Source organism: Oryctolagus cuniculus, chromosome 9 (assembly GCF_964237555.1).
Source record: "Oryctolagus cuniculus chromosome 9, mOryCun1.1, whole genome shotgun sequence".
NCBI lineage: Eukaryota > Metazoa > Chordata > Mammalia > Lagomorpha > Leporidae > Oryctolagus > Oryctolagus cuniculus.
Window position 1 is genome coordinate 76,516,054 of NC_091440.1, and position 235,059 is coordinate 76,751,112.

A 235,059-nucleotide genomic window follows, 5' to 3' on the forward strand; every position below is an offset into this window, starting at 1 on the left:
CCGGATTCTAGTTCCAGTTGCTGCTCTTCCAGTCCAGCTCTCTGCTGTGGCCTGGGAGGGCAGTGGAGGATGGCCCAAGTGCTTGGGTGTCTGCACCCACGTGGGAGATCGGGAAAGAAGCTCCTGGCTCCTGGCTTCGGATCGGCGTAGATCTGGCCATGGCGGCCATTTGCAGAGTGAACCAATGGAAGGAAGACCTTTCTCTCTGTCTCTCTCACTGTCTGTAGCTATACCTGTCAAATAAATAAATAAAAATATTTAAAAAAAATAAAATCTTAAAAAAGGAAAAGAAAAAGAAAATACTAATACAGTATTAGTCCACTAAGTGCTACAAGATGTCAAGATGTCACTTTGTATACTAGAAACAATTATGATTGTGGCCAGCGCTGTGGCAGAATGGGTAAAGCCGTGGCCTGCAGTGCCAGCATCCCATATGGGTGCAGGTTCATGTCCCAGCTGCTCCACTTCTGAGCCAGTTCTCTGCTATGGCCTGGGAAAGCAGTAGAAGATGGCCCAAGTCCTTGGGTCTCTGTACCCACGTGGGAGACCCAGAAAAAGCTCCTGGTTCCTGGCTTCGGATAGGACCAGCTCCAGCCATTGCATCCATCTGGGGAGTGAACCAGCAAAAAGACCTTTCTCTGTCTCTCTCTGTAACTCTGCCTTTCCAATAAATAAATAAGTAAGTAAATAAATAAATAAATCTATCTTTTAAAAAGAAGATGGGGCCAGACCTGTGGTGTCGTGGGTAAAGCCACCCCACCCATATGGCACCCATATGGGTGCCAGTTCTTGTCCAGGCTACTCCACTTTTGATCCAGCTCTCTGCTATGGCCTGGGAAAGCAGTGGAAGATGGCCCAAGTCCTTGGGACCCTGCACCCACATGGGAGACCTGGAAGAAGCTCCTGGCTCCTGGCTTTGGATCGGCTCAGCTCTGGCTGTTGCAGTCATTTGGGGAGTGAACCAGAAGAATGGAAGACCCCTCTCTCTCGGCTCTACCTCTCTCTGTAATTTTGCATTTCAAATAAATAAAAGTAAAATCTTTAAAAAAAAAAAAGACAATTGTTATTGGCTTCAACTCTTTTTTAGGTCCTAATTTGTGGGGACACCCAGTTTTTCATTCTGAATAAATATGAAAACAACCTGGTTCCTAACCTCAAGAGACTTCAAAGCTCACTGAGAAGCAGATGTGTGCTCAAGTACCTAAATATAATACACAGTACTGAAAGCAATGCCAGAAGCACACACTATCAAATATTGCCTCAAAGTTAAATATCAAAATTGCCTCAAAGTTAAATAAGCTAGGTTGCATGTGTCACTATTGCACTGTACCTGAGGAACATTTCAAGGCATTCTGCCCTTGGTGTTATGCCTCATGGTCACATGATATGTTGGGCTAAAGCATTGAAGGATATCCTGTTGGCAGGTAGGACTGAAACAGAATCCAACCTGTTCTTTCTGTTTCCCCCATCTATTGGGATGTTGCATTCCCATCCCATTCTACAGTTGAGAACTACAAAGGGAAAAGCTGGATGAATCCAAGGTCACCCAGAGAAATATCCTGCGATAAATGAATATTCATTATTATGATAATGACTTAAAGGTTAGTGGTATGAAATACAGTTTATTTACATTTTGTTAATTCCATTTTTATTGGACAGCTTCATTGTACCAAAAACCCATTGGATACTAGAAATACAGCTAAGGATAAAGTAATCGAGATCTAGCAAAGGAGAAAAACTATTCTATTTTATAATAAGTCCTGGTAGAAAGCACAGGAAGTCATGAATCTCAGGGCTGGAACACAGAACCTAGACAGTAGGATAGCAGGGATACAGGGTCAGTGATTCTTTCCAGCTATGACTCTTTCAAAAACACATAAGACAGCACAATGGGGTGATGGGAGGGATGCTATAAATGTGAAAAAATACATTCACTCACAATTTTAAAAAGGATAAATTAAAACAAAAACACCCTTCAATGACTCACAAGATCAGAAACTTTAATAATATAGAGAGGGGTGGGTACCACTTGGGATGCCTACATCACATACTGGAGTGACTGAGTTCAAGTCTCTGCAGTGTTTCCCATTCTCATCAGCTTCCTGCTAATGTGCACCTCAGGAGGCAGTAGGTAGCTCAAGTACTTGGTCCTTGCCACTCATGTCAGAGACCTGGATTGAATTCTAGGCTCCTGGTTTTGGCCTGGCCCAACCCTGGCTGTTGCAGACATTTGGGGAGTGAAACAGAAGATGGAAGGTCTCTCTCTCAAATTAAAATAAATAAACAATGTAGCATTTTGGTGATCAAGGAAGAAACAGACACTGTTCAAAATGCTTGCTGGTATATGGCATGTACTTATAGAGAAATATTCTTAAATTTTGTCATCTTACAAAGTTCAAATATATATCCTTCAGTGCAGCAACTCTGCCTTTACTACTATTTCAGAGTCTCACATAGGAGCAAGAATTTCAAAGAAAGAATTTAAAATTTAAAATATTACAGAATTACCCTTCTGTAGTAGAAAATCAGGAGGAACCATCTAAATATCCATGATAGGAACCTGCCTTAAATAAATTATGGTGTAATGGAATGGAATCATCCAATGGCATATGTCAGAAGGATGTACTGGATTTCCAAAATATGTAGCCAAGGAGGTAGAATAGTAGAGTACAGTGGGTCTGTTTCCCCATTTATATGAAAAGCAAAATATGCATATGCACATAAAGTCTTGTGTTTGCATAGGCTATTGATGGAAAGTTAAATAGACACACTTTTTATTTATTTATTTATTTTATTTTTTGACAGGCAGAGTGGACAGTGAGAGAGAGAGAGACAGAGAGAAAGGTCTTCCTTTGCCGTTTGTTCACCCTCCAATGGACACACTTTTAAAAGTGCTTTAGATTGACCCTGGGGAAGGAAGTAAATTACCTGAAGTGGGACTATAATAAAATTCTATTATGAACATTTCCAAACATACATAAAAAAGAAGAGAGTAAAATGACCTTCCATCTGTCAACCTTAACAACTGCATCTCATGAATTAACTGAATCCCTGGGTGAGATTGAGAGTGGGAGGCACTGGGTGACACGGGAGGCAGGAAGTGCATGTAGCAGAGTACTGTGGGCATCCAAGTGAGAATACAGTAAAATAGAACAAGAACCATGGGGAAGGCCAAAAGAGGAGAGGCCAAACCTGAGAGGTTTAGAAATAGAACTGAAGAACTGGTGGGAACTGGGGCCTCAGAGAGGAGAGCTCTATGCCAGATTCCTGTCTTTGGGAAGTTGACAATTACCAGGAAGGAGAATACAGAAAATCTGAGCAAAAGGATGAATAATAGAGTTTGGAAGGCCTTTGGGACATCAACTAAATATGTTAAGTGACCAGAAATAAATAAGACTACATACCTCAGAGTTCCCCACATTGGGTAGTAGCCAAATCCATGAGTGCAGATGAGTGCAAAATTGAGAGGGAAACTCTATCTGTATATGGCATGCATCAGCATATTGCATGTGTGTATGTGTGTGTTTAACTATTTGTTGTGCACATTTTCCTACATATACAAAGATGGAGGTATAATAAGTCCCTAATACCTCTTATTCCAGCTTCAATTATTACCAACAGGAGCAAGGGTTTGCCCTAGTGATTAAGACACCTACATCCTGTATCCCAGGGTACCTGAGTTCAAGCATTGGCTCCAGATCCTGATTCCAGCTTCCTACCAATGCACACCCTGGCAGGCAGTAGTTGCTGACCCAAGTGACTGATTGGGTCCCTGCCACCCACACTAATTGAGCTGCCAGCTTCAGCCCAGTCCAGTCCTAGCCATTGCAGGCATTTAGGGGAGTGACTCCACAGATGGGCGTTTTCCCATGCTCTTTCTTCTTTCTCTGCCTCATGCATAAATCAATAATAATTACCAATAATTTACAATTCTTATTTCATGTATCATCCCCTAATTTTTGAGTATCATAAGCCAGATCCCCAAATTCATTTAATTTCACTTATATTTTACATTTTATAGATTAGGTACATTTTTTCCATAACCAAAAAACCACAATAATCATTGCTGTATTAATCTATTCAGGCTGCCATAATGAAAGCCACAGACTGGGTAGCATAAACAGCTGAAATATATTTTCTTACAGTTTGGAAAACTGGAAGTTCAAGATCAATGTGCACACAGGCTTAGCTTCTCCTAAATCCTCTCTTTGACTTGCAGCTGGTTGCCCTCTAACTGTGTCCTCGTACAGTCATTCCTTTCCTCAGTACCATCTCTGGTGCCTTCTGTGCATCCCAATCTCTTCTTTTTCTTTCTTTTTTTTTTTTTTTTTGATTATTTTTTTGACAGGCAGAGTGGACAGTGAGAGAGAGAGACAGAGAGAAAGGTCTTCCTTTGCCGTTGGTTCACCCTCCAATGGCCGCCGTGGCCGGCGCACGTCGCTGATCCGATGGCAGGAGCCAGGTACTTATCCTGGTCTCCCATGGGGTGCAGGGCCCAAGCACTTGGGCCATCCTCCACTGCACTCCCTGGCCACAGCAGAGGGCTGGCCTGGAAGAGGGGCAACCGGGACAGAATCCGGCGCCTCGACCGGGCCTAGAACCCGGTGTACTGGCGCCGCTAGGCGGAGGATTAGCCTAGTGAGCCGCGGCGCCGGCCCTTTTTTTTTTTTTTTTTTTTTTTTTTTTTTGACAAGCAGAGTTAGAGAGAGAGAAAGGTCTTCCGTTGGTTCACTCCCCAAATGGCTGCTACGGAGGGTGCGCTGCGCCGATCCGGAGCCAGGAGCCAGATGCTTCCTCCTGGTCTCCCATGTAGGTGCAGAGCCCAAGGACTTGGGCCATCCTCCACTGCCTTCCCGGGCCACAGCAGAGAGCTGTACTGGAAGAGGAGCAACCGGGACAGAATCCGGCACCCCCAACTGGGACTAGAACCTGGTGTGCTGGCGCTGGAGGTGGAGGATTAGCCTAGTGAGCCCTGGCGCCGGCCCCCAATCTCTTCTAAACACAGTAGTAAGATTGGATTACTGCTACCCTAATAGCATCATTTAAATACCTTCAGGGCAGGTATTTAGCCTAGCTGTAGCGTCTTAGATTGCAGTACCTGGGCTGAATGCCTGGCACAGGCCCAATTCCAGCTTCCTGATAATGCAGAGCCAGGAGGCAGCAATCAAGTGATTGGGTTCCTGTTATTCACAGAGGAGACTTGGCATGTGATCTCATGGCTTTGCATGTAAGCACAAAGCTCCTGACTCTGCCCCATGGTCCAGTGTGGGCATTTGGGAAATGAACCAGTACATGTCTATCTGTGTTTACTCCTGTCATCCAAATGTCCAAATGTCATCAAATGGTCAACAAGTCTATAAGAAAAAGATGCTCGGCTGGCACCGGGGCTCAATAGGCTAATCCTCCCCCTGTGGCGCCGGCACACCGGGTTCTAGTCCCAGTCGGGGCACCGGATTCTGTCCCGGTTGCCCCTCTTCCAGGCCAGCTCTCTGCTGTGGCCTGGGAGTGCAGTGGAGGATGGCCCAAGTGCTTGGGCCCTGCACCCCATGGGAGACCAGGAGAAGCACCTGGCTCTGGCTTAGGATCAGCGCGGTGCACCGGCCGCAGCTGCGCCGGCTGCAGCAGCCATTGGAGGGTGAACCAACGGTAGAGGGTAGAGGAAGACCTTTCTCCCTGTCTCTCTTTCACTGTCCACTCTGTCAAAAAAAAAAAAATGCTCAACATTACTAACCATTAGAGAATGCAGATCAAAAGCACAATAAAACATCATATCACACCCATTGGATGCATTTCTCAAAGGAATGGAAAATAACAAGTCCTGGTGATGATGTCAATAAATTGTAAGTTCTTACAATGCTGTAGATCTGTAAAAATGGCCCAGCTGCTGTAGAAAACAGTTAGTGGGCTCCTCAATTACATAAACATAGATTTACTGTAAGACTCAGAAATCCCACTCCAGTGGATATAGTATGTCCCTCATCTTATCCACAAGAAATTCCTGGAACCCCAGGTGATACCAAAAATTATACACATGTACTATGCTTGTGTTTATACACATATATCTATGATAAAGTTTAATATATAAATTAGACACATTAAGAGATGAACCGTAATAATAATAGAACAGTTATTACAATATACTATAGTAAAATTATGTGAATGTGGTATCTCTCAATCACACACAAAATAGCTTATTGTGCTGTAATAATGGGAGATGATAAAGTCTAAGTGATGAGAGGAAGCAAGGTGAATGCACAGGTATTGATTGTGATGTAGCATCTAAAGGCTACTTGAACACAAACTCTGTGATACAGTGACAATAGATCTAATAGCCGAGAAGCCTAGCAAATGACCAACAGGTGGATAGCATCTGCAGGATTGATATGGCAGACAAGGCATGTGATCTCATGGCTTTGCATGTAAGCACAAAGCTCCTGACTCTGCCCCATGGTCCAGTGTGGGCATTTGGGAAATGAACCAGTACATGTCTATCTGTGCTTACTCCTGTCATCCAAATGCCCAAGTGTCATCAAATGGTCAACAAGTCTATAAGAAAAAGATGCTCGGCCGGCATCTCCGAGGCAGAATGAATCAGGACAGCACAAGATTTCATTGTACTAAGAACACTGTACTATTCAGAACAAGATTTCCTGTACTATTTAAAACTTGTGAGTTGTCAACTTGGGAATTTTACATTTATTATTTATGGACCATAGTTGATGACAGGACCTGAAACTTTGGATAAGGCAGTGATGGGGGGAACTACTGTATACCCAGAAGAATTGAAAACAGGGATGGGCATTGTTACACAGCAGGTTAGGCTTCGAATATTTGTATCCATATTGGAGTGCCTGGTTTGAACCCTTGCTTCTCCGTACTTCCAACCCAGGTTCCTGTTAATGCGCATCCTGGAGGCAGTAGGCCCAAGTACTTGAGTCCCTGCCATCCACTTGGGATAGAATTTCTGGTTCCTGGCTTCTACTTGGTTTAGCTCCAGTGGCTGGGAGCATTTGGGGAGTGAACCAGCGATGAAAGACCTCTCTTTCTTGGTCTCCTTCTGTCACTTCACCTTTCAAATAAATAATCTTAAAACAAATTAAAAACAATAGTTCAAACAAATAGTAGCACTATCCACAATAGCTTCAAGGTACAAACAACCTAAATGTTCAACAGATTCTCTCTCGGGGGCTGCACAGGTGTTCCTTCAGATAGATGTTCCCCTTAGATGTTCCTGGTGCATGTTGTCTCTCTCCTCCTTTATAGTCCTCTTCCGCCAATCCCAACTCTGCTACCCACACGCCGAGTACGCTGCTCTCCTCCAATCAGGAGCAGCTCCTGCAGCTTGTCAAGTTGGTGAGAGGCAGCTGGGAAGAAGCTGTTTTCTCCTCTCCCAGCGCCATATTGTGGGAGAGCAGATGTATAGAATAAGTCTTAATTCCAGTAACTTAGTCTAGTCCGAGTTGCTCCCAGTTGCTCCCCACACAGGCAAAGTTAGTTATATTTGATTCTCAACTACAATGTTTTTCACTTTTTGTATGAGTAGTGCTCTGATGTGTGACACCTGGTATCTTGCACAGAGTGACATTAAAGAGAGAAAGAAATCCCAGCACATCATAACCATGAGCAAATGTCCTATAATAAAATAACTGCATTTGATCTGACACAGTCAGCCCTCCGCACCGTGTGCTCCACCACCTGTGTATCAGAAACACTGTTTTTAAAAAACTGGGTCTGTACTGAATGATTACACTTTTCCCCTTGTCATTATTCCCTAAATAACCCAGTATAACAACTATTTATGTCACTTGCACTGTATTACTAAGTAATCTAGGGATTTTTTTTAAAGTACATAGGAGGATACTTTAAATTTGATATAAGGGACTTGAGCCATCTTCAGATTTTGTTATCTTCAGAGGGTCCGGGAACCAACCCCCCAGGGATGCTATGGGCCGACTGTACTCACCTTTGTCATCCTCTGCTGTTACACTGGAAGTGAGGATGGACGCGTTTTCCAAAGCTGTCAAAGCTGTACCAGGTACATTTTTCTCCCACTGCCGCCTATGAGGGCCTGGTGAGCCTGCTTGCCTCAGATGCACTGACTTACTGCCTGGTTCTGAAATGTAAAGAGGAATGCCAAGCATGTCATTTTATTTATTCCTCTATAGCTACAAAAGTACCCTAAGGATTCAGAAGTATTTATTTTCTCTTTCAAACTCAGATTTAGCAACAGTGTTCTTTCAAATCTAAGTAGCAAAGGAAACAAACAAACAAAAAAGGTAAAATAAATCATTAAAGTGACTGAATTTGGAGGGCTGGTGTTGTGGTATAGCAGATAAAGCCACTGCCTACCATGCCAGCATCCTATATGGGCACAGGTTTGAGTCCTGGCTACTCTACTTTCTGTTCACCTCCCTCAAAATGTGCCTGGGGAAGTACTGGAGGATGGCCCAAGTACCTGGGCCTCTGCACCCATGTGGGAGATCTGGATGAAACTCCTGGCTCTTGGCTTCAGCCTGGCCCAGTCCTGGCTGTTACAGCCATTTGGGGAGTGAACCAGCAAATGGAAGATCTTGATCTCTCAGTCTCTCTCTCCTCCTCTCCCTCTCTTTATCTGTAACTCTTTCTAAATAAATAAATTAATTAAAAATATATATATATTTATTTATTTGAAAGTCAGAGTTATACAGAGAGAATAAGAGACAGAGAGGGATGTGGGCAATCCCAGCAGTTAGCCTGAGCCAAAGCACATTTTTCCCCACTCCCACCTTCTGCCAATCAGGTGAACTGCTCCCAGGTGTGGCCAAGGCCCATTAGGCCCACCTGGAAAGCTACTTGACCTTCCAGCTGATTGGAGAGGCATATTGGCATCCGTATCGGTTCTGTCCTGTAGTCAGTGTTCCCTTGAGTTAGTTACGCCCCTTCTCCCTGCTCTTTAAAAAGCCTACGTGGCTGTTAATAAAGGGACATGTTCATGGAAGCCTGTCCCCAGTGTTTCTTTATGGGAAAGGACACCTCTGCCCTGCTCTTCCCCGATGGTGTGGCTTTGCAGGACCAAGCCAGAGAGGAAGAAAGAGATCTTCCATCCACTGGTTCACTACCCAAATGGCCTTAAAGGCCAGGGCTGGGCCAGGCTGAAGCCAGGAACCAGGAGCTTCTCCTGGACCTCCAACATGGGTGCAGGAGCCCAGGTACTTGAGCCATCTTCTGCTGCTTTCCCAGGCACATTAGCAGGGAACTGGATGGGAAGTGGAGCAGCCAGGGCTCAAACCAGTGCCCATATGGGATGCTAGCTCCACAGGTGTTCATTTTAAAAGCTATGCCACAATGCCCATCCTAAATAAATAAACCTTTAAAAAAATAAAAGCAACTGAATTTTTAAGAAATAGTATATATGTAGTTATAAAGTATATGATGTACAAGGAAGAAGCTCCAGGAGGATTTTCATATCCACAGTAGCCTATGCTTTCTATGGTAGATAACAAATGCTACATTTCTTAATGGCTCTTAACAAGAAATCATATTCTCTTTTTTTAATGTGTATATACCTCTTTAAAAAGTTTTTGTTGACTGATTTGTTTGAAAGGCAGAATGAGAGACAGAGTGTGCGAGCAAACAGGGTTGGGGGAAGAGGGGAAGAGCTATCTCCCAATTGCTGGTTCACTCTCCAAATGCCCACAGCAGCTGGGTTGAGCCAAGCCAAAGCTAGGAGCCAGTGAACTCCATCTGGGTCTCCCACATGGGTGGCAGGGACTCACGGACTTGAGCCATGTCTGCTGCCTCCCATGGTGTGCATTAGCAGGAAGCTGTCCTGGAAGTGAAGGAGGGAGGACTCAAACCAAGCACTCAACATGGGATGCAGGCATCCCAAGTGTCTTTTTTTTTTAATTTATTTGACAGGTAGAGCTACAGACAGTGAGGGAGACAGAGAGAAGGGTCTTCCATCCGCTGCTTCACTCCCCAAATGGCCACAATGGCTGAGCTGGGCCAATCTGAAGCCAGTAGCCAGGAGCTTCTTCTGGGTCTCCAACATGGATGCAGGGGCCCAAGCATTTGGGCCATATTCTACTGCTTTCTCAGGTCATAGCAGAGAACGGGATCAAAAGTAGAGTAGTTAGAACTTGGACTGGTACCCATATGGGATGCCAGCACTACAGGCGGCAGCTTTCCCTGCTATGCCACAGTGCTGGCCCCAGTAATAAGAATTTTCAATGAGGTTTGTTGTAATGGGCTTTTCATGCTATGATCTTTTTTCTTTTTTAAGATTTAAAAATTTCACAAGAGACCTCGAATAGCTAAAGCAATCTTGTACAACAAAAACAAAGCTGGAGGCATCACAATACCAGATTTCAGGACATACTACAGGGCAGTTGTAATCAAAACAGCATGGTACTGGTACAGAAACAGATGGATAGACCAATGGAACAGAATTGAAACACCAGAAATCAACCCAAACATCTACAGCCAACTTATTTTTGATCAAGGATCTAAAACCAATTCCTGGAGCAAGGACAGTCTATTCAATAAATGGTGCTGGGAAAACTGGATTTCCACGTGCAGAAGCACGAAGCAAGACCCCTACCTTACACCTTACACAAAAATCCACTCAACATGGATTAAAGACCTAAATCTACGACCTGACACCATCAAGTTACTAGAGAACATTGGAGAAACCCTTCAAGATATTGGCACAGGCAAAGAGTTTCTGGAAAAGACCTGGGAGGCACAGACAGTCAAAGCCAAAATCAACTATTGGGATTGCATCAAATTGAGAAGTTTCTGTACTGCAAAAGAAACAGTCAGGAGAGTGAAGAGACAACCGACAGAATGGGAAAAAATATTTGCAAACTATGCAACAGATAAAGGGTTAATAACCAGAATCTACAAAGAGATCAAGAAACTCCACAAACACAAAACCAACAACCCAATTAAGAGATGGGCCAAGGACCTCAATAGACATTTTTCAAAAGAGGAAATCCAAATGGCCAACAGGCACATGAAAAAATGTTCAAGGTCATTAGCAATCAGGGAAATGCAAATCAAAACCACAATGAGGTTTCACCTCACCCTGGTTAGAATGGCTCACATATAGAAATCTACCAACAAAAGATGCTGGCGAGGATGTGGGGAAAAAGGGACACTAACCCACTGTTGGTGGGAATGCAAACTGGTCAAGCCACTATGGAAGTCAGTCTGGAGATTCCTCAGAAACCTGAAGATAACCCTACCGTTCGACCCAGCCATCCCACTCCTTGGAATTTACCCAAAGGAATTTAAATTGGCAAACAAAAAAGCGGTCTGCAGCCTAATGTTTATTGCAGCTCAATTCACAATAGCTAAGACCTGGAACCAACCTAAATGCCCATCAACGGTAGACTGGATAAAGAAATAATGGGATATGTACTCTTTAGAATACTATACCGCAGTAAGAAACAACGAAATCCAGTCATTTGCAACAAAATGGAGGAATCTGGAACACATCATGCTGAGTGAAATAAGCCAGTCCCAAAGGGACAAATACCATATGTTCTCCCTGATCGGTGACAACTTACTGAACACCAAAAAGGAAACCTGTTGAAGTGAAATGGACACTATGGGAAACGTTGACTTGATCAGCATAGCCCTGACTGTTAATGAACAACTTAATACATTATCCCTCTTAGTATTTTTTTTGTCTGTTCTACTTAATATGACTGGTTTAACTCTGTAATTAATACACAGTTATTCTTAAGTGTTGAAATTTAACTGAAACGTGATCCCTGTTAAACATCAGAGTGGGAATAAGAGAGGGAAGAGATGTATAATTTGGGACATGCTCAAGCTGACTTGCCCCAAATGGTAGAGTTAGAAACATACCAGGGGATTCCAATTCAATCCCATCAAGGTGGCATGTACCAATGCCATCTCACTATTCCAAGATATCAATTTCAGTTCACAACTGATCATAATGAAAGGACTAAGAGTCAAAGGGAGCACATAAACAAGTCTAGTACCTGCTAACACTAACCGATAGAATAAATAAAGGGGAGAGTGATCCAACATGGGAAGTGAGATACTCAGCAGACTCATAGAATGGCAGATGTCCTAAATAGCACTCTGGCCTCAGAATCAGCCTTAAAGGCATTCGGATCTGGCTGAAAAGCCCATGAGAGTATTTCAGGCATGGAAAGCCAAGACACTCTGGCAAAAGATCTCTGTGAGTGAGATCCCAGTGGAAAGAACCGGTCTTCAAAGAAGGAGGTACCCTTCTCTGAAGGGAGGAGAGAACCTCCACTTTGACTATGACCTTGTCTAAACAAGATAAGAGTCGGTGAACTCAAAAGGCTGCCATAGCCTTGGAAACTCATGACTGGAGCATAGGGAGATTACTGATGCCATAGACAGGAGTGTCAATTGGTAAAGTCAACAACAGGAGTCACTGTGCACTTACTCCTCATGTAGGATCTCTGTCCTTAATGTGCTGTGTATTGAGATTTAATGCTATAACGAGTACTCAAACAATATATTTCACTTTGTGTTTCTATGGGGGTGCAAACTGTTGAAATCTTTACTTAATGTATACTAAACTGATCCTCTGTAAAAAAAAAAAAAAAAGAAAAGAAAGAAATTATCAACTCCCAACTTGACTCTCACTGGGATTAAACATGACAATAGGTCTGATCTGATTTCATCATCATTTAAAAAAATCATCTATTATTTTTCACTTTATGTTTCTGTGTGGGAGCAAACTGTTGAAATCCTTACTTAATGTATACTAAGCTGATCTTCTGTATATTAAGATAATCGAAAATGAATCTTGATGTGAATGGAAGGGGAGAGGGAGTGGGAAAGGGGAGGGTTGTGGGTGGGAGGGACAGTATGGGGGGGAAGCCATTGTAATCCATAAATCGTACTTTGGAAATTTATATTCATTAAATAAAAGTTAAAAAAATAAAATAAAATAAAACTATTTTATATCTTTGTCAAAAAAAAAGATTTAAAAATTTATTTGAAAAGCATCAGACAGAGAGAAGGAGAGACAGAATCAAGGAGGGGGCTGTTCTATCCAGCCATTCCCTAAACGGCCACAACACCCAGGGCTGGGCCAGGCAGAAGCCAGAAGCCTGCAGCTCCATCCAGGTTTCCCATGAGGGTACAGGAGCCTAAGCACTTCTGCTGCTTTCCCAGGTGCATTAGCAGGGAGCTGGGTCAAAGGTGAAGCAGCAGGGACTCATTTGGGATGCCAGCACTGCAGGTGGCAGCTTAACCTGCTGTACAATGCAGGTCCCCATGCTGTAATCTCAAATCAAGACATTTTATAAGGCTGCTATTATTGTGGCTCATAACACGGTACTCCCAAGTATGGCACTTTGATATGCTGAGTGCTTTGAACTAAAGGACATTACAAGCCCTCAGAAGCAGCCTCAGAATCAAGATCTCTGGGACCTTCTCCTGCCCTCCTGTCCCCAACTCTCATTCTCCCCCAAAGTGAGTCACAGAAACCAGAATTCCTCTTCCCCAATGTGGACTATAGAAACTAGAACCTGGGGCCGGTGCTGTGGCATAGCAGGTATAGCCGCTGCCTGCAGTGCTGACATCCCATGTGGAAGCTGGTTCGAATCTTGGCTGCTCCACTTCTGATCCAGCTCTCTGCTATGGCCTGAAAAAGCAGTAGAAGATGGCCCAAGTCCTTGGGGCCCTGCACCCATGTGGGAAGATGTGGAGGAAGCTCCCGGCTTCAGATCAGCACAGCTCCCACCCTTGCAGCCAACTGGAGAGTAAACCAGCAGATGGAAGACCTCTCTCCCTGCCTCTCCTTCTCTGTGTGTGTGACTCTTTCAAATAAATAAATAAATAAATAGATCTTTAAAAAAAGAAAAGAAACTAGAACCCTCTTTCTAATGTAAGCTGTAATCCTAAACCTATCACACTAGCCCTCTCCCACCTTTGTGCCTCAGACTGGCCATCAAGAAATTCTCTGATACACCCTTGTCATCAGACCATCATTCCAGGGAAGAAGTCCTGTCCCATACCTGGGAGGAAGAAGTGCTGTACTGAGAGCCGGAGAAGAAAGCTGAACAGGCAGGGCTTGCTGGATTTCCCCTCTCAGTCTATTACCACTAAGCCATATCCTTTGTCTAATCACATGTCTGCACACCCATCCACGTATTATCATACCTAAGCATAAGAATGACACTTTTTCTGGGTCTTTGTGTCTTCCTTATGAAGGCTTCTGTGACATGTAATATGTTGATTAAATCTTTTTTCTCTCTCTTTTTAAAGATTGATTTTATTTATTTGAAAGGCAGAGTTACAGAGAGGGAGAGACAGAGAGAAAGAGACCTTCCATCCACTGGTTCACTCCCCAAATGGCCACAATGGCTGGAGCTGGGCCACACAGAAAGCAGGAGCCAGGAGCTTCTTCCAGCTCTCCCACATAGGTGCAGGGGCCCAAGCACTTGGGCCTTCACCTGTGGCTTTCCCAGGCACATTAACAGGGAGCTGGATCAGAAGTGAAGCAGCCAGGACTCAAACTGGCACCCATAGGGATGCTGGTATTGCAGGTGGCAGCTTAACCCATTCTGCCACAATGCCGGCCCCTCTCCTGTTAACCTGTCTTTGTTATAGGGTATTGACCATGTCCTTTTTGATGAGTGCAGAAAGGTATCATTCCTTTCTGTCCCTACACTAGACGAGAGTCCTCACCGGCACTTACTAGGATCACTTCTGTGCCATTGCTGGGTTAGCTGGGGTCAAGACATGTAGACAGGCATATGAATTTAGAGTCAGTCTAGTGTGATAGCCCAGCTCCTGCTGAGGATGTGGACATCCTCCAATTAAGAAGAAAAGGAAACCCGCTTGTGGGCAGCACACTGCACAAAGGTACAACTGCAAAGGGCATTTCCTGCTGGCACCATCGCAGATGGCGGGCCGAGGGAGTTTTAGCAAAGACTCTGTACAGAAAATGAATTCATCTCTGAATACCGTGGAGGGGGAATTTCTCAAGATGAAGTAGACTGGAGAGGGAAAGTAGAAGATAAATAACATGTGCAGCTTTTTGTTCAACTTGAACAATGATTCTGTAGTGGATGCAACCAGCAAGGGTAACAAAATTCATTTTGCAAATCATTCAAGGAATCTCAACAGATGCAACCAGTATCTGTAATCTGAAGTCTGTGGGGACTGAAAAAGAAATGGAAATCCCTTGACCTCTGCTAGTTCCTTCCTCCCCTTCCTGTCTGAAATAGCTGCCCGAGCTTCCGGAACCTCAGGTACCACGGGCAATTTAGAAAAAGAAAATGCAGTTTGAAATTTTGAGTTTGCAAAGTACTGTCAGAATGACTTACAGTACTGAGTTTTAAAGTCAACTTTTTTTTTTTGGACAGGCAGAGTGGGCAGTGAGAGAGAGAGAGAGAGAGAGAGAAAGGTCTTCCTTTTCCATTGGTTCGCCCTCCAATGGCTGCTGCGGCCTGGCGCACCGCGCTGATCCGAAGCCAGGAGCCAGGTGCTTCTCCTGGTCTCCCATGTGGTTGCAGGGCCCAAGCCCTTGGGCCATCCTCCACTGCACTCCTGGGCCACAACAGAGAGCTGGACTGGAAGAGGAGCAACCAGGACAGAATCCGGCGCCCTGACCAGGACTAGCATCTGGAGTACCAGTGCAGTAGGCGGAGGATTAGCCTAGTGAGCCAAGGCGCTGGCCATTAAAGTCAACATTTTATTGCTTTCTCACTCGCTGCAAAAGTGTTTTGTGCCAGTGAATTTTTTTTTTTTGCAATAATGCAGAAAAGTACATTTTTCACCTTTGAATAAAGAATACTTAAATTAAAAAAAAATTAGTGATCGGGGCCAGTGCTCTGGTGTAATAGGCTAAGCCTCTGCCTCTGGCACTGGAATCCCATATGGGTGCCAGTACATATCCTGGCTGCTCCTTTTCTGATCTAGCTCTCTGCTGATGGCCTGGGAAAGCAATGGAAGATAGCCCAAGTGCTTAGGCCCCTGCACCCATGTGAGAGACATGGAAGATGCTCCTGGCTCCTGGCTTAGGATTGGGTCAGCTCCAGCCATTGCGGCCACCTGGGAAGTGAACCAGCAGATGGAAGATCTCTCTCTCTGTCTCTTCCTCTCTGTAACTCTCTCAAATAAATAAAATCTTTTTTAAAAATAGTGATCTAAAATCACTTATCAGTGAAAAGGAATGAATTTACACAGATGAAACCTGAAAACATTACATAAGTTAAAGAAGCCAGACCCAGTAGGACAAATCTTGTGACATTCTGATTAGGAAATATAAAGACAAGCAAACTCATAGAGACCAAAACAAACCTGAGGTCACCAAGGATTGGGTTGGGGCTGGGGGCAGGTAAATGCAGGTTTATTGTTTTTTTTTTTTAACTTTTATTTAGTAAATATAAATGTCCAAAGTACAGCTTATGGATTACAATGGCTTTTTCCTCTCCATAACTTCCCTCCCACCCGCAAACCTCCCAATTCCCGCTCCCTCTCCCATTTCATTCACTTCAAGATTCATTTTTAATTCTCTTTATATACAGAAGATCAATTTAGTATATATTAAGTAAAGATTTCAACAGTTTGCACCCACACAGAACATAAAGTGTAAAATACTGTTTGAGTACTAATTCTAGCATTAATTCACATTGAGCAACACATTAAGGACAGAGATCCTACATGAGGAGTAAGTGCACAGTGACTCCTGTTGTTGACTTAACAAATTGACACTCTTGTTTATGGCATCAGTAATCTCCCTAGGCTCTTGTCATGAGTTGCCAAGGCTATGGAAGCCTTTTGAGTTTGAGGACATTGATCTGATTTAGGTCATAGTCAAACTGGAAGTTCTAGTTCTCTCCTCCCTTCAGAGAAAGGTATCTCCAACTTTGATGGCCTGTTCTTTCTACTGGGATCTCACTTGCAGAGATCTGTCATTTAGGTGTTTTTTTTTTTTCCAGACTGCCTTGGCTTTCCATGCCTAATGCCTAAAATACTCTTATGGGCTCTTCAGCCAGATCCGAATGCCTTAAGGGCTGATTCTGAGGCCAGAGTGCTGTTTATGACATCTGCCATTCTATGAGTCTGCTGTGTATCCCACTTCCCATGTTGGATCGTTCTCTCCCTTTTTTATTCTATCGGTTAGTATTTTCAGACACTAGTCTTGTTTATGTGATCCCTTTGACTCTTAGACCTATCAGTATGATCAACTGTGAACTGAAATTGATCACTTTGACTAGTGAGATGGCATTGGTATATGCCACCTTGATGGGACTGAATTGGAATCCCCAGGCACATTTCTAACTCTACCATTTGAGGCAAGTCAGCTTGAGCATGTCCCAAATTGTATATCTCTTCCCTCTCTTATTCCCACTCTTATGTTTAACAAAGATCACTTTTCAGTTTAATTTAAACACCTAAGAATAATTGTGTGTTAATTACAGAGTTCAACCAATGGTATTATGGTATTAAGTAGAACAAAAAAAAAATACTAAAAGGGATAAAGTATTAAGTTGTACATCAACAGTCAGGACAAGGGTTGATCAAGTCAGTTTCTCATAGTGTCCTTTTCACTTCAACAGGTTCCCTTTTTGGTGCTTGGTTAGTTGTCACCGATCAGGGAGAACATATGATATTTGTCCCTCTGGGACTGGCTGTTTAATAGGTTCAGAGTTTCCATCTAGGGCAATGAAAAGTTGGCTTTTTTAAGTTTTTATTTTATTTATTTGAGTGGTAGGGTTACAGACAGAGGGAGAGAAGGAGAGAAAGGTTTCCCATCCACTGTTTCACTCCCCAAATGGCTGTAAAGGTTGGAGCTGAGTAATCTGAAGCTAGGAGCTTCTTCTGGCTTTTCCATGTGGCTGCAGGGGCCCAAGGACTTGGGCTGTCTTCCACTGCTTCCCCATACCATTAGCAGGGAGGTGGATAGGAAGTGCAGCAGCTGGGACTCGAACTGGCACCCACAGGTAGCAATGAAGTTTTGGAACAGTGGTGATGGCTGCACAATATTATAAGTAAAATTAATGGTGTTGAATTGTTCACTTAAAATTGCCTAAAATGGTAATTTTTGGCTATATATATTTTATTGCAATAAAAAACAAAAAGCCATGATTGAAAATATGAATAATTCTCTTACATGTGCTTTGAGGCCATTGTCACTGATCAAGAAATCCTGTCTTTTGCAAATAAAAAATGAATGCAACTGGAGATCATTATGCTTAGTGAGATGAGCCAAACTCACAAACATCATATGTTTTCTCTGATGTATGGTAGCTTATATATAGAGTACAAAAAAAAACACCCTAAATGTATAAGAATAAAATTGACATCTTATCATCTGATGATCATTTACAACCCTTGTCTATATTCCTGTGGAACAGTGGTCTTTCTACTTTTTACTGCTGAACACTATATTCAGTGGAGTATTAAGCCTGTGATTATAAAGTAAATCAAAAGTATGCTATGGCAAAAATTAAAAGAAAAGAAGGATGGAGGGAGGTTTCCTTAAGTTCTCGGATTGTATCTTTGAAATACATGAAATCTGTTCTTTTTTAACAATAAAAAATATATTTTAAAAGAAAAATGAAGAAACAGATCAAATAACTGGTGACTTACAGAAGCTCATCCAGCAGTGCAGGGCTCCAAGACTGATGATGTCGTCACACGTCAAAGATGCAGAACTGCTTCCCCGCTGGGGCCCCACAGCCTTTCAATATCTCAGAGCACCCAAGGGCAGCCAGTGCCCCGTAGATGGATGTCTCAAAAATGTCATTTTAAAGCACTTACCGTTGAGCTTGCTTCATTTCCCAAGGCAATCCTGATTCTGCTGGTGTCTGCTTAAAAAGAAAAAGGTGGGCAGAGAAACACAGGAAGAATCACCTGATGAATTCCCTAATGGGATCAGCACAAAGCTTAAGAGACAAGTGAGGGTCTTCAAGGCAAAGAACCTGGGGCCGACGCTGTGGTGTAGCAGGTTAAAGCCCTAACATATAGCACCAGCATCCCATATGGGCACTGGTTCGAGTCCCAGCTGCTCCACTTCTGATCCAGCTCTCTGCTATGGCCTGGAAAAACAGTAGAAGATGACCCAAGTCCTTGGGCTCCTGCACCCACATGGGAGACCTGGAAGAAGCTCCCGGCTTCAGCTCAGCTCTGGCTGTTGCAGTCATTTGGGGGAATGAACCAATGGAACGGAAGATCTCTCTCTCTCTCTCTCTCTCTGCCTCTCCTTCTCTGTGTAACTCTTTCAAATAAATAAAATAATTCTTTAAAAAAAAAAACCTGAAGAGCGATTCCAGGCTTTAATCACACAATAACACACTCCACGTGTTCAAAGAAGCTATTTCTGTTGTTAAGTCCTGATGTTAAACTCTGAAAGTTTAGAGACATCTCCATTCACTTAGGTCTCTGTCTCTCTCTTCCTCCCCCTCTCCCTCTCTCTGTCACCTTGCCTTTCAAATAAACATATCTTTAAAAAAAAAAAACATAAAAATTCAAAATTGCTATTGTGCGGCAGGCATTTGGCCCAGCAGTTAGGACATCAGCTAGGATGCCTGCATCCCGCATCAGAATGCTTGAGTTCAATTCCTGTCTTGGGCTCCTGATTCCACTTCCTGTGAAGGTGCACCTGGGTTCCTGCCACCTAAGCAGGACACCTGGACTGTGTTCCTGGCTCCCAGCTGTGGCCTGGCCCAGACCTGGCTCTTGTGGGCATTTGGGGAGTGAACCAGCGGATGAAAGATCTGTCGGTCTCTACCTCTCTTTCTACCTTTCAAATAAATGAAACTAAATTGAAAAAACATTTTCAGAATTGTTACCCTTTTTTCTTGGTGCATTATGCTTAGACTTTTTGGTTTCTTCTAGTATCTGTTCACCATATTCTGAGATGATCTGAAAATTAAAGTTGGGAATTTATATACATCTCTTTAGACACTGCCGTAATGTTATTTAATTATCAACAATCTTCAGCACAATAATATTTAAGTTGAAAAATAAAAAATGACATTTGAAAATACATGTAGTTAGGCAGAGATAAATATAGACATTTGTATATTATTTATATATAAAATATGTAAATTTATACATATAAATAAAGATCTGTATGATTACACAAGCCACAGCTGAGCTTACACTTGGAAACAGTATTGTGGGATGAAGAAGAAAAGGGAAGGAAGCATTAACATTCTTTATTTTACTCTACTTTACTTTACTTTTTCTTTACCTTTTCTTTACTTTTTCTTTACTTTACTTTACTTGACAAGCAGAGTTAGACAGTGAGAGAGAGAGACAGAGAGAAAGGTCTTCCTTCTGTTGCTTCACCCCGCAAATGGCCGCCATGGCCAGCGCACTGCACCAATCTGAAGCCAGGAGCCAGGTGCTTCCTCCTGGTCTCCCATGGGGGTGCAGGGGCCCAAGCACCTGGGCTATCTTCCACTGCTTTTCCAGGTGCATTAGCAAGGAGCTGGATTGCAAGTGGAGCATCTGGGACACAAACCAGTGCCCATATGGAATGCCAGCATTGTAGGTGGAGGCTTAACCTGCAACACCACAGCACCAAGCCAAAACGGCACCACAGAAGGTTTATGGAAGGGGCAGCATTGTGGTGTAGTGGTTGAGCAATTGCCTGCAGTGCTAGCATCCCATGTGAGCACCAGTTCAAGTCCTGGCTGCTCAACTTCTGATCCAATTCCCTGCTAATAGCCTGGGAAAGCAGCAGAAGATGGCCCAAATGCTTGGACCCAGCACCCATGTGAGAGAAACTCCTGGCTCCTGGATTAGGTCTTGTTCAGCCCTGTGTGTCATTTGGGAAGTGAACCAGTGCATGGAAGATCTCTTTCTCTCTCTCCCTCTCTATAACTCTGCCTTTCATTTATTTTTTTTTATTTTTTATTTTTTGACAATCAGAGTGGACAGTGAGAGAGAGAGACAGAGAGAAAGGTCTTCCTTTGCCATTGGTTCACCCTCCAATGGCCGCCGCGGCCAGTGCACTGCGGCCGGCGTACCGCGCTGATCCGATGGCAGGAGCCAGGTACTTACCCTGGTCTCCCATGGGGTGCAGGGCCCAAGCACTTGGGCCATCCTCCACTGCCCTCCCAGGCCATAGCAGAGAGCTGGACTGCAAGAGGAACAACCGGAACAGGATCTGGTACCCCAACCAGGACTCAAACCCAGTGTGCCAGGGCCGCACTGTAGGTTAAAAGTTTAAAAGTACTCTTGCAAGTGTGTTGACAAGATAACAAGCCCTGGAAACCTGTTCACAGCTGATCCAACAGGCGTCCTACCTCAGGGGGGAAGCACTTCCCCAGGAGCGGAGCTAGGCTGCCTCTGCACAGGAGCGCCGAGGCTGAAGGGCAGTGCAGGGGATTCTTCCTAAACATCTGCTTGATTAGAAACTGCAGCTCTTAGGAGTAATGGGAAGGCAGTGGCCTGATGGACCCTCCACATATTTTGAGGATGAGACTTTTCCAACTATTGGCCTGAAACTGGAAAGTAAAAACAGAACTTGAAAAGCAGAAACAGAGAAAGAAAAAGGAAATTAGAAAATACCAACTGAATTGAATTCATATAAACTATTTTAATTTTATAAATATACGTGAGGGTAGGTCATTTTTCTTTCCAGAAGTTTCCTTAAGATATTTGTTGTGGCAAAACATGTCAAGCTGCTGCCTGCGATGTTATGAGCACTGGTTCAAGTCTCAGCTGCTCCACTTCCAATCCAGCTCTCTGCTTATGGCCTGAGAGAGGAGTGGAAGATGGCCCAAGTGCTTGTGTCCCTGCACCCATGTGGGAGACCCAGAAGAAGCTCCTGGCTCCTGGCTTTGGCCTGGCCCAGCCCAGACAATTGCAGCCATTTCGGGAGTGAACCAGTGGATAGAACACCTCTCTCTCTCTCTGTCTCTACCTCTCTCTCTTTAACTCTTATTTTAAATAAATAAAATAAATATTTTCTTAAAATAAAGGTACTATTCTATAGGGAGCAGCTGTTTAGCCTAGTGGTTAAGGCACCTGCATCCCAAACCAGAGTGCCTCAGCTGGACACCTACTCTGGTTCCTGACTCCAGTTTCCTGCTAAAGCAGACCCTGGGAGTCAGAGGTGATGGCTCAAGAAATCGGGCTCCTGCCACCCACTTGGGAGACCTGGATTGAGTTCCCAGTTCCCAGTCCTGGCCACTGCAGGCATTTGGGGAGTGAGCCAGTGGATGCAAGTTCTCTCATATAAATACATAAAACTTCTATCTCTCATATAAAGAGATAGAAAGTATATCTCTCATATAAATACATAAAACTTAAAAGATAATATGGTGGTTCAGGAGAAAGGTCAGCATGAACAATAAGAAACTTGCCTGCCTTGCATACTTTTAAAGTCAACATCAATGTTGTTACAGATATACATTTTTAACATAAACTCACAATAATACATATGACTTTTTTAAAAAAATGATATAGAAGACTCACAATATGCATAATATTCTTTTGATCCATTATTCCTCCCCAGAAACCCCAAGACTTATACTGTAACAACATGTACTTTTGGCTTTTCCAGATTTAAACTACTACTGTAAAATCCTTCTTAACATTCATGCCATTAAAGAAGCTATTGAAGTTTGACAAGTAAAAGAGTGGAGACATAAAACGACACAGTGGAATAGCATCCTAAAAGTTTTCCATGTGTAATATATTTACTGGAACCAACATTAGCCGTCAGCCTTGCTAATGCTCATATAAGAACATGTTGGCACTCTATCTTGAAAGTGTATTGCCCTATTAATAAAAAAAAGTGAAGACATGAAAAAAACCCAACCTATAACAAAGGAAACTTCAGATAATGAAAAATAAAATTGAATGTGCTTGGCCTCAGGCTTTTAAACAATTATACTGCATTTCTACATTTCCTAAAGGTTTGGGAACAACTGTTTTTAAAAATATATTTATTTATGGGGGCTAGTGCTGTGGCTTAGTAGGTTAAGCCTCTGCCTGCGGTGCTGCAATCCCATATGGGCACTAATTGGAGTCCCAGCTGTTCTGCTTCCAATCCAGCTCCCTAATTATGGTCTGGGAGAGTGGTAGAGGAGGGCCCAGGTCCTTGGGCCCCTGCACCACATGGGAAGCCGGGAAGAAGAGTGAACCAGCAGAGGGAAGACCTCTGTCTCTCCCTCTCTGTGTCTGTACATAACTCTGCCTCAAATAAATAAATATATCTCTTAAAAGTATATATTTATGGGCCAGCGCCATGGCTCACTTGGTTAATCCTCCGCCTGCACCACCAGCATCCCGTATGAGTGCCAGTTTGTGGTCCTGGTTGCTCCTCTTCCAGTGCAGCTCTCTGCTGTGGCCCAGGATGGCAGTGGAGGATGTCCCAAGTGCTTGGGCCCTGCAACTGCATGGGAGACCAGGAGATGCACCTGGATCCTGGCTTCGGATCAGCACAGCACTGGCCGTAGCAGCAATTTGGGAGGTGAACCAACAGAAGGAAGACCTTTCTCTCTCTCTCTCATTGTCTAGCTCTACCTGTCAAAAAAGGTATATATTTATTTATTATTTTTATTTATCTGAAAGGCAGAGATAGAGATCTTCCATTGCTGGTTCATTCCCCAAATGCCCATAAAAGCTGGGGCTGGGTCAGGCTGAATCTAGCAGCCTGGAACTCAAATCTGAGTCTCCCACATGGGTGGTAGGGCCCTAACCACTTGAGTTATCACCCACTGCCTCCCAGGGTGGGCATTAGCAGGGAGCTGGAAGTGGAAGTGGAACTGGGACACAAACCCAGGCATTCCAGTATGGATGTGGGTATCTCAAGCAGCATCTTAGCCACTGCAACAGTGTCTAACCCCAAAAATACAAAAACTGTGTCTTAAAGCAGAGAAGAGATGAAATACTGTGTGCCAAAGAATCTGGGCACTATAGTCCTCCCTGTGTATTCTTGCTAGGAAGAAGAAGAACAAGTATATTTATGCTTATGAAAAACATTTCTAAAATATTCATGATGTTAAAATTAAATAATTTTATTTGTATATAACAGTGTTTCTCAACGTAAGCTATACATCAGAATCACCTGTGGGTTTTTTTATGATTTCTTTAATTTGAAAGGCAGAGTTACAGAGTGAGAAAGGGGGGCAAGAGAGACAGAGAGAGAAAGGGAGGGAGACACAGAGAGAGAGAGAGAGAGAGAGAGGGACAGAGAGAGATGACTGATCTTTCATTTGTTTGTTCACTCCCCAAATGGCACAACAGCCAGGGCAGGACCAGGCTGAAAACAGGAGACAAGAGCTTTATCTGGGTCTCCCATGTGGGTGCAGGGGTCCAAGGACTTGGGCCAACTTCCAGGCTTTCCCAGGCATATTAGCAGGGAGCTGGATTGGAATTGGAGCCGCTGAGACTCAAAGAGGTGCCCACGTGTGCTGCTGGCTGGCATCATAGGCTGCGGTTTTACTCACTACACCTCAGCACCAGACCCAGAATAACTTCTTAAAAATACTAATGCCCAGGACACCTTCAGAGTTAGCATGGGCCCAGGCAGCAGCATTCTCACAGGTTCCCCACCGCGTTCTAACTGGACGGGCAGCATGACAAGCCGCTTGTTCAAATAGACGCCCTCTCCTGAACAGCACACACCTTCAGTTTGCGTTACCTTCCTCTGGTGGTGCTGAGGGATTTTTCTCAGCCATTCCCTCTCCTGAGCTCTGTGTGCAGTCAAGCACCTCTGTATAAGAGCTTGGTAGAGCTTATTTTCAATTCATTCCCAAAGAACAGAATTTATTTCCATGCAAAGCAAAGACTTAATGGAAATCCATTCTACAATTGCTGTTCTTTGCAATAAACTACTGCTAAACAGAAAGGACAAAGTATTTACCATCTATTTTGTTGAATTATTTTTTAAAATATTTAGAAAAACACAACACAATGTGGCAGAGTCTATTTTCTCATATTTCAGTTACAGAGGAAACACACATGATAAGTAAAATCTAATTTCAAAAAGATTGGTATAAAAATGGTACAGCCATTCTGGAAATGTTTGGCTATTCCTCAGAAAGCTAAACATATAATTATTGTATTATACATCAATTCCACTCTTGGATATACACCTCAAAAACTGGAATCAGAGAGTCTGACAGACATTTGCTCTCATGTTCATAGCAGCATTATCCTCAAGAGTCAAAAAGTAGAAACACCCCAACTCCAGTGTCCACAGACACTGTATACTGTATACACACAATGGAATATTATTCAGCCACAAAATGGAATGGAATTGTGATACATGTTCAACAAGGATGATGAGCTTTGAAAACACTATGCTAAGTGGAATAAACAAGACATAAAAGACAAATATATTTTTTGACAGGCAGGGTGGACAGTGAGAGAGAGAGACAGAGAGAAAGGTCTTCCTTTCTGCCGTTGGTTCACCCTCCAATGGCCCCCACGGCCTGTGCGCTGCAGCCGGCGCATTATGCTGATCCGAAGCCAGGAGCCAGGTGCTTCTTCTGGTCTCCCATGCGGGTGCAGGGCCCAAGCACTTGGGCCATCCTCCACTGCACTCCTGGGCCATAGCAGAGAGCTGGCCTGGAAGAGGGGCAACTGGGACAGAATCCGGCACCCTGACCAGGACTAGAACCCGGTGTGCCGGCGCCACAGGTGGAGGATTAGCCTATTGAGCCATGGCACCGGCAAAAGACAAATATTTTATTACCTCACTTACATGAAATATCTAGAATATGTGATTCATAGAGACAGAGAGTAGACTAGAGACCAGGAGCTGGGGGAGAGGAACAAGGAGTAATTATTTAATGGGTGTAAAGTTTCTGTTTGGGATGGTGAAGAAGTTTAACAGGGAAGTATTATTGATGATTGTGCAATACTGACAATATAGTTAATGCCACTGAATTATACACATAAAAATGGTTAAAATGGCAAATTGTGTATTATATATATATATTTACCAAAAATCTTAAAAATTTAAGAACACTGATCAGCACGGGAGTTTTGACCTGCTCCGTTTCCGACCTGGGCTGGTGGTTCACCCCTCCTTAGGCAACCTGGTGGTCCCCCGCTCCCGGGAGGTCACCATATTGATGTCAAACTTAGTGTGGACACCCGATTGGCATAGCGCATGACAGCCCAGAACTCCTGGACTCAAGCGATCCTCCGGCCTCAGCCTCCTGAGTAGCTGGGACTACTGTTGAAATCTTTACTTAATGCATACTAAACTGATCTTCTGTACAAAAAAAAAAAAAGAAATTATCAATTCCCAACTTGACTCTCACTGGGATTAAACATGACAATAGGTCTGATCTGATTTCATCATCATTTAAAAAAATCATCTATTATTTTTCACTTTATGTTTCTGTGTGGGAGCAAACTGTTGAAATCCTTACTTAATGTATACTAAGCTGATCTTCTGTATATTAAGATAATCGAAAATGAATCTTGATGTGAATGGAAGGGGAGAGGGAGTGGGAAAGGAGAGGGTTGTGGGTGGGAGGGACGGTATGGGGGGAAGCCATTGTAATCCATAAGTCGTACTTTAGAAATTTATATTCATTAAATAAAAGTTAAAAAAAAAGAAATTCCAAAAAAAAAATTTAAGAACACTATGGCAAAAAGAAGGGAAGAAAAGCTACATATAGAACAACAGAAATGGGAGCCATGGGAGCTGCAGGGTCTGCACGCCAGTGCAGGAAGGGGAGTGGATGTCACACAGACACCAGCGGGGAGAGCAGGGACACCCAGGGCTCCGAGTCCACACATCAGCGCTGGAAGGGAAGGTGAGCTCAGTAACCCGAGACATTGGTGGGGAAACGGTGGTCAGAATCTGGAGGGGAGTGGGAAAGTTCACCAGACTGACTACAGGAGAGAAGGAAAAAAGGTAGGGGGGGTACTGGTACAGATGAGTTTCTCTCTAGTTTCTCTCTCCACCAACCTTGCAAAGGCAAGCAAGAGACAAAGAGCAGGCCCCACTCTGGATTTACATAACAACAGGGGAGAGCTAAGGAACTGAGTCGCTACAATTCAGTAGCCTAGGCAACCCAGTGGGAGTCCAGAGGTGAAACGGAGCCTGCACAGACTCTTTGGGTAGAAGCCAGAGATTGGAAGCTAAATACCATCAATCCTGCACAGCCATGCCGTGCGGTATTACTTACCTCCTGAATAAATAAATAAAATAAATAAATAAATAAATAAATAAATAGAGATTTACCATGCATAACCTGAGGGTGTCACCTTTGCACACCCATAACCCAGAAGAACCAAGCAGAGCTCTCAGGCCAAACCCATCTCAAGCCTCCAAGGCTCCTCCAACAGCAGGCAGTCCACTTAACACAGACATAGTATAAAATAAAAAAATAAATAAATAAACAAATGCACAGTGACGAAAGAAGAATTAACTATGCCAAGCAACAAACACAAAAGTTGAGGGAACAAGATCAACGATGACACTATGATGCTTCCAAATAAACAAAACTCCCCAAGCCAAGATTATGAAGATGATGAGATAGAAGAAATGCAAGATATGGATTTCAAAAAATTTATGATAAGAACAATTAGAAGTTTTCAAAAGCAAATCCTTGAACTACAGAAATCCTTATTGGACAGGATTGAAAATCTCTCTCGTGAAAATGAAATTTTAAGGAAGAATCAAAATGAAACGCAGAAACTAGTAGAACAGGAAAGTGTGATAGTGAAGAGAAATCAAAATGAAATGAAGAGCTCAATAGATCAAATGACAAACACATTAGAGAGCCTTACAAACAGAATGGGTGAAGCAGAAGAGAGAATATCGGACTTAGAAGTCAGAACACAGGAAAACATACAGTCAAACCAAAGAAAAGAAGAGGAAATTAGAAATCTAAAAAATATTGTTGGGAATCTACAGGATACTATTAAAAAAACCAACATTCGAGTTCTAGGAGTTCCTGAAGGCATGGAGAGAGAGAAAGGATTAAAAGGCCTTTTTAGTGAGATACTAGCAGAGAACTTTCCAGTTTGGAGAAGGACAGAGACATCCTAGTACAGGAAGCTCATAGAACCCCCAGTAAACATGACCAAAAGAGATCCTCACCACGATACGTTGTAATTAAACTCACCACAGTGAAACATAAAGAAAAGATCCTAAAATGTGCAAGAGAGAAACGTCAGATTACTCTCAGAGGATCTCCAATCAGACTCACAGCAGACTTCTCATCAGAAACACAGATACTTAAAGATGTGCTACACTCAGAAACACAGAAACACGCCCATCAATATGAAAGAAGGTAAAGGAAGAAAAACCACCAGTAAAAGAGCATGGAAAGCTCAAAGCATATACTAGAAAATATATCCGGGAAAATGGCAGGGCAAAGTCACTACATATCAATAGTCACATTAAACATTAATGGACTTAACCCTTCAGTTAAAAGACACCGATTGGCTGATTGGCTCAAGGAACAAAACCCAACTATTTGTTGCCTACAAGAAACACATCTCTCCAAGAAAGATGCATGCAGACTGAAAGTGAAAGGTTGGAGAAAGATATTCCATGCCAACAGAAACCAAAAAAAAAGGCAGGTGTAGCCATATTAATATAGACAAAATAAACTTTAATACAAAAACTGTTAAGAGAGACAAAGAGGGGCACTATATACTGATTAAGGGTTCAATTCAATAGGAAGATATAACTATTATAAATGTATATGCACCTAATTACAGGGCACTGGTCTATTTAAAAGATATGTTAAGGGACTTAAAGGGAGATTTAGATTCCAATACAATAGTACTGGGGGACTTCAATACTCCACTCTCAGAAATAGACAGATCATCCAGACAGAAGATCAACAAGGAAACGGCAGATTTAATCGACACTATTGCCCAAATGGATCTAACAGATATCTATAGAACTTTCAATCCTACATCTAAAGACTTCACATTCTTCTCAGCAGTGCATGGAACCTTCTCTAGGATTGATCACATACTAGGCCATAAAGCAAGTCTCAGCAAATTTAAAAGAATTAGAATCATACCATGCAGCTTCTCAGACCATAAAGGAATGAAGTTGGAAATTAGCAACTCAGGAAACCCTAGAAAGTATGCAAACACATGGAGACTGAACAACATGCTCCTGAATGAACACTGGGTCATTCAAGAAATCAAAAGAGAAATCAAAAACTTGCTGGAAGTAAGTGAGGATAACAACACAACATATCAAAACTTACGCGATACAGCAAAAGCAGTACTGAGAGGCAAGTTTATAGCAATAGGTGCCTATATCAAGAAATTGGAAAGGTACCAAATAAATGAGCTTTAAATGCAGCTCAAGGACCTAGAAAAACTGCAGCAAACCAAACCCAAATCTAGTAGAAGAGAAATAATTAAAATCAGAGAAGAAATCAACAGGATTGAATCCAAAAAAAATTACAAAAAATCAGCCAAGCAAGGAGCTGGTGTTTTGAAAAAATAAACAAAATTGACACCCCATTGGCCCAACTAACTAAAACAAGAAAAGACCCAAATCAATAAAATCAGAGTTGAAAAAGGAAACATAACAACAGACACCACAGAAATAAAAAGAATCATCAGAAATTACTACAAGGACTTGTATGCCAGCATACAGGAAAATCTATCAGAAATGGATAGATTCCTGGACACATGCAATCTACCAAAATTGAACCAGGAAGACATAGAAAACCTAAATAGACCCATAACTGAAACAGAAATTGAAACAGTAATAAAGGCCCTCCCAACAAAGAAAAGCCCAGGACCAGATGGATTCACTGCGGAATTCTACCAGACATTTAAAGAAGAACTAATCCCATTTCTTCTCAAACTATTCAGAACAATCGAAAAAGAGGGAATCCTCCCAAATTCTTTCTATGAAGCCAGCATCACCTTAATCCCTAAGCCAGAGAAAGATGCAGCACTGAAAGATAATTATAGACCAATATCCCTGGTGAACATAGACGCAAAAATCCTCAATAAAATTCTCGCCAATAGAATACAACAACACATCAGAAAAATCATCCACCCAGACCAAGTGGGATTTATCCCTGGTATGCAGGGATGGTTCAACATTCGCAAATCAATCAATGTGATTCACCACATTAACAGACTGCAGAAGAAAACCATATGATTATCTCAATTGATGCAGAGAAAGCATTTGATAAAATTCAACACCCTTTCATGATGAAAACTCTAAGCAAATTGGGTATAGAAGGAACATTCCTCACTATAATCAAAGCAATTTATGAAAAACCCACGGCCAGCATCCTATTGAATGGGGAAAAGTTGGAAGCATTTCCACTGAGATCTGGTACCAGACAGGGATGCCCACTCTCACCATTGCTATTTAACATAGTTCTGGAAGTTTTAGCCAGAGCCATCAGACAAGAAAAAGAAATTAAAGGAATACAAATTGAGAAGGAAGAAGTCAAACTATCCCTCTTTGCAGATGATATGATTCTTTACTTAGAGGATCCAAAGAACTCTACTAAGAGACTATTGCAACTCATAGAGGAGTTTGGCAAAGTGGCAGGATATAAAATCAATGCACAAAAATCAACAGCCTTTGTATACACAAGCAATGCCATGGCTGAGAAAGAACTGCTAAGATCAATCCTATTCACAATAGCTACAAAAACAATCAAATACCTTGGAATAAACTTAACCAAGGACGTTAAAGATCTCTACGATGAGAATTACAAAATCTTAAAGAAAGAAATAGAAGAGGATACCAAAAAATAGAAAAATCTTCCATGCTCATGGATTGGAAGAATCAACATCATCAAAATGTCCATTCTCCCAAAAGCAATTTATAAATTCAATGCAATTCCAATCAGGATACCAAAGACATTCTTCTCAGATCTAGAAAAAATGATCCTGAAATTCATATGGAGGCAAAAGAGACCTCGAATAGCTAAAGCAATCTTGTACAACAAAAACAAAACCGGAGGCATCACAATACCAGATTTCAGGACATACTACAGGGCAGTTGTAATCACAACAGCATATTACTGGTACAGAAACAGATGGATAGACCAATGGAACAGAATAGAAACACCAGAAATCAACCCAAACATCTACAGCCAACTTATATTTGATCAAAGATCTAAAACCAATTCCTGGAGCAAGGACAGTCTATTCAATAAATGGTGCTGGGAAAACTGGATTTCCACGTGCAGAAGCACGAAGCAAGACCCCTACCTTACACCTTACACAAAAATCCACTCAACATGGATTAAAGACCTAAATCTATGACCTGACACCATCAAGTTATTAGAGAACATTGGAGAAACCCTTCAAGATATTGGCACAGGCAAAGAGTTTCTGGAAAAGACCTGGGAGGCACAGACAGTCAAAGCCAAAATCAACTATTGGGATTGCATCAAATTGAGAAGTTTCTGTACTGCAAAAGAAACAGTCAGGAGAGTGAAGAGACAACCGACAGAATGGGAAAAAATATTTGCAAACTATGCAACAGATAAAGGGTTAATAACCAGAATCTACAAAGACATCAAGAAACTCCACAAACACAAAACCAACAACCCAATTAAGAGATGGGCCAAAGACCTCAATAGACATTTTTCAAAAGAGGAAATCCAAATGGCCAACAGGCACATGAAAAAAATGTTCAAGATCACTAGCAATCAGGGAAATGCAAATCAAAACCACAATGAGGTTTCACCTCACCCCGGTTAGAATGGCTCACATACAGAAATCTACCAACAACAGATGCTGGCGAGGATGTGGGGAAAAAGGGACACTAACCCACTGTTGGTGGGAATGCAAACTGGTCAAGCCACTATGGAAGTCAGTCTGGAGATTCCTCAGAAACCTGAAGATAACCCTACTGTTCGACCCAGCCATCCCACTCCTTGGAATATACCCAAAGGAATTTAAATTGGCAAACAAAAAGCGGTCTGCACCCTAATGTTTATAGCAGCACAATTCACAATAGCCAAGACCTGGAACCAACCTAAATGCCCATCAACGGTAGACTGGATAAAGAAATAATGGGATATGTACTCTTTAGAATACTATACTGCAGTTAGAAACAACAAAATCCAGTCATTTGCAACAAAATGGAAGAATCTGGAACACATCATGCTGAGTGAAATAAGCCAGTCCCAAAGGGACAGATTTCATATGTTCTCCCTGATTGGTGACAAATGACTGAACACCAAAAAGGAAACCTGTTGAAGTGAAATGGACACTATGAGAAACGGTGACTTGATCAGCATAGCCCTGAATGTTAATGAACAACTTAATACATTATCCCTCTTAGTAGTTTTTTTGTTCTTCTTAATATGACTGGTTTAACTCTGTAATTAATACACAGTTATTCTTAAGTGTTGAAATTTAACTGAAACGTGATCCCTGTTAAACATCAGAGTGGGAATAAGAGAGGGAAGAGATGTACAATTTGGGGCATGCTCAAGCTGACTTGCCTCAAATGGTAGACTTAGAAGCATACCAGGGGACTCCAATTCAATCCCATCAAGGTGGCATGTACCAATGCCATCTCACTAGTCCAAGTGATCAATTTCAGTTCACAATTGATCATAATGAAAGGACTAAGAGTCAAAAGGAGCACATAAACAAGTCTAGTACCTGCTAATACTAACCGATAGAATAAATAAAGGGGAGAGTGATCCAACATGGGAAGTGAGATACACAGCAGACTCATAGAATGGCAGATGTCCTAAACAGCACTCACTCTGGCCTCAGAATCAGCCCTAAAGGCATTCGGATCTGGCTGAAAAGCCCATGAGAGTATTTCAGGCATGGAAAGCCAAGACACTCTGGAAAAAAAAAAAAACCCAAACACCTGAATAAAGATCTCTGTGAGATCCCAGTGGAAAGAACATGTCTTCAAAGAAGGAGGTACCTTTCTCTGAAGGGAGGAGAGACCCTCCACTTTGACTATGACCTTGTCTAAACAAGATAAGAGTTGGAGAACTCAAAAGGCTTCCATAGCCTTGGAAACTCATGACTGGAACATAGGGAGATTACTGATGCCATAAACAGGAGTGTCAATTGGTAAAGTCAACAACAGGAGTCACTGTGCACTTACTCCTCATGTAGGATCTCTGTCCTTAGTGTGCTGTACATTGAGATTTAATGCTATAACGAGTACTCAAACAGTATATTTCACTTTGTGTTTCTATGGGGGTGGAAACTGTTGAAATCTTTACTTAATGCATACTAAACTGATCTTCTATAAAAAAAAGAAATTATCAATTCCCAAGTTGACTCTCACTGGGATTAAACATGACAATAGGTCTGATCTGATTTCATCATCATTTAAAAAATCATCTATTATTTTTCACTTTATGTTTCTGTGTGGGAGCAAACTGTTGAAATCTTTACTTAATGTATGCTAAACTGATCTTCTGTAGATAAAGAGAATCAAAAATGAATCTTGATGTGAATGGAAGGGGAGAGGGAGTGGGAAAGGGGGGGATTGTGGGTGGGAGGGACGTTATGGGGGGGAAGCCATTGTAATCCATAAGCTGTACTTTGGAAATTTATATTCATTAATAAAAGTTAAAAAAAAGAACAACAGAAATGAAACAACAGACATTTCCTACTGGTATACATCACAAAAGTGGCTCTAGGCAAAGACAACAATAATGACAACATAGGAAAACTTTTTCATAATGAATTCATCCTAAGTAAGTGAACTGCCAGCTGGAATTTTCTACATTGCTTAGGACCTCACCAGAGATAACCACAACCTTCCAGTTATGTTTTGTGCACCATACTTACTGGATGCTTAAGGGTACAGAGTTCATACAGAATGCATCCTAAGGACCAGATGTCACTGGAAACGTAGAGGAAGCAACATATCAGTAAGTAGGTTATGAGTTATTACACAAAAACAGATGCATTTTTGAATTAAAAAATGAAAAATTATCCTACTTTTAGTAAGAATAGGCATAAGTAATTCCTAGGTATTTAAAGAAGACACATAGTAATTTTGGTTTAATACTTAGGTACTAAGAATAATGGTCACAATAAAACTCTTTGCTCCCCAACTTGCACCACTCCCAATCAGGGTGGTTCAGATACCATTTCAACAGCCTTAGGGAATTCAGCGGCAAAAGGAAGGAGTATCTGTGAACTGAGACTGTCAGAGCTGGAGGAAGGACTTAGAGGATGTCCAGTACAGCTTCCACCAGACCGCCACGTGCATGGCAGCCGGCCTAAGAGGGCAGCTCCTGGTAGACGGCTCTCTGCCATACACGCCATAGTCCGTTGCCCTGCTGGAGGGCCTAAGGTAGCACCTCCTGCCTCACAGCAGCCAAATGTGTCCTCTGGCAACATTCTCCAGGCCTAGAGTCAGCTCATGCTCCAAGAGAAGGAGAACAAGACCACTCGTTCTTCCACAAAACAGCTCTTCAAACTCACCAGAGTCCTATGGGTGGTCCTGTGCCCGACTGCCTCATGCCAAGCATCTCAGTTCTCCTCCAGCAGCCTCACTGCCCAGTTGTCATCATCCAGGCTTTTTCTCAATGACACTCTTGTTATTATTATTTTTAAGATGTATTTATTCATTTGAAAGGCAGAGTTACAGAGAGAGAGAGAGAGAGACAGAGACAGACAGAGATCTTCCACCCGCTGGTTCACTCCCCAAATGCCTGTAGCAGCCAGGGCTGGGACAGGCTGAAGCCAGGAGCCAGGAACTTCCTCCTGGTTTCCCATGTGGATAGCAGGGGCTCAAGAAATTAGGCTGTCAGCAGCTGTCTTCCCCAGCACAGGAAGCTGGATCGGAAGTAAAGCACTCAGGATTCAGAAATGGGATGCTGACGTCATCAGCTGCAGCTCAACCTACTGCACCACAACGCCACTGGGACATTCCTTTTATTTTATGTTTTATTTTAACTAATTGTTTCCCTCGATTTTACTTTTTTAAAATTTCAAGCCTACAGGAGTTACAAATGCCCACATGCTCTCAGTCAGGCTCCCCAATGGTTAACATCTGCCACACTTGCATGCTATCTCCCTCTATGTATCTCTGAACCCCTGGAGAAAAGGCTGCAGATATCAAACACTCACCCCAAACACTCCAGCATGTACCTCCCAAGAGCAAGGACACACTCTCCCTCATAAACACAGCACCATTATCACCCGCAAGCAGAGAACTCAATTATATAGTCTAGTATTTAGTCCAAACTCCAGTCTCCCAATAAATCCCTTGAGGGGTGTTTTGCTCCCAAAGTAGTCAATTCTACTTTGAAACGAACCTATTTAGTATAGATTGTGTACCCTTTTCAGAAAGCCACTTGTTAGAAAGTAATAAGAGCTTTCAGGTGCTTCTGTCTCTAGGAGTCCATGCCAAAAATACAATATAAGACAATGACATTTTTATGCACAAACAATAAGTTAATCGCAGCATGTTTACAATTCAAAAAACTGGAAACACAAGCGCAAGGACAGAGGAGAAGTTAAGTCAACTTTAGGAAGAGCCATAAAGTAAAATATTTGAAGCCTTGATAAATATTTAGGAATTTTGAATGTGTGGGGAAATTAATGTAAGGTAAAGTGAAAAAAAATCAGGATATCAAGTTGTGTAGAGAATATACCAATTAGTACTATGGAGAGAAAGGGGAAAACCCCACCAAAAGATTCTTAGTAGTAGTTGTGGAAAGCAGGTGGTTTCCATTTCCTTCTATGTCCAATCCTTTCTGCCTACTCATACCCACAACAGGCACATAGAACTTGTAATCAGAAAAAATACGGTTCTACTTTTTAAATATTTATTTATTTGAAAGGCAGAATAAGAGAGAGAGAGAGAGATCTTCCATGCACTGGTTCACGCCCCAAATGCCCACAACTGTGGGCTAGGCTGAAGCTCGGAGCCTGGAGCCAGGAACTCCACATGGGTCTCACAGATGGGCAGCAGGGACTCAAGTACTGGGGCCATCATCTACTGCTTTCCCACATTGCATTAGCTGAATTGGAAGCAGAGTAGCCAAGACTTGAACCAGGCACTCTGATATTGTATGCAAGCAGTAGCCTCACCCACTGTGCCACAACACCCACCACAGTCTTAAATCATAAGGCCCTCAGATGAACTTTCAGCAATCAACTAACTTACCAACCAGGTGATTATTACCTAGTCCTGTAAATGTTAACTCAATGACATGATGTAGGGGTCCCCAAATGTTGCTGCATATTGGAATCTCTTGACAAATTGGTCATCTTGAAAAATTGCTGATGCTTGATTTCCATCCTCTGATATTCTAATTTAATTGACATGGATGCAACCAGGACTTTGGGATTTTTTAAAGTGGGAGTAGGACTGGCATTGTGGTGCAGCGTTAAGCTGCTGCTTGCAAAACCAGCATCCCACACTGGAGGGCCAGTTTGAGTACTGGTTGTTCCACATCTGATCCCACTTCCAGATGATGCAGGTACACAGCCCCAGTATTTGCACCCCTGCCATACATATGAGAGACCAGGATGGAGCTCCTGGCTCCTGTTTTTGTGTCTGGTTGGTTGGTTGGTTGGTTTTAAGATTTATTTACTTATTTATTTGAAAGGCTGAGTTACAGAGAGGCAGAGGCAGAGAGAGAGAGGGCTTTCATCACTGGTTCACTCCCCCAACAGCCACAACAGCCAGAGCTGGGCCAGTCTGAAGCCAGGAGCCAGGAGCTTCCTCTGGGTCTCTCACCTGGGTGCAGGGGCCAAGGACCTGGGCCATCTTCTACAGCTTTCCTAGATCATAGCAGAGAGCTGGATCGGAAGAGGAGCAGCCCCATATGGGATTCTGGCACAGCAGGCAGTGGCTTTTACCGGCTACACCAATGTTCCGGTCCCCTGGCTCCTGATTTTAGCCTGGCTCAGACCAGGCTGTTTCAGCCATTCAGAGAGTGAACCAGCAGAGGGAAGATCTATATTTCACTATCTCTCTGCCTCTCAAACAATAAAAATAAATACATTAAAAAATTTTTAAAGTGGGGGCAGCAGACTGGCACTATGGCATAGAAAGTTAAGCCTCTGCCTGCGGTGCCAGCATCCCATATGGTCACCAGTCTGAGTCCTGGCTGCTCCACTTCCAATCCAGCTTTCTGGGAGTGCATCTGGGAAAGCAGTGGAAGATGGCCTAGGCACATGGAGCCCTGCACCCACATGGAAGACTCAGAAGCTCCAGGCTCCTGGCTTCAGCCTGGCCCAGCCCTAGCCATTGTAGACACTTGGGGAGTGAACCAGTAGATAGAAGATCTCTCTCTCTCTGACTCTGCCTTTCAAATTAATAAATAAATCTTTTTAAAAGAATAATAAATAAATAAAGTTGGAGAAGCAAAGTATGGGAACCAGTAATATAATTCATACTATTTTTAGAAATAACTAACCTTTCTTCTGGCATTTATAATGAGCTCTTCTCAGCTCTGATTAAAACAGAAAACTATAACATTCGTCTAGAAGCCAGAGAATATGGATTCCACAGTGCTTTCAGACACATCTTTTAAAAACCAAGATGCTCTGTGTATCTGCTTTACAGTGGCGCTAACTCTAGTGTCCTGCACAGGTCACCAAATGGTCACCCTTGCACAAAATAAGTCCACTGCTTACCTTTTATTGTTGTAAGGCAAGTTCTCCCAAATTTCTGGAGGCACGTAATAACTTGTTCCCACATATGTACAAGCAAACGCCATGGGACTAAAACCAAAAACGGCAAAGAGTGACCACAGAGAATTCCTGAAAATGCAGCATGTTTTGATTACTGTCACAGCATGACAACAGCAGTACGTACTCAGAGAGAAGATGGGCAGATCCAAAATCTCCCAATTTTACTTTTCCATTTTGGGTGAGAAAGACATTCTGTATGAAACAAGAAGAACTCAGGTTACATCTTCCTTCATGCAGACACAAGGCCAAGGTCTCCAGAGGCTGACATCAGAGACCAAGGGTAGAAACGCTGGCGTGGAATGCAATATGCCCTCCTGCCAGCTACACAGCCCCCTACCTGGGAGCTCCAGGTGACGGCTTTGAAACTGAACAAGCTTTGGGTGAGTCAGCAGACCTGACTGAACAGGAACCTGTGTCAGGGTGACCCCACATGGCAGGACCGGGTGTCAGCTACTTCCTTTTCTTTTCTAAAAGATTTATTCATTTATTTGAAAGTCAGAATTACACAGAGAGGTAGACTGAGAGAGAGAGACAGAGAGAGAGAGAGAAAGAGAGAGAAAGGTCTTCCATCTGCTGGTTCACCCCCCAATTGGCCACAATGGCTGGAGCTGCGCTGATCTGAAGCCAGGAGCCAGGAGCCAGGAGCTTCTTCCAGGTTTCCCACGTGGGAACAGGGGCCCAACAACTTCAGCCATCTAATACTGCTTTCCCAGGCCATAGCAGAGAGCTGGATTGGAAGTGGAGCAGCCAAGACTTGAACTGGCGCCCATATGGGATGCTGGTACTGCAGGAGGCAGCTTTACCCACTATGCCACAGTGCTGGCCCCTCAACTACTTTCCATCTGAGAACATATGTTCTAGGAATGGGGCCCGAAAAGGCTGAGAACATATTAGCATACACTTCCAAAGTGACTCTAGTGGCTTCTTCTCATTTCACTAATTTGGTTAATATTAAGTCAAAGGGTACAAAGCTTCAGTTTGAAGGAACGAATAGTTCAGATCAGGTGTATGGCTTGCTAATGACAGTTCATAATAACATACAATATGCTTGAACACTGCTAAGCGAATACATCCAAAAGGTTCTCACCACAAAAAAGGATAAGTATGCAAGGTGATGGGTATGTTAATTAGTTTGATTTCATCATTTCACAAGGTATACATACATTAAAAAAAGAAATACCTCATAACTATATACAATTTTATATCTTAATGCATGGTATCTTTATACATTTTTATCTTAATAAAGCTGGGAAGTTTTTTTAACTAAATAAAAGTAAATAAATAAATATTAGGCTGAAAAATATTTTTCAACTAAACAGAAATGTCCCAAAAGGAAATAAGGTAACAGAAAACAAAAGACTGAATGATACAGCTTTGGGTTTTCTTTAAGCTCCAAAAATATAGTCCACTCACCTTGGATTTGATATCTCTGTGTAGCACCCGTTTCTTGTGAATGGATTTACTCCAAAGCCCATTTGTGTGAACGAATTAGGTATCTGTAAGGAAAAAGATGCAAAATCCACAAACACGTAGTAACGGGTAAACGCTAACCCCAAATTCCAAAGAACCATTTCTAGGATGCAGCTGCCCAGGGTTTTATACAACGTGAGCACAAAACTCCTGCACTCATCTTAGTTCAATTAAAATTCAGTGTTGTCTGAAGAAATTCAGAAAAGCTGTGATCCCCATGCCTATTTCATGTATGATTCAAATGGCAATTTGGTTTATTTTTTTAAAGCATTAGTGGTTGTATTATTCACTGATTTACTTTCATTTGAAAGGCAGAGAGATAGAGATAGTCGGAAAGAGGAGAGAGATCTTTCATCTCCTGGTTCACTCCCAAATACCCGCAACTGGGGCTGAGCCAGGCTGAAGCGAGGAGCCTGGAACTTCATCCAGGTCTCCCATGTGTGAAGCAGAGACCCAAGTACTTGAGCCATCAGCTGCTGACTGGAGCTTCCTGTCAATGCACACCTTGGGAGATCGTGGTGATGGCTCAAGTAATTGGGTTTCTGCTACCCATGTGGAAGACCTGGACTGTGCACCTGGCCCCCAGTTTTGGTCCAGCTCAGTCCTGGCCATTGTGAGCATTTGAGATGTGAACCAGAAGATGAAACGTTGTGTCAGTCTCTGCCTCTGAAATAATAAAAATTTCTCTGCCTCTCAAATAATAAATGAAAATTAAAATTTCAGTACAATAAAATTAAGACTGAAATATCTACAATAAAGTACAATGAGTAACACAATTTTCAAAATCTTGTAAACTTGAAAATTTTATTCTTTTATATTTTATAACCATCATATTGATTTTACTTTCTAAAATATTTTGGGCAGCCGCATCCTTAGGATACCATTCAGTAACATTAGCATAGAAATCAGTTGTTGGGGTGTCTCTAGGAAAGATGGTTGAGCCACTGCCTGCAGTTCCAGCATCCCAAATGCATACCTGTTCAAATCCCAGCTGCTCCACTTCTGATTCAGTTCCCTGTTAATGCTCCTGGGAAAGCAATGGAAGATGGACTATATGCTGGGGCCTCTGCACCCATGTGGGAGACTGGGGTGATGCTCCTGACTCCTGGGTCCTGGGCCCTGGGTCCTGGCTGCAGCCTGGGTCAGCCCTGGATTTTGCAGCCATCTGGGATGTGAACCAGCAGATGAAAGATTCTCTCTGTAACTCTGCCTTTCAAATAAATAGCTCTTAGAAAAATCAGTAAGTCAGTCTCTTACCGTATCTTCAGGAAATAACTTTCCCTTTTGCTGTTTAATCTTTTGCATTAGATACCCTCCATCACAATATTCCATCACAATATATAGATGTCCTCCAGCTAAAATAGATATAAGTGTCTTTAGGAAAGTTGCAGTGCCATAAAGAAATTCAGAAATGCACAGATGTATGGGAGTTCATACTCACCTTCAAATGATTCTTTGAAGGCAACAATATTGGGGTGTTTCATTTTGGCTAACAGAACAGCCTCCTTCCTAAACTTCTGTGTTTCAGAAAGACTAGAAAAAGATTTTAAACCATAAATTTATATTGCATTTTATTTTTAAAGACTTATTTATTGAAAAGTGGCATAGCAGAGAGGTATCTTCCATCCATTGGTTCACTTCCAGAATGGACACAACTCTGGCTGGGCTAGGCTGAAGCCATGGGCAGTAGGAACTCAACTACTTGAGCCTTCATCCACAGCTTCTCAGGCACACTAGTAGAGAGCTGGACTGAAAGCAGAGCAGCTGGGACTTGATCTGGCAATCCGTTATGGGATGTCAGCATCCCAAGTGGCAGCTTAACCTGCTGTGCCATAATACCCACCCCTAATACTGTACTTAAAATAGCATCACATCCAGCTCCCAGATAATGCACCTGGGAAAGCATCAGAAGATGGCCCGAGTATTTGGGCCCCTGCACCCATGCAGGAGACTTGGAAGAAGCTCTGGGCTCCTGGCTTTGGCCTGGCTCTAGCCCAGTCCCAGCTGTTGCAGCCATTTGTGGAGTGAACCAGCAGATGGAAGATTCTTCTCTCTCTCTCTCTCTCTCTTCTCTATCTTTCAAATAAATAAAACAATAAATCTTTAAAAGCACAATAATTTAAAACATTTAATTATATTATTTAACATTAGTTTAAGTATACTAATATGTAATCATATGAATATTAGTGTTTTAATCTTATATTTTAGAAAGCATTATAATAATATTTATATAGGTTGAATATATTTCAATGTTAGATGCAGTACTGTAACATTGCACTCAAACCCAATTTAAGTTTTTCAAACTTGCTCAAAAAACAACTATGGCTATATTTTGCATACTGGAGCTGACCATTTTATTATACTATTATGTTCTTTTTCCTTTTCTTACATGTACAGAGTGGAAATAGTTTTTTCTTCTCCTGTAAACTAGTTTTAATATCCACCTAAGTGTCACCGACTTGGAGGGCCAGTATTCCATCAAGAACAGGGCATCCTAAAAGAGAAATCAATGATTTCATGTTTTGACCACTTGTAACATTTTACTGGTCCGTGGCCAAGATAAAAAAAGTAATAATACATTACTGCATCAAAGATGGACAAAGATGATACGCAAAATAAGTATCCAAAGCCGTTTGTCTATAACTTACTGAGGATTAAATCTAGAATACATGGCCTTCCAATCCAGAAATTGCCACTGATTATGTACTAGCACAGGGTTCCTGCAGCAGCAGCAACAGCATCAACTGGGGACTTGTCAAAAATGCAGGTTCATAGGCGCCCCCAGACCTACTCAATCAGAACTTCACGGGGAGGCACAGCAATCTGTATTTTAACAAGTCCTCCAGACGATTAAGTGTCACTGAACACAGTCAAGAATTCAGTGGTGCGGGGTGGGCATTTGGCACACCAGTTAAGATGCCATCTGGGATGCCTGCATCCCATATCAAAGTGCCTGGGTTCAAGTTCCTGCTCTATTTCTGATCTAGCTTCCTTCTAATGCACCCGGGAAGCCAGTGGAAGATGGCCCAAGTGCTTAGGTCCTTCCCACCCATGCTGTAGACCCAGATGGTGTTACTGGCTCCTGGCTTCGGCTTAGCTCAACTCTGGCTGTTGCAAGCATTTGGGGAATGAACCAGCAAATGGAAGATCTCTCATTATGTCTGCTTCTCTCTTTCTCTCTGTTAGTCTGCCTTTTCGACAAATAAAGAAATCCTTCAAAAAACCAAAATATTGTTAAACAGGCTCCATAGCATGTATTGTATAGTACATGGTAATGAAGTCTAGAGGGAAATGAAACCTGTACATGGATCTGGATCGAGATGGTCAGTTCCCTGATTCTAAGAGTGAGTAGCCTACATCTTTGCTCTTCATATTTTTATGTCCCATTCTCATTAATACTGCACCTGAACTGCATTTGGCAAAGATCTGCTACACTGTTAGGTATACACGATTGGAAATTAACTGCTGATTACACACTGGGATAAAATAAACAATAATCACTATCTGAACATGGGCTAATTTTTTTCCCTTTCCTAATTGCAGTGTCCTAAGAGCCACATAAACTATATCAAGCTCTTATAAAGCCAATGAATAAACAGATTACATCGTTTGCATGGAGGAGAAATTCCTCATTAAGCATCAAGAACTTATTGTCTTATACAGACTGCAAGTGCATGCTCACTATGACTTATTTTCTTTAGCAGTGACCTTGGGGAGCCTTATTTCCTTCATTGCAAACAGCTGATTACTGCTTTCCTGCTGCACGAGCCAAAGGAGCCCTCACCAATCACCCTCTGGACTGTGTAGTCACCCATGCTGGGTTCCTGCACAGCTGGGCTCCACCCATGCAGTCCCCAAGGGCTCTTCAAATCTACCTTCAAAAACAGAAACATCTGAGAAGTACATTCACTTTCAAAAGGCATAATTCATCCTGTTGAGGCTAAAAATGATATCCCCCAAATGTGGTGTTTTTTGGCATGCTGAGAAGTTTGATCAAAAGAAAATTAAAAAGTCTTAAAAGCAGGCTCAGAGTCAATGTCCCTCTAACCTTGTCTTCCCCCTTCAAGAGCAAGGAGATGCCACCTGCAAAGTGCCTTTATCTGCCTAAAGTTTGGACAAGCTAAAGAATATACAAATGACCTCTGTCTCTTCCCCTATACTTCCCTTAAGTAGGCTCACATCCCAAGAAAAGACTGAATTCTGCCAATACACCTGGATAATTTTTTTTTTTTTTTGGCAAGCCATTGTCTGTGTTTCAGTCCCAGATGCATCGCTAACGCATTGTCTCTGCTGCAGGCAAAACAGATTTTGTCCCATGCTAATTATGCCCTCCAAGCCCACAGAGTTCCTCTAAAAATCATTCACAATTTCCCTTATACTCCCCTTTTCTCCCTCACCTACAGAAAAAGGGGTAAAGATGTGTCAGGACCATGTTGGGTTTGTGGGTAATCACACACCTGTGATCCCAACCCTGCCCCAGGCACATTAATAAATGTGTATAACTTCTTTCCTCTTTAATCTATTGTCACTTCATTTGGGCAAAGCTCTAGAAGACAGGGGAAATTTCTCTTCACCCCTACAAGCTAAAGTAGCTCTAATCATCACAATATGGCACAGCTTATTCCTTTGAAAGGGATCAGTTTGCCACAAGCATTCCACTTTGGCACAAGAATTGCTTGGAGCTGAAAGCAATTTGTTCTTTATCCTTTTCACTTTCATTTAAATACAAACATCCCCCTAGGTAATGGCAATAACCTTTGTAAATGTGTTTTTCCCTCCAGTACCAGGAATACATTTGTTACCAACAGGGAAGGCATCAATTTAAGTTTGCATTATAAACCTTTATCTTCTGTTATCTAAATAATCTTTATCCTCTGTTGTTTCTTTATCCTCTGTTGTTTCTTCCACATATTTACCCTCTTGCTCTTCACTTTAGAAGCCTCTGTCCTTGATCTAGCTACTGTTCCCTAATTTATCACAGAGTTAGTTAAAATGTAAGTATCTTGGTTTAACATTTCACAATTTGGAGATGTAGTAGACTTTTTCTCCCATCTATCTCTTTTTGTCAGTTTAATTTTCAGGGCCTCAAGCACTGAATCTAAGAAGACACAGAAAAAAGTTTCCCTCCCTACATTATTCACTCAACAGGCAGACACCGAGCCCCAACTCTGAGTCAGAAGTTGGAATCCTGAACAAATCTCTCTTGGTCTCTGGCATCAGGGATGTCCCATGCAGAGGTGGCCATAAACCTCAACAAATGTGGAGGGCAAGTCTTCCAAGAAGAGCATGCCGGTTTATAGCAGAAATATCCAAAGCAGTGGGCAAACGTATACTTAAACTAGAGCCTGAAGGATAAGTGGAAGTTGGCCAAAGAGGAGGGAAAGTGCGATCAAGGCGGAGGGAATGGCACATTGCAGAGCAAAAGGGATTACGTTCAAAGAATTCAAGAAGACTGTAAGGGGCTACAGTGACAGGGCCTTATCTGAAGTCCATTACAAGGCACAGTTAGATGGCTGGATTTTGTCCTCAGGGTAATTAATAGGCTGTCCCTGCAGTGTTTTTTTTTTTTTTTTTTTTTTTTTACAGGCAGAGTGGACAGTGAGAGAGAGAGAGACAGAGAGAAAGGTCTTCCTTTGCCGTTGGTTCACCCTCCAATGGCCGCCGCGACCATCCTCCACTGCACTCCCTGGCCACGGCAGAGAGCTGGCCTGGAAGAGGGGCAACTGGGACAGAATCCGGCACCCCAACCGGGACTAGAACCCTGTGTGCCAGCACCGCCATGCGGAGGATTAGCCTCGTGAGTTGCGGCGCCGGCCCTGCAGGGTTTTAACCAGGAGGGCAATACAGTCCTCACACAAATGTATTAGAAAAATCACCCACACAGACGGCAGAGTGAGCAGAGCAGAGGGTGGAGGCACGGAGGGGCCAGATCAGAGGCTCCATGAGTAGACAAAGCAGGAAAATGATGGTGCAATGAAGTAGGTGGTGCCAGTGGGGAAGAAGAAACTGGGAAGGAAGAAGTGGCAACAATTGACACATTTTTGCTACAGATTTCTGGAGGACAGGAAGGGAGGAGGAGGCACCATGGACTCCCAGATTTCTGGCATAAACTGGATGAATGGTGATGATATTCCTAGAGAGAAAAAAGCATAATCAATGGTGGTGTGTCTAGCTTTTTCTTTGATTTTTCTGGTGGTAGGAGCATGGCAGAGGTGGGGCAGAATATGGGAGAAAGGAAAAATCCATTCCATTTTCGACAGGCTGAGCTAGAGGAGCCTGCAACTGGAATGAGTTGTGAAACACACTGACTTCAGACTGCCCAATACATATGAGAGTGTGTGCAAAATGTAAAATGAGATGTAAGATTCCCAGAGCCTTGCCTGGTACACAGGTCTTTAATAAATGGCAGCTATGTTCATTATTAAGACCTTAGAAAGAGCATGCATTTTTTTTATTATTTAAAAAAAACACGCTTTATTTTTCCAAAAGCTCATGCTGGTTTTTTTTTTAATCTCATAAAGAGAATGACCAATAAAGCAAAAATCACAACCCAAAACCTACAATATTGTGAGGTATAAAACTTCAAGTTTATATTTGTTAAGTCACAACATTATCAGGAAAATCTAGAAATCATTTCTACATCGAATCAGATGCATTGTCATTGCTCTGAAACAATGCTAATCATATCGAAGGAAAACGTCTACCTGTACAATGCACCCTGTATCGAGTTCGAGTGAGCAGCCCATATAGCTAAGTTTAATGGATACAGTACTCAGTGCTAGCACTTAACCAGTTCTGTGACATTGGGCAAGTGTGGAAAGCCAAATAATACTCTCCCCTCTATCCCACCACCTTCCCAAACTTCTCCCTTCAACTGCCTGCAACCTGTGCATTGGTTCTTCTGTATGGCAAAAGGGAATTAGATTGCAGATGGAAGTAAGGTTGGTAATTGTCTGACTTTTAAATAGGGAGCTGGGGCCAGCACTTTGTGCATCTGCTAAGTGGCCATGTAGGAATCCTGCCTCCCACATTTCCAATTCCAGCTCACTGCTAGTGTAGACGCTGGGAGGCAGCAGATGATGGCCCAAGTACTTGGGTCTTTGCCACCATGGGAAACCTGGATTCCAACAGTTCTGGGCATTTGAGGAGAGAACCAGCAGATGCAAGACCTACCTCCTATAAGTAAATAAAATAAAAAAAACATAGGGGGTTGATCTTGGGTTAGCCAAGAGCCAAGAGGGCCCAATGTAATCCCGAGTGTCCTTTCAAGTGGAAGAGGGAGGCAAGAGAGGAGGCCAGAGTCACAGAGGGATTTGAAGATGGAGGAAGGGGCCAGGAACCAGGGAATGCAGGTGGCCTCAAGAAGCTGGAAAAGGGACCCACATTGCCCCCTAGAGCTCCCAGGAGAAAGTAGCTCTTTTGATGCTGTCATTTTAACCCCATGAGAGCTCTTACAGATTCGCCCTCCACAACTGTAAGCACTTGACTTGTGATAAGGTATTACAGCTGCTATAGGAAGCTGGCACAGCAAGTAACCAAGCTGTGTGAAAATGTAGTATTTACTTCAAAGGCTGATCCAGAACCTGTCTGGTATACTCTGATATATCAATTACTCTGTAGTTGAGTGATAGCCCTAAGGACCCTGGAGTATACTGTTGCAAATGGCTAACATTTGCAACACCTGCAGAGTGCTCTTTGTATTCAACTTTGAGACTGTTTTCAATGCAAAACAAACAGCAAAAAGTACTGCACTTGCCTGTATGCAGAACACTGCTACAGCGGACACTGCTATGGACTAACGCTCCTCAGGAGTGAGCTGCCTGCACAGACCTAGCCATTCTCTATTAGTGACAGCATCAGCGGAGAAGGTGATAAGAGGGCCTGATTGTTCTCTTTCCCACTTAGTGCTGATGGTCACGAGAGAGACTCCTTCCCTTGTTCCACTGTGTACTAGTCTGCTCCAGCTGCTGAAGCAGCTTCCCACAGACTGGGTGGGAGGAACAGAAATGCATTGTGTGGTGGGTCCAGAGGCTTGAAGTTCAGGATCAAGGTGTTGGTAGTCTTGGATCCCTCTAAGGACTTGGAAGGAAAGGTCTCTTCCAGGCCTCTCTGCTTCCCTTTAGATGGCTGTCTTCTCACTGGGTCTCTTCACATCTTCCTTCTGTGGGTGCTCTCTCTGGGTCTAAATTCCTCTTTTTTATTTTTTGTTCTTTAAAAGTTCAGCTTTAATGACAAACATCTATTACATCAGCCTCTCCACAAAATAAGTTAGATGTGAGTACCCAATTTCCCACAGGAGGTACCACAGCTCCTCTTCAGTACCCTGCATTCAAGGCACTGGGCCTGTGGGTATTGCCCTGTGATGTACACATGGAAGCAATAACGTAAGTCGCTGACGTACATGGCTCCTGCACACTGCTACTCTTCAAGGCTGGGATATTCTTGATGATCTGCTGCACCAAGATAGCATTGGTCAACACGTGGGTCTGAGGGGAGCATGCTGAAGCGGCAGGCGAAGCAGCTGGCCCACCACAGGCAGCTCCTCAGGCCCAACCCTGTTCACCCACAGGCTCTGCATCAACCTGTGGACTCGAGGAGAAGAGCCAAGGCAGAGACGCGGGCCCCCAGAGCTTGTCCCTCTTCCTTAGATGCTCTGCTTCCCCTTTCTCTAGAGAAGACTGTAGCAACAAGAAGCCAGAAATGGCAGTAGAGTCTCACCAACTACACAAGTATGCTCCAGGAGCCTACAGATAACACCAGAAACACAGTCGGCCACGCTGTCAGGAATTACAGTCAAACCAACCTAGTGCCTAGCTTACTGGCACTTTGCAGGATGTCAAAGCTCTGACCTGGGACAGGGATAACCAATAAGCTGTGACAAACTGCCTCTGTCACATGCCAGTGGTATAAAAGTTGACCCAAATCCATAAGGTAGAGCAGCACAGGGGAAAGCTGCGTCTGGGTGACATGAGGAACTCCTCCAGGCTCTGAAGCCAACAACTCCTCTTTCGAAAATCCTGCTAGTGTGGAAAAGAAAAAGCTGACGTATCCACATCACTGATCAACCAGTCATTAACTTCCATCCAGAAAATGATGATCTCATGTGCAGTATCCCGATAAGCATAGCAACCAAGCTTGAACTGAGTCTTCCCATAATACAGCAACGACTTAACTGAGAAAGCAGATCAGCAGGCAGACTGGGTGGAAAATGTACAAGCTGAACCAAATGTTGCTGAGGCTCTGCAGGGAGAACCACCACAGTGCCTTCCTGTGGATCATAGATTCGGAGAGCAGTAGCTTGTAAACTTTTTAGTAATTCTTTATTTGCTCCTGCTGCAGTAGTATGAATGATATCTCTAAGCTATGCAGAAAGCTCAGGGTTTCAGGAGCCAAGATGAGCAAGCTGCAATGGTAAACCAGCCAGCCAACATGAAAACACTTTACTACGGTATCTGAATCTTGTAAGACCGTATCTCTTCCTTTTGATAGATTTTACTGAAAAACTTCAGCAATGAAGTTTGAACTGGAAGGATAAGGCCCCTCTGCTGATAAAAGGTATACACTGCCTTAATCAGAGTCTCAGTAGCCTCTCTGCTGTGTTGTATCTACACTAACCTCCATGACACTCCAAGCAATCTGTTCAGTTGCTTACTATTCTGCCTAGAGTCATCTTCAAGGGTCTGTCACAAATCTTCTGATCATTTCTATCCAACTGGAAGCTTTCTGCAAAGTTGAGGCATTTGCCAAGGAGACCATGATATCAGACAGTGCTAAATTCAGTAAGAGAGGCCGGTGCTGTGGCTCACTAGGCTAATCCTCTGCCTGCAGTGCCAGCACCCTGGGTTCTAGTCCTGGTCAGGGTGCCGGATTCTGTCCTGGTTGCTCCTCTTCCAGTCCAACTCTGCTGTGGCCTGGGAAGGCATTGTAGGATGGCCCAGGTGCTTGAGCCCTGCACCCACATGGGAGACCAGGAGGAAGCACCTGGCTCCTGGCTTCGGATTGGCACAGCATGCAGGCCGTAGCAGCCATTTGGGCGTTGAACCAATGGAAGACCTTTCTCTCTCTCTCTCTCTCTCTCTCTCTCTCTCTCACTGTCTAACTCTGTCAAAAAACAAAAAAATTCAGTAAGAGTTGATCTATGTTATTGGAGAAAATTGTGCAATGCTTGATGTTTTTCTTTCCTTCTGTTCTTGGTTATTTTAATGCATACAGAAAATGACTCATAAAATGGTGTTTGAAATAAATAAGGCAATTCTTTAAATCCATGATTCCAATTTATGGATTTCATCATTTTCTTTAGACAGTTTCCACAAAAGGGAAATAATATTAAGGACTTGCTGCATAACTTGTAGAGACACTCATTCTATACCATTTCAAACAGAAGCATCTGGCTGTAGAGGCACAGCTTCAACCCAGCATTCAATTAGTCATCTTCAGTAGATGATAGGCCTTCATCCATAACACCTAATCCTCAAACAGGATACAATAGCCTGAACTGTGAACTGACATTTAGCTGTGAACCCCTGTTTTCATAAACCTGGATGTGTTACTGGTCATTGGCGTGTTCCTTCCAATTGATAAAAATGGGGTTTCTAGTGGCATAGGGATTTTCTTTTTGTTCCTGAAGTCCTTCATTTTCTTTCAACCTCCTGGATCCATCTGCCAAGGTGAAAGGAAAAAATGAAGAAATTTGTTCAGCTCCTATTTTAGGGGACAGGGATTGAAGTTGAATTGCTGCTGTATAATTTTTAAGTGAGTTAATGTATGCAAAATGTTTAGCATAGGGCTAGATACATATTAACTCATTTAATCCTCAAAACAACCCTAAATATCTTTTTTTAACTTTTATTTAATGAATATAAATTTCCAAAGTACAGCTTATGGATTACAATGGCTTCCCCCCCATAATGTCCCTCCCACCCGCAATCCTCCCCTTTCCCACTCCCTCTCCCCTTCCATTCACATCAAGATTCATTTTTGATGCTCTTTATATACAGAAGATCAGTTTAGCATACATTAAGTAAAGATTTCAACAGTTTGCTCCCACACAGAAGCATAAAGTGAAAAATAATAGATGATTTTTTAAATGATGATGAAATCAGATCAGACCTAGAGTCAAGTTGGGAATTGATAATTTCTTTTTTTTTACAGAAGATCAGTTTAGTATACATTAAGTAAAGATTTCAACAGTTTGCACCCCCATAGAAACACAAAGTGAAATATACTGTTTGAGTACTCGTTATAGCATTAAATCTCAATGTACAGCACATTAAGGACAGAGATCCTACATGAGGAGTAAGTGCACAGTGACTCCTGTTGTTGACTTTACAAATTGACACTCCTGTTTATGGCCTCAGTAATCTCCCTATGCTCCAGTCATGAGTTTCCAAGGCTATGGAAGCCTTTTGAGTTCACCGACTCTTATCTTGTTTAGACAAGGTCATAGTCAAAGTGGAGGTTCTCTCCTCCCTTCAGAGAAAGGTACTTCCTTCTTTGAAGACCTGTTCTTTCCACTGGGATCTCCTCACAGAGATCTTTCATTTAGGTCTTTTTTTTTTTTGCCAGAGTGTCTTGGCTTTCCATGCCTGAAATACTCTCATGGGCTTTTCAGCCAGATCCGAATGCCTTTAGGGCTGATTCTGAGGCCAGAGTGCTGTTTAGGACATCTGCGATTCTATGAGTCTGCTGAGTATCTCGCTTTCCATGTTGGATCACTCTCCCCTTTATTTATTCTATTGGTTAGTATTAGCAGGTACTAGACTTGTTTATATGATCCCTTTGACTCTTAGTCCTTTCATTATGATCAATTGTGAACTGAAATTGATCACTTGGACTAGTGAGATGGCATTGGTACATGCCACCTTGATGGGATTGAATTGGAGTCCCCTGGTATGCTTCTAACTCTACCATTTGGGGCAAGTCAGCCTGAGCATGTCCCAAATTGTACATCTCTTCCCTCTCTTATTCCCACTCTGATGTTTAACAGGGATCACATTTCAGTTAAATTTCAACACTTAAGAATAACTGTGTGATAATTACAGAATTAAACCAGTCATATTAAGTAGAGTAGACAAAAAAACTACTAAGAGGGATAATGTATTAAGTTGTTCATTAACAGTCAGGGCTATGCTGATCAAGTCACCGTTTCTCATAGTGTCCATTTCACTTCAACAGGTTTCCTTTTTGGTGTCCAGTAAGTTGTCACCGATCAGGGAGAACATATGGTATTTGTCCCTTTGGGACTGGCTTATTTCACTCAGCATGATGTGTTCTAGATTCCTCCATTTTGTTGCAAATGACTGGATTTCGTTGTTTCTTACTGCGGTATAGTATTCTAAAGAGTACATATCCCATAATTTCTTTATCCAGTCTACCTTTGATGGGCATTTAGGTTGGTTCCAGGTCTTGGCTATTGTGAATTGAGCTGCTATAAACATTAGGGTGCAGACCGCTTTTTGTTTGCAAATTTAAATTCCTTTGGGTAAATTCCAAGGAGTGGGATGGCTGGGTCGAACGGTAGGGTTATCTTCAGGTTTCTGAGGAATCTCCAGACTGACTTCCATAGTGGCTTGACCAGTTTGCATTCCCACCAACAGTGGGTTAGTGTCCCTTTTTCCCCACATCCTCTCCAGCATCTGTTGTTGGTAGATTTCTGAATGTGAGCCATTCTAACCAGGGTGAGGTGAAACCTCATTGTGGTTTTGATTTGCATTTCCCTGATTGCTAATGATCTTGAACATTTTTTCATGTGCCTGTTGGCCATTTGGATTTCCTCTTTTGAAAAATGTCTATTGAGGTCCTTGGCCCATCTCTTAAGTGGGTTGTTGGTTTTGTTTTTGTGGAGTTTCTTGATCTCTTTGTAGATTCTGGTTATTAACCCTTTATCTGTTGCATAGTTTGCAAATATTTTTTCCCATTCTGTCGGTTGTCTCTTCACTCTCCTGACTGTTTCTTTTGCAGTACAGAAACTTCTCAATTTGATGCAATCCAAATAGTTGATTTTGGCTTTGACTGCCTGTGCCTCCCGGGTCTTTTCCAGAAACTCTTTGCCTATGCCAATATCTTGAAGGGTTTCTCTAATGTTCTCTAATAACTTGATGGTGTCAGGTCATAGATTTAGGTCTTTAATCCATGTTGAGTGGATTTTTGTGTAAGGTGTAAGGTAGGGGTCTTGCTTCATGCTTCTGCACATGGAAATCCAGTTTTCCCAGCACCATTTATTGAATAGACTGTCCTTGCTCCAGGAATTGGTTTTAGATCCTTGATCAAACATAAGTTGGCTGTAGAGGTTTAGGTTGATTTCTGGTGTTTCAATTCTGTTCCATTGGTCTATCCATCTGTTTCTGTACCAGTAATATGCTGTTGTGATTACAACTGCCCTGTAGTATGTCCTGAAATCTGGTATTGTGATGCCTCCAGCATTGTTTTTGTTGCAGAAGATTGCTTTAGCTATTCGAGGTCTCTTTTGCCTCCATATGAATTTCAGCATCATTTTTTCTAGATCTGAGAAGAATGTCTTTGGTATCCTGATTGGAATTGCATTGAATCTATAAATTGCTTTTGGGAGAATGGACATTTTGATGATGCTGATTCTTCCAATCCATGAGCATGGAAGATTTTTCCATTTTTTAGTATCCTCTTCTATTTCTTTCTTTAAGGTTTTGTAATTTTCATCGTAGAGATCTTTAACGTCCTTGGTTAAGTTTATTCCAAGGTATTTGATTGTTTTTGTAGCTATTGTGAATGGGATTGATCTTAGCAGTTCTTTCTCAGCCATGGCATTGCTTGTGTATACAAAGGCTGTTGATTTTTGTGCATTGATTTTATATCCTGCCACTTTGCCAAACTCCTCTATGAGTTGCAATAGTCTCTTAGTAGAGTTCTTTGGATCCTCTAAGTAAAGAATCATATCGTCTGCAAAGAGGGATAGTTTGACTTCTTCCTTCTCAATTTGTATTCCTTTAATTTCTTTTTCTTGTCTGATGGCTCTGGCTAAAACTTCCAGAACTATGTTAAATAGCAGTGGTGAGAGTGGGCATCCCTGTCTGGTGCCAGATCTCAGTGGAAATGCTTCCAACTTTTCCCCATTCAATAGGATGCTGGCTGTGGGCTTTTCATAAATTGCTTTGATTATAGTGAGGAATGTGCCTTCTATACCCAATTTGCTTAGAGTTTTCATCATGAAAGGGTGTTGAATCTTATCGAATGCTTTCTCTGCATCTATTGAGATAATCATATGGTTTTCTTCTGCAGTCTGTTAATGTGGTGAATCACATTGATTGATTTGCGAATGTTGAACCATCCCTGCATACCAGGGATAAATCCCACTTGGTCTGGGTGGATGATTTTTCTGATGTGTTGTTGTATTCTATTGGCGAGAATTTTATTGAGGATTTTTGCGTCTATGTTCACCAGGGATATTGGTCTATAATTTTCTTTCAGTGCTGCATCTTTCTCTGGCTTAGGGATTAAGGTGATGCTGGCTTCATAGAAAGAATTTGGGAGGATTCCCTCTTTTTCGATTGTTCTGAATAGTTTGAAAAGAAATGGGATTAGTTCTTCTTTAAATGTCTGGTAGAATTCCGCAGTGAATCCATCTGGTCCTGGGCTTTTCTTTGTTGGGAGGGCCTTTATTACTGTTTCAATTTCTGTTTCAGTTATGGGTCTATTTAGGTTTTCTATGTCTTCCTGGTTCAATTTTGGTAGATTGCATGTGTCCAGGAATCTATCCATTTCTGATAGATTTTCCTGTTTGCTGGCATACAAGTCCTTGTAGTAATTTCTGATGATCCTTTTTATTTCTGTGGTGTCTGTTGTTACATTTCCTTTTTCAACTCTGATTTTATTGATTTGGGTCTTTTCTCTTCTTGTTTTAGTTAGTTGGGCCAATGGGGTGTCAATTTTGTTTATTTTTTCAAAACACCAGCTCCTTGCTTGGCTGATTTTTTGTAATTTTTTTTGGATTCAATCCTGTTGATTTCTTCTCTGATTTTAATTATTTCTCTTCTACTAGATTTGGGTTTGGTTTGCTGCAGTTTTTCTAGGTCCTTGAGCTGCATTTAAAGCTCATTTATTTGGTACCTTTCCAATTTCTTGATATAGGCACCTATTGCTATAAACTTGCCTCTCAGTACTGCTTTTGCTGTATCGCGTAAGTTTTGATATGTTGTGTTGTTATCCTCACTTACTTCCAGCAAGTTTTTGATTTCTCTTTTGATTTCTTGAATGACCCAGTGTTCATTCAGGAGCATGTTGTTCAGTCTCCATGTGTTTGCATACTTTCTAGGGTTTCCTGAGTTGCTAATTTCCAACTTCATTCCTTTATGGTCTGAGAAGCTGCATGGTATGATTCTAATTCTTTTAAATTTGCTGAGACTTGCTTTATGGCCTAGTATGTGATCAATCCTAGAGAAGGTTCCATGCACTGCTGAGAAGAATGTGAAGTCTTTAGATGTAGGATTGAAAGTTATGTAGATATCTGTTAGATCCATTTGGGCAATAGTGTCGATTAAATCTGCTGTTTCCTTGTTGATCTTCTGTCTGGATGATCTGTCTATTTCTGAGAGTGGAGTATTGAAGTCCCCCAGTACTATTGTATTGGAATCTAAGTCTCCCTTTAAGTCCCTTAACATATCTTTTAAATAGACCGGTGCCCTGTAATTAGGTGCATATACATTTATAATAGTTACATCTTCCTGTTGAATTGAACCCTTAATCATTATATAGTGTCCCTCTTTGTCTCTCTTAACAGTTTTTGTATTAAAGTTTATTTTGTCTGATATTAATATGGCTACACCTGCTTTTTTTTGGTTTTTGTTGGCATGGAATATCTTTTTCCAACCTTTCACTTTCAGTCTGCTTGCATCTTTGTTAGAGAGATGTGTTTCTTGTAGGCAACAAATAGTTGGGTTGTGTTCCTTGAGCCAATCAGCCAATCGGTGTCTTTCAACTGAAGAGTTAAGACCATTAATGTTTAATGTGACTATTGATACATAGTGACTTTGCCCTGCCATTTTCTGGGGATATTTTCTAGTATATGCTTTGAGCTTCCCATGCTCTTTTTTTTTATTTTTTTGACAGGCAGAGTGGACAGTGAGAGAGAGAGACAAAGAGAAAGGTCTTCCTTTGCCGTTGGTTCACCCTCCAATAGCTGCCGCGGTTGGCGTGCAGCGGCCGGCACACCGCGCTGATCTGATGGCAGGAGCCAGTAGCCAGGTGCTTTTCCTGGTCTCCCATGGGGTGCAGGGCCCAAGCACCTGGGCCATCCTCCACTGCACTCCCTGGCCACAGCAGAGAGCTGGCCTGGAAAAGGGGCAACCAGGACAGAATCCGGCGCCCCAACCGGGACTAGAACCCGGTGTGCCGGTGCCGCTAGGCGGAGGATTAGCCTAGTGAGCCGCGGCGCCGGCCTTCCCATGCTCTTTTACTGGGGGTTTTTCTTCCTTTACCTTCTTTCATATTGATGGCCGTGTTTCTGTGTTTCTGAGTGTAGCACATCTTTAAGTATCTTTTGCAGGGCCGGACGAGTGGCCACAAAGTCTTTCAATTTCTGTTTGCTATGAAAGGTCTTTATTTCACCTTCATTCACAAATGACAGCTTAGCAGGATATAATATTCTGGGCTGGCAATTTTTCTCTCTTAGCACCTGGGCTATGTCTCGCCATTCCCTCCTAGCCTGTAGTGTTTCTGATGAGAAGTCTGCTGTGAGTCTAATTGGAGATCCTCTGAGAGTAATCTGACGTTTCTCTCTCGCACATTTTAGGATCTTTTCTTTATGTTTCACTGTGGTAAGTTTAATTACAATGTGTCATGGTGAGGATCTCTTTTGGTCATGTTTATTGGGGGTTCTATGAGCTTCCTGTACTAGGATGTCTCTGTCCTTCTCCAAACCTGGAATGTTCTCTGCTAGTATCTCACTAAAGAGGCCTTCTAATCCTTTCTCTCTCTCCATACCTTCAGGAACTCCTAGAACTCAAATGTTGGATTTTTTAATAGTATCTTGTAGATTTCCAACAATATTTTTTAGGTTTCTAATTTCCTCTTTTCTTTGGTTTGACTGTATGTTTTCCTGTGTTCTGACTTCTAAGTCCGATATTCTCTCTTCTGCTTCACCCATTCTGTTTGTAAGGCTCTCTAATGTGTTTGTCATTTGATCTATTGAGCTCTTCATTTCATTTTGATTTCTCTTCACTATCACACTTTCCTGTTCTACTAGTTTCTGCGTTTCATTTTGATTCTTCCTTAAAATTTCATTTTCACGAGAGAGATTTTCAATCCTGTCCAATAAGGATTTCTGTAGTTCAAGGATTTGCTTTTGAAAACTTCTAAATGTTCTTATCATAAATTTTTTGAAATCCATATCTTGCATTTCTTCTATCTCATCATCTTCATAATCTTGGCTTGGGGTGTTTTGTTTATTTGGAGGCATCATAGTATCATCATTGATCTTGTTCCCTCGATTTCTGTGTTTCTTGCTTGGCATAGTTACTTCTTCTTTCGTCACTGTGCATTTGTTTATTTTTTTTTTTATTTTATACTATGGCTGTGTTAAGTGGACTGCTTGCTGTTGGAGGAGCCTTGGAGGCTTGAGATGGGTGTGGCCTGAGAGTTCTGCTTGGTTCCTCTGGGTTACGTGTGTGCAAAGGTGACACCCTTAGGTTATGTGTGGTAAATCTCTTTTATTTATTTATTTATTTATTTATTTAATTCATTCAGGAGGTAAGTAATACCGCACCACACGGCTGTGCAGAATTGATGGTATTTAGTTTCCAATCTCTGGCTTCTACCCAAAGAGTCTGTGCAGGCTCTGTTTCTCCCCTGGACTCCCACTGGGTTGCCTAGGCTACTGAATTGTAGTGATTCAGTGCCTTAGCTCTCCCCTGTTGTTATGTAAATCCAGAGTGGGGGCCTGCTCTTTGTGTCTTACAAACCTTGCAAACTCTTGCAAACCTTGCAACCTTTGCAAGGTTGGTGGAGAGAGAAACCCCCCACCTTTTTTCCTTCTCTCCTGTAGTCAGTCTGGTGAACTTTCCTGCTCCCCTCTAGATTCTGACCACCGTTTCCCTGCCAGTGTCTTGGGTTACTGAGCTCACCTCCCCTTCCCACACCTTTGTGTGGACTCGGAGCCCTGGGCATCCCAACTCTCTCCGCTGGTGTCTGTGTGACATCTACTCCCCTTCCTGCACTGGCGCGCAGCCCCTGCAGCTCCCGCAACTCGGCTTCTGCGCGGTGGGCAACCTGGTTCTCCCAGTAGGTCCTCCGAGTCACAGCCACTAGATCCAGAAGAGTTTCCTCTGCAATTTTTTCCTGATCCTTTTTCTGAAGCTACTGTAACTCCACTTTTATTAAACTAAATGTTCCTGGACTATCGGTGCCCGCCCTCACTATTCCGCCATCTTGCCTAAAGATCTTTTTAAGATTTATTTATTTGAAAGACAAAGAGAGGTAGAGCGAGAGAGGGAGAGAGAGAGGTCTTCCATCTGCTGGTTCACTCCCCAAATGGCTGCAACAGCCAGAGCTGGGCCAATCCAAAACCAGGAGCCAAGAGCTTCTTCTGGGTTTCCCAAGTGGGTGCAGGGGACCAAGGATTTGGGCCATCTTCCACTGCTTTCCAAGGCCATAGCAGAGAGCTGGACTGGAAGTGGAGCAGCCTGGTCTTGAACCGGCACCCATATGGGATCCTAGCATTAGACAGTGGCTTTAGCTACTATGCCACAGCACTGGCCCCAAAAAGATAAATTAAATTCATTTACTGTAGTTCATTTAATGCAGATTCATTTATGCATCTCATAAAATATTGGTTAAAATAAATGTCATTGAAACACCACTATACAGATATTTTTATTGTATACATATCAGCTATGCATTTAAAAATAATAAAAATCCTACTCTCTAGAACATAAGAACACAATAGAACAGAGATATTATACAAATGTAATGAATATACATAAGATTAAGTATATGATTTTTACCACACTCATATTACATACATAGTTTTTAAACTAATCTTTTTTTTTCTCTGTCTTCTACATTTTTTTTTAATCTTTTATTTAATGAATATAAATTTCCAAAGTACGACTCATGTGTTACAATGGTTTCCCCCCCATACCGTCCCTCCCACCCACAACCCTCCCCTTTCCCACTCCCTCTCCCCTTCCATTCACATCAAGATTCATTTTCGATTATCTTAATATACAGAAGATCAGCTTAGTATACCTTAAGTAAGTATTTCAACAGTTTGCTCCCACACAGAAACATAAAGTGAAAAATAATAGATGATTTTTTTTTAAATGATGATGAAATCAGATCAGACCTATTTAAACTAATCTTTTACGATTCACTTATCTGAAACTTTAGAGTTACAAAACCATGTATGAAATGAAAATATTAGTTCTGGGACTTACAAAACAGCTTTATTGGTGGATTTATATATGGGGAGAAAATGCTTTACTGTATGTAAATTTTATTTTGCTGCAGTCATGACTGAAAAGTAAAGTTGTTATAGAGGAGAAAGCAAGTATAAATATTAACTATTTTAGAAGTGATACCTCAACAAGATTGACATTTATTAAATATTATATATTCCTTTTCCTAATTCAATTCTAATAGTTCATAAACTATCAAATGAAGCTATGGAAGTTAATGTTTTAGGTAGTCAAGTTATAAAAAGAACTCATTTTAAAGTTTCAAATATCTACAAAATGTGGCTTCTTTTCTTTCTTACACAAGGAACCCTCTTTTAGGATTAGGCTATTTATCCTTTTTGGTGACCTCAGTTATAATTTAAAGAAAGAGGCCAAGAGACCAGAGACACAGGCTATCACTGATGAAGTGACAGTGAAGAACCACAAGCTGTCCAAGAGACACAGCAGGGCACAACAGTGTGGGTAACAGGAATCTGGTGGAAAAGCAAGCCAAACCTCGTTTTATACTTGAAGGGAGTTGGTTCTACTCAGTCATCAAAGAAAATTATCACAACTTTTTAAAATGCAAAACTAGAAACTCTATCAAGAACATTTTATTTTCTGATGATACATCTTACTGTACTTAGATTTAGTAAAGAAGCTAACATGACCAAACCTGTATATAGTCAAGGAACACAGTAAACTAGCTGTTTTAAACTATTTATTTTAAAGAAAAGTGTTGAGATTGACAAGGCAGGATTATGTTTTCATTGCATAGAAAGGCAATGCCTGTTACAAGATAAATGTTAGTAAAGGAGATCACTGTCAGGAATACTTAGAATACTTAGGGACTTAGCCATATCCAGACCAAAAGGAAACACAAAGCCACACAAAACACAACACTCAGGAATAATAAAACCCCATTCTTCTTCAGAGCTTTATTCCTCTTCTGTTGTGTTGGTCTCGGAGAACATCGTGCAGAGTGCTACATTAGGACGGCAGACAAAAGCGTCAGCTTCACTTCCCAGCTCTGTTAACTGCTCCAGTGAAGACACACAAGGATAATGGTCTTTTAACATATCTGGCAATTTGGATTAACACTGTCTGATATCATGGTCTCCTTGGCAAATGCCTCAACTATGCAGAAACCTTCCAGTTGGATAGAAATGATCAGAAGATTTGTGATAGAGACCCTTGAAGATGACTCTAGGCTGAATAGTAAGCAACTGAACAGATTGGCAATTTGGAACGTCTCACTGGTGTAAAAAACTTCAGCTCTTTATATGTAGAATTTGTTTCATCAAATTGCATCTTCTTTTTTACACTGATAAAACACAAAATTATTCCCAGAGTTATAAAAACTATTTTTTGAGATTTATTTATTCATTTGAAAGGCAGAGTTATTGAGAGACAGAGAGGGAAAGAGATCTTCCATCTACTGGTTCACTCCCCATTTGGCTATAACAGCCAGGGCTGGACCAGTCCAAAGCCAGCAGCCAGGAGCTTCCTCTGGGTCTCCCTGGGATCTAAGCACTTGGGCCATCTTCTGCTGCTTTTCCCAGGCCATTAGCAGGGGGCAGGATCAGAAGTGGAGCAGGAGGAACATGAACTGGCACTCATGTGGGATGCCAGCATCACAGGCAGCAGCTTTAACCATCATACCACTATGCTGGGCCCCAAAGTTAACATTTTTATTTTGTACGTCTATGCTATTTATCATTCTATAACTTATATGTTACAGCCCTGTGATTGCTTATCTTGTAGAAAGGTACAGATACTGTAAACCTTGAAGAGAGGAACTTACTCCTTCCATCATTTGTTAGAACTTGTATACAGTAGATACTTGACTGGTTAATTCCTAAAATGTAACACCTACTATTATTAGCAATATACAGAGATTCCATAAAATGACATAGAAGTTTTCTTTTCCAAAATGGCAATATTTAGAAAAAAGCAAAGCAAAGAGAACATTTAAAAGGTGAAATGGTCCAATTACATTTAATTTGATCAAAAGTTTTCAATATTAATAAATGATAGTTCCAATCTGGAGCTACCTTAGAAATACCATGTTTATTATCCCTAAGCATGAAAAGAAATCTCAGCCATTATATTTTAAAAGTTTACCTTTGCAAGTATGCCATAGTGGATACATTATATTTAATTATGCAACTTGCTCTGGTTTCAGTATTGGGGATTTTAACATCATTGGTTGAATCTTTTATCATCTTGTTCTTTCCCAATCTTGAAACACCACATTTCTATGATGTTTATTTTCTATTTCCTGTTTTACTGGTTCTAGATTAAGATCTTTATCTTCAGTGTTGCCTTCTTGGATTTGTTCCTTGGTACATTTACTTTTTAGTGTAAGTTTTTGGCCAAATTTTAGGAACAAAATCAGAAGACATTAAAGTTATTCTTAGTTGGCCCTTATTTTCAAAATAAAAGAATGAAACCAAACTGCCATTTCTTAACCATCAATTCTCCTAAGTAAACACTGTCATCAGAATGAGCATTTAGCCGAGCAGCTAAGATGTCCACATCTCATACTGGAGTGCCTGGGTTCGAGTCCTGGCTGTGCCCCTGATTCCAGCTGTGCCTCTACCTTTCAAGTAAGTAAAATGAAATAAACATTTGAAAAATGAAAATAATTGTAAAATGAGATAAGCACTATAAATGAAAAAAGAACCAAGGATTGTTATAACCTGCAAAAAGGAACAACTCATTTTGCTTGTGGTACACAGAGATGGCAAGCGTAAGCTTCACAAATAGCATTTATCCCGAGTCTTGAAAAATGAGTACTGGACAAGACCAAGAAAGAAATCTTAGTATGACACATAAAATGAAATGACCTATTAATATAACATTAGGGGCTGGCGCTGTGGTATAGCAGGCAAAGCTGCCACCTGCAGTGGTAGCATCCCATATGAGCACCGGTTCAGGTCCCAGCTGCTCCACTTCCAATCCAGCCTGGTAAAAGAGTGGAGGGTGGCCCAAGTCCTTGGGCCCCTGCACCCTCAAGGGAGACCTGGACGAAGCTCCTGGCTTCTGGTTCCTGGCTTCTGATCAGCACAGCTTTGGCTGTTGCAGCCACCTGGGGAGTGAACCAGCAGATGGAAGACCTCTCTCTCTCTCTCTCTCTCTCTGCCTCTCTGTAATTCTGCCTTTCAAATAAATAAAATTAATCTTTAAAATAAATAAATAAAAACATTAAAGAGCTAATGTGTTTAGAAGGTAATGAGAAAAGTGGCAGTGTGGGAGGAGGTGAGGAGCTGACAAGTAGGCAGGCGCACAACTGTAATGAATTTATATGCAAGAAATTTGATAACAATTTCATTGGAGAGAAAGATATATTTGGTTGATGTGAAGGATTGTCTATAAAGGCATGGAATGAAAAGGAATGATCTATAATGGTAAGAAGGCAAAGCTGTTGTAAATAGAAAGGTCAGGAAAGGAAGGAAGGGTCCATTTGAGAAATATTTTTGAGTCAGGATTTCATGAACAAATAAAATGATGTCTATGTATAGATGAGTGTGCATGTTCCTTCAAAAATTTCTTAGGAGTCACTGATGCCAGAAGAGATTTTTTTTTTTCCCCTTCTGGAGAAAGGAAGCAGTATGAGAAGATAAAGAGTTCAAAATAAAACACATTAGATTTAAATACTTTTGAGACATCCTGATAAATCCATTAAGCTAAAAAGGTCTCTGCATTTCTTTTTAAGGAAAATTATTAGAGAGTTTTACTAAGAGATGTTTCTTGATAAGTGACTATGACTTTTTTTAGTGAGTGAAAGACCAAGGTGAGAAAAAGGGAACATGGAATCAGTAATTCAACAAATAATTTAAGCATCTAATATTTGTCAGGCATTGCATTAGTATTAGGGATACAGTGGTCAGGAAGATTCTATACCGTTCTTGTCCATCAAGCTTACTGTTTAAAATATGAGACAAACAAATAAGTAACCAAGTACACTAAATATTGCATAGGGGAAAAAAAAGGGAGTACAAAGCAGGTATATTTAACCTAGATTGTAGGAGGAAGAAAAGGTGTATTAATGTAGGTTAATCATGAAAGTGATGTTTAGTTAAGGTCTAAAGGGTAAGTGAGAATTAGGTAAAGAAAAAGCAGATTTTTAAAATAGATTTATTTATTTATTTATTTGAAAGGCAGAGTTATAGAGAGGCAGAGGCAGAGGCAGAGAGAGAGGTCTCCCATCGTTCGCTCCCCAAATGGCCACAACAGCCAGAGCTGGGTCCATCCAAAGACAGGAGCCAGGAGCTTCTTGGGTCTTCCACTTGGGTGCAGGGGCTCAAGGACTTGAGCCATCTTCCACTGCTTTCCCAGGCCGCAGCAGAGAGCCCAGGTGGGAAATGGAGTGGCTGAGACTTGAACTGGCACCCATATGCGATGCCAGCACTGCAGGCAGAGGCTTTACCTGTTATGCCCCAAGTTCTTTTTATGATTTATTTGAGAAGAAAAGCTAGAGACAAAGAGGGAGGGACAAAGGCCTCCATACACTGGTTCAATCTCCAAATGGCTGTAATAGCCAGAGCTGAGCTGATCAGAAGCCAGGAGCCAGGAGCTTCTTCTTGATCTCCCACATGGGTGCAGGGATCCAAGCAGTTCCACTGCTTTTCCAAGCCATTAGCAGGGAGCTGGATTGGAAGTGGAGCAGTCAGAACTCAAACCAGAGCCCATATGGGATGCCAGCGCAGCAAGTGGTGGCTTAACCTATGATGCGACAGTGCTGGCCCCAAGGAAGATTTGCATGAAAAGACCAGGAAGAAAAGATAGTATGATCCCTCCTGGGAAATGAAGACAATAAAAGACACAAGAAGGAAACAGAAGGTTTGGGGCAGAGGAAGAGTGACAAGAGAAGATGCTGGAGTCAGAAATTCGAGCAACTGAGTGACAGGACAGGACTTTGGCAGCGTTGGGAATGGCTTAGGATGGAGCAAGAGTAGAGAGAGGAAACAAAGGAGACAGCTATTGTGGCCCAGCTGAGCTACAGGAGATCTTACCACACTAATGAGAGGAAGCATGGAGAGAAGTAGATGGGTTTTAAAAAGATATTTAATCCCTGTGCTTGGGAAGCAGGAGTAGGGAGATAGGAAGGGTAAGGGAGTCACAAGCATCCCAAGATTCTGCTTTGGACAGCTGGATAGCACCATTCATTTAGATCAGGAACCAAAAGAAGGTTCAGATTTAGGGAAAATTATGTGTTGGGGCAGCCACATAGTGGCATTGCTGGGTTAAGCCACCACCTGTGATGTTGGCATCCTGTATTGGACCTCTGGGTCAAGTCCAGGCTGCTCTGCCGCAGATCCAGATTCCTGCTAGTGTTTCTGGGAAAGTAGTGGAAGACTGCTCCAGTGTTTAGGATCCTGCAATCTAGATTAGGATGGTGTTCCAGGCTCCTGGTTTCAGTGTGGATCAATGCCCGCCACTGTGGCCATTTGAGGAATGAAACAGCAGATGGAAGATCTCTCTCTGGCACTCTTAGCCCTCTAATTGCTCTTTCAAATAAATAAATAAATAGATATACATACTTATTTTTAAAAGTTTAAAAAAGTATTGTGTTCAAAGTTTGGATTTGAGAGTTTGAGCAATCTGAGCAGACATCCCCAAGTGGTAACGCTGGTCTGTCATTTTATTTTTTTTAATTTACACTGTGCCAAATGCCCAACCTTTGTCTCAATTATTACTTGTTTTATATCCCCCACTTATGTTCTCTGCTGTTTATAAATAATTTTGATTTGCAAAATGGATCTTATATTCAGATCTTATAGTGATATATTTCAGAAAGCCAAGAGTTTATAGATAGCTCTTTTTTTCCCATCCAAAGACAAACATTCTCCTGCTAGAGAACACCAGTTTTATTCTATTAAGGAAAAATAAGAGTAACTGAATCAGATTTAAGTACTGGTTTTAGCTTTTCACATTACCTTTGGAGCTAGTGAGAACTATGAGGAAAACTCTTTATACGGCTTTTACTTCCACTTTGCTGTTTTAGCAAGTAAGACACAATTGGGTTAAATCTTTCTCTTCCTTTTGTATATACTAATTAGTCTTTCCAGAGTTTCCTCTTTTCCTATTCTTCTTAAGCTATTAAATATTCCTAGTAAGATCAGGTCATACATCCTATGGGGTCTATTAACAGTTGCCTTAATATGTAATATTCCCCACTGAATTAAGCATACTGCCAACAGAATGGTCTCCTAGAACATATTATTAGGTTTATATGGCATTAACATATTAACTCCACCAAGCAGTTGTGGGTTTTTTTTTTTTTTTTGGTATTTCACATAACCAAATACTTACAATTTCTAATTAAGCATGACCTTTGTTATTATTTAAATTTTAATCCTGAATCTAGAGTTCTACATTTTAAATTCATTTTGTGTACTAAAAATAATGGTACTGTATCTGCTCTGGAAAGCAATCTGGCAGCATACATCAGAAACCTTAAAAAGTTTAAAATCAGGGCCAGCACTGTGGTAAAGCTGCCGCCTGCAGTGCTGGCATCCCATATGAGTGCCAGTTCAAGGCTTGGCTGTTCCACTTTCGATTCAGCTCCCGGCTAATGTGCCTGGGAAAGCAGCAGAGGATGGCCTGGGTCCTTGGGTCCCTGCACCCATGTGGGAGACCTGGAGAAAGCCTCAGGCTCCTGGCTTCTGATCAGCCCAGCTCTAGCCATTTGGGGAGGGGACCAGCAGATGGAAGGCCTATCTTGCTCTGACTTTGCCTCTCTGTAACTCTGCCTTTCAAATAAAGAAGTCAATCTTTAAAAAAAAGGTTTAAACAATTTTAACATAAATCAAAAGAAAACAAACAGAGACAGGGAGGCAATAAATAGTATGAACTGAAATATTTGCTGATTAGGTGACATATAGCAAAAATAAAACCCGAAAACCAAAAATAAAACTGGAAACAATGTTTCTAAACAAGAAAACAAATTAGCTTACATTTAAGTTAATGAATGTTAATGGCTGAAGTTTAGTAAACTTACTATTTGTCATACACTATGATACTTGCTTTATATACATTATTTCTTTCAGTATCCTCAACAATCACCATCTTATAGTGCCTAAGGTTGGCAAAACCTATACTTGAATCTAAAAAATGTTTATATTCTATGTCTGACAGCTAATGAATCTCTTTCATACCTCTACCTATTATATCCAAACAAGGAATTCTTGAATGAGGTTTTCTAGAGCACAAAATAGATGACAGAATTTAATAGGTGAAGTCTTTAGAGATCACCCAATTAAAATGCCTCATTTAAAAAATATTTTTGAAATTTTTATTTGAAAGGCTGAGACAGAGAGATATTTTCCATTTGCCAGTTCACTTTCCAAATGCCCACAACAGCCTAGGCTGGGTCAGTCCAAAGCCAGGAGCCTGGAACCCAATCCAGGCCTCCCATGTGGGTGTCAGGGACTTAAGTACTTGGGCCACCACCTGCTGCCTCCTAGGGTGCTGCATTACAGGAAGTTGGAATCAGAAGAGGGGCTGTGACTCAAATCACAACACTCTGATGTGGGATATACACATCCCAAGTGGCATCTTAACTGTGGCTCCAAATGCCTACCTCAAACTATCTGGTATTTGTAGAAAATTAAGGCCTAAAGAGGTAAAGTAACTTCCATAGATAATCAATGACAATTTGGATTTTGAACCAGAACTCCTAATTAAAAATTCCTTACAATACTTAAATCCACTTTATCTGAGAGGTAGGTCAACAGAAACAGCTTACATATTTTAAAAAGTTAAAAGATAAAAGGAAAAATGAATTCTGCAAAGAAATTTAACAAAATCACAATTTGCTTGAAGGAAATGAAACAAAACTTACCAAAAATAACCTTTTCTAGACTCTTCATTGTTAGAATATCTTTTATTCTACAATTGTATGTCACATCTCTTCAATAGGCTTAATTTTTTTAAATAAAGAAAGGAAATCCATATTAGTTTTATATTCTCAGACATTAACTAGATGATTCAAGTTGAAAATGGTAAGGCCAGTGATCAAAATTTCACTTTTAAAATATGACAGTATTTGCTTTATTTATAAGATTTGTTTATTTATAAGATTTATTTCTTTATTTCAAAGGCAGAGTGAGAGATGAAGAGAGCTTCCATCTGCCGTTTCACTCCCTAAATGGCCACAATGGTCAAAGCCAGGAGCCCAGAACTCCCTTCAGATCTCCCACATGGATGGCAGGAGCCCAAGTACTCAGACCATCCTACCTTTCCAGACACATCAGCAGAGAGCTGGATTGGAAGCAGGGCAGCCAGGACTGAACCAGCACTCTGAATGGGATGGCAGCATTGCAGAGGGCAGTTTAACCTGCTGTGCAACAATGCCAGCCCCGAGATAATGGTTCTTTAGTCAAGCTTCTCAAAACACTTAGTAGTTACTAAGATTTAAAAATGACCATTTTTTCCAAATTATAGGTAACAATGAACTTAGAGGATAGAATTTCATCAATTTAAAATTTTCCCTATTTTTCTGAAGCCTTTGATAACTATTGCTGTTTTCCTGATATAAACAAAATTAATGAAGATGGTAAATTAACAGTATCAGTATATATGAAAGGGCTGAGAATTAAATTTAATAGCTCCTTTTCTCCTATATTTAAGTTCAGTATTATATTTTGCTTCACATGTTATTAAATGCATCTCTGAATAGCTTAAGGTTGATCAGCCCAATATATTTCATTTATTCAAAACTTTATTAAATGTGCACTATTTGCATGTATCATAGTACTTACCATGTTCCTTTGAGATATCATGCCTGCTAACATAATACATTCAAGATAAGTGAGCAGTCCTGGATTACCAAGTGCTCCTGAATTCCCATCTGCTTTCAAATTTTTGACCAATTCTAATTCCTGTTTTCCAACTCTGCTCTGGTATCACATCTTTCTGTTTACATTACTGCATTGTACACACAGCAGTGGCTCTAGTTTTACACCCTAACTACACTGCTTTAAGCGGCCTTAAAAGAAACTTCCATCCTGGTTTACTGTGGCAGGGATCTAATACTCCCTTTCAATTAGGATTCTGTCAAATACAATTATCCTTCAATAATGTAATAATCAATAAGAGAATATCTATCCAATATTTGATTTTTGATTCCGGTGTGTTGCAAGCGCCTGCTGTCATGCAGCTTGACAGTAGCAAGTGCGACATACGACTTGTCAGTCATGGGGAAGAAAGGAACACCAGGACACAAGACTGTCTTTCCAATGAGATTTTATTGCTTACACACCAGGGGTTTTTTATCACACTACTCATCAGCATGCTCAGTGAAGTCAATACACTTATCAGTATCAATATACTTATCAATCTATACTATTTAATACACTTATCAATAAACTTAACACCACTACTTAATCATGACTTAACTACTTAACTCAGCTACTTAGCTTAACGTAACTACTTAGCTTAACTACTTAGCTTAACATAACTACTTATCTTCTACTTAACTTACTTACTATAATACTTAACTATCAGGGTAACACTATTTCCTTAATGACTAGAGGTCTACTGGAATCTATACCATTAATATCAATAATACTACTTGAACTTATTCATTAATCCACAGATCACAGTATACACAGATACAGTATACAGTGTTAAAGTAATTTTGAGGGCTATCCAATTATAATAGTATATGTACATCAAGGTCTCCAGCATTATTTGCAGATACCTTGCATGGGGTCAAAACATAGGGTCAAAGCATAGTTATATTATATTACACATGACTAACATTATTTGTAAAAGCTGTGTTTTCAAGGCTTGTATCACTGTCACGAAGAAGAGTGTCAGTGTTCAAGGTCCAGAGCTCCATGTCTCGGCAGAGACGGATCTCAGATCAATCACTTACAGGCAGGAAGTCGTGGGAAGACTGTCACTCTGGGCAGTAGGCTCAAAGTTCCCAGGCGGATGACCAGGCGAGAAGTTGGAGAGGTCCCCTGTTGAGAGGCCTGGTCTGGCTCTGTGGTCAACTCCGGCATCAGGCTGATAAGGAATCCAGCAAGGCGGTGAGGCGGCATCTCAGCTGGAGTTTTGATCTCCTAGTCACCTTGTGTCGCTTAGGAAGGGGGTTAGCGAGCTGGCTCTTCAGCTCCAAGTGCAAGGAGATCCAGAGGTTCACATGCACTGGGGCCACGTGCGTGCGCACGCGCACACACACACACTAACACAGAGACAGTGGGGTTATAGCTCAGGGACAGCTCTGCAGGTCGCAGGTCGGCTTGCGCCACTATCTGCTCCGTGCAGAGTAGTGGGCTGCCTCTTCAGCTCCAGATGTGTGGAGATCCAGAGGTTCACACACATTGGGCCATGATCCCCAAGAGGATGGAGAGAAGTGCAAGGGCTCCCCTTTTTATCCTCATTTTCTGGCAGTCCTCCAGCTTGCCATCCTCTGACTTGTTGTCCAATCAATGCTGTTTCCTCCTTGCTTACAGTTGAACAGTCCAGTCAATACTGTCCCCGCCTTACTTATGTTGGAACTGATTATGGATTGTTAGTTATTGTCTGTAGCGCAATGCTGTTTCCTCCTTGCTTACAGTTGAACAGTCCAGTCAATTCTGTCCCCGCCTTACTTATGTTGGAACTGATTGTGCACTGTTATCTAACTGACCAGAGACATCTGCTTGGTATGATTGGGAGTGTCTCCCTAACAGCCGTTAGGTATTGCCTCAGCTTATGACTTATAACTCCACTTTACTTTTATTTTGTGGCTAGTGGTAACTTTTTAACTCAATGTTTTACTGTGGAGTTTCCACAGTTCATCTCCTTTCCAGGTAAGCGGTGATCCGTGACTCTTTTTGAGACTCCTGTGGGATTCTCCACAGTCCACCCCCTTGGCTCTCGATGTCTCTCCTGAGTGAGAGGCATTGTGAGGCTCAAGAGGGAGCAATCCTGAGTCATTCCAGTGGCCTCTAAGGTCCACGCCGCTGCACCTTTATTTACTAGGAAGGACAGTTCTTGAGTTATAGTGATTCCTTTGTTGGGAATCTATACCACGTTTCCACAATTTCAGCAAAATGGAAGATAAACCTATCTTCTATTCTTTAGACATCTCCATGAGTTCATCTTTTTTTTTTTTTATTATGCCCTCACTGCCCATTGCTGATATATTGTAAAAGGTCCAAACTTCTTTTTTTTTGGATTGCAGAATTCTGTTAGTCATGACAGTCTATAACTTTATACTTAGCAGTCTATAGCTTAATGATCTATGTTCTAATTTGACCACTATACCTACTATGACAACACAAGCTTAACACACAATCATAATCATACTAATAGCAATAACTAACAATCCATAATTAGTAATCAACAATCAATAATCAAACATCAATATCACATCATTGACATCATGATATTCAATTCATATATATATATATTTTATTTTTTATACCACAAAATATCTGTGAAACAATTATCTAATTAAGGAAAAATTCTATTACATTTTATGTATTCTTTCACATTCTTACTCTCTAATATGGGCTTTCACAGACATTCATATACTGCTTTACATTTTAGTGACCAAAAGAAGTATTCAGGCCATTTTATCTCTTCATATTGCCTAGCATTTTTACATTCAAAAACATCATTATGCCCTAGATGAAAAATGCATAATCTAAGCCAAAATTTTCTATGTGTACTGGCCTTTTTATATGCAGGAGTGTCCATAACTATTTATTAATACATATCCTACAGTCTAATTTGGGGTTTGTTGCTATTTTTATATTTTGCTGAGAATCAACCTTTCTTAAAGAAAGGCCAAAAAGATGAATTTTTTAAAATTAGTTATGTAAACAGTCTCAAAAATATATTTTTAGAAACTTGGTGAAAAGCAATTATGTCTGTACATTCAGCTATAAAAACAAAAAATCTTCAACCAAAGAAAAACTCTTGAGAAATGATTCACTCTTTACACAGGGTTTCTTGTATCAATAGTTTAGAAAAGGTGAGAAATATGGTGGTAATACTGTTAGAGAAACTAGTTGGTCATTTTCTATACGTGAGCAAGACGATTTCATGTGGAGCATAAACATAAGTACATTCAGATATACTCCTAGAGGCAGAGTTCTTTCACAAAGCCATCAGAGCTTGATTTTATATATATATATATATATATATTTTTTTTTTTGACAGGCAGAGTGGACAGTGAGAGAGAGACAGAGAGAAAGGCCTTCCTTTGCCATTGGTTCACCCTCCAATGGCCGCCACAGCCGGCTCACTGCGGCCGGTGCACCACGCTGATCCAAAGGCAGGAGCCAGGTGCTTCTCCTGGTCTCCCATGGGGTGCAGGGCCCAAGCACCTGGGCCATCCTCCACTGCACTCCCGGGCCACAGCAGAGAGCTGGCCTGGAAGAGGGGCAACCGGGACAGAATCTGGCACCTCGACCGGGAGTAGAACCCGGTGTGCCGGCGCCACAAGGCTGAGGATTAGCCTGTTGAGCCATGGCGCCGGCCGAGCTTGATTATATTTTAAAAGTTGATTTAGTTTTATATTTGCTTTATATTTAATTAAGAAAATTTTAATGTTAAAAATCAGTTTCACAGTAAATATCCCAAATAGCAAATGTACACAATGACATGTTATGTTAAAACATTTCTCACAAAAAGTTTCATTAAATTCACATTTGAGCCTGTCTGAAAGTATGCATACACTAAGGCAGCGGTGGGGAATGCCTATCGTGCAGTCATTTGGCCTGGTCCTGCCAAGGCAAACACAGGCAGGACTTGAAATTCAATACATCTATAGCATGCTAATCATAATTTTGTATGGCCTGTGAATGATGTTTTAATTATTCAAACGGCTGCTCACAGGAAAAAAAAAATTCCCCACCCTTGAACTAAGGTCTGATTATCCCTAGTACATGACAAAAAATTTTAGAAGGCTTCGAAATAGCTTCTTCTTTTCTTTTCTTTTTTTTTTTTTTTGACAAGCAGAGTGGACAGTGAGAGGGAGAGACAGAGAGAAAGGTCTTCCTTTTGCCGTTGGTTCACCCTCCAATGGCCGCCGTGGCCGGCGCACCACGCTGATCCGATGGCAGGAGCCAGGTACTTATCCTGGTCTCCCATGGGGTGCAGGGCCCAAGGACTTGGGCCATCCTCTACTGCACTCCCTGGCCACAGCAGAGAGCTGGCCTGGAAGAGGGGCAACCAGTACAGAATCCGGCGCCCCGACCGGGACTAGAACCCGGTGTGCCGGCGGCGCAAGGCGGAGGATTACCCTAGTGAACCACGGCGCCGGCTCGAAATAGCTTCTATAATGCAATCCTTTAGTGTCTGAACATTCTTTACTATTATACTATTTATACATAAACCAGTTTTATTAAGTTACATTATCTTGTGTCCCCAAAATAATTCTGTATCTTTTTCACTGTAATAATATATATAAATAAATTTTAACTCACCTGAGCCCCTGCCAGAATGGCCTTCTCATAGATTGCAATAATATTTTCAATAGGACTTGTGATTGGTTCAATACATGCAAGGCAAATCCAATATTTAACAAGTTTTGTGGCATCTGGAATATTTTTAATCAGGTCATTTAGTGTGATTAGTATTTCTTCTTTTGGGCATCCCTAAAACAGCAAGAAATAACATGTGTGATTTTTTTTTACCCTACAAACTATGAATAAATAATAATTCAGCTTATTAAAATAAAAATCATCCTAACTTCAAGAAGCATAGCATCAGCAATGAGTATAAGGCAAAAGAAATGAAATATTAGTTGAGACATAAATAAGCAGTCTTCAAAACGTTAATAGAAAATATATATTATGTGGGGCTGGCGCTGTGGTACAGTGCGTTAACACCCTGGCCTGAAGCGCCGGCATCCCATATGGGCGCCAGTTCAAGTGCCAGCTGCTCCACTTCCGATCCAGCTCTCTGCTATGGTCTGGGAAAGGAGTAGAAGATAGCCCAAGTCCTTGGGCTCCTGTACCCACCTTGGAAACCATGAAGAAGCTCCTGGCTTCTGGCTTCGGCTTGGCGTAGTTCCAGTCGTTGCGGCCAATTGGGGAGTGAACCATTGGATGGAAGACCTCTCTCTCTCTCTCTCTCTCTCTCTTTCTCTCTGCCTCTCCTCTATCTCTGTGTAACTCTGACTTTCAAATAAATAAATAAATATTAAAAAAAATAAAATGCATATTATGAAAAAGTTATGTATGAATTTTGGTCTTGATGTTTATCCTCTTGTCTATAGTGTGGTTCCATGTTAATACCTTACTTAGAATTTTCTTTTGAAAGATTTTATTTATTTAAAAGGTAGAGTAATAGAGAGAGAAGAAGAGACAGCAAGAGACCTTCCATCTGCTGGTTCACTCCCCACTTGGATGCAAGCACTGCGGTTGGACCAGGCTGAAGCCAGGAGCCTATAGTTCCATCAGGGTTAACACCAGTGTCACAGGTGGCAGCTTAACCTGCTGTGCCACAATGCTAGCCCCCTTACTTAGAATTTTTGCATCTATCAAATGTTTGAGAACAGCCTGAGGATTTTTTTCCATATTTGTTGTCTTGTTTTTTTTTTTTTTTTTTTTTTAAGATTTATTTATTTATTTGAAAGGCAGAGTTACAAAGAAGGAGAGGCAGAGGCAGAGAAAAGAGATCTTCCATCCATTGGTTCACTTTCCAAAAGGCCACAATAGCTGGGGTTGGGCCAGGCTGAAGCCAGGAGCCAGGAACTTCATCCAGGTCTCCCACGTGGGTGCAGGGGCCCAAACACTTGGGCCATCCTTCACTGCTCTCCCACGTGCATTAGAAAGGAGCTGGAACAGAAGTAAAGCAGCCGGGACTCGAACCAGCACCCACATGGGATGCTGGTGCTATAGGCGGCAGGTTTACCTGATATGCCACAGCACTGGTCCCTCCATATTTGTCTTTGTTGGGTTTTGATATTATGGCCAAAATGAATTTGTAGTGGTTTATGTAAGAGTTATATTTAGTTAAACAGCAGGGCAGAAAAATTCCATAGTATCAAAACAAAAAACCTTACTGCAGCAAAGTAATAATAGGACCAGCGTTTTTCTGAATATAATTTTCATGGGTCCTCAAAAGGTTTAAAGATGTCCATCTATGGGGCCAGCGCTGTGGCGTAGTGAGTAAAGCCGCTGCCTGTAGTGCCGGCATCCCATATGGAGCACCAGTTTGAGTCCCGGCTGCTCCACTTCCGATCCAGCTCTCTGCTATGGTCTGGGAAAGCAGCAGAAGATGGCCTGAGTCCCTGGGCCCTGCAACCATGTGGGAGACCTAGAAGAAGCTCCTGGCTCTTGGCTTCAAAATCAGTGTAGCTCTGAGTGTTGTGGCCATCTGGGGAGTGAACCAAGCGGACAGAAGACCTTTCTCTCTCTCTGTCTCTCCTCCTCTGTGTAAATACAACTTTCAAATAAATAAATCTTTGAAAAAAAAAAAAGTTCATCTAGAGTAAGTTTTAAAATCATACCCTACATTCAGTCTTGTTTCAGATCTTAGACACTAACGGTTCACAAAAACAAGATTAAACAGTAGCCAATAAATAAAGAAAATATTCTGGGGCTGATTATTATCACTCCAGAAGATTTTGGTTCAAATAGTAAATTTTTACAATAAATTCAAGACCAGGATGATATTGGTTTAGAGATGAATGGGATTTTGTTAGAGAATTATTTTCATTATCTGAATTTAATCTGTGATAATGGTTCACATAATTATTATTATCACTATTTTTAAAGATTTTATTTCTTTACTTGAAAGTCAGAGTTACAGAGAAGCAGAGGCAGAGAGAGAGGTATTTCATCCACTGGTTCCAGATGGCAGCAAAGGCCGGAGCTGCACCGATCCGAAGTCGGGAGCCAGGAGCCTCCTCCAGGTCTCCCATGCGAGTGCAGGGGCCCAAGGACTTGGGCCATTTTGTACTGCTTCCCCAGGCCATAGTAGAGAGCTGGATTGCAAGTAGGGCAGCCGGGATTAGAACCAGCACCCATATGGGATGCCGGCACTGCAAGCGGCGGCTTTACCCACTATGCCACAGCGCAGGCCCCAATGATTACTGTTAATAGTACTCGTGTTGCTAGCTTTCGGTAAAATACATTATGAGTGTAAAAAAATTTTAAGTATGTTGAATAAAGATAAGAAACAGAAATATCAGAAGTGAAAGTAAATATCTACCCCATCCACTGGATACTAACATCTTACAAAACTGGAACTCAAATAAAAACCCAATTATCCCTTTGTCCTATTTATGTAAACTCAGTGGAAAACTCAGTCAATGAAAGACTAACAATCTCACAATTAATGAACAAGGCAGTATATCTTACAATTAGTTAATTAACTGTGCAAACAATCTGACATTAAATCAACAGCAACTCACTGACATTACTTGGTTAAAAAGACTGACAATCTAATTAATAAGTAATCTTCAAACTTTAAAATGCTTTACAAATGTTGTATAAAATAAACATTACCTCAGTAATCAGGTTCAGGCATTCAGAAATTGCCTTGTTTACTTTTTCAGTAAATAGTCTTTGCTCATCTTCTTCTGCCATGGTAGTCCAGAAGGACCCAACCGGTTTTCCAGCTTGTCCCTCAGGCTCAGGTTGTTGAACTACTGGGTTAGAAGGTCTTTTCAATACTCTTCCTTTGCCAGCTTTCCACTCACTCAGACGAGCTCTACAGTTAGAAGCAGCAGGTAAGTATTACTTTGATATTTATGATAGAATTCTGCCAAATGGAGCAAGTTTCAAAGTATTTCAGGTCTTTAAGTGGTTCTACACTAGTGACACACACCTAGTTCACAGTTTAAAAATATCGAACACATTGGCCGCCTTCGTGGCTCACTAGGATAATCTTCCGCCTGCGGGGCTGGCACCCCCAGTTCTAGTCCCAGTTGGGGCGCCGGATTTTGTCCCAGTTGCTCCTCTTCCAGTCCAGCTCTCTGCTGTGGCCTGGGAAGGCAGTGGAGGATGGCCCAGGTGCTTGGGCCCTGCACCCCATGGGAGACCAGGAGGAAGCACCTGGCTCCTGGCTTCGGATCAGTGCAGCGCGCCAGCCATAGCGACCATTTAGGGGGTGAACCATTGGAAGACCTTTCTCTCTGTCTCTCTCTCACTGTCTAACTCTGCCTGCCAAAAAACCAAAAAACCAAAAAACAAAAAACTGAACACATCAAGATCAAGTGTATGCTCAAAGATCCCAAGTTCATTTTTAAATGGAGAGGTTATAAAGTGGTTCCCAATTATTTTGCACTTAGGTTACAGAATGCAAACTAATAAAACATACTTAAACACAATCTCTATCGGATCATATTGTCCCATGACATATGACATCATGCACATGACAGGACACATGAAAAATTCTGGTATAGTCAATGAAATTATAAGCTAAATCCAAAAGTGATATACTACTGAAAATTAAAGTAATAAAATAAAGAAAATTACAACTACTTACTTTCTGTTCTGCAGTTTCTTTGGGTTGACCTGACCGACTACTAACAGTTGCCGTTGCTATAGTAGGTCTTTGCTGGTCAACGGGTTTTGACTTTTCTACCAATTTGGCATTAGAAATGAAGTAGGCTTGGCTACCATTTCAGATGCTATGCCTCTGGACAGTGCCTTGTTTCTTTTTATGTCCTGAGAAGAAGCAGTTTTGACACTAGATAAAGCTGGTTTTGATTGTAATAACTCTTTTCCCGAGGCCCTTTCCGGATGGTAACGTTGGCCAAGGTTCTACTGATGCTTTGCTTCCCCGTGTTTTGGGTATTATCATGGTGACTTCTAATAGGAGGTCTCACAAGTTGTGTATTCTGAGATGTAGCGCTCACAGATTTAGTGGCAGCTGTCATATTTGAGGGTTGCTCACTTTTCACTGTTTCACTGCTAGTGTTTATAGGCTGAGGCTTTGTGGCTTTAGAGACAGTAGTTGCAAGTTTCGTTGTTGTTGTCAAACTTGCATCTTTGACTTGTAGAGGTTTTCTGAAAGAATTAATCTTAGATTGTACAATTTGACCACGGTAAGCTCCAAGCACAGGTTTTTTGGGCATGTTAGCATCTTGCTTTGGCTTTTCTGCAGTCACTGGTTTCTTTTTATTGTTGTTTTTAAGGTGAAATGCTTGGCTTAATGTCATATGTTGACTTTGGGGATCATCTTTAATTGATAACAACTGCATAGCTTGATTATCATCACCAAAATTCTTTGCATCAATTGCTGTGGTTGAGTTGTTTAATTCATTAGACAGTTTTAAAGGAACACAATTTTTGTCCACCATTGTATTTTTGTCCCCTGTAGGTCTATTGAGATTTTCTTTATCAGCCTAAAAGAGTTATTTAAGACAAAACGGTAGTTTAGGACTCATTTCTTTCAGAAAGAGTTTCTGAAGGGGAAAAAACAAAGATATTTATGAGTTCTATGTTCATCTCTTACCATTTTTGTTTTAAGATTCAGAGCTTTTGTTCCTTTTTGGACCTGGTCCTCATACATCATCACTGTCTTGTCTCCACAACTTAAAAAAAAAAAAGAGAGAAATCAGTTCTGTATCAGGGAGGTTTCCTTTTGGGAAGAAGGATTGGGGGGATATTAGTAATTAACCAATTTTACAATTTTATATTTTAAGTTGAGGCAAGAACTGAGATGAGATTTATTTCTCCTAAGAAAAAGTTTTATTACAGTGCAGTAGCAAACAAGACAATTGAGGAATTTTCCTAAAAGTCTTAACATCTTCCCTACCATAGAGTATGTAAACACATAACAATCTTATTCCAAATCATTTTTATCTAGTGTCCAAACAAGTCTTCAGAAAAAAAACCTTTATCAAGCAACACCTCCTTAGGTTAGTTTTAGCACTTACTAACAGATTTATTAAATTGAGGAAAATCTTTTTTTAAATATTCTTCCCAAAGGAAATCCAGAATTTACCACACACAAACCAGGATACATTAAAAATTGTAGTTTTTAGTTGGCATTGTGTTTAGGCCATTTATCCAAAGCAATGTTTTCTCTAACTAACCTAATCTGCCTTTTACAATTATAGACTGACCAGCACAGGCTGTGACAATCTTTTAGGTGATTCTAATGATTTTATCCAACATGAAACAAGAGGAGAAAAACATCAGACCTGTAATTGACTCTAAAACAGATCTAAAGTCTACAGATTACGTTAAAACATGAAAAAATTGCACATTTAGAATCCACACGATTTGATATCTGCAATAATTAATAACTATGGTTATGCCACCTTTCACATCTTTGTTCAATCGGCTTAGAGAAGTGGCAAAGCATTGACAAAGCCAGGAGCACACATTTTGAATGGTGGCTTTGGTAATAATGGCTTTAGTAATAATATTACTAAATTATTATTTAGTAATAATAGATTACAGCCCAGCTTCTTATCAGGCAAAAAACCTGGAATGATGCTATTATGAGCTAACTGTAGAAAATGAGGGAACCTTTTGTCTTTCTACTTCCATATACTTTCATAAGCTTTGTTTTTGCTGTAACCATGTAAAATTCTAAAAATGTAAATAAGATAATATCAGGAGTTTTCTAGTTGAATTGAGATTAAAACAATCTTCAAATCTCTGCATTTTGGAAACCCCTGCCCCGCCACCTACACACACCTTTGTTTCTGCTTAAGAATGTGAATCAATTTAGATAGAATAACTCAACAATCTAATGGTACACCATCCAATAATGTACCACGAGCCACATGTAGGTCCTGAGGTACTTGAAATGTGGCTAGTCTACACTGAGATGTGCTGAAAGTGCAAAATAGCACCAGATTTGAAAACTTTGTACCAAAAAAAGAATGTAAAAATAAATTGGAATAAATTTGACCTCACCTGGATAATGTCTGATTTTCCTGTTTGTATGAAAAAATGTTTTTTTTCTTAACAGATGTTCCTTGAATTTCTGTCTTCTTTGTTCTAAATAATAAAATATAGGATCTATAAGTCAACATTAATTAAAACAGCAAATATTGCTAAGTGGAGATTTTATTTCGAAAACTGCTGTACTTGAGATCACATTTTCCATTTCCAGAAAAGCGCCCAATTCAGCACTGCCTTTGGGAAATAATTCCATTAATAAGCGAATGTGATCATGAAAGGCCCCACAAGCACTGTGCAGGAGAATCATGTTCTCCACTGTCTACGCTGCTGAAAGCCATGCCTCAGGGAACCGAGCGGTAGACTAGGCGAGACACTGGACTCCCAAGTTCTAACTCGCCAGAACTGGTTCAGCTGAGAATTACTGTTTCCTCATCTGTAGAACAAAGAAATAACAGTAGTCGTATTTGTTGAGACCCACTTAACCCCAGGGTTCCCAGAATAAGGAAGCGAGGAAGTGAATCCAAACATCAGAGCAGGCAAGCCCACCACGCCAGAGGCACTCACGACCCGGCTCGGGGAGGGCTCGGCGCAGGCGCAGGCGCAGGCGCAGGCGGACTGTGCACCCGCGCTGCCCTGCCCCGCCCCGCCCCGGCAGCGGCCCCACCACCCGCCGCCCGGGACCCCCAACGCCACCCACGCATGCGCACTCGCTCCGTCACTAAACGGATTCCTCGTGTCTACCGGTCCGCAGCCGGCAGCCACCGCACAAAAGGCTCTCAACCCGCACACTATCGCCACAGAGCCAACAGCCACCGGTTCGAGTGCTCACACCGTCGGCGGGAGGCCCGGTGGCCCTGACCGCCGGCCCCCACGCCCGCCCGCGCCCCTCCGGCCGGCTGGCGCCGCTCCCGCCATCTCGGCCAGCCTCACCTCTGAACGCGGACTGGGCCCTCTGACTCGGGGGCAGCTGCAGGTCCCGGGGAACTGCCGGCGTGCTCATAGCAGCCCGTGCTCGGAGGATGCGCGTCTGCTCGGAGCGGCTCAGACTCCCTCAGGCCGCGGCCGCCGGACACTGCGCGCCGCGGCCCCTGCGCTAGCCTTTGACAGCGCGGGCGCCGCCTCCGCCCATTGGTGCCGGCGTGAATTGAATGGGCCAATAGGCGCAGAGAGGCGGGGCCTGCGCTGCGGGTGCCGGGAGCGTGCCCGGGCGTCCACCCGGGTCCGTGCCCGCTGAGCCTGTGCGTTTCAAAGTCAAACAACGCTCTTCGTCCCGACTGTGCAGCGTAGGAGGAGTCGGTCCGCTGAATCCTCACCTAGCAGCGCCTCGAGGTTGCAGATAGGACGAGTCCCCGGATGGTCACGGTCCTTTGAGGAAGGCAGACGAGACAAAAAAGTGTGCTCTGGCTGCGCCTGTTGTAGGACAACGGAACCAGCAGGCTACGTACCGAGAGCACGAGTATTTTCCTCTCGCCAACGTGACCCCATTTCGAGCCTCATCTCTGCTTCGCAGATGACAAGCTCGGAAATTATGTTTCCACGTTTGCTGAGCTCGCAGACGGGAACTGGAGTCTGTTTTCTATGCCTGCATACTACACAATTATCAGCTGCGAGAGAGAGAGAGAGAGAGAGAGAGAGAGAGAGAGAACGAGGAAAGAGGCGCTCCCTTCTGCAGGTTGTGTATACTCCGCCTGTGAAGATTAAAAGCATTTACTGTAAACACTTGCTGTTGAAGTGTGCTGCCATAACGCTCAGTCCTCACCTAGAAATAGCACCTTCACAAAGGCCACCCAAACACCTCTCCACCAGAGAAAACGTAACGATTCCCAGCCGGAAGGTTTTAGTGTGGGAGAGTTAGGGAGAGTCCAGACTGCCTTTCCGGTTCTACGCTCTGAGTTCACGACTTTGCTTCCTCTTGCCTGGTCTCTGCACTAAGACTGGACTGGGGCTGTGTTCTGTTTCAGCCGGGTCTCAGCGTGGGATCAGGGGTGCGAGGGTGTGACTTCCCCACAGCGCCCCTGCCCAGCTGTGAGAACCTCCAAAGCCGGCCCTCCACTAAGGTAAGTTTTCCCCACTGTTGTCCACTCTTTTCTTCAGACCTCTTATGGCAGCTAGTAGCAAAACGGGTGTGGGATTTTCTGTAGGTTTTTTTTTTTTTTTCTTAATGTCCCATTTTCAGTACGGCTGCTTACATTTAAGGTCAACTCTGGCAGAAACAACAGTCAAGTCGTACTCTCACCATTCTTAAGACATCACTGCTCTTTATGTACTGCTGTCAATGTTGTTGTTCTATACTAAAGTTTCATCAGACAGCTTGAGTAAACATGGGTTCCCATTAAGTGACAGAGACCAGTTTAACAATTAGGACAGCTAACAAAAACTCAAGAACCTCTAAAGCTTGCTAAGTGAAAGAAGCCAGACACAGAAGGTTGTGTGTGATGTCATTCAATTTGTATGACATACCCAGCATAGATAAATCCGCAGAAGTCCATGGATTGGTGGATGATGGGGTTGGGGAGAGGCTGCTTGCTTAATGGGTAAGGGATTTTCCTTCGGAGTGATGGGAATGCTTTGGAACTAGATAGATGTGTGGTTCACTCTAAACGTTAACTTGATATCATGTGAATTTCCCCCCAGTGATTTTCAGTGGGCATATTAAAAGGAAGTGATTCAGAGAAAGCAGTGGAGGTCTCAATTGGCTGAGAGTGAGCAGGAAAATTTGAAAAACAGATAGGTTTTCCAGCACGGCAATTTTCTCCTAATATCCAGACTTATCCTCTCCAAGAATGATATATTTTTAAACTCTTTTTTATATCATTATCCCAGAATTGTCAGAGAAGGTAGACCCTTTTCGAAAAGATCCAAAGAGAAGAATTCCTTCTCGGAAATGTCTCCACCAACACAGCTGACCATGAAACTACAGGCCGTCGGCCATGGACCGCTTCGTGTGGACCAGCGGCCTCCTGGAGCTCAAGGAGACCCTGGTGATCCAGCAGCGCGGGGTGCGCATCTACGATGGCGAGGAGAAGGTATGGCGGCGGCGGCGGCGGGCCCGGCGTGAGCGGGTCGGCCTGGCTCTGGGTCGTTGGCGAGGCCGGGGCGGGCCTGCGCGTGCGGGGCGCGGCGCTCGGGTCGGTCTCTCCGCCGGCGGCCTGGGGCGCTCGGCGCCTGCCTCTGCCTGCCTCTGCTGGGCCGGGCCGGGCCGAGCCGACCGCGCGGTGCCCGCCTGCGGAGCGGTTCCCGGGGCCGCGCTCTCGGGTCGGCCCCGTGCCGCCGGTGCTGACGGTGGGTGCGGGCACGCCGACTCCCGCATCTGTCCCCGCAGAGCGGCGGGTGGCCTGGGACGGGATTCCGGAAGAGGCCGCAGGGCCCGCGGCTCGGGTGAGAGAGACAGAGAGAGAGAGAAAGAATGAGTGAATGAATGTCTTCTACTCTGGTTTACTCCGCAAATGTCCGTAACAACTAGGGCTGGGCCAGGCCGAAACCAGGAGCCAGGACCCTCTTCTGGGTCTCCCACACAGGTGCAGGGGCCCAAGGACTTGGACCATCTTTGCTGCTTTCTCAGGCGCATTAGTAGGGAGCTCGATCTGAAGTGGAACAGCCAGGACTTGAATTTGTGCAGGCAGTGGCTTAACTGGTAATGCCACAATGCCCAGCCCTGTCCTCTTCCTCTTTTGAGCCCACCACAGGGTGTGAGGGTGTGTGTGTGTGTGTTTAAAGATTTATTTTTAAGACAGAGAGAAAGAGATTTTCCATCCACCGATTCACTCCCCAAATGGCCTCAATGGCAAGGCTGGTGCCAGGCCAAAGCTTGGACCATCCTCTGCTGCCTTTTCAGGCACACCAGCAGGGAGCTGGATTGGAGGCCCAGCAGCTGGGACTCCAACACGTGCTCATCCTGTGCTGTAGGTTTTTTTTTTTTTTAAAGGATTTAATTTTTGTTTACTTGAAAGACAGAAAGAGTTACAGAGAGGTAGAGACAGAGAGAGAGAGAGAGAGAGAGAGGCTTCCATCTGATGGTTCACTCCCCAAATGGTTGCAACGGCCAGAGCTGTGCCGATTGGAAGCCAGGAGCCCAGGAGCTTCTTCTGGGTCTCCCGCGCGGGTGCAGGGGCCCAAGGACTTGGGCCGTCTTCCACTGCTATCTCAGGATACAGCAGAGAGCTGGATAGGAAGTGGAGCAGCCGAGACGTGAACCAGCTCCCATATGGGATGCCGGCGCTTCAGGCCAGGGCTTTAACCCACTGCACCACAGCGCTGGCCCCGTAGGTGGTGGTTTCACATGCTGTGCCCGGTGCTGGTCTCTTGGGAGCTCTCCCTGTATTTCTGTCCATTTCTCTTTTCTCCGTGTGTGTGTCTGCCTGTCAAATAAACAAAGAAATTTTAAAGTAAGAAATAGCCTTGGGGCTATAAGCACCAGCTGTGGCTTAGTGGGTAAAGCCACTGCCTGCATGCTGGCATCCCATATGGGTGCCAGTTTTGAGTCCTGGCTGCTCCATTTCCGATCCAGCTCTCTGTTATTGCCCGGGAAAGCAGTGGAAGATGGCCCAAGTCCTTGGGCTCTTGGACCCATGTGGGAGACCCTGAAGAAGCTCCTGGCTCCTGGCTTTGGATTGGCCCAATTCCAGCCCCAAAAGGGGCCGTTTGGGGAGTGAAACAACTGATGGAAGACCTCTCTCTCTCTGCCTCTCCTTCTCTCTGTGTGTCATTCTGCCTTTCAAATAAATAAATAAATCTCCAAAAAAGAAATAGCCTCACCAGCAAATGAAAAACTAAAAAATAACGGTCAAGTAGCAGAAATGAACAGAAATGATAATGTGTAACATAGCTGGGGCTACCTGGCCTGCAAAAGACCAGTTTGCTGGTGACACTTCACTCTGGCTAAATATGTCTCCAATACATAATCGGCTCTAAGAATAGAATCCTAAGGAGGAAAACAGATGGTACTTGCAGACAGTCAAATATTCGTAGCTCATTTACGATTGTAAAATACATAAGCAGGGTCGAAAGCCTGAGGTGGGGGAGGTGCAAGCCACGGATGGGTTTTGTGTGCAGCAATCAACAGATACATTATGGGAGCTCTATGTTGAAATACAGCCTAGAGTAAATTCAGGATGTCTGTATTAATACTGGAAATGTTTAAATGAAAGCGATCTTAGGAGGGAAAAGGAAAAGGAGCACAAGGACTTAACGCAGCTGTATAAAAAAAAAAAATCGTGCCATCAATTCTCATTTGAAGAAAAAATTATAGCCTTTAATGAAATGACAGGCACCGACAAGAAAACTGCTACGGATACGCAGGCGTAAAGGACAATAAGAAGTCCAAGCTACAGTGTGGGCTCCCTCTACGCTGAGGGCTTAGGATGGGGTGGACCGCGCTGCCCAGCAAGGGTCTAAAAGGCCATTGGCGGACTGACCGCCAGGGGGCGCGACACGCACGCCTCCACGCCCTCGAGCGCCGCACACGCCCCCCCTCCCGTGCCCACCCTCCCTGGAAGGCGACCTCCGCCACGCTCGCCGCCAGGGGGCGCCGCCGTCCGCCTGGCGCAGGACTCGCGGGCCGGGAGCGCCGGCGCCGGCGTAGGCGGGCGGGCTGGCGAGCGGCAGCGGCCGGCTTAGCGTCGGCCATGGACCGCTTCGTGTGGACCAGCGGCCTCCTGGAGCTCAAGGAGACCCTGGTGATCCAGCAGCGCGGGGTGCGCATCTACGATGGCGAGGAGAAGGTATGGCGGCGGCGGCGGCGGGCCCGGCGTGAGCGGGTCGGCCTGGCTCTGGGTCGTTGGCGAGGCCGGGGCGGGCCTGCGCGTGCGGGGCGCGGCGCTCGGGTCGGTCTCTCCGCCGGCGGCCTGGGGCGCTCGGCGCCTGCCTCTGCCTGCCTCTGCTGGGCCGGGCCGGGCCGAGCCGACCGCGCGGTGCCCGCCTGCGGAGCGGTTCCCGGGGCCGCGCTCTCGGGTCGGCCCCGTGCCGCCGGTGCTGACGGTGGGTGCGGGCACGCCGACTCCCGCATCTGTCCCCGCAGAGCGGCGGGTGGCCTGGGACGGGATTCCGGAAGAGGCCGCAGGGCCCGCGGCTCGGGTTCTTGTTTGCTGGTTCTGATGTGTGAGTCCTGTAGGGTGGACGGAGTTGGGAGCCAGTGTGTTGGGTGGTGACGTAGCCAGGTGGTGCCCCCAGGCGTCTCCGGAGCTGCCTTTGCAAAAAGAAATAGAAAGTGTTACGGAACGATTTCGGTGAAACCACACGACATCCCTGGCTTGGGTGGAATGTGTAAACTAGGATGAAGGGGGAAAAGGAAGTTTTTTTCTTAAACCCATTTACCCACGAACACTGGTAGTTTACGGAAGTGTTGAGCTGCCACTTCTCCTTCCTGGCCGTCTGGTTCGGGAACGTTGTCAGTGTGCTCACATGTCGGTACCTCACGTGGTACCGAAGACATAGCAGTGTGCACATTGGTGTGCAGATCTGGTCAAGTCAGCCTCCCGTCTGGAAGGAGAAGGCTTAGGTACTGCCGTGGAGAATGCTCAGCCTTCAGGGCTTTGCGTCCCAACACGCTCCCTGGACAGACTGGTCATCCTGTGCCTTCTGGCTCATTGTGGGTGTGAAACCCACTTAAAAAAAACCAGAATGACTAAAGTGCCTCGCATGTGCTTGGAGCTTTATATTTATGACCTCATTTATTCCTCACAACAGGTGTACGAGCTGAGCATTTCATTAAGAAAATATCTCTGAGAGATCCAAGGGACTTTCCTAGGATCCACAGAGTAGCAGGCGGGGTGGGACTTAAAGCTGTGTTGTTCACTGGGCCACGGCACTTCAGCGAGAGCAGTCTGCAGTGCCAGATGCCTTTATGTGGCGAATCTGCCGAAAGATGTGGACACAGAGACCTGCGGTGGATAGCTGAGAAAACTGCAAGCCGTCCAGGGCCACACAAGCAGTCATTGGTGGAGCTGCAGTTCCAAGCCAGATCCAGTGGCCTGTGCTCTGTCCACACCCCGGTGCCCCTGGCGAATCAGTGTGTGTGCACTTGTCTGTACAGGCACAGCTTTTGTGGGCCCATTATGCCTGGGTAATGTGTAGTTTCCTTAAGCAGTATAGACAGGTCATTTGTTTCATTCACAGATGCTTCTGTGGCCTCAGCTAATTAGAAAACAATGTGAAGAAGATTAGTAATGCATAATGTGGCAAGTTGGCAGCTTATACCAGATTTACCAAATGTTCTCTTTCAGCTGACTATTTCACTTTTAGGAATTTACCCTTGGGAGAGAGTCAGGGATGCATAAGAAAACTACATTTGAAGATACTCATCTCAGCATTGGCTATAGTGCATGATTGTTACAGTCACATAGATGGGAAAACCAAAGGCAATCTGAATGCCTACTGCAGAGATTGGTTTATTATATTACAGCATGCCCTAGTTAGCATAGGGATTGCTAGTATAGGTTTCTAAGTAATGAAAAAAAAAGCTATAAAACTATAAATATCCTGGTCTCATTTCTAGAGTGTACATGCATATAAATATACACTCTGTGTGTGTGTGTGTGTGTGTATATATATATATAAACTCTGGCTTCTATGGATAGGAATGATTTCATTTTCTATTTTAGGCTTTCCTTTAAATGTTTTCCAGATTTGTCAGTAATGAGTATGTATTAATGTCATAAGAAATAACATGAAAAATAAGGTAAGTTATTCAGTGAGTTCCCAAGTTTGATGAACTTCTAAGTAGTTGAAATTATTCTAACTCTGAGTGGTAAAGCAAACCAGCAGTAACTTGTCTGTCAGGCTTAGATCAGAATCCCCTGGAACCCTGAAGGGAACTATTGCACAATCTCTTCACTTATAGTAGCAAGATTTTATGTCTGCATATTGTTAATTGACATAGCAATGGAACAGACTCTGGTTTGAGCTTGAAATTTACATCCTTCTGCTTGGATTTCAGTAAGATAAAACACAGCACTTCTTAATCAGAACTCATGTTCTAATGCAACATCATGTACTCTCAAATTAATAAAATACTTGCTTTTGGAAAGGGGAATTTTAAAAAATTACGTATTTATTTATTTGAGAGGCAGAGTGAATCAGCAAGCTCCCAACTGCTGGTTCACTTCCCAGTGTCTAGCAATGGCTGGGCCAGCGTGGGAACTGAAGAAAGAAGCTGGTGTCTCAACTTGTGTGGGTGGTGGGAACCCAGTTACTTGAGCCATCACCACTGGCTCCCAGGGACTCTGTTAGCAGGAAGCTGGAGTCAGGAGCTGGAGCTGGGCATCAGACTCAAACAGTCTGATGTGGGAAGTGAGCATCTTAACTGGTAGCCTAACTGCTAGACCAAATGCCTGCTCTATATGATTTTAAACACAGTGGAATCCTGTTATTACTTGTAAGAATTGGACACTCACTAAAATACTTTGCTTAGAGTTTGTCATAAGGTAGTCTTGTAAATGGGACCAGCCTTACAATTTTTGACATAACTAAATACCCCTAGAAAGTATACAAGCACATCTTCTTATGGCAAATGCTAATTTCTGATCATTAGAATTCATAGAAGATAGCAATGCACTCTTGCTTTTCACAGAAATTAAGGAGTTTGATTTATTCTCTTGGGTTCCAACTTAAAAACTTTATTACTTATATAATTTTCAAAGATAGTGACAAATTATGAGAGTTAAAAGTTTGATCCTAAAAACGTTTTTTAACTTTTATTTAATAAATATGAATTTCCAAAGTACAGTGTATGGAGTACAATGGCTTTTCCCCCTATAACTTCCCTCCACCTGCAACCCTCCCATCTCTTGCTCCCTCTCCCATTCAGTTCGCATCAAGATTGATTTTCAATTCTCTTTATATACAGAAGATCAAATATATACTAAAGTATATATTAAGTAAAGATTTCAACAGTTTGCACCCACACCGAAACACAAAGTGTAAAATACTGTTTGAGTACTAGTTATAGCATTAATTCACATTGTACAACACATTAAGAGCAGAGATCCTACATGGAGAGTAAGTGCACAGTGACTCCTGTTGTTGACTTAACAAATTAACACTCTTGTTTATGGCGTCAGTAATCTCCCTAGGCTCTTGTCATGAGTTGTCAAGGCTATGGAAGCCTTTTGAGTTCACCGACTCCTATCTTATTTAGACAAGATCATAGTCAAACTAGAAGTTCTCTCCTCCCTTCAGAGAAAGGTACCTCCTTCTTTGATGGAGCCCAGTTCTTTCTACTGGGATCTCACTCGCAGAGATCTTTTATTTAGGTCATTTTTTTTTTCCTGAGTGTTTTGATCTCCTCATCCAGATACGAATGCTGTAAGGGCTAATTCTGATCCAGAGTGCTGTTTAGGACATCTGTTATTCTATGAGTCTGCTGTGTATCCAGCTTCCCATGTTGCATTGTTCTCTCCTTATTCTATCAGTTAGTATTAGCAGACACTAGTCTTGTTTATGTGATCTCTTTGACTGTTAGACCTATCATTATGATCAATTATGAACTAAAATTGATCACTTGGACTAGTGAGATGGCTTTGGTATATGCCACCTAGAAGGGATTGAATTGGAATCCTCTGGCACGTTTCTAACTCTACCATTAATGTCCCAAATTGTGCCTTTCCTCCCTCTCTTATTCCCATTTTTATATTTAACAGAGATCACTTTTCAGTTAAATTTAAACACCTAAGAATAATTGAGTGTTAATTAGAGTTCAACCAATAGTATTAAGTAGAAGAAAAAGATAGTAAAAGTCATAAAATATTAAGTTGTTCATCGACAATCAGGTCAAAGGCTGATCAAGTCATTGTTTCTCATAGTGTCCATTTCACTTCAACAGGTTTCCTTTTTGGTGCTCGGTTAATTGTCACCGATCAGGGAGAACAGATGATATTTGTCCCTTTGGGACTGGCTGATTTCACTCAGCATGATGTTTTCAGGATTCCTCCATTTTGTTGCAGATGACTGGATTTTTTTTTTTTTACTGCTGTATAGGATTCCATAGAGTACATATCCCATAATTTCTTTATCCAGTCTGCTGTTGATGGGCATTTAGGTTGATTCCAGGTCTTAGCTACTGTGAATTGAGCTGCACTAAACATTAAGGTGCAGACCACTTTTTTGTTTGCCAATTTAATTTCCTTTGGGTAAATTCCAGGGAGTGGGATGGCTGGGTTGTACGGTAGGGTTATATTCGGGTTTCTTAGGAATCTCCAAACTGACTTCCATAGTGGCTTAACCAGTTTGCATTCCAGCCAACAGTGGGTTAGTGTCCCTTTTTCCCCACATCCTCTCCAGCATCTGTTGTTGGTAGATTTCTGAATGTGAGCCATTCTAACTGGGGTGAGGTGAAACCTCTTTGTGGTTTTGATTTGCATTTCCCTGATTGCTAGTGATCCATGTGCCTGTTGGCCATTTGGATTTCTTCTTTTGAAAAATGTCTATTGAGGTCTTTGGCCCGTCTCTTAAGTGGGTTGTTTTGTTGTTGTGGAGTTTCTTGATCTCTTTGTAGATTCTGGTTATTAATCCTTTATCTGTTGCATAGTTTGCAAATATTTTTTCCCATTCTGTCGGTTGCCTCTTCACTTTCCTGTTTCTTTTGCAGTACAGAAACTTCTCAATTTGATGCAATCCCAAATGTTAATTTTGGCTTTGACTGCCTGTGCCTCCAGGGTCTTTTCCAAGAAGTCTTTGCCGGTACCTAAATCTTGCAGGGTTTTTCCAATGTTCTCTATTTTTAAATTTTTTTTATTTATTATTATTTTTTTGACAGGCAGAGTGGACAGTGAGAGAGAGATAGAGACAGAGAGAAAGGTCTTCCTTTTCTGTTGGTTCACCCTCCAATGGCCGCTGCGGCCAGCGCACCACGCTGATCCGAAGGCAGGAGCCAGGTGCTTCTTCTGGTCTCCCATGCAGGTGCAGGGCCCAAGCATTTGGGCCATCCTCCACTGTACTCCTGGGCCACAGCAGAGAGCTGGCCTGGAAGAGGGGCAACCGGGACAGAAACTGGTGCCCCTGCTGGGACTAGAACCCGGGTGCCGGCACTGCAGGTGGAGGATTAGCCTATTGAGCCACAGCGCCAGCCCTCCAATGTTCTCTAATAATTTGATGGTGTTGGGTCATAGATTTAGATCTTTAATCCATGTTGAGTGAATTTTTGTGTAAGGTGAAAGGTAGGGGTCTTGCTTCATGATTCTGCATGTGGAAATCCAGTTTTTCCAGCACCATTTATTGAATAGACTGTCCTTGCTCCAGGAATTGGTTTTAGATCCTTGATCAAATATAAGTTGGCTGTAGAAGTTTGGATTGATTTCTGGTGTTTCTGTTCTGTTCCATTGGTCTATCCATCTGTTTCTGTACCAGTACCATGCTGTTTTGATTACAACTGCCCTGTAGTATGTCCTGAAATCTGGTATTGTGATGCTCCGGCTTTGTTTTTGTTGTACAAGATTGCTTTAGCTATTCGAGGTCTCCTGTGTCTCCATATGAATTTCAGTATCATTTTTTCCAGATCTGAGAAGAATGTCTTTGGTATTTTGATTCATATCGCATTGAATCTTTAAATTGCTTTTGGGAGAATGGACATTTTGATGATATTGATTCTTCCAATACATGTGAGCATGGAAGATTTTTCCATTTTTTGATATCCTCTTCTGTTTCTTTAAGATTTTGTAATTCTCATTATAGAATCCTTTAATGTCCTTGGCTAAGTTTATTCCAAGGTATTTGATTGTTTTTGTGGCTATTGTGAATGGAATTGATCTTAGAAGTTCTCTGTCAGCCGTGGCATTGCCTGTATATACAAAGGCTGTTGATTTTTGTGCATTGATTTTATATCCTGCTACTTTGCCAAACTCTTCTAATAGTCTCTTAGTAGAGGTCTTTGTATCCCCTAAATAAAGAAGCATATCATCTGTAAAGAGGGATAGTTTGAGTTCTCCCTTCCCATTTTGTATCCCTTTAATTTCTTTTTCTTGCCTAATAGCTCTGGCTAAAACTTCCAGAACTATATTGAATAGCAGTGGTGAGAGTGGGCATCCCTGTCTGGTACCAGATCTCAGTGGAAATGCTTCCAACTTTTCCCCATTCAATAGGATACTGGCCGTGGGTTTTTCATAAATTGCTTTGATTGTATTGACAAATGTTCCTTCCATACCCAGTTTGCTTAGAGTTTTCATCATGAAAGGGTGTTGTATTTTATAAAATGCTTTCAATGCATCTGTTAAGGTAATCATATGGTTTTTCTTCTGTAGTTTTTTAATGTGGTGTATCACATTGATTGATTTGCGAACATTGAACCATCCCTGCATATCAGGGATAAATCCCACTTGGTCTGGGTGGATGATCTTTCTGGTGTGTTGTTGCATTCTACTGGCCAGAATTTTGAAGATTTTTGTGTCTATGTTCATCAGGGATATTGGTCTGTAATTTTCTTTCAATGCTGCATCTTTTTCCAGCTTAGGGATTAAGGTGAAGCTGGCTTCATAGAAAGAATTTGGGAGGATTCCCTCTCTTTTGATTGTTCTGAATAGTTTGAGAAGAATTGGAGTTAGTTCTTCTTTAAATGTCTGGTAGAGTTCCGCACTGAATCCATCTGGTCCTGGGCTTTTTTTGGTGGGGAAGGTCTTTACTGTTTCAATTTCTGTTTTAGTTATGGGTCTATTTAGGTTTTCTGTGTCTTCATGGTTCAATTTAGGTAGATTGCATGTGTCCAGGAATCTACCCGTTTCTGATAGATTTCCCTGTTTGCTGGCATACAGGTCCTTGTAGTAATTTCTGATGATTCTTTTTATTTCTGTGGTGTCTGTTGTTACATTTCCTTTTTCATCTCTGAGTTTATTGATTTGAGTCTTTTCTTTTTTTAGTTAGTTGGGCCAATGGGGTGTCAATTTTGTTAATTTTTTCAAAACACCAGCTCTTCGCTTGGCTGATTTTTTATAATTTTTTCAGGATTCAAATCTGTTGATTTCTTCTCTGATTTTAATTATGTCTCTTCTACTAGATTTGTGTCTGGTTTGGTTTGCTGCAGTTTTTCTAGATTCTTGAGCTGCATTGAAAGCTCATTTATTTGGTGCCTTTCCAATTTCTTGATGTAGGCCTCTGTTGCTATAAACTTTCCTCTTAACACTGCTTTTGCTGTATCCTATAAGTTTTGATGTGTTGTGTTGTTATCCTCATTTACTTCCAGAAAGTTTTTGATTTCTCTTTTGATTTCTTCTGTGACCCAGTGTCCATTCAGGAGCATGTTGTTCAGCATATGCCTGTGTTTGCATATGCTCTAGGGATTCCTGAGTTGCTAATTTGCAGCTTCATTCCACTGTGGTCTGAGAAGCTGCATGGTATGATTCTAATTCTTTTGAAATTGCTGAGACTTGCTTTATGGCCTAGTATGTGATCAATCCTAGAGAAGGATCCATGCACTGCTGAGAAAAATGTAAATTCTTTAAATGTCTGATTGAAAGTTCCGTAGATGCCTGTTAGATCCATTTGGGCAATAGTGTCGATTAAATCTGCTGTTTCCTTGTTGATCTTCTGTCCGGATGATCTATTTCCGAGAGTGGAGTATTGAAGTCCCCCAGTAGTATTGTATTGGAATCTAAGTCTCCCTTTAAGTCCCTTAACATATCTTTTAAATAGACTGGTGCCCTGTAATTAGGTGCATACACATTTATAATAGTTACATCTTCCTGTTGAATTGAACCCTTGATCATTATATAGTGCCCCTCTTTGTCTCTCTTAACAGTTTTTGTGTTAAAGTTTATTTTGTCTGATATTAATATAGCTGTGCCAGCTTTTATTTGGTTTCTGTTGGCAAGGAATATCTTTTTCCAACCTTTCACTTTCAGTCTGCATGCATCTTTGTTGGTAAGATGTGTTTCTTGTAAGCAGCAAATAGATGGGTTTTGTTCCTTAATCCATTTAGCCAATCTGTGTCTTTTGCCTGGAGAGTTGAGGCCATTAATGTTCAATGTGACTATTGATAAGTAGTAACTTTGCCCTGCCATTTTCCCAAAGATATTTCTAATATATGCTTTGAACTTCCTGAGAGCTTTTACTGGGAGTTTTTCTTCCTTTAACTTCTTTGGTATTGATGGCTGTATTTCTGTGTTTCTGTGTGGTCCTGTTCCTGGCGCTTGTGGACAACCACTGGTTCACTGTGTGTTCACTAGGCCTTTCCTACATTCATGCATGTAGAGAGAGCTCTCATGTCTCTTCCTCTGCTTGGAAGGGCACTAATCCAGGAGGCAGTGCTGTTATGGACCCCACTGGTGACCTTACACAGACACCATCTTCCATCTCCAAATACCATCACAGTGGCCTTAGGGCATCAACATTGGGATCTGAAGTGGACATTTAGATTCAGTCCAGAGAGTTAGAAGTCGCCTTCCCACCCTGTCTTTTGGTCACCTTGTTCTCCCCACGTGTCTCATTCTACAGAGCTGTGCATATGTGTCACACACATGTATTTGTGTGAAACATAATGTTTTTTACTTTTTAAAATATGAATGTGTAGCATCCTGTGCTTGCTCTTTTGAAGCTGCTTTTTTCAGTTGATTATCTGGAGAATATACTGTATGTCATTGTTTCTAAGCACACTTTTTCACATTTTAACAATTATGAAAGCAAGGTGCATGTTACAATCGGTAGCATTTTAGGTTTTATTGACTACTGTAAGTACATAAAAATTCTCCATATTCTTTTTAATGAATGCCTATGAATTCTTTTTAATGAATGCCTATAAATCAAATGAATGCCATTTGAATTATTTTCATTCTTTGCTCTTAGAAACAGCAATGGATAGCCTGATATTATATCATCTTGCCCAAGTATGAATTCATGTGTAGCAAGTTCCAAGTATCCTTGGGTCAAACGATGTGTGTATTTGTAATTTTTATAGATATTAGTACTTTTTTCTCCACTGAGGTTTTCCTTTAGTCACCAGCCAGTGCTATGAAACTTTTGGATCTTTGCCAGTCTTAGGGGTGAAAGGGGTACCAGGGTGGTTGCTTGGCCTGGTAGATAAGGCGCAGCTGAATAAGCCTACATCCCACTTTGGAGTGCCTAGGTTTGAGACCTGTCTCTGCTCCCAGTTCCAGCTTCCTGCTAATGCACACTCTGGGCAGGAGCATGTAATGACTCAAGTGGTTGGGTCTCTGCCACCCACACAGGAGACCAGTCAAATTCTCCCTGCTTTGGCCTGGCCCAGCCCAGTCATTGCAGACATTTCTATTGTTTTTATAATTTTCTTTCTGTTTTTGGCCCTAATATTTGATCCATCCAGAGTTTACTTTGCTGCAGTATGTTTAGGTATAAGTTGAACCCCCCCCCCCCCACGTGGCAACACTGTTGTCTCAGTGTCATTGATTGAATCTCCATCCATAACTGTTCTTGTGTGTATTTGTGTGTGTTCATGAGTTTTCTTTTTAAAGTATTATACACACACAGGAGATTGATTGCTGTCTCTCCTTGTCTCTCTGCCTCTCAAATAAAATAAATAATTTTTAAAAAGAAGAGGGGTATTTTGATGTTCTTTTTATCTTATTGTCAGTGAAGCTTGGGCATCTATTAATGTGTTTATAAGAGTTTTTGTGTTCCTTTTCTGGGAAATTTCTATTAATAGTCTTTGTATAGTTCTCTAGTGCATTACAGGCTGTTTTCTCATTGATTTGTACGAGTGCTCCATATAGTAAGGACATTAGTCCTTAGGGATGCCCCTCAAATCTCAGCTGTTCCACTTCCTATCCAGCTCCCTGCTAATGCACCTGGGAAAGCAGCAAAAGACTGCCCAAGTGCTTGGGCCCTGGAATGCATGTGGGAGACCCGGATAAAACTCCTGGCTTGGGCCTGGCCTAGCCCCAGCCGTTGCAGCCATTTGGGGAGTGAACCAGTGGTTGGAAGATACTCTCTCCCTCCCTCCCTCCCTCCCTCCCTCCCTCCCTCCCTCCGTCCATCTCTGCCCCTCTCCCTCTCTCTCTAACTCTGTCTCTCAAATAAGTAAAGTAAATATTTAAAAAGATCATATGATAGAGCAAGGCCATTTCTTGACTCCTTTCACCAGTCCTCTAATAGATTTTATTACTAATCTGTGGCACAATGGAACATATTCTTCCCTTCCTAAATGGGGGCAGCGTGGATTCTTGTGGAAGATTATTTTACAGCACTGGCTCCTGAAGCAGTTAGAGCTGCACACTTTGTAACCTGCTGGGTCTTGCATCTGGTGTCTGAAGCGCCTTTCAGTCCAGTTCTCCTCTGTGAGCATTGGTGGTGTCCAGTGGTGCCCTTGGTCAAGGTCCCACACTTTGATAACGGCAATCAACCCAAGTGTGATGGCCTGCTTGCTGTTTCCAGCCTGCTGGCAGTTGTTCCCCACATCTGGCCTACTTTCTCCCGACTCCCAGAGTCTGTGTGGTGACTCCGCATCTCTTGTCCCCACCACGCTCCTCCTCTCAGAACAAATCCACAGCAACTTCTAGCGCCCAATGTGACTGAGAGACAGCGTGTCAGACTCGGCGAGGTCCCCTCCCCTTGATATCAGCAAGTAGGCCCCTCATTGTTTTGTGTGCTCTTCAGTTCAGTGAGGGTGAGCACAGAACCCCCTCCTACATCCCTTTCCTTGTCCTTGTCCGTGGTTGAAGTGATCCCAGGTTAGGCACACACCGCCCAGAAGCGTAATGCCGCTTCTTGGCTCCTCCTTTTACTTTTGGTTCACCAGGTGAATTCACATAAGGGACTGATCATCCCAGAATTCAGAACCAAGTCATCTTCCTTCACTGTATTGAGGTGATGCTCCAGAGACACGTGTGTGCATACAGCCTTGACCTAACAAATAAGGAAGTCTCCCACTAAGCACAGGGCCTACTTAGGATCTGATACACCACTGTCTGTTCATCTAATGTAGTGAACCCCCTGCATAATGCCATCAGCCACTGAGTTGCTAGGAATTGGTTTTGTTATGGCAGCAGTGCTGTGTGTGTCTTTCCTTTGGCTAGAGTTGTGGTGTGCCATTCTTAAGTGTTCAAACATGGGAAAGATACCCCCCTCTCAGAAGCTCACCCAGATTACCAAACATAATGAATCTGTGAGTGATAAGAGCCTATCACTCCAGGCCACTGCCTCACAGGCTACAGTTGATGACTTAGGGGGAGAGAGCTCCGACAGTGAAAATGACAGGACAGCAGAGAAGGCAGCAGTGCCTAGTCAGCCACCCCCCAAATAGATGTGGGATGAACTCAGACGACCTCGAGGTGATAACCCATGCGAGGTCATCCCACCCGCACCCAATAAGGATCCCCATGTTTGTGGCCATCCCTGGGCACCCCAGGCTCTAAGGGCAGCTGCTAGACCCCATCCCACCCACATGTTTGCCGTTAATGTCTGAGCAGACGCAGAATTCAGGCCCTGGATACCAACACCCATAGAAAGGCTTCTGCTACAAGGGCCGAAGATATGCTTGTGTCTTTCCAGAGAATGCGGGGCAGCCCATTTGGGTACCAGCCAGAAACATCAAGCCTGCAACTGACAGTCAACCAGAACCAGCTGAACAAGACTGAGAGTCCGCCTTGTTAGCGGATGCACCTGCTACTGAGTGTCAAGCCCTTGCCCTATCATCCTTTCCTGAGGAACTGCCCATAGCCACATCCGCTACTGCTTTATACTCCACTAGCTCTGGTCAGCCACTCAAATGGCTCACAGCCTGTGTGCGGTCACACCATTCCTGATTTCCATTGTTCCTCATTCCTACCCCCCTCTGAGCAAGCACTCCTGTAGTCTCCTGTTTTGAGGGCTGGTTAGTCAATGACGGGTGAGATCCCCTGAGGGACAACCTAAGACAGGCACAGCCACGTACGGAGACCATAAGGAAATGGGGTCAACAATGGTATGGCCAAGAATCATGCCTCCCGTTGCTCAAAAATAAATGAAAAGGGGGAAATGTGGTGGAATGAGAAGGCCATGCCAAGGTGGCCGCTGGCAAGTGAGCGTCAGTTACTCAGGAATGGCTTTGGAACCCTCCTGGCAATGGAGCCTGCCTGGCAACAGGCTGTGATTGGTTAGGGCATAAACTGCCCCTTGACTGGATTGGCTGCCTGTTATATAAGCTGCTGTACCAGCTGAAATTAATGAGTTTACAGGCTGCTGACCTCTGGCCCGTTATCACCTGACTCCTGGTGTCTGTGTGATGACTCTTCCTCTCAGAACGAATCCACAGCAATACCCAGTGAGTTGAGAAAGTCATGGAAGAGCAGTGGAGCAGGTGTGGTTCCCAGCCACTACCATTTCCTTTAGGCAGGCCTGACCTGCAGAAGTGATTTGAGCACTAGCCAGCTGATGGTCATTTACTGTAATCTTGTCTGTCTGTCTTTCTGGCCTTTTGCACAACTGCCAGTGCATTTGAGGCTACTTGGTGGCCTATGCCTGTGTGGCCACTGTGGGTCATCATGCACACTTGTCCCTTATGGTTGAAGCTCATTTTCTTAGCAGCATACTCACTGAAAATCTCATCTTCAACCATAGTGTTCTTGTAGGGACCAGTCCATACATATCTCCAAGGCCTTCTCCACGTCTTTGGCAGTCACTGGAATGACAGCTTTTGATGCCATGCCAACAGGGATGTGGTCAAATGCAGCTTGGGCAAGTTGCTCCTTCACAGGCTGGCCATCTTTTTCATTTAAATCAGCAGACACTACAGCTAAAGTCAAATCTAACACCACCAGGGATACCATTGCTTCAGGGTCACTTGTCTCAAAGACTGCAATATTCCCAGCAGCAAACCCATAGCCTGAATAGACATCAGGACACACAGCAGATGGATGAACAATCCCAGGCAGGGTTGCCACACTGCCATTCTGTTTTATAGCTGGCAGAAAGCTGCCACCAGCACCCTGAGTGACAACTTCTCCAAAGCATCGGAAAATTCCCATAGAAAATTCCGTCAGCTTGCGTGTTGCGCACAAAGCCCTTCTTGATCCTCTAGCAGTTTTTACTGATGGTTTCCAGGAGCTGGAGCTCATCATTACAGGCACAACTCTTGACGCCGACAGTGGTGGTGGAAGCTTCTGGCTCTGCTCATCTCATTCTTTTAACCTCTTCCTGGATCTCATTGTATTTAACTACCTGGCTGTTACACTTCAGGGTTGTTTCTGATTTTCTCCAAACCAATTACAGTAGCATGTTTAACTTACATTAATGATGTGTGTACTGTGGCTTTTTGTAATAAACCTACTTATAAAATGTTTATATGATTTAGTATTGTGTGATTTGTGGGAAGGTAAATCTAGAGATGATATATTATTAATATTTTGTTATGATCTTATTTAGTTAAAGTTTGATGCTGGGACCCTCCTTCTTAGTACACACCAACTGATTTGGAGAGATCAGAAAAATCATGTACGATACGGTTTTCGTCATCTGTTCTAGGTTTTAAATCACTGAAGTTTTTATTTCCTTTTTCTTTTAGTTCCCCCCTTTTGGCAAAGCTATCAATAGATGCAATACATTTTTCTGTTCAAAATATCCGAAGGGGGCAGGTATTTGGTCCAACCATTAAGCCATGGGTTAGGGTGCTTGCATTCCACACCAATGGGCCTGGGTTCAGTTCCCTGCTCTGGCTCCTGATTCCAGGTTCTTGCTAATGGGCACTCTGGGAGACAGCAGATGATGGCTCAAGTAATGAGTTCCCGCCACCCATGTGGGAGCCCTGGATTGAGTTCCTGGTGCCCAGCTTCCACTCTGATCATTGTGGACATGTGGGGAGTGAATCAGTTTATGAGAGCTTTGTCCTATTCTCTCTGTCTCCTAAATAAAATTAAATTAAAAAAAGAATTTCAAAAGAATGTAGGCTCTGAGTGGAGTACAAAATGGAATGAGGGTGTTGTCCCTCATTCAGTTCCAGAAAAGTCTCTGTGTAGTTACTGGTTGGAGAATCGTGGTGTCTCCTATTCTTTAAGACACCAATCAAATATTACTTTATGCCTGAGCATTCTGCTTCTAGCAGGAGAGTTATTTTCCCATCAGTGGTAAGGGAGAACACTGAAGCATCCCCCAAAACAACCTGCTCTTCCAGTTGTTAAGATGCAGGATTTAGGGCATACTCTTTTTTTTGTTGTTGTTAAGTTTATTTATTTGATAGGCAGAGGCAGGCAGACACACAGACACACACACACACACACACACAGAGAGAGGTTCTCTATCCTCAGGCCCATTCCCCAATGGCTGCAATGGCCTGAGCTGGGCCAAGAGCTCTGAAGCCAGGAGCCTCTTACCGGCCTCCCATGCAGGTGCAGTCACCCAAGGACCTGGCCCATCCTCTTTTGCTTTCCCAGGCCATAGCAAAGAGCCGGAGCAGAAGTGGAGCGGCTGGGACTGGAACTGATGTCTATTAGGATGCCAGCACTGCAGGCAGTGGCTTTACCAGCAAAGCCACAGTGCTGGGCCCAGAAGGGCGTTCTCTTACCTCAACATTGAGTACTGCCTGTGAGTCACCCAGGAAAAGAACACCCTTCCTCCTTCCCAGTTTTAAATTTCCAGGAAGACAGAGTGAGTTATGTATGTATAAAGCTGATACCCTTATTCTGAAGAGCCTTAACTTGAAGGTATATCTTCAAGTATTCCACGGACTCTCAAGCACTTTACTTCGAGAAGTGCCAGGCTATCTCTTCTTTGTTGGTTATGAACTGAGCCGATCATTCTTTGTATCAGGGAGGTCAAAGGATAAGCTAGATAAATGCGATCACATCAACAGCAGTGGGATAGGTTGGTGTCTACTTTTGGTAGAGTCTCTGCTCTCTGTGCCCTCTCATGAGGGGGGTCCATGCGGCCCTGGGAAGTTTCTCGATGGTGGAAAGCAGCCCTGTGGCAGGTGCTCACTAGCACCCTCCTCAGGACACGGCTGAGACAGCAGGGTCCAAACTTCTTCACTGCGGTAACATTGGTTAATTGCTCTGGATCCATTTTAGGGGGAGAAGAAATAGTAAAGGTTCCTTTCCCCGTGGGGAGATCCCCTAAAAGTAATCTTGTAATAAGCTTCAAATACTGGGTCATACATCTTGGTTGTGTTGCCGAGTACTGAACTGCATGGTTCTTTTTTAGCTTCTGTTCAGCCACTTGGCACCACGATATTTGTTTATGTGCTTTGTATCTATACTGAGAACCAACAGTCAGGAATAGTCAAGAGTGATGTACAGTAATGTTTTCAGGTGGTAGTTTTATTGCAAGAAGCATTTCACTTACTGCAAGAATTCCTCATGTAAAGTAATCTCACCATAGGTGACAAAAGTGTATGTGTGTGTACACTGCAGTTAAGAATCTTGCCCTAGTAGGATTACTCTCCACATCTCTCTCCGTGTTTCTAAAGTGGTTAAATTGCTTGCTATTAACTTTTGGATAATCCTATTCTAAGTTAGTAGATACTGTTTAAGAAAACTAGTATCACAGAAGTTTTTCATGTTGCTCAAAGAATTGTTCACTTTGGGCCATGTGAGCACAGTATCCCGAGAGATCTCAACAAGTGTGCTCTACATGAGCAAACCCAGACTAGTGTGGCGACACATGACTGCCAGAATTTTGATGAATCTCAGAGGGTTGGGGAAGAGAAACCTCAGCAGTAATCTATTTCAAAATCATAAATCTTTGGCCTGGGACTGTGGTGTAGAAGGTTAAGCCTCAGCCTACAGTGCTGGTATCCCAAATGGGTGCCAGTTCAATTCCTGGCTGCCCCACTTTCAATCCAGCTCCCTGTTTATGGCCTGGGAAACCAGTGGAAGATGGCCCAAGTGCTTGGACCCCTGCAGCCACATGGGAGGTCCAGAAGAAGCTCCTGCCTCTTGGCTTTAGATCCGTTCAGCTATAGCCATTGTGGCCATTTGGGGAGTGAACCAGAGGATTGGAGCTCTCTCTCTCTCTCTGTCTCTCCCTCTGTAACTGCCTCTTAAATAAATAAGTCTTTAAAAAAATTCTTAAAAGTTGGAGTTTCCTTCCCTCTTTTTTTTTTTTTTTAAGTTCTTAACATTGGTGCAATTTCAGCACCCGTGTCCCTTCCTGAAAGTAGTAGTGTATTTCCACCAAGAAAGCTAGTGTGACAGACTTAAGTTGCTTTGATGCCCACTTTCATCACTCTTATTTAATGTAGTATTGGAAGTTTGAGGCACAATTTGGGAAGAGAAATTGAACTTTGAAATTGCAAAGGAGGAAGTCAAAACATCCCTGTTGACATGTATGACATAGTGTACATGGAAAAGCCTAAACACTCTAGCAAAAAGCATTTGAATTGATAAATGAATACAGTCTAAGGTTAGAAAGCCAACATACAAAAAAAGTAACTTTTTGTACATCAGTAATGAACTGGGCAAGAGAAATCAAGAAAAAAGTCCCATTCACAATAGCCATCAAAAAATCGAATATTTAGGCATAAATTTACCAAAGAAGTGAAGAATCTCTACCATGAACACTATAAAATGTAAGAAATCATGAACACACACACACGCACACACACAGACAAGTTCCTTGCTCGTGGATAGAAAGAATATTAAGATATCTGTACTACTCAAAGCAATCTACAGATTCAACGCAATTCCTATCAAAATACCAATGAAACTCTTTAAAGAAAAAAATCTTAAAAATTCACTTGGAATTTTACAAAAGTCCCAGAATAGACAAAGCAATCGTGGGAAAAAAATTTAAGTTGCAGGCATCACAGTGTCTGACTTCAAAGCATACTACAAAGCTATAGTAATAAAAGCAGCATGCTACTGGCATAAAAACAGGCACATAGACCACTGAAACATAGTAGAGAGACCAGAATTTAATCCCCATGAATACAGACAGCTGATTTTTGACAAAAGTGCCCAGACGGAACACAACATTAAAGGAAGGATAGTCTTTTCAATAAATGGTAATGGCAAAATTGGATATAGAATGAAGTTAGGTTCCTGTCTGTTGCCAGATACAAAACTCACTTGGATTGAAGACCTAAATTTAAGACCTGAGACTATGAAATAGTTACAAGAAAACAAGGAAAACACTTCAAGGCAATGGAGTAGATGACTTCTTAAGACCTAAAATGCAGGCAACAAAAGTAAAAGTAAACAAAATGGCCTTATATGAATCTCAGAAGCTTTTGCCCAGCAAAGGAAACAACAGAGTGAAGAGACATCCAACAGACTGGGAGGGAATATTCCAAGCTCTTATCCAGCAAGGGCTAGTATCTAAAATAGATCAGCAACTCTAAAAACTGAACAATAAGAAAACAACCAATTCATTGAAGAAATGGGCAGAGGATTTGAATAAACAGTTTTCAAAAAAGTACAAATGGCCAAAAAATAAATGAAAAAGTGCTCAGCATTACTAGCCATTAGAGAAATGCAAATCCGCACCACAATGAGACATCACCTCACCTCTTTCATAATGGCTGTTATCCAAAAGAAAGAAAACAACAATGTTGGTGATGTTGACAGAGGGGAACTATTTTATGCTGTTGGTGAGAATGTGATTAGTGCAGCCACTGTGGAAAATGTATGGAAATTTCCTTAGAAACTAGAAATAGATTTGCCCTAGGAACCAGCAGTCCCATTCCTGGATAAATCATTTTATCAGAGATACATGTTCCACCATACTTATGGCAGCCCTGTTCACAGTAGCCAAAATGCAGTCAACCAAGGTGTCCATTATTAGGTGACTGGATATAGGAAATGTGATACATACACATACATGCATATACCACAATGGAATACTCTTCAGCTATAAAAAAAGAATGAAATCCTATCATTTGCAGCAAAATGGTTTGAACTGAAAGACATCATGTTGATCAAAATCAGCTGGCCATAGAAGAAAGGTAAATACTACATGTTTGCCCTTATGCATGGGAGCTAAAGTTAAAAGAAAATGATAGAGGAGGAAGGAAAGGAAAGGGAAATGGAAAGGGTTAAAGTTTGTATTAAATGATTGACCAACAGATTGATAAGAATTATATGCTCCAATGGTAAGAATGCTTCTGTGACTTTTAAAATTTGCTTTATATGAGTGAAGTTGGACATCTTTTCACTTGGTTATTGATTATAGTCCTCACCTATTTTTCTGCTGGACTATGGTCTTTCTATTTTTTTTTTTTATTTTTTGAACTTTTTATTCAGTAGAACATTAAACCTTTGACTGTAATATAAATTTAAAATGTCATCTCAAACTTTTTTTGACAGGCAGAGTTAGACAATGAAAGAGAGAGAGACAGAGAGGAAGGTCTTCCTTTTTCAGTTGGTTCACCCCCCCAGGTGGCCCTATGGCCGGTGCGTTGCGCCGATCTGAAGCCAGGAGCCAGGTGCTTCCTCCTGGTCTCCCATGGGGGTGCAGGGCCCAAGCACTTGCGCCATCCTCCGCTGCACTCCCGGGCCACAGCAGAGAGCTGGACTGGAAGAGGAGCAACCGGGACAGAATCCGGCACCCTGACCAGGACTAGAACCCGGGGTACCGGCGCTGTAGGCGGAGGATTAGCCTAGTGAGCCACAGCACTGGCCTCACAAAAACTTTTAATAAAAATGAATTTTAATAAAAGTACTTAAAGCAACAGTAGTCAAGAAAAAGTGATTCCCTGTGGCCACAGGGCTGTCTTCCTCAGAGTTCCCCAGGCATGGATGAAGCTGGTTTGAGCAGGACTGATGGATTTTAAAATAATTCCAATTATTTACTATTTCTTTTGTCTTTTGCACACAAAAAGAAGTTACTGATAATTCTTTATTTTCTGTGTTTACCAAGATTGCATTACCCTCCTGCTATGTGTGTGTGTAACTGAAGTTTGTCACATAAGCTACCTGTATAGTACTTGGAACAAGAGAACAGTGTGTCAGTGCTGGGGACTGGTGTGTGAAACATTTTTCTTTCCTGGGTTTAAATTTTAGTCTTTGCTGCTGCGTTGATGTTTGGTAACAGAGAGTTTGCAAATCAAGTAGAGGAAGAAAATAGAAATTAGCTTTTTGAAAATCTGAAGTTACAAATGTGAAACAAAGCAGTGTTAAATACTTTCCCAAAAATGTGTAAGTAAATACATATTGATGAGACAATAAAATCAATCATTTGATATAAGAGTTTGGTATCACAGTTATCCAGAATTATAACCTAATGTTCCTTTGCCCTTTGTTCTCATTTATCTCATCATAAGATGGAAACTTCCCATGAAGTATATTACTTAAAAAGGAAAGAAATATAGGTCAGCATTGTGGTGTGGCCGGTTAAGCCATTGCTTGTAACTGGTGTCCCCTGTTGGAGTGCAGATTAGCTCCCAGCTGCTCCGCTTCTGATCCACCTTCCTCTTAATGTGCCTGAGAAGGGAGTGAAGATGGCTGAAGTGCCTGGACCCCTGCCATCCATGTAGGAGATCTGGAAAGAGTACTGGGCTCCTGGCCTTGGTCCTGTGGCCATTTGAGCAGTGAACCAGTGGATGGAAGATATGCTCTCTCTCTTTTTCTCTTTTACATACTCACTCTTTCTCGGTTGCTCTGCATTTCAAATAAATACATTTTTTAAAAAATCACCATTGACACTTTAATGTTTAATTTCTCAACTATATACAATTATATACATGCACAAAAGTCAGTATATGTGCCTACAAATAGATAGCTTTGGAAAACATGTGTGGTACCGATTGGGAAGCATATGATGTGTGTTATAAGAGGAGCTACACTAAAAAGAGTACCAGGTACAGGATAATTACCTTAGGTCTGATTGAAGTACATCTCAACTGAGAAACATGAACTGTAAATTTTCCAGGCTTTTCGTTTGTGTGGGTTGTCCAATTCATTTCGTCTTAAATACAGCCTAAGGAGGAAAAGCAAGCACACATTACATTTTATTTTAGGACTAACAGTCAAGCCCTGCAGTAGGCCCCCTTGGCCTTCGTGAAAAGCCTTGCTCACCACATTTAGAACCTCAGCCTTTTTTTGTGTCTTACTTGGCTTCCTCCACATCCCTCACAGAATACCTTCATCTTCGCTAACAAGTACCTCAGTGACAACATACTACCAAATCTTTTAGCATCTCCTGTTATAGAATTAATGACATCCAAGATTGATAAAGCATGTTTGCATAGATGACAATGCCACCAGAGGCTTGATGTGTAATAAGACCCAATAACAGTGCCACCATTGTGGTATAGTGGGTTAAGTTGCCACTTGCAATGCTGGCGTCCCATATTGGAGTGCTTGTTTGAGTTCCAGTTGCTCCACTTTTGCTCCAACTCCCTGCTGATGGCCTGGGAAGGCAGCAGAAGATGGCCCAATGGCTTGGACATTTGTTGCCTACATCATGCCTCTCCCTTTCCCTCTCTCTCTCCTTCTCTCCCTCTCCTCCCTCTTCCCCCCACTTCCCTCTCCCTCTATCCCCCTTCTCTCCCTTCTTCATGCTCTCCCTCTCCCTCTATGTCTCCATCTCCCTCTCCATCTCCCCTCTCCCACTCCCCTCTCCCCTCTCTCCCTCCTCTGCCTCCATCTCCCCTCCTCTCCCTCTTCCCTCTCCCTCTGCCCCTCTCCCCTCTCTCCCTCTGCCTCCTCTCCTTCTCTCCCTCTCCCTTTTCCTCCTCTTCATCCTCTCCCTCTCCCTCTCCCTCTCCCTGGCAGAGGCTTTAACCCAGTGTGCCACAACACTCTCAACTTTCAAATAAATGAATCTTTAAAGAATAATAAAACCCAATAATACTGTTTTTTTTTTTTTTAAGAATGACATTGGTGTTTTTGGCCAAACAACATCCTGATAGCTATAAAATCTGCTTTGCCAAGTAGTGTGTACATGTAAAGCTTACAGAAATCTTTAGAAACTTACATAAAAATGATCTAATATTGCTTCTCCAGTATGAACACATTGTTTCAAAGGACAAAACTGTACACTGTAGTAACAGCCATTTTTCAGGAGTAGCACCAGGTTTCTCTATTTGAGGGACTTTGCCCATGTAATGAATCAAAGTTTATTGTTTGTTTACTTCCAGATATAAATGCATAAAAATTTTCCATGAAATGCAGCATTCGCCTTCAAAATCTATTAAATGTGCGTGTATCACAGGAGTGTGTGTGAGATGTTCCCTCTGCTGTCTTATAGGACTTGGGATGGCACTCGAGCCAGTTCAGATTTGCAGCAGAGTAGGGTTGGATGTGATGAATATCAAATAGAGCCACATGCAATTGCAACCAACTTCACTCTAACTTGAATAATTTTCAAAGTATCTTTTCCTTTGGGTTGTAGGGTATGTTGATACCATCTTTTCACCCCCACAGAACATAACCCCAAAGTAGAGCATTTCTAGATTCAGGAATGAGTTCCAGGTATGGGTAAAAAGGTCTTTGGAATGATAACCTTGAAATCCACTTAATAAATGCTTTTTAATAAAAAGTTTCCTGATTGAGTTGTTAGAAAAATGTGCAATTGGGAGACTAATAAATTATTTCTTTTCTCTCTTGATCCCTCTTTCTGTTATGCTCTCCTGCTCTCTTACCCTCTTGCCCTCTTTCCCCAGCCCATCTGGCTCCCCCCACCCAATGATAAACCTTTCCTCTAACTCTGGTGTCTGGTGTGTTTTGTGGCAGCCTTACATCAGTACAATGACTCGGATCCAGGCTCCCCCATTGAACTTGCTCTCCCTTTGGGAGAGCCTCCAGAAATTGTGCTTTAGATTAGCATAGGTTGATGATTGCTTCTAAGTGGATCAGCACTTACTGGGGACCTGCTATATTTTGAATTCAAGGTACTGTGCATAATCATATTGAATTTACTGGGAGTACGTTATCACCATACTCAGGATCTGATTTTAATCCTTTGTAACTTAGAACACAGTTCTCTGGCATGGCCCATGAGGATCATGCAACAGTTGAGTCTCATCTAGGTTTTAAATAATCACATTGAATAAGTGTAATGAAGAGATTATAACAATTGGCAAAAGAATGGCCATTATATCTTACACACAGGCATTGAAGATTAGGCTGTTTCTATTGGATTTATACTATATCCATACCTGTTATTTTGTATGAAAGCTGTATTGAACCAAAAGAAGAATGCACAGTTGTCGTAGTATTTGGGGAGATTCTAAAAAGACATGGTTAAAGAAAAAATGGTTATTTTCATAGTAAAATTGATACCAAGAACTAGTTCCACAGAATAATCTCTTTGGCGTCTTCCCTTCATTTATGCCTCTATATACTGCTCTAACAACTGTACCCATTAAATAGGCAGCACTCCTTGATAATACACCTAGAGACAAGGAGGAGACTAATAGAATGCTGTTGCTTTGTCCTTTTGTTTCTATCAGGAATTTCAAGGATAGCCTGGGCTTTGGGCATAGCAGTTAAGATGCCACTTGGGACACCCACATCCTATATAAGAGTTCCTGGATTCAAGTCCCAGCTCAGCTCCTGATTCCAGCCTCCTGTTAGTGCACACCCTGGAGGCAACAGGTGATGGGTCCCTGCAACCCACATGGGAGACCAGATTTGAATTCCTGGCTCCCAGCCTCAGCTTTCCCCAGCCATGGCTCTTGTGGGGAGTTGAGGCATAAACTAGCCGATGGGCAGTCTCTTCTCTCTGCCTTTTTTGTTTTTAATTTATTTTTTAAGGAATACAAATTTCCTAAGTACAATGTTAGAAATATAGTTATTCTTCACACCATACCCACCCTTCCACCCATACTCCCACCCCACCACCTCCTCCCTCTCCCTTTGCCAGTCTCATTCTCCATTAAGATTCATTTTCACTTAACTTTGTACACAGACCTACCATATGACCTATACTTAGTAAATATTTCAACAGTTTGCACACATACACAAACTGAGGAGTAGTATTATAGTTAACTCATAATGAAACTCATTGAGGGCAGAGGTCCTACATGGGGTGTTAGTGCACAGTGACTCCTTTTGTTAATTTAACAACTAATTTAACTAACAATTTATCTTATGTATGATTATCAGTGACCACCTGAAGCTCTTGACATGATCTGCCTAGGCTATGGAAACCTTGGAAGTCCACTAACTGTCAGTATTTGGACAAGGGCATAAGCAAAGTGGAAGCTTTCTCCTTCCTTTAGAGAAAAGTACATCCTTCTTTGATGGCCAATTCTTTCTGCTGGGGTCTCACTACAGAGTTCCTTCACGTAGCACATTTTTTGCCAGTGTCTTGACTTTCATTGCCTGAAATGCTCTCAATGTGCTTTTCAGCCAGACCAGGAAGACTGAAGAGCTGAATCTGATGTCAGAGTATTATTGAAGTGATGGTCATTCTGTTAGTCTGCTGTGTGAACTACTTCCCATGTTGGAACATTCTCTTTTTTAATTCTATTATTATTACCAGGCACTTGATCATATATATATATATATGATCACTTTAACACTTAATATGACCACTTTAACAACCAAGATGGGATTTTTACCATCAGGCTTAATGGGATTTGGAGTCCCATGACAAGTTTTTAAACTGTACCCTTAGAATTAAGTCCACAGGAATATATGCAGAATTATAGAGCTTTACAGTTACAAACTTCCTCTTCCCTCTCTTATTCCCACTCTTATTTTTTACTGAGATCTATTTTCAATTGACTTTATATACATATACATATATATACATATACATATATACATATATATGGTTAACTGTTAAGTAAAAAATTCAAAAAATAGTATGAAGGAAAAATAACAAAAACTGTTCTTCGACAGTCAAGATAAGGGGAGCTCAAGTCATCCCTTCTTGAAGTGAATGTTGATTTAACTTCTACAGATTTTGTTTTAGGTGCTCTATTAATTCTCACAGTTGAGAGAGAACATATGGTATTTGTCCTTTGGGGACTGGCTTATTTCACTAAGTATGATGTTTTCAAGATTCATCCATTTAGTTGCAAATGAACTAATTTCATTTTTTCTTTACTGCTGTGTAGTATTCCATAGTGTATGTATCCTATGATTTCTTTATCCAGTCTTTGGTTGATGGGTATTTATTTTGATTGCATGCCTTAGCATTGTGAATCAAGCTGCAATAAACATGGAGGTACAGATAACTCTTTTGTTTACTGATTTCATTTCCCTTGGGTAAATTCCTGGGAGTGGGATGACTGGGTCAAATGGTGGGTCTATATTCAGATTTTTGAGGTATCTCCAAACTGTCTTCCAGAGCAGCTTTACCAGTTTACATTCCCACCAACATGGGATTAGGGTATCTTATGATGATTCTTTTTATTTCTTGGTTTCTTTTGTTACATTTCCTTTTTCATCTCTAATTTTGTTGATTTGGGTCTACTCTGTCTTTTTTTTTTGGTTAGCTGGGCCAATAGTTTGTTTATTTTTTCAAAAATAGCTCTTCAGTTTGCTGATATTTTGTATTGTTTTTTGAATTCAATTTTGTTGAATTTTTTTTTCTCTAATTTTAGTTTTTTCTTTTTTTCTACTAGTTTAGGGTTTGGTTTACTGTTGGTTCATCCCCAGCATCCTGGCTCTAGTCCTGGTTGGGGCACCGGATTCTGTCCCGGTTGCTCCTCTTCCAGTTCAGCTCTCTGCTGTGGCCCAGGAGTGCAGTGGGGGATGGCCCAGGTCCTTGGGCCTGCACCTGCATGGGAGACCAGGAGGAGGCACCTGGCTCCTGACTTTGGATTGGTGCAGTGCTCTGGTCGCAATGCACCTGCCGTAGCAGCCACTTGGAGGGTGAACCAAGGGAAAAGGAAGACCTTTCTCTCTGTCTCTCTCTCTCTCTAACTCTGCCTGTCAAAAAAATAAAGTGAATAAAAAATGAATTCCTGTTATTTGCAAAAAAAAAATGGATGAAACTGGACAACATTATACTTAATGAAATAAGCCAGTCCCCAAAATACAAATGCCTTATGTTCTCTCTCATCTGTGATAACTAACAGAGCACCTAAAAGGTGATCTATTATAGTGAAATTGACACTTTGAGATGCAGTGACTTTGAACAGCCTTTGTCTTGACTGTTGAGGAACACTTTTATTTTCCATACTATTTGTTGAATGTTTTACCTAGTATAAAGTTAATCAGATAGGTATAAAGTTAATTGAAAATAGATCTTAGTAAAAAATTAGGAATGGGACTGAGAGGGAGGAGGAAGAGTGGTAGGAGTGTGGGTGGCAGAGCGGGTATGGTGGCATAAATCACTGTGTTCCTGAAGTTGGATTTATGAAATGCATGAAGTTTGTATCCTTTAAATAAAAGATTCTGGGAAGAAAACAGGTTTCCTGGGAGAGCCACAGCTGCTGCTCACAGTCAGGCACTTAGGCATCAGGCATCTGCCAGGATAATGAAGCATCCTGTGAAAAGCACAGTGTAAACCTCCATGACCACCTCACCTGCAGTCCTGTCAGGGCAGGCTACAGTTTACAGCCACCCTCCAGAGAGCCCTCAAGACCAAACTACTGGCATATTCAACAAATATCAACCATTTCTATAAGGAACAGCTGCACTGAATAGTTAGCCCTACTTACTGAAGATGATACAGTGTTGATGATGATAGAAATATCTGACATTTTGAGTGCTTTCATAATCAGAGGCTGGATGTTACCCAAGTACCCTAGGCCAATGACCTTTACACCATTGCTTCTACTTAGAAACCACTGTTTGAGAATTTAGAGCAGCTCCATTAGGTAGGAGGCCACCAGCCAGTGTGGTAACTACCCAGACTTGTTTCAACTCAGTGACCATCTGAATACTTACAAGATTCTTTTCCAACAGGCAGCAAGCAGGGGATGAAGGAAGGTACAAGAAATAACTTTTAAGTTGCCCAGCATACTTGTTGGCAGTTCTGGTTGATGACTTCATAGGAATATGAATTGAAATTATTGAGGATTACTCCTTGGAATTTACCCCAAGGAAGTTAAATTGGCAATTAAAAGAGCTGTCTGCACCTTAATGTTTATTGCAGCTCAATTCACAATAGCTAAGACTTGGAATCAACCTAAATGCCCATCAACAGTAGACTGGATAAAGAAATTATGGGATATGTACTCTATGGAATCCTATACAGCAGTAAAAAAAAAAAGAAAGAAATCCGGTCATTTGCAACAAAATGGAGGAATCCTGAAAACATCATGCTGAGTGAAATCAGCCCGTCCCAAAGGGACAAATATCATCTGTTCTCCCTGATCGGTGACAACTAACTGAGCACCAAAAAGGAAACCCGTTGAAGTGAAATGGACACTATGAGAAACAATGACTTGATCAGCCCTTGACCTGACTGTTATGAACAACTTAATACTTTATCCCTTTTACTATTTTTTTCTTCTACTTAATACCTTTGGTTGAACTCTGTAATTAACACTCAATTATTCTTAGGTGTTTAAATGTAACTGAAAAGTGATCCCTGTTAAATATAAGAGTGGGAATAATAGAGGGAGGAGATGTACAGTTTGGCACATGCTCAATCGGACTTGCTCCAAATGGTAGAGTTAGAAACATGTTGGGATTCCAATTCAGTCCCATCAAGGTGGCATGTACCAATGTCATCTCACTAGTCAAATGATCAATTTCAGTTCATAATTGATCATAATGATAGGATTAAGAGTCAAAGGGATCACATAAACAAGACTAGTGTCTGCAAATACTAACTGATAGAATTAAAAAGGAGAGAATGATCCAACATGGGAAGCAGGATACACAGCAGATTCACAGAATGGCAGACGTCCTAAACAGCACTTTGGCCTCAGAATCAGCCCTGAAGACATTTGCATCTGGCTAAAAAAGCCCATGAGAGTATTTCAGGCATGGAAAGCCAAGACACTGTGGCAAAAAGAAACAAACAAACCAACCTAAATGAAAGATCTCTGTGAGTGAGATCCCAGCGGAAAGAACAGGCCATCAGAGAAGGAGGTACCTATATCTCTGAAGGGAGGAGAAAACTTCTAGTTTGACTATGACCTTGTCTAAATAAGATTGGAGTCGACGAACTCAAGAGGCTTCCATAGCCTTGGCAGCTCATGACAAGAGACTCGGGTGATTACTGACGCCATAAACAAGAATGTCAGTTGTTAAATCAACAACAGAAATCACTGTGCACTTACCTCCCCATGTAGGATCTCTGTTCTTAATGTGTTGTTCAATGTGAATGCTATAACTAGTACTCAAACAGTATTTTACACTTTGTGTTTCTGTGTGGGTGCAAACTGTTGAAATCTTTACTTAATATATACTAAATTGATCTTCTGTCTATAAAGATAATTGAAAATGAATCTTGCGTGAATGGGATGGGAGAGGGAGTGGGAGATGGGATGGTTGTGGGTGGAGGGAGGTTATAGGGGGAAAAGCCACTGTAATCCAAAAGCTGTACTTTGGAAATTTATATTTATTAAATAGAAGTTTTTTAAAAACATAAAAAAGAAACTATTGAGGATTATAAATTTGTTATATGCAGAATAATATGCAAACACAACAATTTATGGCTGGTCAGTAGAAGTTATGCAGATATGTTCAAGTAAAGAAAATGAAAGGCATTCTTATTTATTTGAAGTTAAATATAGGGTTAAATATAGTGTTAAAATAAGGTTAATTTTAAGTTAAATATAGGGTTAATGAATACTATTTGTAATAAGCATCAACTTCGAGAAAAGCAAAGTCCCATTCAGTTTATAGCAATGTATTTTAAAGGTATAAAACAAAGAAGTTGTCACTGCTATGTAGTAAAAACACGTTTTTTTAGCTCCTTGGTTTTTGTGAGTTTTTTGATTAGTTTTATATATATATATATCAAGTAGAATTTAGAAAAACACAAAGGAGCTTCATACATGTGAATTATATAGAACTTTTTTTAAAAAAGAGCAAAATATCTTAGATTACATGTGTTTTTCTTTTTTGAAAATATGTTAGTGATATGATGCTTTCTTATTCCTGGTTACGGATTGATGTCTCTCATCTCTGCTCTTGGGATTTGTAGCAATAGAAGTCCTAAATCAAAATCAATCAAAAGAGCAAACAAGTACAACAGCAGAAGTAATTTCTTGATTACTTACCCGAGAGAGAAATCTGACTTTAACGTCGTCATATAGGATTGGACAGTTCAACAATTCAATAATGACTTTGTCAGTTTCGACATCGTGAAATATCTGTGAATGAACACATGAAATTCAGAGCTAAAAATCTAGCTGCTGATGGGATCTGTAAAACTGAAGTGGTTTTCACTCATTCAGCCTTTCTGTATTTATCAAGTACTCTTAGCCTCATAGCAAACTCACTATATATATTAATAAATAGAACCTGTCGGGGCTGGCGCTGTGGTGTAGTGGGTAAAGCTGCGGGCCACAGTGCCGGCATCCCGTATGGATGCCGGTTTGAGTCCCGGTTTTCCACTTCTGACCCAATTCTCTGTGAAGGCCTGGGAAAGCAGTGGAGGATGGGCCCAGTTCTTGGGCTCCTGCACCTTCATAGGAGACCCAGAGGAAGCTCTTGGCTCCTGGCTTCAGATTGGCGCAGCTCTGGCTGTTGCAGCCATCTGGAGAGTGAATCAGCGGATGGAAGACTCTTTCTCTCCCTGCCTCTCCTCTCTGTGTGTAACTCTTTCAAATAAATAAATAAATCTTTAAAAAAGTAAATATAAACTCTTTTCTGTAAAGTTGCGAGTCTATAAATTTCTGTAACATTGTTTCAAAATTATATTGGGACACTTATTTATTTATTTATTTATTTTTTATTTAGTAAATATAAAATTTCCAAAGTACAGTTAATGGATTACAATGGCTTCCCCTCCCCATAATTTCCCTCCCACTCACACCCCTCCCATCTCCCACTCCCTCTCCCATTCCATTCACATCAAGATTCATTTTCAATTATCTTTATATACAGAAGATCAATTTAGTATATATTAAAAAGATTTCATCAGTTTGCACCCACACAGAAACACAAAGTGCAAAATACTGTTTGAGTACTAGTTATAGCATTACTTCACATTGGACAACACACTAAGGACAGATCCCACATGAGAAGTAAGTACACAGTGACTCCTGTTGTTGACTTAACAATTTGACACTCTTGTTTATGGTGTCAGTAATCTCCCTAGGCTCTTGTCATGAGTTGCCAAGGCTATGGAAGCCTTTTGAGTTCGCTGACTTCGATCTTATTCCCACAGGGTCATAGTCAAAGTGGAAGTTCTCTCCTCCCTTCAGAGAAAGGTACCTCCTTCTTTGATGGAGCCCAGTTCTTTCTACTGGGATCTCACTTGCAGAGATCTGTCATTTAAGTCTTCTTCTTTTTTTTTTTTTCCCCCAGGGTGTCTTGGCTTTCCATGCCTAAAATACTCTCATGGGCTCTTCAGCCATATCCGAACGCCTTAAGGGCTGATTCTGAGGCCAGAGTGCTATTTAGGACATCTGCCATTCTATGAGTCTGCTGTGTATCCCGCTTCCCATGATGGATTGTTCTCTCCCTTTTTGATTCTATCAGTTAGTATTAGCAGACGCTAGTCTTGTTTATGTGATCCCTTTGACTCTTAGACCTATCAGTGTGATCAATTGTGAACTGAAATTGATCACCTGGACTAGTGAGATGGCATTGGTACATGCCACCTTGATGGGATTGTATTGGGATCCCCTGGCACAGTTCTAACTCCACCATTTGGGGCAAGTCCGATTGAGCATGATATTGGGACACATTTGAAAAGCAAAGTGTTTGATTTATTTTCAATTAAGTTTAGTCACGTAAACATTACTGTTTAATGTGTTATGGTTTTCATAAGTTGGACCACTTTTGATAATACACTCAAATCTTCAGTTTTAAAGTTGACACTGCCATTCAAGAAGCAATACAGAATGCTTAATCCAAAATCATGTGTTTTTGATGGGATCATTGGTAAGCTCCATTGCAGGCCTTTAAATGAAGTGATTAACGATAAACTTTCCAGGAGGAACAGATTTGGAATTATACTAAATATTTCTTTGTTACAGATTTATTTTTATACAATAATGGTATAGAAAATGAGAAAGACTTACGCTGGGCCCTGTGAAAAGCATAATAAGATATAGACTCAGTCGGTCCCTTCAGGGAGCTGGGCATGTAAAGAATAATAGTATAACTAATGTCAGGCTACATGGTGAAGACTGAGTGTGCTGTTATGAACTGCAGGGGGTGGTATTATTAGGCAACATAGAGTAGAGACTCTTCAAGGAGATAGCTACTGAGTTGAGTATGGAAGGGTTTGAATAAATAAAAGAGAGCACTGAAAATAGAATCTAGTGCATACATTGGGACAGAGGAGAGGGAAAAGACAAGCAGAAACATGAAGTAGAAATTAGAATTATATTCCAAGAACCTGCGAGGATGACCCAGTTTACAAGGAAAAATCTCTGCAGCTTAAGTTGCTGATGGAAATAAGCTCAGGTTGGATATGGTTATTGTATCTTGAGAGTTCAAGATCCATGGAAATAAGAGTGAAGTTGCTAGAGAGTATTGGGGAGAGGGGTATTTTATGTGTCAAAGTATCCTGACTACTGTCATGAATTAACATCTACTTGGTAATTTATAGTTGACAAATTTTTATTTTATTACCTAACTTAATTCTCACAACACTTGAGATGTCATCTTTATTTTTCAGATAAGAATGCTGACCCAAAGATGCTAACTGGCTTTAACTGTGCATAAACTGTGTGTCTTCTGACGTACATACAGCTCTTCACAATGAGAGCAATACTTCAAGATGCATGTTGTAGGATTCTACCCACTACAATGTGTAAGAAGAAAGACAAGGTAAGGAGACCATTGTTTAGAAACTTTGTCAGAGCAACGAGCAAATGGACTAAACAGTGGCAGTGGAAACATAAAGGAAAGGAGAATGAAGAAAAATTTCAAAGGAATAATCAGAGGAATTGGTGACTCATTGGATTTATGTGGAGAAGGCAAAGTGAGAATCAAAGATAATACCACGTGTGAAGACCTGAGTGAAAGAATGATGGTGCCATCTGCAGTAGCAGAGGAAAAGCTCCATTTGGCAAGTTTGGATTTGACTAACTTTGGATTGTTGGGGTAAAGACTGTCCATATTGTAATTTCTACATGTAGCAACAGTGAGTGCTCATTAATATATGTTCCACGGCTTAAAGAACAAATAATAATGTAAAGAAGGGGAATGGCTGAGAGTAACCAAGAATGGGGTAGTTACAGAAATGAAAACACAAATGTCAAGGATCAGGCCCAGGTGAATGCCCTCAGCTAGGAGAGGCAAAACAAAACAAAACAAAACCAACACAGGGGGACAGGACAAGGAGGATTAGTGTCAGGAATAGAAGCATGGGAGGGTCTTCTGAATGTTTACAGTTCCTAGACTCATGAAAGAAGCTTTATTATTGTTCCACAAAAGTCTTTATATAGTTAGGCATCACTTCAACATTTTAGCAGATCATTGTCTACTAGGGTCCCATTGCTTTGGGTAAAGAGACTCCTCTTTCATCCATATGCTTACATAGTTTCTCATAACGCTAACTCACAGGACTGTTGGTTACAGTCATCTGGAGCATTGCTATATCTACAGATAGCTGAGACCCATTCCAGATTTCCTGAATCATACCTTGGAGGCACAGATAATGAATTTGCATCTTTACATGCCCCTAGGAGATTTTCTTGTATGCTACAATTTGAAATTTTAGTGTTGGACAGTAAAAGGTAAAATGACCAAGAGGAAAAAAATATGGCTAAAAATAACTACAATCTGAAATTAAAATCTTGATAGATTCCTGGTAACATGCTCAGCATTTGTGGGAACCTAAAAGGCAAAGCCACAATTTACAATGATATATATTTTAGAAAATACCCTGGGAAACCCTCCCCCCTTTTTTTTTTCAAACAATTTGGTTAAGTTAGCTCTGGTTTGCATCCATACTTACGGTTTCCATGTTGGATGGTAACTACAAAGCAACATAACATCTTCTTTGTGGTGAGTGATGGTTCAGGAGGCCAACATGCTGATATAACTTTGAGCTTTAAAAAAACTTCAGAATTTTCAATTCATATGCTTTCTCTTACCTTGCAGTTTTTAGAAGATGAACATGAAAAGACTGTCTGTTGTTTTGTAGTTATTTGAATTTTTAGGTCACTTCCATCGCCTTTTCCAACATCTGTATAAAATTAAAAAGATAGGCACACTAATGAGGAAACAATAAAATATTCTAGCTGGTTCAAAGTACCACACACAAGCATATAGTAAATGATGCAATGAACCTACGACTAGATGCAAATGGGCTAGTAGCCAATTGCATTCCACTGAACATATCCAGTTTGCATTTCTATGTAGAAAAGTTGTTTGCATTATCACTTTTCTACAACTTGCAGAGTAGAGCTCAAAGACAATGAAAGCTGGAAAGTGTGCAGTCACAGACATTACCCATCTAAGAGCCTCTCACACTTTTTCTTCTCAGTCTCCCTAGCTCCTTTCTCTTGTTGTCACAACCATTTGAAAGATTATTTTTATTCAAAAATCATACTGATCCCAGTAAGTTTGGCCCGCTTATTTACACGGGTGCAGGACGAATTTTAACTTGTCCAACAGTCCTTCCTGAGTTGGTTTACAAGCTAAGACATGTGGAAAGCTGAACACCCAGGATCTTGGATCTCAGATTGTCTTTTATTTGTTTGTTTGAAAGGCAGAGTTAGAGAGAGACAAAGATCTTCCATCTACTGCTTCACTCCCACAAATGGTCACAACATCCATGGGTGGGCCACACTGAAGCCAGGAGCCTGGAACTCCATCTGAGTCTCCCTTGTAGGTACCAGGGGCCCAAGCAGTCAGGCCATCCTCTGCTGCTCTCAGGTGCACCCACAGGGATCTGGATTTGGAACAGCACTTAAGTGGAATGATAAAACTGTAGGCAGTGGTTTAGCCTTCTATGCTGCAATGCTGGCCCCTGAGATTGAGGTTTTCCAATCCTCTATTTCATGTTAGTCTGAGATAAGCAAATCATGCCATAAAATTCCACACAACTTCACCTACAATAACTTGAAGTTGTGAATTTGAGCAACTCCCTATTTTTTCCAGATCTGCACCTTACAGTTGTAAGCATTGTCTCTACAGGGTTTTTTTTTTTTTTTTTAAAGATTTATTTTATTTATTTGAAAGACAGTTAGAGAGGTAGAGACAGAGAGACACCCGCTGGTTCACTCCCAGGATGGCCGCAACGGCCAGAGCTGTGCCAATAGGAAGCCAGGAGCTTCTTGCAGGTCTCTCACGTGGGTGCAAGGGTCCAAGAACTTGGGCCATCTTCTACTGCTTTCCTAGGCCATAGCAGAAAGCTGGATCAGGAGGAGCATCTAGGACTAGAAACAGTGTCCATATGGGATGCTGGCACTTCAGGCCAGGGCTTTTAACCCACTGTGTCGTAGCACTGGCCCCTTCTACAAGGTTTAAATAAAACCCAAAGTGATATTAAGAAAGAAGACATAATCTTAGGATATAATATCCGACTGACACAAAAATTCCCAAATTTTTAAATGATTTTTAGGCTTTGAATTTTGAGAAACTATTTTATTCTCATTGTTCCTATGAGAGAAAGGTGTTAAAACTTCATTAGGCTGAAATGCCCGTGACTTCCCTGAAATGGTTTAAAACTCACAAAGATTTCTTTAGATGCCCTAGTACTAGTAAAGCTCATCTGTATATATCCACAAGCAAATCTTCCCAAAGAATGGGAACATTGTTGCTTCTGCCCAGTTTTTCAGTTATACAAAAACACTTACTATGAATTGAATAAATGATAATTTTGTATGGCGTAAGGATTTTTTTTGGCGGGAGAGTCCAGTTGCAGAGATTTTTCACATTCTCAAAATATCCAACATATCTACTCTGCAAAGAAACAAAAGCTTCAGGTTACATGAGGAAGAAAAGCTGAAAATCAGAAATTCCTATTGTGAGGGCAGGGCATAGAGCTTGGTAAGGGCAGTAAGAAATTAAGAAATCACTTGCTGGATTTTGTTATAAGACAGAGTGTTTTTATGTATGTGGCCTCAAAACTACCTTAGGAAACAATACTGAACTAAGTGCTTTGGGAGGAAACCAGAAAGGAATCAGGTCTGGCTTATAGGGTGCTTATAATTATGATTGTGTTTTAGACTACACCATTATCCATGTGTGGATAGAAGCAAGGATGTGACTGAGTTACGGGAAGCTTTGTGATTGGGTGAAGAATAGCCTATGATAATGGAAGAATGGTATTTGCAAACTCAGGAGGAGACCAACATCTCTCAGGTAGATTCTTGGTCATTTTTACCTTGCCTCTGCCAGCTAGAGTTTCTTTAATTATCATTTTCTCAGTTCTGTTGTTGCAAAGAAGTTCTGGAATTTTCTTGGTTTCATTCTTTCTGTGATAAACTTATTCACAAGGTCTGTCCTTGAGTCTTTCTTAAGGAAGTTGAACAGTTCTGGCACTGAACCAACAGGACTCAGAAGTTCACAGATTCTTCTTTCCCCATTGGGAAGTTTAATAAAATTAAGTGTTGTACTTTCTATGAGAAAGGGCAGCCATGAGATAGTCTCATGCAAGTTCTTAACTCAGGGATAGATGTAATGTGACCAGGAGACTGGCTCACTGGGAGGGTCAGAATGTGATGGTGTCTGGAGAATCATCACTTGACATAAAGGAACCTCTGCCCCAGGGCCTTGCCAAATCTGAAGTCTGCAGCTGAGTTCTTCTATTGCTATCCCAGTGAATCAGAAGACATTCAGGTGTAGCATATGGTGTGCTAGTTCTGGACTAAAGTCAGGATAACTGTGCAGGACTAAAGGAGAAATGGAGAAAGGGAGATGTATGGGGAGAGTCAGTGAAGGAGCTGCATTTCACATACCCTTGGCTCCTGCCACCAGATTCATAGCATGAAGATACACAGTGCTGACAAGCTGGGAAATAGCAAAGGGTCTTATTGTCTTAGAGCACAGGATATGTGACAGCACTTAATGAAGAAAAAATTTGAAAAATCAAATTGAAGAGGATTTTTTTTAACAGGCAGAGTGGACAGTGAGAGAGAGAGACAGAGAGAAAGGTCTTCCTTTTGCCGTTGGTTCACCCTCCAATGGCCGCCGCGGCTGGTGCGCTGCGGCCGGCACACCATGCTGATCCAATGGCAGGAGCCAGGTGCTTCTCCTGGTCTCCCATGGGGTGCAGGGCCCAAGGACTTGGGCCATCCTCCACTGCACTCCCAGGCCATAGCAGAGGGCTGGCTTGGAAGAGGGGCAACCGGGACAGAATCCGGCACCCTGACTGGGACTAGAACCCGATGTGCCGGCGCCGCAAGGCAGAGGATTAGCCTAGTGAGCCGCAGCACCGGCCGCAGAAGATCTTGAGAGCTAGGTTAGAACATATAGTTGCCATTGGCAGCAGGGAGCCATCATGGATTTTGAGCATGGAAATGGCGTGATAAAAGATGGACTTCAGTAGGTTGATGTATTACTTTTATCCAAGGGTGTATGTATATCTTGTTTTTTGTTTTCTTTGGCTTAGGTATGGGAGAAAAGTATTGGTGAGTAAAGGCTGAATTCTTTTGTCCTAACCAAAGATCTAGGGTGAGAAGTTACTGTGTGCTGCTTTCAAAGCCCAGTGTAGTTATTCAGTTGCCATCACTTCACTCAAAGAAAGTCTCTCATTTATAGCTACATTCACATCTCCCTAAGAGTCTCAATCAGCTCTCACTTTGGTTTTAGGGGGACAATAAATAGAAGCTGTTCACAGCATGGACTATACTGGGCTTCAGATTTGACAGATCTAGATTTGAGTTCTTGGTTCTAGTGGTTAATTTCTCTGAACTTCAATTTCATAATCTGTAAAATGGGATTCATAACAGTGCCTATTGAATTAGGTAATGAATATAAAACCCTTAGCATGTATCAATAAAGTCTAGACTGTTGTAAACTCTATCAGATAAATGTTTTGATTTCTGCAATAAACAAATCACAAGGAATAAAAATGAGATGGGAAACAGAAACAGAAAGAGACCTAAGAGAGGTAGCATCCAAATGATATGTATGGGCCTTGTTTGTATTGTAACTGAAACAAAGTTTTCTAAGTATCTTAGACAATTATGAAAATTTAAAAATAAACTCAAAATTTGAAATTATTAAGATTTTATAAGGCATACAGCATTTGATGTGATAAATGGTATTAAGATTTTTGGGTTCTCTTGAGACCTTATGTTAGATGTCATACCAAAATACTTGTGGGATAAAATGATCTCATGGGTGTAATTTCCTTCAGAATAACCCAGGTTTGGTGAAACAGAGTGGAATAGGGTTGAGGAATTTGGATAGAGAGGGGAGAGAATGAATAAACCATGATTGGTTAGTTATGAGATAAAGTGGCATGTTGAGTAAAAATGGATTTGTTGTATAATTGTCTTTTTTGCATATGTTTGAAAATTTCCATAATCTTTTTAAAAGGAAAAAATTCAGCAATCTCCACATAAATATTATAAATCCTAAATGAAATAGTTTTAAGTTTAGAAGCATTTGGGGTATATTAGAGGTTTTGAAAAGTGTTTATTTTCCTTTTTCTTTTTTTTTTTAAATTGACAGAGTTACAGACAGTGTGAGAGAAAAAGGTCTTCCTTCCATTGGTTCACTCCCCAAATGGCTGCTATGGCCGACGCTGCGCTGATCTGAAGCCAGGAGCCAGGTGCTTCTTCCTGGTTTCCCATGGGTGTGCAGGAGCCCAAACACTTGGCCCATCCTCCACTGCCCTCCTTGGCCATAGCAGAGAGCTGGATTGGAAGAGGAGCAACTGGGACTAGAACCCAGTGGCCATATGGGATGCCGGCACTATAGGCGGAGGATTAACCAAGCGAGCCATGGTGCCGGCCTCTATTTTCTTTTTTCTTTAACCATCAAAATATAGACATTCCTTCTCCCTCCCCAACCACTCTCACAAGGAAATCATCTAGAAATAGTTCTCATGATTCTCTGAGAGGGCAACATTGCCGCAGGAGGGGTTTGTGAAAGACTCAGTTCCTCTTCTATGGGGAAATCAAAGGCAACTGATAAGCATTAGGGGCCTGGAATCTTAGGTATTAGACTTGCCTATTACAGGAAAGTAATCAACTGCTGAACTCTGTACACAACAACAAATATCAAATGCTCTAGGGAGGACCCACTGCTCCTCAAGCATGGGCAGCGACTGAGGTATAGGTTTTGGTCCTGAGGAGGAGTTAAAGCCTGCTGCAGGGCACCCAAGGGCCACTGCCTGATATCCAACAGAGAAGAGTCTAAAGTGAAACCATGTGTCGGGCTAATCTTAACCCACTCCCCCCAAAGAAGTGCCCCTTTAAAAAGAAAACTTACTTGGGAGGGAGTTTCAATTCCTTGGAATTTACTACTGATGGTGTGATCAGTACGTCGACTTGCAAAATAAGCAAGACTTTCCTATAGAAAAGGAGCAACATAACAATGGTTCATCTGCAATCTTCCCTTTCCCATAGTAGATGTGTTTTAAGTTTCTAAGGACACATTATTTCCTTAAGGGGGAGCATTCTGTGAAGAGAGGCTACTCAAAATAACAGTATTAAAAAGGCTACATCAAAGATATGTCTCATTCAAAGATTCCTGCATACATGGACTTTCAGAACTAGAATGCCCTTAGAAACTATTTGGTCCAACTCTTCTTTCTACCTTCCAATATACAAATGAGAAGACTGAGATGAAAAGAAAATGAAATTGTAACCCACATTAATAAACCCATGATATACACACAGACTTGGGCATACACACACACCCATCAAACATTGATATTTTCTAATCTCCATTTTAGAAGTGAAACACTACTCAGTAAGTTGCTTTTACAACTCACTGAAACATAATGATGTATGACTTAAAGAAACACCTATTTTCCAAACTTGTGTATCTTAGATTATAAGACAGAAGTGGCTAGAGAGCTGTTTTTTTTTCCTTTTTTTTAAATTTAATAAATATAAATTTCCAAAGTACGGTTTATGGATTACATTGGCTTTCTCCCCCATAATTTCCCTCCCACTCGCACTCCTCCCATCTCCTGGAGAGCTGACTGTTGTGCATAACCCTCAGCTCCTCTTCTCTCTACTGCAGGCCAGCAGACCAGAGCTGCTGGAAGTAGGGACTTAAGTGGCAGCTTCCCAAAAATATGGCAGCAAAATGAACCCTGCTTTAAGACATGGGAACAACTCACCTTCTCTTCTCAGCAATTTCCAGATTACAGTTATTATGTATATTGACTTTGCAAAAATAGTAATTAACCATGAGAGACTCTGAGTGGGAAAGCAAGGCCTTTTATGTATATACAGCAATTTTAAGGATAGCCAAGGTCCTCTGCAAAATGCATCTAATTAATCTGAATATTATTCTCATGAGGAAGTCCTGCAACGCTTTGCATTTGTATAACTTGGCTTTACTGACCTCACTTAATCCTGCTCCTATTGGGTCCCACTTGTATTTAAAAGATTAATAGTATTAATAATAAAAGATTAATCATGATTTTTTTGCATTCGTTTTTATTTTTAAAATATTGATTTAACATTATTTATGCTAACTACTGAGATTTTTTATATTCCCTTAAATTTTATGCCTCACACATTTTACCCTAGTCCTTGTCCAGGGTAAGAAATAGTCATTTACTAATTTCATAGTGGATATGAAACAAAGGAGGAGCCAACCAATACTTTTTAATGACCCACTCTCCAGTTACAGTTTCACTTAACCATTGGGACTCAGAGAGTCACCATAACATCCTAGCAGTGATAGTTCAGAATTGGCGATTTCAGTAAGCACAAGACAGATTGTAGTAACATGTTTCATACCTTTGCAGTACCAAAGATCTGATTACCAATGAGGCAAGCACAGACCATTGTCCCAGTTCTTCCTAGAAAAGAAAAGTTAGTTTAAGAAGCTAGTTCATGGTAGAACTTAGTATGAAAATACACTCAGAAGTATCCAGAGTGTGTTTTTGATTGACTTTTTTACACCCTGAATGTGCTTGTCACAAATAGTTTAGTAATAGCCAAGATATTTCGCTGTTTTATGGTTGTATCTGGAATTTGGTTCTGTAAATGGACATGATACACTTGTGCACATGTGTACTTGTCTTGAATCACAGATGCTGGGAAACACACTGGAGGCAGTCAGTTCTGCCTAGGACTCCAAGCCTAAAGCCTCACTTGCTAATTAGGAACTAATTCTACACTCTATGATCCATATAACATAAATAAAAGTATCTATAAAAGTTAAAAATAGCGGTCAGAGTTGTGGCACAGCAGGTTAAGCTAGTCCATTTCAGATCCAGCTCCTTGCTAATGAGTCTGGGGATTTAGCAGATGACCAAAGTACTTGGGCCCCTGCCACCCATGGGGGAGACCCAGAAAGGGTTCCAGGCTCCCAGTTTCAGCCATCCCCAGTCCTGGTCATTGTGGCCATTTGGAGAGTGAACCACTTGATAGAAGATCTCTCTGCCTCTCCCTCTCTCTTTCTGTGCCACTGCCTTTCAAATAAATTAAACATTCTTTTAGAAAAAGAATAAAACCAGGATCACAACTCAAAATGGCTTTTAGCATTTGCAATACTCATTGTTTCTTCCATAGAGTATTTAATTGTAGTACAAAAGTTTTTAAACATATGAAAGCATACAGAACAGGATAGTGAACCCTCGTGTACTTTTCCTGATTTTGTAATTACTGATATTTGCTGAACTTGGTTACTTTCCCTCTCCTCTTTCCTCGCTTCTCTCCTACCCCTCCCCTCTCCTCTATCCTCTATCCTTTCTTCTTCTGTGCCATCTCCTTTCTTTTCCACTGTTACATTTTAAAGCAAATCCTTGACCTTATGCTTCATGTCATTTATCCTCAAAATTTCTCGAGTTTTATTTGAATTTCTATTTTTCATCTGCCATACAAAATTTAACTTTAAAAAGATGTTGTTTCCTGGGGGCCACCGTCCAGGGCACAGGTAGCCACTGCGCTGCGGGGGCACCTGGCGTCTGGGGCTGTGATGCGCTCTCCTGAGGACTGGCGACCGGGCCAGCTTCCTGGGTGCTGCCATGGAGGAGTTGTAGTCAGTTCTCAGCCTGGAGCCTCCCCTGAGTCAGGAGACACTTTCAGACCTATGGAAACTGCTTTCTGAGTACAACCTGCTGACCACCTTGCTGAACCCTCCCTTGGATGATCTGCTGTCCACTAAAGATGTTGCCAACTGGCTCAACGAAGACCCAGATGAAGGGCTCTGAGTACCAGCAGCTCCTGCACCAGAGGCCCCCACCCCAGCTGCCCCTGGGCTGGCGACCCCTGCACCAGCCACCTGCTGGCCCCTGTCATCCTCTGTCCCTTCCCAAAAGACCTACCACGGCAACTCCAGTTTCCGGCTGGGCTTCCTGCACTCTGGGACGGCCAAGTCTGTCACCTGCACGTACTCCCCCTGCCTCAACAAGCTCTTCTAGCAGCTAGCAAACACCTGCCCTGTGCAGCTGTGGGTCGACTCAACACCCCTGCCCATGGCCATCTTCAAGAAGTCTCAACACATGAAGGAAGTTGTCAGACACTGCCCCCACCACGAGTGCTGTTCCGATAGTGATGATCTGGCCCCTCTCTCAGCATCTCATCCGGGTGGAGGGAAATCTGTGTGCTGAGTATTTGGATGACAGAAACACCTTCCGACACAGTGTGGTGGTGCCCTATGAGCCACCCGACATTGGCCCTGACTGTACCACCATCCACTATAATTACATGTGTAACAGCTCCTGCATGGGGGGCATGAACCGGTGGCCCATCCTCACCCTCATCACACTGGAAGATTCCAGGGGGAACCTGCTAGGATGGAACAGCTTTGAGGTGCGAGTGTGTGCCTGTCCTGGGAGGGACCACGGCACAGAGGAAGAAAATTTCCTCAAGAAAGGGGAGTCCTGCCCTGAGCTGCCCCCCGGGAGCTCTAAGCAAGCACTGCCAACCACCACCACCGACTCCTCTCCCAAGAAAAAGAAGCCACTTGATAGAGAATATTGCATCATTAAGATCCGTGGGCGTGAATGCTTCAAGGTGTTCCAAGAGCTGAATGAGGTCCTGGAGCTCAAGGATGCCAAGGCCAAGAAGGAGCCCTGGGGGAGCAGGGCTCACTCCAGCTGCCCAAAGGCCAAGAAGGGGCAGTCTACCTCCTGCAGTAAAAAACTAATGTTCAAGAGAGAGGGGCCCAACTCAGACTGAGGTCTCACCTTCTGACCACGTTGACGACCCCCATGCCCTCCTACCTTGACATTTTGGGACTCAGGTGCTTGAACCCTACTTGGTAGAGGTATGCCTCAGAACTCCCAGGAATTCTTCCACTTGCCTTGGCCTGCACTGGTGGTATTGGGGGGAGGAAGGGAGGGGCAGTGGGAGCTAGGATGGGCCAGCCTTAGCTTTTAGAATTTTGACTGTGAGGAATGTTTGGGGGGAAAAATGCTCTGAGAAGCAGCCCTAGGCTGGGTGGGAAGCCCAGCCCTCCTGCTGTGCTGAGCAGGGATGTGGCCACAACTTCATGAAATGCTGATCATGCCTACCTCACAGGGTCTACTGTGAGGATTAATGAAATGCTGTGTGGCTGTCCTGGAAAGCACCCTTTATTATAGGGTGGCTGGGATGTGGCACCCTCATGGGAGCTGGTTCCCTGCCCTCCTGCTGGCTGGGTTGACAGCTTCACTGGTTGGGCACCTGGTCTACGCTGGTGCAGCCAAATCCTGCCCAGCCTCTTAGTGACAATGGCACCTGAAAGAAGTCCTGCCCTAACCTACGCCTGGAGGATTCCATCTCATGTACCATCTGCATCTACTAAGACCTTTTTCACTTTCCCCACAATGCTCAGGGTCAATTTCTTTTGCACCTTGCAAGGCACATCTGCATTTGTCACCGCCAGTCCTCTTCCCTTTTTATATCCCCTTTTTATATCGGTTTCTTATTTTACAATAAAACGTGAGTACCATCCTGTGTCTCAAAAAAAAAAATAAAAATGTTTGCTTAATTACTGTAGCTTTTTACTTAGTACACACTGAACCTAATTACTTAATGTAATTCCAAACTTATTTTTACCTGAGATGCACAGAATTTTCTATCATTTTAAAAATGTTTAATGAACCGCTAAATTGCTTTCTCAGTCTGTCATTGCAAACACTATTCTAAGCCAGGTACTTCCAAAGAGGAGTTTTTCCACCTTTTGCATGAAGTTTCCTGAAAAGGAGGCTACTGATCAACAGCTTGGTTGGCTCCTGACTCCAGCTTCCTCCTAATACAGACTTTTGGAGGCAGTGGTGATGGCTCAAGTAATTTGATTTCCTGCCATCCACATTGAGAGACCAGCACTGTATTCCTGGCTCCTGGCTCCTGGCTCCTGGCTACTACTGGGGCTGATGTTCTGAGTATTTGGGGAATGAACCAGCAGATGGGAGTGCCAGTGCTCTCTTTGTCTCTCCCCTCTAATATAATAATACTAAAAAAAGAGCTACCAACAATAATCTAATAATTTGGTACTTTGAAAAGATTGATAAAATTGAAAAATCCCTGGTGAAACTAATCAAAGAAAATAGAGACAAGGCATCAAGAAAGCTACATAGGGAATAAAAAGGGGAGCACACTCTAGATATTAGAATAGTAAGATTATATGTTGAACAATTTGATGCCAAGACATTTGAAATTGTATATAAAATGGACAAATGCTTGGGAATATACAACTAACTAAAATAGATACAAGAAATAGTTTTAAACAATCCTATATCTAACAAAATCTGATTTACAACTTGAAAACATCCACAGAGAAAACTGTAGGTTGATGTGGGTTCACTAGGGAGTCCTAGCTTACATTTAAGGTAAAGAAAAAAAAATAATAACCAAGTTAAACAGACTTGGAGAATAAAAAAGAAAGGAAATGCAGCCTAGCTCATTTTGTGAAGCCAACAGTTGAAATTAACATTATGAGGGAAACTAAAAAAAGAATATCCAATCATACCCATGGCCCGGATACAAGAACTGTAAACCAAACTATCAACAGAATCTAGCAGCTTTCTATTAAGAAGGTAATATAAGTACCACGTGCTAACCGAATGCATCACTCCCACCATGATGCCATCTAACATGCTGTGATGCAACCAAGCAGCTTTACCAGGGCCCAAACACATGGGGTTGCCTGATCCTGGACTTTCAGCCTTCAAATTTGTGGTCTAAATAAACCACTTTTATTATAAAGTACCCAGCCTTCGGTATTTTTGCTACCACAACAGAAAATGGACTACAAAAACCACTGTGAATATAAAGTATAAAATATTATTGAAGGGCCAAATGATTCAAATAAATAGATAACCTAGTTGTCAGTTCTCCCAAATTAATAAATTCAGTTCCTTTCCAATGAAAATCCTAAACATATTGTGAAAACGGACAAAATTATTCTAAAATTGAATGTAAGAATCAAGTTGTAAGAAGAACCAAAGGGTCAGGGAAAAGATGGCAGCTTAGAAACAGGAAAATCTGGGCCGGCACCGTGGCTCAACAGGCTAATCCTCCACCTAGCAGCGCCGGCACACTGGGTTCTAGTCCCAGTCGGGGCGCCGGATTCTGTTCCGGTTGCCCCTCTTCCAGGCCAGCTCTCTGCTGTGGACTGGGAGTGCAGTGGAGGATGGCCCAAGTGCTTGTGTCCTGCACCCCATGGGAGACCAGGAAAAGCACCTGGCTCCTGCCTTTGGATCAGCATGGTGCGCTGGCCGCGGCGGCCATTGGAGGGTGAACCAATGGCAAAAGGATGACCTTTCTCTCTGTCTCTCTCTCTCATTGTCCACTCTGCCTGTCAAAAAAAAGAAAAAAAAATAAACAGGAATATCCAAGTCACATGGGGGCAAAATAGGTAGTTAAAAGGGAGAGAGGTTACATGCAGGAGATAGAACTGCGGGAAATTTACACCGGGAAACCCAGTTGGCCAACACAGACTGGGCAGGTACATGCTGAAAGGGAAAATAAGAAGGAGAAACAGAGGAGACGCAGCATGCACAGGTTGTCGGGGTGGAGGGTGCCAGTCCCCAGTGGATCAGGTTAGGTGGAATTAGGTGTCCATGGAGCTGGGAGTAGCAGCAGGAGGAGGAGATAGGTGAACTGCTTTTGAAGTTCCAAGAGGGGAAAAAAAGAGAAGGTATAAAAAAAGCAAACAGATTGGTACTATGCTGTCCGACCCCTTTTCCCCCTGCCCATCCAGACCTGCAGCTGGCCCACAGAAGCCATCTTTAATGTTTACATTCTCGAACATAGACCTTGGCCTACCAGACACACAAACATCAACTGTGGGAGCCATCCCACGACACCTCCCACACAGGAGCGATGTCCACACTATCTCAGAGGAGACTCTTCCCCACCATGCAAGTCAGGCAACAAGGAAACTCGAGCCCATGAAATCCATCATTGAGAACTCATCTGGGTCTCAGAAGGTGGGGCTAAGTGCACCACAGCTCACACCCAACTCCACCATGATTTACAGGTGAACAGGGCTCCAGTAGATAGTGCTCTGTGCTTCCACTTGAAACGCACACAGAGCAGCACATAACAGAAATCTCACAAGAGAAATTCTGTAAGTTTATAAATATTTGTGTGTAATATATATTTATACACACATATGCTGAAAACAAAGCTAAAACCTGAAATAAGAATAAGGAAGACAATATGAGTCCCCCAAAGGAACATTACAACTCTTCACTAATAGAAGCTGCAGATGAAGTGAGTGAGGATATGTCAGTTCCTGAAAGGTGAGATAAGGCTGAGAGGGATTAGAAATTAATAGAGAATAAAATAACATGCAGTAGATGGTGTTAGAACAATGGACTATATGTATAGAAAAAGAAATACATCCATTTCAATTTTTAAAATTCCAATATTAAGGGGCTGGTGCTGTGGTACAGCAGGTAAAGTCACTGCCTGCTGCTGTTGGCATACCATACGGGTTAGAGTCCCAGCTACTGTACTTTAATCCAACTCCCTACTAATGAGCCTGGGCCCCTGCATCCATGTGGGAAACCCAGAAGCAGCCCTGCCTCCTGCCTTTGGATCTGCCCAGCTATGGCCATTGCAGCTAAATGGGGAGTAAACCAATGGGTAGAAGGCCCTCCCCATCTCTCCTGTCTGTAACTCTGCCTCTCAAATAAATAAATCTTTAAAAAAATTCTAAATTTTAAACCTTACTCATATTGTTTGATAGTAAGATGAATCTGTTTTATACTTTAATATACATTTTGAATTTCTTTAGAAAAAAAGAAAAAATGCTATTACCTTTGCCGCCTTTGCAGTGAATCACTACTACGTTCTTCTTGTCTTGAGCCAGCCACATATTTACTTCTTTGGAGAATACCACCATCTCGCTGATTTTAAAAGTTAGACTTTTAGTTGAATTAAAATATTTCCAAAACAATAAAGCCCAGTGTATCTGGCCCTCTTCTCATAGCCAGTGTTGCATAAAAGTTACCTGAGAGTAGGGACATTATGATCATCAATCATGATTCTTTGGACTCTGTTATGAAAATGTTCAGGATTATAAGCTCTTTCACCTAAAATAAATCATACAGATGTCATATTTTCATAACTAATAACATAATAAATGATGAGTTATGAACATGTTAAAGTTTTCTATTGAAATTCCTTATCAAAAGGAGTTTTCTGGCCGGCGCCGCGGCTCACTAGGCTAATCCTCCGCCTAGCGGCGCCGGCACACCAGGTTCTAGTCCCGGTTGGGGCGCCGGATTCTGTCCCGGTTGCCCCTCTTCCAGGCCAGCTCTCTGCTGTGGTCAGGGAGTGCAGTGGAGGATGGCCCAGGTGCTTGGGCCCTGCACCCCATGGGAGACCAGGAAAAGCACCTGGCTCCTGGCTCCTGCCATCGGATCAGCGCGGTGCGCCGGCCGCAGCGCGCCGGCCGCGGTGGCCATTGGAGGGTGAACCAACGGCAAAGGAAGACCTTTCTCTCTGTCTCTCTCTCTCACTGTCCACTCTGCCTGTCAAAAAAATAAAAAAAATAAAACAAACAAACAAAAAAAAAAAAACAAAAGGAGTTTTCTGAGTGGCTCTAGCTGCTCTAAAAAAACTTGAGGGCCTCAAAAACATAAAAAAATTAGTGACTTATTCTATGGATAAGTTACTGATCCAACTGACTTTTGAATAGCCTTTACTTTAACTTTTTAGCAGATAATTCATTATACTATTGTAAGATAGTTGAAAACAATGGGGCAAAGGCAGTGTAACTGGCCAAAATTCTTTCCCTTGCAAAATGTCCATTTAATAAACAAATAGAGGAAAAACTCAGGAGAGACAAGAGTGGTAACTTAAGGATATCATTTGTTAATATTCTTTAAAGGTTTAGTTTCTTTTTTTAAAATTTTAGTCTACTCTGTAATCACAGGGGTAATTCACCACTAACCATAGTATGCAACAAGTAAAAAGAAGACAACAGTTCCACAGGAGTATAAACAAGGACTAAAAATGACAATCCTCCCCACTCCCACTTAGTACACTGCTGTCATCACAACTCACTCCTAGTGGATAGAGAATTCCTATTTTTGGTCTGTGTCCTCAATGCAGTGTTCCAGGGAAAATAGAAAGTTTTCTTAACCCTAAAACCACTGGAGTAGACCAAACCTCCACTTCTGCCTCTTGGGTTCTAACAGGCTTGTCTCTGTTGAAGGGCACCCACTGAGCTCAATCTTCCTATTAAATGTACCTGAGCAAGATCAGTATTTTTGAACTCACTCTCCTCACTGCCACCAAATGCTTATGATTAAATGACAAGTAGAAATGAAATTGTCTTCTTACATTCATAATTGTTTTCTATCTATAGTAGCAAAATATCAAGTCATGTACATACTGCATAGATTGTAGACTCGGTAATGGTTTCGATGTTTGGTATCCAGGAACCTCACAACTTCCTAAAAGAGACAGACACATATCTTACTATCCAGCATAACCTAGGAATGACCCAGGAGTTAGTTATATAAACATGATGGCTGTTACTTTTTGGCTCTCACTCATGCTTCTAGAAGAGATTCATAGAATATGAAGGTACATGTAGTCCAAGTCATGTCTAACCCATGGATGGCTTTCATACAGTTAACCAGTGTGCTTGGCTACTCAAATTATTCTCTACTCCAAGTAAGCATTGTTTACTGCCACTAGAGGAGGAAACTGGCTGGTTAGCTAGCTTTATTTTATTTATTGTCCAAATTCTTAATTCCCAGTTAACATATAGTTCTTATTTAAATTAATTCTGAATAGATATCATTTCGATAATGAACTGATTATTATGGTCTAAGCATTATATAAATAAATAAAAGGCAAAGTATATAGTATTACTCTGTATATGCATAAAATGATAGATTTTATCAAATTTTAGAAAAGTCATAGCTATATGAAGACATTTTGGTTCATTTCTTTTAAAAACTAATATAGGTCTGTGTGTATATATAATTTTAAAAATACTGGCTATTACTTAAAATACAGCAAAAACTATCTGATATAATCCATTATGATGTTTTACGTTAGAGAGTAAGATTTCAGAGGAAGACTGACAAACCTGGGTCAACAGTAAACTATGACTCCACATCTGTGTTCACTGAAAATTGAGTATTTATTAGATAAAAACTCTTACCTTAATTGGATTCCTGTAGAAAGACTGCTTTCCAGAAGATGGAAATGACATGGCGATAATGCGATCTAAAAAATCACGATAATCACTATTATGAATGTGATTATAGATGTGGAACAATATATGAAAATAATTTAAGTATGTTTAGACTTTTGTTACAGAAAAGAACTTTCAAGGGGTTGGCATAGTGGTATATTGGGTTAAGCCGCTTCCTGTGAGGCAGACATCCCAGATGGGTGTCAGTTTGAATCCCAACTGTTCATCCAGCTCCCTACTAACATGCCTGGGAAAGCAGCAGAAGATAGCTCAAGTACTTGAGTTTTTGCCACCTATGTGGGAGACCCAGATGAAGCTCCTGGCTCCTGGCTCCTGGCTCCTGTCTTGGGCCTGGCTCAGCCCTCACCAGTACAGCCATTTGGGGAGTGAACCAGTGAATGGCAAATATTTCTCTGTCTCTTTCTCTCTCTCTCTCTTTTTCTTTCTCTCTGTTCCCCTCTCCCTGTCACTGTAACTCTGCCTTTCAAATACAATAAAGGAAACTTTGAAAAAAACTTTAAAGGTTGAGGTTGACAGAAAAAAGCTATCCCAGACACAGGATAACCAAGAGAATATACTAAATTACCCAGTGTAATGACCAGTTAAATGTCATGGTGTCCTAAGACTCAGTTGATTCTAGTAATATGCCAGAGTTGTGTTGAGCTCATTCTGGAGCACCTCGTTAAGCACCAAAGGAAAACTGAGAGGTCTGGGTTCTGGTGATTGTGGGAACTTCCAGGGTTTCAACACTCCTGACTCAGAAGACTTTTAAGACCTGCAATGCAGTGGCCTCCATCTCTGGTATTCTAAGAAGAGAAGAGGACTCTCTGGATCTGTAAGACCCAAGAGAACTATCCGAACTCAATAAATTCTCAAGAAACTGAAAATCATTCAACTTTCTCTAGAGCAGTCAAGTATCCCTGATTTGGTATGATGTGGAGAGCTTCCATTGTGAGAGTTAAACTACAGATATGTCATACCATCTCACTGGCATATGTCTTTGTAGGGGGAAAAATGGAAGAATATGGCTTAGAAAAAGCAAAAGCAAAATAAAAATTTGCACACAAGAAAAGTAGGACAATGTAAGTAAATCAATAGCTAAGCTTAACAAACCAGTTATGTAAGTGAGATCTAGGTCAAATCCATCTCTCCTGTATCGCCTTTTGTTTTCTGAAACCTGAGAGTTCAAAACAATAATTAACTTGTCAAACACAAATCAACTTAGAAGTGAAGAACATTATATAGGTATCTACATCCCTTGCCATTATGTCCCAAAACACAAGTTTTGCCCACTCACCAGTCTTCTGGTCAGCTTTTGGAGTTGTCTGTTTTGGTAAGCCAGATGGAAAACTCTTACCAAAATTATAAGGCGTAGAGGTCGAAGCAGAACGGCCACCCTAACAAACATTTAAAAGATACATTTTTTGTTTTAGAAACAAGATTTTATCTGGATAGACAAAGTTTGGAGCAGTGGTTCTTAACCAGGGGCACTTATGCCACCTGCCCCTGGCCATCCTGGCATGATCTGGAGACATTTGGGATTGTCACAGCTGCTGGTATGGGGTGCTACTCACATCTAGTAGATAAATGCCAAGATTGCTGCCAAATACCATACAATAAATAAAATTTCCCCCTTCCCCCTAACAAAGAATTATCCAACTTAAACTGCCCATAATAATAAAGTTGAGAAATTCATCCTAGAAAAGTGATAATAAGTTCTTAGAATTTGTTTATTCAACATTTACAGTTGAAGAAATTTTCAAGTTTTCCCCAGCAAAACAAGCTTATTATTCAACAGTTATTCCCATCAGTAACATAGGTTCACTACCACTGCGAATGAACATCAAACATACAACAAATTGACACCCTTCCCAAGTGGGCTATCCGGGAACTAATATTCCGGACTAATACTTTTCTAACTTGGGCACACATAAATGCATCACCTGAAAGAGCTTGTTTAAAGATAGCTTGTTTGGGTCCCAGAGATACAGATTTAGTAGGTATGGAATTGGGACCAAGGTATTTTTCTCCTAGCTGCTCAGGTTTCTTATTGAAGACCACATTGGCTTATGCTATTTTCTTTTTTTTAAATTTTATTTGAGCTGTACAATTTTCATGTATTTCATATATACAGATTTAAGAACATAGTGGTCCTGCCCACCCCCACCTGTGGCTCATGTTATTTTCAAACAACTCCAAAGCCTAACACATAACACAGTTAATTGGGTCTGAATTGAAGCCAAGGGAAGCTGGAATACAGAAGAAAGTCAGCTATTTGACTAATGGATAAGCCTGGTGAGCTCCCACCCACTATATGTACATCCCAAATCATATTTGCTTCTGTTCCTCATTGCTCCAGTAGAAAAAATTAATTGCCTAATCCTGAACAGTTTTAACTTTGCCTCAGCTTTCCTAATTTCTACAATAACTATACTGCAAAACTACCTCTGCATTGCTATCCACAACACTTACTATTTTTCTGTTTTGTTTGCTGTTCTTTGAGACTCATGATTAAAGTTATTTGAATTTTGCCTATGCTAAAATGAAAGGTTGAAGTGCATGGAAATTTATCTAAGATTTCTTTTTTAAGTAGCTTATTTGGTACAGAATCAGAATATTCCAAGTTGAAAAGACTATGTGGAATAATTACCACAGAAAATAGAAAAAGGAAAAGAAAAAACTGAGAGATATATCATATGTTTCATACCTTGGTACGTCTTTCAGAAATCTTAGGTCAAAAAAGAAGTAAATGGTATCGATCAAGAGAGTTATTGCAATAATGACAGCATCTAAGATGTTAAATAGATCAGTAAAATATGTCTTCCTCCTGCAATATAAAAAAAGTTTGTCCCTCACAAGATAGGAATATTTTAAAAGTACATATTATTTGACTCATTGCCATTAAACATTCTCCTTTCAATAATTATTTAAGATGAAATTTCTAGATTCAACTTTGATAAAAATGAAATGTGAATGGAAATTTTACATATAGGAAATTTATATTCATTAATAGATTCATATGTATAACTAAAGCTTTACTATGGCAGTTTCAGTGTAGTAAGAGATAGAGGAGAACCACAGAATAAGAGGTAAGCATTGATTTCATGTGGGTGACAGAAGAAATGTGGGATATTGGGCAGTACTATTGGGAAATGGAAGTTGAATATGTCACACTATTAGAGCACCTGGAGCCGTGAGGAGTTATAACAGAGAAGCTTATGAGATGAAGAAGCATCCACTATTTAGACCTGCAAACTCACATTCTGGCTCTGAACCACACTGGAATACCAGCAGGCTTCTGTAGCCTCCTTTAGGCAAAGATGAACTCCATTCACCACAGCTTCCTCCTCAAAGTGGCTCCTTCAGACATGGGCATTTGTTCTCCAGGAAATGCTCTTTCTGAGTCAAGGAGGCCCCTTTCAGGGTCTGAGAAACCTGATTTTGGGCAACTCTGCTTAGTTCAATGGCATGAGGATGGGGAGTCAACAGAGGAGACAAACTGCCTTCTGAGACCTCTAGATGAAAGGAGGCTGGAGAACTTAGTTCTTGACTCCCCTATTGGTCATGTCCAAGGCTTGGCTCATACCACACACCTTCTCAGAAAGCTGGCAGAGAAAAAGTGACCACTGCTTCACTACCAAGGCCCTCTAATGGGATGAGCATGCTTCATGTCTCCTCTTCACCTCACTAAAATTTGCATTCTTTTTTTTTTATAGATTATTTATTTGAAGGGCAGAGAGTTACAGAGAGAAAGAGAAGGGGAAAGAGCGAGTGAGAGAGATCTTCTGTCTGCTGATTCACTCTCCTAAATTGCCCAAACAGCTAGGGCTCTGCCAGGCCAGAGCCAGGAGCTTCCTCCAGGTCTCCCACATGGGTGCAGTGGCCTAGGGACTTGGGTCATCTTCCACTGCTGTCCCAGGTGCATTAGCAGAGGACTGGACTGGAAGTAGAGCAGCCAGGATTCTAACCAGTTGCCATATGGGATGTCGGCACTGCAGGTGGCAGCTAAACCCACTGTACCACAGTGCCAGCTCCAAAATTTTCATCCTGAGATAAGACACAGGGTGATTTATGATTTATTGTCTAGTACTTAGTATACTGTTAAATGTCATTTATGATTCAGTTATTTTTTAAATATTTTTTCGAATGGCAGAGTGACAAAGACACATAGAAAGAGACAGAGACAGAAAGAGAGAGACAGAATGTTTCATCTTCTGGTTCACTCCCCAAGTGATAGCAATGGCTAAGAGTGGGCCAGGCCAAAGGCAGTAGCCGAGAACTCCATCTAAGTCTTTCATGTGGTGGCAGGACCAAATACTTGGGCCATCTTCCACTGCTTTCAGAGAAGTATTATCAGAGAGCTGGATCAGAAGTGGAACAGCTGGGACTCAAACTGTTTCTCTGACATGGGAGGCTGGCATTGCAAAGTGGCAGCCTAGCTCACTGAGTCAGTGCCAGCACCATGAGTCAACTCTTAATAAAGGTACCAATATTTGTACTTCATATACATGTTCTTATTTCTGTGTAACTTTGCCTTTCAAATAAATCTTTTTTGGGAATCTGAATTTTTCTGTGGACTTCATTTACTTCCTTACATATTCTAGATATTAATTCTCTGTCAGATATATAGTTTACAAATCTTTCTCCCATCTCTTCACTATGATGATTGTTTCTTTGACCATGCAGAAGCTTTTTTGATTAATAAAATTCCATTTATTTATTTTTGCTTTTGTTGATTGTACTTTTGTGGTCTTATCCAAAAACCCATTGCCTATATTGATGCCTTCAAGTGTTTTTCCTATGATTTCTTCTAGGTGTTTCACAGTATCTGGCCTTATATTTAGATTGATCTGTATTGAGTTGATATTTGTATAGGGTGAGAAGTAGGGAAGGGTGATACTTTAATCTTTTGTCTATGGATATTCAGCTTTCCCAGCATCATGTATAGAGGAGATTGTCATTTTTCCATGGTATATTTTTGGTGACTTAGTTGAGAATCAGTTGGTTATAGATGTGTGGATTTAATTTTGGGATCCCTGTTCTGTTTCATTGCTCTATGTATCCTTATGCCAATACCATGATATTTTGGTTACTATCATTTAATATTATGCTTGTGATGCTTTAAGTTTTGTTCTTTTTGTTCAAGATTACTTTGGTTATTTGGAGTCTTTTGTGCTTTTATGTGAATTTTAGGATTTTTTCTAGTTATGTAAACAATGGCATTGGGTATTTTGATGGCGATTATACCATCTTATACGATCTTAACTCTTGCAACCCACAAATATGGGACCTCATTCTTTGTACGTGTGTGTGTGCTTCAATTTCTTTTATCAGTGTTTTATAATTGTCATTGTAGAGGTGTTTCTCATCCTTGGTTAATTTTACTCCATGATGCTTTCTTTAAAAAATTGATATCATGCATGATTGTTTTTATGATTTCCTTCTCAGCAAGTTCATTATTGGTATATAACAAGACTGCCAGTGGATCAGGCATTGTGGTGCAGCAGTTAAGGAACCGCTTGGGACACCCACATCCCATATTGGACTGCCTGGTTTGAATCCCAGCTAGTCTGCTTCTGTTGCAGCTTCCTAATGTGCCTGGGAAGGCAGCAGATGATAGCTCAAATACTTAGGCCCCTATCACCCATGTGGAAGACAAAGATGAAGTTCCTGGATTCTGTCTTCAGCCTGGCCTAGTCCTGGCCTAGACATGGCCATTGGGGGAGTGAACCAGCAGGTAGAAGATCTTTCTCTGTCTCTGCCTTTTGCTCTCTTTCTGGTAGTATGCTTTTTAAATAAAGAAATCCTTTTAAATGTTACCGATTTTTCCAGGTTGATTTAGTGTCCTCCAACTTTACTGAATTTGTTTATTATTTTTGACATTCTTTTGGTGGGGTCTTTAGATGAATTATATCATCTACCAATATGTATAATTTGACTTCCCCTTCCTATATGCCTTTTAGTTTTTTCTCTTGCCTAATGAATCTTGCCAAAACTTTCAGTATTGTTCTGAATAAAAGTACTGAGAGAGGACAGCCTTGTGTAATTCCAGATCTTAGAAGAACTGCTTTCAGCTTTTCTCCAATCGGTGCAATGTTGGCTATCAGTTTTTCACCTATAGCCTTTATTATTGAGGTACATTCCTCATATACCTCATTTGTTCAGAGTTTTTATTATGAACTGATGTTGAATTTTACTGAATGCTCTTTCTGTATCTATCAAGATGATCAGGATTTTATCCATTACCTTGATGTGGTATATCATGTTAATTGATTGACGTTGCTGCCATCATCCTTGCATCCCTGGGATAAATCCTACTTGATCATGGTGAATGATCCTTTTGATGTGCTGCTGAAATCAACTTGTTCATATTTTGTTGAGAATTTTTGTTATCTATATTCAACACATGTTCTCCTTGTTAATGTGCATGTGGACACATCAGCTGCTGGTTCTATTTTGCATCCTCTTTATCTATTCAAAGAAGCTTCTACAATATTCCGTTGGAGACTATATACTATTAACATCCAATTGGTGAAAAACTGGGATTTGAATTGCTGTTTCTCTATGGACTTTGCGTGTCAGAAGAAAGATTTTGATAAAGAGGTACACATTTGGTTGGACTGACCAACCAATTATTTTGGGATATGTTTCATGATAACATAAATTACTTTATGTGTTGGGGCTGGCACTGTGGCGCAGTGGGTTAATGCCCTGGCCTGAAGCACTGGCAACCCATATGGGCATTGGTTCGAGACCCAGATGCTCCACTTCCTATCCAGCTCTCGGCTATGGCCTAGGAAAGCAGTAGAAGATGGCCCAAGTCCTTGGGCCCCTGCATCTGCATGGGAGACCTGGAGGAAGGTCCCAGCACCTGGGTTTGGATCAGCACATCTCCGGCCATTGTGGCCAACTGGGGAGTTAAACATTGGATGGAAGACCCCCCCACTCTGCATCTTCTCTCTCTGTGTAACTCTGACTTCCAAATAAATAAATAAAAATACTTTTTAAAATTTACTTTGTTGTTGTTTCTAGGCAGTTTTGGCTAAGATCATGTGTAAAAAAATTACTTTGTGTGCTAAGAAAAAAAGGAATCAAACTTACCCCTCAACATACACTCTGAGTAGAACATCAAAGAAAAAAAAGAATGCAATAGCCAAAGAAATTGAATGGCATTCGAAAACTATTTTGTTATCATTGAAAATTACATCTGACATGATGAGAAATATGTCCACAAAGATGAGCAGGATTCCAAATACTCTATAAAGAACAAAATGTAAATAATGATAATACAGATAAAGAGATTTTTGTCCTATAGTTGGGCTATGTTTAGTTCAATAATCAGATATCAGTATGTGAGTATTTAGGCTTAAACCATCAAGTAAAGGGAAGAACTATGTGGCCTCAGAATCTCAAAAAATTACTCAGTTTTCACACAATCAAAGCATTAGCTGGTGAATAAAATTCTCAGCAGCCCATTTTACAGCATGTTATCTTGTCTTCTTATAGTATGCATATCATACTGACTCCTCAAGACACAGCAGGAAAACAAAATTAGAATTGTATGTCTCTTTTAGTAAATTATTCTTCTAATTTAAGAATTTCTAAGGAATTTCTATAAATTTCTCATAAAGTTGAAACCTCATTAATCTGAAGAATACTTAATAAAAACCAAGTGAGGGCATACTCAACATCAAGGCCTTAAAAGACCACTTTGACTAGTAAGATTTTTTTTATCAGTGAGTTTTTCAACAAGTACATGATTACAAATTCATGGGTGCTTCTGGCCCAGTAATTCTCACATAAGACAGAATTCAATTCTATCAGTATTTTGAATGCTGTACTCTAAAGTGCCTCCTAAACCTTTCTCTTAAACTTCTAAACACATTCCCTATAAACTGATTATATTATATAGCCTGTGAAGATTAACTAATCATCAGAGTACTTAATAATTCCAACTCAAATGAAAATATTAATTTAAAAGGAAAGAATTATTTATATTCCATAAATTTATATGAAATCTTTTATATACTTTTTGTTCAGAGTTTATGTACATTTTTGTATATTAGAGGAACTAAGTATATGTACTAAGTTCCTCTTATGTACAGAAAAGAAACTAAGTAAAATGTTTCCAAAATTAAGAATTAATTCTCATTCTGTATTGTATTTACTAAAATGCCTTACAATATTTATAATGTGTGCTTCGTTATTTTCACTTATACAGGTAGAAAAAACATTAATATATTACTGTTAGACTTAGCAGATGCTATTTCTTTGCAAATCCTGATGTCCAGCTTAAGCCAGAATTCCAAAACAAATGAGATTACATGAAAGGGAAGCACAGAGTATATATATATACTATGTGTATATATATATATATATATATATGTATGTATATATGTATATACACACATATATATATGTGTGTGTGTATGTTTGAAATATTTCTATTTTGTTTTCATATAATTTCCCATTTTAATAATGATATTAAATAATCATATTTAAATACATTCTTTTTAAAAGTATCACCTGAATGCAAAGGCTGATACAATTAAACGAGTAGTGTTCTTCATCTTGCTGCTGCAAAAAGGAGGAAATATACAATCAATCACAGGTTTCCTTTAAAATACATTAAGGTTTTAATTCAGAATGGCCCTTAAATCATAATTTTACAAGAAAAAATTTCAGAAGTTGTGAAACAAAGTGCTTTTTTGGCTAATAAATGAAATTTGTTTAGCTTTCTGCAACATGAGGTTTCGTGTGTGAATAAAACACTAAGCTTTGGATATTTAGTAACATTTCCCTTAGGTGTAAAGCCATGACTCTAAATGGTAATATTGAACTTAAGGACATAAACTAATGCACATGGTATGGACAAGAGAGTGGTAAGGTAGAACTGTATTCTCACACCAACTCTTCCATTAATGAGCTAGGGTGTTGTGGGCAGGTCACCAGATTTGCACTAAGCCTCAGGTTCCACAGTAGTAAGAGATTTCAGGGTTGGGCAACAGGAATAAATGGTATTCTTATCCTATAATGTTCATTTGTTGCATCTAGATTCCCATGAACAAAAAATCATTAATGAGAGCTACAGTTGGTGTTGCAAATGTACTTTGGAGGTAAGGAAGTTAGGCACATATTTCCAAGGAAAAAACATCCTAAAGACTGAGTGCCTTCCATTCATCACAGGAGGGAAAACCTGGTTTCTGTAGGCTCCAGTGATGCTCCATTTTACCAGATGGCTGCAGACAAGGTAACTAATGGGGACCAATTTCCTACCCTGCTGAAACCTCCAATGCAAGACCCAAATTCCATCCCACGTGGAATGAATCCCAACACAGCTCTGATAGCCTATGCCCAAAACTGGAGAATGGAGAGAACAGATACTGAGCAGAGAACTTGGGACACAGATGAATGTTGTTAGGTTAACCTGAGATATAAGAAATCTTCAATACTTTTATTATCTCCCTCATCCACCTGCACCCACCCACTTTCCACCCAGACTAAGGAGCTAAGACTTAGGTAGATGGGCAACTGATTGATTAAAAAAGTAAAATTTACCTTGAGGTAGGCATCCTCTTACTACAAGCCCTTTCTGACTCCTGCAGTACACTGGATCTCCAGGAAGCAAAGAATTGTTACAACCCTGAAATTGCTTAAGAGTGGGGCCATAGAGAACCATGCTTGACAGAAACATGGAGGCACAAAGGAGTAGCTAGGAATGACACTAGCCTCTCTATTCTTTTTCTGCATCTTTTCAAAACTATCCAGAGTAAATATACAATTAAGACTATTTTGTTCTTATCAAAATTTAAATGCAGCTTCAAACAGTGTTGGAGGCAATGCAAATTGGATCAATCATATGGAAAACATGAAGAATATTCCTCAGGAAACTAAAAATAGATCTATGTGATCCTGACATCACACTCCTGGGAATATATGCAAGGCAAATTAAATCAGTATATGAAAGATGTAGCTGCACATCATATATATAGCGGCTCAATAATTGACAATAATAAAAACATGGAAGCAACCTAGATGACCATCAAATGGTGACAGGTAGTGAAAATGTGGTATAACTATTTTAATAAAATGTTTAGAAAAACAAAATGTGGCATGTACGCCCAATGGAATATTTCACAGCCACAACAAAGAATGCTATCCTGACCTTTTCAACAAAATGCATCGAACTGGAGATCATTAGACTATGTAAAATAAAGCAGACCATGGGGCCGGCATTGTGGCGCAGAGGGTTAAAGCCCTAGCCTGAAGCTGTGGCATCCCATGTGGGCGCTGGTTCTAGTCCCGGCTGCTCCTCTTCCAATCCAGCTCTGTTATGGCCTGGGAAAGCAGTACAAGATGGCCCAAGACCTTGGGCCCATGCACCTATGTGGGAGACCCGGAAGAAGCTCCTGGCTTCTGGCTTCAGATCAGCACAGCTCTGGCCTTTGTGGCCATCTGGGGAGTGAACCAGTGGATGGAAGACCAACCTCTCTGTCTCTACCTCTCTCTGTAACTCTGTCTTTCAAATAAATAAAATGAATCTTTAAAAAAAAGTAAAGCAGACAATGAAAAACAAATATCACATGTTTTACTTGCAGAAGTTAATATTATGGGAGAGTATAAAAATTGCATGGCTGGCATATCATTTGGCCATTACAATTACAATTACATTACAATTACAATTATAAATAATTGTTTCACTGATTCATACCATATACATGACAATATGTCCTTTTTTCACATTATGATTATGATCATGAGTCCTCACTTTCTCATATTAATCTGTTTTCAAGAAAAAATAGTAGAGGCTGGGCTGTGGCACAGCAGGTTAAAGCCCCGGCCTGCAGCTCCAGCATCCCATATGGGGACCAGTTCAAGTCCTGGCTACTTGACTTCCAATCAAGTTCACTGCCAATGTGCCTGGGAAAGCATCTGAATATGGCCCAAGTACTTGTGCTCCAGGCTCCTAGCTTAAGATCAGCTCGGCACTGGCAGATGTGACCATTTGGGGAGTAAACCAGTGAATGGAAGTCTTCTCTCTCTGTCTCTCTCTCTCTCTCTCTCTCTCTCTCTCTCTGTAACTCTTTAAATAAAACAATTTAGAAGAACAAATAATATATATGTATATAATCTCCACATATGAAGTAAATGTGGCAAAATACTAAAAATTATTAAATTTTCAAGCTGAAAAATAATAAACATAAAAGCTACCTACAGATAAAAGGAGACTTTAGAAAGACATGCTGTATTGTCACTGATGCTGCTGACAATGAAATTATCAAATCTCCATCTCTCTGGGTATACATGTGTATGAGTGTGTGTCTATTTATATGTGTATTGGTTTACATAATCAAATATATATTTGTTTATATAGAGCTCACGTTTCATCGACGTCTTCATCAACAGATATTACTGTTGACTGACTTAATGGAGTGCTGAAGGATTAAAAATATGTATATCAGATACAACATAATTTCCTAGATTTTATCTTGGTTCAATTAGTTACAATTACTCATTAACTTAGAAACTGGTTGACTTTTAAAAAAATCAATTTAAAAAGTAAACCATAGATATGTCAAAAAGTAAAATTCACCCTGAGTTTGCAGATACCTATTTCTCTTGCCCCATCCAATTTCATGACTCTCAAGTACATTCACCATCTCAATCTCCATGAATCACATTGTCTCTATAGCCTCTCAGGTAAGGTCAAGCAGACCTGAGGTGGCAGCTCCATTTTTTGTGGGTAGGCACCAGCCTCACATGGTGGCACAGCTCTGGAGAGTGAAGGATACATCCAGGATGCATTAGCTTTATTCTTTTCTGCTGAGGGCACCTCAGCTGCTGTCATTGCCACTTCCTTGGTCCATCCCGATGGCTTTCTCTGCAGCGTTGGCCTGCTCTAATAGTGTCATACAGACATTCTGATACTTTCCTAAAGGTTTGGCTGCTACAAACTCAGGGTGAAGTAAGCAGTAAGTAACAAGAGAAGTAAGTGAAGTAAACAGTAAGAGTAAGAAGAATCCTTTTTCAAACTATGCTTCTTCTTTCTATGATGATTCAAAACAAAGAGTATTACATACCGAAGCTTCCCATGAAAGGACCATTAGGAATGGCATGGAAGGAACTAAGTATTCTCATGGGTGCGCTCCTGACAGTGACTATCCCAAATTCCACCCCCCACCCCACACACCACAAATCATTTATGTCTTATTACCTTACACTGATGCGTTCACTTGGGGATGTTTTCAAGTCTGACTGGGCAGTACTAGAGGATTAAAAAGGTACATAGTAAGACCCCATGCAACTTGCTAAACTTGCTGCTTTACTTCAAAACGGTTTCAATAACTCTTCAGCTTACAAACTGGTTGACCCTTAAATACTTCATATACAAATCAGTTGTTTTGAATAGAATATGCCATGTTCCTTAAAAATGATTATTTCTATCATTGTGGTAAGTACTTTAGTCCTGTCAAAAAATGTAATGGTTCAGTATTAAAGTGCAGTTTCTTATCACTGAATGTGACGCGATGTGTAAAAACCTTTTCTGATGGGATTTATTTGAAATTCAACTCTAGGATGCTTATTGCACCTAAAGCCCTGCTTCCTAAGACCCTCCTTCACTCCTTTAATTCATCAAGGTGATCTTGCTTCCCTTTAGACAGGGTCTAATAGCTGGTAGCATGAGTCAGGGTTCCCTCCAATATGCTGTTATTTTTAGCTTCAGGGTACCTGCCTTACTAGGTAGCAGAGAACTGGAGGATACAGGAAACATCCAGGTTCCATTACCTCCTCCCCTTTCTGCTGAATTTATCTGATTTATCTGTTCCTTGTCCACTGCTTCCTCCCTCTTGCTCTAAATATGTCTCTCCTCTTTCCACCCAATCCAATAAGGTCTCATACAGAGGATTCTGAAGATATTCTGAGAGTTTGGCTAGTGATTGCCCAGGGTATAAATAACACAAGGAAGAGGAAACATTGATCTTGTAACATTTTTCTCTCTTATCCAATACAAACCAAAAGAAAGGTACCTACATAGGCTACAGAGAGACTAGTTAGAAACAGTGTCAAAGATGCTGTATGCCATGTATGTTTCTGACTACGAACTTCCCAAATCTTCATCTCTCTGTTTAATATGTATATATGAATGCTTGAATATATGTATAAATGTATATATTTTATGTATATATCTTGATATATTTTTATTTATATATATATAAATATATATATCTCACACTTCACTTGTAGCTCCATCAACATGTAGTGATCCATATTCATATATTGAAGTCCTGTTGGATTTAAAAACACATTAGTCAGATACCTTATAACTTTCTAGGTTTAAATTTTGGTCTTAAAAGTTTATATATCTTGTTTATCTTTTCAAAACACCAGCTTTTATTTTTGTTGATCTTTTGTATTTTCTTTAGTTTCCATATCATTGATTTCTTTTTTTCCACTTTGTTTATTTCTGCTCTGAATCTTAATATTTCTCACCTTTTTTATTTGAGATTTTGTTTATTCTTAAGTGCTTAAGATTCATCATTAGATTATTTATTTGATATCTGTCTTTTGTAATGTAAGCACTTAAGCAGTGGTGCCAGACAATGAGAAGGTAGACACCCTACGCTTGGCTCACTTTATTAAAATCTGATACACAAAACATTGAGTTTCCTAAGTGTTTTCCTGTTACTAATGGTGATAATACACCAACAGGAAGAAGCAACCCTCCATAATCTATTTTTCTTTTATCCAGTACAATATTTGAAAGAGAAATTTACCTACAGATGTTCCAGTGTGAAGGTCTTACTCTCTATTGTCATGGTTTCTCCTGACTGTGAATTTCATGAATATCAGTCTCCACCTTTCTGTGTATGTGTGTGAGTCCACAATCAATGGATGTGTGTATGTATATATGTATAAGTTATATATCTTATCCATCCTTTTATTTAAGGAATACAAGCTTCATACATATCATAATGAAACCTTCATGAACATCGTAATTCTTTTTTTTTAACAGGCAGAGTGGACAGTGAGAGAGACAGAGAGAAAGGTCTTCCTTTGCCATTGGTTCACCCTCCAATGGCTGCTGCGGCTGGTGCGCTGCAGCCAGTGCACCACGCTGATCCGAAGGCAGGAGCCAGGTGCTTATCCTGGTCTTCCATGGGGTGCAGGGCCCAAGCACTTGGGCCATCCTCCACTGCACTCCTGGGCCACAGCAGGGAGCTGGCCTGGAAGAGGGGCAACCAGGACAGAATCCGGCGCCCCGACCAGGACTAGAACCCGGTATGCCAGCGCCACTAGGTGGAGGATTAGCCTATTGAGCCACAATGCTGGCTTGAACATCACAATTCTTCCCACTGTATCCACCTGCACACCTACTCTTCCACTGCTCTTCCTCCTCTCTCTCTTATTCAACTCTTATTTTTTACTAAGATCTATTTTCAATTAACTTTATACACATATGATTAACTATTAAGTAAAGAGTACAACAAATAGTTGAAAAAACTGTTCCTCATGTAATTATCTATTAATATAACTATGTATTCATTTATTTCTCACATTTCATTGATAACTCCACCAAAGGATGCTGCTGCATGTGAAGGAGAGCTATAGAATTTAAAAATACATGACTGATTGACATGTAGTTCACATCTAAATAACTTACTTGAAAGGTTGTTATCTGTTATTCATACAAATCAAGCTTTCTATGTTTTAATGAATATGTTCCTTCTGTGAAAAACTTTAATGACTCAGGATCTAAGCTAAAGGATTGGTGTTGTGGCATTGCTGGTTAAATCTCCACCTCTGACATCAGTATTCCAAATGGGTATTGGTTCAAGACCCTGCTGCTCCACTTTTGATCCAGCTTCCTGATAATGTACCTAGGAAAGCAGTGGCGATGGCCCAAGTACTTGGGCACTGCCTCCACAAGGGAGACCTGAGAGAAGATCCAGGCCCCTAGCTTCAGCCTGGTGCAGCTCTGGCTTTCTAGCCATTTGAGGAGTGAACTAGCAGATGGAAGATCTTTCCCTCCCTCTGTCCCTCGTGCTCTCTCTGTAACACTGCCTTTCAAATATATGAAAAATCTGAAAAAAAAAAAAGATTTAAACTTAGTCATTTACTGTTGAACCTACACACAATGTGAAAGCACTTTCTGGTTTAATTTATTGCTAACTAAATTGCAGTTTCTAGGTACAAATACCTTTTACCCCATCTAATTTTCTTATTCTCATGTCTCTCCATCAACTCTCTATTTTCACCCATCTCTGTCCACCCTTTTGTATCTTCTCTATTCCTATTTCAGGAACTGTAGGCCTGAGGCAGAGGCTGTATCCAATGTGATGGAAGGTTTGGGTTTGAGGCAACAGCTTCACATAATGGCAGAATTCCCAAGGGTGAGGAACACAGACTGGGTCTCTTAGCTCCATTCTTCTGTGTTGAGTGCTCCCATTATCTCTGCCTTTTGCTATCTCCTCCTTGCTTCAGTGGGATTCTTTCCTCCCATGGCCCGGTAGAGACTCTAATAGAGTCTCATGCACAGGAAACCTAAGTTGTCAAAGCACTTGCTGTCTCCTAATTAAGGATGGCAAACACCAAGAGAAAGAAGCATCCTATGTGCTATTTCCTTTTATCAAAAATAATCTCAAAAACATGGTAATATACCTACAGATGCTATAGTGAGGTACTGTGTTTTAAGGTCTAGAAATAAGGCCATACATCTACAGCCAGAAGATTTTTGACAACATGAGCAGACCAGACATTAATGAAAGGACAGTCTCTCAAAAGATGATGCTGAGAAAACTGAATATGCACATGCAGAAGACTCAATCTTTCTCAATTTACAAAAATTAATTCAAAATTGATTGAAAATTTAAGTGTAAGACCTAAAACTATGAAACTATCAAAAGAAAACAGGAGAAACCTTTCTTGATATTTTGGACATGATGGAAAGCACAAGCAAGGAAAGCAAAAATAGACAAATGGGATTATGTTGAACTTAAAAAGTTTCTGCATAGCAAAGAAAACAATTAACAGAGTGAACAGATAATCTACAGAATGGTGGAAATATTTACAAACTCTACATCTGATAATGTTAATAATGTCCAGAGTATATAAGAACTCAAACACCTCAAGAGCAAAAATACCTAGCATTTAAGCCACTGGTTAGGATACTGTCATGCCATATCACAATGCCTGATTTCAAGTTACAGCTCTGTTCTAAATCCAGCTTGCTGATGCATACCCTAGGAGGCAGAAGGTGATGGCTTAAGTAATTGAGTCCCTGGTGCTCATGTGGGAAGACCAGATGAAGTTCCTGGCTCCCAGCTTCATGCTGGCTCAACCATGGTCATAACAGGCATTTGGGGAGTAGATCAGCAAATGCAGGTTCTCTCTGACTGGTTGTGTTTCACTGCCTGACTTTCCTTTAAAAAAAAAATAAAGCAAATAATCTCATTTAAAAATATACAGAAGACCTGAATGAACATTTCACAAAACATGACATGAATGACAAACTGGTATTTTGAAAAGCATTCAGCATTACTAATCATTGGGGAAATTCAAATCAAGAAAACATTGAGATACCATATCACCCTGGCTGGAATGTTTATTATTCAAAAGGCGAAAGTTAACAGGTGCTGGCAAGGATGTGGAGAAAAGTGATCCCATAAACACTCTATGTGGGAATGTAAATCAATATAGCCATTATGAAAAGCATTTTGTAGGTTTCTGAAAACATTAAAAATAGAACTACCATAGGATCAGCAATCCCATGACTACTTTTATACTGAAGGAAATTGAAATCATTATGTTGAGGTTTTCACATTCTTATGTTTATTGTAAGACAAGAGCCAAGATACAGAATCAAACTAAATATCTATCAATAGTGAATAAAGGAAATTTGGTGTATATGTACACAAAGGGCTGCTATTCAACAATTAAAAAGATAAATCTTGTCATTGTGACAACATTCATGGAACTGGAAAATATATTAAATGAAAAAGCCAGGCCAGAAAGACAAATACAGAATAACCTCATTAATACATAGAACCTAAAGAAGCCTAGTTCATAGAGGTAAAGTATAGAGTAATGGCTAGCAGTTGGGAATGGGGAAGAGGATTTCAGCAAGTTAAAAGTTAAAATCATGGGGGGCGGAGCCAAGATGGCAGAATAGTGAGGGCACGCACCGGTAGTCCGGGAAAATTTAGTTTAATAAAAGCAGAGTTACGGTAGCCTCAGAAAAAGGATCAGGAAAAAATTGCAGAGGAAACTCTTCCGGAGCTATTCGCTGTGACCCAAAGGACCTACTGGGAGAGCAGGGTCACCCACCACGCGGAAGCCGAACCACAGGAGCCCCAGAGTCTGAGCACCAGTGTGGGAAGGGGAGTCTATGTGACAAAGACACCAGCGGGGAGAGGAGTGACGCTAAGGGCTCCGAGTCCACACATCGGCACTGGAAGCAGAGGTGAGCTCAGTAACCGGAGACATTGGCGGGGAAACGGCAGACAGAATTTTAGAGGGACGCGGGTTTTGAAGCGGGAAAGTCCAACAGACTACAGGAGAGAAGGAAAAATAAATAAATAAATAAATAAATAAATAGGTGGGGGCATACTGGTACAGACAAGTTCCACTCTCCGCCAACCTTGCAAAGGTGAGCAAGAGACAAAGAGCTGGGATATACATAATAAAAGGGGAGAGTTAAGCCTACAATTCAGTAGCCTAGGCAACCCAGTGGGAGTCTGCAGTAGAAACGGAGCCTGCACAGACTCTTTGGGTAGAAGCCAGTGGAACCTAAATACCATCCATTCTACTCAGCCTTGCAGTATTACTTACCTCCTGAACAAAAAATAAAATAAAATAAAATAAATGAATAAATAAAGAGAGATTTACCACGCATAACCTGAGGGTGTCACCTTTGCACACCTGTAACCCTGAATAACCAAGCAGAGCTCTCAGGCCACACCCATCTCAAGCCTCCAAGGCTCCTCCAACAGCAGGCAGTCCACTTAACACGGACATAGTATAAAAAAAAAAAAAAAACCTCACAGTAAGGGAAACAGAATTTTTTTTTATCTTTTATTTAATGAATATAAATTTCCAAAGTACGTCTCATGGGTTACAATGGCTTTCCCCCCCATACCGTCCCTCCCACCCACCACCCTCCCCTTTCCCACTCCCTCTCCCCTTCCATTCACATCAAGATTCATTTTCGATTATCTTAGTATACAGAAGATCAGCTTAGTATACCTTAAGTAAGGATTTCAACAGTTTGTTCCCACACAGAAACATAAAGTGAAAAATAATAGATGATTTTTTTTTTAAATGATGATGAAATCAGATCAGACCTATTGTCATGTTTAATCCCAGTGAGAGTCAAGTTGGGAATTGATAGTTTCTTTTTTTTTTTTTTTAACAGAAGATCAGTTTAGTGTACATTAAGTAAAGATTTCAATCGTTTGCACCCCCATAGAAACACAAAGTGAAATATACTGTTTGAGTACTCGTTATAGCATTAAGCCTCAGTGTACAGCACATTAAGGACAGAGATCCTACATGAGGAGTAAGTGCACAGTGACTCCTGTTGTTGACTTTACAAATTGACACTCCTGTCTATGGCATCAGTAATCTCCCTATGCACCAGTCATGAGTTTCCAAGGCTATGGAAGCCCCTTGAGTTCTCTGACTCTTATCTTGTTTAGACAAGGTCATAGTCAAAGTGGAGGTTCTCTCCTCCCTTCAGAGAAAGGCACCTCCCTCTTTGAAGACCTGTTCTTAAGGGAAACAGAATTAACCATGCCAAGCAATAAACATAGAAATCGAGGGAACAAGATCAACGATGACATTATGATGCCTCCAAATAAACAAAACACCCCAAGCCAAGATTATGAAGATGATGAGATAGAAGAAATGCAAGATACAGATTTCAAAAAAATTTTTGATAAGAACATTTAGAAGTTTTCAAAAGCAAATCCTTGAACTACAGAAATCCTTATTGGACAGGATTGAAAATCTCTCTCGTGAAAATGAAATTTTAAGGAAGAATCAAAGTGAAATGCAGAAACTAGTAGAGCAGGAAAGTGTGATAGTGAAGAGAAACCAAAATGAAATGAAGAGCTCAATAGATCAAATGACAAACACATTAGAGAGCCTTACAAACAGAATGGGTGAAGCAGAAGAGAGAATATCGGACTTAGAAGACAGAGAACAGAAAAGGATACAGTCAAACCAAAGAAAAGAAGAGGAAATTAGAAATCTAAAAAATATTGTTGGGAATCTACAAGATACTATTAAAAAAAAACAACATTCGGGTCCTAGGAGTTCCTGAAGGCATGGAGAGAGAGAAAGGATTAGAAGGCCTTTTTAGTGAGATACTAGCAGAGAACTTTCCGGGTCTGGAGAAGGACAGAGACATCCTAATACAGGAAGCTCATAGAACCCCCAGTAAACATGACCAAAAGAGATCCTCACCATGACACGTTGTAATTAAACTCACCACAGTGAAACATAAAGAAAAGATCCTAAAATGTGCAAGAGAGAAACGTCAGATTACTCTCAGAGGATCTCCAATCAGACTCACAGCAGACTTCTCATCAGAAACACTACAGGCTAGGAGGGAATGGCGAGACATAGCCCAGGTACTAAGAGAGAAAAATTGCCAGCCCAGAATATTATATCCTGCTAAGCTCTCATTTGTGGATGAAGGTGATAGCAAACAGAAATTGAAAGACTTTGAGGCCACTTGTCTGGCCCTGCAAAAGATACTTAAAGATGTGCTACACTCAGAAACACAGAAACACGGCCATCAATATGAAAGAAGGGAAAGGAAGAAAAACCACCAGTAAAAGAGCATGGGAAGCTCAAAGCATATACTAGAAAATATCTCTGGGAAAATGGCAGAGCAAAGTCACTGTGTATCAATAGTCACATTAAACGTGAATGGCCTGAACTGTCCAGTTAAAAGACACAGACTGGCTGACTGGCTTAAGGAACAACACCCAACTATCTGTTGCCTACAAGAAACACATCTCTCTAACAAAGATGCATGCAGACTGAAAGTGAAAGGTTGGAAAAAGATATGCCATGCCAACAAAAACCAAAAAGAAGCAGGTGTAGCCATATTAATATCAGACAAAATAAACTTTAATACAAAAACTGTTAAGAGAGACAAAGAGGGGCACTATATAATGATTAAGGGTTCAAATCAACAGGAAGATGTAACTATTATAAATGTATATGCACCTAATTACAGGGCACCAGTCTATTTAAAAGATATGTTAAGGGACTTAAAGGGAGACTTAGATTCCAATACAATAGTACTGGGGTACTTCAATACTCCACTCTCAGAAATAGATAGATCATCTGGACAGAAGATCAACAAGGAAACAGCAGATTTAATCAACACTATTGCCCAAATGGATCTAACAGATATCAACAGAACTTTCAATCCTACATCTAAAGGCTTTACATTCTTCTCAGCAGTGCATGGAACCTTCTCTAGGATTGATCACATACTAGGCCATAAAGCAAGTCTCAGCAAATTCAAAAGAATTAGAATCATACCATGCAGCTTCTCAGACCACAGTGGAATGAAGCTGGAAATTAGCAACTCAGGAAACCTCAGAAAGTATGCAAACACATGGAGACTGAACAACATGCTCCTGAATGAACACTGGATCATTCAAGAAATCAAAAGAGAAGTCAGAAATTTTCCGGAAGTAAATGGATAACAACACAACATATCAAAACTTATGGGATACGGCAAAAGCAGTATTGAGAGGCAAGTTTATAGTAATAGGGGCCTATATCAAGAAATTGGAAAGGCACCAAATAAATGAGCTTTCAGTGCATCTCAAGATCTAGAAACACTTCAGCAAACCAGACCCAAATCTAGTAGTAGAAGAGAAATAATTAAAATCAGAGAAGAAATTAACAGGATTGAATCAAAAAAAAAAAAACATTACAAAAAATCAGCCAAGCGAACAGCTGGTTTTTTGAAAAAATAAACAAAATTGACACCCCATTGGCCCAACTTACTAAAAAAAAAGAAGAGAAAAGACTCAAATCAATAAAATCAGAGATGAAAAAGGAAACATGACAACAGACACCACAGAAATAAAAAGAATCATCAGAAATTACTACAAGGACTTGTATGCCAGCAAGCAAGAAAATCTATCAGAAATGGATAGATTCCTGGACACATGCAATCTACCTAAATTGAACCAGGAAGACATAGAAAACCTAAATAGACCCATAACTGAAACAGAAATTGAAACAGTAATAAAGGCCCTCCCAACAAAGAAAAGCCCAGGACCAGATGGATTCACTGCGGAATTCTACCAGACATTTAAAGAAGAACTGATTCCATTTCTTCTCAAACTATTCAGAACAATCGAAAAAGAGGGAATCCTCCCAAATTCTTTCTATGAAGCCAGCATCACCTTAATCCCTAAGCCAGAGAAAGATGCAGCACTGAAAGAAAATTATAGACCAATATCCCTGATGAACATAGACGCAAAAATCCTCAATAAAATTCTCGCCAATAGAATACAACAACACATCAGGAAATTCATCCACCCAGACCAAGTGGAATTTATTCCTGGTATGCAGGGATGGTTCAACATTCGCAAATCAATCAATGTGATTCACCACATTAACAGACTGCAGAAGAAAAACCATATGATTATCTCAATAGATGCAGAGAAAGCATTTGATAAAATTCAACACCCTTTCACGATGAAAACTCTAAGCAAATTGGGTATAGAAGGCACATTCCTCACTATAATCAAAGCAATTTATGAAAAGCCCACAGCCAGCATCCTATTGAATGGGGAAAAGTTGGAAGCATTTCCACTGAGATCTGGCACCAGACAGGGATGCCCACTCTCACCACTTCTATTTAACATAGTTCTGGAAGTTTTAGCCAGAGCCATCAGACAAGAAAAAGAAATTAAAGGAATACAAATTGAGAAGGAAGAAGTCAAACTATCCCTCTTTACAGACGATATGATTCTTTACTTAGGGGATCCAAAGAACTCTACTAAGAGACTATTGGAACTCATAGAGGAGTTTGGCAAAGTGACAGGATATAAAATCAATGCACAAAAATCAACAGCCTTTGTATACACAAGCAATGCCATGACTGAGAAAGAACTGCTAAGATCAATCCCATTCACAATAGCTACAAAAACAATCAAATACCTTGGAATAAACTTAACCAAGGATGTTAAAGATCTCTATGATGAAAATTACAAAATCTTAAAGAAAGAAATAGAAGAGGATACCAAAAAATGGAAAAATCTTCCATGCTCATGGATTGGAAGAATCAACATCATCAAAATGTCCATTCTCCCAAAAGCAATTTATAGATTCAATGCAATCCCAATCAAGATACCAAAGACATTCTTCTCAGATCTAGAAAAAATGATGCTGAAATTCATATGGAGGCACAATAGACCTCGAATAGCTAAAGCAATCTTGTACAACAAAAACAAAGCTGGAGGCATCACAATACCAGATTTCAGGACATACTACAGGGCAGTTGTAATCAAAACAGCATGGTACTGGTACAGAAACAGATGGATAGACCAATGGAACAGAATTGAAACACCAGAAATCAACCCAAACATCTACAGCCAATTTATATTTAATCAAGGACCTAAAACCAATTCCTGGAGCAAGGACAGTCTATTCAATAAATGGTGCTGGGAAAACTGGATTTCCACGTGCAGAATCATGAAGCAAGAACCCTACCTTACACCTTACACAAAAATCCACTCAATGTGGATTAAAGACCTAAATCTACGACCTGACACCATCAAGTTATTAGAGAACATTGGAGAAACTCTTCAAGATATTGGCACAGGCAAAGAATTTCTGGAAAAGACCCGGGAGGCACAGGCAAAGCCAAAATCAACTATTGGGATTGCATCAAATTGAGAAGTTTCTGTACTGCAAAAGAAACAGTCAGGAGAGTGAAGAGACAACCGACAGAATGGGAAAAAATATTTGCAAACTATGCAACAGATAAAGGGTTAATAACCAGAATCTACAAAGACATCAAGAAACTCCACAAACACAAAACCAACAACCCACTTAAGAAATGGGCCAAAGACCTCAATAGACATTTTTCAAAAGAGGAAATCCAAATGGCCAACAGGCACATGAAAAAATGTTCAAGGTCACTAGCAATCAGGGAAATGCAAATCAAAACCACAATGAGATTCCACCTCACCCCGGTTAGAATGACTCACATATAGAAATCTACCAACAACAGATGCTGGCGAGGATGTGGGGAAAAAGGGACACTAACCCACTGTTGGTGGGAATGCAAACTGGTCAAGCCACTATGGAAGTCAGTCTGGAGATTCCTCAGAAACCTGAATAGAACCCTACCGTTCGACCCAGCCATCCCACTCCTTGGAATTTACCCAAAGGAATTTAAATTTGCAAACAAAAAGCGGTCTGCACCCTAATGTTTATAGCAGCACAATTCACAATAGCCAAGACCTGGAACCAACCTAAATGCCCATCAAAGGTAGACTGGATAAAGAAATTATGGGATATGTACTCTTTAGAATACTATACCGCAGTAAGAAACAACGAAATCCAGTCATTTGCAACAAAATGGAGGAATCTAGAACACATCATGCTGAGTGAAATAAGCCAGTCCCAAAGGGACAAATACCATATGTTCTCCCTGATCGGTGACAACTTACTGGACACCAAAAAGGAAACCTGTTGAAGTGAAATGGACACTATGAGAAACGGTGACTTGATCAGCATAGCCCTGACTGTTAATGAACAACTTAATACATTATCCCTCTTAGTAGTTTTTTTGTCTACTCTACTTAATATGACTGGTTTAATTCTGTAATTAATACACAGTTATTCTTAAGTGTTGAAATTTAACTGAAATGTGATCCCTGTTAAACATAAGAGTGGGGATAAGAGAGGGAAGAGATGTACAATTTGGGACATGCTCAGGCTGACTTGCCCCAAATGGTAGAGTTAGAAACATACCAGGGGATTCCAATTCAATCCCATCAAGGTGGCATGTGCCAATGCCATCTCACTAGTCCAAGTGATCAATTTTCAGTTCACAATTGATCATAATGAAAGGACTAAGAGTCAAAAGGAGCACATAAACAAGTCTAGTACCTGCTAATACTAACCGATAGAATAAATAAAGGGGAGAGTGATCCAACGTGGGAAGTGAGATACTCAGCAGACTCATAGAATGGCAGATGTCCTAAACAGCACTCTGGCCTCAGAATCAGCCCTAAAGGCATTCGGATCTGGCTGAAAAGCCCATGAGAGTATTTCAGGCATGGAAAGCCAAGACACTCTGGCAAAAAAAAAAAATACTAAACAAAAGATCTCTGTGAGTGAGATCCCAGTGGAAAGAACAGGTCTTCAAAGAAGGAGGTACCTTTCTCTGAAGGGAGGAGAGAACCTCTACTTTGACTATGACCTTGTCTAAACAAGATAAGAGTCGGAGAACTCAAGGGGCTTCCATAGCCTTGGAAACTCATGACTGGAGCATGGGGAGATTACTGAGGCCATAAACAAGAGTGTCAATTTGTAAAGTCAACAACAGGAGTCACTGTGCACTCGCTCCTCATGTAGGATCTCTGTCCTTAGCGTGCTGTACATTGAGACTTAATGCTATAACTAGTACTCAAACAGTATATTTCACTTTGTGTTTCTATGGGGGTGCAAACTGTTGAAAGCTTTACTTAATGTATGCTAAACTGATCTTCTGTAAAAAAAAAAAAAAGAAGAAGAAGAAGAAATTATCAATTCCCAACTTGATTCTCACTGGGATTAAACATGACAATAGGTCTGATCTGATTTCATCATCATTTAAAAAATCATCTATTATTTTTCACTTTATGTTTCTGTGTGGGAGCAAACTGTTGAAATCTTTACTTAATGTATGCTAAACTGATCTTCTGTAGATAAAGAGAATCGAAAATGAATCTTGATGTGAATGGAATGGGAGAGGGAGTGGGAGAGGGGAGGGTTGTGGGTGGGAGGGATGTTATGTGGGGGAAGCCATTGTTATCCATAAGCTGTACTTTGGAAATTTATATTCATTAAATAAAAGTTAAAAAATAAAGTTAAAATCAGAGGGTGTGGTATTATGGCACAGTGAAGTTAAGCTGCTGCTTGTGACACCCACATGCCATATTGGAGCACGGTTGAGTCCAAGCTGCTTGACTTCTAATCCAGCTTCCTGCTAATATGCCTAGGAAAGCAATGGAAGATGGCCAAAATTTTTGGGCTCCTGCCACCTATGTAGGAGAGAAGGGTTTCCTGGTTTTTCACTTCAACCTAGCCCAGACCAGGCTTTTGTGGACATTTGGGGAGTGAACATGGATGGAAGATTTTCTTTCTCTCTCAAGCTCTTTAAAATGAATAAATCATTTTTAAAGTTACAATTATCAAGAATAAGTTTTAATATTCTATTGCAAGTAGGGTTATTACTGTTATTGGTAATATACCATATATTTCAAGATAGTTAGAAGAGAGAACTTTAAATGTTTCAACACAAAGAAATAACGCTTATGGTAATGAATGTTATTTACTCTGATGTGCTCATTATATGGAATACATGTATTGCAATATCACATTGTACTCCATGAATCCATGCTGTGGGCCTGAGTCAAAATCATAATGAGTTTCAGAATGGGTTTGGAGCATCAGTCCCATATGGTGGCAGACTTTCCTACAGGATTGGCTGTTACTAAGAATGACAAATATACAGACTGGAAGAATCATCCCACTCACAACTCTCCTTTCATCCAGTTTAAACTAAAAAGAAAACAGAAAATTCACTACATTTTTGAAAATGAGAACATTTAAATGATACAAAAGGTTTCATCAGTTGTCAAGGATACTCCCAAGAGTAGACTTATAAATTTCAACCTTGTTTTCTTTTTCATAGTCTTACTTGTGTGTGTGTGTGTGTGTGTGTGTGTATTAAAAGAAATACCTTTGTGTATGAACATACATAGGGTACTCGTGATAGTTTTTGAGAAAATGGAATTAAAATTAGCTGCAAATTTTGGGAATGCATTCACAGTTTGTTAATAATATTCATATTCCAAAAACTTTTTAAAGATATCTCTGTGCATGAATTTCAACATAAGCTTTTATTTGAATTCCATTTTCATGAGTTCTTGGAAGTTCTGCCCTATATTTAGTTATGCATATATATGGGTTTGGTGTATATGTATACACACAAATACATCTATAACTTTTAAAATTTATAACTCACATGGTACTGGGTGCTTCCTCATAATTTTCATATGTCAATTCTTCTGTATTTGGTCTAAAGAATTAGAAAGTAAATAGTGAGATACCATGGGGTAAGATATCTTACCTTTTTGTGTCAACTAATTACATTCATTCTAAAAACTGATGTGATATATAGATATAGATATCACTATTTTTCAATCTGGCTTTTTAAAAAATTAGAAATGAAGCTCTTTGTGGTGGAAATGAATATATTAGGCTTGTGAAAGTTGTAATATATGCAGATTTAAGTACCTATTATCTTAACACCAGCTTGTAAGAGTCTTTGGAAAGGACATTTATTACAAACTCAAACTACATTTTATAGATCCACATACCATTTACTATGTCCAGAGTCCTCATTCTTATGTCCCTCTTTATTTTCACCTCTCATGGTCGTCTTCCTTGCCTATGAAACACTTCACTTGAAAGCAATGATGACATTGTTGCTGAGTTGACAGAAGCAGCAAATACATAACTTAAAAAAATAACCATGAAGGAGAAACCAGAAGAATTCCCATGACCGCTTATAATTAAAATATTTGGAGGAAGCACCTGGCTCCTGGATTCGGATCGGTGCAGCGTGCTGGCCATAACAGCCATTTGTGGGGTGAACCAATGGAAGGAAGACCTTTCTCTGTCTCTCTGTCTCTCTCTCTCTCTCACTCTCTCACTGTCTAACTCTGCCTGTCAAAAAAAAGTTAAGTAAAGGGGAATATTTTGCTAAGAGAGTACTGAGTTTTAGTACTTGGTATAGAGCTTCCAACCAATGTATTCCATCAAGGAAGATAGCAACAGCTGACCTGTCAGCAGCATTGCAGAGAGGGAGTCTGCTCAGCTGACAAGGTTGTGTTTTCCAAAACTGATGCTTAATTGTAGATGTTATCCTAATTTGTGACATGGAACTAACTCACACATCAGTCTTTGATCAAACAAAAGTACAGATTCTATAAAAACACAATCTGGCTTTTGAATTTGTTAAATCACATGCTTTGCCACAGGAAATGGAGGCTCTTACAAGGGTTGGATCAGAATTAAAACCCCAAACCCACCCTCTGTTAACCAAGCAGGGATGGTCTGCATTACTTTACTCAACAAGAAGGAAGCAACTGTAATGAGGAGAGATTGCCTCGCCTTACTAACGATTAGCTAGTACCATCATCTAAGGAAAATGAAGCCATGTTGCATCCATGTGTTTCCATCTGCAGAAACCTCACAGGACAGTACAAATTCCTGGCACTTTTACACTCATTGAAGCAGCAAATTCCTCCTTGCCTTTAAGGGCTATGGTTGTGGCATGACCCTTGGCTAACAGGCTGTGAAAATCCAGTTTGCTGTAGCAGAGCTTTCTAACAGACATTTTAAAAAAATCGAATAACCATGTGAAATAATTCTGGCTTAAAAATAGAACATAAATTACAGAGTGGAAGGTGAAGGACAAAAAAGCCTTTTACCTTTAATTTTCCTGGAGAATTGCATAAAGATTTTTGTATAATAGTTTTGCCCTGATTACTGAAGTGGCACGTAAAACTAGAATGAATATTTTGTTTTGAAAAGGTGCTCAAGCTCTGATATTTTTGGTTTTCATAGCTGTGAAGTATTTATCATTTGCATGACTAATAGCACAGGAAAAACCTATTCATAAGCTTTACAATCAAGTGTAGAAGAGCTTTCAACTAACTGGAGTGTTTTGTTTTTTTAAACAGGCAGAGTGGATAGTGAGAGAGAGAGAGACAGAGAGAAAGGTCTTCCTTTTTTTGCCGTTGGTTTACTCTTCAATGGCACAGGAGGCAGGTGCTTCTCCTGGTCTCCCATGTGGGTGCAGAGCCCAAGTACTTGGGCCATCCTCCACTGCCCTCCCAGGCCATAGCAGAGGGCTGGCCTGGAAGAGGGGCAACCAGGACAGAATCCAGCACCCCAACTGGGACTAGAACCCGGTGTGCTGGTGCTGCAGGTGGAGGATTAGCCTATTGAGCCATGGCACTGGCCCTTACTGGAGTTTTTAAAGCTGACAAAAGATTATCTTGAGCTGGGCCGCTGGAGATAAATTTAGCCTTCAGAACTGCTATATCACTGATCCTGAGATCTATGTACCACCCCAAATTTGCTTAGTTTCACAGTCTTGTGCAAGTAACCTTTTGTCTTATGTGTGTAGCTGAGAGAAGAGTGTATGCTGTGTGTCCATGTATTTATGGTTCCTAAGAATTTGGCACAAGTTGGAAATAATTGCCTACACTGAGAATCTATACTGCAGAATATGCTGTATCAAAGACTTTTTCTTTTAAATTAGTTGAGTGTCTTTTATACATTATTGAAATTATTGGTAGCCCACCCCCTGAAGTGCTTAATAACTGGCATTAAGGTTATAGGATGGGAAAAAAGCTGGGTAGGATTTTCATAGATAAGGAAACTGAAGAAATTAAAGCCAGGCCATGGCTATCAAGAATGTTTCCATTGTGAATATTTCCAAGCTTTGGTATAATTTTTATAATCCTCATTTATGAAGCTCCTTGTGTAAAAGACAGAAAGTTTTGACCAACTTTATTGAAAATATATTTGACTATATAAAAATTGATTTGACTCAAATGCAGGGAAATCAGATTCAAGAAGTATAGTTTACGGAAATAGGAAACATTCATTAGTGAATTGGTGGGGTTTTGAAGCTTCTAACTTCCCAGAATGTTCTGGTTTCTGAGAATTCTATAATTAATAGAAATTTATGACAACTAAGATTGCATTTTGGAAGCAACTATGAAAATTTTGCAGTTTTAATTTTGGATTGCTATGCAGATGTTATAAATATGTTAAAAATGTGAAAGACTTGGCAAAATGTAAGCTGGAAAAGATTATCTTACATTTATGGTTTTAGTTAAAAATGTTTCTATCAGATACTAAGGTGGGCTTTTACTGGACAGATGTTAATAATAACTGATTTGGCTACCTGATCAATGTTCCCATATAGCCCTACACATTTTGTGACAAGATAACAAAATTTCCAAAACCTGGAGATGGGTCCACCTGTGCTCTTATTATTGGTATTCATTTGGTATGAACAAAACTCAGTTTGAGAGAATTTGTCTGTTGAGATGTTAATACAAAGCTTAACAATGGGAAGACTGTATTTGTTGGCATAAGAAATACTGGTGTCAACAGAGGAAAATTGGTGACCTTGGGTCATTATTCTATGCCCTGATCAGACTAGCAGCTAGATAGGTGAGTTTGAATTTCTTTCTTTTTCTTTTCTTTTTTCTTTCTTTCTTTCTTTCTTTTTTTTTTTTTGACAGGCAGAGTTAGTGAGAGATAAAGGTCTTCCTTCCATTGGTTCACCCCCCAAATGGCCACTACGGCAGGCGTGCTGCACCAATCTGAAGCAGGAGCTGGGTGCTTCCTCCTGGTCTCCCATGAGAGTGCAGGGCCCAAGCACTTGGGCCATCCTCCACTGCCTTCCCGGGTCACAGCAGAAAGCTGGACTGGAAGAGGAGCAACCGGGACAGAATCCGGCACCCCAACCGGGACGAGAACCCGGGGTACCGGCGCTGCAGGCAGAGGATTAGCCTAGTGAGTCGCAGCGCCGGCCTGAATTTCTAACATGCCTAAAAATATTATGGTTTGATCCAAAGACCCTCTTTTTCTTTAACTATCATGATAAGGTTTTGTTTTGGTTTTTATTTTTATACAAGAGCAGCATTTATTTTAAGTTGTTTTATTTTAATATTACAACTTTTGTTTTTTTCAGCTGTGATGCCAATGGTAACTCTGCCTTTCATTTTGTTGAACTTACAAGAAAACCAGCTGGCATCTGATCGAAAGTATTATGTAAAATCTTTTCTTAAACTATCAGAGGGTGCTTCGATCATTTTTCTCCTTTGGTTTGTAGAGTTAGGACTGAAGTTTCACCTCTGATCACTATAGTTGCCATCACTTTTCTGTATTTAAAACTACTGATATTTGCTTTCCTATATGAGGAAATGTTACCTAAGGATGTCTGGCATTTTCTTTCAGGGTTTTCCAGTTTGAGTGTTCTCAGTGTTCCTATGAAGATAATTGTTTTGTGTGCTGATGTTGAGTTTTTGTTTGTCTTTTTTTTCCAGTGTTTTTTTTTTCTCAGTAGTTTTGTGTTAGCACTGATTAAGCTTAATTGTCTCCATAGCCAATGAAATGTTAAAGACTATGGGGGGAGTCTTTTTTTTTTTAACATGTCATTGTGCATCTGTTAAATCTTGATCAGGGTTTCAAGAATGACTGCAGTGGGTTTTGGAAACAAACTTAACATTATTGATTTGGGGTTTCCCAGAGATACAGTTCACAGTTAATTGTTGAACTCTAATACAACTGACCATTTAAAATTTAACAATGGCTTATTTTTTTAAACAGTGTCAGCTGTTAAATCTTGACATTTCAATTGAAACATGAATTGTAGTTATAACTCAATACAAATTCAATAGTTGTATTTGGAGTTAAACTATTTTAATAAATAAATTCATTTAATGAAACTGAAAAGAAAAGATTTACTTGAAAAACAGAGGGACAAAGAGTGGGAGAGAGAGAGCAAGAGCAAGAGCAAGAGAAGGACAGAGAGAAATATAGCTATCCTTTACTGGCTTCAACAAGGGCTGCACCAGGGCAATGTCAGGAGGCAGAAACTCCATCTCAATTCCCCATGTGGGTGACAGGGTCTAATGTTGAGTCATCATCCACATCCTTTCAAGATGCATTAACAGGAAGTTAGATTGGACAGGCAACAACCAAGACTGGGACCAGCACTGCAATCTGTGATGCCACAGCTGCAAGTAGTATCAACCTTCCATGTGTGCCACTCTATACACCTTTTGATGATTACTCATGGATAAACCTGTACACATACACACACAACATATATACACACAGATGTATGTAATCTGATATAAATGCAACCCTAAAAGACAAAGGATTAAAGTAATATTTAGTTCTCTCTGGATATACTACTCTTTTAATAGTCCTGATATAGTCATTATTGTCACATGAAGCCTCATTTTTAATTTTCAATAGTACCTACCACATTCAAATCAGTGATATGCACATGTGTATTTGTATATCAATCAGTTCACAGGTAGTACCTTAATTTTAAGGATAGTGTACACTTACCTGTGTATTTTGGGGGATTCATGTATATATATACACATATTGAATTTGTTTTTCACTCACTTGTCATTGATGGATTCCACAAAAGTAATGGATGTTGATTCCTTTGGCTGTGAGCTAAGGGAATATAAAGATACAAAGTCAGAAATCACACAAGATTTTATCTTAACATTTTTGCTCAAATAACTACAGTTATTCTGGACATGAACTGGTTGATCTCCAGATGGTCATGTTACACTGGTGTGTATTTCTATTAGAAATGAAACTTTATGGGGGCCAGTGTAGTAGCATAGGTGAAGCTGCCACCTAGGACACTGGCATCTCAGTTGGTGCTTGATCACTACTTGGCTGCTCCAATTCCAACCAAGCTCCTTGCCAAATGTCCCTGGAAAGCAGCAGAAGAAAGTCTAAATGCTTGGGCCATTGCACTCACATAGGTGACCTGAAAGGAGGTTAGGCTTCCTAGCTTTTGCCCAGTCTCATCCCAGCTAATGGGGCCATCTAGCGAGGGAACCTGCAGAGGATAGATCTCTCTGCCCCATCCCTCCTTGTATTTCCATCTTTCAAGTAAGAAATAAAACTTAAAAAAGAAAACACAAATGAAACATCACATGTATGCATATACACATATTGAATTTGTTTTTCACTCACTTGTCATTGATGGATTCCACAAAAGTAATGGATGTTGATTCCTTTGGCTGTGAGCTAAGGGAATATAAAGATACAAAGTCAGAAATCACACAAGATTTTATCTTAACATTTTTGCTCAAATAACTACAGTTATTCTGGACATGAACTGGTTGATCTCCAGATGGTCATGTTGTATCACTGTTTGAACTTGGTGTGTATTTTTATTAGAAATGAAAAATTATGGGCGTCAGTGTAGAGCTATAGGTTAAACTGCCACCTAGGATGCTGCCATCCGATCTGAGCACTTGATCTCCACCTAGCTGCTACACTTCTGATCAAGCCCCCTGCCAATGTGCCTGGGAAATCAGCAGAAGATGGCACAAGTTCTTGCAGCCATTCACCCACATCGGAGACCTGGAAGGAGTCTCTGGCTTCCTGGTTTTTGCCCAGTCTCACACCAGCTATTGGGGCCATCTAGTGAGGGAACCTGCAGAGGACAGATCTCTGTTTTGGCCCCCTCTATATATATATATATAGACAGATCTCTATATTTGGCCTCAAATATAGAAATAAGATAATAAAAAAAAAAACAGAAATAAAACATCAATTCCACTAAGAGGTAGCTACATGCTGTGAAAATCGCAAGGCTTCTGGATTATGTGAAGCTCTTGATTATTACCTAAATTCCAAGGAATGACTCCAACTTAAAACTTTTCTTATGCATTAGTTTTTTATTTGAAAGACAGAATCCCAGAGATGGAGACATTGAGACATCTTCCAGCTACTCGGTTACTCACCAGATGCTTGCAATGGCAGGCCTTAGGCTAGAACAAAGCCTGAAGCCAGGAACTTCATCTGGGTCTCCTATGTGGGTGGCAGGGACTGAATTACTTGCCAGAAGCATTGAGAGGGAGCAGGATCAGAACTGGTACAGCCAGGACTCAAACCATAAGTCTGATATGGGATGCCAGTGTCGCAACTGGTGACTTGACCCAATACATCACAGCACCAGCCCCAACAGCTTTTTGTTTCTCAGCATTTACTTTGAATTCAATTTACTTTTGGTATACATCATTCCATACCACCTATGTTCCCAATTCTCAAGTCTCTCCATCGCCTTCCTACTTTCATACAGGATTCACTTTTCTTCTCCAAACATACAGTCAAGTAATGCAGGCCTAAGCCTGTGGCACCCTCCAATATATATATTTATATATTAAAATAGATTATATATTATATATAATAATATAATTATATTATATAATAACATAATTATATTTTTATATATAAGTTATATATATATATAAATTCAGTTATTTACAGATCCTATACTGAAATGATTTAAATTATGTCAAATATAGTCTATGTTGCTAAGGATACTCCTCATGGTAAGTATTATATATCTTGACTTTTGTTTCTTTTCACGGCTTCTGTGTATATAATGTGTGTGTGTGTGTTTGTGTGTGTGTGCTTCCATGTTCTGAACATAGTTTTAGTATACACATGTATATCTGTGTACACATGTATATCTGGAACAAAATACCATTCTTGTATCAGATCCCAAAGAAAAGAGATTGTTGAAGTGCCTGAGAAAGAATTCAAAAGAATTACAGATGGTCAAAGAGATACAACTGAACACAGACAAATAGTTAAAAAAAAAATTAGAAAACAATGCACAAAATCAATGAGATAGTCAGGAAGGACGTAGACATCCTGAAGAAGAACCAAACAAATCTTGGGGATGAACTCACCAGATCAAATAAAAAATACAGTTGAAAGCCTCAACAACAGACTTGATCAAACAGAAAAAAGAATATCTGAATTTGAATACAGATCATTTGGAATATCATCTCAGTCATCAAACAAAACAAACAAAAAAGTAAAAAGACAGAATGAAGACAGTCTATGAGACCGTTGGGAAACTACCAAACAAATAAATATCCAAGTTATGGGAATCCCTGAGAGAGAACAGAGGATTAATGGACTAGAAAACCTACTCATTGAAATAATGGCTGAAAACATCCCAGGTTCCTTCCATATCTAGAGAAAGATATGGACATGCTAGGATAGAAGGCCCACAGAACCTCAAATAGACATGACTAGAAAAGAACTTCACCATGACATATTCTGTCAAACTCTCTAAAGTACAACACAAAGAATATTAAAATCTGCCAGAGAAAATTATCAAGTGACCTTCACTCGAAACATCATTAGAAGAGTAACCGTGGTTTCAACAGAAACAATACAGGCCAGGAGAAAACAGAAAGATATATTCAAGTTCTGAAAAAAAAAGTCTATCAGAATACTTTGACCAGCTTAGCTATATTTCATGAATGAAGAGATAGATATTCTGAGACAAACAAACATTGAAGAAAGCTGTCTATATCTGAACAGCTTTATAAACAATGCTTAAAGGAGTTCTATAGATAGAAACAAAGAAGAGAAATATACTTTTGCATGGAAATTGCACTTTGTGTATTTGTAATGAATATCTTTGGCCTATGGGAAAAATGACTCAAAATTCATGTTCAGTTTTTCTACAAAGAGACAGACTCCTACCCATTAGCATACTGAACATTTCCTTTGAGCTTTGTCTAGGGGTTACTCAATGTGAATACCAGAAGGAAGAAATATTCCTCTTATGACATACTCCTCTTTAATCCAAATATATACAAAAACCTAGAAAAAGTAGCTACATATGCTACTGTGAGAACACATTAAAGGAGTGTAAAAGACTGTCTCTTGCCATGCTTCCTGCCTACAACTACCAAGTCTTTGCTTGCAAAATGGGTTCTCTTCTCCCTAGGATCACTGTGCATCACACTCACAGGTATTTTGATATTTGCCTAGGTTCTAAATGGTGATAGGCTCTGGTTTCTAGTCTCTAAAGTTCACAAACATACCATGAGTACATATTTTCATTACTTATCAATAGTCCCCTTGAATGTAAATGGCTTCAACTCTCCTGTTAAAAGACAGACTAGCTGAATGGATTAAAATCAAAACCCATCTATTTGCTGCCTATCATAAACATATCTCACCAACTAAGATGCACGCAGACTGAAAGTGAAAGGAGAGAAAAAGATATTCCATGCAATTTTTGATGATTCATGCACACACCCATTCATATACACACACACCACATATACACACACAAATAAATATATGTAATCTGACATAAATGCAACCCTAAAAGACTAGTGTTTAAAGTAATAGTTATTTCACTCTGGATATACTGCTGTTTTAAGAGTCCTGAGCTAATTATTATTGTAACATTAATCCTCATTTTAAATCAAATATACCTACCATGATGTGCACACATGTATTTAAATATTATTCAGTTGACAGGTAGTAACATACCTGTGTCTTTTGGGGGATTCATGTATACAAATACACACTGAGTTTGTATTTCACTCACTTGTCACTGATGGATTCCACATATATACTAGATGTTGATTCTCCTGAGTGTGACCTAAGGGAATATAACGGTATATAATCAGAAGTCACACGAGGTTTTATCTTATTATTTTAGCTCAAATGACTACAGTTACTCTTGACGTGAACACAATAGACCAAATGGGACCTAACAATATCTACAGAAGTTTTCATCCTAAAGTAGCAGAATACACATTCTTCTCAGCAGCGCATGGAACTTTCTCCAGGATTAACTACATACTAGGCCATAAAGCAACTCTCAGCAAATTAAAAAAAAATCAAAATCATACCATGCATCTTCTAAGACCACAATGGAATGAAGCTGGAAATCAGCAACTTGAGAATCTCTAGAGCATATGCAAACACATGGAGTTTGAATAACACGTTCCTGAATGAACAGTGGTTCATAGAAGAAATCAAAAGAGAAATCAAAACTATTCTGGAAATGAAGATGACAACACTTAGCAAAACTTATGGGATACAGCAAAAGCAGTGTTAAGAGCAAAGTTTATAGCAATAGGTGCCTACATCAAGGAATTGGAAAGGCACCAAAATAAATGACCTATCATTGCAACTCAAGGATCTAGAAAAATGACAGCAAAGCAAACCCAAAGCTAGTAGGAGAAAAGAAATAATTCAAATTAGAGAGAAATCAACAAAATTGAATTCAAAAAACAATACAAAAGATCAGCAAAATGAAGACTGGTTTTTTGAAAAAACAAACAGAATTGAAACATCATCAGACATTACCACAAAGAGTTGTATACCAGCAAACAGGGAAATCTATCAGAAATGGATTGATTCCTGGACACATACAACCTCCCTAAATTGAGCCATGAAGACACAGAAAACCTAAACAGACCCATAACCAAGACAGAAATTGAATCAGTAATAAATGCCCTCCCAACAAAGAAAAGCCCAGGACTAGATGGATTCACTGCTGAATTCTACCAGTCATTTAAAGAAGAACTAACTAAAACTCTTCTCAAGTTATTCAAAACAATTGAAAGAGAGGGAATCCTCCCAAATTCTATGAAGCCAGCATCACCTTAATTTCTAAACCTGAAAAAGATTAATAGAGAAAGAGAATACAGACCAATTTTCCTGATGATCATAGTCGCAAAAAGCCTCAACAAAATTCTAGCCAATAGAATCCAACAACACACCAGAAAGATCACCCACCCAGACCAAGTGGGATTTTCCCTGGTATGCAGGGATGGTTCAACATTTGCAAATCTATATGTGATGCACTACATTAACAAACTGCTGAAGAAAAACCATATGGTTATCTCAATAGATGCAGAGAAAGCATTTGATAAAATACAAGTCTTTGATAGTTAAAACCCTCAGCAAACTGGACATAGAAGGAACATTCCTCAACAAAATCATGGCAATTTATGACAAACCCACAGCCAGCATCATACTGAATGCGGAAATGTTGGAAGCATTCCCACTGAGATCTGGTACCAGATGGGGATGCCCACTCTCAGCATTGCTATTTGATATAGTACTGGAAGTTTTAGCCAGAGCCATTAGGCAAGAAAAAAAATCAAAGGGGTATAAATTGGGAAGGAAGAAGTCAAACTATCCCTCTTTGCAGATGATATGATTCTTTATTTAAGGGATCCAAAGAACTCCACCAAGAGACTATTGGAACTCACTGAAGAGTTTGGTAAAGCACCAGGATATAAAATCAGTACACAAAAATCAGGAGCCTTTGTACACACAGGCAATGCCACAGCTGAGAAAGAACTTCTAAGATCAATCACATCACCACAGCTACAAAATCAAATACCTTGGAATAAACTTAACCAAGGATGTCCGAGGTATCTATAATTAGAATTACAAAACTTTAAAGAAATAGAAAAAGGTACAAAAAATGGAAAAATCTTCCATGTTCATAGATTGGTAGAATTAATGTCATCAAAATGTCCATTCTTCCAAAAGCAATTTACTGATTCAATGCAATACTAATCAAAATACCACAGACATTCTTCCCAGATGCAGAAAAAAAAATGAATCTGAAATTCATATGGAGGCACAGGACATCTAAATAGCTAAAGCAATCTTATACAACAAAAACAGAGCTGGAGGCATCACAATATCTGGTTTTAAGACATAATACAGGGCAGTTATAATCAAAACAGCCTGGCACCGGTACAGAAACAGATGGATAGACCAATGGAACAATTAGAAACACCAGAAACAATCCAAAGATCTACAACCAACAGATTTCTCATCAGAGACCCTAAAAGCTAAGAGAGAATAGTGAGATATAGTCCAAGAATAAAAGAAAAAATTGTCTTCAGAATAGTGAACCCTGCAAAGCTCTCATTTATGAATGAAGGTGTAATAAAGACCTTCCATAAAAAACAAATTGAAAGAATTTGTCACCACCAACCCAGCCTTACAAGAGATGCTTAAGGATGTGCTGCACACAGAAACACAGAAACATAGTTATCACTATGAAAGAAGGTAAAGGCAGAAAACCTCTCAGTAAAAGTACAAAGGAAATACAAAATAAAAAATAGGAATGTTTATGGAAAGATGGTAGGGCAAAGTTGTTATTTATCAGTAGTCTCCTTGAATATAAATGGCCTATCTATCCAGGTAAATGACAGAGACTGGTTCAATGGATTAAAAAAGAAAACCCATCTGGGGCCAGTGCCATGGCTCACTTGGTTAATCCTCCACCTGTGGTGCTGGCATCCCATTTGGGTGCCAGTTCTAGTCCTGGTTGCTGCTCTTCCAGTCCAGCTCTCTGCTATGGCCTGGGAGGGCATTGGAGGATGGCCCAAGTGTTTAGGCCCCTGCACCCACATGGGAGACTGGGAAGAAGCCCCTGGCTCCTGGCTTCAGATTGGCACAGTGTCATAGCGGCCATTTGTGGAGTGAACCAATGGAAGGAAGACATCTCTCTCTCTCTCTCTCTCTCTCTCTCTCTCACTGTCTATAACTCTACCTGTCAAATAAAAAAAAAAAGAAAAAAAAAGAAAACCCATCTATTTGCTGCCTACAAGAAACACATCTCACCAACAAGATACACGCAGGCTGAAAATGAAAGGAGGGAAAAGATATTCCATGTGCTTTTTGATGATTATTCATGTAGACACCCATACATATGCAAACACACCACATATACACACACAGATAAATGTATATAATCTGACATAAATGCAAACCTGAAAGACAAGGGGAAATAGTTATTTCCTTAATAACAATTATATACTTATTTAAGAGTTCTGAGACAGTCATTGTCACATGAGGCCTCATTTTTAGTTTTCAAAAATATCTACCATGTCCAAATTAATGATATTCACATGTGTATTTTTATATCAATCAGTTCACAGGTAGTACCTTAATTTTAAGTATTGTGTATTATTACCTGTGTCTTTTGGGGGATTCATGTATACATATACACATATTGAATTTGTTTTTCACTCACTTGTCATTGATGGATTCCACATAAGTAATGGATGTCGATTCTTTTGGCTGTGAGCTAAGGGAATATAAAGATACAAAGTCAGAAATCACACAATATTTTATGTTATTATTTTTGCTCACATGACTACATTTATTATGGACATGAACTGGTCGATCTCCAGATGGCCATATTATATCACTGCACATGGTTTGTATTTTTATTAGAAATGAAGCTTTATGAGGGCCAATGCAGTGGCATTGATTAAGCTGCCATCTAGGATCCTGGCATCAGATCTGGGCACTCAATCTCTCCTTGGCTGGTCCACTTCCAATCAAGCTCCTTGCACAATGTGCCTGGGATATCAGAGGAAGTTGGTCTAAGTCTTGGGTCCATGTACCCACATGAGAGACCTGAAAGGAGGTTCTGGCTTCCTGGCTTTAGGGACCATCTAGGGAATGAATCTGCAGATGACAGATATCTCTGTCTTGTCCCCTTCATCAGTACTTCTACCTTTCAAATAAATAAAATTTTTTTAAAAATCAGAAATGAAACATTACATCCCACTAAGGGATAGCTATGTCCTGTGAAAATAGCAAGGCTTCTAAATTCCTAGGAGTGACTGTAGTCTTAAAACTTTTCTTAAAGATTAGTTTGTTCATTTGAAAGACAGAATCCTAGAGAGGGAGACATAGAGAGATCTTCCATCTACTAGTTTACTCCTCAAATGCCTGCAATGACTGGGCCTAGACTAAGCCAAAGCCAGAAGCCAGCTACTTCATCTGGGTCTCCCATGTAGGTGTCAGGGACTCAATTTCTTGGGCCATCTTCTGCTTGCTTCTTGGAAGCACTGGGAGGGAGCAGGATCATTAGCGGTGCAGCCAGTACTCAAACTGTAAGTCTAATATAGGATGCCAGAGTCAAGTGGTGGCTTAACCCACTGCACAAAAACATCACCCCCAACAGCATTTTGTTTCCTCAGCATTTCCTTTGAATTCAATTTACGTTAGGTACACATCACTCCAAACCACCTATATAACAATTCTCAAGTCTCTCAATCGCCTTCCTACTTTCATACAGATTTCACTTTCCTTCTCTGAACATACAGCCAAGTAACTGCAGGCCTGAGCCTGCAGCACTCTCCAAAATAACACTGGGTTGGGGCCACCAAACTCATATAGTGACGGAGCACTGGAGTATGAGAGACACATCCAGGTTCCATTAGTTCTGATCATTTCTGCTAAGGAAGTCACTGTTTCCTGTCCATTATTTTCTTTTTTGCTTCCCATAGATTTCTTTCATTCTGTGGCTCAATGCAGTAGAGACAATAAATGGAAAGCTTTAGTTTTATATATATATATATATATATATATATATATATATATATATATTTACAGATCTGTAAGTTATTTACAGATCTTATTGTGAGAAGATTTAGATTATGTCTAATAGAGTCTAAGTTGCTAAGGATACTTCTCCCAGTAAATATTATATATCTTGACCTCTATTTCTTTTCATGGCTTCTGTGTATATTGTGTCTGTGTGTGTACATGTATGCTTTGGACAGATGTTTGAATATCAACATGTATATATATTAACATGTGTATAAATATAGCTATGTACACAAATTTATTTCAAAAATTTCATATAAAGTGTACATTACATTTTAATTATATTTTCACATTAATTATTTGAAATGCTCAAAGACACATTTATGTCTGTGTGCACATGTATGTCTGGAACAAAATACCATTCTTGTATTAGGTTCCAAAGAAGAGAGATTGATGAAATTCCTGGAAAAGTATTCAAAAGAATGATTATATGGTGGTCAAAGAGATACAACTGAACACAGATAAATAGCTAAACAAAATCAGAAAACAATGCACAAAATCAATGAGATATTCAGGAAGGAGATAGACATCCTAAAGAAGAACCAAACAAATCTTGGGGATGAACTCACCAGATCAAATAAAAAATACAGTTGATGTTGAAATCTTTACTTAGTACATACTAAATTGATCTTCTGTATATAAAGATAATTGAAAATGAATCTTGATGAAGAATGGGATGGGAGAGGGAGTGGGATATGGGATGATTGTGGGTAGGAGGGTGATTACGGGGGGGAAAAACCACTATAATCCAAAAGTTGTACTTTGGAAATTTATATTTATCTAATAAAAATTGAAAAATACAGTTGAAAGCCTCAACAACAGACTTGATCAAACAGAAAAAAGAATATCTGAATTTGAATACAGATCATTTGGAATATCATCTCAGTCATCAAACAAAACAAACAAAAAAGTAAAAAGACAGAATGAAGACAGTCTATGAGACTGTTGGGAAACTACCAAACAAATAAATATCCAAGTTATGGGAATCCCTGAGAGAGAACAGAGGATTAATGGACTAGAAAACCTACTCATTGAAATAATGGCTGAAAACATCCCAGGTTCCTTCCATACCTAGAGAAAGATATGGACATGCTAGGATAGAAGGCCCACAGAACCTCAAATAGACATGACTAGAAAAGAACTTCACCATGACATATTCTGTCAAACTCTCTAAAGTACAACACAAAGAATATTAAAATCTGCCAGAGAAAATTATCAAGTGACCTTCACTCGAAACATCATTAGAAGAGTAACCGTGGTTTCAACAGAAACAATACAGGCCAGGAGAAAACAGAAAGATATAGTCAAGTTCTGAAAAAAAAGTCTATCAGAATACTTTGACCAGCTTAGCTATATTTCATGAATGAAGAGATATATTCTGAGACAAACAAACATTGAAGAAAGCTGTCTATATCTGAACAGCTTTATAAACAATGCTTAAAGGAGTTCTATAGATAGAAACAAAGAAGAGAAATATACTTTTGCATGGAAATTGCAAAAGTATATTTAAAAATTATTTATTATTTAAAATATTAAATTAAATATTAATTAAAATATTTATTATTTAAAAATTTCAGATGAAATCAGTACAGTTATTCTAGATACAAATGGATTTTTACTCGTATGTTTGAGGGTCCATCCAAAAGTTTGTGGAAGTGTGTCTGGCATGGATTATGGGTATCTTGAGGCTTTGGGACATTCCTAGGGTCTGTTAGTTTTATTTTTCTGTGCTTAGGGCTCCTCTTCTCTGTGCTCAATTTTACCTTCTCCTTAGTGCAAACAGGATTCCTCCTCAATTCCTTTTTGTTATAGAATGAATATTGTCCCCCGAATTTGATTGTTTCTATCCTTAGCCTGGTAACTCACAATGTGAGCTGATGTGCTAATAGGCTCACTCCTTTTTGTCCAAAGTAAAAAAGTTTTATATGGTGGAAATTAAGTTCTTAGGCCTATAAAGTAAATATTCATGCCTCAAGACTTTTTGAAAATTTTATTAACTGTAACAATTTCATTATCTATGGGTTTAATGATATTAAAACACACGTACACAGCATACACTGACCAAATCAGGGTAATTAGCATTTTCATCTCATTATTCTTTCATTATGTTTGGAGATGCTGAGGTTCTCTCTTCCAGTTCTTTGTGAAATATGTAATAGGCTATCGTCACCCCACTGTGCTGTGGAACTCTAGGACTTTCTCCTTCTAACTTTCTTTCGATACCCATTGTGCAGCCACTCTCTGTAACTACCTCCTAGACCTCTTCAAGTTCTAAGTACCTATACCTCTTGTCCCATCTGATTTCCTGCTTTAACAGCCTCCCTCTCACCATCTCCTTGATTAAACCCATCATGGTTGCCTTTCCTGCTCCATAGATAGGGTTGACTCACTGCAGGCTAGAAGCAAGAGTTCCACCCAGTGTGATGGTGGGTTTGGGCTGAGTGGATTAGCCTCACGTGGTGGCAGTGCCCTGGAGCATGAGGGATTAATCCTGGGAAGATTAGCTCCTTTCTTTGCACTGAGGCCTCCTGTGCTCCCTGCCTACATCTACCAAGTGCTTGCTTCCAAAATGGGTTCTCTTCTCCCTTGTGTCACTGTGCATCTCACACACAGGTATTCTGATAGTTGCCTGGGTTCTGAATTGTGATAGGCTCAGGTTTCTGGTTTCTGAGGTACACAAACATATCATGAGTACATATTTTCTGACCTGGCTCACTTTTTTACATCTAGGTAGAAAACACAAACAGGTTACACGCAGACACTGACAGGCTGTAAATTAACTGTGTGTTGTCATAACGACTCCAAAATGGTTTCCCATGCAGATAACAGAAAACAAACTCACCTATTATTGACATTCTGGTTAGGGACAACCAAAATGTCTGTCAACGGATTATCATCCCTGTGAAAACAAACGGAAAAAAAAAAAAAAACCATCAGACAATTTGGATGAAATGATGCTCTTTCCAGACAGGAGTTTCAGGGAACAAAGAATAAGTCATACATGCGAAAGCCTAGAGACACATGATGGGAACTAAAGCCACAGTTTAGGATCATGGCAGCGAGACCTGTAAGCCTGCCTCAAAATACGCTTGTGTGTGTATGTGAGGGGGCGTGTGTCCTTGTGAATGTAATTATTTACTAGAAATAGAAGGAAGCAAGGGGAAGCACCAATGTGATGGTTAAGATTCCTTCCCCACATTCTGTTCTCTGTCTCGTTCTGGTCAATGTCAGAGAACTTTGGGAAGTGAGAGGGAAATGACAGTGTAGGGATGGGGAAATCCATCTGGATAAAAGTGGACGTAAGGTTACAAATAAAGGGGTGGGGAAAATGCTGGAACAATGACAGTTGAATGGCAAAAATTAGTCCCTGGTGGCCATTTGGTTAGCCTGAAGCCAGTAATGTAGGTCAGCATCTACCTAAACTATAAGATTGTATAAACTGAAGAGAGAGCATGAGATCAGAATGATTATTTTTCTTTGTACTTTGTTTCTAGTATACCTTATTTTTTAGAGAAAATTTATTTGTGGAAAAATTAAAGTACTGAAAGTTTCCATATACTGATTATACTCATTCTGTCTCAGACAGTTTCTTCTATTCCTAACACCTTATATTCTTGTGGTACACTTGCTAATATACCAAATAAAACCCATAGTTGAGGTCCATTCATTGTATTGCACAGTTCTATGTGTTTTGCTAAATGCATGGTGTCATGGTCCATCATTACAGCATAAATTTCCCTGCCCTAAAACTTCCCTGTCTCCTACCTATTCATTCCTCTACTCATCCACCAGTGCCTGACAACTACTGCTCATTTTTCCTGTCTCTATACCTTTCTAGAATGTCATATAGCTAGAATCATATAGTAAGTAGCCTTGTCATATTGGCTTCTTTAACTTAACCATATGCATTCAAGGTTTCAGCAAGCTTTGTCATGGCTACATGGTTCAAATATTTTTAGTGCTGACAAATATGCCATTTTATGTACATGCTGGTTTGTTTATACACTCCTCTATCGAAGGATATGTTGGTTGCTTCCAATTCTTAATAATTATGAATAAAGCTGCTAGAAATATCTGTATGTCAGTTTCCATGTGGACATAACTTTCAAGCCAATTGAGTAAATACTTAAGGGTGCATTTTCTGGGTTGTATAGTGAGACTATGTTTGGCTTTGCAAGAAACTGTCAAACTGTTTTGGAAGGTGGCTGCATATTCTTGCATTCCCACCAGCAATGAATGAGGGTTCCCACTGCTCCACATCCTTGCCAGTATTTGGTATTTTCAGTATATTGGTATATTTCAGTATTTTGGCATATTTCAGGGATTTTAGCCCTTCTAATAGACATTTTTTTAGTATCTTATCGTGTTAATTTGCAATTCTCTACCACTGTATGACTGTGAGCATGTTTTGATATGCTTAAGGACTGTCTGTATATCTTCAGGGTGAGGTGTCTGGTCAAAGGATTGTTATGTTTTCCCACAAAAATCATTCCTTAAGAACAGGTCTTCAAAGAAGGAGGTACCTTTCTCTGAAGGGAGGAGAGAACCTCCACTTTGAATATGACCTTGTCTAAACAAGATAAGAGTCGGTGAACTCAAAAGGCTTCCATAGCCTTGGAAACTCATGACTGTTGCATAGGGAGATTACTGATGCCATAAACAGGAGTGTCAATTTGTAAAGTCAACAACAGGAGTCACTGTGCACTTACTCCTCATGTAGGATCTCTGTCCTTAATGTGCTGTACATTGAGACTTAATGCTATAATGAGTACTCAAACAGTATATTTTGCTTTGTGTTTCTATGGGGGTGCAAACTGTTGAAATCTTTACTTAATGTATACTAAACTTATCTTCTGTAAAAAAAAAAAAAAGAAGAAGAAGAAATTATTAATTCCCAACTTGACTCTCGCTGGGATTAAACATGACAATAGGTCTGATCTGATTTCATCATCATTTAAAAAATCATCTATTAGTTTTCACTTTATGTTTGTGTGGGAGCTAACTGTTGAAATCTTTACTTAATGTACACTAAACTGATCTTCTGTATATAAAGAGAATCGAAAATGAATCCTCATGTGAATGGAAGGGGAGAGGGAGTGGGAAAGGGGAGGGATGCGGGTGGGAGAGATGTTATGGGGGGGAAGCCATTGTAATCCATAAGCCGTACTTTGGAAATTTATATTCATTAAATAAAAGTTAAAAAAAAAAAAGAAAAAGGACTTGGATATCAAGAATTCCAAACTGAAAGAGAAATATGTGACAACATGCTGTGGATTTGTACTTAACAATGGAGAGTTTAGATTAATTATAGCGTTAAAGTCAGAAACAAACTCTACAATAAAAATGTTTTGGTAATTGTTAAATAAATCATTCCTTTATCATTACTTAATGGCCCTTGTTACAAATGACAATTTCCTTACTTTGAACTCTGCCTTTTCTGAAATTAATACAGCCATTCTTGCTTTTTCAAAATTAGTGTTAGCACGAAATGGCTTCCTCTATTCTCTCATTTTTATTCCACTTGTGTCTTTATACGTAAAGTAGGTTTCTTGCAAACACTATTTGGTTGGATATTATTTGTGATCGTTTCTATCTGACCCTATCCTTTAGTAATGTTGTATTAGGTTAGTTACATTTAAAGTGACTTTAATACAGTGATATTAATCGGTGACTTTTTCATACTTCTCTGAGTTCACTGTATAAAAGTCCTTTAACCCCTTTACCCACATGGGAGACCTAGAAGAAGCTCCTGGCTCCTAGCTTCAGCCTTGCCCAACCCTGGTCCTTGGGCCCATTTGGGGAGATGGCCAGGGGATGGAAGCACTCTCTATTTCTCTTCTCTGTAAAATAAACAAAGAAATCAGCCGGCACCGTGGCTCACTAGGCTAATCCTCCGCCTGTGGCGCCGGCACCCAGGTTCTAGTCCCGGTTGGCATGCCGGTTCTGTCCCGGTTGCTCCTCTTCCAGTCCAGCTCTCTGCTGTGGCCCAGGAAGGCAGTGTAGGATGGCCCAAGTCCTTGGGCCCTGCACCCACATGGGAGACCAGGAACTTTGGGGGACATCGCTGTGGTGTAGCGGGTAAACCCCAGTCTGCAGTGCCAGGCCTCTCACATGGGTGCTGGTCGTGGCTTAGCTGCTGCACTTCTGATCCAGCTTTCTGCTGGTGCACCTAAGAGGGCAGCAGAGGACTCCTGCACCCACATGGGAAACCTAGAGGGAGCTCCTGGCTCTTTAGTTCATACTGGCCCAGTTCCAGCCATTGCAGCCATTTGGGAAGTGGACCAGCATTTGCAAGGCCTCTCTCTCTCTGTCTCTATCTCTGTCTCTGTCTCTGTCTCTCTCTCTACCTACCTACCTACCTCTCTAACACTTTCACATGAATAAAAATAATTCTTTTAAAGAATTTGTTTGAACTCACCATTCATTAGGGTCTTCCATAGTGACAGAGTTCAGTTTACCCTGGTTTGGGCTAAGAGATTATAAAGCAAAAGTACACAATCAGAAAGGATGCTGATTTTAAGCTAAGTTTTTCAGATGAAATCAGTACAGTTATTCTAGATACAAATGGATTTTTACTCATATGTTTGGGGGTCCTTCCAAAAGTTTGTGGAAATTAAATAAGAACGTAAGTACTTTAGTGCAAAATAATTTTATTTTTATTTATTAATGATGTTGATTCATCCATGTGTGACCTATTATAAACTTACTTTGTTGGATCCGAGAGCTATAGGTACTCATAAACTAGGTGGTCTTTAGTCACTACTTAAACCCAGTGTTGATGTTATTAGGAACACGACTTCATATTTCAGGTATAAACTTCTTAGTGATATGAACTTAGTAATGCTCTAGATATAATTAAAACTATTATTAACTTAGTCCCAGAGAGAGATAGCCCTTTGTGGTGTCACTTCCTTCAACTCAACTTCAATTTGTAGGGACACATCACTCTCACCTCACCTAAATTCTTGATTCTCAAGTCTCACCTTCACCTCCTTACTTTCACCCATGTTTGTGGTTCTTGTCCATGAGATATGGTCAGGTAGCTGCAGAGTCTGAGTCAGGGTTCATTCATCCAATAGTGTGTCTGGCATGGGTTATGGGTGTCTTGAGGCTTTGGGACATTTCTAGGGTCTGTTAGTTTTATTTTTCTGTGCTTAGGGCTCCTCTTCTCTGTGCTCAATTTTACCTTCTCCTTAGTGCAAACAGGATTCCTCCTCAATTCCTTTTTGTTATAGAATGAATATTGTCCCCCGAATTTGATTGTTTCTATCCTTAGCCTTGTAACTCACAATGTGAGCTGATGTGCTAATAGGCTCACTGGAAACTAAGCAGTTAAGACGAGGTTCTATTGGCATAGAGTGAGCTCCTGATCCAATATGACTGGTGCCCTTATAAAAAGAAAAATGTGAACGCAGGCACAAACAGAAAGCATGCCATGTGCATATGTGAGCAGAGACCTGGGTAAGGAATCTAAGTGCCAAGGAATACCATAGATGGACAGCAATTGGCAATAGCTAGGAGAGAGGCATAGAACAGATACGTTGTTACTGACCTCCAAAAAGCCTATGTGCAGTAGTTCATTTTCCAGTTCTAACCCCTAGGTCTGTTATATAATAAACTTGTTTAAGACACTCAGCTTGTCATGTGTTGTTACATTAGCTCTAGCAAATGAACACTGCCCACTCTACTACAGTTGCATGCACAAATGATCTGATAGTTTTCCAAGAATTTTGGAACTAGTTATCAAGATGGGAAGAAGTCTGTTTCTTCTGACCTGTTCCTCTTTTATAGAACTGGATGCAAAAAAGGAAAAAAAGTTACAAACAAAAGCTGGCACTGCCAATACTTTAGAAACAGTTTTGAAGGAAATCTACATTTAATATGTATTTAGACATATGTGTATATATCTGTATACAAGTAGGTATCTGACCTTTCATTTTCGACTCCGCCATGAGTGGATACTGCTTCATTTAGAGCAGGGCTGAGGATTAAATTGTACATAATCAAACACCACGTGAATCCATGAACTTCACTTTTTATTCAAATTAGTTGTAATTGATCTACAATTTTAAATTGGTTAAACTAAAAAGTCGCAGTTATTCAAAAATTTCAGATGAAATCAGTACAGTTATTCTAGATACAAATGGATTTTTACTCGTATGTTTGAGGGTCCATCCAAAAGTTTGTGGAAGTGTGTCTGGCATGGATTATGGGTATCTTGAGGCTTTGGGACATTCCTAGGGTCTGTTAGTTTTATTTTTCTGTGCTTAGGGCTCCTCTTCTCTGTGCTCAATTTTACCTTCTCCTTAGTGCAAACAGGATTCCTCCTCAATTCCTTTTTGTTATAGAATGAATATTGTCCCCCGAATTTGATTGTTTCTATCCTTAGCCTGGTAACTCACAATGTGAGCTGATGTGCTAATAGGCTCACTCCTTTTTGTCCAAAGTAAAAAAGTTTTATATGGTGGAAATTAAGTTCTTAGGCCTATAAAGTAAATATTCATGCCTCAAGACTTTTTGAAAATTTTATTAACTGTAACAATTTCATTATCTATGGGTTTAATGATATTAAAACACATGTACACAGCATACACTGACCAAATCAGGGTAATTAGCATTTTCATCTCATTATTCTTTCATTATGTTTGGAGATGCTGAGGTTCTCTCTTCCAGTTCTTTGTGAAATATGTAATAGGCTATCGTCACCCCACTGTGCTGTGGAACTCTAGGACTTTCTCCTTCTAACTTTCTTTCGATACCCATTGTGCAGCCACTCTCTGTAACTACCTCCTAGACCTCTTCAAGTTCTAAGTACCTATACCTCTTGTCCCATCTGATTTCCTGCTTTAACAGCCTCCCTCTCACCATCTCCTTGATTAAACCCATCATGGTTGCCTTTCCTGCTCCATAGATAGGGTTGACTCACTGCAGGCTAGAAGCAAGAGTTCCACCCAGTGTGATGGTGGGTTTGGGCTGAGTGGATTAGCCTCACGTGGTGGCAGTGCCCTGGAGCATGAGGGATTAATCCTGGGAAGATTAGCTCCTTTCTTTGCACTGAGGCCTCCTGTGCTCCCTGCCTACATCTACCAAGTGCTTGCTTCCAAAATGGGTTCTCTTCTCCCTTGTGTCACTGTGCATCTCACACACAGGTATTCTGATAGTTGCCTGGGTTCTGAATTGTGATAGGCTCAGGTTTCTGGTTTCTGAGGTACACAAACATATCATGAGTACATATTTTCTGACCTGGCTCACTTTTTTACATCTAGGTAGAAAACACAAACAGGTTACACGCAGACACTGACAGGCTGTAAATTAACTGTGTGTTGTCATAACGACTCCAAAATGGTTTCCCATGCAGATAACAGAAAACAAACTCACCTATTATTGACATTCTGGTTAGGGACAACCAAAATGTCTGTCAACGGATTATCATCCCTGTGAAAACAAACGGAAAAAAAAAAAAAACCATCAGACAATTTGGATGAAATGATGCTCTTTCCAGACAGGAGTTTCAGGGAACAAAGAATAAGTCATACATGCGAAAGCCTAGAGACACATGATGGGAACTAAAGCCACAGTTTAGGATCATGGCAGCGAGACCTGTAAGCCTGCCTCAAAATACGCTTGTGTGTGTATGTGAGGGGGCGTGTGTCCTTGTGAATGTAATTATTTACTAGAAATAGAAGGAAGCAAGGGGAAGCACCAATGTGATGGTTAAGATTCCTTCCCCACATTCTGTTCTCTGTCTCGTTCTGGTCAATGTCAGAGAACTTTGGGAAGTGAGAGGGAAATGACAGTGTAGGGATGGGGAAATCCATCTGGATAAAAGTGGACGTAAGGTTACAAATAAAGGGGTGGGGAAAATGCTGGAACAATGACAGTTGAATGGCAAAAATTAGTCCCTGGTGGCCATTTGGTTAGCCTGAAGCCAGTAATGTAGGTCAGCATCTACCTAAACTATAAGATTGTATAAACTGAAGAGAGAGCATGAGATCAGAATGATTATTTTTCTTTGTACTTTGTTTCTAGTATACCTTATTTTTTAGAGAAAATTTATTTGTGGAAAAATTAAAGTACTGAAAGTTTCCATATACTGATTATACTCATTCTGTCTCAGACAGTTTCTTCTATTCCTAACACCTTATATTCTTGTGGTACACTTGCTAATATACCAAATAAAACCCATAGTTGAGGTCCATTCATTGTATTGCACAGTTCTATGTGTTTTGCTAAATGCATGGTGTCATGGTCCATCATTACAGCATAAATTTCCCTGCCCTAAAACTTCCCTGTCTCCTACCTATTCATTCCTCTACTCATCCACCAGTGCCTGACAACTACTGCTCATTTTTCCTGTCTCTATACCTTTCTAGAATGTCATATAGCTAGAATCATATAGTAAGTAGCCTTGTCATATTGGCTTCTTTAACTTAACCATATGCATTCAAGGTTTCAGCAAGCTTTGTCATGGCTACATGGTTCAAATATTTTTAGTGCTGACAAATATGCCATTTTATGTACATGCTGGTTTGTTTATACACTCCTCTATCGAAGGATATGTTGGTTGCTTCCAATTCTTAATAATTATGAATAAAGCTGCTAGAAATATCTGTATGTCAGTTTCCATGTGGACATAACTTTCAAGCCAATTGAGTAAATACTTAAGGGTGCATTTTCTGGGTTGTATAGTGAGACTATGTTTGGCTTTGCAAGAAACTGTCAAACTGTTTTGGAAGGTGGCTGCATATTCTTGCATTCCCACCAGCAATGAATGAGGGTTCCCACTGCTCCACATCCTTGCCAGTATTTGGTATTTTCAGTATATTGGTATATTTCAGTATTTTGGCATATTTCAGGGATTTTAGCCCTTCTAATAGACATTTTTTTAGTATCTTATCGTGTTAATTTGCAATTCTCTACCACTGTATGACTGTGAGCATGTTTTGATATGCTTAAGGACTGTCTGTATATCTTCAGGGTGAGGTGTCTGGTCAAAGGATTATTATGTTTTCCTGCAAAAATCATTCCTTTATCATTACTTAATGGCCCTTGTTACAAATGACAATTTCCTTACTTTGAACTCTGCCTTTTCTGAAATTAATACAGCCATTCTTGCTTTTTCAAAATTAGTGTTAGCACGAAATGGCTTCCTCTATTCTCTCATTTTTATTCCACTTGTGTCTTTATACGTAAAGTAGGTTTCTTGCAAACACTATTTGGTTGGATATTATTTGTGATCGTTTCTATCTGACCCTATCCTTTAGTAATGTTGTATTAGGTTAGTTACATTTAAAGTGACTTTAATACAGTGATATTAATCGGTGACTTTTTCATACTTCTCTGAGTTCACTGTATAAAAGTCCTTTAACCCCTTTACCCACATGGGAGACCTAGAAGAAGCTCCTGGCTCCTAGCTTCAGCCTTGCCCAACCCTGGTCCTTGGGCCCATTTGGGGAGATGGCCAGGGGATGGAAGCACTCTCTATTTCTCTTCTCTGTAAAATAAACAAAGAAATCAGCCGGCACCGTGGCTCACTAGGCTAATCCTCCGCCTGTGGCGCCGGCACCCAGGTTCTAGTCCCGGTTGGCATGCCGGTTCTGTCCCGGTTGCTCCTCTTCCAGTCCAGCTCTCTGCTGTGGCCCAGGAAGGCAGTGTAGGATGGCCCAAGTCCTTGGGCCCTGCACCCACATGGGAGACCAGGAACTTTGGGGGACATCGCTGTGGTGTAGCGGGTAAACCCCAGTCTGCAGTGCCAGGCCTCTCACATGGGTGCTGGTCGTGGCTTAGCTGCTGCACTTCTGATCCAGCTTTCTGCTGGTGCACCTAAGAGGGCAGCAGAGGACTCCTGCACCCACATGGGAAACCTAGAGGGAGCTCCTGGCTCTTTAGTTCATACTGGCCCAGTTCCAGCCATTGCAGCCATTTGGGAAGTGGACCAGCATTTGCAAGGCCTCTCTCTCTCTGTCTCTATCTCTGTCTCTGTCTCTGTCTCTCTCTCTACCTACCTACCTACCTCTCTAACACTTTCACATGAATAAAAATAATTCTTTTAAAGAATTTGTTTGAACTCACCATTCATTAGGGTCTTCCATAGTGACAGAGTTCAGTTTACCCTGGTTTGGGCTAAGAGATTATAAAGCAAAAGTACACAATCAGAAAGGATGCTGATTTTAAGCTAAGTTTTTCAGATGAAATCAGTACAGTTATTCTAGATACAAATGGATTTTTACTCATATGTTTGGGGGTCCTTCCAAAAGTTTGTGGAAATTAAATAAGAACGTAAGTACTTTAGTGCAAAATAATTTTATTTTTATTTATTAATGATGTTGATTCATCCATGTGTGACCTATTATAAACTTACTTTGTTGGATCCGAGAGCTATAGGTACTCATAAACTAGGTGGTCTTTAGTCACTACTTAAACCCAGTGTTGATGTTATTAGGAACACGACTTCATATTTCAGGTATAAACTTCTTAGTGATATGAACTTAGTAATGCTCTAGATATAATTAAAACTATTATTAACTTAGTCCCAGAGAGAGATAGCCCTTTGTGGTGTCACTTCCTTCAACTCAACTTCAATTTGTAGGGACACATCACTCTCACCTCACCTAAATTCTTGATTCTCAAGTCTCACCTTCACCTCCTTACTTTCACCCATGTTTGTGGTTCTTGTCCATGAGATATGGTCAGGTAGCTGCAGAGTCTGAGTCAGGGTTCATTCATCCAATAGTGTGTCTGGCATGGGTTATGGGTGTCTTGAGGCTTTGGGACATTTCTAGGGTCTGTTAGTTTTATTTTTCTGTGCTTAGGGCTCCTCTTCTCTGTGCTCAATTTTACCTTCTCCTTAGTGCAAACAGGATTCCTCCTCAATTCCTTTTTGTTATAGAATGAATATTGTCCCCCGAATTTGATTGTTTCTATCCTTAGCCTTGTAACTCACAATGTGAGCTGATGTGCTAATAGGCTCACTGGAAACTAAGCAGTTAAGACGAGGTTCTATTGGCATAGAGTGAGCTCCTGATCCAATATGACTGGTGCCCTTATAAAAAGAAAAATGTGAACACAGGCACAAACAGAAAGCATGCCATGTGCATATGTGAGCAGAGACCTGGGTAAGGAATCTAAGTGCCAAGGAATACCATAGATGGACAGCAATTGGCAATAGCTAGGAGAGAGGCATAGAACAGATACGTTGTTACTGACCTCCAAAAAGCCTATGTGCAGTAGTTCATTTTCCAGTTCTAACCCCTAGGTCTGTTATATAATAAACTTGTTTAAGACACTCAGCTTGTCATGTGTTGTTACATTAGCTCTAGCAAATGAACACTGCCCACTCTACTACAGTTGCATGCACAAATGATCTGATAGTTTTCCAAGAATTTTGGAACTAGTTATCAAGATGGGAAGAAGTCTGTTTCTTCTGACCTGTTCCTCTTTTATAGAACTGGATGCAAAAAAGGAAAAAAAGTTACAAACAAAAGCTGGCACTGCCAATACTTTAGAAACAGTTTTGAAGGAAATCTACATTTAATATGTATTTAGACATATGTGTATATATCTGTATACAAGTAGGTATCTGACCTTTCATTTTCGACTCCGCCATGAGTGGATACTGCTTCATTTAGAGCAGGGCTGAGGATTAAATTGTACATAATCAAACACCACGTGAATCCATGAACTTCACTTTTTATTCAAATTAGTTGTAATTGATCTACAATTTTAAATTGGTTAAACTAAAAAGTCGCAGTTATTCAAAAATTTCAGATGAAATCAGTACAGTTATTCTAGATACAAATGGATTTTTACTCGTATGTTTGAGGGTCCATCCAAAAGTTTGTGGAAGTGTGTCTGGCATGGATTATGGGTATCTTGAGGCTTTGGGACATTCCTAGGGTCTGTTAGTTTTATTTTTCTGTGCTTAGGGCTCCTCTTCTCTGTGCTCAATTTTACCTTCTCCTTAGTGCAAACAGGATTCCTCCTCAATTCCTTTTTGTTATAGAATGAATATTGTCCCCCGAATTTGATTGTTTCTATCCTTAGCCTGGTAACTCACAATGTGAGCTGATGTGCTAATAGGCTCACTCCTTTTTGTCCAAAGTAAAAAAGTTTTATATGGTGGAAATTAAGTTCTTAGGCCTATAAAGTAAATATTCATGCCTCAAGACTTTTTGAAAATTTTATTAACTGTAACAATTTCATTATCTATGGGTTTAATGATATTAAAACACATGTACACAGCATACACTGACCAAATCAGGGTAATTAGCATTTTCATCTCATTATTCTTTCATTATGTTTGGAGATGCTGAGGTTCTCTCTTCCAGTTCTTTGTGAAATATGTAATAGGCTATCGTCACCCCACTGTGCTGTGGAACTCTAGGACTTTCTCCTTCTAACTTTCTTTCGATACCCATTGTGCAGCCACTCTCTGTAACTACCTCCTAGACCTCTTCAAGTTCTAAGTACCTATACCTCTTGTCCCATCTGATTTCCTGCTTTAACAGCCTCCCTCTCACCATCTCCTTGATTAAACCCATCATGGTTGCCTTTCCTGCTCCATAGATAGGGTTGACTCACTGCAGGCTAGAAGCAAGAGTTCCACCCAGTGTGATGGTGGGTTTGGGCTGAGTGGATTAGCCTCACGTGGTGGCAGTGCCCTGGAGCATGAGGGATTAATCCTGGGAAGATTAGCTCCTTTCTTTGCACTGAGGCCTCCTGTGCTCCCTGCCTACATCTACCAAGTGCTTGCTTCCAAAATGGGTTCTCTTCTCCCTTGTGTCACTGTGCATCTCACACACAGGTATTCTGATAGTTGCCTGGGTTCTGAATTGTGATAGGCTCAGGTTTCTGGTTTCTGAGGTACACAAACATATCATGAGTACATATTTTCTGACCTGGCTCACTTTTTTACATCTAGGTAGAAAACACAAACAGGTTACACGCAGACACTGACAGGCTGTAAATTAACTGTGTGTTGTCATAACGACTCCAAAATGGTTTCCCATGCAGATAACAGAAAACAAACTCACCTATTATTGACATTCTGGTTAGGGACAACCAAAATGTCTGTCAACGGATTATCATCCCTGTGAAAACAAACGGAAAAAAAAAAAAAAACCATCAGACAATTTGGATGAAATGATGCTCTTTCCAGACAGGAGTTTCAGGGAACAAAGAATAAGTCATACATGCGAAAGCCTAGAGACACATGATGGGAACTAAAGCCACAGTTTAGGATCATGGCAGCGAGACCTGTAAGCCTGCCTCAAAATACGCTTGTGTGTGTATGTGAGGGGGCGTGTGTCCTTGTGAATGTAATTATTTACTAGAAATAGAAGGAAGCAAGGGGAAGCACCAATGTGATGGTTAAGATTCCTTCCCCACATTCTGTTCTCTGTCTCGTTCTGGTCAATGTCAGAGAACTTTGGGAAGTGAGAGGGAAATGACAGTGTAGGGATGGGGAAATCCATCTGGATAAAAGTGGACGTAAGGTTACAAATAAAGGGGTGGGGAAAATGCTGGAACAATGACAATGGCAAAAATTAGTCCCTGGTGGCCATTTGGTTAGCCTGAAGCCAGTAATGTAGGTCAGCATCTACCTAAACTATAAGATTGTATAAACTGAAGAGAGAGCATGAGATCAGAATGATTATTTTTCTTTGTACTTTGTTTCTAGTATACCTTATTTTTTAGAGAAAATTTATTTGTGGAAAAATTAAAGTACTGAAAGTTTCCATATACTGATTATACTCATTCTGTCTCAGACAGTTTCTTCTATTCCTAACACCTTATATTCTTGTGGTACACTTGCTAATATACCAAATAAAACCCATAGTTGAGGTCCATTCATTGTATTGCACAGTTCTATGTGTTTTGCTAAATGCATGGTGTCATGGTCCATCATTACAGCATAAATTTCCCTGCCCTAAAACTTCCCTGTCTCCTACCTATTCATTCCTCTACTCATCCACCAGTGCCTGACAACTACTGCTCATTTTTCCTGTCTCTATACCTTTCTAGAATGTCATATAGCTAGAATCATATAGTAAGTAGCCTTGTCATATTGGCTTCTTTAACTTAACCATATGCATTCAAGGTTTCAGCAAGCTTTGTCATGGCTACATGGTTCAAATATTTTTAGTGCTGACAAATATGCCATTTTATGTACATGCTGGTTTGTTTATACACTCCTCTATCGAAGGATATGTTGGTTGCTTCCAATTCTTAATAATTATGAATAAAGCTGCTAGAAATATCTGTATGTCAGTTTCCATGTGGACATAACTTTCAAGCCAATTGAGTAAATACTTAAGGGTGCATTTTCTGGGTTGTATAGTGAGACTATGTTTGGCTTTGCAAGAAACTGTCAAACTGTTTTGGAAGGTGGCTGCATATTCTTGCATTCCCACCAGCAATGAATGAGGGTTCCCACTGCTCCACATCCTTGCCAGTATTTGGTATTTTCAGTATATTGGTATATTTCAGTATTTTGGCATATTTCAGGGATTTTAGCCCTTCTAATAGACATTTTTTTAGTATCTTATCGTGTTAATTTGCAATTCTCTACCACTGTATGACTGTGAGCATGTTTTGATATGCTTAAGGACTGTCTGTATATCTTCAGGGTGAGGTGTCTGGTCAAAGGATTGTTATGTTTTCCCACAAAAATCATTCCTTAAGAACAGGTCTTCAAAGAAGGAGGTACCTTTCTCTGAAGGGAGGAGAGAACCTCCACTTTGAATATGACCTTGTCTAAACAAGATAAGAGTCGGTGAACTCAAAAGGCTTCCATAGCCTTGGAAACTCATGACTGTTGCATAGGGAGATTACTGATGCCATAAACAGGAGTGTCAATTTGTAAAGTCAACAACAGGAGTCACTGTGCACTTACTCCTCATGTAGGATCTCTGTCCTTAATGTGCTGTACATTGAGACTTAATGCTATAATGAGTACTCAAACAGTATATTTTGCTTTGTGTTTCTATGGGGGTGCAAACTGTTGAAATCTTTACTTAATGTATACTAAACTTATCTTCTGTAAAAAAAAAAAAAGAAGAAGAAGAAATTATTAATTCCCAACTTGACTCTCGCTGGGATTAAACATGACAATAGGTCTGATCTGATTTCATCATCATTTAAAAAATCATCTATTAGTTTTCACTTTATGTTTGTGTGGGAGCTAACTGTTGAAATCTTTACTTAATGTACACTAAACTGATCTTCTGTATATAAAGAGAATCGAAAATGAATCCTCATGTGAATGGAAGGGGAGAGGGAGTGGGAAAGGGGAGGGATGCGGGTGGGAGAGATGTTATGGGGGGGAAGCCATTGTAATCCATAAGCCGTACTTTGGAAATTTATATTCATTAAATAAAAGTTAAAAAAAAAAAAGAAAAAGGACTTGGATATCAAGAATTCCAAACTGAAAGAGAAATATGTGACAACATGCTGTGGATTTGTACTTAACAATGGAGAGTTTAGATTAATTATAGCGTTAAAGTCAGAAACAAACTCTACAATAAAAATGTTTTGGTAATTGTTAAATAAATCATTCCTTTATCATTACTTAATGGCCCTTGTTACAAATGACAATTTCCTTACTTTGAACTCTGCCTTTTCTGAAATTAATACAGCCATTCTTGCTTTTTCAAAATTAGTGTTAGCACGAAATGGCTTCCTCTATTCTCTCATTTTTATTCCACTTGTGTCTTTATACGTAAAGTAGGTTTCTTGCAAACACTATTTGGTTGGATATTATTTGTGATCGTTTCTATCTGACCCTATCCTTTAGTAATGTTGTATTAGGTTAGTTACATTTAAAGTGACTTTAATACAGTGATATTAATCGGTGACTTTTTCATACTTCTCTGAGTTCACTGTATAAAAGTCCTTTAACCCCTTTACCCACATGGGAGACCTAGAAGAAGCTCCTGGCTCCTAGCTTCAGCCTTGCCCAACCCTGGTCCTTGGGCCCATTTGGGGAGATGGCCAGGGGATGGAAGCACTCTCTATTTCTCTTCTCTGTAAAATAAACAAAGAAATCAGCCGGCACCGTGGCTCACTAGGCTAATCCTCCGCCTGTGGCGCCGGCACCCAGGTTCTAGTCCCGGTTGGCATGCCGGTTCTGTCCCGGTTGCTCCTCTTCCAGTCCAGCTCTCTGCTGTGGCCCAGGAAGGCAGTGTAGGATGGCCCAAGTCCTTGGGCCCTGCACCCACATGGGAGACCAGGAACTTTGGGGGACATCGCTGTGGTGTAGCGGGTAAACCCCAGTCTGCAGTGCCAGGCCTCTCACATGGGTGCTGGTCGTGGCTTAGCTGCTGCACTTCTGATCCAGCTTTCTGCTGGTGCACCTAAGAGGGCAGCAGAGGACTCCTGCACCCACATGGGAAACCTAGAGGGAGCTCCTGGCTCTTTAGTTCATACTGGCCCAGTTCCAGCCATTGCAGCCATTTGGGAAGTGGACCAGCATTTGCAAGGCCTCTCTCTCTCTGTCTCTATCTCTGTCTCTGTCTCTGTCTCTCTCTCTACCTACCTACCTACCTCTCTAACACTTTCACATGAATAAAAATAATTCTTTTAAAGAATTTGTTTGAACTCACCATTCATTAGGGTCTTCCATAGTGACAGAGTTCAGTTTACCCTGGTTTGGGCTAAGAGATTATAAAGCAAAAGTACACAATCAGAAAGGATGCTGATTTTAAGCTAAGTTTTTCAGATGAAATCAGTACAGTTATTCTAGATACAAATGGATTTTTACTCATATGTTTGGGGGTCCTTCCAAAAGTTTGTGGAAATTAAATAAGAACGTAAGTACTTTAGTGCAAAATAATTTTATTTTTATTTATTAATGATGTTGATTCATCCATGTGTGACCTATTATAAACTTACTTTGTTGGATCCGAGAGCTATAGGTACTCATAAACTAGGTGGTCTTTAGTCACTACTTAAACCCAGTGTTGATGTTATTAGGAACACGACTTCATATTTCAGGTATAAACTTCTTAGTGATATGAACTTAGTAATGCTCTAGATATAATTAAAACTATTATTAACTTAGTCCCAGAGAGAGATAGCCCTTTGTGGTGTCACTTCCTTCAACTCAACTTCAATTTGTAGGGACACATCACTCTCACCTCACCTAAATTCTTGATTCTCAAGTCTCACCTTCACCTCCTTACTTTCACCCATGTTTGTGGTTCTTGTCCATGAGATATGGTCAGGTAGCTGCAGAGTCTGAGTCAGGGTTCATTCATCCAATAGTGTGTCTGGCATGGGTTATGGGTGTCTTGAGGCTTTGGGACATTTCTAGGGTCTGTTAGTTTTATTTTTCTGTGCTTAGGGCTCCTCTTCTCTGTGCTCAATTTTACCTTCTCCTTAGTGCAAACAGGATTCCTCCTCAATTCCTTTTTGTTATAGAATGAATATTGTCCCCCGAATTTGATTGTTTCTATCCTTAGCCTTGTAACTCACAATGTGAGCTGATGTGCTAATAGGCTCACTGGAAACTAAGCAGTTAAGACGAGGTTCTATTGGCATAGAGTGAGCTCCTGATCCAATATGACTGGTGCCCTTATAAAAAGAAAAATGTGAACACAGGCACAAACAGAAAGCATGCCATGTGCATATGTGAGCAGAGACCTGGGTAAGGAATCTAAGTGCCAAGGAATACCATAGATGGACAGCAATTGGCAATAGCTAGGAGAGAGGCATAGAACAGATACGTTGTTACTGACCTCCAAAAAGCCTATGTGCAGTAGTTCATTTTCCAGTTCTAACCCCTAGGTCTGTTATATAATAAACTTGTTTAAGACACTCAGCTTGTCATGTGTTGTTACATTAGCTCTAGCAAATGAACACTGCCCACTCTACTACAGTTGCATGCACAAATGATCTGATAGTTTTCCAAGAATTTTGGAACTAGTTATCAAGATGGGAAGAAGTCTGTTTCTTCTGACCTGTTCCTCTTTTATAGAACTGGATGCAAAAAAGGAAAAAAAGTTACAAACAAAAGCTGGCACTGCCAATACTTTAGAAACAGTTTTGAAGGAAATCTACATTTAATATGTATTTAGACATATGTGTATATATCTGTATACAAGTAGGTATCTGACCTTTCATTTTCGACTCCGCCATGAGTGGATACTGCTTCATTTAGAGCAGGGCTGAGGATTAAATTGTACATAATCAAACACCACGTGAATCCATGAACTTCACTTTTTATTCAAATTAGTTGTAATTGATCTACAATTTTAAATTGGTTAAACTAAAAAGTCGCAGTTATTCAAAAATTTCAGATGAAATCAGTACAGTTATTCTAGATACAAATGGATTTTTACTCGTATGTTTGAGGGTCCATCCAAAAGTTTGTGGAAGTGTGTCTGGCATGGATTATGGGTATCTTGAGGCTTTGGGACATTCCTAGGGTCTGTTAGTTTTATTTTTCTGTGCTTAGGGCTCCTCTTCTCTGTGCTCAATTTTACCTTCTCCTTAGTGCAAACAGGATTCCTCCTCAATTCCTTTTTGTTATAGAATGAATATTGTCCCCCGAATTTGATTGTTTCTATCCTTAGCCTGGTAACTCACAATGTGAGCTGATGTGCTAATAGGCTCACTCCTTTTTGTCCAAAGTAAAAAAGTTTTATATGGTGGAAATTAAGTTCTTAGGCCTATAAAGTAAATATTCATGCCTCAAGACTTTTTGAAAATTTTATTAACTGTAACAATTTCATTATCTATGGGTTTAATGATATTAAAACACATGTACACAGCATACACTGACCAAATCAGGGTAATTAGCATTTTCATCTCATTATTCTTTCATTATGTTTGGAGATGCTGAGGTTCTCTCTTCCAGTTCTTTGTGAAATATGTAATAGGCTATCGTCACCCCACTGTGCTGTGGAACTCTAGGACTTTCTCCTTCTAACTTTCTTTCGATACCCATTGTGCAGCCACTCTCTGTAACTACCTCCTAGACCTCTTCAAGTTCTAAGTACCTATACCTCTTGTCCCATCTGATTTCCTGCTTTAACAGCCTCCCTCTCACCATCTCCTTGATTAAACCCATCATGGTTGCCTTTCCTGCTCCATAGATAGGGTTGACTCACTGCAGGCTAGAAGCAAGAGTTCCACCCAGTGTGATGGTGGGTTTGGGCTGAGTGGATTAGCCTCACGTGGTGGCAGTGCCCTGGAGCATGAGGGATTAATCCTGGGAAGATTAGCTCCTTTCTTTGCACTGAGGCCTCCTGTGCTCCCTGCCTACATCTACCAAGTGCTTGCTTCCAAAATGGGTTCTCTTCTCCCTTGTGTCACTGTGCATCTCACACACAGGTATTCTGATAGTTGCCTGGGTTCTGAATTGTGATAGGCTCAGGTTTCTGGTTTCTGAGGTACACAAACATATCATGAGTACATATTTTCTGACCTGGCTCACTTTTTTACATCTAGGTAGAAAACACAAACAGGTTACACGCAGACACTGACAGGCTGTAAATTAACTGTGTGTTGTCATAACGACTCCAAAATGGTTTCCCATGCAGATAACAGAAAACAAACTCACCTATTATTGACATTCTGGTTAGGGACAACCAAAATGTCTGTCAACGGATTATCATCCCTGTGAAAACAAACGGAAAAAAAAAAAAAACCATCAGACAATTTGGATGAAATGATGCTCTTTCCAGACAGGAGTTTCAGGGAACAAAGAATAAGTCATACATGCGAAAGCCTAGAGACACATGATGGGAACTAAAGCCACAGTTTAGGATCATGGCAGCGAGACCTGTAAGCCTGCCTCAAAATACGCTTGTGTGTGTATGTGAGGGGGCGTGTGTCCTTGTGAATGTAATTATTTACTAGAAATAGAAGGAAGCAAGGGGAAGCACCAATGTGATGGTTAAGATTCCTTCCCCACATTCTGTTCTCTGTCTCGTTCTGGTCAATGTCAGAGAACTTTGGGAAGTGAGAGGGAAATGACAGTGTAGGGATGGGGAAATCCATCTGGATAAAAGTGGACGTAAGGTTACAAATAAAGGGGTGGGGAAAATGCTGGAACAATGACAGTTGAATGGCAAAAATTAGTCCCTGGTGGCCATTTGGTTAGCCTGAAGCCAGTAATGTAGGTCAGCATCTACCTAAACTATAAGATTGTATAAACTGAAGAGAGAGCATGAGATCAGAATGATTATTTTTCTTTGTACTTTGTTTCTAGTATACCTTATTTTTTAGAGAAAATTTATTTGTGGAAAAATTAAAGTACTGAAAGTTTCCATATACTGATTATACTCATTCTGTCTCAGACAGTTTCTTCTATTCCTAACACCTTATATTCTTGTGGTACACTTGCTAATATACCAAATAAAACCCATAGTTGAGGTCCATTCATTGTATTGCACAGTTCTATGTGTTTTGCTAAATGCATGGTGTCATGGTCCATCATTACAGCATAAATTTCCCTGCCCTAAAACTTCCCTGTCTCCTACCTATTCATTCCTCTACTCATCCACCAGTGCCTGACAACTACTGCTCATTTTTCCTGTCTCTATACCTTTCTAGAATGTCATATAGCTAGAATCATATAGTAAGTAGCCTTGTCATATTGGCTTCTTTAACTTAACCATATGCATTCAAGGTTTCAGCAAGCTTTGTCATGGCTACATGGTTCAAATATTTTTAGTGCTGACAAATATGCCATTTTATGTACATGCTGGTTTGTTTATACACTCCTCTATCGAAGGATATGTTGGTTGCTTCCAATTCTTAATAATTATGAATAAAGCTGCTAGAAATATCTGTATGTCAGTTTCCATGTGGACATAACTTTCAAGCCAATTGAGTAAATACTTAAGGGTGCATTTTCTGGGTTGTATAGTGAGACTATGTTTGGCTTTGCAAGAAACTGTCAAACTGTTTTGGAAGGTGGCTGCATATTCTTGCATTCCCACCAGCAATGAATGAGGGTTCCCACTGCTCCACATCCTTGCCAGTATTTGGTATTTTCAGTATATTGGTATATTTCAGTATTTTGGCATATTTCAGGGATTTTAGCCCTTCTAATAGACATTTTTTTAGTATCTTATCGTGTTAATTTGCAATTCTCTACCACTGTATGACTGTGAGCATGTTTTGATATGCTTAAGGACTGTCTGTATATCTTCAGGGTGAGGTGTCTGGTCAAAGGATTGTTATGTTTTCCCACAAAAATCATTCCTTAAGAACAGGTCTTCAAAGAAGGAGGTACCTTTCTCTGAAGGGAGGAGAGAACCTCCACTTTGAATATGACCTTGTCTAAACAAGATAAGAGTCGGTGAACTCAAAAGGCTTCCATAGCCTTGGAAACTCATGACTGTTGCATAGGGAGATTACTGATGCCATAAACAGGAGTGTCAATTTGTAAAGTCAACAACAGGAGTCACTGTGCACTTACTCCTCATGTAGGATCTCTGTCCTTAATGTGCTGTACATTGAGACTTAATGCTATAATGAGTACTCAAACAGTATATTTTGCTTTGTGTTTCTATGGGGGTGCAAACTGTTGAAATCTTTACTTAATGTATACTAAACTTATTTTCTGTAAAAAAAAAAAAAAAGAAGAAGAAGAAATTATTAATTCCCAACTTGACTCTCGCTGGGATTAAACATGACAATAGGTCTGATCTGATTTCATCATCATTTAAAAAATCATCTATTAGTTTTCACTTTATGTTTGTGTGGGAGCTAACTGTTGAAATCTTTACTTAATGTACACTAAACTGATCTTCTGTATATAAAGAGAATCGAAAATGAATCCTCATGTGAATGGAAGGGGAGAGGGAGTGGGAAAGGGGAGGGATGCGGGTGGGAGAGATGTTATGGGGGGGAAGCCATTGTAATCCATAAGCCGTACTTTGGAAATTTATATTCATTAAATAAAAGTTAAAAAAAAAAAAGAAAAAGGACTTGGATATCAAGAATTCCAAACTGAAAGAGAAATATGTGACAACATGCTGTGGATTTGTACTTAACAATGGAGAGTTTAGATTAATTATAGCGTTAAAGTCAGAAACAAACTCTACAATAAAAATGTTTTGGTAATTGTTAAATAAATCATTCCTTTATCATTACTTAATGGCCCTTGTTACAAATGACAATTTCCTTACTTTGAACTCTGCCTTTTCTGAAATTAATACAGCCATTCTTGCTTTTTCAAAATTAGTGTTAGCACGAAATGGCTTCCTCTATTCTCTCATTTTTATTCCACTTGTGTCTTTATACGTAAAGTAGGTTTCTTGCAAACACTATTTGGTTGGATATTATTTGTGATCGTTTCTATCTGACCCTATCCTTTAGTAATGTTGTATTAGGTTAGTTACATTTAAAGTGACTTTAATACAGTGATATTAATCGGTGACTTTTTCATACTTCTCTGAGTTCACTGTATAAAAGTCCTTTAACCCCTTTACCCACATGGGAGACCTAGAAGAAGCTCCTGGCTCCTAGCTTCAGCCTTGCCCAACCCTGGTCCTTGGGCCCATTTGGGGAGATGGCCAGGGGATGGAAGCACTCTCTATTTCTCTTCTCTGTAAAATAAACAAAGAAATCAGCCGGCACCGTGGCTCACTAGGCTAATCCTCCGCCTGTGGCGCCGGCACCCAGGTTCTAGTCCCGGTTGGCATGCCGGTTCTGTCCCGGTTGCTCCTCTTCCAGTCCAGCTCTCTGCTGTGGCCCAGGAAGGCAGTGTAGGATGGCCCAAGTCCTTGGGCCCTGCACCCACATGGGAGACCAGGAACTTTGGGGGACATCGCTGTGGTGTAGCGGGTAAACCCCAGTCTGCAGTGCCAGGCCTCTCACATGGGTGCTGGTCGTGGCTTAGCTGCTGCACTTCTGATCCAGCTTTCTGCTGGTGCACCTAAGAGGGCAGCAGAGGACTCCTGCACCCACATGGGAAACCTAGAGGGAGCTCCTGGCTCTTTAGTTCATACTGGCCCAGTTCCAGCCATTGCAGCCATTTGGGAAGTGGACCAGCATTTGCAAGGCCTCTCTCTCTCTGTCTCTATCTCTGTCTCTGTCTCTGTCTCTCTCTCTACCTACCTACCTACCTCTCTAACACTTTCACATGAATAAAAATAATTCTTTTAAAGAATTTGTTTGAACTCACCATTCATTAGGGTCTTCCATAGTGACAGAGTTCAGTTTACCCTGGTTTGGGCTAAGAGATTATAAAGCAAAAGTACACAATCAGAAAGGATGCTGATTTTAAGCTAAGTTTTTCAGATGAAATCAGTACAGTTATTCTAGATACAAATGGATTTTTACTCATATGTTTGGGGGTCCTTCCAAAAGTTTGTGGAAATTAAATAAGAACGTAAGTACTTTAGTGCAAAATAATTTTATTTTTATTTATTAATGATGTTGATTCATCCATGTGTGACCTATTATAAACTTACTTTGTTGGATCCGAGAGCTATAGGTACTCATAAACTAGGTGGTCTTTAGTCACTACTTAAACCCAGTGTTGATGTTATTAGGAACACGACTTCATATTTCAGGTATAAACTTCTTAGTGATATGAACTTAGTAATGCTCTAGATATAATTAAAACTATTATTAACTTAGTCCCAGAGAGAGATAGCCCTTTGTGGTGTCACTTCCTTCAACTCAACTTCAATTTGTAGGGACACATCACTCTCACCTCACCTAAATTCTTGATTCTCAAGTCTCACCTTCACCTCCTTACTTTCACCCATGTTTGTGGTTCTTGTCCATGAGATATGGTCAGGTAGCTGCAGACCTGAGTCAGGGTTCATTCATCCAATAGTGTGTCTGGCATGGGTTATGGGTGTCTTGAGGCTTTGGGACATTTCTAGGGTCTGTTAGTTTTATTTTTCTGTGCTTAGGGCTCCTCTTCTCTGTGCTCAATTTTACCTTCTCCTTAGTGCAAACAGGATTCCTCCTCAATTCCTTTTTGTTATAGAATGAATATTGTCCCCCGAATTTGATTGTTTCTATCCTTAGCCTTGTAACTCACAATGTGAGCTGATGTGCTAATAGGCTCACTGGAAACTAAGCAGTTAAGACGAGGTTCTATTGGCATAGAGTGAGCTCCTGATCCAATATGACTGGTGCCCTTATAAAAAGAAAAATGTGAACGCAGGCACAAACAGAAAGCATGCCATGTGCATATGTGAGCAGAGACCTGGGTAAGGAATCTAAGTGCCAAGGAATACCATAGATGGACAGCAATTGGCAATAGCTAGGAGAGAGGCATAGAACAGATACGTTGTTACTGACCTCCAAAAAGCCTATGTGCAGTAGTTCATTTTCCAGTTCTAACCCCTAGGTCTGTTATATAATAAACTTGTTTAAGACACTCAGCTTGTCATGTGTTGTTACATTAGCTCTAGCAAATGAACACTGCCCACTCTACTACAGTTGCATGCACAAATGATCTGATAGTTTTCCAAGAATTTTGGAACTAGTTATCAAGATGGGAAGAAGTCTGTTTCTTCTGACCTGTTCCTCTTTTATAGAACTGGATGCAAAAAAGGAAAAAAAGTTACAAACAAAAGCTGGCACTGCCAATACTTTAGAAACAGTTTTGAAGGAAATCTACATTTAATATGTATTTAGACATATGTGTATATATCTGTATACAAGTAGGTATCTGACCTTTCATTTTCGACTCCGCCATGAGTGGATACTGCTTCATTTAGAGCAGGGCTGAGGATTAAATTGTACATAATCAAACACCACGTGAATCCATGAACTTCACTTTTTATTCAAATTAGTTGTAATTGATCTACAATTTTAAATTGGTTAAACTAAAAAGTCGCAGTTATTCAAAAATTTCAGATGAAATCAGTACAGTTATTCTAGATACAAATGGATTTTTACTCGTATGTTTGAGGGTCCATCCAAAAGTTTGTGGAAGTGTGTCTGGCATGGATTATGGGTATCTTGAGGCTTTGGGACATTCCTAGGGTCTGTTAGTTTTATTTTTCTGTGCTTAGGGCTCCTCTTCTCTGTGCTCAATTTTACCTTCTCCTTAGTGCAAACAGGATTCCTCCTCAATTCCTTTTTGTTATAGAATGAATATTGTCCCCCGAATTTGATTGTTTCTATCCTTAGCCTGGTAACTCACAATGTGAGCTGATGTGCTAATAGGCTCACTCCTTTTTGTCCAAAGTAAAAAAGTTTTATATGGTGGAAATTAAGTTCTTAGGCCTATAAAGTAAATATTCATGCCTCAAGACTTTTTGAAAATTTTATTAACTGTAACAATTTCATTATCTATGGGTTTAATGATATTAAAACACATGTACACAGCATACACTGACCAAATCAGGGTAATTAGCATTTTCATCTCATTATTCTTTCATTATGTTTGGAGATGCTGAGGTTCTCTCTTCCAGTTCTTTGTGAAATATGTAATAGGCTATCGTCACCCCACTGTGCTGTGGAACTCTAGGACTTTCTCCTTCTAACTTTCTTTCGATACCCATTGTGCAGCCACTCTCTGTAACTACCTCCTAGACCTCTTCAAGTTCTAAGTACCTATACCTCTTGTCCCATCTGATTTCCTGCTTTAACAGCCTCCCTCTCACCATCTCCTTGATTAAACCCATCATGGTTGCCTTTCCTGCTCCATAGATAGGGTTGACTCACTGCAGGCTAGAAGCAAGAGTTCCACCCAGTGTGATGGTGGGTTTGGGCTGAGTGGATTAGCCTCACGTGGTGGCAGTGCCCTGGAGCATGAGGGATTAATCCTGGGAAGATTAGCTCCTTTCTTTGCACTGAGGCCTCCTGTGCTCCCTGCCTACATCTACCAAGTGCTTGCTTCCAAAATGGGTTCTCTTCTCCCTTGTGTCACTGTGCATCTCACACACAGGTATTCTGATAGTTGCCTGGGTTCTGAATTGTGATAGGCTCAGGTTTCTGGTTTCTGAGGTACACAAACATATCATGAGTACATATTTTCTGACCTGGCTCACTTTTTTACATCTAGGTAGAAAACACAAACAGGTTACACGCAGACACTGACAGGCTGTAAATTAACTGTGTGTTGTCATAACGACTCCAAAATGGTTTCCCATGCAGATAACAGAAAACAAACTCACCTATTATTGACATTCTGGTTAGGGACAACCAAAATGTCTGTCAACGGATTATCATCCCTGTGAAAACAAACGGAAAAAAAAAAAAAACCATCAGACAATTTGGATGAAATGATGCTCTTTCCAGACAGGAGTTTCAGGGAACAAAGAATAAGTCATACATGCGAAAGCCTAGAGACACATGATGGGAACTAAAGCCACAGTTTAGGATCATGGCAGCGAGACCTGTAAGCCTGCCTCAAAATACGCTTGTGTGTGTATGTGAGGGGGTGTGTGTCCTTGTGAATGTAATTATTTACTAGAAATAGAAGGAAGCAAGGGGAAGCACCAATGTGATGGTTAAGATTCCTTCCCCACATTCTGTTCTCTGTCTCGTTCTGGTCAATGTCAGAGAACTTTGGGAAGTGAGAGGGAAATGACAGTGTAGGGATGGGGAAATCCATCTGGATAAAAGTGGACGTAAGGTTACAAATAAAGGGGTGGGGAAAATGCTGGAACAATGACAGTTGAATGGCAAAAATTAGTCCCTGGTGGCCATTTGGTTAGCCTGAAGCCAGTAATGTAGGTCAGCATCTACCTAAACTATAAGATTGTATAAACTGAAGAGAGAGCATGAGATCAGAATGATTATTTTTCTTTGTACTTTGTTTCTAGTATACCTTATTTTTTAGAGAAAATTTATTTGTGGAAAAATTAAAGTACTGAAAGTTTCCATATACTGATTATACTCATTCTGTCTCAGACAGTTTCTTCTATTCCTAACACCTTATATTCTTGTGGTACACTTGCTAATATACCAAATAAAACCCATAGTTGAGGTCCATTCATTGTATTGCACAGTTCTATGTGTTTTGCTAAATGCATGGTGTCATGGTCCATCATTACAGCATAAATTTCCCTGCCCTAAAACTTCCCTGTCTCCTACCTATTCATTCCTCTACTCATCCACCAGTGCCTGACAACTACTGCTCATTTTTCCTGTCTCTATACCTTTCTAGAATGTCATATAGCTAGAATCATATAGTAAGTAGCCTTGTCATATTGGCTTCTTTAACTTAACCATATGCATTCAAGGTTTCAGCAAGCTTTGTCATGGCTACATGGTTCAAATATTTTTAGTGCTGACAAATATGCCATTTTATGTACATGCTGGTTTGTTTATACACTCCTCTATCGAAGGATATGTTGGTTGCTTCCAATTCTTAATAATTATGAATAAAGCTGCTAGAAATATCTGTATGTCAGTTTCCATGTGGACATAACTTTCAAGCCAATTGAGTAAATACTTAAGGGTGCATTTTCTGGGTTGTATAGTGAGACTATGTTTGGCTTTGCAAGAAACTGTCAAACTGTTTTGGAAGGTGGCTGCATTATCTTGCATTCCCACCAGCAATGAATGAGGGTTCCCACTGCTCCACATCCTTGCCAGTATTTGGTATTTTCAGTATATTGGTATATTTCAGTATTTTGGCATATTTCAGGGATTTTAGCCCTTCTAATAGACATTTTTTTAGTATCTTATCGTGTTAATTTGCAATTCTCTACCACTGTATGACTGTGAGCATGTTTTGATATGCTTAAGGACTGTCTGTATATCTTCAGGGTGAGGTGTCTGGTCAAAGGATTATTATGTTTTCCTGCAAAAATCATTCCTTTATCATTACTTAATGGCCCTTGTTACAAATGACAATTTCCTTACTTTGAACTCTGCCTTTTCTGAAATTAATACAGCCATTCTTGCTTTTTCAAAATTAGTGTTAGCACGAAATGGCTTCCTCTATTCTCTCATTTTTATTCCACTTGTGTCTTTATACGTAAAGTAGGTTTCTTGCAAACACTATTTGGTTGGATATTATTTGTGATCGTTTCTATCTGACCCTATCCTTTAGTAATGTTGTATTAGGTTAGTTACATTTAAAGTGACTTTAATACAGTGATATTAATCGGTGACTTTTTCATACTTCTCTGAGTTCACTGTATAAAAGTCCTTTAACCCCTTTACCCACATGGGAGACCTAGAAGAAGCTCCTGGCTCCTAGCTTCAGCCTTGCCCAACCCTGGTCCTTGGGCCCATTTGGGGAGATGGCCAGGGGATGGAAGCACTCTCTATTTCTCTTCTCTGTAAAATAAACAAAGAAATCAGCCGGCACCGTGGCTCACTAGGCTAATCCTCCGCCTGTGGCGCCGGCACCCAGGTTCTAGTCCCGGTTGGCATGCCGGTTCTGTCCCGGTTGCTCCTCTTCCAGTCCAGCTCTCTGCTGTGGCCCAGGAAGGCAGTGTAGGATGGCCCAAGTCCTTGGGCCCTGCACCCACATGGGAGACCAGGAACTTTGGGGGACATCGCTGTGGTGTAGCGGGTAAACCCCAGTCTGCAGTGCCAGGCCTCTCACATGGGTGCTGGTCGTGGCTTAGCTGCTGCACTTCTGATCCAGCTTTCTGCTGGTGCACCTAAGAGGGCAGCAGAGGACTCCTGCACCCACATGGGAAACCTAGAGGGAGCTCCTGGCTCTTTAGTTCATACTGGCCCAGTTCCAGCCATTGCAGCCATTTGGGAAGTGGACCAGCATTTGCAAGGCCTCTCTTTCTCTGTCTCTGTCTCTCTGTCTAACTCTGCCTGTCAAAAAATAAAGAAATCTTTAAAGCAAATACAGATTTTGTAATACTTTATAATATTCTTTTGGTTTTTGAGCATTATGAAATCATGACAATAATTGAGAAAATAATACTTCTCGAGTGAGCATTTTAATACCATAACTTAATTTGTATTAATTCAATTATCTGACACTTCAAAGGTATCTATAAATAGACTTTAGATATAGTTTTTGGTCTGCCTGGTGATAATGTAATTGTTTGGAGATCCATATTAGCATCATTTTCATATTTCTGGGTTTTCACCCTTTTCTGCATTGAAAATTTAGGGTATGCAGATATGGCTGAAGAGCCCATGAGATTATATTAGGCATGGAAAGCCAAGACACTCTCAACAAAAAGAAAAAAGAAGAGCTAAATGAAAGATCTCTGCTAGTGAGATGCCAGTGGAAAGAACAGGGCCATCAAAGAAGGAGGTGCCTTTCTCTGAAGGGAGGAGAGAACTTCCACTTTGACTATGACCCTGTGGGAATAAGATCAAAGTCAGCAAACTCAAAAGGCTTCCATAGCCTTGGCAACTCATGACTAGAGCCTAGGGAGATTATTGATGCCATAAACGAGTGTCAACAACAGGAGTCACTGAGTATTTACTTCTCATGTGGGATCTGTCCTTAGTGTGTTGTCCAATGTGAAGTAATGCTATAACTAGTACTGACACAGTATTTTACACTTTATGTTTCTGTGTGGGTGCAAACTGATGAAATCTTTACTTAATATATACTAAATCGATCTTCTGTATATAGTGATAATTTAAAATGAATCTTGATGTGAATGGAATGGGAGAGGGAGCAGGAGATGGGAGGGGTGTGAGTGGGAGGGAAATTATGGGGGGGGAAGCCATTGTAATCCATAAACTGTACTTTGGAAATTTATATTTACTAAATAATAAAAAAAGAAATAAAAAAAGAAAATTTTTCTTCAGATTAACTTTCAGACATCACATGTGCCTCACAAATTTCAAAAATGAAATTAATGGTTCTTAAATTTCACAAGAAAAAAAAATTTCACAAGAAATTCCTTTGGCAAAACCTGTCTCAAATGAACACATCAGCATCTACTCTTCTGATTATCCTTCAGACATATTCAGTTTGATTAAGCCAGCATCTCTGAAAGGTTTCTAATGGAACAGTAGTCTGAAATTATTAATACAAAATAAAAGCACTTATATTTCAGGTGCTATTGAAATACTTTACATATAATAATTCCTTAATTCTCATAATAATCTTATGAAGTTTACAGGATTATCCCAATTTGATAGATGAAAGCAATTAGCCTCAGAGAGGGTGACTAACTTGCCTAGTATCACCAAGTAGAAAGTAGCAGACATGAGATTGAAAGTCTCTTATCCTTAATACTTACCTGACTTTTCAAATGTTTATTCAAGTTTGGGAAATTGATTGCACACATTTTGCTTGTTTTTAAGGATTTATTTATTTCAAAGGCAGAGTTATGGAGAGAGAGGCAGAGAGAGAAAGAGAGAGAGAGAGAGAAAATCTTACCTGTGCTGGTTCACTCCTCAAATGGCTCCAACAGCCAGACTTGGGCCAGGCTGAAGCCAGGAGTCAGGAGCTTCATTCCTGGGCCCAAGTACTTGGACCATCTTCTGCTCCTTTTCCAGGCACATTAGCAAAAATGTTGGATCAGAAGAGGGGCAGCTGGGACATCCCATATGGAATGCTAGTGCTGCAGTTGGTGGGCTTACACCACTGTGCAGCAGCGCCACCCCAGCATATTTCTTTTATAAATACCATGGATCTCTAAAAGCTGACCAGAATATGCTGCAGTTCCTGACTTATTTGAACACAAACCTCATACTGCCAAAAGTATAAGAAACACATTACAGAAAGAGTATGTTAAATGCTATTTAATTGTCCCTTTAGCAAACCAATTTTGTACTCAGCAATAGATCAAAACTCTAAGAACAGACAGATATAATTATTATATTGTTCCTCAAATATTTAGAAAGAAGACTATAGTCTAGATGTTCCAATAATTTTTGCCTGGGCTGAGGGTCCTTGAATGTAGTCGTTCAAGTATTATGCTGGTCTTCTGATATCCTTGAAGCATATCTGATAGGTATCTGCTATCTCTCAACAGGAAGATCAACAGGAATGTGTTGGGGATATAGCAATAAATCACCTTAAGGGAAAATGTTCAGACTGCCAAAAGGGGGAATATGAGTTTTTTGATGCAGGTAGCCTCATTGAATGATTATCAGGTTTTCCTGATGGGTTCTACTGAGGAAGAGAGCTGGTCAATATTCAAATTACTCCTCAGATCCAGCTGACAGACTAGGACAGCTAATCATATTTCTTGGGGCACCAATCTATCTGGGAATGAGACATCCATACAATAAATGGGATATAGTTCCAATATTCAGGAGGCAAAAACTCTTAAACCAATGGCTGCAGATAGGACCACCTAGCGGACAAGTCTCTGGTATACACTTACAGATATCATTCAGATTCTTAAATTGTGCTTATCCAAGGGGGAACTATCTGTATAATCATTTATCTGATTCACAGATTTTAATTTTCATACAGTTTTAGCATTTTCATGCTAAGTTGTAAGCCCCAGTGTCACTAATAAAAACACATTTGTAGCCTTTATTTTGGTAATTAACAACAATTCAGGTGTTTATCAAGACAAAACAACTGAAGCCCTTGTGGTGGCCTCTATGTGGAATGGTTTCCTGAGTTGGACCTAGCTTATCATTCCAGAACACATCATCCTCTGGTAGGGCAACCAGATTTCCCATAGGAAAAGCATAAAGTGATGGGCACATGCATATTATCACACCATCCAAACTAGTGTTTTTAAGGACATTTCAGGCATAGATTAACAAGGTCTTTATTCTGTGAGCTTGACAAATTTCATCTCTATACAGTTTATATTTAGCCAGAATGAATGCACAGATTGCCTATCAGATTAACTAAAGTTGAAAGTTATGTTTAAAATTCAGTACATTAGAATAATATCACTTACATATCAGTATTTTTCTTTTTAGAGAACCAGCGATACTGACGATTCTTTTTGAATCTCTTCATATCGCCATGCGGTTAAATTCGATCCATAATCTAAGAAAAGTAAAAGCACTTGTGAATTTTATATTCCATGTGTTTAGACACCTATCATATCCTTCAAAGGAGAAAGACAAAGACTCACATAGAACTTATTAGGTATGGATCAGCATTTCTAAGGTCCTGAATCTGTAAATGAAGGAAATCTACAGTATCATGTAATTTGATAACTTATGTGGAACATACATTCTTTATTTGCCCTTGGTAAAAAGTAGAAGAAAACATTCCAAAAGTAGAAGAAAACATTTTTTGAAGATTCAACGATATTTACATTTACCTGCAGTACATTTTTTAAAAGCTTCTTTGCTGTTAAAATATTATTTATTATTTGGATTACAGAATTATAGAGACAGAGATACAGAGTGAGAGAGAGCAAAATCATCTATCTGATGCTTCACTCCCCAAATGTCCACAATGGCTGGAGCTCTGCTAATCTGAAGCCAGGAGCCAAGAACGTCTTCTGGATCACCCACATGGATTCAGGAGCCCAAGCACTTGGGCCATCCTTGGCAGCTTTGTTGAGCCATTAGGGGAGCTGGATTGGAAGTGGAGCAGCTGGGACTCGAACTGCACCCAAATGGGATGTTGGCACTGCAGGCATTAGCTTTACCTACTATGCCAGAGCAGCAGCCTTACCCACTACACCACAGCACTGGCCCCAGAATAGACATTTAAGATCATCCAATTGCTACCCAGAACCAGAAAATGAAACAGAATCTGTTTCAACTCAATAGCTGTATCATCATAATGACTTATGATATTTCCATCCTGAAACATTCTGTAGAATAAATCAAAGAAACGTGAGAAAAAGAGATGTGTCCCTCAACATTACACCCAGTAGCTTTGTGTCATGTAAGAAAATTGGAAGTCACAGGAAAATAAGACATTGCCAATCACATTGCCAGGGAAAAACAACATGATGACTACATTTAGGCAGTCAGAACTGTACCATAAGTCCCTAAACTCTTGGCAAAGAGAGAAAAATAATTTAATATAAAAATAATTATTTTTAAAAATAAATAGTCCAATTTTGGGCATAAATGTTGATTTTGAGTTTTGGACCCATGCCACAGCCATCTGTAAATTTCATACATTTGAAAGGATACCAACTCATTGGCAGAAGGGGTAGAAATTCCCAAGCTCCCAGTCTACCATCTAGTGCTCCAGAGATGTGCTAGAGGCACATCTTTAGATGTGAACCAGGGTGACCCAAGGCAAAGTGGGATTTCTAGGAATATTTTTTCTCTTACTATTCCTCAGAAGAGGCTAGAAACAACAGGATACAGTAGCTCTCAGTATTGTGCACTCCTGTAGTTTTCTCTAAAAGGGAGGTAACTTTTTTAAGATCTTGATTCAAGTTTCCTCTCCTACTATCCTTCAGAATAATGGTTTTCCCTTTTTTCATAGTTTCTTGTGTGTGTGTGTGTGTGTGCATTTATACATATATACATATATATATATATTCCTTTTCTTATTTTTAATTGCCCCAAATCAGAATTTGTTAAGTCAAATCTTCACTCAATTCCTTGCCAGCAACAAGGTCACTGCTACTTAACCAATATTGACTTAGTTGTTCACTGGTCCCAGAGGGTAAGGGAGATTTGGGAGGTCCCCCAGAGGGGAGAGGAATGTTTATCAGTGCTCTTCTCACCATTGGGCTCAAGGCTATCTTCCCATCTATGAGCCCTAAAGACTCTCAGCCCATCCCCACTCCCTTCCCTCCTTTTTCTCCAGCTATACACCTCCATTCTTTTCATGAGAATGAGAGGGCAGGGGATAGGATAGGGGGACCTTGCTCTGAGACCCTTACCACCATGTCCTACGCCTTTGGCTGCGAACATGCCAATGAAAGAATAAGAGTTCCATGTCCATGGCAACCACAGATTCTGGTGGTCTTGAGATCATTGTGAGGAAAGAATGGAATGAATTTGGTCCCAGACTGCAAAGATTTTTTTTAAAGACACATGCTGTTTGTTTGAAAGATGGGTGACAGAGTACACCAACATCAAATACTCCAGAAGAATAATCTCAAAGCAGAGATTGTTTTATCTGTTATTTTTTCTTTTGTGTATAATGGAGGGGCTTCTTACACACACAGATATTTCAAAAACTAGCTTTATTTTCTTTGTGGGTTGGAAGACTCAATACTGTTAGGATGTCAGTTCTCCGACAAAATGGAGTACAAATTCAATGCAATCTCAACCAAAAATTTCAGTCAGCTTTAAGAAAATTTTGGTAGAAATTGGGAGTTGTTTCTAAAATTCATGTGGAAATATAAAGGAATTCCAAAATCCAAACAACTTTGATACAAGAACAAAGTTGAAGGGCAAACATGAGTTGATGTCAAGACTTTTTAGGACAGACATAAGTAAAAATAAATCAATAAAACAATCAAAAGAATAACAAAGAATCAAGAATCAAAGTATATACCCACACAAATAGACAACAAAGATAGAAAGGGAAATCAGCCACGCAGGATAGTATTTTCAAAAAATGGTGGTTGATTGATTGAAAAATTAACCTCAGTATGTAAGTCTCATCATATCAAAAACCAGAGAAATAAATGCAAAACTCAAAATCAATAAAATTTCAGGAGAATACTCTATGGCCTGTATTAAAGTTTTCTAGATACAACACCAAAAACATGATCCACAAAATAAAAACTGACCAATTGGTCTTCATCAAAATTTAAAACTTCTCTCCAAAAGACAGTTAAGAGAATGAGAAGGGATTACACAGTCTGGGAGAAAATCATTCCAAAGCATATATTTTAAAGAGACATCCAAGAGATACCAAGGTGGCAGAATGGAAAGATAACTGCTATAGTCAAAGGGAAGACAGTTAAAAAACATGGAGAGAGTGCAATCTCAGGGAGCAGTTAGGAAGAAAACTGCAGTGGAAACTCCACAGGAGTTAGAAGGACACTGTAGATCTAAGTGGAGGGTGTGGACATGCAGCATGAACACAGACACAACACAGGCCCCCAGCAGCCAAGAGCCTCAGCAACACCTTTGGAGGGGAATGAGGTGAGAATAAACTACGGCAGCCTAAGCCACCAGCCATAAAGCTGTGTGTAGACATGAGTCTGGCTTGGAGCCCTGTGGGGGACAGTGTACCTGCCAACTTAAAGGAAAACAAAGGAGGCTGTTTCTCTCTCCTCCTGACCACCAAACCATGGTGTCCTGTAATTAGCTGAGAGGGTGGGTGTCATTTGATCATAGGTAACAGCTGCATCAGCTTGTGTCTGTACACCCAGCAACCACCCAAGAGGAGATGCCTGTGTCTAGCTGGGAGAATTGACAGGTGACTGGACACCCATGACTGTGGGAGCCTTGTGTGCAAGGACTGTGAAAAAAACTGTGTCAGTGTGGGAGGGTGCAGGGTGTGGCTGGGTCTCTGGGGAGTTGCAGTGGGCAGGTCCACACACTCCAGGCTCATTGATTGCTTTGGGAAGGCCATTACTGAGGGATCTGTGCTTACATTAAAGACTGCATGGATCCTTTTTCTGTTTCATGTGGCAGCATGGATGAATATTGCACCCATTGGGGATAGCACCTGCATTTTTACCTTGGAGGAGAGGAGGTGAGCATGAAACTATGCCAACAGAGCTCATCAAACTCTCAACACTAATAAAAAAAAAAGATTGACATTTGCCACATTCATCTTGGGTGTCACTCTGGACATTCCCCTCACTCTGGAGCACTGAATGGAGCTTTCTGGCAACACCCAGCACAGACCTCTGAAAGAGCAGACACTACACTGTGCCACAGAGGCATAGTCCAAAGATAAAAGCCACCAAGAGAAACAAGCACCAGCAACAAATATCTCCACAAATGCTTAAAATAAACAAAGAAAATCTAGAATCAAATAGGGAAGACTACATGACACCCCCAAAGGAACACAATACTTCAATACTAGAATGTGAAGATGGAAAGTCTGATGAAATGCCAGTAACCAGTTTCATAAAACTGATTGTAGGATTATTTAGAAGTAATGAGGGGCAAATTCATGAATTCAAGCAATCTATATGTGACATGAATTAAAATGTTTCCCATGAAATTGAAATATTAAAGAGAAATCAAAATAAAATATTACAAATTACAAATGAAGAATTCAATAGATCAAATAAAAAATGGGGTAGGAAGCTTTAACAACAGACTCAGTGAGGCAGAAGAAAGAATATCTGAGTTAGAAGATAAGTCTCTGGAAATTTTACAGTCAGATCAAAAATAAAGAAATTAGAAAACTTAAAAACAATGTTGAAGATTCATGGGATACTCAAAGGACCCAACATACGGGTCTTTTCCTACTCCTCTTTCTTCAAATGGAAATCTCTCCTTCTTCAGCCCACTCTAGCAGAGACCCACAAATGGGAAACCTGAGTTTCCTAAGGGATTGTTTGCCCCCAACTAAAAATGACAAAAATACTTACTGGAAGAGCCATGCCTTTCATGACTTCTGCTTCTGTTACCCAATTTAACCTAAGAAAGACAAAAAGTTCTCGACAGATACTATAGTGTTCTCAAGGACAGTAAATTTCACAAAAATCAACTGTTTTCTTTCATTGTATTATGTTTCTGCGTGTGTGGTGTTGATAGAAATATCTAGGTGTGTATGAGAGCAATTAAAAAGGTTCATGAAAATGGATTTGAACAATAAGTTTATATTGATGCAAACATTCTGAAATACCGGCATACATAACTCATATTTCCATTCACTCTTCCTTTTAAAAAAGATTTAATTGGAAGGTGGAGTGACAGAGCGTGGAAGAGAGTGAGTGAGAATGAGAATGAGAGAAAGAGATAGCTACCCTTTACTGGGTCACTCCCTAAATGTGGGGAGCAACTGGGAGCAACTCGGACTAGACTAAGTTACTGGAATTAAGACTTATTCTATGCATCTGCTTTCCCACAATATGGCGCTGAGAAGGGAAACAGCTTCTACACAGCTGCCTCCAGTTCAACCAATAAACTGTGGGACCTGCTCCTGATTGGAGGAGAGCAGCGTACTCGGTGTGTGGGTAACAGAGTTGGGATTGGTGGAAGAGGACTATAAAGGAGGAGAGAGACGGCATGCACAGGGAACATCTAAGGGGAACATCTAGCTGAAGGAACACCTGTGCAGCCCCCCGAGAAAGCCGGCCGGCGGTGTGCCGCTCCCCTGCGGAAGTGGGGAATGCGGCCAGGGGGAACTGCCCTTCCACGGAGGTGGAAGGGATAGTAGCCAACCTGGGAAGAACCAGCAGCAAACCCGGGGAGGGCCGAGCAGACGAAAGAACAGCGCAGGGTCCTGTGTTGCTCCTCCACGAACAGGGGGAGCGACACCTAAATGGCCTCAAAGACTAGGGCTGGATCAGGCCAATGTCAGGAGACAGAAACTCCATCTCATTTTTGCATGTGAGTGACCAGGCTCAACTTTGGGCCATCAGCCGTGTCCTTCATAGATGTATTAACATGAAGTTGGATTGGAAGGGGAGCATCCAGAACTCTTTTAGCTGGGATGAGTTAAAAGACAGAGACAGACTCAATGGATTAAAAAAGAGAACCCATCAATGGATTAAAAAAGAAAACTCATCTATTTGCTGCCTACACTGTCAAAGAGGCACACAGACTGAAAGTGAAAGGAGGGAAAATGATATTCCATGTGCTTTTTGATGATTATTCATGCACACACCCATACATATGCACACATAACACATAAACACACACAAATAAATATATGTAATCTGACAAAAATGCAACCCTAAAAGACTAGGGATTAAAGTATTCGTTCACTCTGGATATACTTCTGTTTTAAGAGTCCTGAGATAGTCATTATTGTCACATGGAGCATCATTTTTAAATTTTTAAAAATACCTACCACATTCAAATTAATGATATGCACACGTGTATTTATATATCAATCAGTTCACAAGTAGTAGCTTAATTTTAAGGATTGTATATAGTTACCTGTGTCTTTCAGGGGGTTCATGTATACATATACACATATTGCATTTGTTTTTCATTCATTTATCATTGCTGGATTCCATATAACTAATGATGTTGATTCATTTGGGTGTGAGCTAAGGGAATATAAAGATATATAGTCAGAAATCACACAAGATTTTATCTTATTATTTTATACTTTAAGCTCTCAAAATTACAAAACAAAGAATATTAAAAACTGCAAGAGAAAAGTATCAAGTTAACTTTAAGAGCAATCCTATTAGAATTGTAACAGATTTTTCAACAGAAACAATACAAGCCAGGAGAGAATAGAATGATATATTCCAAGTTCTGGAAACAAAAAGTCTAGCAGAATGCTTTAACCAGCTTAGCTATATTTCATAAGTGAAGAGAAATATAATTCTAAGACACACAAAAATTGAAGAAATTTGCCTCTATCAGATCAGCTTTATAAACAATGCTTAAAGAAGTCCTATAAATAGAACCAAAGAAAGATAACTATCATGATGGAAATACATGAAATTATTGAATTTCTGACATTGACTTGCTTGCTGAAAGTGGCAGAAGATGCTGGTTTATTCCTCAAATGGACACGATAGCCAGGGTGAGTACAGGCCGAAACTAGGAGCCAGGAAGTCCATTCTGGTCTCCCACATGGGTGGGAGGGGCCCAAGTCCTTGAGACATCTTCCCACTGCTAGCTTTAATACTGAGCTGGATTGGAAGCACAGCATCAGGGAATTGAGACAGGATGACACTCTGAGACAGGATGACATTACAAGTGGCAAGTAAACCTCTGCTCCACAACACTGGTTCCCTTCCTCAAACTTTTTGAAATGTCTTTATTCATTGATTTGGACCTTACATTTCACTGATGGGTCTTCATAGATTCCTGATGTCAATTCAGTCAAGTAAGATCAAAAGGATTAAAGAATAGTACATAGGCATAAATCATATGTGAATATGACTTACTTTTTCAGTCAAGTGATCACATGTATCCTAAAGCTTGATTTTTTCTTTTTACAGGCAGAATTAGACAGTGAGAGAGAGAAACAGAGAGAAAGGTCTTCCTTTTCCCTTGGTTCACCTCCCCCCCAAATGGCCGCTATGGCCAGCATGCTGCACCGATCTGAAGCCAGGAGCCAGGTGCCTCCTCCTGGTCTCCCATGCGGGTGCAGGGCCCAAGGGCCTGGGCCATCCTCCACTGCACTCCCAGGCCACAGCAGAGAGCTGGACTGGAAGAGGGGCAACTGGGACAGAATCCGGCGCCCCAACCGGGACTAGAACCTGGGGTGCCGGTGCCGCAGGAGGAGGATTAGCCTAGTGAGCTGTGGCGCTGGCCTAAACTTGATGTTTTAATATGCATCTGCATGTTACTACTTTGAGTCTGGTGTTTTAAAATTAGGAATGAGTTTATATGGTGGTAATGATTACCTTAGGCTGGTGAAAATAGTACTATGTCCAGTTTTATGTTGTTAACATCTTAACACCGATATGTGAAAGGCTTTTGTGGTAGAATTTATTTCAAATTCAACTTCACTTTCTGATTACACATTGCTCTTACTAAATCAAATGCCATTACTTCTTAGGTACACCTATCACCTCCTTACTTTCATTCCAAATGACTGTTTTTCCTGCCCCTCAGAAACATTCAAGTAAATTTATGTGTGAGTGGCTCCATCTTGTGTGTTGGAGAGTTTGGTGTCAGGGATAAAGCTCATATGCTGGCAGAGACCTGAAGGATGAGGAACACACCCTGGTTCCATTAGCTCCATTCTCTGCTGCAGGCTCCACTTCTTCCTATCCACTGGCACCTCCTGGCTTCCAATAAGGCTCTTTCCTTTCATCCATCAGTACAGTAAAGTCTAACACACAGGCATTCTGAAAATTTCCTTAGAGCTTTTCTAGGGGTTACTAGATTTGAATACTAGCAGGAGGAAGAAGTATTCCTCTTATGACATGTTCTTCTTTTACCCAAATTCATGCAAAAACAGGAAAATGACCTACATATGCTTCTGTGAAAATATATGAAAAGAGTCTCCAACACTCCCTTCTGCCATGCTCCTCTCAGGAATTTTGCCAAATCTCAATCATCATGATTTTCTGTGTATATTTGTGTGAGTATTCACATTTGTATGTGTACATGTAATTAGCATATATATCTATATCTATCTGACAAAGTGTATTCATCCATATATCTTTTTTAAAATATAATTTTACTTATTTGAAAGAGTTTCAGAGAGAGAGGTAGAGACAGAGAAAGAGGTCTTCCACCTGCTGGTTCACTCCCCAAATGGCTGCAACAGCCAGAGCTGATCCAAAGTCAGGAGTCCAGAGCCTCCTCCGGGTCTCCCATGTGGGTGCAGGAGCCCAGGGACTTATTTCACCCATCACTGTCTTTTCTGTCTATGAGATAGGGTAGAACAGCTGCAGGCCTGTGCAGAGGCATCTGCCAAAATAATATTGGGTCTGTGGCACCAGCCTCATATGGTGGCAGAGCTTGGAAGGAGAGGCACACATCCAGGTTCCAGTTGATCTTATCATTTCTGGGAGGGCTCTGCTGCTCCCTTTATACTACTTCCTGTTCTTGGCTACAAATAAAAATCTTTTCTTTACTAGAGGAGTCAAGTGGAGACTAGTATATGGGACACCTGACAATTTTCTAAGGGATTGACTGCAACAAAGGGGAATAAGCGAACTGACTGGAAGAGGCATGCCTTCCATGACCAGTCTCTCTTATGTACAACTTGAACCCAGAAAAAAGAAAGTTTGCTACAGACCACACCATCAGAATATTTAGAAAGTGGCAAAGGCATATTGCATTGCAAGGATATTGCCAAGAACAAATTTTACAAATGTCAACAGCTTTCATTCTGTGATGTGTTGGTGGGTGTTGACAGAAATATCTAGGTGCATGTATAAGTATATATATAAATATACATTTACATGGTCACATACTTATCTTCTCAAGTTATTTGTGCTCATACTTGGTAACACCTTGACCATACATAACTGACTCCAATTTATTTGGGTGTGGGCTCAGATATAAAAGTACATAGTCAGAAAGGTATAATTTTAACTTTTTTCTATCAAATAGCTACAGTTGCTCCAGATAAAAACTATTTGGTGTTTATCTGTGTGTATGAGAGTCCTTTAGAAAATTTATAGAAGTGAAATGCAAAGGTAAGTTTTTTAGTGCAAAATAATTTTTAAATCAATGCATCATAATTTTCTTCAAGCATTTACCTTAAACTTTGAAGATGCCTTTTATACATGGATTTTAATAACTTTAAATACATGTCCATAACTTTTGAAAGTTCTTTGGTATATCACTGCTTGAATGTGATGTGTTATTTATTACTAGAAATGATTACAACATGTCGTGGTGAGGATCTCTTTTGGTCATGTTTACTAGGGGTTCTATGAGCTTCCTGTACTAGGATGTCTCTGTCCTTCTCCAAACCCTGGAAGCTCTCTGCAAGCATCTCACTAAAAAGGCCTTCTAATCCTTTCTCTCTCTCCATGCCTTCAAGAACTCCTAGAACCCGAATGTTGGTTTTTTTAATAGTATCCTGTAGATTCCCAACAATATTTTTTAGATTTATAATTTCCTCTTCTTTTCTTTGGTTTGACTGTAAACTTTCCTGTGCTCTGTCTTCTAAGTCCAATATTCTCTCTTCTGTTTCACTGACTCTGTTTTTAAGGCTCTCTAATGTGTTTGTCATTTGATCTATTGACTTCTTCATTTCATTTTGATTTCTCTTCACTATCACACTTTCCTGTTCTACTAGTTTCTGCGTTTCATTTTGATTCCTCCTTAAGATTTCATTTTCTCAAAGGAGATTTTCTATCCTGTCCAGTAAGGAATTCCATAGCTCAAGCATTTGTTTTTGAAAACTTCTAATTGTTCTTATCATAAATTTTTTGAAATCTGTATCCCTCTCATCATCTTCATAATCTTGGCCTGGGGTGTCTTGTTCATTTGGCGGTGTCATAATGTCTTCCTTGTTCTTGTTTCCTCAGTTTTTGCATTTGTTGCTTGGCATTGTGGAGATATTCTTTGGATTCTTCTTCCCTCGCTGTGGTGTTTTTTCTTGTTAAACTATGACTGTATTAAGTGGACTGTCTGCTTTTAATGGAGCCTTAGAGGCTTGAGATGGGTGTGGCCTGAGAGTTCTGTTTGGTTCCTCAGGGTTAAGGGTGTGCCAAAGGTGACACTCACAGGTTAGGTATGATAAATCTCTCTTTCTTTTTTTGATTCAAAAGGGAAGTAATTCCACACAGCTGAGCAGAACTGGAGGTAGTTAGCAGGCAAATGATATACCCACAGGAGCCAGAGATTGGAAGCTCTTTCCCAAGGACCACACAGGGAATCTGTACTGCCCTCAGTGTGGGCTCAAATTCTCCTGCAGTCTCCCACTGGGTTGCCAAGGTTACCAAATTGTAGCATCTCTGGAGAGTACTCATGTGAATTCCGTGAGTTCTCTCCCCCACCATCTCTTTTTTCACAGTCTCAGTTCAGTAGCACCACACATTCACTAGGTCCTAATCTCCTGCTATTTCACCGCCCCCAGAGTCAGGTTTTTCTGCTTGGCTGAGGGTGGGTGCAGACCTGAGGTCACCCCTCTTATGACGTATGTCCAAGATGGCACCTGCTCTTTGTTTTGCTCACCTTTGAGAGGTGAGCAGAGAGAGAGAAACTCGTGTCCGTATCAGTCACTTTTTTTTTCCCTCTCTCTACTAGATAGCCTGGTGAACTTTTCCCCATGGGGTCATTCCCTCTAGTCTCCTCTTTCTGCTTGCCCACCGGTGTCTCGGGCTATTGAGGTTCAGCTCACCTCACATTCCAGTGCTTGTGCGTTGATTCTGCTGCTGGTGTCCCAAACTGTGGACTCCCACGCTCTCCACGCAGGTCCACTGTGAATCACTAGTTCCAGAAGGGTTTCCTCTGCTGTTTCTTCCCCTACTCTTCCTTGAACCTGCAGTATCTCCACTTTTATTAAACTGTCTCTGAAGGGAGCACACTGATAGTCCTGGAAGAATTTATTTTCAAATTCAACTTTAGTTAATAGGTGCATGTCACTCTCATTCCACATAAATTCCTGATTCTCATGTCCCTCCATTTACTCACTACTTTCATTCATCATTGCCTTTTCTGTCCATGAGATATGGTAGAACAGCTGTGGGCCTGAGCAGGGGCTTCCTCCAAAATGATGTTGGGTTTTGGGGCACTGCCCTCACATGGTGTCAGAAATTAGAAGCTGAGGCACACATCAAGGTTCCAGTAGATCTTATCATTTCTGGGATGAACCCACTGTTTCCTGTCTACTAGCTCATCAAACTTTGCTCCAAATAGGATTCGCTTCCTCAATGGGCTATTCTAGTGGATACTAACGAATGAGACAGCTGACAATTTCCTAAGGAATTGTCTGCTACTAAGAGTGACAAGTCTACTGACTGGAACAGATGTGCCTTTCACAACCAGTGTACCTCATGCATAATTTGATCTCAGGAAAACAGAAAGCTCTCCACAGATCCTACAGTAAGAAGACTTAGAAAGTATCAAGACACCCTGTGTTTCTAAGGATACTCCCAAAGGTGAATTTTACTAATCCCAACCTCTTTCCTTCTTTCATTGCATTATTTTGGCAGATGTTGACAGAAATATTTATCTGTGATTTTATATATATATATATATGTTATATATAATGTTATATATATGACAGATACATATAAATACATATATATACTTGTGTATATGTATATCTTTTAAAATTTATTTGAATTCACCTTTCATTGAAGTTGTCCAAATCGTTAATGACTCCAATTCACCTTGGTATGGCTAAGAGATTATAAAATAAAAGTACACAGACAGGAAGGATGCATGATTTTAACAAGTTTTTTGCATCAAATCACTGTTATTCTAGATACAAACAGATCTTTATTCATATGTTTGAGGGTCCTTCAAATAGTTTGTGGAAATGAAATGGAAAGATATTTTACTAGTGCAGAATAATTTTGAAATCCATAAATTTCCTTAATTGCAATTGCTATCTAACTTTTGAAGACCTCTTTTATGTATGAATTTCAAATATTTAAATACCATTTTCCTCAAATCTTTGGAAGTTCTTGGTATATCACTGTTTGTGATGTGCTACTGAAATGAGGCCTTCTACACCAATAATGAATATCTTCATCCTGAGAAAATCTACTTCCAGAATTATGTAAAACTATTATTACCTTAGTCCCAGTGAGTGACTTTTTTTTAGTGACAGATTTTACTTAAAATTTATTTTAAAATTCTACCTTAGTTTATAGGCATACATCACTCTCACTCCACTTAAATTCCTGGGTTTCAAATGCTCCCTCTTCTCGCTGCTTTTACCTATCACTGTCTTTTTCTGCCCATGGGATATGGTAGAGCTGCTGCAGCTTTCCCTCAAATGATTTTATGTTTGGGGCACCACCCTCACATGGTGGCAGAGCTTGGAGGGTGAGACACACATCCAGGTTCCAGTAGAACATCTCAAATCTCCATCTCTCTGTGTATATATGTGATTGTGTGTCTGTGTCCATTTACATATATATCTGTTTACATATACAAATATATTTATATAGAGCTCACCTTTCATCAGTGCCTTCATCACTAGTTATTGTTAAGTCACTTAAAGAGATGCTGGAGGATTAATAAATTATACAATAAGATACAACATAATTTTCTAGATTTTATTTTAGTTCAAATTAGTTACAAATGTTCTTTAACTTAAAAACCGATCGACCTTTAAAAAAACTTTTGAAAAAGTTAAAATTGAGACATGTTAACAAGTTAACAACTCCAGATTTTAGTTCTTTACTACTGAACCTAACCACAATGAGTAACAGTATTTATTTCAGAATTCGCCCTGAGTTTGCAGATACCTATTCTCTTGCCCCATCCAATTTCATGATTCTCAAGAATATTCACCATGTCAGTCTTCATGAATCATAATGTCTCTACAGCCCCTCAGGTAAGGTCAAACAGACCAGAGGTAGCAACTCCTTTAACGTGATGATATGTTTGTGGTTGGCACCAGCCTCACATGGTGGCACAGCTCTGGAGAGTAAAGGGTACATCCAGGATACACTGGCTTTATGCTTTTATGTGGAGGGCACCTCAGCTACTGTCACTGCCACTATTCCATCCCGATGGCTTTCTCTGCAGCTTTGGCCTACTCTAGTAGAGTGTCATACAGACATTCTGATACTTTCCTAAAGGTTTTAGCTGCTACAAACTAAGGGTGAAGTAAGGAGTAACAAGAGAAGTGCAAGGAGTAGGAGTAAGACAACTCCATTTTCAAACTATTCTTCTTCTTTCTATGATGATTCAAAGGACAAAGAATATTACATACCGAAGCTTCCCATGAAAGGAACATTACAAATGGCGTGGTAGAAATTCTGTATTCCCATAGATGCTCTTGACAGTGAACATCCAAAATCTCAGTCTCTCTTTCTCTCTGTATTACCCCCCTGCCACACACACACACACACACACACACACACACAAATTCATTTGTATCTTATTACCTTGTATTGGTGGTAGACTGGACAGTACTAGAGGATTAAAAAGGTACATAGTAAGATGCCATGTGACTTGCTAAATTTGCTATTTTATTTCAAAATGGTTACAATTACTCAATTTATACACTGGTTGACCATTTAAAAATTCTTATGTAAATCAGTTATTTGGTACAGAATATGCCATAGTCCTTAAAAATGATGTTTTATATCATTGTAGTAAACTTTAGTCCTGTCAAAAATATAATGGTTCAGTATTTAAGTATAATTTCTTTTTTTAAAAGATTTATTTGTTTATTTGAAAGAGTTACACAGAGAGAGGTCTTCCATCTTCTGATTCACTCCCCAGTTGGCTGAAACAGCCAGAGCTGTGCCAATCTGAAGACAGGAACCAGGAACTTCTGGTCTCCCACGCAGGTGCAGGGGCCGAAGGACTTGGGCCATTTTCTATTGCTTTCTCAGGCCATAGCAGAGAGCTGGATTGGAATTGGAGCAGCTGGGTCTCAAACCAGTGCCCATATGGGATGCCAGCACTTCATGCCAGGGCATTAAACCACTGCACCACAGTGCCAACCCCTAAGTATAATTTCTTACTACTGAACCTGAAGCAATGTGTAAAAATCTTTGTGATGGAATTTATTTGAAATTCAACTTTAGTACACTTATTTCACCTAAAGCCCTGCTTCCTAAGTCACTGGCCAGGGTGATTTAATCTCTCTACAACTTAATTTCCTCATTATCATCAGGGTGATTCTGCTTCCCTTCAGAGAGCATCTAGTCTAGTAGTTGGAGGCCTGTGTCAGGGTTCCTGCCACTATAATGTTATTTTTAGCTTTGGAGTACCAGCCTTACCAGGTGGGAGAGGATGAGGGACACATCCAGGCTCCATTAACTCCTCCCCTTTCTGATGAAGATTTGTCTACTCCCTGTCCATTCTTTCCTCCCACTTCCTCTTGCAAAAAAATCATTCCTTTAATCATTACTTAATGGCCCTGTTAAAATTGACAATTTAATTCCTTCGAACTCTACATTTTCTGAAATTAATACTGCCATTCTTGCTTTTTCAAAGTTAGTGTAACATGAAATATCTTCCTCCATTCATTTATTTTTATTCCACTCATGTATTTTTACTTAAAGTAGGTTTCTTGTAGACAGTAATTGGTTGGACATTGTTTTCTTACCAATTCTATCTGACCCAGTCCTTTAATTGGTGTCCTTTAATTGATCATTCATATTTAAAGTGACTATTAATTAAATTATAGTAATAGATAACATTTTATACTTCTCTGAGTTCACTGTGTAGCAGCATTTTGATATATTAATGAAAATCAAGCCTTCTCACCATCCAAGTCACTGGTCAGGGTGATTTAATCTCTCTACAACTTAATTTCCTCATCATTTAGTAAAACACACTTTGCATTTGTCAACTTCATAAAATCATCTTGAATATGCATAAGTTCCCAAATCTTGCTTTTAGACAATCTTCCCACTTCACCAAATATTATACAGTAAAAAGCAATAGATGACAATGATATAAATGGATATATGTTTTCATTTTTAAATACACAAATATCTTCATCAAAGTAATATGCTCCATTTCCATGATGCCCTGGGAAATCATGGATCCCTATCAAGATGACAAACAGTGCAGTATGCTGTATCATCCTCCCAAAACTAAGAAGGGATGTGGATGTATGGATTCCAATAAGAAGACTTCGGGGGCTGGCACTGTGGCACAGTAGGTTAATCCTCTGCCTGCAGCACTGGCATCCTATATGGGTGCTGGTTCTAGTCCTGGCTGCTGCTCTTCCATCCAGCTCTCTGCTATGGCCTGGGAAGGCAATGAAGGATGGCCCAAGTCCTTGGGCCCCTGCACCCACATGGGAGACCCAGAGGAAGCTCCTGGCTCCTGGCTTTGGATCAGCACAGCTCTGGCCATTGTGGCCATTTGGAGAGTGGATGGAAGACCTTTCTCTCTGTCTCTCCCTCTCACAATCTGTAACTCTACCTCTCAGATAAATAAATAACACCCTTAAAGAAGATTTGGAGAAACCAGAGCAGTGAAAACTGTCCTTTAATACCAAGGAACACTGAAGAGAAGGGCTGGAAGGGGCAGTAAGGAGTAAGTCAGAGGAATGCACTCCAGTTCTGTTTTGGCTCTTCTCCTGAGTTGGCTGGGAACACTCACTGCCTTTCTCAATAGAAGCCAGCAACAATTCCTCACATGTACTTTGGGTAGAATAAAGGTAGCACTAGACTACCTGTTATCGCTTTCTCTGCCTCTTACATATATTTCTTTTATTTTTAAAATATCAAGAGGTGCCAAGGTGGCAGAATAGCAACAAGGTGGTCTGATTTATATGGGCAAAATTAATATTAAAAAAAGTGGAGAAAGTACACTCTCAGAGTAAAGCTGCAGGGGAAACTGCAGTGGGACATCCAGGGAAAGCAGTAAAAAGGGGCCAAATCTGTGCAGAAGCTGCAGACTCACAGCTGGGTGGCACACAATGATGGAAGATCCAGCAGCTTGGATCCAGGAAGGGGGGCACCTGCCCACCCACCCTGGAAAACCACATGAGATCAGACTGCAGGGCCCACACCACTGTTGAGACAGCAAGAGGGAAAGCTTGATGAACTGTGCCTTTTAGAGTTCAGCTGGGATCTCTCAGAACAGCAGGGCAAACACTCACCCAGAGCAGAGGAAGAAAGGAGAAAAGGCAGAATGCCCCCCCTTCTCCCTCCTGCAACAGTGGCCTGCAGCCAATGTTGTGAGGGCTGTTGCCTTTTTTGGACTTAGGCACACAGAGGCCACCCCACATTGTATGTATGCACCCATCAATTCTTGGGGTTGCCGTCTTCCCAGATGGTGGGGGCACATACAGCAGTGCAGGAACAACCAATGGAGGTGGTCTCCAGCACACCAGCTGCACCCACTGGGCAATGAGAGGGGAGGGGGAGCCATTCATACAGAAGAGTACCATGGCCTGCAAGACTCTCCTAAGCACCCAGCACAACCAGGAAGTGAGCAGGGCTGTGGCTGATGGGTATCATGCACACCTGTGACCCAGAGATCTTAGCAGAGAGAAAAACCCATGTACCCCACTGGCATTGAATCCATTACGGAAGTTTTCTGTAATCATTTCACTAAATAGACCTTCTATTCCTTTTTCTGTTTCCACTCCTTCAACATCCCTAAGACCCGTATGTTGGGTCACTTGATGGCATCCCATAGATCTCCAATGCTGTTTTTAAGTTTTCTAATTTCTTCCTCTGGTTTGTCATTTGAGCCCATCCCACATGGGTGCTGGTTAGAGCCCCAGCTGCTCCACTTCTGATCCAGCTCTCTGTTATTGCCTGGGAAAGCAGTGGAAGATAGCCCAAGTCCTTGGGCCCCCGCACCCATGTGGAAGCTCCTGGTTCTTTGCTTTGTATCGGCACAGCTCCAGCTGTCACAGCCAATTGAGGAGTGAACCAGTGGATGGAAGACCTTTCTCTCTCTCTCTGCTTCTCCTTCTCTCTGTGTGTAACTCTTTCAAATAAATAGATTCAGAAAAAAAAAAAAGAAATAAAGAAAATCTCCCAGTAGAAGGACAAAAGAAACCCAAAGTAAACAATAGGAATATTCATGGAAAAATGCCAGGACCAAGTAGTTACCTTGAATATAAATGGCCTCAAAACTTCAGTTAAAAGATACAAACTGATGGAATGGATTAACAAATAAGACCCATCTATGTACTGCTTATAAAAAATACACCTCACCAACAAAGATACATGCAGACTGAAAGTGAAAGGATGGAAAAAGATATTCCATCCTAATGGGAAAAAAAGGTCAGGTGTAGCCCTCTTAATATCAGACAAAATAGTAACAGGGAACTTCAACACTTTGCTTTCATCAATGGATAGATCAACAAGACAGAAAATCAACAAAGAAACAGCAGAGCTATTCAACACTATGGAACAAAATGATAACTACACAACTGATATGACCTAACTAAGAAGTACACAACTTTTCACCCCACAATTGCAGAATACACCTTCTTCTTAGCAGTGCACAGAACTTGCTCCAGGATAGACCATATACTAGGCCATAAAGCAAGTCTCAGTAAATTCAAAAAAATTAAACACATACAATTACAATGATATGAAGCTCAAAACCAACAACTCAAGAATCTCAAGAACATATGCAAACAAATGGAAACTAAACAATATGCTCCTAAATGAACAGTGGATTATAAAGAAATCAAAAGAGAAATTTAGTCCCACTAAACAAGAGAACACAGATGACATTTCAACCTATTCCAAGACTTTATTGCCACCACCCTCAAATGCCAGGCCTCAATGATCAGGTATTATTTTTTTGTCTTTTGTCATTTAAACTAAAACCAAAAATACATGGTTATTCCCTAATAGCAACCTTAGAAGAATTTGCTACTTTGAATAAATTTTTTGTATCAAATAGAGAAAAAATTGGTTTCATTGAAGAGAAGAAAATTTCAGTCATTATTTCAATCTCTAAAGAAATGCAAGTTGTTATTAAGTGTGTAAGACATATAATGCAAGCTACCAAAAACTGAAATCTTAAGTCTTCAAAAGGAATTCTAATGAATGATACTATAACGAATGATTTATATAGATATCTAAAAACCCACATGAACAATTTATAAAATATTAACAAACTAAAAAAGACAAGTTCTTTTTTTTCTAATTTGAGAGGCAGAGAAAGAGAGTTTGCAATCACTGGTTGGCTCCTAAAAAGCCTGCCATGCCTGGGGTAGGCCAGTTCAAAATCAGGAGGCAGAAATTCAATCCAAGTCTCCCATGTAGGCAGCAGAGACCCAACTACCTCTGATATTACCACTATCTCCCATGATCTGCATTTACAGGAAGCTGGAGTTGTCTAAACTTTTGGAATGAGGTTAAAAGCCAAGCATCTTTTTCTGTTTTATAATATTACATTATGTTTCTGTACTATTTCAAGAGCCACTTTATTTTATTTCTTTCAGGCAAAAAGAAAGCATCTATAATAATAAATGTCATTACTTTCATGTAACGTATGAAAACTTTTCTCAGAATATCATCTTCAAATAGGTAATTGTGTGTTTAAGGGTACACTCATCGACATTTAGAATATCCCAGCGCCTACTGTTGCTGTACATGTGTCCTTGCATATGAGTGGAGGATGGGTCTAACTCTGGACATTAGTCACCCAGGGAATAGGCTGAACAATTACAAGACTTTGATTAATACTACTAATGCTTTAATGGCCCATTTTATATCCTGAACACTGGGGAAAATATGTTCTCTTCTGTAAAGACTGGTTCTTATGATTCACTTAGCAAAGAGAGCAAAAAGCATGGAAGATCACTTTGCTCACAGGAAGAAATGGGTGGCTGTATAATGCCAGTTGCATATATTACTGAACTGTTACAGAGGAGAGGAAATTACCCAGTCAGAATAGATATGTCTCTGTAGTCTTGTATCCTCATTCTAATAGCCACAGAGTTTATCTTAGTCTGAATGGAGCTCTAAGTTATTAATTGTTTTAATGATTTCATTGATTTCTGTTAATCTAGGTAATGTGCCTTACTAAACTCGGTAGTTTATTTTGCTTTTCAATTAACCTTTTACTTTTGTTATATCATTTTTTATTAAAAACAAAGGTTTTATCTGCATTTTAATGCTGTCTATCTTAGCATATTATGAATTATATTTAACTATGTGTACAGCATTTTTCCTGAATACTTCAGGGTGATGGCAAACCATAATGGCTCAGTATTTTTATTAGTACTTATTACTGATAGAATTTTTTTCAAAATCATTTGAATAAATCATATAATTATTTATAATAAAACATTTTAAATGTTGTAAAGGATACAAGTAAGGAAGAAATGTAATGTTTTAACTTACACCTTAATCCCCAAATGGGGAATGAGGCTATTATTTTGATTCAATTATAACTTGTTATAATTTCATTTGATTAATAGATACAAAAATATTCTATAAACACCTTAAGAAATAAAACTGTTTAAAGTAGAAAATCACAAAAGAAACCATACTGTATCTGCACTGTTACTATATTAGTATTTCACTAGTAACAGATTATTTAATATTCAGATACATTCTGCATAAATAAAGTCTTTATTTACTTTAAAATATAAAAAAAAAGAGAAATTTAAAAATTTCTGGAAATGAATGAAGATAACAATACCTCATATCAAAACTTGTGGGATACAGCAAGAGCAGTGTTAGGAGGGAAATTTATAACAATTAATGCCTACATCAAGAAATTGGAAAGTCACCAAATAAATGAGCTGTCAGTGCATCCCACAGATCTAGAAAGAACATAACAAACCAAACCTACCTCACACCTTACACAAAAATCCACTCAAAATGGATGAAAGTCCTAAATCTACAACTCTATACCATCAAATTATTGGGGAAACCCTGAAAGATATTGGCATAGGCAAAGACTTCTTGGAAAAGACCCCAGAAGCACAGGCAATCAATGCCAATATTGACAAATGGATTACATCAAATTGAGAAACTTTTGCACTACAAAAGAAACACTCAGCGAAGTGAAGCAACCAACAGAATGGGAGAAATTATTTGCAAACTATTCAACTGATAAGGGATTAATATCCAGAATCTATAAAGAGCTCTAGAAACTCCACAAAAAGAAACAACCCAGTTAATAAAAGGGCAAAGCACTTGAAGGGGCATTTTTCAATAAAGGAATTCCAAATGGCCAACAGACACATGAAAAAATGCTCAGGATCACTAGCCATCAGGGAAATGCAAATCTAAACCACAGTAAAGTTTCACCTCACCCCAGTTAGAATGGTTTTCATACAGAAATCAACAAACAACAAATGCTGGCAAGAGCTAGACAGTGAGAGAGATAGAGACAGAGAGAAAGGTCTTCCTTCCGTTGGTTCACCCCCAAATGGCTGCTATGGCCAGCGCTCTGTGCTGATCCGAAGCCAGCAGCCAGGTGCTTCCTCCTGGTCTCCTGTGTGGGTGCAGGACCCAAGCACTTGGGCCATCCTCCACTGCATTCCCGGGCCACAGCAGAGAGCTGGACTGGAAGAGGAGCAACTGGGACAGAATCCAGCACCCCAACCGGGACTAGAACCTGGGGTACCAGTGCTGCAGGTGGAGGATTAGCCTAGTGAGCCATGGCACCAGCCAGTAGCTCAATTTTTAAATGGACAAAATATTTAAACAGATGCTATACCAATAAACATTCACAACTGAGTGAAGGCTAAAAAGTTAAATAATAAGGGGTCAGCACTGTTGCATAGTGAATAAAGTCACTGCCTGCAATGGCAGCATCTCATATGGTCACCAGTTCAAGTCCTGGATGCTCCACTTCCTATTCAACTCTTTGCCATGGCCTGGGAAAGCAGTAGAAGATGGCCCAATCCTTAGGCCCCTATACCCACGTGAAAGTCTCAGAAGAAGCTCCAGTCTCCTGGCTTCAGATCAGCCCAGCTACCGCCATTGTGGCCATTTGGTGGTAAACCAGTGGATGTAAGGCCTCTCTGTCACTCTGTCTCTCTGCCTCTGCCTCTGCTTCTCTGTAACTCTTCAAATAAATAAATAAATAAATCTGTTTTTTAAAAAGTTAAATAACAAGCAGGATTTAACATAGCAGTTAGGACACTTGGATGATCATATGCCTTGGAGTACCTATTTCTAATCCTGGTAACACCTTCAACTCCAACTTCCTGCTAATGTATACCTTGGAAGGCAACAGGTGGTACCTCAAGTAGTTGGGTTCCTGCCACCTTCATGGGGGACCTGGATTAAGTTCCCAGCTCCTGGCTTCAGCCTGGTTTAGCCTTGATTGTTGCAGGCATTTGGGACAGGGACCAGTGGACGGGAGATCGACTGATCTATCTGTCCATATATATATTGCTATCTTTATCTCCATTGCTCTTTCTTTTTTGACAGAGTTAGACAGAGAGAGAGACAGAGAGAAAGGTCTTTTCTGTTGGGTCACCCCCAAAATGGCCACTATGGCTGGCGCGCTGTACCTATATGAAGCCAGGAGCCAGGCGCTTCCTCCTGGTTTCCCATGTGGGTGCAGAGCCCAAGCACTTGGGCCATCTTCCACTGCCCTCCCGGGCCACAGCAGAGAGCTGGACTGGAAGAGGAGCAACTGGTACAGAATCCGGCGACCCAACCAGGACTAGAACTCAGGGTGCCTGCACCACAGGTGGAGGATTAACCAAGTGAGCCGCAGTGCTGGCCCTCCATTTCTATCTTTATCTCTTTCCAAACAAATGAAAAAAATTTCTTAAAAAGTTAAATAAATCTGTTCCCCACTCCAACATGTTAAGAACTTGGAGTCATCACTTCCAATCCTTGCAACAAGAAAAAGATGATCAAACCAAAATATAAACAACTCTTCCAGTCACCAGAGAAGAGAAATCAAGAAGGATACACCACCACCCCCAAAACTAGAGAGATGGGTAACTACTGAGAATCACAGTGTATCCAGTAGCATAAGGAACTGGAGCCATTAATTGACAGGAACACCGAAACGGTAATTGATACACTGCTGATGGCTGAGTGTGGATTACCTTGAGAGTTCAAAACTTGAGTGGCTCCAGTCTTCTAGAACCTCCCGTACTTTTATGAGTTTTACCTCTAGGGACCCCACCAGATTCTCATGGTGAAGGCTGAAAAAAATTCCCCCAGCCTTTTGAGGAAAGAGAAGGTAAAAAAAAAACCATTTCAAAATATGCCCTAGTTAAGGGGTGGGGAGAGTGGATGGGTGCTGTAATAATTCTGAAATAATGGCCACAGCATATTTCATATTCTATTTGCTACAAGAAAGGTCTGTCCTAAAGAGAAACTGCATCCTTAGACAACCTAGAAGAAAGGCAATGTGATGACCTAAGCCACCTCTAGCCTTCTTGCCACATAGTAAAAACACTAAGAAACAAATCTCCAGGTCTTAACACAGCAACTCAGGAGCGGGAGATGGGATGGTTGCAGGTGGGAGGGAGGTTATGGGGGGAAAAAGCCAGTGTAATCCAAAAGCTGTACTTTGAAAATTTATATTTATTAAATAAAAGTTAAAAGAAACTGAGATTTAATCATAAGAATATACCATACTAATATTTTACCATCAGCTCAACAGGACTCCTGTGGATTACAATTGAGTGTTAAGACACAGAATCTGTTTAAGAAGTTTCTAAGGAAATCCATCTATAAAAATGGGTGGTCAAAATCAAGCACACTAGAGGATATTGAAGTATCAACAGCTAATGCCACAGCAAGCATTAGATATGGCCTAATTCTTAGCCAAAACCTTGGCCTTTGATTAGTAATGGTTTCTTAACATCACACTTCAAACTACTGCGACCAAAGCAAAAAAATAAACTAGGCTTCATCAAAACTAAAAACTTTTGTGCTTCAAAAATATCAAAAGAGTGAAGACACCCCACAGACTTCCAGTTTCCATACATAAAGAACTTGAAAGCCATCTTACCTTCACAAGAAGGAAAAAAAGCTGAACTGAAAATCAAAAACTTTCCCTCACGTATAAAGAACTGACATCACAGGCCAAACCTCCATCCTGAAAACTGGAGAAGCAGGGAATACAGAGACAACAGACCAGCTTATTTGAAGCAGAAGTCTTTGGAGCCTCATAGGAACATTTTTAATGCAACCTTGGTGAGTTGCTGTGAAACTATTCTAGCTTAAGAACTAAAATTTGTGGAGTACCCAGTCTAATGGATGCTTCCATACCTTCACAGTTTCCTAGGTTTTACCTCTGAGTCTTACTAGGTTCTCATGGCAGTCATAGGACAAAAATACTCTCTTACTTGCCAGGGAGTGGGGAAAAGAAAACAGTTTTTAAAAAGCCAGAACATTCTCCATAACAAAGGCCTAACCAGCAAAGCAAGACTAAATTTTCCTTAGATTTATCCACTTTAGAAGAGGGGCTATATCCAACTCCAGCCCTCTTTAACCTTCCTGTCTCTAACCATTTTTTTTTTCACCTAAAAAGAGGAAATAATAGTACTTGTGATAGTCACACCCCAGGCACTGTACCTATGTTTTCAACTAAGAGCTTTATAGTTGTAGAACTAATATTTAGATGTTTCATTCATTTTGGTTATTTTTCTGTATGGTGTGAGGAAGATGACCAACTTCACTCATTTGCAAATGGATATCCAGTTGTCCCAGCACCAATTGTAGAAGAGTCTATTCTATCCCACTGAACAATGTTGACACCCTTGTGGAAAATCAGTTGACCTTAGATGTATGGCTTATTTTTGCATTCTCAATTATATTACATTGATCTACATGCTTATCCTTATTCCAGTAGTACATATTTTTTTAAAGATTTATTTTATGTATTTGAAAGACAGAGTTACAGAGAAAGGTAGAGACAGAGAGAGATATTCTAACCCCTGGTTCACTCTCCAAATGGCCACAACAGCCATAGCTGAGCCAATTTGAAGCCAGGAGCCCCTTCCAGATCTTCCACATGGATGCAGGGGCCAAAGCACATAGACCATCCTCCACTGCTTTTCCAGGCACATTAACAGGCAGCTGGAATGGATGTGAAGATGCCAGGATTCAAACCAGAGCCCATCTGGGATGCCAGCACTATAGGCTGGGGCTTTAACCTGCTGCACCACAGTGCCGGCCCTAGTACATAATTTTTACAACAGTAGATTTTTAGTAAGATTTGAAATCAGGAAGCATGAATACTGCAACTTTATTCAAGACTATATTTGTTGTTCAGGGGCCCTTGCATTTTCATATGAATTTTAATATCAGCAAATAAATTTCTGAAAAAAAAGGAAGCTGGGATTTTAATAGTAAATGAATAGACCAATTCTGGAATACTGTCATCTCAACAGTATTGACTTCCACACAATGAATAGGTTGTATAGCCATTTATTTGGGTCATATTTCATTTCTTTCAAGAGTGTTTAAGAGTCTTACATTTCTGTTTTGAATTTTTATTCCTAAGTATTTTGGATTTTTTTAAACTTTTATTTAATGAATATAAATTTCCAAAGTACAGCTTATGGATTACAATGGCTTCCCCCCATAATGTCCCTCCCACCCGCAACCCTCCCCTTTCCCACTCCCTCTCCCCTTCCATTCACATCATGATTCATTTTCGATTCTCTTTATATACAGAAGATCAGTTTAGCATACATTAAGTAAAGATTTCAACAGTTTGCTCCCACACAGAAACATAAAGTGAAAAATACTGTTTGAGTACTAGTTATAGCATTAAATCTCAATGTACAGCACACTAAGGACAAAGATCCTACATGAGGAGTAAGTGCACAGTGACTCCTGTTGTTGACTTAACAAATTGACACTCTTGTTTATGGCACCCTAGGCTCTTGTCATGAGCTGCCAAGGCTTTGGAAGCCCCTTGAGTTCACCGACTCTGATCATATTTAGACAAGGCCATGGTCAAAGTGGAAGTTCTCTCCTCCCTTCAGAGAAAGGTACCTCCTTCTTTGATGACCCATTCTTTCCACTGGGATCTCACTCGCAGAGATCTTTCATTTAGGTTTTTTTTTTCTTTTTTCCCAGAGTGTCTTGGCTTTCCATGCCTGAAATACTCTCATGGGCATTTCAGGTGGATCCGCATGCCTTAAGGGCTGATTCTGAGGCCAGAGTGCTGTTTAGGACATCTGCCATTCTATGGGTCTGCTGTGTATCTCACTTCCCATGTTGGATCATTCTCTCCCTTTTTTATTCTATCAGCTAGTATTTGCAGACACTATTCTTGTTTATGTAATCCCTTTGGTTCTTAGTCCTATCATTACGATCAATTGTGAAAAGAAATCGATCACTGGGACTAGTGAGATGGCATTGGTACATGCAAATGCCATTATAAATGAAATTGTTTTCATAATTTCATTTTCAGATTTCTCACTGCTGGTATATAGAAATGCAGCTGAATTTTGTATATTGATATTGTATCTTTCATGAACTCTTTTCTTAGCCCTGATACATCTTCATTTTGTGTGTGTATGTGTGTGTGAATTCCTTAGCTCTTTCTACATCTAAGGTCATTCATCTACAAATGGAGACACTTTTACTTTTCCCTTTCCAGTACAGATGCATTTTCTTTCTTTCTTACTTCATTAGCCAGACTAGAACTTCCAGTACAATGTTGAATAAAAGAGGCAAGATCAGACATTCTTGTTTAATTTCTTATCTTAGTGGGAAATCTTTCAGACATTCACTATTAAGTTTAATGTTCACTATTGGTTATTCTTAGATAGCATTTAGCAGCCTAAAGAAGTTCCTTAATAGTTGAGTATTTTTACCATGAAAGGGTACTGGATTTTGTCAAATGACTTTTCTGCATCTATTGAACTGATCGGATGTTTTTTTTCTCCTTTACTTTATTAATATGGTATGCTATATTTGAATTTTTTGTATACTGAACAACCCTTGCATTTTTTAGATAAATCCCACTTGTCCTGGATGTATAATCCTTTTATATGTGGCTAGATTAGGTGTGCTAGCAGTTTTCAATGACTTTGGGAGTTGCATTCACAAGAGATATTATTCTAAACTTATAGTTTTCTGGTAATGTCTTTGGTTTAGGTATCAGGGTAATACTAAATCATCAAATAAATCAGGGTTTCCTCTTTTATTTTATGGAAGAGTTTGTGAAGGGAAAGAATTCTCTCAGATTTCTTTATCATGGAATGTCTAAATTTCTTCTTCAAATTTTTTCATTTATTTGAAAGGCAGAGAGAGAGAGAGAGGAGAGAGAGAGAGAGAGAGAGAGAGAGAGAGAGAGAGAGATCCCCATCCACTGGTTCACTCCCCAGATGGCCACAACAGCCAGGGCTGGGCCAGGAGCCAGGAGCTTCAGGAGCCTCATCCAGGTCTCTCACATAGATGCAGGGGCCCAAGAACTTGGGCCAGCTTCTACTGCTTTCACTTTTCCAGGTGCATTAGCAGAGAACTGAATCAGAAGTGGAGCAGCTGGGACTCAAACTGGCACCCAAATGGGATGTCAGCATTGCAGTCAGCAATTAACCTGTTTCGCCACAATGCTGACCCATGTTCTTCAAATTTGAAGGATATTTTTGCTAGATATTGGATTCTTGGTTGTTCTCTTTGAAGACATCATTCCTCTGCCTTTTGTTCTTCATTATTTCTTATGAGAAGTAGCTGTTCATCTTATGGAGAATCCCTGTATAAGATGAATTGCTTCTTTTGCTGCTTTCAACACTTTTGTCTTTTAACAGTTTGATTGTGATGTGTCTTGGTGCAGCTCTCTTTGAGCTTACTTTACTTGAAGTTCATTGAGCTTCTGAGATACAGGGATTAGTGTCAGATTTTAGAAGTTTTCTGCCATTATTTTTTCATTCTTTTTTTTTTTTGAAGACTTATTTATTTGTTTGAAAGTCAGATTTACAAAGAGAGAGAAGAAGAGGGGAGGGAGAGGGAGAGGGAGAGAGAGAGAGAGAGAGAATATCTTCCATCCACTGGTTTATTCCACAAATGGGTGCAATGACCAGAACTGGACCAAGCCAAAGCCAGGAGCCAGAAGCTGCTTCTGGGTCTCTCATGTGGGTTCAGCGGCACAAGGACCTGAGCCATCCTCTGCTCAGGCTATTAGCAGGGAGCTGGATTGCAAGTGGAGCAACCAGGACTCAAACTGGTGCCTATATGGGATGCTGGCACTGCAGATGGTGGCTTAACCTGCTATACCACAGCTCCATCCCCTATTTCTTCATTTGTTTTGCCTCTTTCTCTCTTTCCTCTTCTCCTGGTACCACCATTATGTACATGTTGATGTGTTTGATGGTGTTCCACAAGTCTCTGAAGTTATGTTCCTTTGTTTGCTTTCTTTTATCTTTCTGTTCCTCAGCCTAAATATCAATTGACTTATTTTCAAGTAAGATAATTCTTTCTTCTGTCTACTCAAATATGATATGTATATATCAACAACATATTTTAAATGTGCTATAAGTGTATGCTATAAATATGTAAATTTTAATTTCAGGTAATGTGGGGATTTTTTATTAAAGAGCTAATCATTTATTTGAAAGGCAGTTACATAGAGAAATCTTCCAACTGCTAGTTCACTCCCCTAATGGGCACAATAGTCAGGGCTGGGCCAGGCCAAAGCCAGGAGCCTGGAAATCCATGTGAGTCCCCCGCCTGAGTGGTAGGGTCACAAATACTTGCACCATCTTCTATTACTTTCCCAAGACCTCCATTAGGGAAGCTGGATCAGAAATGGAGCAGCTGGGACTCAACAAATATTCATATGGGATGCCAACCTTACAGGTAGTGCCTTAAATGGTATACAACAACACTGACTACATTTTTGAACTGTACTTGTTTTATCTTGTTCTTTTTTTTTTTTTTTAATAATTTCTACCCTCTATCTCTGTCGCTCTCCCTCTTCGTGGAGGAACAACACAGGACCCTGCGCTGTTCTTTTGTCTGCTCAGCCCTCCCCGGGTTTGCTGCTGGTTCTTCCCGGGTTGGCTACCGTCCCTTCCACCTCCGTGGAAGGGTGGTTCCCCCTAGCCACTTCCCCCACTTCCGCGGGGGAGCGGCACACCGCCGGCCGGCTCTCTCGGGGGCTGCACAGGTGTTCCTCTTAGATGTTCCTGGTGCATGTTGTCTCTCTCCTCCTTTATAGTCCTCTTCACCAATCCCAACTCTGCTACCCACACGCCGAGTACGCTGCTCTCCTCCAATCAGGAGCAGGTCCTGCAGCTTGTCAAGTTGGTGAGAGGCAGCTGGGTAGAAGCTGTTTCCTCCTCTCCCAGCGCCATATTGTGGGAGAGCAGATGCATAGAATAAGTCTTAATTCCAGTAACTTAGTCTAGTCCAAGTTGCTCCCAGTTGCTCCCCACAATCTCTTTCTTAATACTCAATGTATAGGGGCCAGTACTATGGTGAAACAGGTTAAAGCCCTGGCCTGAAGTGCTGGCTGCTCCTCTTCTGATCCAGCTCTCTGCTATGGCCTGGGATAGCAGTGGAAGATGGCCCAAGTCTTTGGGCCCCTGCATCCACATGGGAGACCTGGAAGAAGCTCCTGGCTCCTGGCTTTGGATTGGCGCAGCTCTGGCCGTTGCAGCCATTTGGGGAGGGAACCAGTGGATGGAAGACCTCTCTCTGTGTCTCTACCTCTCTCTGTAACTCTGTCTTTCAAATAAATAAAATAAATCTTTTAAAAAAAGAAGTTGGCTCAAGTCCTTGGGCCCCTGCACTCATGTGGAAGACCTGGAAGAAGCTCCTGGCCCCTGGCTTCGGATTGGCACAGCCAATTGGGGAGTGAATCAGCAGATGGAAGACCTCTCTCTCTCTGCCTCTCCTTCTCTGTAACTCTGACTTTCAAATAAATAAATATTTTTAAAAATATATGTATTTAGAAAACCTTGAAACTTGACACACACCTTATAACTTAAACAGTCATTCAAAATGTCCCATATACTTATATTTAAAATGTGAACCTGCCTCTGCATCTCTGTAACTCTGCCTTTCAAATAAATAAATCTTTTAAAAAAAACACTCACTATATGAAGAGACATTGTTCTCACACTATTCTTTTTTTAAAAAAGACTTATTTATTTATTTGAGAGGCAGA

At 40.6% G+C, this 235,059-nt stretch overlaps 1 protein-coding gene, 1 long non-coding RNA gene and 4 pseudogenes across 9 annotated transcripts; all 6 read right to left on the reverse strand.

The window, feature by feature from the left end:
- Positions 1 to 7,743: 7,743 nt before the first annotated feature.
- Positions 7,744 to 46,795, reverse strand: LOC138843648 (serine/threonine-protein kinase Nek3-like; annotated as a pseudogene).
- LOC127487171 (testis-expressed protein 10 pseudogene) lies at positions 40,357 to 68,298 on the reverse strand (annotated as a pseudogene).
- LOC138843821 (cytoskeleton-associated protein 2-like) lies at positions 67,684 to 79,268 on the reverse strand (annotated as a pseudogene).
- Positions 79,269 to 84,316: 5,048 nt separating this feature from the next.
- Positions 84,317 to 179,167, reverse strand: LOC127487168 (phosphatidylinositol 3,4,5-trisphosphate 3-phosphatase TPTE2). 8 transcript variants are annotated; one of them, XM_070048998.1, is made up of 25 exons: positions 170,756 to 172,085; positions 167,294 to 167,347; positions 163,897 to 163,950; positions 163,309 to 163,362; positions 158,108 to 158,161; positions 145,065 to 145,118; positions 144,047 to 144,097; positions 143,214 to 143,267; positions 140,359 to 140,409; positions 138,934 to 139,089; positions 134,540 to 134,659; positions 133,130 to 133,229; positions 132,946 to 133,009; positions 131,800 to 131,864; positions 131,020 to 131,080; positions 129,631 to 129,712; positions 129,438 to 129,526; positions 122,979 to 123,040; positions 121,492 to 121,572; positions 117,906 to 118,011; positions 116,199 to 116,290; positions 112,203 to 112,295; positions 106,227 to 106,297; positions 103,941 to 104,044; positions 84,317 to 84,452 (listed from the first exon to the last, which is right to left on the reverse strand). In XM_070048998.1, the coding sequence occupies exons 1-24, from the start codon at positions 170,938 to 170,940 to the stop codon at positions 103,942 to 103,944; spliced, it is 1,956 nt and encodes a 651-aa protein (XP_069905099.1). In that variant the 5' UTR covers positions 170,941 to 172,085; the 3' UTR covers positions 84,317 to 84,452; position 103,941. The 8 variants fall into 8 exon arrangements, with proteins under 8 accessions (XP_069905099.1, XP_069905092.1, XP_069905096.1 ...); XM_070048991.1 differs by lacking the exons at positions 84,317 to 84,452; positions 103,941 to 104,044; positions 106,227 to 106,297; positions 112,203 to 112,295; positions 116,199 to 116,290 and adding exons at positions 174,965 to 175,021; positions 178,541 to 179,167 and having other exon boundaries at positions 117,246 to 121,572; positions 170,756 to 170,809; XM_070048995.1 differs by lacking the exons at positions 84,317 to 84,452; positions 103,941 to 104,044; positions 106,227 to 106,297; positions 112,203 to 112,295; positions 116,199 to 116,290 and adding an exon at positions 178,541 to 179,167 and having other exon boundaries at positions 117,246 to 121,572; positions 170,756 to 170,809.
- Positions 96,193 to 99,193, reverse strand: LOC127487156 (RNA-splicing ligase RtcB homolog pseudogene; annotated as a pseudogene).
- A 12,558-nt stretch (positions 179,168 to 191,725) lies between the features above and the next one.
- LOC138843822 (uncharacterized) lies at positions 191,726 to 220,615 on the reverse strand. The gene is made up of 3 exons (XR_011378837.1): positions 216,728 to 220,615; positions 205,851 to 212,006; positions 191,726 to 200,276 (listed from the first exon to the last, which is right to left on the reverse strand). It is a non-coding gene; the product is annotated as an uncharacterized lncRNA (long non-coding RNA).
- Positions 220,616 to 235,059: the final 14,444 nt, after the last annotated feature.

Excerpts from the sequence above, each read along its gene's own strand:
- LOC127487168 (XM_070048998.1), bottom strand. The coding sequence starts at position 170,940 with ATGTGCAGTGATATAATATGGCCATCTGGAGATCGACCAGTTCATGTC. Across the intron at positions 163,951-167,293 it reads GTGGAATCCATCAGTGACAA|CTCACAGCCAAAGGAATCAA; the intron begins GTGAGTGAAATA and ends ATATTCCCTTAG. Across the intron at positions 131,081-131,799 it reads TCTACAGGAATCCAATTAAG|GAAGTTGTGAGGTTCCTGGA; the intron begins GTAAGAGTTTTT and ends TGTCTCTTTTAG.